General features: G+C 44.9%; 4 protein-coding genes across 11 annotated transcripts; 3 read left to right on the forward strand and 1 right to left on the reverse strand.

The window, feature by feature from the left end:
* Positions 1-16,695: 16,695 nt before the first annotated feature.
* LOC115094249 (sel1-repeat-containing protein YbeQ-like) lies at positions 16,696-30,909 on the forward strand. The gene is made up of 5 exons (XM_029607092.1): positions 16,696-16,909; positions 18,770-18,911; positions 21,016-21,061; positions 25,442-25,528; positions 30,574-30,909. Exons 1-5 carry the CDS (start codon positions 16,814-16,816, stop codon positions 30,668-30,670), a joined length of 468 nt encoding a protein of 155 aa, XP_029462952.1. The 5' UTR covers positions 16,696-16,813; the 3' UTR covers positions 30,671-30,909.
* Positions 30,910-33,907: 2,998 nt separating this feature from the next.
* LOC115094250 (arylamine N-acetyltransferase 2-like) lies at positions 33,908-41,831 on the forward strand. 2 transcript variants are annotated; one of them, XM_029607093.1, is made up of 3 exons: positions 33,908-34,401; positions 39,223-39,332; positions 40,246-41,831. In XM_029607093.1, the coding sequence occupies exon 3, from the start codon at positions 40,249-40,251 to the stop codon at positions 41,080-41,082; it is 834 nt and encodes a 277-aa protein (XP_029462953.1). In that variant the 5' UTR covers positions 33,908-34,401; positions 39,223-39,332; positions 40,246-40,248; the 3' UTR covers positions 41,083-41,831. The 2 variants fall into 2 exon arrangements, with proteins under 2 accessions (XP_029462953.1, XP_029462954.1); XM_029607094.1 differs by having other exon boundaries at positions 33,908-34,272.
* Positions 41,832-48,645: 6,814 nt separating this feature from the next.
* NFATC2IP (nuclear factor of activated T cells 2 interacting protein) lies at positions 48,646-166,249 on the reverse strand. Of its 6 annotated transcripts, XM_029607097.1 has the most exons (10): positions 166,094-166,246; positions 155,499-155,646; positions 93,425-93,556; positions 93,257-93,344; positions 91,925-92,048; positions 84,611-84,691; positions 84,090-84,258; positions 71,055-71,199; positions 65,699-65,814; positions 48,646-49,351 (listed from the first exon to the last, which is right to left on the reverse strand). In XM_029607097.1, exons 2-10 carry the CDS (start codon positions 155,607-155,609, stop codon positions 49,193-49,195), a joined length of 1,125 nt encoding a protein of 374 aa, XP_029462957.1. In that variant the 5' UTR covers positions 155,610-155,646; positions 166,094-166,246; the 3' UTR covers positions 48,646-49,192. The 6 variants fall into 6 exon arrangements, with proteins under 6 accessions (XP_029462957.1, XP_029462964.1, XP_029462960.1 ...); XM_029607104.1 differs by lacking the exon at positions 65,699-65,814 and having other exon boundaries at positions 166,094-166,249; XM_029607100.1 differs by lacking the exons at positions 155,499-155,646; positions 166,094-166,246 and adding an exon at positions 104,689-105,024.
* On the forward strand, positions 164,167-211,904 carry ATP2A1 (ATPase sarcoplasmic/endoplasmic reticulum Ca2+ transporting 1). 2 transcript variants are annotated; one of them, XM_029607096.1, is made up of 23 exons: positions 164,168-164,538; positions 168,545-168,562; positions 171,319-171,401; positions 172,998-173,102; positions 176,421-176,559; positions 185,974-186,054; positions 186,248-186,333; positions 187,342-187,639; positions 188,041-188,207; positions 191,491-191,579; positions 195,383-195,485; positions 196,035-196,166; positions 197,719-197,844; positions 198,370-198,588; positions 199,286-199,621; positions 200,043-200,263; positions 201,702-201,904; positions 202,039-202,124; positions 202,520-202,653; positions 204,340-204,457; positions 205,630-205,747; positions 207,651-207,684; positions 211,289-211,902. In XM_029607096.1, exons 1-22 carry the CDS (start codon positions 164,421-164,423, stop codon positions 207,653-207,655), a joined length of 2,985 nt encoding a protein of 994 aa, XP_029462956.1. In that variant the 5' UTR covers positions 164,168-164,420; the 3' UTR covers positions 207,656-207,684; positions 211,289-211,902. The 2 variants fall into 2 exon arrangements, with proteins under 2 accessions (XP_029462955.1, XP_029462956.1); XM_029607095.1 differs by lacking the exon at positions 207,651-207,684 and having other exon boundaries at positions 164,167-164,538; positions 211,289-211,904.
* Positions 211,905-249,020: the final 37,116 nt, after the last annotated feature.

The raw sequence follows: 249,020 nt of genomic DNA on the forward strand, positions 1-249,020 counted from the left end.
CAAATAAGCATTAATCAGAGTGCTGGTAGTAAATATCCCAAATCAAGTGGTATTTAAACATTTGACCCTTCAAAGCATATCGAAGCTGTTTTGATTTTTATTAGTGTAAAAGCGATCGTAGACAGTTTCCTCCACAGTTTTGTCATTATTCTGCAGCAAGTGTTAGTAGATTTTTCAAAATTCTGTGGCAATTTACATATATTTGCAATATAAATAATGTATTTTTACTTTATAAAAAAGTAAAGTTGTTTTCTGACATTTCTATGTCTAGTTTATTTGGGTGTTTATTAGAAGAAAATGGATCTTAGTGATTAGGGCTAGGGAGGAAGGAGGGGAAAAGATCTGGGAATGGGGAGAGAGGAGCTCTCAGAAGACGAAAATTGGATCTCAGAGGAGGGAAATGAAGAAGGAAAGTTAGGGAGGAAGGGAGAAGGTATGGAGGAGGATAAATGCACAGAGGGAGGAAAGAATGGGGAAATCAGAGGATAAAGAAAAAGAATGAGGGGAGGGATCAAGTATGGGGAGGAGTTAATGGAGTATTGTGGATGGGAGTGGAAGAAGAGGGAAGATCAGGATGAAGGAGACCTGGGAATGGGTGTGGAGAAGAAGGAGGGACGATTAGGGTGGGGTGGAAAAGGAAGGAAGCCATAGCCTCCTAATCACACCCCCATCCCCTCTTACCCTTACCCCTCACCCTCCAACAATGGAGGTAATACATTTGCCATAACAACTTACTAGACTAACAAATTATGATGTCACCCAGGGAACAGCAACACACATTTCTTCCACTGCTAGACACTTTGTAAAGTAACAAAACCCTGCAAAAAAGACACTCTGATCCTATATAGTAAACCTAGTGCACCATAAAAGCATAAACTCCCAGGACTCAAAAAAAACCCAACCCTCAACCCTACCTATGGAAAGGCAGCACTGCAGATATTCCACTGGACCCTAGAATACCAATAAACCTCTGAGTGGAGAAACAGAACAAACTGGACTGCTACAGATCCTTACATAGGAACTACATGCTAGCAGAATCCCTCACCTTAGTCACACATGCAGAACATGGACAGACCCCTCACCTAACACAGAGTAAGGAAGCACAAACTAGAAACAGAAACATGCAGACAAAATCTGAAATGGAAACCCTAAGAAGTCAGATTTTGTGAGCAGTGCAATACAGTAGAAAGAGAAAGAGTAATGCATGTCTTCCTTTATTTTGCAAAATATAAAAACAGAAGAGATGCCCATTTCCCAAAGCTGACATATTTCAATGCATACAAAGTGAAAATATTTTTTTTCTTTTATACCTTTGTTGGAAGAGCATTTATTTTTCTAAATGGGTTAGTCTTCATCTTTCTTTTCCACTTTCTTCTTATAAGTCCTTTTTGTTGGAAAGGTGGACTTTTGAGCCGAGATGAGGTTGTTGCTGAAACCAGGGAAGGGCCCCTGTTGGTCCTCGTCATCGGGAGGCGGTTCAGGAGAAGATGACCCAACAGGACCTTCACCTATACCAGCCCTCGTTCTCCACAGGTTGAGCCCTAGAGTACCGGGGCCAGCAGGACTTAGGCATGGGCCTCCCAAGGCGTCGAACCAGATGACGAGAAGCTGAAGCAGTGTTGGATGGGCCAAGGGTTGAGGCAGGCAGTAGACAAGCGGAAACAAGAACAAGCCAGAGGTTGGGGCAGGCAGCGTACAAGTGGAGACGAGAGGTCAGGGCAGGCAGAGAACAAGCAGAGTCGCAGTACCAGGCTGGAATCGAGGCAAGCAGAGTCAAGCGAAACAGGGTCAGAACCAGAGAATCAATCCGAGGGGATGAGGAGCAAGGCAGAAACTGGAGGCAAGGAACAGGAACACAGGAATCGGGAGCAGGAGTCAAGGCAGGAATGCAGGAACACAGACAACTTGCACTCAAGATGAGCAGGACCCGTTGCTGAGGCGAAGTGGTAGTGGCAGGGCAGTGTATAAATACCCACCCTGTTTGACGTCATCTTCCCGGGCCGTAGGGAACTCTCCCGCCGCTGGCCCTTTAAATTCCCTGTAGAGACGCACGCACCTAGGGGGCCGGACACAGAGCACAGCGTCGGTGGCGTGTGGAGGAGCTGCGTGAGCAGGCCGCTGCTCCGGCAGTCGGCATCTGAGGGAAGGGACGGCGACGGGGGGAGCCGACATGGGCCTCCTGCCTGCCCAGGTGAGGGGACTGTCGCGGTTTCACGCGGCCGGGGATCCTAACACTTTTCAAGGGTCTCCTTTCCATTTTCCTTCTCTCTCATCTCCTTCCTTTCCTTCTCTACATCTTTCTCTGATATTGATCATTCCTTTTCATCTTTTTTCTCCATTTCTTTCATCTCTGCATCTCTGTCCACTCATAGCTATATTTTGCCCCATTCTCCCCTTTTTTCTTACCCTTCAGTTTTCCTTCTCTTTATTTCTTAAATATCTACCAGCCTTGCATCTCCTGCTGTCACCCCTTCCTCAGCATCTCCATTTCCCCCTTTGTCTCTCATTTCTTCCCCAGTCTCCTATTTCCTCTCTTTCACCCACTCCTTAGCCCCAATTTCCACTCTATAGATTCACTGTCTCCCCATATTCCTGACTCAAATTCCCTCACCAGCCCCAGCTCCTGCCCTGTCACTCATCCTCTCCTGGCATCCTTCTGTTTCTTACGTCCTACCTAGATTCCTATTCCCCCTTTCATCTCCTCCCCAGCCCCATTTCCACACTCATCTGCTTCACAGTACTGTCCTTTTCCTCTGTCTCACCTCCTCCATAGTCCCCAGTCTCTTTATACTGCCTCAACCCCTTTCCAGACCCTCTGGGTATGTCATACCATCTCCCTTACTTTGTTCAAAGGCTACCCCTCTTCTCAACCCCTTCCCTCCAGAGGTTACTCCTCCCTTTCTCACCCCATCCCTCCAGAGACTTTTCCCACTTTCTGACTTCCTCTCTTTAGATGCTCTCCATCCCTCCAAAGGCTCTTTCCCCTTCTGCCTTCCAGATGCTCTCCCCATCACCCTTCCTCTCAGGCTTTTTTCCCCTTCTCATCCCCTTCCTTCCAGATGCTCTTTCCTCACTCAGCCAGGCTGTTTTCCCTTATCACTCCCTCCCCTCCTGGCATGTGCTCCCATCTCCACCCTTAGGCTGTTTTCCTATCTACTCCCCCTTTCCCATAGATGCTCTCCCTATCACCAGTCAGGCTCTCTTCCCTTTTCATACCCCTTTCCTAATTTAAGATGCTCCCCCAATCAGGCTCATTTCCCTTCTCACAGCCTCTTCTGTCTTCTACATGCCCTCCCCCAATTCATTTCCCTTATCCCTCTCCTTTCCTCCCACCCTGTATTCACGCCACTGGTGTCTCTTCCACCGAGGCAACAGCTACATGCTCTCCTGATCCTGATTCTCCTCATTCCCCTAGGCTAGCAGCAAATGCAGCATTTAATCGCATATCAACTCCCGCTGCCACGAGACCAGCCTTGTGGTATGACTGGTTCCACTCATCGAGATAAGACATATGATTAAATACTACTTCAAATGCTGACCCGGGGGATTGGGGAGGAGGATTGGGAGGACAGCTGCAGGTCGGGCAGGACTTTTCTTTAGTCTGGTCCGATCCAATGTCTTTCAAACTGGGGTGACAAGCCATTGTTATAAGGGGTGGCACTTGCACCCATTTGCCACCCTGTTGTTGCAATTGGGTGCCCGATGCAATAAACTATTGAGTGCTAGGGACGCTCTATTCTCTGTTAGCGCACCCTTTTTAACGCTGTCTCTCATTTAAATATTACATTGGGTGCCCAGGGGATGTGGCTGAGTGAGTGTTAGGAAAATGGGTGCTCATATGAGCGCCCGGTTTCAGCGCGCATCTTATTGCATCGGCCCCTATATGTCCTTCAGTTTCACTTGAACAGAGCTTGAGATACTCAATGGGAGAATTCTATTTCTGTTCCCCCATCAGTGTAACCTGTAGAGATTTTTATTTCAGCTTCAAGCACTTTCTGACGTTCTCTCACTGATGTACAGCTGCAGTAGAGAAGGGAGGATTTGGTGGAGAAACTTTCCTTTTGATTATCTGCCAAAGTGTTAATTTAAGGATTTAGTTCCAATTAAAACCTTATTACCACACACTGTCCTTTATAATAACAGTTCACTTTACCCAGTAAGCAAAGTCAGTGACTGAACGCCCCATTCCAGACCCTTTTTGCAGCTTCTGATACTAAGAACTGGCTTCTGTCTGACAATTTCCACTGTACAGCATCCAAATTCAACACCAATCCAATCCAATTAAATGTTTCCATTCAAGCCTGTAACTACAGCAGACTTCTCTGTTGCCACATGGCTCTGCTGATATATTTAACTTTAACCAAATTTCTTTCATTCAATTTCTCCTCTGGCTTACCTTCTTTTTCTTTTAGATCTTTACAGGGTTGGTTAGAATCCAACCCATGTCCATCTCTGTTAAGGGATTTTCTTTTTTCTTAAACAATTTCTTTTTCTCTTTCTCTGCAGCAGCCACACAGATACACTTCTGCTCCTCTCTGTGCCCCCACACCATGTGCCCCTATCAGTTTCTTTTTCCATGTGTAAGTTCTTCTGGGATCAATCCCATAGGCATCAGTCACTCAGTATGAGCACCCATTTTGATCCCACTTCTATTAGGCACCCCTTGCTATGGACATCCAGATTGTGTGGCAATAAGAAAAGTGAGGCTCTACAGTAGAGTGATAGGTCAAGACGCTTCCTCCTCAGCTTCTCTTAATGTGACAAATGGCATCCGTCAATCTGCATGGACTCCTCCATAGATATGGTAGCCCCAGCTTCCCTGGGGCAGCTGGGGAATGCAGGCAGGCTGGAGATCATTAATATGGTCTGGTGAACCAAACTCCTCTCCCTCACTCTTTCCCTGAACCTTAACATCCAGCCGAGTAGCCAGGCTAATGAGAACCTCGAAAGTAGACGGTATGTCTCAGCCTGCCAGTTCATCTTTAATAGCCTCAGAGAGACCTTGACAAAAGATAGCCATCAGGTTGTCCTCCCTCCATTGGAGCTGTGAAGCCAAGGTGTGGAAGCGGACAGCGTACTCCCTTACTGAGCTGGAGTCTTGCCGAATCTATAGGAACTTGGATGCTACCGACAAGGAACAACCAGGCTGGTCAAAGATCAAGCGGAATTCAGCTAGAAAGTGATACAAGTGGTCATCTCTGCCGACAAGGAACAACCAGGCTGGTCAAAGATCAAGCGGAATTCAGCCAGAAAGTGATCCAAGTGGTCATCTCTCTCCCAGAGTGGGGAAGCCCAAGCCAGAGCGGCACCATCAAGCTGAGTCAGGATAAAGGTGACTGGCCTTGTCCGTAGGGAAGAGGAATGCTTGCAGGTCGAAGTGCATCTGGACCTCCGGCTATGGCAAGCGCCTGATCGAACGTCAGAGGTTGGAGCTCCAGGGTACCTCCCCCCAAAAAATTATATGATTTTCAAACCTTAATGCCCATAATTTACTACCAGACAGGCTCTATTTGATCTGTAAACTACAGTGTCAGAAGAGCCATTGCCAGGTGCGGAGATCTCTGTATGGTTATAAGCAGAAGAACATCACGTCTAGGCCAAGATAAAAAGCAAGTGGAAGCAAAGATGGCGGAAAATAGAGGCATAGATAAAACGCTGGCTAACATCTCTGAGGAAGCCTTACAACAGATTTCTAAAAATGTGGTGTTGGTGCTGGATGATCGGCTAATAAAGATCCAGGCGGCCATGGAAGACATAAAGAGAGACCTGGAGGGGCAGAGAAAACGCCTAGATACCACCGAAGCGCATCTCCCAAGAAGACAATCTGACTGACACTGAGTGGCTCATCAGTGAACTGCGGGAAAAGAACACCACACTGATGGACCGGATAGAGGATCAGGAAAACCGGAGCTGACGCAACAATATTAAAATTGTTGGTTTTCCTAAATTACTCAAAGAGGAAGAGCTATATGTTTTTGTGGAGCAATGACTCCCTGAATGCCTGGGCCTCATTTTTCCTAATGACCATCTGCTATATGAGTGGGTGCAGAGACTGGGCCCTCTGCATGACAAGGATGGTAAACTGAGACCAGTGGTGGAGCGAATCCTTAACTGATTGCATAAAACAAAGATATTTCGTGCATTTTGCCAACAAGAAATGCAAAGGTAATAATTCTTATCTTTAATGATTTCTCTGTGCACGTGGTCACACAATGCAGGGAAATGTCTGGGTCCTGCTCGGAGCTGCATCGCAGAGGTGTCCATTTCTCGCTGATTCTCCCAGCTCGGCTCCAGGTGCAACATGGGAACAATGTGCTTTATTTTTCTAAAAAAGGTGAAGCCACAGAATTTATTTCATCTTTGCCTGCATTAGATGGTGATCGCTAGACTTCGTCCCATGGTGTTAGTGGTATGTGCAAACTGAAGGCATCGGCGGCCATTTTTTCTTGGCTGGGCTTTAAATGGAACAAGCAGAAGAGTTCCCACCATGATGCTCAGATGAACCCCACAACTAATTGTTTTGTATATACCTTGTTTTAAGAGCTAGTTTCGTTTCACAGACACTTTTTGTTGTCGATCTTGCTGAAAACAAGTGATCATTTGCTAATCTGCTTAGATGGTTTGGTTTTGCCCTGCAACAAGACTGAATTTTTTCCATCAGGTCTTTTTTGAGAGTAAGCTTTATTCAACCTTTCAATAAGCTCTGCCACAGCTTTGAATGGAGACACTGAGAGTTTCATATTAGCAATATCGCTGTCAGAATCCAGAAGAGAGGCCGGTTCACCTCTGTCTCCGGTATGAAGGTGAATTACGATAAGTCCGAACTTCTCAACCTCACTTTACAGCCCCCAGCAGTACAGTTGATAGCGCAGACATTTCCATTTAAATGGGCCAAACCCGCGCTGAAATATTTGGGAGTTCGACTGGGCTCTACCACTAGTCAGCTGTTTACTCTGAACTATGACCCCCTTGTCAAGACTATTCAAAAAGACTTACATAATTGGCAGAACCAAATGCATTCGTGGCTGGGCTGTCTTGCAGTCATTAAGATGAATGTTCTCCCCCGATTTTTGTATTTTTTTACCACTATCCCCGTTTACTTATCTAACAGTGTACTCAAAAAATGGCAACAAATTTTATGTAGCTACATATGGCGCAAACGTCCTCCTCGGGTGGCGAGGACTACCTTGTACAGGACAAAGATTAGGGGAGGGGTTAGCCTACCCAACTTACTCTGGTACTACTCTGCTGCGCAATTACGGGCCCTGGTGGCTCTGCATCGCACTAGTGACATACCCCAGTGGGTACATTTAGAACAGACTCTTATAGGAGATCTCCCCATCTCCGCGATGCCATGGCAACCGAAAGCGACATGGGGATCCATCGCATATCTTCCATTTGTGCTTCGCACGACCTTTCGGGTAAGGCGTACTTGGAAGCCACAGCTGGTGGGCTCTGAACTGTACTCCACATTGACCTATCTACGCACCAATACTATCTATCCCACTCATGACACCTCTCTGACACTGAAATTATGGGCTGAACTGGGCATTACCCGTCTGGGACATTTACAACAGCAGGGGTCTCTGATGACAATTGATCAGCTATGCCACACGTACTCTCTTAGTGGGGTGGACTTTCTGCATTATGCCAAAATATATCATTTTGTTAAACAGGGATTACGTGGGGGTATCCTGAAATTAACAGGTACACTATTTGAGACCTACTGTAAGAATGCCTTAACAGTGCGAGGTATCATCTCTAAGATATATGGCATTATTAATGGTCAGGCGAGGGCCCATCCCCGTCACCGTGTGTTGTGGGAACAGGACTTACAATGTCAGTTCGATGACCAGGACTGGGATGCTATTTATACCATAGCCCACAAATGTTCGGTCTCGGTGGGCTTACAGGAAAACTGTTATAAACTGATTTACCGGTGGCATTATACTCCTGTGCAACTTCATAAATATCGCTCATCATTGTCTAACTTATTTTGGAGGGGGTGTGGACAACTAGGTACGTATTATCACCTATGGTGGGAATGTCCTTGGGTTGCTCCAGTTTGGCAAGAGGTATTAGGGTGGATGGCGGTAGTGATCTCTGCCCCGATCTCAGCTGAGCCCTGGCATGTACTTCTAGGCCTCCCTGTACCTGGACACAATAAGCACACACAAAGATTTTTGATACACGTTTTTATTGCAACTCGCACTGAAATAGCATTCCGTTGGAAAGGCACTAACATGCCGAGTCTTGCACAGATTCAACATAGGTTACATACGTATTACCAACTCAGTAGACTTACTGCAGTACTCCGGGACCAACTGGTCAGTTTTGAGAAAATGTGGACTCCTTACGCTATGTGGCTCAACTCCCAGGCTTCTCCTCCTCTGACCGTGCCATGCACTTGATCGATATTGGGTAAATTTGGTGTTTAATCGCCTATTGTGTCACTACACTGAGCCACTTGTTCATGTACTTTAGACTGTTTTCCCCTGGATCTGATGAGGACCCTCTCATGTAAATGCTTTCATGTCACTGCTTCTTTTTTCCACTCTTATATGTCTCTTGCTGTGTGTGGGGGGGAGGGGGGAGGGTACTGGGGATGGGATGTATTTCTACACTGTAACAGTGATCAATCAATCGTGTTTCATGTTATATTTGGTTTGGATAACTATATCCATGGAACTATTCGGGCCATTATACGTGCTCAGAGTTCCCAGTTTATTTTCTACTGTATTTTTGCTTTGATTGACAATAAAATTCTTTACATTAAAAAAAAAAAAAAAGAATCCAGAAGAGACTCTATGCAACCTTCTCAAAAACTACAAAAAAAAAAAAAAAAAAGGAGAGCGTTCAAATTGGATATTGAAAAAGCTGAGATAGGCAGGAAGATATTGGTATGGTTGTCATGCTGACATGAGTTTTTCTTCTGTTTTACCAAGTTCATTGTGTTTTTTCATGGCCTTAGATGCTCACACTGGCTATATGAGGCGGGCATTATATCAGGGATGTGGGGGAAGGGCTACAGGACACACCCTTGCAGAATATATGAGGATAATAGGGGTTGTGGTTCTGAGGAGTGAAAAAATTGGGGATGACTGTTAGCTATTTGGGGATGGGGGAGAGGTCAGTGCACTTGTGAAGTTGTAGGTGAGTGTGAATGGGAATGCTAGTGGTGTGAGTGAAGTGGTGTTTAAGTGTTGTGGGAGTTGTGACCTTTGCAAATTGGTGCATGCGACTGTCATTAATCACTGGGAAGTTCTCTTTCAGGTTGGGAAGGTAAATATATTAATCCTTAATGTCGATGCAATCCACTCGCCGGTGAAACGCAGTAAGCTTCTGGCCATGTTTAAGCATTTAAAATCTCTCATCGTGTTCCTACAAAAGATGACTTAACTGACAAAGAACATGCCAAGTTAAAAAAGGACTGGGTGGGCAATGCTTATACTCCTCATTTTACAATCGGCAAAGAGGAGTGTCCATACTGATGCATAAGTATTTCTCATTTCATATAGAGCGCCAAATCTCAGATTCTGAGGGAAGATATATTATTGTGCTTGGCTCGATGCACCATCAGAAATTAGCTCTTTGTAACTTATACACCCCTATGTCCCCTCAAAAATGTTTCAAAGATCTTGTGACTAAGTTATTAACCTTCTCAGATTATAAATTGATCGTGGGGGGGCGATTTCAATACTGTACCAAATAGGGAAGATTGCAAGCCAGCGAAGCCCTCCAGGCCTGGGTGCGATGGAAGGGAATAAATCTGTTTAATAAAGCACTTGGTCTAATGGACATTTGGAGGGTCCTGGGGAACTTGACTTCGCATTCTTCTCCCATCCACTCAAAGTGTATTCACGATTGGATTACTTTTTGATTTCTGACAGTTTGTTTCCCAGGGCTAGAGGCTCCACCACTGGCATCATGCACCGGTTTCTCTGGGTCTGGATGTGGGGGATGGTAGACATTCACCTTTTTCTTGGCGGATGAATCTGGGAATATACCATTATGAACATTTTCAGGCCTATTTGAAAGACAGGTGTGCGGACTATGTGAGTACCAACTCTAACGGGGACGTTTCTGATTTGGTTTTCTGGGAAGCTGGAAAGGCGGTGATGCATGGCTATGTCATTGCATATGTAACAAGGGTTAACAGGTTAAGGAATGCGGATATTTGCAAATGATAAAAACACTGAAAGCGGCTCAAGCTAAACGTATTGCAGATATGTTGGACAAAAATAAGAGGGAGGTGGACCTTGCCCATGTAGCATTGAATCATGTATTATTCCAGAGAGACTCTCCTTCTGTGACATCTGTCTGTCTAGCAAAACTAAATATTAATGGTGCCGTCCCTCCCAACACAGCCTTCAGGTGAAACACGGGGTCTGTGTCAGGGGACTTTGGTGAAAAATTGTTTACTTGGACTGCCTGTATGTTGCGCTCGGGGGTGGACCCTTGTCCTGGGGGCAGGGATGGAATGGCTCCTGAAAGGGAACAGGAGGTAACTGCCCCCAGGGGGCGGAGCACTGAAGGAGTAGAGCTTCACCATTAGAAGCCCGAGTTCCCCCCGAGAGGAGCCCGTAGGGACCTGGGCCACTTGGACTTAGGTGGGCCTCGCAGGGTTTTCTGGGAGAATGATAGTCCGGCGTACCCACAGACACAGAAAGAGTGCAGTCAGGTTCGAGCTGGAGCAGGGAGAACCAGAACAGAGTTGGTGACGACAAGGTGAGGAACAGAGCCAGAATCTGGAGGCGTGGTCAGGCAGGTGAAAGGTCAATGTCCATAGGTCAGTCCGAAGAGTAGTCACAGTAGCAAGGGTCAGATACCGGAGGTCAGATGTAGTCAAAGGCAAGCAGAGGTCTAGAGGCAGGCGGCAGACAGGTGAGTAGATCTGGAACAGGCTGAGGTCCTTGAGGCAGGCGGCAGACGAGTCAGGAACTAGCAGGGGTCGAAGACAGGCAGCAGACAGGCAGGCAGGTCAGGAGCAAGCCGAGGTCAGTACCAGAAGTCAGTCCGAATGTACTACCCGGGAAGGCAGATAGATGAACACAGGAACAGGCAGGATACAGGAACAAGTCAGGAACGGAACTGGAACAGAAGGATCCTGGAACAAGACTAGGAACAAGCAGGAACAAGCGCAAAGACAATCTAGCATACAAGCCGACCCGAAGGAAGTGAAGTCAGGAACTTCCTTATATCGTAGATCAATCAGGGCACGCTGCAGAACCCGGACCCACCCTCGACCCTATAAGTCTCGGGGCAGGCCACGAGCACATGCATATGGGCGTGGCTAGCATGGAGGAAGACACTGAACCTCGGCGTGAGGCCTGGTGTGCAGTGGAAGGCCCGGCGACCGCTGCCGCAGGCCACCGGAGCCTAGCTGGACTAGCAACTACCACGAGGGAGGTCGTCCTGGGACCCACTGAGGAACTATGCAGGTGAGCATGGGATGGCCGCAGGCAGGGCGCGTAACATTGTACACATGGAGTTGCCTGTTTAATAAATTGAATGAAGACATTTCTAAAGTGGATAAGAACTTTCACTTTCTCCATACTCCTCTAATTTTTGCGATTTCACATTGACTGTAGCTACTTACTCCAACTTTTTGCTTTTGAAATTTTATAAACTATATCACTCCTAGCCCTGGAGGAGATAAATTGTAGATAATTATTCCAAACTGAAATGTAACGGAGTGTCAAATTCTGCCCCTTGTAGATGGTTTGCCCTTTAGTGGAATGGCAATTTGGCCTCATTAGGTCACCCTGCCAACAGTGTGAGTCAGAGGTCTCCTTCAGACCCTGCCCCTATGAGTTAGGTCACTGAATAAAAGATGTGTTGGTGTAGTGTAGTGTGTCACTCCCCATTTGGAAGGGGTCTATATGTTAACAATACTCCTGTGTCCATGTGACACAGAAGGAGTCGTAGCTTAGGGCTGAAGGAGCCAGTGCCTCTCGTCGTAGAGGGCATCAAAGGGGCCTTATCCATCCACAGGGTAGGGCTGGAGGCAGTAAGGAGAGGATTCTAAGGTCTGCTGGTGTTTGGAGCCATCTCTTCACAGAGTGACGCATTGAGTCTTTCCACAGAGAAGTCTCAGAGCAGCAGAGGAAAATTCCAGGATAAGAGTTCTTAGGAGTCCAGAAGAGAGAGGAAGAGGGTCCTGTGCATACCTGGGAACTTTTGAGATTACCTGAGATTACCATGGATTAGTGGGTGGGACGGCAGGTGGGACCAGATACACACAAATTTACTCCTGTACCCCCCCCCCCCCCCCAATATGTTCAAGCTCACTTTCACACACATACAAGTTCATTCTCACTCCTCATTCTCTCACACATTCTCATATGCCCCCTTCACCTTTACTCCTCTCATTCTTCCAGTCACACTCTCCTACAGGCATGCTCACACACTCACTCACTTCCTCTTCCACACACACACATATTTGCCCACCCACTCTCACACGCATTTTCATTCACGTTCTCACTTCTCTTTCTCCTTCACACACACTTTCTCACAGACCTTCTCACTCATTCCTTCCTTCCCCCAGAACCCACCAAGTACAATAGCCTCTTCCTTTAGGCAGACACAACCAACTACTTTCCTCCTCCTCCTCTGCTGCGGGAACCAACACTGCACGTTTCTTCTTTCTCTTCTCCAAGCCCACGTGGCTCGATGCGCCTTCTTTAGCCACGCGGGCCTGATGCTGCTGCTTCTTCCTGGTCCACGTGGTCCCTTACTCCTCCTTCAGCCACGACCTGGGATGGAGTCTGCGGCAGCCCTGCTAATGGCAGCTTCTTTGGCCATGGCCCACCCCATGACTACACAGACTCCGCCGCTCCTTTTCAGCACGGGCCTGACTCTTCTCCTCCTTCCTGCTGGTGTGGCTCCTGCAGTCTTCTTCCTGGGCTGCATAAGCAGGAAGGTGCACCCGGAGTTTTTGGATGTTGGCCCGGAGATCCGGCAGTTCCTCCAGAATTCCGGAGTCTCCAGGCCAAATCCAGATCATTCCCAGTTATGGTCCTAAGAGCTGGGGGACGAGTGTACTAGGAGGTGTCAGAGGAAGGAGAGCCTGCCTGGGAAAGTTCACCAGAGTCCAAGACTGATCCAACTGACATCAGCCCAAGAGAGAAAGCGCAAAGGACATCAGAGAAACAGATTATATTTGCGAAACAGGTACTGGGAAGGCCTGGGGTGGAGGAGGGTACCTGCCTGAAGAGCTGATCTGTTTGAAGGAGAGGTGGAAAGAGACTGATTTTTTTTTTTGTGCTGTGTAATTTTGTTACAATATTAGTGCACTAACCCAAGTGTACTGTTTTGGACTTTATGTTTTGCCACCTGTTTATTTGAACGAGCTGTGAGTGAAGAGTGATTTTTGGTGTGATTGATTGCTGTGCAGAAGAGCCCTGGAGAAACAAATCCCTAAGGCCCTTGAGAACTTGCTTTTGCCCCCTGTGGGAGAAACTCAGGAGGTCATGGGGCCTTGCGTGGTCAGTGACCCTCCCCATGTGCACAGGACCAGAATGGGACGGGGGCTACAGATAAAATGTCTTCTTGTGCTTAGGTAAACAAGTGGACGCCAGCTTTTCCATCCAGATTAAATTATGAACAGCATTTCTCCAAAACCGGTAAGAAGATGGTTCTTGATCACTCCATGCAATTAAGATATTTTTCTCTCGCACCAAACAGGCTTTCCTAACAAATACGTTTAATCTCTTCCTTTGTACTCCCAATAATGTGAAATTATCAAACAGTACCCCTTCCAGTAAGAAATTAATCTTTGTACCCACCACATATTCCAAATAAAGTCTTATCTTACTTACCTTCAAATTCTTGAAATACAACATATGACCAAAATAAATGTCCTAGACTTCCTCTAAACTTACATTTGCTACAGTTACCTGTATCTGCAAAACTGGCTTTCAGGGCTTGAGCTGGTGAAATAAGGATTCTTTTCAAAAATGTGCACTGAGTTTCTCAAAAAGTGACACAGATACTAATTCTGGATTATTTTTTAAACTCTTGAGTTTATCCTCAGTAAGATTAATAGCCACTTTCCTCTTTCACTTTTCTATTAAACTCAAGGTCAGGTCTAAAAGGGATTTGTATATCCCAGAAATTAATACTTTATCCTCTGTTTCCATTTTAAACAAGTCCTCAGTTTAACACTAAATCCTTTCAACAGATTATCTCTTCAAGAGATGATACAGAATGTCTCAGTTGTAAGTAAGCAAAACAACCCCCTTGAGCGATATTATAACATGTCTAAGATCTTGGGACTGGTGCATCACCCCCTCTGCATTAACCTTATGAACACCCTGGTATACTTGCTTAGAAGCCCATATCCCCAAGACTTTAGATTGCATATCTGGGATAAAATCCAAATTACCTTGTATTGGCAAGAAAAGGAATTCACCATGACACTGGCCCAATTTCTCACAAAAGAGCAAACAACACATTTGATTTAAAATGAAGTGGTAATATCACCACCTTAGCATGTAGAATAAAACATAAATGTAAAGGGGAGGTTAGATGCATTTTAAATCTAGAGGAGTATAGTGGGGAGAATCCAATAACCAAACTTTAAGATGCACCACATTGGATCCAAGATGGCTGTCATCTACTCTGCAGCATGGTGAGCTTTTCGGATCTGTGGCGATATGGTACACAAATGAAAGGCAAAGGCTGGAGCTTATCCTATGGTTCCGGCCTTGACTCTGCCTATGGGTCTAATGGATACCCATGTTGTATGGGGCCTGAAGTTATTGCCGGAAGAAGCAGTTGGAGAGTTCAGAAGGGGAAGCAGCCATTGTCAATATTGCTGAGCCCAGCAGTAAGGACGCCCCATTGGACCCTGCTGCTGTTTATATGTCTGGGCTACATCAGGAATCTTCGCCGAGTGATGAGTCTCTTGTGACGGCCCCGAGTTCAGGGTGCGTGGACAGATGCAATTCAGCAGAATCATTCAGCCATGCCATCCCTGGGGATCCTGGGTTGATGCCAGCCTAGACCGAAGGAGGTTTGTGTGGAAGCAGCTCAGGTTGTTGATGGCCAGACTTTTTCCATCATGGCATCTATTGCTCAGAAGAGTTTCATACCGGTGAGACCTACTCAATTTATCCTTGAAGCTATTTGGGATGTTATAGATAAACTTGCTAAGATTATAGTGTCTTAACATACACCTTTGGTTGAAAAGAGTCTTAATTTTGAAGAACATATACAGGCTTTGGAAGGTTCTACAGTGACTACTGATCGCCAATGTTCGGAATTACAAAGTAAGGTGGAACAAGTCAATGTGTTGCAAGAACCGGTGACTAAATGAAATAGCACTAGCTCAGCAAAAATGGAAAACCTTGAAAATATGAGGAAAAGTAAGAAAAGGTTTATTAATTTCCCTAAATAGCCTCTAGTATCTCCTAGTGAAATGTTTACAAGGTATATAATTAAGATAGTGGGAGTTCCTAAACAATTTATTGCGCCAATGTCTAAGATCTACCATCTTCTTCCTTTTAAAAAGAAGGAAGTATTAACGGGTGGACAGCAAGTGTTACTCCCATTCCTGAAACTGCAGATAATATTGATTTAACTACTAAGCTTGAGACTTCAGGGGGTGCTTTAGCAAAACCATCTACTTTGATTGATACTTTTGCACTTGAACGGGACAGAGACTGGTTATTGAGACTTTATTTCAGACACCGCAATGATACCTTCTTTCAGTTTAAGGTCAAGGTTTTTCCAGACATTGCAAAACAGACACAAAAAAAGCAAAAGCAGTTTCTTCTTAGGAGACCTAGGGTGTTACAATTAGGTGGGGCTTTTTTTCTTAAATTTCACTGTAAAGGATGCATTGGATATAATGATGTTTCCTATATATATTTTTTTGAGCCAAGTCAGCTTGCTCACTTCTAAAATGTCAAGGTTGTCCACCCTGAGTTTTCCTCCTCGCCTCTGCCTGGTTTACTCCAGCTAGTGGGCTTTGTTAGACTGTCCAATTTTCTGTTTATGGCCACGTTATAGAATCTATTTCTTTATTATATTTCTTGGGGTTGTGTAATTGTACTCCTCCTCCCATCTTTTATTTTGAGGTTTTGTATTAGGACTTGGATATGTTTCTTACTTTGTTATGTATTGTTTTTTTTTGTTCAGTTCCTATCTTTTTTTTGTTTTAAGATTAATGTCTTGATTGTATTTGAAAAGCATAAATAAAAAGTAAAAAAAATAAAAATAAAAAATGCACCCTATTGTATCCTTCCAAATTGAGTGAAGCTAAACTGCCACCCTTCCAATCTCCAACATGTTACCTGAGAGGTATTCTCGTTTTTTCCCCCTTCTATAAAAATATAGACAATATCTCATAAAAAAAAAATATTTTAGTCTTTTTTGAAGAGGTGCAGTGGAAGCAGCTGCAAGACATAGAGCCATTTAGGAAATAGAATTGCACTTTAATATAATTCGCCTTGTGACTAACTTAGGAAAAGATGAAATATCAAATATTCATTAAAAATAAGAATAAGTTTCATGGAGGAGGGATTGCTTTTTATACGTTTCCGTTCAGCACTGCATATGTCTAGTTGCGCTTTAAAAACAAGTAGTACTAGAAGTAATGGTTAAGGTTGGCTGTCTGCCCGTACTGGCGTACCTCAGGCAGTAACTGTTTCTGTGAATGGTCACTCTTATCTCTGCCCGGCAGCTGTGCAGTTCTTTCTCTCTCTCTTTCAAAGCTGAGAGGAATAATAAAGACGAGGCAAAGCTGGGGTGAGGGAAACCAAACGGCTTTGGTGGGAGCAAGCAGTTGAGGAGTCTCACACCCAGGGCGATGAGAAGACGGAGGAACCGGAGCCAGGCTGAGCCCCCAGGGCCGAACCTGGCCCCGAAGAGGGACCTGGCTGGATCGGGGTGGAGCGCTTGGGAGGTGAGTGGGCACGCGGACGCCAGAGAAGGTAATGTACACTGTGTACACTGTGGACATCAGGACTGTGCTTCAGCCCAAGTCGAGTCTGCCTGGGCTGAGGGAGAGAGGTGGAAGCTTTGTTTATTTAGCAGTCGCCTGGTGATGAATTCTAGACGACTTACAAAATGAAGGGAGCAGCAGCTGGGAAGAGCAAATATGATTGTCACAAGTGGGTCTGACTGTAATACAATGATATTCTAAAAAAAACCCAAACAAACCCCATCAAAGTTCAACCCCCAAACATTGTTGTTCTATGTGGCCTTTCTGTAAAAACATGTGCCAATGGTTTCACAGCATTTTAAGGTCCATGCTAGACCAAGTTGCATAAGATAGATAGATCAGCCATTCATTTACTCCATTAAGACTGTCAGGCTAATTTTAAAATGAACGCACATGCATTCATATACACGTGTATCGGCGTGCAAGCAAAGATAAGCTGGAATTTTAAATTGTGTGTGCACTTGCGCGTGTATGTTTTAAAATATACCAACCGTGCGTAAGTATGCTCCTAATTTTAAGCTAGCACGCGTATCTTCCATAGGACTTTGCTAGCTTTTACATGGATTTAAGGGGTGTGCATTCGTTCCCTACGAATTGGTAATCTGCAACGTATAGGGCCATATTCGTTATATTCGTGGGGAAGCGAAACCTTTCGCGATTACCCACGAATACAACGAATCTTCGCTGAATTATTCGGCGTCTAAAGGAGCCAATTTAAACAAACCCCCCACCCTCCTGACCCCCCCCCCCCAAGACTTACCAAAACTCCCTGGTGGTCCAGCAGGCGTGAGTGCAGGAGCCATCTCCTGCACTCACGCCCTTGGCTGCCGGTATTCAAAATGGCGCCGATAGCCTTTGACCTACTATGTCACAGGGGCTACTGGTGCCATTGGTCAGCCCCTGTCACGTGGTAGGAGCAATGGATGGCCGGCGCCATCTAGAGCCTCCTTTCTGTTGAAAGAGGCTCACCTCCTGTGCTTGGAAACCTTTCAGATATTTGAATGTCTCTATCATATCTCCCCTATCTCGCCTTTCCTCCAGGGTTCACATGTTTAGATCTTCAAGTCTATCCCCATATGCTTTAGAATAAAGACCACTGACCACTTTAGTAGCCACCCTCTGGTCCATCCTGTTTATCCTTTTACAGGTGCGGCCTCCAGAATTGTACACCGTATTCCAAGTGAGGTCTCACCTGGGACCTATATGGGGTTGCACCGAGCGGTCAGTGCTCCACCGCCTCTAAAGTGTGACCCCCCCCCCCCCGACACATGTATTAACTATAGTTAAATACATTGAAATATCTATAATTTATAACATTAACTGATTGAATACTTTGTATAAGTGTTAATATATGCATAATGGAAATACTTTTAGGTTTTCAGTATTTTGTGTGTAATAAATAGTTTCTGTTTATTTACAGAGTTTCTACTTCGTTATTAATTACAAATTGATTTTTAATATAAAGTTACAGTTTTTATATGCAGATTCTTGGCACTTTTCTCTGGAATATCCATTAATTATTTGGAGGTGACTTGTTTCAGTATTTCTTTCTTCGTAATAAGTAATTCAATTAAAACAACTTTTGTAGCCAGAGGTGCGCAAATTTCCAGCAGAGACGTAAACAATTGTGGTGAAAGTTGAAAGCGTGTTTAGGACTCCATAGTCACTCAAGGGCTGGTTTACATAATGTATCTCCTCTCTCTTTTTCCCTCACCCTTCTCCTCTTCTTCTTGCCTGCCTCTTTTTTCCTATTCCTTCCCACTCTTTCTTTTTCTGCCCTTCCTCTTCTCTGTCTGCCCTCCTTCCTCTGCCTCCCTGTAGGTGGTGGCTGTGCTCGCCTCTCTCGGCTTCCTGCTGTACATCTGGCTGTGTTACGAGAACTTCCACTTTCACGTAACCCACCTGTATGCTCACCTGGGCTACCCCAGTGCTCAGCACATTGTGGGACAGAGGTATCTGCGGGGTAAGGAGGCGGCGGGCCATAAAACACCGCGTTACTGAGAGGCTTTGCGTTAGCAGGTGTATGTTCTGTGGACAGCGTGCGGTTCCTCCTCCTCCTCCTCTCCTCGGTCTGACGTTCAGGGTACGCCGACACCATGTGTGCGCACAGGCCTACTAGCACGTCGCATCGTGGCGGCCAAAGTTAGCCCTGCTGAATCATGAACTGTATTACCTAATACACGAGGCAAGGCTCCAGGGGTAATCATTCCAAGATAAAAAGCCACTCCTGCTGACTGCTAAACTGAACTAAGAGGGGAGGCTGACACCGGCAAAAGAGAAACCATTCTGTGTGAAACTGTGTTGCATGATGGGAGGAATTTCCCCATTTGTGGAAGGGTCCTTCTCCCAGACGTGAATAGAGACAGCGGGGCTGGGGGCAGCTCATATCTCTTCTATTGACTGGACAGGGAGAACACCATCCTTCTCCCCTCCATGAACTCTGGCCCGAATCCTACCCCTTACTGCTGCTACAAATAAAGCATAATCGGACACACCGCTTTCAGACAACCAGGCTCTTAACTTTATTGTTTTCTGGTTCAGACGCCAGGCACTAATAACAAGTATAGCACGGAGTAAGATAGCGAATAATCAGAATTCATGGGGGTCCGCAGTCGGAAGCGTTGCACTGTACACAGGTGAGTGCAACAGTCTTTCAGCATTCACGGGAAACACCAATTAGATCTCCCAATCTCCACGCCAAACCTTTTAAAAGGTAACATAAAGATTGCGTTTCCCATCATATAGTTCTCTTATTATCATACCGCTAGGTACTCTTCCTTTCTCCATATTCCACCCCCAACCCACAAGGGACAGGCACCGCTCTCCCAGATTCCTCTTCAAGTTTATCCCCAGTCTCAACGCCACTATAAAGGAATGAGGTTCACCCCTTTAGATTTCACGCAATGCTCTTTCTACACTTGTCCTTCTCTATTTCTCTTTCTCTAATCCTGCCACATATAGGTCTCCACGGTATCCTTCACACCCTGGGATCTTCATGGGGCATCCTCCTCTCAGAATAATCCCTCCCTCCTTTCTTCTGGCATTTTTCCTCATGGGGAGGAAACGGCTCTTGGAGTATTCCTCTGCCTCTCCATGGTCTTGTGCTTCTTCCCTTGAGGGGATAGGCCCCCCACAGGGCCCCATTCCATACTGGGGTGGTCTCCGGGCCCACCAGCCCACAGGCTGGCTACTCCAGGCCACTACATCCTGGAGGTCCCTTCTTCTGCCAGCTCAAAAGAGCAAACTCGCACTCAATACTCCCAATTTTATACCTCCCACTTAAAGGACCAACATCCCACCCCATAACCCAAACCACATTAACGTATTACGTTACAATACTCAGCTCTCTCAAAATGCCATCCAGTGGTCATTTACTATTACTACAAGTTCAAACATTCAACACATTTCCCAGTAAGTCAACCATGATAAATCCCAGGTCTCCCCTACCCAGAATATTTTATGCCACTAGAAACCAAACAGAGGCTCAAATCTGGGGGTTTCCCCAACAGGTAAAGGAAATTAAACAAGACAAAGGAACTTCAGAATTGCCACCATCATCATAAAGTAAGCTTTGGGCATCTGATATCCTACCATCTGACCTATAAGAAACATTTTATCCTAATGTTCACACTATGACCTATTGTATTACACTTACAAAGATAATCTAGCAGAACCTTGCTCTCTGTTTACAAATTCTCCCTGAGCTCCCAAGCACATGCAAATGTCCAAATTTCTGTATACGTATATGCTATAATCTGATTGAGATTTTAGGTAATTATAGTAAAATAGTTTATTTGGGTAGTTTTCTGGTCTCCAATCATTACTTGGTTTTATTTGTTAGTCTTGTTGTTTATTTTGGCATTTTTACCGCTGTCATGGCTAATTCCCCTCACAAACAAGTAAAAACAGTATATGTGTGACAACTGCTGCCGCCTCCTTTATCCCGGGGCTCAGGGACGGAGCAGGACAGAGAGCGAGCCATGCACTGATGCGGGTGACAGCATGTATGAGTGTGATGTTATCATGTTCAAAATTCAGTGTCTTGACAGTTTCTTCATGTGCCCCAGGAATCGGGGTGCAGCAGGATGAAGAGAGAGCCATGCACTGGTTCAGGTAAGAGCTATGTGTCTGGATACCCTGCAGACAGGCACCACAAAGGCCCCTCGCTTGCACGCCACCAAGCAGCTCACTCCACTGCATACGTTGAAACTTCTCCATTGGGCTGAAGGGTGCACCCATTGCCTTTGAGCTTTTCTGTCCTTCTCCACATTAACGTCTTCATTTTTTGGCTCTTTTGTTGGGCATACTGGCACAGAAGAATTAAAGCCTTTGAGCCTAACTTTCGTGATACAGAATTTCCGCATCTAAGTGGACGCATGGAGACATATCCTAGTATTTTATAAATTGTGCAGCATAGCTGCAGTTTATAAGCCACCATGTAGTTCTACTACGAGAGGTAAATTTGAAAAGAGTTGCTCCCATAAAAAGGCCCATATACGTGAGTAAAAAAGGGGCGGGGCCAGAGCATTCAGGGGCGAGGCCAGAGCATTCATGGGCGGGGCTAACGTTGACATATGTAAATCCCGATTTTAAAACCAGCAAATGCAGCCCACGTTGGGCTGTTACATATTTACTTCTGCTCTTTTTCAGAATAAAACTTGTTATAGCCAAAAACTGACTGAGCGAGGGGTCTGGGTAAACTGGGGGGAGTAGAGGCTGAAGAACCAGAGGGGCCTAGACAACCTAGAGACAGACTGGGCAAACTGGAGGACTAAGCGGTCAGACTGGTTATTTCCTTTAAGCACGCGTGTTTTAAATTGTGGTCACTTGCATGCGTAAAAACCGACAAGCTTAGGAAAGACAGGCGAATAACATTTCCTCGAGAAACCGCTTAAAATTAGGAGCACACATATATGCACGCTAGGCGTACTTTATAGTATATGCACACACCTGCAAGGACGATTTAAAATCCCTGCATATGTGGGTGCGCACGCATACGTTTTAAAGTTACCATCTGAAAGTCCTTGCCTATTGTTTCAGTATGCGCGGATATTTGTAATGCAATGAAAGCGCTTGCTTTCTCTACCTGTAAACGTAGGCGCATATATTTTAGGTGTGTATAAAAAAATATAAGATGCATGTATAATAATCTCAATGTATATATCGGGGCAGGTATTTTATAAAGTTATATGCCTATCCTGCTTTAAAAATACTTACTCGTGCACATGCTTGAAATCAGCAGTTTGCTGATACCTCGGCCAGCACCACCCAGTCCATCCCCAGATCACCAAGACCCTGTAGTGCTTCATCCTGAACCCCCAGCAGCCCACCCAGTCTCCCACCCAAAGGCAAGTCTAACTTCACGTATGCTGGTCAGTCAGCAGGCGTAAAATTGTACAAATCAATAATTTCTACACATACATCGCTTATAAAATAGCGACTTCCACGCGCACTTCATGACCCCCGCCCCAGAATGCTCCCAGACTGCTCCTTTCTTGGCGCTGGCCAAATGTAAGCGTGAAACAGAAAATGCCTGTGTATTTTCCATGTTTACAAAATAGTGCAGGCGAATGCATTTTACTTGTGCTCTTTTATATACTATTTTTCCACATGGATCCTCTTTAAAAATATACTCATTATTGGCCCGATTTTTAAAGGGCCATGCCGGTAAATAACGGGGGTTTTGCATGTGGCTGGGCCTTGTGCGCACTGCACGCATTTTCAGAAGGTCTCGGCCACGCACGAAACCCCCGTTACAGGCTGAAGTGCAAGGCCTCTCCAAAGGGGTGGACCAGGGGGATGAGGTCTGGGCGGGGCGGTGGGCCAGGACAGCGCTATTAGCAGCTGGCCGGCGTGCGGAAGATACTGCTCCTCCGGAGCAAAGATATGAAAAAAAAGGGGGATTGGGTAGGGAACTGGGAAAGGCCTACCTGTGTCACTGCGCATATTTTTTTTTTTAAGATCCCCTCCCGTTGCGCGCAACAGACATCCGGCCGCACATGCGCGCGCAGATTATAAAATCAGGCGTGCACGTGCACACGGATATCGTATTTTATAACATGCGCACGTGTTATAGAATAACCGCATCCATGTGCGCGCGCTGGGTACCGCACACACATGGACACCTGCACATTTTTTTTTAAATTTTCTTGAATCGAGAAATATAAAAGGAAAAATAACATATGCAAATTATCTAGTTTTATGTTTTGTGTTTTCAAATTTGAATATGAACAATTAGGATCCCCTGTCGCTCCAGATCACAAGAACAGTTTAAGCCTCTTATGCTTTTACCCCTATGCTTCTGGGGACTTGCGCTCCTTCAAACTTATTATTTTTCCAATAATAATAAAAGAGTAACAATCATTGTGTAGAAACGCAATGGTTTGAGAGAGGGGTGCAACGTCGAGATACAAAACCCAGTTAAGGCATTTCCATTCACACAGATAAATGGACAACAGAATTTTCACACTGCTTTGGGCAAACGTTTAGTTCGGGGGAAGCAGTTCAGAAATGCTTTCAAACAAAGAAATAAATAAATTCTGATTGGTCGAGTTCAGGAATGGGGACCACATCTTATTAAATGAAGGCAGCTCATCATTCATCGAAAAAGAAAAGATGCTCCCTCTCCAGAATACGTCAGATCTCTGTCTACTTCTCAGATAGGAGACCGAATCCAGCTCCACTTCAATCTTGCAGCCCACCAGTAAACAAGCTCTCAGATTCTTCTTCCTAAACACCATAACGTGACAGTCCGGAAAAACTAAAACATAGTCCAGTGGCAGCTTTTGCCTTGTAATATTGCATGTTTGTTTCAGCGCAACTTTCCAAACACTCTAGGGGTGATATTCAGGCACTGGCCGGTTTGGAAAGTTAGCCGGATAAACTGAACGGGCTAACTTTGGCCAGATATTCAGTGGCGCAGCCAAATTATTGAATAATCTTAAAGTTAGCCCGATGAATTTATCCAGCTACCTTTGGGACTACTCTACAGCATGACCAAAGTTAGCCAGATAAGTTATGCCGCTGCTTCTGAATATCACAGTTAGAGGTATAACTTATTTGGCTAACTTAACTCTGCGCTAGAAGTCCCTACATTCTCCAGCTAAATTTTACCCGGATAAGTGGGGTAAATATTCAAAAGGAGACATTTATCCAGATAATTCACAAGTTATCTGGCTAAATGCCACTGAACATGAAACCCTCTGTAGGAATCCCGTCAAATATGTATAGATGTACCTTTTATTGCACAACCTCTCCAACATCTATCAGGCATATCTACCCATCCTTTATTTAACCTTGCTGATGTGAGATATTGACACACCTAGTATAAATACAAATACTGTGCCTCCCTATATTGAGGTCCATATTCAAAGAGGTTTATCTGTATAACTTTTATGTTAACCGGATAAGCCCAAGGATTAAATAGCTCACCCCTTTAACTGGATAAATTATATCTGGCCAAGTCATTTACATTCTATTATATCTTCATCAGTAAGACATACCATCCCATTATCTTGTTTAATTTGAAGAATAGCAGTCTGTGCTTTCCTCTGGAAAATCTGTGCCACTAATAATGAATCTGTTTTGACCCCAGTAGCATAAAAACCTTGCCCAGCCTCTCTTACTAATTGTTCCACCTCTTCTATTAGTAAGGCATTCGGTTTACACCACACGGTGCTAAGCTTATATATGGCCTCATGTTCTCAGCTGTCTGCCCACTTTTTGTGACTTCTTTATAATCCTTATCATGCCTGGGACCTTCTGATTTACAGTCACCCTGAGATTGTCGTGGATTAGCTGGAAAAAGGGGGCGATTCACGCTCATACTCTCTCCTCTCGTTCTGCCCCCCCCCCCCCCCACTAATACTCTCACCTGCTCATTCTCACTCACACACATGCTCGCTCTCATTTCTCTCCCTCTCCCACAAGCATTCTCTCTCGAACACACTCCCTCCTCTCCCCTACTCTTCAACCCAGCAGCAGCAGCAGCCTTCGGGCCTGCATGGCCAACAAGACAACTCTTTTTATTTTTCCCATGGTGCAGGCCAATGCTGCTGCTGCTCCTTCTTCCAGCTAACAGAGGTGGCGATTACTCCTTTTCTTCCCTCCGGTGCAGGCCCGCATGGGTCATCCCGGTGTTTACCTGGGGAGCTGGCAATTCCTTTTGAATTCTGGAGACTCTGGATCAAACCTGGAGAGTTTCCATGGTCCTTCATTTTCTTAAAGTTAGAGAACTTGGAACTACAGATTCCACAGAAACGATGGTATAAAACTGGGACTGACTCGATCTGTGAGCTGGAGCTGCCTGATAATGCTACCTCAGATATTTAATTCAGAACCACTTATCTTAATCTATAGCCACATTTTGCATTTTTTAATTGTGCCTGTATTTATATGGAAAACCGGGGGAGATGTTAATGAATATACAAAATATGGAGCAGAGACATCCTCACTCCTGCTGTAACCCTTTTTCTTTCTCCTTCGATGTTGCAGACGTGCCTCGCAGCAAGGACACCCTCATGCTTCGTATAACATGGCTGTGGGGAAGTTGAGAAATAGGACTCTGGTGCAGGAAGATGGGTAACTTCTTTTATTGAATTCCTGGGCACTATGGAAAACCTTTGTTCAGTAGGTGAGGCTGCAGGCCCGGTGCTGGGCCTTCCAGTGTCACGGGTGCTCTGGAGCCATCGGCTGGAAGCAGGTCTCCCTCACATGATACAACCAGCAGACCAGGGCTCTCCTCCCCCCCCTCCGATTATGTGGCCACAAACTCAGGAGCAGCATGGAGTACGCACTGATGCCCTGCTCCCTGATAAGGCAGGTTGGAGCCTCGGGCAGTTATCCATCTTGCCCCCATCCCCACCTCCAACTGCCCTATGTAGTGGTCACTGTGCCCTCTGCACTCTCCATGTCTCATTAGCTTCAGTGAGTGAGTCAGTACCAGGCAAACTGATAGAAGCTCTTTTGAAAAACAAAATTACTGACCATCTGGATAGACACAGACGAATGGGAGAGAGACAACATGGATTTAGCAAAGAGAAGTCTTGTCTTACATATCGGTTAGATTTTTTTTTTAAGGGGTTAACAAACATGTGGACAAGGGTGAGTTGACTGACATAGTGTATCTGGATTTTCAGAAGGCATTCGACAGTGTTCCTCATAAGAGTGTTACGAGCGCGCGCGGGCGCGGTCGTCTCGGGCGGGGTGGTGAGCCCTTGGGCCACGGCAAGACCCCAGGAGGAGCCCAAGGCCAACCGTGGGAGGTGAGCTGAGCAGGCATGGTGAGCCAGGCAGGCAGGAACAGAAGCAGGGAGTCCGACCCTCAGCCGGACCTGCATGCCCATGGTAGCCAACACGGGGAAGTTGACTAATGAACGGTCCTCCGACTGTTCCGGCCCTTTCGGACCTGCCGCAGGGAACGGCAATGGGCAGCAGGCCGGACAGAGGCGAGGGCAGACAGAGTCCTTAAACAGAAGACATCAGACGGGGCAGAAGCAGGCTGAAGCAAGACGGAGACATCAGGACAAGGGCTGAAGCGAGACACAGGAAAGGTCCAGGCGAGCAGGAACTCCGATGCTGGGATACTCACATCCGAAGCCCCCTCAGCTGGCAGAAGCTCAAGAGCCCGTGGGACGAATCCCTCCTGTTGGCCACTCCAGGGCCCAACAGGACAGAAGGCTCAGGAACCAGGTCAAGGCAGAGACAGGAAGACATCCGGGCAAGGGCTGAAGCAGACACTGTAGACAAGGCTGGACGGAAACATTGCACTGTCCATCAGGGCGCCCTACTCAGCCCACCCGTGGGACTGAGTCGCGGACCACCCTGTCCCAGACGCGCCCTACACAGCCCAGGAAGGCTGGTCGCGGACCACGCTGAGAAGGAGGGTGCGGGGAAGACCCAGGCGAACAGGAACTCCGATGCTGGGATACTCACATCCGAAGCCCCCTCGGCTGGCAGAAACAGGAGCAGACATCAGGCAAAGACACTGGACTAGGAACCATGGAAGACCTGGATCAGCACGGTTACAGCCAACTGTAAGGCACAATCCGAAGGCCTTACGGCTGGCAGGAACAGGAACAAACAACTAGGCACACGTCAAGGCAGACATCAGGAAACACATCTAGGCAGACATCAGGAAACATGGAGGACCTGGACCGGCAAGGTTACAGACAACTGTAATGCACAATCCGAAGGCCCGGTGCAAGTGAACAGACAGTCCTTAAATACTGGAGGTAGAAGGCAACTCCCTGGGAGGAGCTTGCCAGGACCGCCCACCGCTGGTCCTATAACTGGGGTAGAGAGCTGCGGGCCAGCCCCTAGAGAAACGGGCGTGGCTGGAAGCAGGAAGTCCAAACGCTGAGGCTTGCAAGCCACAGGCATGCCTCAGGAGCAGCTAGGCCTCTCAGGCCCTGGAGCAAGTCCTGGATGATGCGCAGGCGAGGCCCTGGCTTCAGAGCGGCCTCTGGAGGAAGGTAAGAGACCTCCTGCAGCGCAGCAGCAGGGGGGATCGCAACAAAGAGCCTAATAAGGAAATTAAAGAGTCATGGAATAGGAGGCAATGTTCTATTGTAGTCCCTCTTATGACATACATAAAATATTGAGAGGATCTGACCTGCATATAAGCAAAGGTCAGGCTCTCTGATTTTGTTTTCTGGGTTCAGCAAATGGGTCATGCCGATGATAAAGGCAGTAGGGTGGGGTAACACTTCTCCCTTTCTCTCTTGATCTGGTCAGGAAAATGTACACCTCTCTCTCCCCTCCAGTTATTTGATGTATATTCTGCCTTTCAGACACTCCAAAGCAGATTATACGAACTTTGCCCCTCCAGGGTAGCATCCCCTTTGCTGGCCCTCCCTGAAGACCTGGAAAAATGGAAACTGCTCAAGGATATCTTCAAGCACTCAACTTTTGCTCATCTGGAAATCCCAGCCACTACAGACATAACATGTAGAGGGCAGACAGACAATACTAAATAAACCAGAGTCCAGGGGATACGCAGTCAAGGTCAACATCTGACCAAAAGAATGATGCATGGTACCCCAGCACATTTACAGTATTTCTCTAATTTATGTGTTACACTTATAATCCGCAACATCCAAACCTGTCGATCTGTGCAGCTTACACATTAAACATTCATAATCTTCCACATATAAAAAACCCCCCCAAAACATTTAAAAAAAACAACCAACCATAAAAACATTATACAGCATACACTTGCTTAAAAAAATAAGTTTTTAAAGATTGCCTAAAAAATTTCAAATCCTCCATCTTTCTCAGATTATTATTAATTTTATCCACATCTTTGGTCCTCTTACAGAAGAAGCTCTGTTTTGCATGTCCTGATAATTAATAATCCTTAAAATGTGGTTCCCTTAAGAAAATTTTGCCTCATCGAGCGTAAAATGTGGACGTTACTATAAGGTTGAATTAACTTTGATATAATGCGTAGTCTTCACATGTAGTGCTTTAAAACAACAATACCAACATTTTAAAATGTTTTCTATCATTCACTGGCAACCAGTGTAAGTTGTGTGAGACTGGAATAGCACCTCCCACCTCGAAACGTGATCCTTCCCTCCATTACTCCCAAACTTACCAGAATATATAGCTTATACCCTTTGATACTCTGGTACCAGAAGTTCCCCACCCTTCAGGTACTCCTCCTTTCTACGTGTAATCTCACCTCTCAAAGGGACTGATAAATCGTTACTCCTCTGCATTTTAAACACCAGACTCTTCTGTGGGATCTGGGGTTCACCTCTCCCTCTGTCCCCCTCCTCTCTTTACTCACACCTCGGTGCAATCTGTCCTTCTCCCCAGTCTCCTCCATACTTTGACCATCCTTTTGGAGAATACTCCTAGTTTTGAAGCCACCCCATTCTCCCAGCTCCCAGCCACTGCCTCGGGGGGAAGAGTCCTCTTCTCTAGCTCCTTGGCCCCAGTCCCTACTGGGAGGGTCCCCAGACCCACAAGCCCACAGTTTGACTACTCCAGGCTCCCTGCATCCTGGAGGAACCTCTCTTCCTCCACTCCATACTCAGAAAGGGCAATTCCTGTCAAATTGGCCCACAAAATATATACCCTTCCCAGGCCACTCCCCAACCAATCATCTCCTCTCATCTCTCTTAAAGGGGCAACCCCATTATATCCCTTATCTCAGAGAGGGGATTAAACACAACCAAATAATACACCAAACACCAGTTGCTCAGTATCACACCAACCAACAGCATTTCCTTCCCAAATTCTTCACAACAAAGACAAGCCTTGGGCACCCCCACCCAAAATGTCTTGTATTACTAAACAGGCATGGACGCACACTCAGTGACACCCTCCCTCTCCTCCTCCCCATTATTGTGGATTGGAAACTGGTTAAAGTTCAGGAAACAAGAGAGTAGAACTGGTTGGTCATTTCTTTTAATGGAGAAAAGTAAATTGTAGAGGGCCCCAGAGCTCTGTACTTGGACCAGAGCTTTTCAATGTATTTATAAATGATCTAGAAATGGAAATGATGAGTGAGATGATCAGATTTGCAAATGACACATAATTGTTCAAAACTGTCAGATCACTAACCAATAGGAATTGCAAGAGGCCCTTGTGGCTTCTTAAATGGCAGATGAAATTTAATGTGGACAAGGTCAAAGTGATGCATGTAGGGAAGAAAAATCCACAAACTATAGGTACAGGATGCTGTGTTCCATATTAGGTGTCACAACTCAGAAAAAGGATCTTGGTCAATACTTTGAAATCCTTGCCTAGTGCAGTAGCAGTCAAAAAAGCAAACAGAATGCTAGGTATTACTAGGAAAGGAAGGGAAAAGTAAGACATAGGATACCATGATGTCTCTATATCCATCCATGGTACAAGCGTACTTTTGAGTATTGTTTGCAGTTCTGGTCGTCCCATCTCAAAAAAAAAAAAGATATAGCAGTGCTAGGAAAGGTACAGAGCAGGGCAACCAAAATAACAAAAGGGAAGGAAACTGCACTATGAGGTTTGGGCTCGTCAGCCTGGATCAAGTTACTGGAGGAAAAGTCCATGAATCATTATTAGCCATGCAGACCTGGGAAAGCCACTTCTTATACCTAGCTAACAGTAAGAAGGATTAGATCCATTCTTGAGGATGCTGCGGAGCAGTTGTGACCTGGATTGGCCACTGTCGGAAACAGGATACTGGGCTTGATGGGCCCTTGGTCTAACCCAGTATGGCATGTTCTTATGTTCTAAGAAGGAGTGTGATAATCTGTATTCTGTTTCACACCGAACCAGATGCACTAAAGTGTTTTTCCCATTTTGTATCTATGGGAAACATTTTTAGTAAATAGGCCTGTGGGTGTGTTTGTTTTAAAGGAAGCTACACTCTTTTTTCTGCAGCACTATGTGTTATGCTCTGTGTGCTTATCTGTTATACTCTGTGTCTCATGCTCTTTCCATGTAAATTTGCCACCATTCCTACTCCTGGTCTTCTGTAATCTCTGGATTTGTTTCAGACTTTGTGTGTCTGAATCTCAGTGTCTCTGTGTACGTGTCTCACATTCTGCATTTCCTCTGGCTAGCTGTAATTTCGCTGACTGCATCATAGTCTGTGTCTCACTTCCACTTTCTGTATGCTTCTGTCTGTCTTTCAGGGAGGTAGAAAAACTTCTGGGCCAGGCTGCAGACCAGGGACTGCAAGAAGCTCAGGAGCTGCTGGAGACCCTCAACCGAAACAGGAACCCTTCCTGATCCCCTACAATCTCTTCCCTCCACTTTACAGACAGTATCAGTAGATAGCACTGACCTCCCACACATGCATGCTTTCATTTTACACACAGTACCAGAGACCCACCCTAGCTCCCTACATGTCCGTTTTGCAGATATCTCCATGCCCCTCTGCACCATCTCCTGGCATCAGTTATGTTTTTTGTTTTTTTTTTACCAAGCTATGTGTTGAATGAAAATCAGAATAAATGTTCTTCTATGCATCAGAAATGAGTTATTCATCTTTACCACTTGCTCTCACTGGTTGGACATCCTGCTAGCAGCTACAGAATAAACTGTGCAGTGTCACCTGTCCCCGAGTCATGTTTCTGCTGGTCGGGCATCCTGCTACCATTTATTAGGGATGTGCATTCAGTTTTTGTCCTCACCCCCAACTCTCTTACCCTATTTTAGTTTCTTCCTGGGGCAGAAATGATCTCCAGTTGCTCCTGCCCCGCCAGATGGCACCCGCAGACCATGGCTGGTGCCACTGATAATTTCTTCTGTACAAACTGGTGCAGGCCAGGCCCAGACCCGTGCCATTTCTATATGGGATAAATTAATGATGGCCCCATTTTTAACAGCACTGATGAGGCAGGAGCGACCAGGGATCACTCCTGTCCCATGAAAATATAAAAATATGGTTCAGAGGGGATCAGAGAAAGGAGCCAGGGATGGTTTGGGGTTTTTTTTCCCTTCTCTATCAGTACCTGACTCTTTTTTTGTTTTGTTATTCTTTTTTTTTTTTCATTTTTTTAAGTACAGTTTTGTTTTAAATGAAATAATAATAATAAAAAAAGTTTGTGCACACCCCTGCCATTGACAGAACAAAATACCCCAGCCTGAATAAATTATTTCCTTACCATGTTCCATGGCAGGGATATATTGCTTGAAGCTAATTTTCTATTTCAAATACTCTCAACAGCTGTTCCAGAAGTAAATACCTTATGTGTCCAACACTTTGGGTGTGTTGTAGGTGGAGCAAGAAACCTAGAATGATAAGAATGGTACTGACCAGTTTTTGGGTACTTGCCAGGTTCTTATGGCCTGGATTGGCCACTGTTGGAAACAGGATGCTGGGCTTGATGGACCCTTGCTCTGACCCAGTATGGCATGTTCTTATGACCAGACCATGGATCAGTATGACTTTTGCCATTTTTAAACCCATATTCTAGTGGTTTACAATAACACACATAATAAAACCACAAACTAAAAACAAGACACCGCTGACTGCCAACCCTACAAGTACCCCCAGCTTACAAAACTCTGTTTTATGAGGCAACTGTGAACTATAACTGACCATCACTGGGCTAGGGACAAAAAGCACTGGATGCAGTGGGAATGGTGACTATGGGGAGCTAAAGGTACTCCAGATACACTTACCTGAAATACAGGACACAGGCAAACTTGAAACACCCTACTGTGGAATAACCCAAGCCTCCTCCCTGAGATCCTGGTGAAGCTTTGGTTTCTGGTTCAGTTACTGAAGCAGAAAAAAAGCAGAAAGAAGGATTTCCTTAACCTGGGGAGGGAAGGTGAAATCTGCCTGTAAGGGTAAGGTATGTTGAAGGGTCTCCAGCTGAAACCTATCCTCAGCAGATTAGACCTCTTGTAAATAAATAGCTTGCACATGGGATAATTTCCCACATCCATGCCATCTTTTTGAGTCAGAGGTAGAAAAATATAACATCTGAGCATCAGCTGAGAATTTGGAAAGCAGGTTCCTTTAGTTCAGGGTGAAACTTCTTGTCTATTTCTGGGGGGGGGGGGGGGGGGGAATCCTTATTTTTTTGGCATTTGTGTTTTTGCTTTTATCCACCTCCTCCCCCCCTCCATACACATTTCATCCTCTTCACTCTCCCCGTCCTCCAGTTTCTTCCTTCCCCAGCAGCTCTCCATTCCCTCGTCTCTCACTAGCAGCTACTGTGTTCCCCCTTCTCCCCAGGCCTGGCTGCGGCACCCCCTGTGCAAGCACCTGGTGCTAAATTTTAGCAAGTCCATGTTCATCCACCATCTGGCTAACTTGACAGGGATATTCAGCAATGCAGCTAGCTAATACTTAGCTGGATAAGTTTATCCAGCTAACTTTAGATCTGCTCTTGCGGTTCTAACTTATCCGGCTAGCTTAGCTGGATATGGCTGAATATCTGCATTCCCACCTCTTCACTTTTTCCCACATTTTGTTTACGTTATAGCCTTATTCTAAAAGGGATAATATGCATTTTTCCCTCCTCAATCTACACTCAGTACCCCATAATGACAAAGCAAAATCAGTTTAGAAATTTGTGCAAATAAAATAAATAAATAAAAATAAATAAATAAATAAATATATAAAGTGGGTACTTGAGGCAATAGGAGATAAAGCGACTTGCCCAAGGTCACAGGGAATGTTAGTGGAAGAAAAGGATTTGAACCCTGGCCTCCAGCCCATTATTCATACTACTAGATCAGATCTTGCCTTCCAGGAGTGAACCATCTAGTTGTTTCTAGTTTTTAATTAATTTTATACAATAGTGACATTTCTTTGAAATGGGTATGCAAATGAACAGCTTTAAATAATGTTCGTATGGTGCTATTGTTATATACATGATGCAATATTTGCAGTGAATCAATAAAGAGCTTTAAAATGCCCCAGTGTTACTGCACAGTGTCTCCAGTCCCTGATTCAAGGCTTTGCTGGTCAGATATTCTGATGCCATTTACTAAATAATGTTCTTCAGTGTTTCCTGTTGCAGTGTCTCCTAAATCTGGCTCATTTCTGTGTACTTCAGAGTTTCTGCTAAGCCAAAGCAGGGAGAAACAGGGATCAAGCGAGGGATACTGAGGGTTGGGAAGGGAAGATGGATGAGGTAGAGGGCTGGGATGAAGGTAAACCCCCCGTCCGCCAAGTATAGACGTCAAACTATATCTATGCTGCTATACTATAAATTACTCCTCTCACCAGTGCCTATTGTGTTAGTGCAAGAGTTATGTTTTGACTGGCACTGAGAATAAAATGAATAGGCACTGGTCAGAGAGAGAGAGATCAGGCATCCTCAGGAGTAATGTATGTGGTGCACAATATAGACATAGCTTTCTGACAGCTTTATTTGGGGGTCAGCCCTTTCGCCTTTCCCGCCCTCCATAACCAACACCACCTTTCACACCGAATCAGCCCTCTACAGGCCTTCTTTCGATCCCCAATTTCTCCCTATCCCCCGGATCCCTCTCTCTTCTGTCTCTCCCCACCAAAGGTCTTGCTTCGGGTTCAGCCTCACGCCGACCCCTTCTTCTCTCCGGTCGTTTGCAATGGAGAGGATGGAGCGCCTCTCTCCTGAGCAGCAGACGCCGCCCAGCCCTGCCTGTCCGCATGCGGCGGGCCCGGCTGAGGGCGTCCCGCTCCTGCAAGGCTTCACCTCTGCCAGCAACGATCGCACTCAACGCCCCAGTTCCTCTGCTAGTTTTCACTTGAAAGAAAGCCGGAGCGATTTTACAGCAGAGCCGCACTCCTGGCACAGATCCCAGAGCGCGAGGGGGCGGGAGGATTAAAGCCAGGACTGCGGCCTTGCCTACCGCAGGAGCAAAGGTCGCTGGGCGGAAAACGACGGGTGAGCCTGCCCCTGCTTATGTGTGAGGCTGGAGACCTTGAAACGATCAGGCCTAGGCCCCGACGAGCGGGGGCGTCTCGCTGTCCCTGCTGGCACGGATGCTCCGCGCCTCTCCCATCGCTCCCGCTTGTAAGTACCGGAGCCCTCGTGGCTGAGAAGGAAAAGGGCGCGAGCGCAGGGACAGAGCAGGGGGCCGGGGCTTTCTTTTGATTTACAACACGAAACTTTTCCCACTAGCACCTGGGAAGGAGAGAGAAAGTCATACAGTGCAACACTGTTTTTCGCTTGTTGTTTTGTTTTTTTTCTGCGCACAAGACTGCCCTCTTCAGTTTCGTCGGTTCATGCATGGACCCCCGGCTGCGCGTCCGACCCTGCGTCCAGGTTAAGCGCGTATGGGCCGATTCAGTAAAGTCCGCGGGAGAGCGGGGAACGCCCACTCGCCTGTGCCGCGATACAGTATTCAAATGAGTCCCGGCGGTAGAAACGGGCAAAAGGAGCGGTGGCTGTCATCGGGTTTGACAGCCAACGCTCAATTTTGCCGGAGTCGGTTCTCGAGCCCGCTGACAGCCTCGGGCTCGGAAACCGGACGCCAGCAAAATTGAGCGTCCGGTTTTCGACCTGACAGCCGCCGGCCGAATTCAAATTATTATTATTTTTTTTTTTACCCTTCGGGACCTCCGACTTAATATCGCCATGATATTAACAGGCCGATACAATAAAGTCCGCAGGAGAACCGGCGCGCGCGATTCAGTATTTAAATTAGGCCCAGCGGTAAAAACGGGCAAAAGGAGGTGCTAGGGACACTAGCGCGTCCCTAGCGCCTCCTTTTTGACAGGAGCGGTGGCTGTCAGCGGGTTTGATAGTCGACGCTCAATTTTGCCGGCGTCGGTTCTCGAGCCCGCTGATAGCCACGGGCTCAGAAACTGGACGCCGGCAAAATTGAGCGTCCGGTTTTCGACCCGACAGCCACGGGCCGAATTAAAATTTTTTTTAATTTTTTTTTACTTTTCAAAACTTTCGGGACCTCTGACTTAATATCGCCATGATATTAAGTAGGAGGGTGCACAGAAAAGCAGTTTTTACTGCTTTTCTGTGCACTTTCCCGGTGCTCGAAGAAATTAGCGCCTACCTTTGGGTAGGCGCTAATTTCTTAAAGTAAAATGTGTGGCTTGGCTGCACATTTTACTTAGTGAATTGCGCGGGCATACCTAATAGGGCCATGCATTTGCACGTTGAGGGCGCTATTAGGTTCGGCGGCTTGGACGCGCGTTTTCCGCCCCTTACTGAATAAGGGGTAAGGGAAAACACACGTCCAGTGGCGGGTTAACAGTGCGCACTGTACTGAATCGGCCTGTGAGTCGGAGGGTGCACAGAAAAGCAGTTTTTACTGCTTTTCTGTGCACTTTCCGGGTGCCCGAAGAAATTAGCGCCTACCTTTGGGTATGCGCTAATTTCTGAAAGTAAAATGTGCGGCTTGGCTGCATATTTTACTTACTGAATCACGCAGATACCTACATTTTTGGGTGCACTATTATCAGATGCTTCTTAGGGCATATTGACAGACTGATGGCACCCATAGAAAAGAAGCCTGAGCGCCTTTCCCTATGTGTTGCTTGTCATATTCAGGCATCCTCTCTAACTTATGTCAGGCTCAGGGAGAATCGCCTCCATCTGATTTTGCTAAGCCCAATTCTTCCCAGCCTGGTGCAGGAATGGAAAAAGAGTTGCCAGAGGAGTTGCCTGATTTTGGGACTCCCCTAATTGGTTTGTTAGTGGGGGAGGGTAGTTCAGTGGATACAGGTCCGATGCCCCCTGGTTTTGGCATGGATCCCTCTGCCTTTTCTTGGGTAGAATTTTTTTCAAGGACTGCAGACTTTTCTTCAGGCGCATGCCCCGGCCCTGGCCCTGGCCAGTCTTGACAGGTCAGGATTGCAGGCTGCAGCTCCCCGCACACCTGGTGTTGCGGATGAGCGTCGGCGTAAGCTTAGATCTGCTGCAGCTCTCTCTGATAGGGACCCAGATGGCACGGATGTTGAAGCCAATCCTTCCTCCCTGGAAGATGGGGAAATTCCTCCAGGATTGGAGCTGTTTAGAACTATATTGCATTTCTTTCCTATAGATGACTTACCGGCTCTGATTTCCCAGACATTGAAGATGCTGGGAGTTCTGGGGGTGGAATCCATATCTGAGCCATTTTCAGTTCTTTGTATCTTTTGTTTCTTCTCTATTATGGAGTCCATTCAAAAATTGACTGATCTTGAATGAGGCGCCCCGGAAGCTAATTTTAAAGGGGGAAGAGTCTTAGAAGGACTGTACTCCCTGGATCTAGCTGCGAGAGAGCAATTACGCTTTCTGAAGGTGGATGTGCTTGTGTCTGCCGTTACCAAGTGGACGACTATACCCATGGAAGGGGTAGTGGTCTTGAAGAATGCCCAGGATAAGAGAATTGAGGCTATCCTTAAGCAGGCTTTTGAAGCAATGGCAATGAATTTGCAGATAGCTTCCTGTTGTTTCCTGGTGGCTCGCTCTTGTTTACTTCTCTCTCAGGAGGATGATGAATCTGGTGTGAATTCCAGGGCAGTGATGGAACCAGCAGCCGCCTTTTTGTCAGATGTGGGCTGCTATTTGGTCTGCAGTTCGGCTAGAGGGGTGGCTTCGGTAATAGCGGCTAGGCATCAGCTATGGCTGAGAAATTGGTCGGCTGATACAACCTCAAAGTCTAACCTTACAGAGTTGCTCTTTAAAGACTTGCTCTTGTTTGGGAGCAAGCTGGAGAAAATGGCCAATAAGTGGGATGAGTGCCAGGCTCCTCTGTTACCAGAGGATATGAAACAGGTGCTGCTCTCCTCTTGCACGAAAGGTCGCAATAGGTGGTTTAGTCGTTTTCGACCCTACAACAGAGTGGCCTTTCAGATGCTTCTACTTTTGGGTAAGTCTTAGTCCTTTTGTCCCCAGCAGCCTAGATGCGGCGCAGGCTCGGGTACTGGAGCACTCCGAGCCTCCCAATGAATGTGTGCCCACCCACCCCCGGGATCAGGAGATAGGTCCTCTCTCTTTTTTTTTTTTTTTTATTTGAAGTGGGTCGAGATCACATCAGACCAGTGGGTACTGGAGGTGATAAGAGATGGCTATGTAATGGAGTTTCACAGTGTTCAAGACGTTTTCATGGTGTCTCCCTACAACACTCCGCAGAAGAGACAAGCAGTGGAGTGTATGTTGTTAAGACTCTTCAGTCTGTGGGCTGTGGTTCAAGTGCCCAAGTTTCAAGAAAATACAAGCCGATATTCCATTTATTTTGTTGTACCCAAGAAGGAGGGCTCCTTTCTCTTCATCCTAGATCTCAAAGGGGTCAACTGTCATTTGCGGGCGACTTATTTTCTCATGGAAACCTTGCACTCAGCGATAATGGCAGTACAGCTTGGGGAGTTTCTGATATCTCTGGACTTGTCTAGGGCATACTTTCATATTCCCAATGAGAGAGAGCACCAAAGATTTCTGCGTTTCGCGGTTTGGGGCATCATTATCAGTTTCGAGCGCTGCATTTTGGTTTGGCCACCGCACCCAGACGTTTTCCAAGGTTAAGGTGGTGGTGAAGGCAGAGATGAGAAAGGATGGGATTCTGGAACACCCGTACTTAAACGATTGGCTGATTTGGGCCAAGAGTCTCTAGGCAGTGATGTTGTTATGTGATCTCTCTCTCAAAATCGTACATGACAAACGACCCCAGCTCTTCAAAGAAACACATACCCAAAAACAGAGAATGCCCTGCAGCTTCGTGCTTCACCCGTGCCACTTCTCACCTCGTCCGTCCTTTCAAAATGGCCGCCCTTACTGGCTACTCTGCCGCCCCGCCCACTTCCAGGGCCCAGGGACACTGCCTATCCCGCCTGATGCTTCCGCCGGCCCTGCTCAGTTCACCCAATGATAATTGTCTGTGATAATCAGGGCTTAATTTGTAGACAGAAAAGAAGTTGGAACTTGTGGAGATGGGCGGGGCCAGGGTCTCTCTCATGCACACATACATGAATCAAAGCCATGTGGCTGCCCTTGGACAAGGAAGGGTAAAGAGGACATGCACAATGAAGATAAAAAATATTTGTTAATTCAATGAAAAAGTTTACACATTTGAAATTGATTTTGTAGACATATTTAATTAAAATTATTTGTGCAATATGTATGTTTTTTTAAATGGATGTGAGTATGGAGTGAATGTGTTAGTTTAGGTTTTATTCTGTCTAGTTAGGAAGTTTGTTGTGTATTCAATAAACGGTTACACATTGATTTAAATGTGATCTCTCTATTTGTGACTGATTGTTAATGTAATTAGAGAGTGTTAGGAACTCAAGTACCCTCTGTGATATTTACCCCACTGGTCTCAGGGTAAGCAGCTTCAAAAATCTCTGATCTTCTCTGTTTCCTCAGGGGAGTCAGAACTGATTAACACTGACGGCTCTGCTCTGCTTTCTTGGGTCCCAGAAAAAACGTAGCAGAACGGCCCTGTTAAGTTGTTCTGCCAAAAATTAAATCTTTGATAAAAAAAAAAGGGGGGGGGGGGGTTGAATTTGCATAAATTTGAAAGTTGTGAGCAGTAGGGCCATGCAAAAAGGCCAGGATTGAAACTTTCACAATTGACATTACTGCTCACAAGTTTGAGACTTGTGCTCATTTAAACCCTTTTTGCACCTGTTCTTTTGCTCTGCAGTGTCTGCTTCAGTATCACCCCTTCCCCTTCTGTTCCCTGCAATATTGGAGAAGTGGGGGGAGGGAATGGATTAGGGAGCAATGTTCTCTGTGTGTTCCAGGCTCAGCTTCCCCTGCTGTTCCTTGCAATACAGGAAAAGAAGGAGGGGGAGGGGGGGGGGGAAAGGGGAATGGGAGGGCCTGAATTAGGGAACAGTTTTCTTCTCTGTGTGCTCCAGGCTCAACCCCTCTTCTTCTCTTCCCTTTCAGACTGCCTGGAGGGGAGGGACTGGAGCAGAACACGCCCGCTGCTCTGCCTCAAGCCTGAAAAGAAGTGCGAGAACTGCGTTCCAGGTCATTCCGCCACAAATTAAGCCCAGGTGATAATATGCTTATTGTAATTTCCTCAGGACAGGGATCTTATCCTAGAAGCATTTTATATTGACTGGCAGCCCTTTATAACTGGTACTAGCCGTTAAGCCTGTAATAACGGGCTACATTAACATTTTTTTTGTTCATTTCCTTCCCCCTCATTCTCCCTCCCACCTCCCCCCACTCTCCCCTCCCCACTCTCCCCACCCCCCACTCTCTCCTCCTCCCTCCACTCTCTCCTCCCTCCCCTCAGTCACTCCTCTCCCCCCTCCCTCCTCCCCTCAGTCACTCCTCTCTCTCCCCCTCCCTCCTCCCCTCAGTCACTCCCCCCTCCCCTCAATCACTCCTCTCTCCCCCCTCCTCCCCTCAGTCACTCCCCCCTCCCCTCAATCACTCCTCTCTTCCCCCCCTCCCTCCTCCCCTCAGTCACTCCCCCCTCCCCTCAATCAGTCCTCTCTCCCCCCCTCCCCCAGTCACTCCCCCATCCCCTCAATCACTCCTCTCTCCCCCCTCCCCTCAGTCACTCCTCTCTCTCCCCCTTCCTCCTCCCCTCAGTCACTCCCCCCTCCCCTCAGTCACTCCTCTCTCCCCCCCTCGGAAGATCTCCGGGGGGTCCTTCCGTCCGTCCCTCCCTCGGGCGTGCGCGCGCCGCCGCTGCTCCTGCCGCCGCTCCTGCTCTTCGCCCCACCGCCGCCGCCCCTGCTCTTCGCGCCGCCGCTGCTACTGCTCCTGCAGCACCATTTTTAACAGGCACGCTCTGACCGACGTGCTCGCATGCGCGGTAGAGCTGCTCTCTACTGCGCATTTGCGGCACGTCGGTCAAGCTTCATTTATCTAGTTAGATACAATCAACATAAAACAAATGACTGTTTCCTTTGACAAGAATTTTAATGCTGAGTATGTAATGTTTCTTACCTGTAGAGGATGGATGCAGCTCTGTATCGGGACAGAATTGGATACCATGGTTCCACAGACCCATCTTTGGAGAACTTAATAGGGTTGCATAAGTGCCACATCCTCTCTGTGCCTTTTGAGAGCTTGAGTATTCACTGTGGGGAGAAGATCACCTTGGATCCCCCAGCTGTTTACGACAAGATTGTGCAAAGGCGGCGTGGCGGCTTCTGTTTTGAGAACAACAGTCTGTTCTTCTGGCTGTTAAAGGAAATGGGCTACCAGGTCCACATGATGTCAGGCCATGTAAGAAATGCCTTTACCAAGCGGTATGGCCCTCCCAATGATCACATGGTGCTGCTAGTGGACCTGGCCAATCAGAAGTGGGTCTGTGATGTTGGCTTTGGAGATGCCTTTAGGACTCCTCTATTACTGGAAGCTAACCAAGAACAGGCTCAAGACAATGGCATCTTCAGGCTCCAGCAAGATGAGGACAAATGGCTCTTACAGAGACGCTTGGAAGACAATGGCACTGGTGAGCAGGAGTGGACAAGCCTCTACAAGTTTACAGAGGAAGGGCAGACGCTGGAAGATTTCCGAGGCATGTGCGAGTACCATCAAACCTCTCCTAGCTCCATTTTCTTCTCCAAGTCCTTCTGCTCCCTACATCTCCCTGAAGGAAAACTGACATACATGGGCTGGAGGTTAATCACTACCACATTCAATGGGACATCCAACCAGAAGAGCACTATTCAGCTGACTGAAGAGGAGATCCCCGATGTGCTGAGAGAGAGGTTTGGAATAGTGTTGGCCAGTCAGCTGATCCCAAAGGATGATGAGATCATTCCACCTCCTCCCATCTATTGAAGCCTGGGTGGACATTGATTATAGCACCCAAAGGAGGCATATAAAGGAGAGATCAACAGTGTGGTTAGTGCAGCTAATTACAACCCAGTGTACTGCAGGGGCTATCACTCAGGATTATCCTAAATCTTAATTTAATCTTCGATTGCTATGCTATAGGATGATGTACCACACTACCTCACTGTGCTTAATGTTGAAATTGTCTGCCACCTTCTTCAGACACAACTCCATTCAGAATGACCTGGCAGCTAGCTCCCTCAGGCTTCTTGTAACCAATTGTAGCCAGCTGGGTACCAAACAGCAGCATCCGATCACTGCAGCTTTCCCTGCACACTTCTTAAGAAAGTACAGCAGATGCACCATGGTGGAAGAGGAACTATCTACCAGTCCCACTGAAGCAAACTGCAGCCATTCTAGATGGCTTACAGATATTCAACATCACCTACCATCACTGGAGCCTCATGGCTCTCCAACTGCACCAAGCAGGACAGCACCACTTTTTCAGGAAACTGAAGAGCAAGACTAGGAACTCACTAAATTTAGGTCCTTTCTAGATGACTACATAAAATAGGTGCAAATTTGTTTTGATATTAACTGTTTATATAACTGATATGGTGTAATTGCTCTAGTGTTTTACTCTCAGTATGTTTCATATTACTCTGCTATCTTTTGCCCAAGACTCAATGCCTTTGTCTTAATCTGGATTTCCACACTCAACAAATTTAAATAAATAGATAAGTAGCAAAACAAGACATATTACTGTATGAATTCAACCTCTTTCCAAGATCAGAATAAACTCTAAACTAATTACCCCACAGAACCAAAGTGTAACATTAGGATATGTGAACCCATGTTTTAATCTCTTTGGATGGCAAAAAAAGAAAACCCTGGTTTACAGTTCCCCACTCTATAAAACCTGGATAGCCATTCTATTCCCTTCTCACACTCTCTTCAAACTTAAACTATAACTTCCTGGATAAGGGCACAGCAGTAGGTGAATCATCTTTTACAGTGCTGTGTGCACCACTGGTACTTTAAAATATTACTGAGGTACTGTATTCAGGCAGGTGTTAGAAACTGAATATTCCTGGGGGAATTCTGTACAAAAACATAAATTCTGTGCACAAAAACGCAAAATTCTGCAAACTTTATATTGGTCAAAATAAAAAAAAAAAATTGACAGACCCATCACGGACAGCCACGAAAACCGATGCCGATAAACTCAGCGGTGGTTTTCAGCGGTGAACGGTAATCATGAAAACAGACGCTGGGTTTATCGGCGTCTGTTTTCGTGGCTGTCCGCCGGTAAGGAAAACCAATGCCGATTAAACTCAGCGTCGGTTTTCATGACCAGCGTTCGGGTTTGCGTTAGCTAACGCGACCCCCTCATTTAAATATTGCATGGCGCCCACCTTGGCGCCTGGGGTGCGTTAAGAGAGCGGGCGCTGACTGTTCAGTGCCCACTTTCTACGCGAGTTTTATTGCATCAGCCCCACAGAGTGTAACATCACTAATCTAGGGCCTGAAACTTACCAGTCTGGATCCCTCCTGCCCATCAGTGTAAGTAATTTTTTTTTTTTTTTTGCAATTTCAGAAGTGAGAAACGAGAGAGTGGGAGCGTGTGAGGGAGCATGCATGTGTATGTATGTATCAGAGGGTGCAAGGCAGCATGTGTATGTGTGTATGCATCAGCGGGTGTGATTGAGCATGTGTTTGTATCAGCAGGTGTGATTGAGCATCTGTGGGTGTGTTTGAGCAAGAGGATGTGACGTGTGTATATGTGTCAGCATGAGCAAAGGGAGCATGTATGTATATGTGTCAGTGGGCACAAGGGAGTATGTGTGTATGTATGTCAGCAGGTGCGTGTGTCAGTATGCGTGTAAGGGAACAGAAAGTCTGAACATTCCCTCACCCCCACTAATCCAATCCTAGGGTGACTGGAAAGTGTAAAAAGCAGAGGATTTTTAAAATTCTTATTGGTTTTAATTATTGGATGCTATCTGATGTATGCTGTTTTAAAATATTTTATTAGTTTTTGGGAAATTTTTTAAAGTTATATGATTTTAATTATTGCATGTTCGGCCATTTTGTAATATTTCTATTTAGTATGGCTTTACTATTGTTGATTTATATTTCTTGATTTAATTGTTTGACGTTTTATGAGGCATGGTGATATTTCTCTTTTTTCTATTGTTGCACTGTATACAGGAGCTAGCTTGTTGCAGTTTCCAATTAAGTTTTTGTATTTTATGGTCTCTTTATTCTGTATTTGGTGAGGGTCGATCTGTGTACTGATTGCGTGACAGAGGTGAGGTATTCTGCTGGCATGTAGTTTCTGTGTAGGGATCTATAGAAGCTAGGCTTGTTCTGGTTTCTAAATAGGTGTTTTAGGGCCTGGTGTAATATTTGTAGTGTTGCTTTTTCATAGGTAGAGTTGTCAGTGTTTGAATGCTGGCTGTTATTGCTGTTTTGGTATTGGAGTTTTACTGTATTTTAATTGTAATTGTTTACTCAAGGTTTTCTGGGAGCTGAACCCACATCCAACATGTGTTACAATAAGCTTAATGCAATATGGGATCCAAATGTCTCTTTATTTTTTAATTTGCAGAGTTTTCTAATTGGCACCACAGCAGTGTATGTAAAAATAAGGTGCGTGCTGTAAGTGATACTTTTACCTCATAAGACTGTACTTTTTTAATGTAAAAAGTTATAAATTCATAATTTTTTATTGTGTGTGGGGAGGGAGGGGCTGGGGGTACAAGGCTGTAAGGTTTACCTATGACGCCCAATATCCTTGCACCAGTCCTGGCTGCACTGGATCCACAGGGAAAAGCAGGATTCTGGAGCTGCACCACTTTGGGTCCTGTGGCTCTTTCCAGTTTCGGCCAGTGTTTCATTTTTCTTTTTAAGCCCAGGAAGAACAGACATTCTTCTGATCTTCCCACCCCTCCCCTGCCGTAGGTGGGTACTCCAGCAGCAGATGCTGTAGCACTCAGTCAATGGGAATGCACTGGAATGGTGGCGGGGCCACAGAGAGGTGGAGGCAAGGTACAGTTACAAAAAGGAATGGGGGTGAGCCACCAGGAAGTGCATGTGGAGTATCTATCTCCACCCCAATAGAACATTTGGCTTGAGCTGGCAATTTGTGGGCCAGACACCATCTGTTTTCCCCCAGTATGTGCAACCTGCGGTCCATATAGAAAAGCAGCTGCTCAGGGTATAAAGGGAGGCAACAATTAAGCAACGTACCTATATAGTTATTAACCCACTGCCAAAAGGATAAAACTACTGTACAAAACTAAAATAAGTGGGGAAAGTGTGCCTTTGGCAACCTGGCATCGGGGGCAAGTGGGGTCCTCCATCAGCTAGGCTTTGTGGGCAATTAGCTGAGATACATATGCTCGGTGTAAGAATTGACAGTGCATCTCTCAGAAATAACCATTCAAAGAGAGAGAGTTTATCTCTGCAAAAGAATGAGTAAGCCCCTTCAGAGAAACAGGAATCTCCCCATCACCCTGCCATCAAGTTAGGAGGGAATTAAGCACCCAGGATGGTCTTAATGTCTGCATTGTCTTAATGTAATATGACAACGAGAGTCATTGCCACCCCACCTGGAAAAAATCATCCAGCTTATATATCATTTGTGAGGATAGGGCCTCCCGTGGCAAAGACACACCATAATGCTTCAATTGCAGGTAATGTTTCTCCCATTTTATCAAGCCGAGCATGATGGCCTTTGGGGGGGGTCATCTGATCACACAGCTGACACACTTTGATGTCATGCAATGCTCCCAGGCAGAGGATACAGACCTCATGCAGAGACGTGATGGACATGGTCAAAGGGTTCTGGGGGCACCGATGAAAACCAGACAATGCCATAAAAGTAAGCCAGTGAATGGTCAATGACTGGCGGCACCTGGGAGCAACATGCCGGGAATCAACCTGAAAGAAGATAGATGTAGTACTGCTGCTAGAGGTGCATAACCCACTGGTCGTGGATTAACCTGGCTGAACGCTGAGAAAAAAATATTTTAACATAAAGGTCAATGCAAAAGACGGGTAGAGTAAATAATTCACACACAAAACAGCAAAACCAAAAGAAAATGTGCGAAATAAAGGTGACCTGTTCACTTCACAATTAATAAACATCAAATCATTGCAGAGGAATTTAATAACAGAGGTGTTGTGTATAGCATGTAGTAAGAGGCCCTCGACACAGCGGTGTTTCGCCGACGGGGATACATCAGGAGGGACCCAAACAATATCTGAAAATACAATAAAATAAAATGTAGATAACTGAAAATAAATCAATAATGAGAAGACTCCATGGCACTTAAAGAGAGAATTATAGGAATTGATATTCAAAAGAAAGAAATGGCTTTTACACGCTACACAACAAAAATAAATTTTCATGTATTAGAGGGAGTCGATGTGGCTGGTTTTCTTAAAATCAATAAGTCTTTAGTTGTTCAGGTGAAAAAAGAATAAAGGTTTCTGCCCCTTTCTTAAGCACGCATTTACAAGGAAATTTTAACATAAAAGAAAAACCTAAAGCAATCACTTCTTGGCGTAGGGCTAAAAAGCCTCTACGTCTTATTTGTGTAGCAGCGGCCAGATCAGGATAGATTTTAACATTAGCATTCATATATAATACTGGAAAAGATCTAAAATATTTTCTCATTACAAATTGTACATCAATTAAGGAAATAAAGGAGACCAGAAGCGTTGCTCTTTCCAGTACATCAATAGCTGAATTTTCTATTATTTCAGTGAGATTCCCCTGCCAATTCTGTGCAGTAGCTGTAGACTTTGGGAGAAAATAGCATTTATTAATGGATGGAAGTTCTTCCTGGGATATCCCCAGTATTTCCCCCCCAAATTTCTTTAAAGTGGTATATGGAGTCTCTCCGATCACTCTGGGGAAGTTTAAGATAAGTCAAGGCAATTCAATTTGCGTACTTTCCAAAGTCTTTTCGCCAGAGTTTCTCTGTCTCTTACTGTGGCAACCTTGAACTCCAAATTTCTGGAATCCTTCTCTTCCAAGGCAATAACTTTACCAAATAGCGCGTTTATTTGATTTTGCATATGAGAAGTAATTGTTACGTTTTGTAGTACTGAATGCGCCAATCTCGTGTTAAAACCATTAAAGGTATTCACTATGCCAGCCATCATGTCCCACAATGCGACAAGAGTTATGACTTGAGGGCGTTCGGGGACTACCAACGGAGCAAATTCGGGTAATCCTCCCACGGGGTTTAGCAGAGTTCCTCCCAGGGGGTTCTATCCCAACTGCCCCTGGTCCCAGCCCGGTACCTGATGTTTTACCACTATTCGGGATCCCTGGGTTGTTAGCGTCTGTTGGTCCCGCTTCTACCGAAGCCGCGATTGCCGCTGTTCCCTCTGCACACAAACCAGGAAGGTGTTCTCCGATAAGCGGTCCGGGCTGCAACACCACCTCAGCCCTCTGTGCTGGCGCTTGCCTCAGGTCTGGGCTCAAGGATAACTCCTCCGTCGACTGAATCGAAGCTCTCTCTCCGATCAGTCCCGTGGTATCCTCATTCCTCAGGTTGTTTGTTGCCGGGCTGAGAAAGTTGGTGATTTCTTGTTGGACCGTTACTGCAGGTAAGGAAACTGAGGGGGAAGACGCAAAATTTTCCCCTTTCTTTTCGCTGGCATTTTTAAGAAGAACAAAGTAACTTGGTGGAACTTCAAGAATCCTGACTTCCCCAGCCTCTCAGCGTGCCGCCATCTTGGGAGTCTCCTCCAACACCAGGCAGATCCAAGTGTTTTTAAGGGAACAAAAATAGAAAGTCACTAAAGAATGAACATTCAAAGGAGTAGTAACAATGTCAGTGATAAAGCACAGACCTGATTTACAGGAATATAGAGAAATGTACATGAAAGACTTAAATCATTTCCTTTGAAATGATTTGTTATTTCTTAATTATGAAATGAACAGGTCACCCTTTATTTCGCACATTTTCTTTCGGTTTAACATAGCAGGCCCTTCTATATGTGGACCTTTATCTTTACCTCAGGTATAGTCCCAGGTTCCAGGCAGGGGTCTTTCCTGCATGGTCTTTTATATTTATTTAGATTGCGCTTTTCGGCACTTCAAAATGGATTACATTCAGGTACTGTAGGTATTTCCCTGTCCCAAGATGGCTTACATTGTAAGGCCGAGATATATCAAAATGCTACATTCATAGCAGAAATAGCACCCGCGAGAAAGAGGTTCTGCAAGGTGCAATAAGTTTATTGCGCCCGTGCTAATTTTCGCTTCACGCTGATTAATCCACCACAAGTGCTTTACAGCGAAACTGTTTTTATCGCACATGCGGAGAGAGAGAGAGAGAGAAGTAAGAGTGCACTGTACAAATCAACTCCTCTTGTACCTTTCAACGATTCAAACAGCAGAAATTCTTCAGTGCTGTTCATACCTCCTACTGTGCATGTAAAGCTCCCCCCCAAATATAACCCACCCCCTCTTTACAGTGGTATAAATAGTAGAGTGACATGTTCTCTACATATGCTCTCCCTCTCTCTGGCATGTGCGATAAAAACCTTTTCGCCCAGTAATGCGCAGCTAACATGGGTAACAACGCACAGAAAAAAGGTGAAGTTATTTCTGGGATTAAAACCTAAGTTGCTGGGCGTTACTCGATTCGATTTGAGGTTAGGAGCCGCTCGTCACCATTAACTTCGCCCAAACTCCTGCCACTTGCATAGCAAATGTAATATTTGCATAAAAGCATGCGTTGTGCTATTTAACACAGGCGTTACACTAGCGTTAATGCCCTAACATAAAATGATAAATGACCCTGTAAGTTTGTACCTGAGGCAAAGCAGGGTAAAGTGACTTGCCCGAAGTCCCTGGTTTGTAGCCCACTATTCTTACCACTAGGCTCCTGTACCACTGGTGTGTGGCTAGGACAGCAGTGGTGAACTCCAGTCCTAGAGTGCCACAAACAGGCCATGTTTTCAGGATATTTACAATGGAATATGCATGAGAAAGATTTGCATACACTGTTTTCCAGCCCAAATCATAGCTAGCTTCTGCCAACACATTACATTTTTTTTTAGGAAAATCTGCCAACCCTACTGTAAGCTCAAATCAAAACTCATCAAAAACAAACATTTTTCAAGAACAGTTTTCATGGTTGCATTATCAAGGTAGCCCAGCAAGCTATAGCTCAAGGAAATCAGATAAGAAACGTAGAATGAGCACACTGGACAAAAAAAAAAAAAAAAAGGATAGAATGGCAGATTAGCATGGCTTACTCCCTGCAGCATTCCTCAGACAACCATGCCAGATGCTCGCTAACCCAGTGATGGTCAGCTCTGTGCTATGCACAAACAGGTGCTAAAGTGCTCTGCAGCCGCAGGACTACAGAGGGCAGATGTTTTGTAGGGGCTACCACCAGGAATTTGCTTTCATGAAGATTAAGATTACATTTTCACTTCCTTGCTGACGCACACTCAGATGCCCCTGTGCAGTGAGGGCACCCCAGCAACAAGTTTCCCTGTAGTGAAATCAGCGCTAACAGCACCAGTGGGAAACATTCATCTATATTACATCAATCAGTTTATTAATACAAAATCACAGCAAACGAGGAACACAGAAAAGGAAAAAAAAATGTCCAAAATTATTTACAGAGGTTAAAAACTATATAACCCACATAGATGCCCCAGAGAAACATTTCATACAGGGCAAAGGGAAACAATGCTGCACATATTTACAAAAGAGAGACAGCCCAGCCGGGATTTAACACCTGCACCACACTCTAGTAACTACTCAGACTGGTGGGAGAGTGACATTCAGTTACTTCGACCTGCACCCAGATCCCCTCTGCCTCTCCTACCAAAGGGGCGGGAAATCCTCCCCAAAGACTGATGATTACTCCAGCGCTCTAAGACAGACAGACTGTCATTCCAGAGTCTGTCAGGGTTCCTGAGAAACAGGAGGGAAACAAGGCTGGAACTCCTCTCCTCCATGCATCAGTCTGTATCCGATTCCTTCCAGTGATGGCGAGATAGGAGGCAGAGGGAGGTAGGGCGGCGACCTCTCTCCTCACTGCTTCTATGCACTCATCAAGAACGATGGCCAATGGGATTAGACCCAAATTTCAATGATGTCTTCATGCTCCATTCCGAGCTCCTCTGGCGTTTTCTTCTCGGACAGCTTGTGGCCTTCAAAGAGGAAGGTGACCTTATGGCTTTGCAGTCCCATGGCCTCTCTATAACGATCCATAAGCATCTTCAGTGGGTCTGTCTGGAAAAAATAACATCAGGAAAACATTCAGAGTCAAGCCATGCAAAGCAGGAAGACCAGCTACATATCTGGAGGTCAATATTTAGCACTGCTTAGTGGATAAATAGGGACTTATCTGACTTAAGTGGCAGCTGCTGAACATCCCACGATGTTCAGGATTAGAGAGAATTAGACTCACGCAGCACAGGTGTATTCCCACATCTTGTTCCTCTACAAAAATCTAACAGTACAAAATCTGAGTGATTCTGGCTTGTGATACAGAGAGGGGGGAAGACATCTGCAGTAGGTCCCCCAAAGGAGGGCAGAGAAATCCTGAGAAGGAGTGAGAAAATTCAGATAGGGAAACCATAGTGCGAGTTGTATAGATGGGGAATGTAATGCATTCAGGAGCTGTAGCTTCCAGAGATCCAGTACCTGGTTTAAAAAAAAACATCTTCACACCCTTTTACAGTTTACACATTCTGCTGTCTAAACAAATACAAACCAAAATGTTTCACTGAGCTACACAACATACTCTATGCTTTCATTGTGAAAGAATAATTGCAGAACTATTCCAAAAGTAATTAAGAATAAAAAAAGAGAAAAAAAAAGTCTTGATTAAAACTTATCCAATGTCCTTTGTTTCGTACCAAGCCCCATTTTCCTAGAATGCTCTCCTTTTGGATACAGACTAGGAATTTCTGTAAATTATGGAAAGTTTAGGAAACTAATTAAGATCTGGCTTTTTAACAAATATTTTAGTTAAGGGGGCTATCTGAAGATTTATTAATTTGTTAGATTTATGGCGCTATTATGGTTTTTGTTCTCTTTTGGACTGAATTTATGTTGTTACCTAAGTTGGTATAATTTGCCCATGTTATAATGGTAGGTGGGATTCAGGGGGTGGGAGTGTTATCGTTTGGTATAACTGTAAGCCACTCTGATGCTTTTGATGTTGGGTGGTATATCAAACGTTATTAAACTTAATACTTGGTAGAAGCCCCTTTTGCAGCCATAAATAGTTAGAATAAATGTCTGCCAATATTTAAAAAAAACAAAACAAAACAAAAACCTTGCACAGCAGGATGTGCAGTTTCTATCCATTGTTCCTGGCAGAAAAGCTCAAGCTCTTTCAAGTTGGCTGGAGATCTGTGGACTGCAGCCTTCAAAGTCTTGCCACAGATTCTCTATTGGATTCAGATATGGGTTCTGAATGGGCCACTAAAGGACATTCATTCACTTTCTTCTTGATAAGCTACTCCACTGTTGCTTTTACTTTGTGCTTAGGATCACCATCCTGCTGAAAGCTGAAATCTTCACCCCCAATCCCAGGTCTATAGCAGACTGGAACAGGTCTTCCACCATGATCTACCTGCACTTTAAACCATCCATTTTTCCACAAGCCTCCCTAACCCCCACTGCTACAAGCAGCCCCACAACATAATGTTGCCACCAGCATGCTAATTACAGAGATGGTGTTAGCAAGGTAATGTGCCGCAGGTTTTACACTACACATTTTGCTTAGCAGTGAGACCAAAACGTTCCACTTCGGTTTCATGAGATCACAAAAAGCAGAGGTACTTACCTGTAACAGGTGTTCTCCGAAAACAGCAGGATGTTAGTCCTCACGCATGGGTGACTTCATCAGATGGTGCTCGATGTGGAAAACTTATGATAAAGTTTCTAGAACCTTGACTAGGCACACTGAGCATGTCCAGCATGCCCTATACCATGCACCCACGTGGGGTCCCTCTTCAGTCTTGTAACATAGAATTACGAATAAAATAAAATAATAGGAGAAACTCAACTCCGCAGGGTGGTGGATCGGTTTCATGAGGATTAACAACTTGCTGTCCTCGGAGAACATCTGTTACAGGTAAGCAACTCTGTTTTCTCCAAGGATAAGCAGGATTACCATCCTGCTTCCACACATGGGTGAATCCCTAGCTACAGGCTGCTCCCCAAAACAAAAGGGGACCAACAGACACCTAGTCAAGGGCCAACGGTAACAGATGGGGAGACAGCCTGAACCCAAACAATGAGCCCAAACAAGTTCCTATCCAGACAGTAATGGGATGTGAATGTATGGAGAGAATTCCACGTCGCAGCCTTGCAGATCTCCTCCTATTCTTATCAAAAGAAATAAAAAGTTCAGTGGACTGTCTATAGGCTTCTGTCTGTTCCAGATAGAAGGCTAAGGCTCACTTGCAGTCCAAATTGTGCAGTGCTCGTTCGCCTTGGTGTGAATGGGGCTTGGGAAAGAATATTGGCAGGCACTTGACTGGTTAAGATGGAAATCCATCACCACCTTAGGCAGGAACTTAGGGTGCATACACAAGACCACCCTGTTATGATAGAATTTAGTATAAGGTGGATAAGAAACCACCACCAAAAATATGACCTAAGTCAGGTACTTCAGATCAAAGGTGAACCGGTAGATATAGTATACTTGGATTTTCAGAAGGCGTTTGACAAAGTTCCTCATGAGAGGCTTCTAGGAAAAGTAAAAAGTCATGGGATAGGTGGCGATGTCCTTTCGTGGATTGCAAACTGGCTAAAAGACAGGAAACAGAGAGTAGGATTAAATGGGCAATTTTCTCAGTGGAAGGGAGTGGACAGTGGAGTGCCTCAGGGATCTGTATTGGGACCCTTACTGTTCAATATATTTATAAATGATCTGGAAAGAAATACGACGAGTGAGATAATCAAATTTGCAGATGACACAAAATTGTGCAGAGTAGTTAAATCACAAGCAGATTGTGATAAATTGCAGGAAGACCTTGTGAGACTGGAAAATTGGGCATCCAAATGGCAGATGAAATTTAATGTGGAAAAGTGCAAGGTGATGCATATAGGGAAAAATAACCCATGCTATAATTACACGATGTTGGGTTCCATATTAGGTGCTACAACCCAAGAAAGAGATCTAGGTGTCATAGTGGATAACACATTGAAATCGTCGGTTCAGTGTGCTGCGGCAGTCAAAAAAGCAAACAGAATGTTGGGAATTATTAGAAAAGGAATGATGAATAAAACGGAAAATGTCATAATGCCTCTGTATCGCTCCATGGTGAGACCGCACCTTGAATACTGTGTACAATTCTGGTCGCCGCATCTCAAAAAAGATATAATTGCGATGGAGAAGGTACAGAGAAGGGCTACCAAAATGATAAGGGGAATGGAACAACTCCCCTATGAGGAAAGACTAAAGAGATTAGGACTTTTCAGCTTGGAGAAGAGACGACTGAGGGGGGATATGATAGAGGTGTTTAAAATCATGAGAGGTCTAGAACGGGTAGATGTGAATCGGTTATTTACTCTTTCAGATAGTAGAAGGACTAGGGGACACTCCATGAAGTTAGCATGGGGCACATTTAAAACTAATCGGAGAAAGTTCTTTTTTACTCAACGCACAATTAAACTCTGGAATTTGTTGCCAGAGAATGTGGTTCGTGCAGGTAGTATAGCTGTGTTTAAAAAAGGATTGGATAAGTTCTTGGAGGAGAAGTCCATTACCTGCTATTAGGTTCACTTAGAGAATAGCCACTGCCATTAGCAATGGTTACATGGAATAGACTTAGTTTTTGGGTACTTGCCAGGTTCTTATGGCCTGGATTGGCCACTGTTGGAAACAGGATGCTGGGCTTGATGGACCCTTGGTCTGACCCAGTATGGCATTTTCTTATGTTCTTATGTTCTTAAGGTACGCAGCGGCTCAAAAGGAGCTTTCATCAGCTGAGCTAAAACCATGTTGAGGTCCCAAGACACAGCGGGAGGCCTTAAGGGAGGCTTCAACTTAAGCAGACCCCACATGAAACGTACAACTATAGGCTGCACAGAGATGGGCATACCATCTACACCATGGGTGTCCAATTCCAGTCCTCAAGGGCTGCAAACAGATCTGATTTTTAGAGTAACCCTAACGAATATGCATGAAATAAATTTGCATGCACTGCCTCAATTGTATGCAGATCTGTCTCATGTATGTTCATTAGAGATATCCTAAAAACCAGACCGGTTTGTGGCCCTTGAGGACCGGAGTTGGACAATCCTGATCTACAGCTTGGTGGTATGCATCAATTGCACCAATTGACCAGTGAAGTCGCGGAACTGAATTCAGACCGCGAGAAGAAAATGCCGATTTAGCCACGGAATGAAATTATGCTGATAGAACGGTGAAATATTGGAGTCACTTCAGGAAATGGAGTATAGTTTTTGAAGAGTGGTTTCGCCTGAAGCAGGACTGGGTGGTACGAAACACGATCGTGTCGGGACTGTTTTTTGAAGAAGTTCAGATGAGTATTGTTCTACCGACTCTTTTGTGATAATTTTCAATATGATCTGCAATGGTATACTCATTTTGTGACTAACATGGGGCTGTCTCTGAAGTAGTGCAGATGATTATCGCTCCAGTGACTCGTTTGTGATAATTTTTAATATGATCTGCAATGATATACTCGTTTTGGGATGAATATCGGAGTTCGTCAGCTTTTTATGAAGATTTCAAAATAGAAATCAAAAAAATTAAAAAAACAAAACAAAAATTTAAAGTTAATAATATAAATAAAGCAAAGGGACCTATGACCAAATCATGAATTTGATTGACAAACTCATTGAGTGTGGGTCCTACAAACAATATATGTGGGTGTATTGCACATGTGATTATATCATAAATGAGAAAATTTGACCAGTGAAACCTATCTTGTTTTGTGAGTGAATGTAATGCAAGACAGATAGAAGAAAGTGAATGATGGATGGCACTATGAGTGGGGTAAAGGGTGATCTGGAGGGGGAGCAAGACTACAGAGTGCAATACGAGGAAGAGTAGCCCTGCATTTTTCACATTCTTCATCTCTTGGGTAGAACGGAAGTGTGGGGAAAATAAAAGGCTCATAGGATAGGAGAGGACGAGGTGGCAGTAGGAGAAATGGACAAAAGGAGCAAAAGGGAAGCAAAAGAGAGCAAAATTTAAAGGAAAGGACAATTATGTAATTCCAAAACAAGAAAAAAGGACAAAAAAAATTAGAGCAAAGAAAAAAAAAAAGCAAAGGAAAAAACCCAGCTAAACAAAGGAAAGGCTCCTAAAAGTTTTGACAGGCATCTAAGTATTCTTTTTCCTACCCCTGCCTTTGATGCAGTTCTCCTGGTAAGGACACACTGGTCAGTTTGAGAGGACAACAGAAAGTTAATTGGATGAGGAACTGGCTAAGCGAAAATGGAGAGAGAGTGATGGTCACTGGAGTTCATTCTGACAGAAGTACAGTGACCAGTGGGGTATTTCAGGGCACATTACTTTTCAATATTCTTTTTTAGCGACTTTGCATAGAGGCACGATGAAAAAAAAAATGAGCCGTCTGCGATAACACAAAAAACTGAAATAAAATATCGACACAACAGGACAGGTGGAAAAAATAAAGAATGGCTTCAAAAAACTAAGAGAATGGTAAAGGGCTTGGAAGCTTTGCTTCAATGCCAAAAAAAAAAAAAAAAGAAATCATGCAAATGAAGAACAAACGTTCCACTAGCCATGCATCAATCAGGAAGTCCACATTCAGCAGCACAGTGAGCAGACAATTTAGCCAGCTAAGGTTAGCTGTATGACTCGTCATGGATATTCAGTAAAGTGCGTCTGATTAAGCGCTCTGCTGAATATAGCTGGATAAAGTCCTAGTTAGTGAGATACATTTATCTAGCTAACTTTAGGACTGCTCTCTTGCACGGACCAGGCTCAACTGGATAAGTTGTCCACCTACCGTAACTCCACTCTGGAACACCCCAGAACATCTCCAAACCTATCTGGCTAGCTCTTAGCGGACTACAACAATGAACTGGAGAAATCTGAGGCAGTTAGGGTGGCAAGAAGTTTAAAACCTGCAGTTTGTCTGGCTACGTCCCAAACTTAAGTCAGACAAACCATCTGAATCTGGAGGGCAAGAACTGACCACTTCTAAAGAGAACAGAGACCCAGGCTTAATCATCTCAGATAATGTGTGATAAAGCAGCAGGAAAGTTAGCAGCATGTGCAGGTGAATAAGGGCAGGCAGCAGCCGCAAGAAAACAAAGCAGTATTGAACTTGTATAGATCACTGGTGGGCCCCTGCCTAGAGCACAAAGTTTAGTTCTGGAGGACATTTAAAAAGGATGGAGGCAGGTCAGAGGACGGCAAGCAAAATTGCCTCATGCAGGGGCCTATTGCACGATGGAGGTAATTTTCAAAAACGTTATGCAGGGGTTGCAAATGTTAGATTACCATACACTGTGCATATCCTATTCTGATTTGTATTTTTTTTTTGGGCAGCAGAATGTGAAAAATGTAAAAAAAAAAAAAAAAAAAGTCTCCACACTTTTGTACAACACCCTGTATCAACCAAAGATGAATTCCTCCAGCAATGGCTAAATGCAAATAAATTATGTTTGAAGGCTACCAAGGATGAAGTACTAAGGATGGAGGAATTCCTCAATCAGGGGTGAATTTTAAAAGCATTGCTTGCATTAAAAGGCCTGTATATGGGCAGCGCAGGAGCAACACGTATTTTAAAAGCCGTAAATTACATGCGTATAAGTGCAAGTAAAAAAATAAATAAATAAATAAGGGGCAGAGTTGGGGGGGGGGGGGGGGGGGGGCATGTCAGGGGAGTTCCAAGGCAAGGCCAAAATTTATGCACATAAATCCATGCTTTAAATCTGGTGGCTGCAGTGCCCAGCAGGCTGTTAGCCGCACATGTTTACTTCTGCTCTTGATGAGGTGTAAGTCTGCATAAATCTCTGCTTAGGCCTAAAATGATTGGGTGAGGGGTCTGGGTCAACTACAGGGCGTGCTGGATGACCTCGAGAACTAGGCAAACAGTCGACTAATTGGTAAATTTGGGACTGTCCTTCACGCGAGCATGTTTTAAAATCTGCTTATCTGCGCGCGTTAAAGCCAACAAAGTCCTAACGAAGATACTTGAGCAAATGTATTTCGTGTAACCGCTTAAAATTAGAACATATATGCGTGGTAGGCACATTTTAAAACATATGTGCACAACAGGAAAACTGGTTCTTACCTGCTAATTTTCGTTCCTGTAATACCACAGATCTGTCCAGATAAGTGGGTTTTGCATCCCTACCAGCAGATGGAGTCAGAGAAACAAAACTTTGAGGCACTGCTACATAAACAGAGTGTGCCACCTGCAGCCTCTTCAGTACAGATGTATCCCCAAAACCCCTCTCTCTTGGACAAACAGGGAAACTGATAGGGTTGGAAACCCCCAAAAAACTGGAGCCCAAAACACTCCCAAAAAACTAAACTTGAAAAACCCAAACCATGGTCAAAAACTGCCCACATGTTCTGAAAAGCAAACAACTTGAACCAGCAGTTGACAAAAAACACAAGTCTTTCCACAGTGACTGGATGAGTGTCTGGAACGATCTATGGTATTACAGGAAAGGAAAATTAGTTTCTTACCTGATAATTTTCGTTCCTGTAGTACCACGGATCAGTCCAGATAAGTGGGATAGACCAAAGCACCCCCTAGTCTGGGCGGGAACCTGAAAGACCTGAACACAGGACACACTCACCAAAGGATGCTTCTTCCCGCAACCTAACACCCAAGGGTAATGTCTGGTGAAAAAGTATGCGAGGACCACACCGCCGCCCTACAAATCTCCTGAGGCGACAGCAACAGATATTCCGCCCAGGAAGTGGCCAGCAATATTGTGGAATGCACCTTCAACTCCACTGGAACTTTACGGCCCATACAAACATAGGCCGTGCAAATAGCTTCCTTCAGCCACTGGGAAATGGTAGCAATAATTGCCTGCTTGTAGCGGCATCCATGTCCTGGCTTGAATCCACACAGCCTCTCCAGCCCCTGAAGCAGGCAATTATTGCTGAAACACTGGCAGTGTCAGGCGGCTTCACAGGGCCTAAGAGAAATCGGTTACAACGCGGTTAAGGGATTCATTACCAATGCGGTGAAAAGCAGTTCAGCTCACGATAGTAGCTGTTGGAGTATGGGCGGCTTCATTTATTTTTTGTGTGTAATAATTACTTTTCAAAGCTTCTCTTAAGGACTGTGGTTATTAAGGAGAGTTTGCAAATAAGATAAAATATATTATCACAAAAAATATAGAACACAGAATGCTGCACAAACACGAGTACTAAAGCTCACTTAAAAATTTAAAGCAAAAACGGTATATTCTAACATTGAGGTACTCCCCTTTTGGGAGTTACCCTTAAAGATACCGGACATTAAAAGTCTACCCATAAGGATTTGCATTTTCCCCGTATTTTGTTTGTTGTTTGTTCAAGAGGGGAATTATATTTTTGAGGTATGTAGTTTTTTGGTTGACATTTGTTTCTACATAATTATAAACAATCTTTCCAGAAGTTCCTAACAAATGTTGGAGGAGCTGCAAATCTAGATGCATATATGCAGAAAATGTAATTTAGGAGGCAGTCCACAGAGTTGTCATAGAAATAACCTCAAAAGATTGTGGGGGTAGTTTTTAAAAAGGATTTACACACTTAAAACTGGGTTTTATACATGTAAATGCACTTTATACATGTAAGTAGGCTTTTGAAAATTGCTACGATGTATACCTTTGAATTGTGCATAGGTTTTTACACACAAGTGCTTTTTAAGTGTGTAAATGGGCTTTTGAAAATTGATATGATACTGTGTTAATTTTCAAAGGAGTTACGTATGTAAATGTATTTCCAAAGAATGAAAAGTCGAAACTGCTCCGTTAAAGGTGAATTTTAAAAGCAGGCATCAGGAAAAAAGGGGCGGAGTGTGGGAATGGCACAGGCAGAACGTTCCGGGGTGGGTCAAGAGATGTGTGTGCAAGTTACCTATGCACTTGGGCACAAATTTACTTCTGCCATGGAGGAGTTTTAAGTCTTAATAGAACTATTTCCAGGCATCTCTGAGGTATTTGAAGGGTCTGGGATAACTGGGGAGAGTGCAGGCTAGACTGGGCAAACTGATGGATAAACTGGTGAAAGTGGTTATGGCATAGACGCGCACCTGCTACAAAATTCCCTCATGTGGCTCAAACCTGACATTACACAGCTGTGCGCATACAAGCTTAAAATTAAGGTGCGCAGGACATAAAGGTGCCACATATCTAGGTGCACCCGTTTTGAAAGTTACCATCCCTGGGTTACCCATTCCAAACACTGGCTCTATAAAACTGAAGCTGGCAAATACATTTGCTAGTTGAAAACAAAATGAGAAAGCACATTGGATAAATTTGAATCTCCCAAGAATTATATGCTGGTTGAAAAGAGCTTGTGATACGTTTGGCTTAGAATTCTTTATTTGTGGCACCCATTTATTGATCATCATAAGCTGGATTAATAATGATAAAACCCAAATATTTTCCATATTGAATCGTTAAGGTGGAAAACTCTTTGCCCATTGCCTGCAGTTTGGTATCTCCTAGTTTATGGGTTTCAGTTACTCTCTCTGTATGTGGTATTTTTGGTATTTTTTCTTTTTTTTTTTACTGTGGTTATTTTTGATAGGAAAATGAGTTCTTACCTGTTAATTTTCATTCCTGTAGTACCACGGATCAGTCCAGACCGTGGGTTGAGCCTCCTGTCCAGCAGATGGAGACAGACTAAAACTGAAAAGGGTATCCTATATCAGGACAGAGCCTACCCTGCAGCCCTTCAGTATAACCATTGTCAAAGCAGATAAGAATTAAGGTAAACCCCGAAAATAGATCAAGCAAGTAAACAAGACTCAATAGAGTAACCAACGAAACAATTATCAATAAGGAATGGACTCTGTAAAATACTGCTCTTTCATATCCTTGGTCATCAATACAGATGCTTCCGGTGTCCTGAATAGAATGATAGGTGATATCCATCCAGAGACCTGTAGAAAAAAAGCTTTGAGCGGATGGCAGAAAAGAAAGAAAGAAACCAGGGAAGGGCGTCTGGACTGATCCGTGGTACTACAGGAACGAAAATTAACAGGTAAGAACTCATTTTCTTTCCCTGTACGTACCCGGATCAGTCCAGATCATGGGATGTACACCAAGCTTCCCTAGACCGGGTGGGACCTAGACAGTCCCGCTCAAAGCACCTGCCGCCCAAAAGAACCAAAGACCGGGGCATACACATCTAGACGGTAAAGGTATGCAGGGATGTCCATGTAGCAGCCCTGCAGATCTCTTGCGGAGAGACGGACTGACTCTCCGCCCACGAAGTAGCCTGAGAATGCAAAGAGTGAGCCTTCAAGCCCTCAGGAACTGTCTGGCCTCGGCAAAGATAAGCTGAGGCAATCGCTTCATTCAACCTCCGAGCAATAGTAGTCCTAGAAGCCTGTTTGACCCCATTTGGACCACTCCAGAGGACAAAAAGATGATCTGAGATTCGAAATTCATTGGTGACTTGCAGATAATGGATTAACACACGTTTCACATCAAGCAGACAAAGATCACCCCATCTGCACCCGTGTCGTCCTCCGCAGAAAACGCAGGAAGCTCCACAGACTGATTAACATGGAAGGAAGAAACGACCTTCAGCAAAAAGGAAGGAAAGCCTTGAGAGAAACTCCCAAATCCGAAAAACGCAGAAAGGGCTCACGACAGGACAGTGCTTGAATCTCCAAAACCCGATGAGCGGAACAAATAGAAACTAAGAAAACCACCTTAAGCGTAAGATCCTTTAGGGTAGCCCGTCGGAGAGGTTTGAACGGAGCCCCACAGAGAGCCCGGAGGACTAAACTGAGATTCCAGGACGGACATGAGGGACGGACGGGGGGGCCTCAAGTGTTTGGCGCCCTTCAAGAACCGAGCAACGTCTATGTGAGACGCCAGGGTGTGCCCTTCAACTTGACCAAGAAGAGAACAGAGAGCGGACACTTGGACGCGCAATGAATTGAAGGGAAGACCCTTGGAGAGACCTTTCTGAAGAAAGGAAAGAACCACAGAGACTGGTGCCGAACGCGCTGAGACACCCGATTCAGAACAGGCACTCTCAAAGACTTTCCAAACGCGAACATAAGCCAAGGAAGTAGATGGCTTACACACCCGCAGGAGAGTGGTAATCACCTCCTCCTTATAGCCTTTACGTCTCTGACGTCTCCGTTCAAAAGCCAGGCTGCTATACAAAAGTGATCCGCCTGGTCGAAAAATACAGGACCCTGTCGAAGCAGACGAGGATGATGGCCGGGTCGACGAGGGCCGTCCGACGTCAGGTTGACCAGATCCACGAACCATGGCCTGCGGGGCCATTCTGGAGCTACCAGGATGACCGGCCCCTCGTGAATTTCTATTCTTTGGAGCACTCTGCCCACAAGAGGCCACGGAGGAAACACATAGAGGACGCCGCCTGAGGGCCAGGGGAGAGTTAGAACATCCACTCCCTCTTAACAGTGCTCCCTCCAGCGGCTGAAGAACCTGTTGGCTTTGGAATTGCCCAAGGTCACCATGAGGTCCAGGTGTGGGGGACCCCACCTGCTGATGATCAAGTCCATGGCTTCGTCCAAGAGCTCCCACTCTCCCGGATCGAGACGCTGGCAACTGAGAAAATTGGCTTGCACATTCTCCTTGCCCGCTATGTGGGAGGCCGTCAGGCAATCCAGGTGACGCTCCGCCCAGGCAAGGAGCTGGCTGGCTTCCAGGGCCACCAGGCGACTCTGAGTGCCCCCCTGCCGGTTGATATAGGCTACTGTAGTGGAGTTGTTGGAGAGGACCCTCACCGCCTTGCCTCAGAACAGGGGCAAAAACTCCTGTAAGGCCAGGCGAACCGCCCGGGCTTCCAGCCGATTGATGTGCCAATGGGATTGGACTGGGGACCAGTATCCCTGTGTGGTCTGAGACTGACAGACTGCTCCCCAGCCGGAGAGACTGGCATCCGTAGTGACTATGATCCACTGTGGAGTCTGAAGAGGCATTCCCCTCAGAAGATGTAGAAGCGAAAGCCACCACTGTATGTCGGCGATGATAGAGGCCGAAAGCGGAAGAACCATTTGAAACTGTTCCGACACCGGCTGCCAGCAGGATAGCAAAGCTCTCTGTAACGGTCGCATATGCACAAAAGCCCAGGGGACTAGGTCGATGGTGGAGGCCATAGTCCCCAGGACCTGGAGGTAGTCCCACGCCGAAGAGCGCGGAAGCGAGATAAGGTTGCATACCTGGCTGATGAGCTTGAGCGCCCGAGAACGGGGCAGAAACACTTTGTCGACCCGAGTATCAAACTGGGCCCCCAGAAATTCCAATACCTGGGAGGCTGGAGATGGCTTTTGGGGAAGTTGACTATCCACCCAAGAGAGGTAAGAACTAGAACCCGGTCGACAGCCTGCCTGCACAGAACCTACGATTTGGCCCTCACGAGCCAATCGTCCAGATAAGGATGGAAATAGACTTCTTCCCGGCGGAGAGCTGCCGCCAGCAGCATCATGACCTTGGTGAAGGTGCGCGGCGCGGTTGCGAGACCGAAGGGAAGCGCCCGGAATTGAAAATGCTGGCCCAGAACGTGGAAGCGGAGGAACTTCTGGTGTTCGGAGTGAATCGGGATGTGTAAGTATGCCTCCGTTAGGTTGAGAGAGGCCAGGTATTCGCCGGGATGAACCGCCGCTATGACCGCCCTCAGGGTCTCCATACGGAAATGAGGTACCTTGAGGACCCAATTGATCCTCTTGAGGTCCAAGAATGGGCGAAAGGAATCTTCCTTCTTTGGCACTATGAAGTAGATGGAATACTGGCTGGCGCCAAGCTCTTCCTCTGGGACTGGGACAATGGCGCCCAGCAGCTGGAGCCTGGAAAGGGTTTGGGTCACCGCATCCCGCTTCTAAAAGCGTAACCGACTCGGATAATCTCGAGAACCCACTGGTCCGACGTGATCTTGACCCATTCCTCGAAGAATAGGGAGAGGCGACCCCCTAGATTGGGAACGGAGGAATGGGTCGACCGAATCTCATTGGGAAGCGGGCTTCGTGGTGGTACGCTGCGATGCCCCCTCGTGGAAGGGCCGGCGACCTCGAAAGGGCTGAGACCAAGACTGAGACCTGGAAGAATAACCCCGAGAAGAAGCACCATGTCCTCGAGCCATGTATCTACGTTGGCCCCGAAACCGGGAACGGGAAGGCACAAAAGCTCGGGATTGTTTTGGTCTGTCCTCTGGCAGCTTATGAACCTTGTTCTCACCCAAGGAATCAATGAGCTGTTCAAGGTCCTCGCCAAAAAGCAACTTACCTTTAAAAGGCAGAGTGCCCAACCGCGCCATTGACGCCGGGTCCACCGACCAATTGCGTAACCAGAGGAGCCTTCTGGCAGAAACCGCAGAGGCCATCGCTTTCGCCTGGAGCGGAGAAGATCGTACAGAGCATCCCCTCCATACGCAATAACGCCTTCCAACCATTCAGCCTGCTCCGCCTCAGCAGACAGGAGGTCCTGGGTGCCGAGTAATTGCTGAACCCACCTAAGGCCTGCCCACTGCATGAGACTGCTGCAAATAGTCGCCCGAACTCCCAAGGCCAGCAACTCGAAGATACGCGTAAGGTGGAATTCGAGCTTGCGATCATGTATATCCTTTAAAGCCGTCGCCCCCACCACTGGAATAGTGGTGTGCTTGGTCACCACGGAAACTGAAGAATCCACCGTGGGAATTTTCAGCATTTCCAGGCAGTCCTCTGGGAGAGGATAAAGTTTATCCATGGCCCTCCCGACGCGGAGCCTCGCCTCGGGAGCTTCCCATTCCCGGAGGAGTAGCAATTTGTTCATAGGGTGAAAAGGAAAGGCAGAAGCCGGAGCCCTGAGTCCTGCCAGGACCGGGTCCATGTGCTTTGGCAGTGCGGCAGTAAGAGTATCTCTGTCGGGGGGCCCTCAATCCCTAACTACTGAAGGACAAAAGGAATGATGGGTTCCAATTCCTCTTTCTGAAACAAACTGAGAACCCTGGGATCATCCCCCTCCAGAGGAGCCAAATCCAAATTCGGATCCAGATCAGGGGTCCCCAGAAGTGCCGGAGGGTCTGGAAAAGAAGGGGCCCCCGGGACCACCCACACCCAGACAGACCCCTGTGCGTCCGGAGCCGCAGAAGCAAGCAGAGAGTCCAACCGCGGGAGCTTGGCTGGCAGGGGACCTGGGGAGGGGTCCTCCTCCTCCTGCAAGCTGGCCAGAAAGGATATGTGCGTGAGGAGCAGAAATTCCAACGAAAAACAGGTCTAGACGTGCCGGAGGGGGAGGAGGGGAGGGGGGAATCAGGGACCACGTCCTGGGGCCGCATGGGGCTCAAATCGGGGGGAGACCCCAAAAAATTTGCAACTTCTACGCTGAGCAGCTCTGAATCGGGAGCTGCTGACACTCCCAAGATGGCTGCCGTTCCCACGGTTTGCCAACCTGGGAACAGCCTTAGCCACGCGCTGTGAGGAGCAACCCCGGGCTGGATTTGAGCGCGCTGCCTGGGAGGGACCTTACCCACCCGGTAAGCGTGAAAAACGAGTTGAGGGCTCCCCCCAAGCCAGGAAGCAATGTGATCACGGCATTCTCACTGAAGAGGAGCCGCGATCCGAAGAGAAAATCAGCTGATTTTATTTAGATTTTTTTATATACCGGCATTCATGACCAGGTCACATCATGCTGGTTTACATAGAAACAAGGGGTGCATCGAACAATAGAACTAAACTGGTGCGAGGGGGAAGCAGTTACAAAAAACAGGGGTATAAAACTGGGAGAGGAAGAGAAGATGAACTGGGAGGAGTAAAAGAACTGTAAGGGGATAAAATAAATAACTTAGTGATTATTTACGAAGTAACCCTTGCTTCCGGGAGGAGTGGAGGCAGATGACTGAACCCTGCACGCTCCTCTATTAACACCAGGCTGCCAGAGAAAAGAAAATACTCTGCCCCCGAAGGGAAACTGAAAAAGGCTTGTGGAGAGATTTATTTATTTATTTTTTTTAAACTTAATGCAGGCAAAGGTACCTGCACTGACAGGGGAGAAACTCTCCTGAACGAAAAAGGTGGCCAGGTGAGGGGAGAGTGACTGAACCACCAGTTTCACCCCCACTAGGAGCACCGGGAACAGGGGCTTAGGCTATGAAAACACAAGGGGCCAAGCCCCCCAAGAGCGTGGAGACAGTGCTGTCTCCAGAGAACAAAACATCCAATTCCCTTCTTTTTCCTTTTTTTTTTATTTAACCGGAACAAAATAAAAGTACTTGCTTGATCCGCTAAGGTAAGTACCCAAACTGGGAAAGGGCTACTAGCCAAGATCAGGGAACCGCAGGGTGAGCTGATCCATCTGCTGGAGACAGACAAATACTGAAGGGCTGCAGGGTAGGCTCTGTCCGGATATAGGATACCCTTTTCAGTTTTAGTCTGTCTCCATCTGCTGGAATAGACCCACGGTCTGTCCTGATCCGGGTACATACAGGGAACTGAGTTTTTTTTTTCTGTTATGAAGGTATGAGGTAAAAAAACAAACAAACCTGATCTATGAAATCTGTGTGGTAGAATCTGGATATTGTATTCGTTAATCAGTTTGTGTGGATTCTGTGTTGTGAAGGCACAGAGGAAGTATTGATTACCTGAATGTTGCGGATGCCTAGAATTACTTATCCACAGAGGTAGCACTACAACAGCATTCTTGAGACAAATACAGAGGACAGAGATGACCAATGACCAGGCAGGGTTTGCAGTAACAGAGGAGATAAGGGTAACTGGTCAGCCTTAGGAGGCCAAAAAAAGTCCTTATCTATCGACAACTATTTCTGTTACTACATTAGCTCATATGGACAGTAAAGACCAACCACACCTTGCGTATCCAGCCTGGAGCTCCAGACCAGGGCTGGGGAAGAGGGGTTCACCTGAGGTCCTGCAAGGCACCGAGAACTCACAATGCAGTATTTACTTCCCTACCAGCTAGTGACGTTCACCATAGGCTGAGAGAAGGAATATATCAGAAGTGCTCGTCGCTGCTGGAGCAAGTAGAAAAAAACCCATTCACAACACCTGCACCCACATTGCGGAGGGATATAGGCGGAAATAGTACACCAAAGTAACATGTATAGCCTTGAAGGGCTACAAGGTCTTGAAGGAAGAAGCTGGTGGGAATTTTCTGCTCTCAGCTGCAGAGGCAGCACGTTACAGTAAAAGGATCATGCAAGTGCAGAAAGAAAAAAAAAACCCAAGACCAGAGAAAGTAAGTATACAGACCAGAAAGACATACTGTGAGAATAGTGAGTGAAAAAGTGCTGACAGACAGTGTGATATCAGAGACAGCAATGTGCACGGTAAAGCTGGTTATAAATACTGTTTTTTATTATTATCATGGAGAGGAAGAAATAGGAGGCAGAAAGGGGTACTGCGAGAAACAGTGAGATCAGGGACAGGAGAGAAAGAATGTCGGTGCTCTCCAGAGCATTCTTACCCTGCGGATGGTGAGAGCGAGATGCGATTGCTTCTCATTCCCCTGCACTCGCAAACAGATACTCTCCCCCACTGATCCGTTCGCCTGTTCACCGGACCCCGACAGCACCACGCAATCTGGAAGGAGACGGAGGCAGCAACACTGACTCAGCGTTCTTGATCCCACACTTATCACTAACATCAATCCTGAGAGCTAGAGCGGAGTCAGCTGACACAGTCTTATCCCTCTGAATCCCACAAGAATCACTGAAACCAATCCCGAGAACTGGAGCTGCATCATACTGAACAAGGACGGGAACATATGTTTAGCCATCGTGGCTGCAGAGGAGTGTCTTACAGTAACACTGGGGACCAGCAGGCTCAGCACTGTAGATCCACTGCTGGGGCACGGAAACATAGTAGTTGAATTGGCCTATGCAGCATGTAAAAGCCATTCTGGTCTCCACTGGTAAGGATATATCCCAGCTGCCAGCCCTAGAAGTTGACCCCCTTGTAGAATATCGCTCCTTATCCAAGTCAGTTTGTGTCATCTTCCTCTTTGCTTCTCTGCTATCCTGGGTAGATAAGCAAACTTAACCAATATACAGTTTCCCTCCATATCTCACCACCAAGCTCTATAATAATAAATAACTAAACTGTCACCAAAACTTGTGAGTCTGTTGCTCCAATATCCAATTGCTGGGGTATGCATGGCATTGTTGGAAAGGATCTGGCCACCACCAGTTAGTTTTTCAGGAGTTATAGCTGGTTTGTTCCAACGGGACTACCCTGTGGTGTATGATGTTTCTAGGTCATGCTTTATCTACCCCCCCTTTTTTTTTTTTTATTTGAAAGAAGTTCATTATTATGCCCAAACAAGGTGATCTTACAGAATCACCAAATAATGGATTCAAGATATGTTACAAAATTCTTTTTCACTCAAAGCACAATTAAGCTCTGGAATTCATTGCCAGGGGATGTGGTTAGTCCAGTTTAGCTTGGTTTAGAAAAGGTTTGGATAAGTTCTTGGAGGAGAAGTCCATAAACTGCTATTAATCAAGTTGACTTAGGGAACAGCCACTGCTATTACTGCCATTAGCTGCATGGGATCTACATAGTGTTTTGGGTACTTGCCAGGTTCTTATGGCTTGGATTGGCCACTGCTGGAAACAGGATGCTGGGCTTGATGGGCCCTTGGGTCTGACTCAGTAAGACAACTTCTTATGTACTTATAGTTTTCCACCATGCCCAGCCATCTGATGTTTAGTTTGAAAGTATAAATCATTTTTACCTTTTTCTTTAAATTTTTAACGTATTTTAAAAATCAATTGAGCAAACAAACACAAGAAATGCTACACAAAGAAATCAACAGTGCTGAAGTAACCTGGGCCATCAAAAGTTTAAAAATGGGTAAATCGCCAGGCCTAGATGGCTTTACAGCTATATTCGGTATTTTATAAAAGTCAAATATACACATGCTTTAGGTTTCACTCATACTATCTGGCAATGTAGTTATGTAATTTTACATCTGCTAATTATCTGGTATAATTGATATAAGACTTGTTTATTGTGTATTATTGGCTGGCTGGGAGGTCTGGGCGAAGTGGAGAGAATTCAGGCTGAAGAAGAAGAGTTCCCGTATCTTATTAAATTTCTCCAACTTATGTCTCAATGCTGTAAGGTGGCCCTAGGAAATATATATCATGTAATATCTTGTTAAGTATTCCCAACGATGGACAAAGGTTTGCTGCCAGAAGGCTGCTAGAGATATTCTATCTGCTAACAGAATTTGGAATATTAAACGTTGATAAGCAAGTTTGCTTACAGTAAACGGTGTTTCTGTAGATAGCAGAATGAATTAGCCATGCTGTCATGGGATCTGTCAATCAGGACCGGTAGGCGGAGCTTGTGTAGTAGAATACAGAGCTTTGCTCTGTGCGCCTGCACGTGCCTTCTCACGCAGAACAGATTCTCCTCAAACTGTGATTAAGTAGAAAACAACTGTGTTTGGACTATCCAGGGAGGTGGGAGGGTCCACATGGCTAATTCACCCTGCTATCTACGGAAACACCATTTACGGTAAGCAAACTTGCTTTTTCCAGTTGATAGCAGGGCTGAATTAGCCATGCTGTCATGGGAATCCCAAGTTCCTGATCATGCACTAGAGGGACATCGTGTCTATTACACCAATGAATCCTCCTTTTTTTTTTTTTTTGTGTGATCTAAGCGGTGGATAGTCCCAATGGGAACTTAAGAGATCAGAGAGTGCAAGACAGCTGTCCCTAATTTGGTGTCGTCTCGTGATTGTTGATCTAAGCAATAATGCGATGTGAAAGTATGTAAAGATGACCACGTCGCTGCTTTACAAATATCCACTGGTGGTATATGGCGAAGATGCGCTATGGAGGTCGCCATTGCCCGAACATGGTGGGTGTTTGGAGTAGAAACCAAAGGTACCTTTCTCTTCTGATAGCAGAATTGAATGCATTGTGCAATCCAACTGGAAATCGTTCGCTTAGTAACCGGAAGGTTCGGCGCAGCAGGGTTAAAAGACACGAATAGTTGTGACGGTCTGGAGATAAAGTGCGCTCTTGACTTGTAGTACGCCAACGCTCTTTTAGAGTCCAAGGTGTGTAATAGTCTCTCTCGGTCATTTTGATGAGGTTTGGGGAAGAAAATGGGTAGCTCTATGGACTGTTTTAAATGAAACTGCGAAACCATCTTCGGAAGGAAGGAAGGAAGAGTTCGAAGTACAACTTTATCGTGATAAAATTGTAGATAAGGTTCATAATGAACCAATGCTTGCAGTTCACTTACTCTGTGAGCAGAGGTTAACACAACCAAGAATACCACCTTCCATGTGAGGTACTTTATATGTACTGCTTCCATTGGTTCGAACGGAAGCAACATAAGTTGCTCCAGTATGATGTTGAGATTCCATGGAATAAGAGATTTAGTTACTGGGGGGGCATAAATGAAGAATCCCTCTGAGGAACCTTGACACAAGTGGGTGAATAGAGATTGGTTGCCCCTGGTGAGGTCTATGATACACAGCAATAGCGCTGAGGTGGACTCTAATCGATGATGTTGCTAGACCTGCAACATACAATGTACGAAGACAGTCTAACAACAACAATTCCGGTGAACAGTCCAAGGGGTTTAACCCCTTGGAGGCACACCAGGTTGAATATCTTTTCCATTTAAAACCGTAATTTCTACACGTAGATGGTTTTCTTGACTGTACAAGGATTTGTTGCCCTTCTATTGAGATAGCGGCTTCTGACAATAAGAGCCGTTCAGCCTCCATGCTGTCAAGTGAAGGGAGGCATGCATCGGGTGAAGAAGGGTTCCTCCTTCTTGTGCTAGAAGGTCTACCTGGTTTGGTAGCGTGATGGGATCGTCTGTTGACAGATGGAGAAGATGTGTACCAGGGTTGTCTGGGCCACGCTGGTGCTATTAGAATGAGCTGTGCTGCATCCTGGATACACTTTTGAATAGTCTTTGTGATGAGAGGGATCGGAGAGAAGGCATACATCAAGGGATCCGTCCAAGGGATTAGGAACGTATCTTGTGCTACTCTTCGGTGACTGCTCCAAAGCGAACAGAAGCCGCCTTCTTGGGCTTTAGCCCCTTAGAAGAGGAACCCCCCCCCCCCCCGCAGCACAAGTAGTGCACAAGGAGAGGGAATCCAAGACACATACCACCAGCCTTACAGGGCTCTACCAGAGGCGTTTCTGCCATTCTCGCCAACGCGGTGCAGTCCCTAGGGATCCCCCCCCCGGGCAGGAAAGAGTACCGCCGTAGAGATCACGTGGGAAAACTGCGATTTCCCCCAAATGGCGTGCGTGCCAAAAATAGCCCAGCACCACAGAGCAGACACGCAGAAAGGCAGAGGGCAGCAGAAAAACAAAATGGCCCCTGCACTTAAAATAGCTCGGCACTACCGAGCAATCGCATGCAGGTAGCTCCTAACCCAGCCGGGAAGGCCCCTCACAGGATGCTGCCTGCTCCCCCCTCCAGAACCCTTCAGTGCTCAAAGGGCTGCCGGGTTCAGCTCTGCTGAGCGGACAGATGCATCCGACAGAGCCGCAGACCTCAGAAACCCAAGGGATTAATTCACCTTTTTTTTTTTTTTTAAACTTAATAAAATCTATCAGAAAAACAAAAAACTTCCCCAAAGGGGATACTTCCCTGAACCAACGGTCACTCAGAGGGAGGCTTCGGGACCGCTGAGGGAGGCAGTCCCCTGACTATCGGGGGTCCCGGGACACTTGGGTTAGCACAGCCAGAGGTATCACCCAGCTCTACCCGAGGGATGGTCCCAAGACAGAACCTAGCATCTCGGTGAGCAAACTACTCCAGAGAACTCAGCCAAGAGCTGCAGGTTTGCACCACCACCATCTGCTGGAGACAGAGAAATACTGAGTAGCTGCAAGTGGCACACTTGGTATATAGCAGTGCCTCAAAGTTTTGTTCTCTGCCTCCATCTGCTGGTGGGAGTGCATAACCCATGGGTCTGGACTGATCTGGGTTATGTCCAGGAAAAAATACTATCAGATCTGCGCACCACCACTGTGCATGGTTTGAAAGTTATACAGCGTCAACTTTTTCATACACCTTTTGGAAAGGATCCCCTATTCTAAAATATTTTCCCACCATATTCTAACATCTGACCCTTTTATTCTCTTTGTAAGCATAATGGACAGTACCCAGCAATCACCAATCTGCTGGCATTGATCTGGTTTCTGAAGAGTTATAGCCTGTGGCCTCTAAAACAGATATCCTAAATGTGCATGCATGTAGTCTTAATGTCAGTTATACCAAATGTTAGAGGCACTGGACAAAGCTGACATCACCAACAGACAGAGGGTGTATCTCTTATCAATAAGGTTGCTAACAGCGAAGGTGGTCAGGTCATCTCTTATTAATAATGTGGGCAATGGAGCATCTTGGAGCCCAGGTGACTGTGATGGGGCATCTTATACCAACAATGCTGGTAGTGTGCATTAAAGCCAGAGGTATTATGGCTATTTTGAAGTATACCTAAAGCTATTTTCAGACATTACTATTTTCTCAATGGTGGCTAAAAGCTTCCCCTTCAGCTGTCAGTAGTTGCAGCTGTGTTGCTATACAGGGTGGTTGGCACTGCTGGCATGTCAGTGATTCATTTAGTCTCCAAGCCTTGCCAAACAGTAAGGCCTAAAAATGGTCAGCCCTACATATACTTTATTGGTAATACTGGCCACCTCCAAGGCCTATGGTGTAGAGGATAAAGGCACAAGTATCTTTTACCAATATCAACCATGGTGAGCAGTGTCTGGTGAGGGAGGGAAAGAGTGGCCAGCCAGAAATCATAGCCGTCACGGTTAATATCTTACCAATAATATCTGCCACAGTTAGGTTCAGTGCTCGGAGACTCTTGCTGATAGGCAGTTCTTCATCCCGCAGGAGCAGGAGGATCTGACCAGGATCTACCTGCAGCCTCAAGGCCATTTGATCCACGACCTTCTGCAAAGGGTCCGACTGCAGGAGCAGAAAGAGGACATGAGGTTAGCTAGAGCGTGTGAAAAGAAATAGTATGGCTGAGTCACAGGCACATCAGGATCACCAAGCATTAGATTTATAAGAATGTACCTCAGCAGAAAATCAACATGGTAACAATCCACAATGCAGATCACACACACAGGGAGCAGTCGAAAAGAACAAAATAAAAATGACATTTACGCCATGGTTCCAACAATATTTTCATAGAGGGTTAGTCCTGCATATAACACACCATTTGAAGAAACCTGCTGCTGAAGCAAGAGCTCGTGCCTGGGACCTGGCACTAGCTATAAACTTATTTCTGTCTAGCTTGCTTATCTAAAGTATTGCTTGCCAAGGAGAGACTGACTGGGCTCTCTGGTCTCTTTCTGCTTGGGAGTTCTGCTTAACTTAGTATACTTTGACATCCATTATTTTCTGTTTGAGAGTGTGATAGAAATGTTTCCTTGGAACATGGAATGATGTTTCAAGGACTGCTGAGCAGAGTCAGGGTCCATTTTTCGAGGAAGGGGCACGGTTTGTTCCAGGAGGGCTTTAAACTAGGATCATCTAAATGGCAGATGAAATTTAATGTGACAAGTCCAACGTGATGCACAGATGGAAAAGTAATCCTAATTTTAGATCCATGATGATGGGCTCTCCTTTATTTATTTATAGTATTTCTTGACTGCATTATCAGGTCATGAGGCAGCTCAGAATAAAAACAGACATAAAAAGCAACAATAGCAAAAAAAAAAAAAAGAACAGCAAGTTTGAACCCATACATACACATAAATAACAAAAAAAAGGATCTAGGAGTTATTGTCGACAGCACGTTGAACTCCTCATCTCAGTGACAGCGGCCAAAAAAAGTAAGCACAATGCTAGGAATAATTTGGCAAGGAATGGAGAATAGAATGGAGATCATCATGATGCCTCTGTGCAGATCGATGATGCGACTGTACCTGAAGTACTCTGTGTAGTTCTGGGTGCTCCACCTCAAACAGGTTATAGTGGAGTCAGAAAAGGTACAGAGGTGGTCAACAAAAATGCTTAAGGGGTTGGAACAGCCCCCTTATAAAGAAAGGCTAGAGAGGCTAGGGCTCTTCGGCTTGAAGAAGAGATGACTGAGCGGCGATATCATCGAGTTAATGACTCCTTGCGGAACTCCCCCCATCTTAAAGTTAATTTTCCTGAAGTCCAGAAATCCTCACCTTTTTCCTGAACTACCACTGGTGTCTTCTTTTTGCCACTTTAAAAAAAAAACCAAAACAAATCCCCACAGTAGTCTCCTTTCCCTCTTACCTTTCTTTCTTTCCCTCCCTAACAGGTTTGGTGCCCTTTTCAGTTTTGCCCACTGCTCTCTTATTTCTATCATTAGGCAGAGGGAGGCAGCCACCTCAGATGAAAACATTTTGGAGCAGCAACAAATACCTCCCCCCCCCCCCCAAGACATTCCTGCAGAGGCTGCCTCGCCCTGCATCCAGATGCATAACGCTGGTGGCGGGGTTTAATGATGTGCCCACGGTGTTCCCACACCCCATGGGCAGAAAGAAAATATAGTAACATAGTGAATGGTGGCACACAGACCAAAATGGTCCATCTAGTCTGCGCTGAAAGATTTTTTTTTTTTTTTTTTTAAGGCTACTAGCAAGTGCCACTTTGCGCAGAATACCCACCAAGCCTTTTGTTAAGGGTAATAGCACCTGTGGCTCCATGCAAGCTATCCCCAAGCAGAAATGTAAACTTTAACAGTAAAGTTACCCCCAAAGTGTTCATTTCCATTCTCTAGCCATATCAAAGGTCCTCTGTGCTTGTCCCATGTCCTTTTGAATTTCATTACCATTCTTGTCTTCACCATCTCTTTCCAGAAGGATACTTCATATATCCGCCACCCTTTCCATGAAGAAATATTTCCTGATACTGTTCTTGAGTCTTCCCTCTTGGAGTTTCGTATTATGACCCCCCCCTGGTTTTGCAGCTTCCTTTCCATTAGAAAAGATTTGATTTTGGTGCACCATTAATTCCTTTTGGGTATTTGAAAGTCTGTATCGTATCTTCTCTCTTCCAGAATACACAGCTCATATGGCTTTCCATGGAGATGCCACACCATTTTGGTTGCCTCTCTCTGCACCAATTCCATGCTATCCTTATCCTTTTTGAGATGAGGTCTCCCGAACTGAACACAGTATTCCAAGTGAGACCTCACCAAGGATCCTTTTTCCTGCTGGTTATGTCTCTTTCAATGCAGCCTAGCATTCCTCTGGCCTTAGCTACTGCCTTGTCACATTGCTTTGCCACCTTCAGACACCATCACCCAGAGGTCTCTCTCCCAGTTCTCCCAGACTTTTGTCCCCCCCCCCCCCCCAAACACATACAACTCCTTCAGAATGCCATACCCCAAATGCATGACTACCAACCACTTCTCCAGTTTTGTTTTTTTAATTTATATTTTATTACATTTTTCACAGTTTACACTTTATGAAAAAAAGAAAATAGTTGACAATGTAATACAATTACTCTATATGTTTACAGGTAAAGAAGAAATATAAACATTCAAAAATTACATTCCACGAATACCTATATTTGGGAGGAAACAAAGAAAAAAAAAACTTAAACATTAAGTAACCAGGTAACAATCACTGTTAATTACCGGAGTGAGGAAGGTTATCATTTTCTTACTTGGCTTCAGTCTCTGATGCCGAAGTTAGATTCTTATCTGATAAGAAAGTTTCCAATTGCATTGGATCTAAAAATCCATATTTCTTTCCATTATAATTTAACAAACACAAACATGGAAATTTTAGAAAGAATGTAGCGCCTAGTGCTAATACTCTAGGTTTCAAAGTCAAAAAAGTCCTCCTCCTAGTCTGAGTGGCCTTGGCCACATCAGGATAGATTTGGACTCAATGTCCACAGAATAATATATCTAACTGTAAAATATTTCCTAAACAGCTTCTCTTTGTCCTGCTCAGCTAAACATGATATAATCAAGGTAGCTCTCTTATTTACCAGATCTACCGACTCTTCTAAAAATGTCGATAGACCCTGGTGAGGATGGTTCTTCCCCTTCATCATAACCTTTAGTAGCTCTAGAGATTTTCTTAGGTAAATAAAAAAATCTTAGAAAGTTTGGAGATTTCTTTATCCTCATATAAGAGGTTCTCCTTAGGGTATTTTTAAAATAATTCCCAGGCAGATAGAAGTCTTGTCACAGGAAAATTTATTATTCTTAAATTTTTTACTCTTTATGAATGATCAAACTATCTTTAATAAAAGCATTTTCAGATCCTTGTATCAATTGTAGCTTATTAGTGACCATCACCATATCTTTTTCACATTTCTCTATTTTCTTTTCATGAACGTCTATGGACATCTTATTTTCCTTAATTATTGACAACAATGAATCATTCGTCTTTATAATGCTACTACTTCTCCAGTTTTTATAGGTCACTTCTCATTCTCTCCACTCCTTCAGATGTGTCCAATCTGTTACAGATCTTAATATCATCCACAAGAGACAAGTTTTACCTTCTAATCCCTCCACAATATTGCTCACAAAAATATTGAACAGAACCAGTCCCAGAACCGATCCCTGAGAAAATCCACTAGAGGGTGGGCTGCTTATCCAGTGGGCCGATCGCTCCCTGCAAGTGGTTTCCTTTTTTTTTTTTAAATTTTTGCCAGTCAATAAAAGAAAAGGGGCTGCTGCGCCCGAAAAGAGGTCGGCGAGGCCGCCATGGGCAATTCTATGAGGCAGGGTGAGGGGCAGCCACCTGAGGTGGCAAAAGTTTGGGAGCAGCAGGTTTCCCCCTAAAAAAAATAAATAAAATAAATCCCTGGGGTGGCCACCTCACTATGCCTTTTGATTTCTAAAGCCAGTGGGGTTTCCACACTCTAAGGGCGAGAAAATCTGCAGTGCTGAGAAACAACGTGCTGGCAAGGTTCCCATTCCCTGCCAGCACTAGAGAAGGCCACACGGCAGCCCTGTGAAATGACATGCTGATGGGGCTCTCACGCCCCCGCCAGCAAGAGGAAAAGCCAGTGGGACCACTGGCATTTCTCCTGCAGCCAGTGGCAGAAGAGGCCCAGTGGTGCCGCCAGTGTTTCCCTGTAGCCCATGGAAGGAGGCGGCTCTGCTGTGCAGCCGGTGGCAGAAGGGGCTTCCTTTGTGCTGCTGGCAGCCGATAAGGAAATCCAGTGAGTGCGACAGACTGGCGTCAGCTCGAACCCCACACATAAGAGGAGGCTGCCTCTTCAGTCTGGGCCGCGCGGCTGAAGAGAGGATGACTGCTGCTGGTATATTGTGCACATTCCAGGGACAGAGTGAGAGGGTGAGAGCATGTGTAAGCATGTATGAGAGCTCGTGTGTGAGAAAGCATGTGTGTGAAATAGCATATATAAGAGCTTTTTTGTGTGTAAGCAATAGTACATATGAGAACTTGTGTGTATCTATGAGCAAGAGCATGTGTGAGAGTGTGAGCAATAGTACGTATGAGAACTTGTGTGTGTGTGTGAGAAATAGTACGTGTGAGACCTTGAGTGTGGACATTAGCATGTGTGAGAGAGATGCCGCACAGGCCCAAGGAGGAAGCCATGGCTCCTCAATATTAGAGAGAGTGAGAGTGTGGGTGTGTGTGAGAGAGAAAGAGAATGTGAGAGTGAGCATGAGAGAACATATGGGAGACAGAGGGAATGTGTATGAGTAGATGACTGCGTTAATGTGTGTGAGGAGAAAGTCTGCATGCCTCCCCTCCCACTCCCCCAATTAATCCGTAACAACCTCAGGATGACTGGAAATCAAATGTTCCCAGGTATAAAGAGCAGGCAATTTTTTTTATCCTTATTTTGATTGCTTGTTATTTGATGTATCTGCTGTTTTGAAATGTTTTATTGGTGTTTTGGGAAATTAATTTTTAATGAGTTTTTAATAATTGGATATTTTTGTCAGCTGTTTTGAAATATTTATGCTGTAAATATGGTTTTACTATCATGATATTTTATATTTTTATATAGCATGGTGATGTTTCAGTTTTTCCATTGTTGCACTCCATACAGAGTGTGACTTGCTGCAGGTTTCCAATTCAGTTTGTCCGCATGTTTCTGTTTATACTTTATGATGTCTTTATTCCATGTGAAGTGAAGAGTTTGTTTTCTGCATATGTGACCAAGGTGGAGTAATCTGCTAGCATGTAGTTTCTGTGTAGGGATGTATAGCAGCCTGACTTGTTCTGTTTTCATAACAGGAGGTATATTGGAGTTTTAGGACCTGGTACTATTTGCAGTGTTGCTTTTTCATAAGTAGGGTTGTTACTGTTTGAGTGGAGGTAGTTAGTGCTGTTTTCATATGGGAGGTTTACTATATTGTATTTGTTTTACTTATAGCTTTCTGAGGGCAAACATGCTTTACAATAGTCCTAACACTATATAGCTGCAGGTGTCTTTTGCAGAGTTTTGTGTAAATACATTTTAAGTGGTATTTTTACCTTAAAACACTGAATTTTTAATTATTAAAATTTAGACATTTTATATTCTATCATACCAATTGTAGATCACAACAGTTTATAAAGTGACATTCATAGCTATAACTTAAACATTGGTTACAGATGTATTCATACACATGTATTAATATCTAGCTAGTGGTTTTTCTATTACATGTTAGTGGCAGAGAGTACAGGCAATTAAAATGATAATATAATTTATCACATCTAAGAACATGCCATACTGGGTCAGACCAAGGGTCCATCAAGCCCAGCATCCTGTTTCCAACAGAGGCCAATCCAGGCCATAAGAACCTGGGCAAGTACCCAAAAAACTAAAGTCTATCTGATATTCTCTTGGATTTTTCATGTTTCGATTGTTATCCTTTGTCTTTGTGGCTCTCAATTTTCTGGTTTTAAGTTAGTTTATACTATTTTTGAATAGCCATGTTTTTAGTTCGCATTTAAATCTCTATCAGGTAAAATATGTAGCTTCTTGGGCTAGCTATGGAAAGCTTACGATCGCTTATTTGCATCCGATGTATGCTCCTTACTGTTGGAATAGTCAATAGTCCTATATTTTGGGATCTTGTTTGCTGAGGTGTGTAAGGTTGTAGTGTCAATCCTAACAAGCTGATGTTATTGTAATGAATGATGTTGAAAATTGTTAGAACTTTAAAATAAATTCTGAATTGTATTGGTAACCAATGCAGTGAGATCAGCGAGGGTGTAATATGATCATATTTCCTGGATCCTAATAGGAGTCTTGCTGCGGCATTTTGTAGTAGTTGTGATTTTAACTGACATGCTGAAAGTCCTGGTAGTAAGGAGTTGCAGTAGTCTATGTTTGAGAATATTAGAGTTTGCAATACAGTACAGAAGTCTGCCATTGTTAATAAAGGTTTCAATCGATGGCAAAACCGGATTTGATTAGTTTACTGATGTGCATTTTCATTGTTAGGTTCTCATCTAGTTGTATTCCTAAGTTCCATATTTGATCTGAGGATTTATTTGAAACATGCCCAGATCCAGGACGGGTGGTATAACTATTGGAGTGTTTTTACTCAGCCAGATTTCATTTTTTGGGGGGTTTAATGTTAGTTTTAGTTGCGAAAGTTCATGCTGTATTGCTTTCATATATTTAGAAAGTATCAAGGCTGTATTCTTATATGTTTTGGAGAGTGGTATGTTAAACTATGTCGTCAGCATACAGGAAGAAAGATATTCCTAGATTCGTTAGTAGTTTACATAGAGGGAGCATGTAAATATTGAAAAGTGTTGCTGAGAGGGCTGAGTCTTGAGGGTTTCTTGTATCAAACTGGAAGGTGTCGGATATATGGTTGCCTAATCTAACTTGGAATGTTCTGTTGGCTAGAAATGAATAGAACCATTTAATAACCTTTTCGTCGATCCCAATGTTTCTCATCTGATTGCATAGCAGATTATGATCCAGTGTGTCAAAGGTCGCTGTTGTTAAGAACAAGGCAGTAAGATTTGTCTGCGTCTAGACCCTTAGAACCAAGTCCATTAGTGAGATGAGTAATGTCTCAGTTGAGTGATGTTTCCTAAATCCAAATTGATTTAGGAACAGAAGCTTGTGATCTTCCAGGTGATTATCAAGTTGGGATAAAGTGCTTTCTCAAGAACATTTGCTAGAAACGGTAGGTTGGATATTGGATGGTAGTTGTCTCAATTGTCCATTCTACCAGCCTTGTTTTTTATGATTGGCTTTATCACTGCATGTTTTAGTCCATTTGGGACAGTTCCTTCTGAGAGAGACAGGTTAATTAATGTTGTGAGTGACTTGAGTGATAACCCCGTGTATTTATTTCAGGGAGCTGGCTGGGATTGGGTCACGTGGATGAGTGACACGTTTAATTTTAGTTATGATTTGACTAATTTCCAGCTTTGATACTCTGTCAAACGCAGACCACTTAACTATGCTACTCGAATCTTCAGGGGGTTTTATTGTGGTACAGTTGGGAACTGTGTGTGCAGCTTATTTTCTAAGAGTGCGATTGCAGATTCGTTGCAGGAGGCTTTTGTGTAGTTGTCGTTTCTAGAGATGGAAGATGTTGGGTCTTTAATTAAAGGTTTAACATCATAGAGCAGTTTAGAATTGAATATCTCCCCGTGGATTTGTTTTGCATGGTAATCTTTTTTTACTTTTTTGATCAGTGTACGGTATTTTGTAAGGCTGGATTTGTATTTTCCTAGGGATTCAGTAGATGGGCATTTCCGCCATTGTTTTTCTAATTTTCTCAAATTCTGTTTAGTGCTTCTTAATTCATCATTGCACCAAGGCTTCTTGTGTTTGGAGTTAATCTTCTCTTTTTCAATAGTTTTTGTCTGGACAGGACTAAGGTTTTCTGCTATGTCATTGACTATCTTATCCCAAGAATCAAATGCAGATGTTGAACTAATTTGATTTATCTCTAGGAGCTTATTTGTTTTAGTTTTTGCAACTAATTCCATCTCTTTTTCCTGAAAGCAAATGTAAGCTTGTTGTCTATACTATTATGGATTTGGTTGGTGAAGAAGGTTAAAGAAGGGTTGTAGGGCCACTCCTTTACATACCCTCACCATCATCTGAAAGCTGTTGGAGCTAGCGACCTACTTACTCTGGATCCCATCCAGGGAAGTAACTTCTCTTCCCCACATGCTGCTCCTGGCCTCTTGCCAGTTAAACTCTGGATATGGACTACATGATCATGCTCTCTCTCCCCCCTCATTAGGGTTACCCTTAACCAATCCTCGGTTGCCATAACCACCCACTGTACCCTTGGCTCAGTGTCCATCTTTAGTCTTTTTTATGAGTTCTGTCCATCTGGAGCTTTGAGTTCCAATCCTTCTCCTTCTGATTCCACTTGGGTGCTGCTGTTGTGGTTTCTCTTCCATTTGCTCTATAACAGGCTTCCTCTTTTCCCACGGTGTCTTCTGACTCCTCTGTGTCATCTCCATCTGCAGCGCCTCCCTCTGACCGTTCTGCAGTGACCCTGTCTGGCTACTTTAAACTGCCTTCCTCAGGCCAATCTGTGAAGCGCCACAATGGGCTCTCCTGTGCACAAGTCATACTCACTGCAAGTTCATTCACCTGCCTTTCATTCTCTTTTCTTGCAGTCAGCTGTGCCTGACCTTGCAACTCTGGCTTCTCTCTACCACCTGTTTCAGCAATATGTTAACTGGCTCCACTCCAGGTTTTTCTGTGACACTGCCCAGAGTCTGCTCTCTAGCCCCAGCAGCATTGCTACCATTATCTCTCTCTAAACTTTTGTTTCTCTGGAGGGTACAGCACCATTCATGTGATTCATGAGGCTGCCATGGCTTCCTCTGCTTTGAGCTGCAGAGAGTCCTTTTCTGGCCTTACTTCTGTCAGGCTGGCAGTTAGGAGTGCCCAGGTTGCTTCCTGTCTTTTAAGGCACACACCCAGGCAGTCTGGTACTTTAGGGAACACTCTTGCAACTTGGTGGGGGTGTGGCACTTTATGTCCAGGAGGGTATAGAGTCCAAGAGGATAAAGATCATACAAGAGACTAAATGCTCAGTAGAATCTATATGGGTAGAAATCTCATGTGTGTTGGGTAAGAGTATACTACCATCCACCTGGATAAAATGGTCAGACAGATGATGAAATGCTAAGAGAAATCAGGGAAGCTAACCAATTTGGCAGTGCAATAATAATGGGAGATTTCAATTATCCCAGTATTGACTGGGTAAATGTAACATCAGGACTTCTTAGAGACAAAGTTCCTGGATGGAATAAATGACTGCTTCATGGAGCAATTGGTTCAGGAACCAACAAGAGAGAGAGAGCTATTTTAGGATTTAATTCTTAGTGGAACACAGGATTTGGTGAGAGAGGTAACGGTGGTGGGGCCACTTGGCAACAGTGATCATAACATGACCAAATTTGAACTAATGACTGGAAGGAGGACAATAAGTAAATCTGCAGCTCTAACACTAAATTTTAAAAAGGGAAACGTTGATAAAATGAGGAAAATAGAAAAAAACTGAAAAGGAGCAACTGCAAAGGTTAAAAGCATACAACAGACGTGGACATAGTTTAAAAATACAATTTTAGAAGTGCAGTCCAGATGGATTCTACGCATTAAGAAAGGTGGAAGAAAGGCAAAACGATTACAGACAAGGTTAAAAGGTGATGTGAAAGAGGCTATTTTATAAAAAACAAAACAAAAACAAAAAACCACATCCTTCAAAAATTGGAAGAAGGATCCATCTGAAGAAAATAGGAAAAAGCATAAGCATTGTAAAGTTAAGTGTAAAACATTGATAAGGCAGGCTAAGAAAGAATTTGAAATGAAGCTGGCTGTAGAGGCAAAAACTCATAATAAAAACTTAAAAATATATCCGAAGCAAGAAACCTGTGAAGGTGTCGGTTGGACCATTAGATGACTGAGGGGGTTAAAGGGGCTCTTAGGGACGATAAGGCCATTGCTGAAAGACTAATTTTTTGTTTCTCTGTTTACTAATGAGGATACTGGGGAGATAACGGCTCCAGGGATAGTTTTCAAGTGTGATGTCATATGATCTGAACCAAATCACCTTTAACTTGGAAGATACAGTAGGCCAGATTGACAAACTAAAGAACAGTAAATCACCTGGACCGGATAGTATGCACCCCAGGGTTCCGAAGGTACTCAAAAATGAAATTTCACATCTATTACTAAAATTTGTAACCTATCATTAAAATCATCCATTGTACATAAAAAAACATAGAAATGATGGCAGAAAAAAGACCAAACTGCCCATCCAGTCTGCCCAGCAAGCTCCCACACTTATTTTCCCATACTTATCTGTCTCACCAATCACCAAGTTCAGGGCCCTTGTTGGCAACTGTCCGACTAACTTCCCGCCACCCCCCGCTGCCGATACAGAGAGCAATGTTGGAGTTGTATCAAAGGTGAATCATAAGACTTAATGGTTAAGGGTAGTAAACGCCGCATCAAGCAAGTTACCCCAAATGCTTGTTTACCCAGACTGCACAGATCAATGCCTTGTTGGATGTTGTTTGAAGGTAAATCCTCTTTTCCACATTTTCCCCTGCTGTTGTCAAAGTGAAGTATCAGGCTTAATAGGTTTAGGGAAGTAACTGCCGCAATAAGTAAGCTACCCCCACGCTTATCTGTCTTCCCAGACTGTGTAGTTCAGTCCTTGTTGGTTGTTGTCTGAATGCAAATCCTCTTTTCCACATTTCCCTTTGCTGTTGAAGCAGAGAGCAATATTGGAGTTGCATTAACTGTGAGAAGGCTTATTGAGTAAGGGTATTAATCACCAGGTAGTAGCCTCCACTCCAGTAATCCACCCCCATGGCTCTACTCTTCATTCACATCCTCTAGCCTTTATGGATCCACAGTGTTTATCCCATGCCCCTTTGAAATCCTTCACAGTTTTAGTCTTCACCACTTCCTCCAGAAGGGCATTCCAGGCATCCACCACCCTCTCCATGAAGAAATACTTCCTGACATTGGTTCTGAGTCTTCCTCCCTGGAGTTTCAAATCGTGACCCCTAAAAAAGTGTATGTGCTCAAGTGAAGAAGAGGAAGAAAACCAGTGACTGGAGGGTGGCCAATATAACCCCAATATTTAAAAAGGGCTCTAGGGGCAATCCGGGAAACTACAAACCAGTGAGCCTGACGTCAGTGCCGGGAAAAATAGTGGAAACTATTCTAAAGATTAAAATCACAGAGCATATAGGAAGACATGATTTAATGAAACACAGTCAGCATGGATTTACCCAAGGGAAGTCTTGCCTCACAAATCTGCTTCACTTTTTTGAAGGGGTTAATAAACATGTGAATAAAGGTGAACCAGTAGATGTAGTGTCTTAACTTTGAGTTTAATTATAGAATTTTATTCCATTCAGCAGCTGTTTTTAAATATTTATTTTTTATTAGCATGGTTTTAGTATTATAATTGATGTTTATTTATATTTCCTGATTTTATTTTTTTTTATGAAGGGTGATGTTTCTATTTTTCCATTGTTCCACTGAATACAGAGACTGGCTTTTTGTGATTTAAATTTCAGTATTTGTCTATACATTTCTATTTATACTTTATGGTCATTGTATTCTGTATTTGGTGACAGAGTATGGTCTGAGAGAGAGTTGAAGTACTCTGTTACCATGCAGTTTTGCAGTGCTGCATTTTCATGGGTAGGGTACTTACTGTTTGAGTGCTGATAGTTAGTGTTCTGCTATGGGAGGTTTACTATATTGTAACTGTAGTGCAGTTTATTCATGGCTTTCTTAGGACCAAGCCTAAACTCAATGCACTTTACAATAGGCCTAATACCATATGAGCTCCAAGTGTCTTTTTTGCAGGGTTTCCTCGTTGACACTACAGCAGTGCATTTCAAAACATCCAAAGGGCTAAACTCTAGGGGCCCCCTAGCCTTGGCCCTCTCTAGGTGATTTGACCTGTGCCACACCTTGGGGTGGAGAGGAGTGCCATCTCACTCCTCATCTCAAGCTGCAGATTGCTTTGAGCTGCCTCTGTTGAGACCTCATTTGGAGTACTGTGTACAGTTCTGGAGACTGCGCTTCAAAAAATATAAGACGAACAGAATCCATCCACAAGGCAACTACTAAAACAGTCAGTGGTCTTCATCATAAAGCACACAGGGACAGACTTAAAATTCTAACCATGTATACCTCGGAGGAAAAGGGAAGATATGAGAGACATTTAAATACCTCCAAAGAATAAATGCAGAGAAGGTGAAAGGAGGCTCCTGCTTGAGGGGGTTATGAGATGAGGGTGAAATAATCAAAGGAAATATTTACAGAAAGGGCAGTGGATCCATGGAACCACCTCCCAGTGGAGATAATGGAGACGAGGACAGTATCAGAATTCAAGAAAGCATGGGACAAGCACAGAAGATCTCAGAGGTAGAGGCTGCACCGTGGGCTTGGAATAGTCTTCCTGAACTGGTGCGTCATGTTCCCTTCTCTTGCCATGTTTAAACCCCATCTAAAGACCCATCTTTTTGAAACGCTTTTAAATGTTATGCCTGATTGTCTGCTTTTAATCTTGTTAACTTTCTTTTCTTTTTAACCATTGTCTTGCTTTATGAAATACCCCAAGTCTCTTTTCCTGAATGTTTGTCTTACTAGATTGTAAGCTCTATTGAGCATGGACTGTCTTTTTGTATGTTTGCACAGCTCTGTGTATGTCATGTAGTGCTATAGAAATGTTAAATAGTAGTAGCAGCAGCAATAGAAGAGAGGAAGGGACTATAAAACTAAACAGAAGATGTGGATGGGCAAATAGTCCTTCTACTGTCATTCTATGCTTCTATGGTCTGACATGTAACATACACAAGAACAAATCTATAATAAGACAAACTATAGCCCAGTATGGAAAATGTATAGTGACTAGTCTGTATGTAACATACCATCTGCAGACTGATACGGAAGAGACTGGACCGCCTGCGAACTTTGATGGTGATGTCCTGCGACACATTTGCATCCACGAGGATTACATCATTGTCAATTTCCTCTTGTGAGGATGGCTTAGAGGAGGACATGAATTTATCCAAAGCTTTCAATGTCTTGTCAACCGCCCTGTGCGATCAAAGCAAAGATGCTGTCAGCTCCCAGGAACAGGAACCCTCTTACCTACCCCAACCTGTTCAATTAAAGCAAAGCCAGCCCTTGGTTTTCAGGAACAGAATCTACCATCCATTAGCCTGTGCAAGCAAAGCAAAATACACTCAGAGAGACGCTCTCTCAACCAAGCCACAGGCAGTATCCCACTCATCTATCATCTTGTGTTAATTAAAGCAAAGACACAGCTTGAAAGGATAAGAACCTTATGCAACACTCTCTATAAAGCAAAAATGCTGCCAGCTGTCAAGAAACAAGAGTAGGATGGAGAGGGTCAGCATGCCATCAGTGCAGCTGCAGCGACACTGACCTGATCTTCCGATAGGCTCGTCCATGCTTCCTTTTGGGCACCTGCGACAATGGAGGCGGTGATGGGGACTTATCCCGCACCCTAAGAAAAAGCATTCCCATTAAAAGAGTGAAACACATGGGATACGGAGAAGGGTAAAACAAGGCTTGCAGCAGCAGAGTTCAACCAAAGTGACTTCATAGCCTCTGTATAAAAGCACTGATGAAATAGTTAAACAAATAATACAAATTGAATAACTTAAACAATGAATAGAAATTAAGCAAGCAGAAATTAACAAGGTTCATATAGGTTACCTAACCGGACACCTATACAATTTAGAAAGTTTAGAGATAATTTGCACTCATTTATTAAAGTAACAGTTCAAATCTGGGAGGAAATGAGCAAAACGAGAATTGACAGGATTATTCCTGATCTGACATTTCAGGGTAAAAGGTTATCCATCTAAATGCTAAGTTGCTATTTTAAAAATCTTAACCAGCTATATTCTAACCGGATACATTTATCTGGTGAACTTTAAGGTATCCGGATATATTCAGCGGAGCTGCCGAACCATTGAATATCCTGGTTAAGTTAGCCGGATTCACCTATTTACCCCAGAATTAGATGGGCCCAGTTTCAAGTAACAATGCAAATCTAATGAGGCATGACAGATGGTTGAATAGTTTTGTGTCTCAAATAAATCTTAATCGGCTAAATCTTAAATCGGCTAAATCTTAAATCTTTCATTAATCAAACCACTAAAGACTGCTTTCATAAACTGCACGTCTTAAAAAGAATTAAACCACTTTTCCATTTCCACGACTACAGAACAGTTCTGCAATCAATAATCTTCTCTAAGTTAGATTATTGTAATTCCATTCTATTAGGTCTCCCATCTTCTCATACTAAACCTCTCCAGATGGTTCAGAACACGGCGGCCAGAATTTTGACAAACACAAGAAGAAGAGAACACATATCTCCGATTCTCAAAGACCTACATTGGCTGCCAGTGCACTATAGAATCTTATACAAGTCCATCACCATCATCTACAAAGCATTCCATCAACTCTCTCCGCTTAACCTCCAAATACCATTTAAAAAACATACCTCTACCAGACCTATCAGAGAGTCATACAGAGATTCACTACAGGTTCCACCTGCCAAAACCTTTCACCATACAACGCTCAGAGACAGGGCTTTCTCTGCAGCAGGACCTACCTTGTGGAACTCCATCCCACCAGAATTGAGACAGGAACCCTGCCTTCCTACATTCAGAAAAAGACTCAAAACCTGGTTATTTATGAAAGCCTTTCCAGACACAAATTGAACTCTCTCTCAACCAAATCAACTAAGTCCTCCCCTCAGGGTAAACATAAACTCTAACAACTCCATAATGTTATTTCTCATTAAATGAGCAGGTTTTTTATGTTGCTTTTATTATATACGGTATATTATATACGGTATATTATATATACGGTATGTTATATATTATATATTATATTTTATTATATTATATAAATTTATTATATACGGTATATTACCTTGTTACTCTTTTTATCACATTGTTAATTTTCTATCGCTTTCCTTACTTTCCAAGTTACTTTATGTCCCTGTTTTATTGTAACTGCTATTTCTTCTTATATCACATGTTAATGTTCTAAGTTTTTCTCCTCTTGTCACACCCTGTTAATTGTAAACCGACATGATGCGACTCCCATCGCGAATGCCGGTATATAAAAAATTAAAATAAATAAAATAAATAAATAAATATGTCCTGATAAATGATGCAATATCCAGAATAAAAAAAAACCAAAAAAACATGGGTTTCCATGCCTAATTTTCAGTGACTGGTGGCTGCCACAAGATCAAAGAGAGATGGCTTTGACCCAGAGCTGCAGCCTGCCACCAAATGGAGAAAAGGGACGCTGGTTGGTTGTGGGGGAGGGGGAGGAGAGAAGACTAGTTTGAGAGAGGAAGGAAGGGAAGGCTGGGTGGACAGAGACCTGGACAGGGAGAGAGGGCTGGGAAGGAAGAGGCTAGCAGGGAGGAGAGAGGTTGGTTTAAGCCAGGGAGGGCAACATGGATGAGGAGAGTGGCTGGCTGGAGGGAAGGTTGATGGGGGAGAAACTGGCTGGAACAAGGGCTGGGCAGCAAGGGGAAATGAGGTTGGATGGAGGGAGGAGAATGGAATGTAGCTTGGTAAGGAAGAAGTTGGAGGAAGGGCAGAACAAAGCAAAGTAAAAAAGTAAGTACAACACAGCAAAAATAAGAAAAAGCAGCATAAATAGACCAAAGAGGCATACAAAGAATACAGAATAATTTAAACAAAGCTAAATTATAACAAATACATTTTTTCCTTTTTCCAAGCCTACAGCAACACTGATTCATTCAATTCTGGGGGATTTACAAATGAGAATATGGGAAAGTCCAGCCTCCTGTTCCCCAGTAGCCAGGAAATTGGACCTTAAATACAGAGTACAACAGGCTCCATTGTATGGAGTCATCCAGTTACCCCACCAGTTGGTTAGAGTCAGAGCTAAAATGGGCTAAAGACTAGAATCTTCTCAGACACCCCTCTGGATAAGGAACCTAGGTTGATGGAGAGGTTTGGGAAGGTGGTCTTCCATAGTTTGATGCTCAACGCCTACATTGCAGCCCACCAATTATATATGGTGCAATACTTACAGGACTGCATCCACAAAGCTGAAGCCTCTGGTGAAGTCTCCTGATGGGGGGGGGGGGGGGGGGATCAGGAAGGCTAAATGTGGGGTTTTCTGGATGCAGAACGCAAACACCATCTTCTCTGGTCAATATATGAATTGCTCAATACCGCAACAAGATTTTCTGTGACAGCCATTGGCGTGACAAGTTAGCAGACATCCTTTGGCTAGGGGACAATCTCTCTGGGAACAAATCCAGGAAATAGTCACCCCAGTTTAAGGAGCAACATGAGAGCTGAGCTGCCATCTTCCTTCTAGATGTCTTTACTTTGCTTTTAAATGCTCCTTCTTCCAAAGGTGCCCCCTTCTGCCAATTTTTTTTTTTGTATTTGTTACATTTTAAACATAATTCGAAGCCTTGTTTACAGAAACTAGTAGATATCCTCATTCCACAAAATGTATAATTAAACAATTCAACAAAAAGAAATAAACTGAGGACTGCTCAAACCACAGCTGGGGAGAGAACACAAAAAGGCATCACCACAAGGAGAAAAGAGCCAAGTTTCTCTCATAGGTCCAAATACATTAACTTATGGAATAGCATTAATATTAGTGGTGGACTCCCGAATCACCAAGAAATTGTCAAGCTGGGATACATCATAGAAAACAAATCTATTACCTTGATATTTGTAAAACATTTACAGGGAAATTTCAATTGAAAATTTGCACTTAAATCAAATACTTTGTTTCCGCTCCGAACACAATTTACGTTGAACATGCGTGCCCTTGGTTACATCAGGAAGAATAGAAATACTTAAGATGAAAAAAAAGCTTCAGTACCAGTTGCTTATCAGATTCTTGAAGAACTTCCACCAAAAGAGTAGCTCTCTCTTTAATAAGGTAAGCTTGGAGAAGAAACGACTGAGGGGGGATATGACAGAGATGTTTAAAATCATGAGAGGTCTAGAACGGGTAGATGTGAATCGGTTATTTACTCTTTCGGATAGTAGAAAGACTAGGGGGCACTCCATGAAGTTAGCATGGGGCAAATTTAAAACTAATCGGAGAAAGTTCTTTTTTACTCAACGCACTATTAACCTCTGGAATTTGTTGCCAGAGGATGTGGTTAGTGCAGTTAGTATAGCTGTGTTTAAAAAAGGAGAAGTCCATTACCTGCTATTAAAGTTCACTTCGAGAATAGCCACTGCCATTAGCAATGGTAACATGGAATAGACTTAGTTTTTGGGTACTTGCCAGGTTCTTATGGCCTGGATTGGCCACTGTTGGAAACAGGATGCTGGGCTTGATGGACCCTTGGTCTGACCCAGTATGGCATTTTCTTATGTTCTTATGAGTCTTCTAAGAAACTAGTAAGATCTATAGGATCCCCCATAGGATCCTTATCTGCAGGCAAAGCCAGAACAGTATTAGCAGGCAACAGGAGGAATGTCATCTTTGGATATTCCTAGGTCAATAAAATATTTCCCAAGGGTCTCTAAAGGAGAAATAATAGAATATCGGGGAGAGTTCAAAAACCTTAAATAACGTTGTCTTAACATAGTTCCCCATATTCTACAATTTCTTATTTAAGTTCAAATTGTTCCTCATAATAGCTACTTGGTGTCAGACAGTAGTAATTCTGGTTTCCAAAGAAACCAATGTATCAGCTTGCTCTCGAATCTTCTGTGTATGCTCATTTACTAAGACAGACAAATTCCCCATGGATCCCAGCATAGATAAGGTGGACTCCATCCTAGTAATAGCTAGCCAAAAGGCATCTAGCATCATGGTAGCTGGCCTGCCCACATGACTTATTGGTGTAGAAGAGTTCAACACAACAAAAAGGAATTCCACCCCTTGGAAGGGAGAAAGAGGACTTTCACTTTTTAACTCTTGGGTACCCACTAACTGCATTCTTCTCCTCAGCAAGCTACCAACTCTTTCCAATCATTATTCCATCATTCCAGTTTACTACTCTGATCTTCCATAATGCTTTTCCATACAAATAATATTTCTGGTGCAGACCCTTTATTTCCACTACCCAAGTCACACAGACTGCAATGGAGAAGGAAAACTCTAAGATTCTTCATACATATGGCATTTAAGAGCTGTGGGGGAATAGATGACCATTTTGTGATGGACAATGATTTGACAATATTTTTTTTTAATAATCAGCTAGCACCAAACATCAATCCTCCTTGAGTTTCAGACAATGTGATTCTGTGGGGAGTACATGCTTTATCTGTAATGCATTATCAAGAACAAAATCATGTAGATGTGGTCAAATTATATGGAAAAGATGGTGAAAGGCAACCATCTTAAAAGGAGCAGTTCCAGGTTTGGGTGTCACACTCAGTGCCAGAGGCGAAACAGCTGTTGGAGGTCTGGAGTAGGAGTCCAAATTCGTTAAAGATTTTAAATGCAGAATGTCACAAGTCGGACAACGTAAATCTGAGGAGTTCCTGAATATTCACACACTCAATTTTGCAATAGAATCCTATTAAGCAATAGGTGTTTAGACGTGGGAGCTCAATTTCAATGATTTGAATGAAGAATGTATTCCAATCAGATATATAAGGAACTGTATCACACAGGAGCCTGAGGAAATTCAGAGTAAGCTCATTGCAACATCACACAGACAGAGACTATGATCAAGCTTGTTAGATTTGCGGATGCAAGGGAGCTTTGAGAAGGATTTCTATGAAGCCAGACTAGTTTGGTTGTGATGAAGAAATAAAGAATTATAGCAAAATGAAATCACACTGATCAGACTTATAAAACTATCCAAGGCTACTGAAATGTTAAAAATGATGATAAAGGTTAAAAAGTATGTTAAACGTCAGCATGGAGTTTCAATGTAATATAACATAGTAACATAGAATGTGGGCAGAAAAAGACTAAATGGTCCATCCAGCAAGTTTCTTATGTTAGTAACTGCTGCACTGTGCAGGTTCTCCCCATGTTTCTTTTAAGGATAGTAACTGCCACTTCGTGCAAGTAACCCGAGCCTTATGTTAAGGGTAGTAATTTTATCACTCAAAACCAAGCAATTATAAAATCCATAACAAAATTACTGCTAGCAACATTCTTATAGGGTAAGCAGACTTCTTGATAATTCAAAACAATGCAGCTTGAACATGCTTTGCTTTTGGATTCAGCTGTAGAAGCAGTCCTATGCTTTTTCCCTAATATCTGTGTATTAGTACCCTGGACCTTAAAAATCAGGGCCCAACATTGGCTGTCATCTGAATCCAATTCCCAGCCTCCTGCCAAAGTGTTTCGTTTTTGCTGTCTGAGCTCAGTTTACAAGAAATCATATGATTTACAAGAATCCATTCTTATTAGCATATATGAGATAAAGTTATAATGTTGGGAAATGTTATGCAAAGAAACCCATTGGTGTGTAAGTTTAGAGGCCATGATGTATTTAACTGAGTATAAAAGCTCAGAAGCACTGAGGTGGCATTTACTCTGCACTGTCTCATAAGCTGTACTGCTCTGGAATTCGTTCCCAGAGGATGTGGTGAAAGATATTAGTGTAGCTGCATTTAAGAAAGGTTTGGACAAGTTCCTGGAGGAAAAATCAAACAATTATTAATATAAGCAGTGGATTTCCCCAAGTTTATCTCAGAGATAAGCAGCATGGAATCTATCTATCCCCTTGGGATTTTGCCAGGTATTTGTGACCTGGATTGGCCACTACTGGAAACAGGATACTGGGCTTGATGGACCTTTGGTCTGACCCAGTATGGCGAGTTATGTTCTTATGCTTCTATTATGAGAGATCTTATAATAAAAGTCTAAAGATTTTTCTCTTATTGGCTGTTTGTATTCAGTGTTTACTAGCAATCTGTTTTCAAGCTTTTTAACCCAATGAAAACCCCTGTTGGACTGAAAACATATGTTGGCTATTTAAGACTTTGTATTTGGCAGATCTACATGGAATATTTTAAGACTGCAATTCTTTTGAATTTGATAGCCATTCATAAGAACTGTCAGAGATTTGAAAAAAAAGCCTCCACTACAAATAAGTAAACCTACAGTGAAAAAAACTCAAATGAATTGAGCTACTCATTTTTGCTGGATTAGTCTCAATTTAAGACACAAGATTTGTTTATTGGGGGGGGGTTTTTTGGTTTTTTTTAAATAGATAAAAACACAGGGAAGGTAATTTTCAGCAGCCCACATAGGTTCAAAGTACTAGCAGACTTTAGCCAGCATTTTCAAAGTAGACTTAAATGCACAAGTCTGCTTTGGAAATTCTTGGATCAGCTAGGGAGCAGTTATAACTTTATATACGTAAATGTACATGAAGAATGTCGAAAACTCTAAAGCATGCATGCAAATGCCTACTGCCAGTATAGGGAAAAGGACACGCAAAATTGTTTTGCAAGTATTTTTCCATGCACATCCCCCTCCCCCAACTGATTTTCAAATGGCATTTTATATGCATACACCATGGTACATGCATGTCAATCCTTTTGAAAAAGGACCTCTTAAAGAGAGACACGAACGAAGATATAGAGACACGCGTGACTAAATGGGAGAGATAAGAAGCCTCACAAAAAAAACTCACATCAGGGTATGGAGAAACAGACACACAACTCATTCAGAGAAAGAAGGAAATGCTCTGTGCATACCACTACCCTCACCCCTGGCTCCCTCTTGCACTTACAGCTCCGTCCTAGTTCCCTTCTGTCCAGGTTCCTCTTCAGAGTCTGATAATACACAGACTGCCTCCTCTGAGAACTGGTTTGCAAAGGATTTGGGGCAGGGACTGAACCCATCGCTGTCTAAATCTTAATAAAGAAGGGAGATTAGTTAATTTATACACTGGCTAACACCCAGGCACAGTTCTGTCCAAGCACATTTTTCATGGCTGTGCAGGGTGAGAAGTATGCCTGAACAGAAAACCAACATGGAGAAGGAAATCCCCAGAAGCCTCTGCATGTCTTTGGTCTGCCTGGGCTGAATGGACTAAGTGACTTACAGAATGTCCCTGGATATCTGTAGAAGCAGGCAAGCTGGCACCAGACAGGTGATGTCTATTCATAGAGTCACAAAAGAAGAAACCACAGGGGATCTTCAGGCAATATTCTCAGGAGTTTGTAATCCACACAGTTACAGACGTGTTGATTGCCTTTACCAGTAAGAGTTTAACAGAACAAAGAAAGTCATGGGAAATGGGCTACACATCCTGGGAAGCCAATCAGGGATAGTTAGGGATGATTTAATCATGCATTTGACATCACAACTTATGCAAATGATTCTTTGGGCATTCACGCAAGTCTAGAAGCTTCCACAATATTATATGTTATCTATAAAAGAAGGATCACTTCTTGTATATGATGAGATGCTGGTCAGTTTGTAAAGCTAAGGGCACCCAGTACCCAGCATCTCCCGAGAACACTTATATTGATTAATAAAAATACATTATACTTTTACTGAGTCTAAGTGTTCTTGTGTCCCTGGCCATAAGCACATAGTAAGCTTTACTAGGGTGGGAAAAGTGGGTCAGTGTGAGGAAGGAATGCAATATTTAGGAGAAGGTTAAAAAATAGCATGAAAAGGGTCAGGCAAAGGTGATCTATTCTCCCTGCTTCTGCAGCTTCTTTTGCTGCCCTTTGCCCTTCTGATTATAGGGAAGTGTACAGCTGAGTGCTCTTAAGCTCCTCGATTACAGAGCCAGTGCTAAGCTGCTTTTGTTATTTTTATTGGATTCGGTCTCTAACCCATCTGAATGATGGTGGGCAGGTCATTGGTTTTATGTTGTACGTTTTTATGAATGTAGCTTGTAACTCACCCAGAATGGAGGGTGGGTGAGAAATCATTTTAAATAAAAGTACAAGGGTTCCTGATGATGGGGCAGTGAGAACCTGGGAATGCAGGAGCTCCCCTAATTATAGGTACAGCTAGGAGCTGGGAGTGCCCGAGTTCCCTCTGATCATAGAGAGGAAGCGCAGAGCTGAGCATTCGTGAGGAATCTGCCCTCGCTCCCTTCTCTTACCTTCCGGCCCCTGCACCTTCTTCAGCTGCTCTGCCAGCTCTCCCTGCTCTTTTGGGTTATCTGAGAACAGCTTCAAGCTGCTACTGACCTGAAACCAAAGAAGGGGTGAGAATGGAAGACCGGTACCCACAATGTCCCCCAGCCAGAGTGTTGAGACCAAGCCATTACCTTGTTGGAATAAACAGGGACACGAGCGATTTCAGTGGCGCTGGTGATTCTCTGGCGCTTGGAACGTGAAGCACAGGAAGAAGTCCCCTTTGGCCGTATTAACTCCACCTCACTGTCACTGCTGTCTGCTTCCTGCAAAGGAGAGGGAAGGCGAAGAGGCACAGGAGAGAGAAAGACTTTTACAGACAGCAACATGGGATGTATAAAAATGTCAAAAGATCCTCTGGTTTTGTGTTCTCACTGAAGGTTACCTTGTCATCTACTGCCTCCATGTCAGCACACATTTGCATAGGTAATTTCAGGGGGGGGGGGGGGGGGGGGGGGGGGAGGGCATGAGCAAGCAGACTTCACCAATCCCTCCCTCTCCTCAAAATTAAAAAATCTCAAGATGCACAGGACTTAGAAAAGCTTCCAGCAAAAAACATGTTTGTTAACCCAAGTGAACACATTCTTTTGCACACAGTTTTAAGGAAGCTGTCAAGAGGTCTCATGCAACTGGAAAAGCACAAAAAGGAATATTGGTTCTTACCTGCTAATTTTTGTTCCTGGAATACCACAGATTAGTCCAGACAAATGGGTTTTGTATCCCTACCAGCAGATGGAGAAAGAACTAAACACTTTTCAGGCACTGCTTCTTAACTGAGTGTGTCACCTGCAGTCCCTCAGTATTGACCTGTACCCAAGCTAATGAAGAACCCCATATGAAAAACTCCTCCCTCCTAGGGCGAACATTTTGTCCCGGGTTGGAAACCCCTGAACTGGAGCCCACACGTCCAACAAGACACAGATAGAAACCATTTGTCGGTCCAATGGATCCAACAATTTACAAATTTGAGCTCTGGTCTGCAAAAACAACAATACAGTCTTTCGGCAGCAAACGGACGGGTCCGTGGACTGATCTGTGGTATTACAGGAACGAAAATTAGCAGGGAAGAACCAAAATTTTCCTTTTCTGTTCATACCCAGATCAGACAAGTGGGATGTATCCAAGTTCCCCCCTCACTGGGCAGGAACCCAAAAGATCCCCTTGCAGAACACTCTCTCCAAAACTCTCTTCCTCTGGTGCCCGTATATCCAACCAGTAGTGCCTGGTGAAAGTGTGAAGAGAAGACCACGTGGCCACCCTACAGATTTCCTGTGGCGATACCAACTGACACTCTTCCCTCTTCCTTGGCCTACCCTACACTCCTCCATAAAACCCCTCCAAATGCTGCAAAATGCAGTAGCCAGAACCATCTCCAACGCACGTAAATATTACCATATCACCCCTATCTTCAAAGACCTTCACTGGCTCCCGGTATTATCCCGTATACTCTTTAAAACCCTTACCATTGCGCACAGAGTCATTTTCACACACAGCTCAGACTGGCTTGACGAGCCATTCCGTCTCTCATGCCCTAATCGGCCTACCAGAACCTCCAACAAAGGAACCCTCCATGTGCCCTCCCTAAAGAAGTCACACCTATCATCCACGAGAGATCGGGCCTACTCCATTGCCGGACCTACACACTGGAACGCACTCCTGACCAACCTCAGGCTAGAGTCATGCCCCTTGAAATTCAGATCCCAACTAAAGACTTGGTTATTCAAACAAGCCTACCCTCAGAACCCTATTCCTCCAGACATTATCCAATCCTTGTACATAGTTCTGTTATAATTGCAATGCTTTTGTTTCCAAGTTGCTTTGTGTTTTGTTTTTGCTCTTTCCATGCTTTTCCTATCAGTTCTTTGTACCCCCTACCCTTTCCCCTGTTCATTGTATTTTCCATTCTATAGTTCCGCTGTAAACCGATGAGATGTTTCGACTAATACCGCTATAAAAAAATTCTTAAATAAAATAAGAGATTGCCTGCACTCTAGTCGAATATGCCTGTAACCCCTCCAGGGTCATCCACCTCTTACAGAGATAGGTGGGAAATAAATAGCCTCCTTTAACCACAGAAAAATCGTAGACTTAAGACACTTTAATCCCTTTCTTTGCATCTCTGAACAAGGCAAACAGATAAGGTCACTAACAGTATCCGGCGAACAGATTAAGGTAACACAGAGTCCGAAGTATGTTCAATAAATGAAGCTCCTTCGCATGCCCGCCCTCCCTCCCCAGACAAATTTGGAAAAGCTGGAATTTCTACAAACTGACTGAGGGGACAAAGAAACAACCTTCGGCAAAAAAGAGGATATTGTCCGCAAAGACATGCCATCCACAGACATCCTTAGAAACTGTTCTCCACAGGATAAAGCCCGAAACTCTGCAATCTTTCTGGCTGAACAAATCGCAATCAGAAAAACTGCTTTCAGAGTAAAGTCTTTCAATGAAGCCTTCTGCAAAGGCTCAAATGTGGACCACAAAGACTTCACAATACCAAATTAAGGTTCCAAGAAGGGGACATGCCTCGAACCAGAGGTTGCAAATGCTTGGCCCCCTTGAGAAAACGCACAATATCTGGATGAGAGACCAATGGTTTTCCCTGCAACTTCCTTCAAAGGCATCCCAAAGCCACCACCCGAAATGAATTATAGGCAAGACCCTTCATCAAGCCCTGGGGTAAAAAGGCCAAGCTGTGCGGAATATCCTCCACACACCAGGACTCAAATACTCCCCACACCTTGACAAACTAGAGAAGTAGTTGGTCTTTGGGCCTGAGGCATTGTAGCAATAACCGCATCGGAGTAGCCTTTCAATCTTAAATGTCGCCTCTCAAAAGCCAAGCCATGAGACAAAAGCGATCCACCCAATCTGAGAAGATAGGTCCTTGCCTGAGCAGATTTTGCAGATGAGCGAACCTGATGGGTCCATCTACAGCAAGATGAACCAGATCCGCAAGCCACGGATGCTGCAGCCACTCTGGCACCACCACTACAACCCTGCCTGGATGTCACGCTATGCACCTCAATACCAACCTACAAGAGGCCAAGACAGAAACACGTACAGCAGAATGCCCATTGGCCATAGAAGAACCAGAGCGTCAATCCCTTCGGCCCCTGCCTCTCTCTTGTGACTGAAGAATTTGGTCGTTTTGACATTGCTGTGTAATGCCATCAGATCCAGCTGGGGATTGCCCCACCATGTCCAGATGAGGTTGAAGGCCTCCTCTGACAACACCCATTCTCGTGGATCAAATTACTACCTGCTGAGAAAATCTGCCTGTACATTGTCCACTCCTGCCACATGTGAAGCTGCAATCCCTTCCAGACACTGCTCTGCCCAGACAAACAATTCCTGGGTTTCTAGGGCCACTGCTCAACTCTTCGTCCCACCCTGACAATTGATATATGCTACTGTTGTTGCATTGTCCGAAAATACTCTCACCATTCATCCCCGAATCTGAGGAAGGAATCCTATCTCCTTGCAAACTGCCCTCATTTTCAAAACGATTGATAGAACAGGATGCTTCCGCTGAGGACCATTGTCCTTGGGCGGTTCGCCCCTGAATCTGCCCCCCAACCTTGGAGGCTGGCATCTGTGGTCACCATCAACCAGTTCAGAACCTCCAGACCCACCCCCCCTCCAAATTGGGTCGCGATAGCCACCATGAGAGACTGGATCTGGAGACTCCCTGCAGCGGTAAAGGCCGATGAAACTCCTCCGACAACAAATCTCAACAAGACAGTAGCGCCCTCTGGAGAGGATGCATGTGAGCAGAGGCCCATGGCACCAATCTAGGGTAGACGCCATGGAACCCAGAACCTGCAGATAGTCCCAGGCCCTGGGCATCAGTATTCGCAGTAGCCGAAGCACCTGCGACTGTAGTTTTAGAATCTTCTCTGAAGTAAGAAACACCTTGCCTATTTGGGTATCGAATCTCACCCCCAAATGTTCCAAGGACTAGGCCGATGTCAGATGACTCTTTGCTTGGTTTATAACCCAGCCCAGAGACCACAACATCTCCAGGACCCTCTGAATAGACTGAAAACATTCTCTCGAACTTCACCTGGATAAGCCAATCATTCAGATAAGGGTGAACCAGAACCGTTTCTTTCCGCAGCACAGCTGCCACCACAACCATCACTTTTGTGAAAGTCCGTGGAGCTTTTGCCAACCCAAAAGAGCCCAAAACTGGAAATGCTGCCCCAGCACCATGAAGTAAAGAAACCTCTGATGGTCTGCACATATGTGAATGTATAAGTAGGCCTCTGTCAAATCCAATGAGGCCAGAAGCTCTCCTTGCTGCACTGCAGTATCACCATTCGCAATGTCTTCCACGCTTCTGGATGGACTCGCAGAGCCTTACTGACCTTTTGAAGATCCAAGATGGGCTGAAAGGTACCCTCCTTTTTGGGAACCACAAAATAGATCGAGAAACTTCTTTGACCCCGCTCTCTTACTGGAATCGGGATAACTGCACCCAGCTCTTAAAGATGATGTAACATATCCCGAACCACCTTTTGTTTGCTGTGGGATGCGCAGTGAGACATCATAAAAGCCTCTCTGATGGGGCATGAAAATTCTAACGCATAGCTTCCTCTTATCACCTCCAATACCCATTGGTCCGAAGTGATCCTGATCCACTCCTCATAAAAGCATGTCAGACATCTGCCGACCGCTTCCACACTGGAGTGGACCACCCTGGCTTCATTGGGAGGACTCAGCACTTGCAGCGCCCTGACTGGTGCTGTCCCTGGGGAGTCTGCAGGAACCTCGAAAGGACTGTTGCCTTCGTGATCCCTGCTTCCTTAAGAGTCAACACTGAATTCATGCTGGGGCGAAATCATCTTGTACCCCGAAACTGGGCACAAGCAGGACAAGACTTCCTGATGTTCTTATTTTCTGGTAGTTTGTGACCCTTTAATTCTCCAAAATGCTTCATCAACTGTTCCAGTTCCTCCCCAAACAGGAGTTTTCCCTTAAAGGGAAGATTGCACGACTGCGACTTAGACCACATATCCGCTAAGCAATTCCGTAACCACTGCAGCCAGCATGCTGATACTGCCGAGACCGTACTTCTGGCTGAGGTTCAAACCAAATCATACAGGGCATCTGCCATGTGCGTCATCCTGGTTTCCCTGCGCTCCCTTGCCAGCCACAGCAGATTCCTGCTTCTGAGCCTTCTGGACCCAGCGCAAACTGGTCTTCTGCATAAGGCTAGCACAGATCGCTGCTCACAGACTTAACACCGAAATTTCAAACAACCTCTTCAACTGGATTTCCAGCTTTTGGTCCCAAGTGTCTTTAAGCACAGCCAACCCCGCCATCAGTATGGTTGTCTTCTTGGTGACCACAGAGACTGCAGCATCAACCTTAGGCAACACCAAATGTTACAAAATATCCTCAAAGGATATAATTTTGCCATTGCCCTGGCAATCTTAAGACCTGCTTCCAGAGCATCTCACTCCAGGTCAGCCACCTTCTTTAATCTTCTTAGGCAACGGGAAGGCCTTAGGCAGACCTCAGAGCCCATCCAGCACCGGGTCAACCCCTTCATTATCAGATTCCTCCTGGTGCAACCTTAATACCCAGTTCTTTCAGAACATGGGGAATAAGGGGGTCTCAATTCTTCTTTATGGAACAGACAGATAACCCATAGGTCATGTGCTTCCGCCATTGGAATCTCCTCCAGATCAGAGAAATCCTTGACTCCATCACGGTTCAACCCAGCCAAGTCATCCACCGGATCATCCCTAAGATCATTGCCTGGATCCCCTGGTCTATTTTGGAAATAATCAGATCTGTCGGACTCCACCTCTCCCTCAGAATGGGCAAGGAACAAACGGTGGAGAAGATCCCCTGAACCCCTGGACGGAGTTTCCTTTAGACCATTTTGCACCTGAGAGCATTTTGCACCCGAGAGCTTTGACTAGGGGGCCGTTTACTTCCTGCTGCTCTCCTGACCAGATAGGCCTTGTGCAACAGTAAAACAAAATCCATGGAAAAATTCTCCACTTTGCTACCCCATTCATCCGGCTCGGGCTCCTCTGATAGCCCATCACCCCCCCTCCTACCCCCTCCCCCGCCAGGTTGAACTATCAAAGAAAGCGGAGGAGAGATCACCGGGCCACCAAGGAGCTACCTGCTTCCTTACATGCGCAGGTTTCCTGCCAGCCACTGCCAAATCTCCCCCAAATTGACCCCGACTTGCCCCTGGGATGGGGTGGCTCTCCTGTCATTTGCCGCCCACGTGGAGGGTCCTTCCTCCCCCGCAGTACAGTTGTTGCAGAGCATAGCAAAATTCAAGTACGTACGGCTTAAGCCACAGGTTCGGCAAGATTTCCCATGGTCTCTGGCCGGCGCCATCTTGGAGCACTCGCAGAACTACACGTGGTTGGCTTGCTGTGGCGAGAGTCAACCCTGCCTGCAGTGCGATTACCTCCAGCAAGACTGCCCCGAACCTTGGTTGCCAGAGGCACTCGCTTTCTTTTCTTCCCCACACAGCCTGTTCTGAAAATGCTCCCGCCAATGGCTGCTTCAGCAGCTGAGCTGTCTTTTTTTTTTTTTTTTTAAAGCAACAGCCCAGCACAAAGCAATTCAAATACAGAGAGAAAGAAAGATTATATTTCCCTGACTTTGGCTGAAGATCTGGGAAAGACGACCTCAGACGGACAGAGTCAGCTTCCTGGAAGCTGGTTAGAGTTGAACAGGGATTGCCATCCCCCATCCCCAGCTCAACTAGAGGGATGACCCACAAAGATGCCCTTTGATGTCTCTTCTAACCTTCTTGCGATCCAATTTTTTTTTTCGTCAGACTGCAGGTTTGCACCTCTACCATCTGCTGGAGATCGAGAAATACTGGGGAACTGCAGGTGGCACTCTCAGATAAGTAGCAGTTCAGGTCTCTGCCTCCATCTGCTGGTAGGGATGCAAAACTCACTTGTTTGGACTGATCTGGGGTATGCACAGGAACCCTTTTATGATGGGTTTTAGGATGGTTCCTGCTCTCTGACCTATTATATATTATAAACCTCATTACAATATGGATGAGGGTCATTCCTTTTTGGGCACGAGGTCACTTTCGACATCAGTGATATCTGGAAAAAGGAGGAGAAAGGCATATAGTATATCCATACTTTATATCACTATTCTGAAACACTTATGGACTCCCCCTCCATAGGAAATAGAGGAAGAATGGCAATACTTTAAGAAGGTACATGGTTAAGACCTGTTGTCTGAAAACACAATAAGATGTTTTCTCATCTATGCAGTCTGCCTTCCCCTTAACTGAAAGGTATTTGTCCTGCTTATTAAAAGTACGATATTGGCACCTCAGATGGCAAACACTTTTCCCTTACATAGCATTACTGCTCAATCCCTTTACATTGGATAACAGAGAAGGTTGACTGGAAACAAAGGATGCATTAGGAAATAAAGTTTCACATGAGTCACATAAGGGTTCCATCTCTGCCACGCCTATCCTGTAGGAAGGGCTCCCCAGAAGTCATTTTTCAGAGGAAGGAATGTTCTAGAACAAGAAGTTATGGTTGCTCCAGGGGGACAGATTCAGGAGCAACATCTGAAATTATTTCTTCATGGCTCAAATAGAGGGTCGGGAGGGGGCAGATGTTTAAAGCACACATTTTCTACGACCTGCAGGGGCTGGTCATCCAGGGTAATCATTTCCCTGATGCTCCTTATTAATACTTTAGATGCTATCTGCCTCTTGCCCTAAATAAATGATTGTGGAACGCCGTACTATTAACTCTATGGTGGGTTGCTGCTGCGGATGCATGGCAGGGGGCTGCTAGTCTTACTGGTGGAAGGGGATCTGCTGGGCGGGGGGAGTCCTCCCCTTTTTAACCCTTTCCTCTGGCTTTTACTGGGAGTGGCAGAAGGGGTCCCCAGACCAGTACTGCCACCCTCCCTTGATGCCAGTGCTAGAGGATGCTGCATACCAAGATGCTCCCCTTCCTTCCCACTCTTATTGCTTCTTTGTTCATCTGATGGCACCTTGGAGAACTCCTGTCGCTATTGGTACCCCTTGGTGGTGTCTTAGGCTATTTTTGACACTTTTCCACAGTCTAAGCACCTTGGAGTTCTTGCCCCCTTCTGATGTCTTCCCACAAATTTCATTAGAATTGTTGAGAAAACCCCAATTTTGGAGCTAGAAATAGGCTGTAGTACTTCCCCCCCATTGACTTTAATGTTACATAAATTAACAAAACAAACAGAACTTATTTTGTTTGAATCAAACAAATGGAAATGACCTACGAAATGAATTAACAAACCAAAAAAATGTTTTGCCTCTGCACATGCCTAGTAAACATGGTCAGAATTCTCAATTAAATCCAGACAGTTCAGGAAGATGCAGTAGATGTGGCCTACTTGTGTCTGGTCATGAGATCTATCAAGTTTCTTGGCAAGATCTTCCCTTGAAAACCCTTGCTGCCTGGGGTGCTGTGATCTACTGGGTTCAAGGTATTATAGTATTCTATCCTTTAGTGTTTCTATTACTTTGGCCACCTCTGTCAAACCACAAATCTGTCGTTTATTTTGCTTCCTCTTTGTAGAACAGTACTGTACTATATTTGCTCTTTTCTCTAATTTCAGGTGTTACATCAAAAAGAACTGAGAGAGGTACAATGAATACATTCTTTAGCTCCTTCAGTATATTGGAAAGAACCTCAAAGTTCCACAGCCTTTTTAATTGTGCCAGTACCCTGAACACTGCCTCCTCAGCAAATGAGAATATGTGTATGCTACAATCCCGTGTTTCTTTTGCTTTGGCCCATCACACACACCTTCTAGCGTGCACACTGATTTCTTTGTTCTCCCCTTTAAATTTTTCCTCTTTTCTAATATAGTAGAAGAAAATGTTATCGCTCTGACTTTACTGATTAGACAATACTCTCTTCCATTTGAATTCTGACATTTTATCTGCCCATCTGCCCCACTTCGTTTCTCCTTGTAATTTTGCCTGCCTTTCTTTTTCTGTGTCTCTTTATATTTTCTGAATACTTTTTCTCCTACTTCTTTGGTGAACCGTAGTAGTCTATTTTCTTCCCCTTGCTGTGTGCCTGGTATGTTGTCATTTCACTGCTCCTTTTTATTGTTGTCCATAGTTATTCAGTACCTCTTCAATCTCGTATTTCAGACAAGGCTTCCTTAAACATAATTTTTTTTAAGTCAGCCCTGCTTAAGTCTAGGACTCTTATTCTAGTATAGTTTGGTTCTGACCAACTGCATTTCCACTGGATCCCAGGTTTCCCCTACCATAACCTCATCGACACAGTCTCCAATTGTCAGTACCAAGTCCAAGGTCACCTGAGCACAACTGGGCTCCTTAACTAGTTGCTTGAGAAAGACTTCTTGTAAACATTCCAGTATTCCCTTACTTCTAATTGATCTAGCAGCTGGCACGCTCCAATCTACAGTTGGTAAATTTAGGTCCCCCTGTAACAGCATCTCACCTTTCAGTACTATCTTTTGGATGGCTTCTATTGGGTTACTGCTTCCCCCTTGTGATGGCAACCTGTAGACTGCACTTACGACATAGAACCCCTTAGATTTCTTCAAAGCGACTCAATTGCTTCTTAATCACTTTGTATTTCAGTGGCTTTTATTTTGCCTCTAAACTTTAAAGAAACCTCTCCCCAAACTTCTGCAAAAAGAGCATCCCAGTATGGCCATGTCCAAGTACTGATTAGTCACCTGCCAGTTACCTACAGGGTAGCTTGGCATTTTCACTGTATCATCTTACTTTGCAATGGAAGCCTGTAGAGGACAATTTGGTCCATCAGTAGGTGTACCAGGTGGAGGGGGAACTGGCACCAAGGGAGGAGGTTCTCCACCATCCTAAAATATACTGCAAGATCTAGCAGTTCTCACCTGGGGACTGCTTCCCCAAAAGGGGTAACAAAAATAGAGAAATACTTTATTTTTCTGAAAATATTCAGCTAAAGAAGAGTTATTTTTGATATATATTGGGTATTTTGTAATTTCTTATAGGTATAGCATTAGGAATGAATGACAAATTATGAATGCAAGACAAGCAACAGCCCTGGGAGCACACCAGGGATTATGCATGTGTACAGAATGTGTACTGCTATTGCATGCATTAAACAGGGTGACAATGAAGAAAGGGTTGAAAATTTTGAGAAAGCCAAAGGACTACTTATCCTCTTTGCGCTACTACTGTTCCTACGCGCAATGGAGCACAGGAAAGGCAGAAAGCCAGTGGTAGGGTTAAGCCTAAGGGTCAAATCTGGAGATTGACCTGGAGAAAGGGAGGAAGATTACTGGAGGTGACGGAAAGCATCTGAGTGCAGTGCCTGGAGCTTGATGGAGGGGAGGTATAGAGCAAGTACAAGTAGTGAGGTTAAGACTGGAGAGGGCAATAGGAGAGAGAATTGGGGAGGGGGAGGGGTGGTTTGAGGCTGGAGAGAGTTGAGCCTGTGGTGAAGAGACTGAGGCTGGCAGGGAGGAAGACAAAAACTAGGGAGAGAACTGGGAGAGGGGCGTTCCACACCAGAAGGAGGGAAAGCACAAGTATGAAAGGAGAGATCAAGATGGAGGGTGGGCAATGAGGATTAAGTTGGAGGGGAGGGTGAAACAGAGGGAGCCCCAAAATTTACCCATTTAGAGACTACAGGCTGTGGCAGAGGAAACTGAATAAAGGTAGACAGCAATGCTTGCTTTCTCCTCCCAACCTAGAAGAGGGAGGCAGAGGTGGTGGGGGGTAGAGGAAGGTCAAGGAATCAGCATCATCCTGAGAAAACCAGGGTCATGCAACAGCCGTGAGGGGCAGACTGGAATTAGCAAATTAGGGAGTATAGGACTTTGCTCGCTCAGCAGGCCCCAGAAGCAGAAAACACCATTCAGGGCCACCAGCCTATCAGGCCTGGTTTAATCAATTGCATGCTACGACTTGCAGTTTCCAATTTACCTTAATAAAGCAACAAATACTACAACTCCCAACCTGCAACATGGTAAAACTAGATCTAGTCCAGCCTATCCCCGATAATTCAGAGCCGTTATCTTAAGCTATACGGAGCCACAAAGAGCGAGAAAGCTATCGAGATCCAAAGCCATGCGAGAACGAGCTCCGGCAGTAAAGCCCTTGTTTTATTGAGCGGCCCAGGCCAATACTGCATTCTGAGACGTGTAGTGCTAAAATGGGAAGCATGAAGGAGCAGGGAATACAAACCCCACAATGCACTGGGACCGCTAGTTCAAATAAAGTCATCGTCCTCCCCCATCGCCAACCCGCGCTTTCCTGCCAGGAGGATCACAAGGCGACAAGAGCGTTTCTTGTCACCTCCACCAACTAGCTTAGCAAAGCATCCGACACCTCGGCTAGTCGCGATCCCCCCCCGCCCCAATCTCCCGCTCTCACCTGCTCCGACATCGCCCCGCCGCAGTCCGAGGATGCTTCTTTCGCGACGTCACGTTCGCCGTGACGCTACTTCCGCTCTTCTCTTCATTGGTGGAGGGTGGGGGATTTTTACCTCCTGTAGCAGGAAAGGGGGCCGTGAACTGTCTTGGCTGTGGGGGGGTGGTGCTCCCAGACGGTCTTCGCTGCCGTCAGCCCATTCCTCACTGTTTTTCGTAACCTGCACTGCTCGGGCTACTCTTCTTTCGTGAGCGGCTGTTGTTGGCTGATCAGACGGGAGCTCAAGCCAAGTCCAAAGTGGGAGCTAAAGTTTCCCCCGAGATTAATGAGCAGAATTGTTCTTGTTGCCACTGGAGGGGGGTAATGCTGCTTTTCTAAGAAGCATTTACAAATCTTCCAGTACACACCCTGTCTGCCCCCTCCCTGGAAGCGTTTGAAATGTGTTTTTACTTGATATGGTTTGTTTGTTTTTTTAACAATTAATAAAGGTTTTTAAAAAAGGAAAAGGAGTCATTGCAGCAAACTGTTCTCGTATCCAGAAACAAAGAAACTACATTAGAGGAAGAACCAATACATAGTACAAGACCCGCACAGTTACTGTAGCCTGATTACTTAAAACCCCCTCCAACTTTGAGGCAGGAAGGAAATGTAAATAAGAAAGCACGCGTGTGGACAAGCCCCCCCCCAAAAAACAGTTGGGGGTTGGGAGCTAGCTGAGCCCTCTAAATTTATCCAGAAGCAGGAAGGCCAGCAGAAGCTATAGAAAGCTGAGCTGAGTGTACACAGCCAGTCTTCAAGGAGACTGCTCTATATTTAGGGATACCGCTGAGGAGATAGATGCATGTGGTGAGCAAAGTGTTTGTAAAAAAGGAAGCTTTATTTGCTGATTTAATCTGCTGGAGAGATAAACACGTTTGTACAAACCGGTGTTACAGTAATTTTAGTTTCAGCTTTTGGTAAACAAAAAAAACAAAACACCCTGCTTTTGGGATTCTTTCACATAAAAAGAGTGCCGGGGGAAATTCTGTAACTGTTTGAAATTTGGCAGTCCCTTAAGCCTTGTTAATGTAAGAAAAGTAGATTTCTTAGTATCTAGTCAGATGAATTCAGAACAAGTGGGTTATGCACCTCTACTAGCATAAAAACATAAGAACATGCCATACTGGATCAGACCATGGAGCGATACAGAGGCATGACATTTTCCGTTTTATTCACCATTCCCTTTCTAATAATTCCCAACATTCTGTTTGCTTTTTTGACTGCCGCAGCACACTGAACCGACGATTTCAATGTGTTTTCCACTATGACGCCTAGATCTTGTTGAGAACAGGGGTGTTTAGTGTGCCCATGGGCCTCAGCCCGGACCCAGACCTTCTGGGCCAAGCCAAGGGTTGACGGTGGCTCCGCATGGCTGACGGTCTGACCCTCTGCCAGGCCGGCAAGCTCCCAAGGCCAACATCCAAGGATGTTGGTAGGGGAACGGTCCTCCGATTGTTCCGAGCCTTTTTGGACCTGCCGCTTGATCAGCATTGGAGCAGCAGGCCTGGCCTGAGGTTGAGGGCAGACAGCCTTGACCCGAAGACAAGACTATGAAGATTGATGCAACGGCATCACATGGCACGAAGACTTGGGTTGATGCGACGGCATCACATAACACGAAGACTTGGGTTGATGCGACGGCATCACAGACGAGACTTGGTTGAAGACATGACACCAGGACTATTGAAGACGTGACACCATGATCGATGCAACGGCATCGCAGACGAAGACTTGCCACCAAGGCTGATGCAAAGACATCATGGACCAGTGGTCGATGCAACGGCATCCCGGCCCAGGGTTGATGCAACAACATCAGAGACAAGACGCTGAATTGCAGACATAACGAGGAACTTGGAATCCAGATGAGACGAGAAGTAGGGAAGGCGGACATTGGCACTGTCTCTCAGGGCGCCCTACTCAGGCCACCCGCGGGACTGAGTCACGGACCACCCTGTCCCACTGCGCGCTCTACACAGCCCTTGCAGGCTGGTCACGGACCACGAGGAGAATGGGACAGCGCAGGAAAGATCCAGGACATGACGGCTCGAGAGCCGTCATGTCCTGGATCTGGAGTGGCCTGCAGGTGGACACCAGTTTCTTGTATTTATACTATATTATACTATTACTATGTTTAATTGATACTTTGTTCTATTGTTCTATGTAAAGCCCCTCCCCCTTTTTTGGGCATTTCACTGTTTTATGTAAACCGGAGTGATTTGTATTTCATACAAGAACATCGGTATATAAAAATTAAAAATGAATAAATAAATAAATATCTTTAACCCAATAGAATGATCATAGCAGGTGATTTTAATTTTCATGTCGATATTCTCCCAGCACCAGTGGTGTACAAGCTTTTTTTTTAGCTGGACATGTAGAGTTGGTTTGTGAGCCAACACAGGAGTCTAGCATAGACTTGATTTGATAATCTGCCCAGAAGAGCTAGCTGGATCTGGGATTGTAGGCCAGGGCAGAATGTAAAATGCCCCTGGATGAAGTGATGCATCAGTGTAGATGCTGATAATGTAGAAGATCTGGTGGAGAGTTATATTATGACCAGGTGACCTGTGACCTGACTAAAATGAGGGAAGAGTTATGAAAGAAGAAACGGAACTGGCATAAAAGGAAGTCACAGGAGTGCAAAGAGGATTTTTTTAGGAAGTTGAAAGATTATAAAAGGCAGCTGCAGGAGGTAAAAAAAAAAAAGTTATTATTCTTTCCTAATAAAGACATCCTTATACCAACCGAAAGAATTATTCACAGTTCTGCATAAAATTGTTTTTTTGTGACAGGACGCATTTTAGTATTATTTTATTTGCCCATTAGGCCTACGAGATCTTCTGGACTAAATTTGCTTTCAATCCCCTCAGTCTGTAAATATCATTTACGGGAGACAAGATCCAGAGTCTTTTTCATTGCGTGCCCAGAGTTATGGGATGCTCTGCCCTCTTATCTCTAAAACCATACAGATTACCTAAGTTTTAGAAAAAAAAGCTTAAGGCACTTCTATTTTTCACAGGCATTTTATTCAATTTCTGCACAGGAGACAGTTTTTATGAACTGTTTTACATTTATGTATGTTTCTCATACTTTATGTTTGATTTTATGGTTGTGTTATTGTGAGACACACTGATCAATTCTGCATTGGATTTTCAGGGTATAAAAATGTGGAAATAATTTCAACTACTGTATGTATACATAATGCTAGGTTCCATTTTAGGGGCGATCCCGCAAGAAAAAGACCCCCTGGAATCTTTGTGGACAATAAACTGAAATCCTCAACTTGATCTGCAGCAGTGGTCAAAAAAAAAAGTAAGCAGAATGTTATAAATTATCCAGAAAAGAATAGAGAATAAAACCGATATCATCATAATGCCTCTGTATAAATCCACAGTGAGACCTCACCTTGAGTGTTATGTTTAGTTCTGGTTGACCCATCTAAAAAAATATTATCGAATGCTGTGGACGTGGACCCTTGGACCGAGGTGGAATTGGCACAACCTGCAGGCTGGAGCCCTGCAGGTCTCCACCGTCAGCTGGCAGAGTCGGATGTAGCAGAGGCCCAGCTGGAGCTTCGCCTTTACCAGCCCTTGATCCCCTTGAGTTGAGCCTTTGGGTGCCAGGGATGGCAGGTCTTAGATGGGGGCCTCTGCTGATGGTCAGAATATCTATTGAAGTGGTTGGGATGGATGAGCGAAGTCAGAGGCAGGTTTGAGTCACTGGCAGGTAGCGTACAGAGATGTCCAGGAGGCAAGCAGAGGTCAGAGGCAGGCAGCAAACAGGAATGTCCAGATGTCAATTGAAGCAAGTTAAGGGTAATAGTGGGTATCAGTCCAAAGGAAGGCGGATAGGCAGGGCAGGGAGCAGCACAGGCAGACAGATGTGGAACACAGAAGAACTGAAGATCTGACCACGAGAACTGAAAAGCAAGGGCAACAAAGACTAGGGGAGTCGAAGGCTGAGACAAAGACCAGGAACTGAAGATAGGAACGAAGACCAGGGAACGCTGAGGCAACTCACGCTACAAGGACTGCAGGAGACCTGTTGTCAGTGTAAGGAGTAGGTATTCTGGAGGGCCTTTTATAGGCCTTTCAGTATGAGGTCTTCAAAGGGCACTGCTGGTCTTTTCCCTCCGTGGGCCCTTTAAAAGAGGGGATGTGGGGCGCACACTCGCGTCTTAGGGAGGTCCGGGGAGCATCGGCAGCATCCCTGCCGCGAGGAGCATCAGCGGCATTTTTCCACCACCAGGGCACGGCATCCCAACGTGCCAGGGAGTGGAGCAGCTTGTCAGTGTCGGAGTGCAGCTGCTGGGGCCCGGCTCGATGGGTAAGTGTGGCAGTTCGCAGACCTCCAAAGGCAACATCGAAGAACTAGAAAAGGTACAGAGAAAGGCAAAAAAAAAAAAAAGATAAATGGTATGGAATGTCTCCCTTATGAAGAAAGACTTGGCAGGTTAGAGCTGTTCAGCTTGGAGAAAAGATGGATGAGAGGAGATTATACAGAAGAAGCTTATAAAATTATGTTGCGGGGGCTATGTTCTGATCCATGCTCCCAAGTTCTTTTCTTGGAAAGGTGAAGCCTTTCAAGGCCCTTAGGCTGCTTGGAGGTCTTCTACTAAAATAAACACACTGCACTCAGTAAGTTGTAATTCAAAATGAAATTAGTAAGGGACCTTCCGGTGACACTCTTATATACGAGTGATATGAAACAAGTGCATTCGGAACAGTTATTTACAGAGGTTGGAAAACTTTTTCAGAAAAAGTTAGGCACCAGTCAAATTCTTTTCAATCTATCTTTTTTTTTTTTTCCTTATTTTGCTTTTCCTCTTCCCTTATCCTCCCAACATTTTTCCCTTCCCTCACTCCTCTTTTCTTCTGCAACGTGGCAGCTGTTCTTCACCACCCAGCTCACGACAGCTGCTGCTCTGGAAGCTGCTATTTCTTCGGACCCATGGCTGCTACTGCCCTTCTGTGCCCTGGCAGCTACTGTCCCTTCCGGCCTACGGCTGCTGCTGGTCTTCCCTACCCTGGCATCTGCTGCTCTTTCCAGCCCAGGCAGTCGCTATTGTTTTCTGACCCGAGGCACCACTTCTCCTCCCTGGCCTTGAGCCAGGCTCCTCCACCCAGCAACCGGTGCCACTCAATGAAGTTTAGAGAATCTGGTGCCTGTGCTTTTTTTTTTTCTCCCATCTCCTGGTTATTTTCCATTGCAAATAATGCTAGGTCATGGAGGCACTTTGTGAAACTAACTGGCAGCAGGTTAAAAACAAATTTAAGAAAATACATTTTCAGTTGGTGCACAATGAAGCTGTGGAATTTGTTACCAGAGGATGTGGTCAAAGTTAATTGCATAGCTGGGTTTAAAAAAAAAAAAAAAAAAAAAAAAAAAAAAAAAAGGTTTGAACAAGGTTTTTGAGGACAGAACCATTAACAGCTATTAGCTAAGGTAGACTTGGGGAATGCCATCTGTCAGAACCTGGACGTGAACAACAGGGAATGAATCATGCCAGTGGGATATATTGGGTACTTCCAAGTGACCTGGATTTGCCACTGTCAGAGATAGGATGCGGGGCTTGATGACCCAGGTTGGCATTTCTTATGTCCTTAATCCTTTTTTATTTTGCCTTTGGAGACACAGTTTAGAAGTATTACTTTTTTCAATCTACCAACACAAATATTGATCTGATCTTCCTTTAAGTGTAATATAGGAATAGTTTGCATTTTTTTTATAATTATATCTTTATTGAATTTCTTAATTAATAACAATAAATAAAGAAAATACAATTGTTGTAATACAACAATAATCTTTTCATACCAGGAAAAAAGAAATACAGCAATTATATGTCTTATAATCATGAGGAGTTACACAGAAATTTCAGTACAATAACAAAATGTTATTATAGGAAAAAAAATAAAAATACCTGAATTCTATTAAATTCTTATCGTCTATTCCCTCAGCCTTCTCAGGAACAGGAAGGAACCCTAATTTTCTGATCTTCTCTCAGCATTTTTATTCATAATAAAGGTTTCCAAAAGTAGAGGATCGGTAAAGAGGAAATGCCTCCTGCGTACCTGGGTAGGATGGGAGACATCAGGAAATACTTGTATCTTTTGCCCACAAAAGGAGAAGCCCTTATTTTTCAAGTACTTGGAAAATACTGCATCTTTGTCCTGCTCTGCACAAAAGGAAACAATCAAAGTTGCTCTATTACTTATTAAATCTACCGATTCCTCAAGAAAAGTTGAAAGCCCCAGGCTCTCTGGTTCCGGGAATTGCTCAGGCTGTTCTGACCCTTTTTTCTTAGATAGATAAAATATCTTAGATATATTGGGAATATCAGCTTCAGAATAAGATAGAACCTCCTGCAAGTATTTTTTAAACACTTCAATTGCAGATAACAACCTAGTGTGAGGAAAATGTATAAAACGTAGATTTTTAACTCTTAAAAGGTTTTCTAGAGCACCGATCTCATTATACAGTATTAAGCTATCCTTAATGTGTGCCGACTCTGCATTTAATAACAGAGGAACCTGCAAATTCAAAGAAGACGTTATTTTTTTCCCAACTCCCGTATTTTCTTCTCCTGTACAAGTTACAGAGGATTTAGTTTCATTCGTAAAGATTTAGTTTCATTCTTAAAAAACCTCCGGGCTCATTCCAATACCTTCACCAAAACGGGCACACCTGACCACAACACGGGATCGCGCCCTAATGGTAGCAGGATCCTCGTTCTGGAACAGCTTTACCACCTCAACTCAGACTGGATCCCACGACTCAATCCTTCAAAAAAAAAAACCAAAAACCCCTCAAAACACTGCTCTTTAAAAAAGCCTTCCCGACAGCTACCTAATGATTAAACACTGTTTGTAAAGACGGTATACAAACACTTTTAAATAAATAAAAATAAAAATAATGCCCACCTTCCAATAGCCCTAAGAAGAATCTTCCTCCCCCTTCTGGTCCTCTTATCTCCCCCCCCCTTACCTTCCCCCAATTATACTTCCAGCCCCTTCTCCCCTCTCCCCCAAATTCCAGATGCTTATTGACATGTTCTACTCTATGTTATTCTGCGTTATACAGTTAAATTGTTCTACTCTACGTTACTCAATAAGTGTTCTACAGTTAAACCAATGTTGTTCCTGTCTCCTTTTAAGCTATATTGTTGCCCATATCTCCTTCTAAATTATACTGTTACAGATGATACTAAGTTACAATGTAAAACAAGAAGCCTAATTCTTATTGAACCTCTGTTGCACTGTAAACCGGTGTGATATGCCGGATTGAACATCGGTATATAAAAACAAACAAATAAATATTAAAGGAACTGAACTGAGATATAGACTGATTCACATCATTATCTATTAATTTCATAATCAACAAGTGTTACATTAGATGAATCTTTACCCTTATCCAGAAAAAACTGCCATGAGATTATTCTCAGAATCAGGGTCCATAGTCCCAACAGGTCTAGAAATTTTCAGAACCTGTTGACCAGGATTTGGGACATCCTCCACGGGTGTTCTCCCATTAGAGGAAAGTTCCAACCTTACTTCCTGCGATGGAGACACTGTTAGTTGAGGGGGAAGTCTATTTGGAGCAGGACTCAAGGAAGCTCTTGTAGAGGAGCTTCCAGCACAGTCACTGGTGGACAATACACCCATATGACAAAGATGATTGTCCATTGGGCTTTGAATCATTGCTGGAATTGGAGAGGATGTAAAGTCTTAGATTTCCTCTTCTTTCCCATTGAGACAAGCCATGCGCCCCTTTGGAGCATGTGGCTTCGGCAGCACGTCAATGGCTCACGCCGTAGGCCTTCGGTTTTTATTAGGACCAGGGGCCCTCAAAGATGACACCGGCGATGATGTTAGCTGGAAGGCAGAGCATCACCGCGGTTGCACAGGCAGGAAATACTCACAGCGGCACCAGTCTTCGAAGCAGGTATCTCCTCAGGAAATCTCCTGGAATAGTTTGCATTTTAAGGCATCTAAACTTTGCATATTATAATGGCATAGTTGAGTCTCAGACTCATAAGGAGACCCTTTAGAGTTCTTGCATTATGACTTTCAGTAATATAGTACTGGCCTTGGGAGGAAAAGCAGGCTGAGAAGAAGAGGGAAAGAAAAGCAATTGATTGTTATACACTGGGTATCTTTCTGTTCAGCTTCAAAAACAAGCCCTGTCTATTCCCAGCTATTGTCTGTGTCTGTATTTTCTTCTCCTGTTGCAAGATTGTGTTAATCAGGTGCTGTATGGTGTAACCTCAGTGTATTGATATCTGTCCTCTGGCTCAGAAATTTGTTAACTGTGTTTATTAAGTATTTTAAGTATTTATTGAGTTATGTTTTGTCTCCCAGATTGTTTCTCATATGGGCAATTTCGAAGTCCCTGTATCCCAGTTATTTGTATTCCCTCTCGTTCCATGTAACGCTCCCATGCAATGTTAATTTCATTGTAAACTGGTGTGATTTGTATGCTATACAGGAATTTCGGTATATAAAAGTTAAAAATAAATAAATAAATAATAAATATTTTAGTATAAGCTGTATACAGTGTAAATATAATAGCAGGAAATGAAGGAACCACCTCAGTGGTAGGCAAACTAATGGAGATGCTGTTGAAAGAAAGGATAGCAAACTATCTACAATCTGGAGGGTTGCTTGATCTGAGACAGCATGGATTCACCAAGGGAAGGGCGTGTCAGATGAATCTGATTGACTTCTTTGATTGGGTGACTAAAGAATTGGATTAGGGAAAAGTGCTAGACATGATCTACTTGGACGTCAGTAAAGCTTTTGAATCAGTCCCACACAGAAGACTCATAAACAAAATGAGAGTGACAGGATGGTAGTGTGGATTACAAACTCGTTGTTGGATAGAAGACAGCATGTGATGGTCAATGGAAGCTACTCAGACGAAAGAACGGTGTTGAGTGGTGTGCCGCAGGGTTTGGTGTTAGGACCGACATTATTTAATATCTTTGTGAGTGACATTGCTGAGGGAATAGAGGGTAAAGTCTGCCTGTTTGCAGATGACACTAAGATCTGCAACAGAGTGGACACTCCGGAAGGTGTGGACAGAATGAAAAGAGATTTAAGGAAACTCGAGGAGTGGTCTGAAACATGGCAGCTAAAGTTTAATGCCAAGAAGTACAGAGTCATGCATCTAGGGAGCGGTAACCCAAAGGAGCTATACAAGCTGGGGGGAGAAAGGCTGATGTGCACGGAGCAAGAGAGAGACCTGGGGTGATAGTGTCTAGTGATCTGAAGATGAAAAATCAATCTGACAAAGCAACAGCCAAGGCCAAAAGAATGCTGGGCTGTATAGAAAGAGGAGTATGCAGTAAGAAAAAGGAGGTGATAATTCCCTTTAGAGGTCCTTGGTGAGGCCTCACCTGCAGTACTGTGTACATTTCTGGAGAGGAGGGGCAGGGGAGACATGAAACAGACCTTCAGATACTTAAAAGGCATAAGCGACGCAATTTTAATAACAAACCGCTTCTGTTGGAAAGAAATAAGGAGAACTAGAGGTCACGAAATGAAGCTCCAGGGATGATGTTTCAGATTGAATGTCAGGAAATATTTCTTCACGGAGAGGGTGGTGGACACATGGAACACCCTACCGCAGGAAATGATGAGGACCAGGACAGTGAAGGAATTCAAAAGAGCATGGGGTAAACACTGCGGATCACTAGAGGCGAGAGAAGTGAAATGAGGAAAGAGGCACGTTAGAGGCAGCAGAAAACCAAGACATGAACTGTATAGTCTGGGAAAAAAAAGGGGGGAGGGCAGTCTGGGAAAACAAGCAAACATAGGTGTGACGTACCAGTGTAAATCAAATAACACAAGAGGAAGTATAGGTATACAAATAATCAAGGGGGTGACTTACAGATGCGACACATATTACCCTTAACCAATTAACCAGGACACAACATGAGCAAGTAATCTACAAGGCCCAGACCCTGACGGTCTGTGAATCATATAGGATGTGATCTTGCTGGGCAGACGAGATGGGCAGTTGTGTCCTTTTCTGCCGTCATTTTCTGTGTTTCTGTGATTGGTTATGAACGGGGTGGATGTGTCATTAGGTGGGGATCAGCAGTTTCTATTATTAAACCAAGTTTATAAAAGTGGGATCTGCTTTTCTTCATTCCCACAGACGTGCTTGCCAGGGTAGATGCCTTACGAGAAGCCCTGGCCTTGCCCAGCTCCATGAGAAATTGTCACTACACATGAGCTCCTGGATGGAACTTGAATGTAATCTTCTTTGAAGTGGCTGACTAGCCATGACAGGTGGAATATAAATCAACAATTACATTCAATTAATTGTACCAGGACACACCACTGCAACGTGGATCAGAAACTCCACAGTTTTTGGCACATCTCAGTAGGGCCTATTTGCCAGCTGGTGTAAAGTGGAACAAATATAAAGTAAGAAAATGTGTTTCCTATCCAGTGCAGGCAATGGGCGAAAGTAAGAGGAAGAGGTGGCAACACAGGCAGTGAACATGCTGTGTCTTCCCTTTCCTGATCCTGAAACTTGTCTCTGTGGTCAGAGCTGAATGTCAGCAGGGCTCAGCACTGCAGGTGTTGCATTCAATTCCTGATCATTAAGAAGGGGTCATTAGAGTTCCATCCTGCCATAACCTAGAGTTGCCACTGGATGGCACTGTCACACCTGTTGGGCAGTGCCACTGGCTCTTGGTCCTCTTGAATGTGGGAAAAGGGGGATATTAAATTGCGGTTATTATTCCAGGATGAAGGCTCCATCCTGTATCGCACGCACTGAAAATCTCAGGTCACAATCCTCCCAACAGTGACGCTAAACTTTCTCAGGGGCTTCCTCCCTATCCTCATACCTCAATTCGTACTCCTTCCTCTGCCTTCTCATACATCTCTTCAGTTGCTTCCTTGGTGACTTCTCTCATTCCTCACATTCAGTCTCCGGCCACATATTATTATTATTATTATTGTTATTATTAATTTAATTAAATTTTACAAATGTAAATCAAATATAGAAGCACGCAAGTATGCAAATACAGAAACATACCATACAGAATATTGAGAGACAGTGAGGAGAAGTTATCTGTACTGTTTGTTCAGAGTGGCGAGGTTTAATGCTGCTTTGTGCAGTGTATGCAGTGCTGTGAGGATTATGCTCCCCCCGCGGGCTGTGAGTTCCGCACTGCTAGGGTTAATGCCACCCCCCTGGGTTGTATGTACAGTGCTGGGAGTGTTATCACAGGGGGTACCTCTCCTTTACACAGGTCTCTGTAGGGGGCTTGGATAAATCCTTCAGCATAAGCAACTGCTCTCTCCTCCTCCTCCTCCTCTCACCCTCCCCTCCCTCCTGGAACATTTATTTTCAGAGCAAGGTCTGGCACTGAGAGCCAAATTAGGTAAAAGGCCTGGGGGCCATGAATAACAGCAGCTCCTTGAAGACAGATCCTGTGGCTGGGGCAGGAGGAGCTGTCAGTCACTTTCCAGGAGGATGGGGGCGGGGGTAGTGGAAGAAAGAGAGAAGACGGGAACACAGAGTCAGCCGATTAAAGGGAGAGTTGGAAGCAGGGTTGTCCACTGTTCGAAAATTTACTGAACATCAGTTAACAAACAAACAAACAAAAAAAAAGCAAAAGGTGATATATTCATAAAAATAATTTAATGTCAGTAACAATGTCATGAGCAATGGGGGGCCTGTATCTGGTGCCCTGGGCTTGGTCTGTATGGGGCTGCATTAACTGAGAGTCAGGGACTATTCTTGGTGATAAAGGGGTGAATCTTGGCATAGAACTCCAGCTGTGCACATGGTGATGGTAAAATGTGTCTCAGGAAGAAAGTGAGGCTGTCATGTCAGCAAAAATCTGGCAGACTGTCAGTGAAAAACCTTTTCTTGGATTGGCAATCATGACTGAGAGTGAAGGGCCAGCACATTGGACTCTTACAGTTGCACATATGTATACTTCTTGCCTGTGGCATGGCCAGAATTGAATTTTGGAGGGGGGTCCAAGTTTAACATGGGTGGGCAGCAGGCACACAAGTCCGAGCCCCACTAGTTGTACTCTTATTGATAAAAAATACCTTAGCATACACCTGAGAATTAATTTTTAAGTAGCCTGCAATGGCCTTCATGCATCATTTGTGACACTTTAAAATATTTTAACACAATTATTTCCAACACTTGCCAACATTAAAAAGTCTTATTAATCTGTATAAATTGACTTTATATTATAGTTTATAAGAAGAATATCATGTAAAAAAAAGAAAATAACACATAACAGAAACAACATATCCAATCAAATATGTAATAAAACAAATATCAATGTAGAAGAGTCATCCAAAATTACATTGATATTTGTTTTATTACATATTTGATTGGATATGTTGTTTCTGTTATGTGTTATTTTCTTTCCAGGAAGGCAGAGAACATCATAACTACAATAAAACAGCAATAATCATAAGAACTTAAGATTTGCAGAGCAGAATTTGGATAGTTCACATTACAACTCAACATGCAAACAGCATATATTCAATCTCTGGTGTCACCTCAGTAACAGCAAAACAAACTCCCTCTATTGCCAGACACAGTGTGAACTTAAGTAACACAAGCCCCTGAAAAAAAAAAAATAAAGACACCAAGAACCTTGCCATATCATACTATACCATAACAGCACTAAATCTCATGTCTCAAACAGCAGCAGCCTTATCTATGAAAATGTAGCAATAAAAATATTACACCAAGCCCTACTGGGGAAACAGAACAAGCTGGACTGCGGCAAATCCCTATAGAGAAACTACATGCTAACAGAAATAGTGTACCTCAGTCACACATGCAGAATACAGACCAACCCTTACCTAATATAGAATAAAAGACTACAAATTAGAAACAAAACCATACAGCTAAAACTGAAATGAAAACATAGAAATGACGGCAGAAGAAAACCAAACGGCCCATTTAGTCTGCCCAGCAAGCTATGCACTTTTTCTTTTTTCCTTTTTTTAACATTTTTTTTATTTCTCTCATACTTCTGTTACTCTTGGCTCTTAGTAACCCTTTGGTTCCATTTCCCCTCCACCCGCACCATTAATGTAGAGAGCAGTGTTGGAACTGCATCCAAGTGAATATCTACCATAGTTAGGGGTAGTAACCGCCGCAATAAGCAAGCTACACCCATGCCTTTGTTTACTCAGACCATGTAACTCAGTCCTTGTTGGTTATTGTCTGTATATAGATCCACCTTTCTACGTTCCCCCTGCCATTGAAACAGAGAGCTATGCTGGATGTGTGTTGAAAGTGAAGTATCAGACTTTCTCCCCTGCCGTAGAAGCAGAGAGCTACTGTTGGATATGCATGAAGTATCAGACTTCCTCCCCTGCCGTAGAAGCAGAGAGCTGTGTTGGATATGCGTTGAAAGTGAAGTATCAGACTTTCTCCCCTGCCGTAGAAGCAGAGAGCTGTGTTGGATATGCGTTGAAAGTGAAAAGCCAGAGAAAGCAGACTCTGAACAGTAGAAGAGCAAAATACAAAACTATAAGAAATGCACATTCCCAAAAATGGCATATTTCAATTGATAAAAACTTTATTTTTTTTTTTTTACCTTTGTCTTTTTTTTCCACTTTATACTTGTTGGTCTTTTCCTGATTCTTTTTTCAGGGTCTCTTTTCTCTTTCTGTTTCTTCTCTCTTCTACCCTTCCTCTCTCACACACATACACAGGCTCATATGGTCTCTCTCACTCACAAACAAGCTTTCATTCTCACATACTCTCCCACACAAATTCTCATATAAATTCTTTCACAAGCTCCCTCACACACAAGCTCTCCCTATCAAAGGCTCACAACACACAGACCACAAGCTCTTGCTCTCATAGGCTCCCACATATAGGCTCGATCTCACACACACACATGCTCTCACTTTCTCACACAGATACAGACTACCACACACACGCAGAGGCTGTCACCTTCACATGCTCTCCCATATGGGCTCTCATATGAGCTCTCTCATAGGCATCTCACACACAGATGCACAAGCTCTTGCTCTCACAGGCTCCCATACCCAGGCTTTCACTTTCACACACACACACATGCTCTCACTCTCTCAGACATACACACAGGTTCTCACACACACACAGGCTCGCACTCTCACAGGCTCTCTCTATCACACACACATACTTCACACATACACACCCTCTCTCTCTCTTTCTCTCTCTTACACACACACACACACACACACACACACACACATTCTCACACACATTCTCTCAGGGCCTTCCACTCCCTCTTGGGCCTATTTGGCTACTGTGGGATAGGGGTCTATGCCAGCTCTGCTGTAGGATCTCTTTGGCCACCATGGGATTGGGTCAGCAAAGTCCTGCTGCAGATCCTCTGATTGGTTAGACCTGAGCCCAAATTGGGTAGGCCATGGTTATGCCACTACTTCTTGCACCAGGGTATTCAGTACAGTAATTTGCAAATGCGTACATCCACATATACTCACACAGGTGAATATACACAGAGATTCAGTACAAATAAACATACACTGACTGCAAAGGCTGAAGTAATCGCTTTATTCATAGGGCTTTTAGCTTTGCAAACATAAGGTAATTAACAGCTATAGTCATTATATTATAAAGTAAATACATTACTGTATATGCATGTTCCATAATATGATAGAGTAATGTGCACAAACAGTAACCTTATTACTATGTAACTTGTTACATACATGTAACAATCTAGCATGTACACATACAGAGCTACCGAGTTACCCAGTTCCAGGAGGGGATTTTAGGACAGTCCTGGATTTCTGGCATCCTATCCTGATGTATTATGGGACCTGCAGCGCTGATGCAAGTTCAGAACCAGGATTGGCCAAAAAGTCTCCCTTCTGGAACTGGATAGCTTGGCATCTCTGTATGTATACATGCCAGACTGTTACATATATGTGACAAGTTACACAGTAATAAAGTTACTGTCTATGCATAGTTACTGTCTATGCATAGTGCTATATAGTGCCCACAGTGTTGCATAATTGTACAAGATTATATAGCAATAGTCCTGTCTGTACAGGTTCCTACACACAGTGACTGTCTGTTTTTACCCCATTACTTATATAATTATGTGATGTGTTATACAGTAAAAAGATTACTATCTGTGCATGCTGCTTAACGTTGCACCTTTGTAATGTGCTGTGTTACTGGCTTGTTTAATTACTGTTGTTAATGGAGTACTGTACAGAGATTAATGATACAAAAACACTGGAAAGGTTTAATGCAGTTCATGTACAAGCTGAGAAACAGTGCAAGGGTAAACCAAACCAACAGAGCTAGAGGGACAAAAAGGATAACAAACCCCCAACACCTAGCAGGACAGACAAACCAGTAGGCTGAGGCACAAAGACAGAGAAAACCCCAAGGACAGACTGTGTCCATGCTACAGTAAGACTTTTACTGTGTGCACGCTCCATAGCATAACACAGTTATAAGGTAGGACCTCTGCATACGTACCATCTGTGAAATGTTGTATTGTTATAATCTTACCAGCTACGCATGCTCCTTGGACGGTGCATTGTACAATAATAATAGTACTAACTGTACGTAGTCCATAGTGTTACATGGATATGCGTCACAATATGCAGCGATAAAGTTACTATGTGCACGTTTATTACTATGAAAGAGTTATAATGTGACGTTGTCTATGGTGTTACAGTGTCGTAGGTATAATGTACGTTTTAGCATATTTCACCATAATGATGCACCAAGCCCTCTCTCTTCTCTCTGGAATGGCTCTCTTATGAAGAAAAGCTAAACAGGTTGGGGCTCTTCAGCTTGGAGGATGTGATGGAGGTGGAATAGGTAAATAGGGAATGGTTATTTATTCTTTCAGATAGTAAAAGGACTAAGGAATATGCCACAAGACCAGCAGGTAACAGGTTTTAAAGAATTTGGGAAAGCATTTTTTTCACTCAATGCACAATTAAATTGTGCAATTTGTTGCCAGAGGATGTGGTCAAGACATCTAGCATAGCTGGGTTTAAAAAGGGTTTGGATAAATTCCTGAAAGACAAGTCCATAAACAATTGTTAGCCAGGTAGACTTGGGGAAAGCCGTCACTTATCCCTAGGAAATGGGCAACAAGCACTGGATCTACTCTTTAGGCTCTGCTGGGTACCTCCTAGTGCCCCGGATTGGCCACTGTCGGAGACAGGATGCATGGCACTTCTTAACCCTTCCCCCTCTGCCCCCCCACCCCAGCACTGCTTCATTCGGTTCTGTCTCCTCCCTTTGAATTCTCTCCACCTCCTCCCAGCTTCCTCCACACTGCTCCATGCTCTTCTTCCCCTTCAGCCTGCCTTAAGGCCAGTCTTCTCCTCCCCGTTCAGTACTGCTTCATGAACCTTTAACTCTTCAAAATGCCTGCCTTATGCCACCTCCAAACATTGCTTCGTGCCTCTCTGCCCCACACCACTTCTTCTACTTTACCCTCTCCTTCCCTCCACCTGCACTCCCTTCATCTTCTCTATCCCCTCAGCACTGTTTCATTTCACCCTCACTTCCACTACCCTTTCTCTCACCCTCAGCTCCCTCTGCCTCTGCTGATCTTTCCATCACTTCCTCCACCCTTTTCTCCCCCCCCCCCCACTCTACCCCTCCAGTTTTCCTCCTCATTCAGCAGACAACCCCCACCACGCTCCACACAAGTTCCCTTCCTTACCATCCACCCGCTGACTCTGCCAAATAAGAAAGGGCGAAGCAGTAACCGAATCCTGTGCTGGGAGCAGCTGTTCAGCCCATTACAAGGAAGGGGGAACCTGACACGCATCCCCCCACCTCCCCTCAGAAGACATAAAATTCACGGGTTTCCCAGACAGGGCTTTCTCTGTACCGTTGCATAACTTTACCCCTGAGTTATAGTCTTAATTCTGCCTCTATTAAGCTGGAAGGGAAACCCCACAGAGACAACATATACAATCTGGGCACAGCACCCCAGGAGAAAACACCACACCCTGAGACTCTGTTTAGCACTCCCCATAAGGACCACCACAAGTTTGCTCACTGCTCCCTAGGGGAAGGCACTGCCCACTGCACCACGAGAGCAAACCCTAGAAAACAACTCTCTGGTCACTGCACTCAGGAGAAGGCACTTACTGACATAGTAATTTTGGCTGATAAAGACCCAAATGGTCCATCAAATGCATCCAGTCTGCCCAGCAAGTTGCTTGACTAGTCAGTGCTGCTCCATGCAGGTTATTCCCCCCCACATCTCTGCTGCTCTGTGCAGGTGTTTCTGCTCATTGCACCATGAGAGCAGAAAGTAGATAAGTCTCCGCTTACTGCAACAGGAGAAGGCACTGCACCTGGTGTCTGCTCACCACACCTTGTGTCTCTGCTCACTGCCCTCTGAGTCTCTGTGCATTACACGCCATGGGAGCAGACATTACACCTGAGTCTATTAGATAATCACTGCACCCCACCCATAGAAGTGAACATTATATTCTGAATCTCTGTGCACCACACCCCCATTAAAGCAGATACTGCACTCCAAGTCCTGAGCCTGCTCACTGGACCCTAGGAGAGAGCTCGACATCCCACATGTTAGGAATTGTGGATCCTCGGCCCAAAGTGGGGTTATTGCTACCAGAAGGGTTGGGCCCCACAGGTCCCCACCGTCGGGAGGCGAGGCTGGCCAGGAACAGAGGCAACAGGGACTTCACCAGTACCGGCCCTCGTTCCCCGCAGGTTGAGCCCTTGAGTGCCGGGGCCGGCAGCCTTAGGCGCACCTCTGTGTGGCTGGTCCCGGAGAGGGTAGGCGAGTGGGTGTCAGAGAGGTTAGGCACAGTTCGAGACAGGAGCACTCTCGGAGGGAGGAGGCGAAAGAGTCTCAGGGAGTGTACGGCCACTGCAGCTCCGAAGGGAGTAGAGCAGGTCCACGTGGGAGTGGCCTCGTGATGAGGAGGTGCAGGTGCAGAGACACGAACTGGAGAATGCTGAACAAGGGCTAGAGTGGGGAACCCGCTGCAGCTGGAGTTAGGAGAGCAACAGTGCAGGGGGATGCCCCGAGGAGCGGGGCGCCGAGACACAGTCAGGTGGAGTACTGCGCTGAATCAAGTCTTGATGAGAGAAGGCACTGTAGCAAAGTCCACAAAGAGAAGTGCTGTGGGGGTCCCAAGGAGCAGTGGGTACTGCGGTAGGGACTCACAAGTAAAGTAACGCCGAGCCTGGCCCCAAGGAGCGGGAAGCAATGAGAGAGTGTCCAGGTGAAGTAGCGCTGAGCCAGGGCCCGCGGAGTGGGAAGTGCTGAGGCTGGAACCCGGAAGCAGAAGCACAGAGATCCGAAGACAGGAACAGCTGGTCTGAGGAACAGGAACTGGCACCAAAAGGAACCAAGGGAACTCATTGCCAGGTCAGTTAGTGGTGGCTGGAAGTGAAGCTTAAATACTCCGGGCCAGTGATGTCATCAGCCGGGGACGGGCCTGGAGTTCCCACCATTGGCCCTTTAAAGGGCAGAGAGATGGCGCGTGCGCATGCCTGCCTAGAGAGGCCCAGGATTGGAACGCTGGTCGCCGGCATCCCAGCTGCCACGTGGAGTGCAGGGAGCCAGAAGGAACTCGGCGGCAGTAACTGGCCACCGCCGCGAGAGCCCCGGGGGTAGAGACCCAAGCATGACATGACGCGAGTTGAGCCTGTCGCGGGCGGCCGCAGCCAGCAGTCATACCAGTACTCCCCCTCCTGAGCCCCCCTCCCAGGGGTTTCGGTCTCAATGGATGGGAGACATGGAATTGCTTGATGAGGGTTTTGTCAAGAATATTGGCAGCTGATTCCCAACTATTCTCTTCTGGTCTGAAACCCTACCAAGAGAGAAGATACTCCCATTTCTTCCCACCTTTTCGCACATCAGGGACATCTCGCACTTGGTAAACTACATCAGCTTCAGGAGACAGTGGTTGTGGCTTGGGCGGCTTATTCGACAATCCGGATAGTACTAAGGGCTTTAGCAAAGATACATGAAAGGCATTGTGGATCTTGAGAGAAGGTGGGAGCCTGAGCTTGTAAGTAACCGAGCACAACTTGTGGAGCACCGGAAAAGGAGTGATGTATCTGGGTGCGAAACGTAAATATGGGAACTTGAGGCAGATAAATCAAGTGCTAAGCCACACCTTGTCACCTGGTTTGAACTGAGGGCCTACACGGTGATGGGCGTCTGTTAGTGTTCGTGGTAGTTGTGGGTGGATCCTTGGGCTGGTGGCAGATGACCACGCCCCTGGGGGAAGATCCCGAGAGGGACCACCGGTCAGGCTCAGAGTATGGAGACAGACACACTCTAGTTCTTTTATTAAACAGTATATGGAACCACCAGAGGTGCAGTAGAGCTGGAAGTGCCCAGCTGGGCTATAGACCCTCAGATACTGGAACAGCGATCCTGGATAACTGAGCTATAGATAAACTGAATATAGTGAGTAGGCAGAGTATGCAGAGTTCAGGAACAAAACCTTGATGGTAACACTCACACAATAGTCTCTTAGAAGCAGCCCAGGAGCTGGAATGAAGTAGGCCCTCGAGGAGCGAGTACCTGGTTCCAGGGAACGTTCTGAGAGAGCGATGGTAACTCAGTGGTGTTATAGGCAGCAATGACTTCCTGGCAGAAGTGGTATACAGTAGCAAATCCAGGAACGAGGGCCCTTGAGGAGCGAGTACCGATTCCAGACTGCAATCTGAAAAGCAAAGAGAAAGCGAGGCCACCGAGGAGCGGGTACCCCTGGTAAGTCCGAGGAGGCAGAGTAGCAAAGTATGCGGAGAGGGAATCCCATCCGCCGATACCTGGAGGAAAGCCCTTGCTAACTCAATTCGTTAGCGATTTCAGAGACCTTAAATATCCGGTGAGGATGACGTCACCTCAGGGGGACACCCCTGAGGTTCGCGCCACTGCTGGTACTTGAGTCGGGGCTGCGCTGAGCGCGCCCTTAAGCAGCTGGGAAACATGGCGGCGTGCAGCGTCCAGCTGGTCCGGGGATGCCGGAGGGGAATGGCAAGATGACGCTGCGGCAGCCAAACTTCCAACAGGCAAAGAGGGAGTCGCCAAAGAGGTAAGATGGGCATAGTGGAGACGTCGGGCAGCGACGGTCGCAACAGTACCCCCCTTCAAAGGGCGATTTCCTCTTCAGGTACCAGGCTTGGGTTTTGAAGGATGCGCGAGTTGGAACTGACGAAGCATCTCTTCGTCCAGAATATTGGTCTGAGGCTCCCAAGAGTTTTCTTCTGGGCCAAAACCTTCCCACTTTAGAAGGTATTCAAAAGTATTGCCTCTTTTACAAACATCCAGGACCTCTTCGACCTTGAATTCTAAGTCATCTTCTGCATTGATGACAGGTGGATCTTGAGGTTTGGAAGAAAATTCGCTGAGTATGAGTGGTTTCAGAAGTGAAACGTGGAAAGCGTTATGAATGTCAGCAGCAGTGGATTGAGCTGCTGGGATGTCACTGAGCTTCAGTGGAAGTGGCGGTGTTGGAGAACGTCCATAGCCCACTTCAAATTATGTCACAGTAGTGGATCTTTCAGCTTGATGAGGGGACTCCTTACGTCTTCCACTAGATGTCTGAGAATGAAGTTGCCTTCTGCCCCTGAGTCCACCGGGGCAAGTCTAAACTGTGACCGGTCCATGTCAAAGAGACTGGAAGAGAAAGCGGAGGAGAGGGTGCGGTATGGCCTAACAACAGTCCTCCTGCAGGACTTAGGCCCGTCTGTTTTCCGGACGAATGGAGCATGTAGAGACATTATGGCCGGGCTGACCACAGTACATGCAAAGGCTGTGCTTTTTCCGAAGTCTTCTTTCTTTGGAAGTTAAATGTCCATGACCAAGTTGCATTGGTTCATCTTTATCAGCAGCAAGAATTACTGGAACCATCTGAGGTGCGGATATAGAACTAGCCTGTTTCAACCCAGGTGTTGCGACCGTCACTGCTCGACGCACTCACTCCGCCCTCTTTACCCCGTGGCGACTCCCTCCAGGTCTGATGGACGGTTAGCTGCCACGGCATCTTCTTGCCGTCTCCCTCCGGCGTCCCCGGACTGGCATGACGCTGTGGATCCGCCATGTTCCTGATGACATAGGGCGCATGCACGCGCTCCCATTAATGTACCAGCAAGGGCATGAACCTCGGGGGCGTCCCCCGAGACGTCATCCACTTCCAATATAAAAGGTCTCAGAATTTGCTGACACATCGAGTTAGCAAGGACTCGCTTCAGCTGTCCAAGCTACTCTGCAAGGATTCGTCCAAGCTACTCTGCCTCCTCGGACTTACCAGGGGTACCCGCTCCTCGGGGGCCTCGCTCTCTTTTCTTTATTTCAGATTGCCAATAGGAACCGATACTCGCTCCTCGAGGGCCCATGTTCCTTAACACACTGAAGATTCTCTACTGCCTGGAAGCTATCGCAGATACAGACAATTGTGAGTTAACATCGCTCTCTCAGAACTTTCCCTGGAACCAGGTACTCACTCCTTGAGGGCCTAACCTTTTCCAGCTACTGAGCCTCATAAAGACCTTAGTTCTTTTATTAAACAGTATATGGAACCACCAGAGGTGGTAGTAGAGCTGGAAGTGCCCGGCTGGGCTGTAGTCCCTCAGATACTGGAACAGCAATCCTGGATAACTGAGCTGTAGAGAAACTGAATATAGTGAGTAGGCAGAGTATGCAGAGTTCAGGAACAGAACCTTGATGGTAACACTCACACAATAGTCTCTTAGAAGCAGCCCAGGAGCTCGAATGAAGTAGGCCCTCGAGGAGCGAGTACCTGGTTCCAGGGAACGCTCTGAGAGAGTAATGGTTACTCACTGGTGTTGTAGGCAGCGATGACTTCCTGGCAGAAGTGGTATACAGTAGCAAGTCCGGGAATGAGGGCCCTCGAGGAATCGGGGCCGCACCGCGCATGCGCCCTTAGGCTGCTGGGAAACATGACGGAGTGCAGCGTCTAGCCGGTCCGGGGACACCGGAGGGGAACAGCAAGATGATGCCGCGGCAGCCAAACTTCCAACAGGTAAAGAGGGAGTCTTCAAAGAGGTAAGGGGGACATAGTGGAGACATCGGGCAGCGACGGTCGCAACAGCATCAAAGAGCTTCTTGGCCCTTTGGCAGCTTTTTGTAGTAATTGGTAGAGGAGAAAGAAGTTGTCATCCGTAGGCTACCTGGAAGGGTGAGGAACCAGTGGATGATTAAGGATAAGAATTTAATGCAAACTCCGCCCAGGGAAGGAGATCCGCCCAATCGTTTTGCCAGAGGTTGACATAGGCACGTAGGAACTGCTTGAGGGTCCTATTGGTTCTTTCTGCTTGCCCATTGGCCTGAGGGTGATATGCGGAGGTGAAGTCCAGAGAGACGTTGAATTTTCTACAAAGGGACCTCCAAAAACAGGCTGTAAGCTGAACAGGATGTGCTTAGGAAAGCCATGGAGCTGTAACACATGGCGGATGAATAGCTGAGCAAGTTGTGGGGCCGATGGATGGGCAGGCAGAGCAACAAAATGGGCCATTTTAGAAAAGCGGTCCACAATGACCCAGATGGTGTTGTTGCCACCAGAGAGTGGAAGGTCAACAATAAAGTCTGTTGCAATGTGGGTCCATGGCTTGCTAGGGATTGGTAAATGGTGCAAGAGACCCCAAGGACGTCCCACTGGATGTTTGTGGCGAGCGCAAGTAGGACAAGACTCCATGGAGGCTTGTGCATCCTTCCTCATGGTTGGCCACCAGTAAAATCGCTGGAGGGCGGCCAAGGTTCTGGATTGCCCCGGGTGCCCTGCGGTGAGGGAATCGTGGGCCCAGCGAAGCACTCTCTGGCGCAGCTGGTGCGGAACCACCGTTTTACCCGGTGGGACCGGGTAAGTGGAAGTCAGGATGACCTTTGCAGGGTCTATACTGTGGCGAAGAGGGTCCGGAATTTCCTCAGGGACAAAGGACCTAGAGAAAGCGTCAGCCTGGCAGTTCTTATTGGCTGGCCAGTCGAGGAGCAGAAAGTTAAATTGGGTGAAAAAGAGGGCCCAGCGGGCCTGATGGTGATTCAAGCATTGAGCCCAGTGCAGGTACTCGAGGTTCTTGTGAATGGTGTACACCGTGATCTGATGCTGAGCTCCCTTGAGCCAGGGACACCACTCTTAGAAGGCTAATTTAATAGCCAGGAGCTCCTTATCTCTTATAGCGTAGTTTCATTCAGCAGGAGAAAAATGTCTAGAGAAAAAGGAGCATGGGTGTAATGTTTGGTTGGCAGAGTACTGGCTTAAGACTGCCCCAAACTCCCTCGTCGGAGGCGTCAACCTCGACAATAAATGGTCATCTGGGATCAGGATGTCAAAGGCATGGCTCACGGAGGAAGATGGCTTTAAGGTCTTGAAAAGCTGTTACGGCCTCAGGCACCCAGAGAGAGGGGTTGGAGCCCTTGCGGGTCATGGCCGTAAGAGGTACGGTCAGAGTGGAGTAGTGATGGATGAAGGAAAAATAATAATTGGACCGATAGCCCATGGGCTGAGGCCAATCTCGAATGCTTTTTAGATTCTGAGTGTCCATTCAGAAGCCTTGGCTCGAGACGATGTATCCAAGGAAGAGTATGGTCTCTTGCTCAAAGGAACATTTTTCTAGCTTTGCATAGAGCTGGTTTTCTCGGAGGCACTGGAGAATGCAGGCGATGTTTGCCGGTGGCTTCACAGATCTTTGGAAAAGATTAGGATGTCATCGAGATACACTATGATGCATTGGTACAACATATCTCTGAAGATCTCATTCATTAAGTTCTGGAAGACAGCGGGGGCGTTGCAAAGGCCAAATGGCATCACAAGATATTCATAGTGGCCGTCTCTCATATTAAATGCTGTCTTCCACTCGTCTCCCTCGTGGATACGAACCAGGTTATACGCTCCTCTGAGGTCAAGTTTGGAAAACATTTTCGCCCCTTGGAGTCTATCGAAGAGCTCGGAAATGAGAGGAAGAGGGTAATGGTCCTTCTGGGTGATCTCATTCAAGTCCCGGTAGTCGATGCAGGGACGGAGTGAACCATCTTTCTTCTCAACAAAAAAACCCCTGCACCAACAGGAGACTTGGAGGGTCGGATGAACCCTTTGGCCAGGTTCTTGCGGATGTATTCTGACATGGCTTGCATCTCGGTGAAGGACAGTGGGTAAATCCTGCCCCGAGGTAGCTCTGTGTTGGGAAGCAGATTGATAGCACAATCGTAGGCTCGGTGCAGAGGCAGGGTGTCAGTGGCCTTCTTAGAGAAGATATCAGCGAAAGCTGAATATTGAGGAGGAAGGCCAGGAGGTAGAAGTGAGGTATTAAGACAAAACTGGGGCGAAACAGGCTCCAAGCAGTTGGAATGAAAGGAGGGCCCCCAGCAAGAGAGTTGCAGCATGGCCCAGTCAAACTGGGGGGCGTGCTTTTGTAGCCATGGCAAGCCCAAAACCACTGGGTGTATGGCTTTGTCCAAAACATGAAAGGAGATGGATTTCACATGCAGGGATCCAGTTTGTAGATGGAGTGGAGTTGTAACATGGGTGAACTGTCTGGGTAAGGGTTCTCTGTGGATAGAAGTAAGAAGCAAAGGCACCAGGGTGTGGATGGTGGAAATCCGAAGGTGTTCCGTCAATTGCTTCAAAATAAAATTACCTCTGGCTCCTGAATCCACAAGAGCCAAGGTATGGAACTCTTGACTGTCCATTTTAATTGACACTGGAAGGGTTAATGGAGGAGATGGAGAAGTCAGGCCTAGGAGCAGTCCTCCTGCAGAACCTAGGCCTGAGAGTTTCCCAGATGCACAGGACAGGCGGGTAATGTGTGTCTGGAGTTACTGCAGTAGAGGCTGAGACTTGACTGCTAGCGTTGGCGTCGTTCTTCAGGTGAGAGCTTACCCCAACCCATTTGCATGGGCTCCTCTCCAGTCTTGTTTTGGGGAAGTGAGTCCATCCTTGGAGATGGAGAGCGTCGAATGTGTCGCAAGCTTGCCGTAGGCTTCTTGGAAGCTTGGACTTCCTGTGAACGCTCCTGGAGACGCCGATCAATACATCCAGCGAGGTCAATTAGGGAGTCAAGGGATGAAGGCAACTCACAAGCCACCAACTCGTCTTTGATGTGAGAGTTTAATCCCTCCAGAAAGATGGCTCAAAGACAGTCAAGGTCCCAATGTAGCTCCAAAGCCAGAGTGCTGAACTCTATGATGTAATTGGCTAAGGACCGGGTACCTTGCCGGAGGTGAAGAAGCATGGATCCAGAAGCGGAGTGTCAGCTGGGGTCATCGAAGACAGAGCAGAAGAAAGCAAGAAACCCGGGCAGGTCTCGGAGGACCGGGTCCGCATGCTTCCAAAGAGGCGAGGCCCAGGCCAAGGCCTTGCCATCCAGGAGAGAGAGGATGTAGGTGGTTTTAGTAATCATGTTTGTGAAATAGGCTGGTTGCAGGCAGAAATGCATATTACATTGATTTAGAAATCCCCGGCACAAGAGGGGGTTCCCAGAGAAAGGAGGAGGTGCTGGTAAAGGAACAGTCGGCCATGAGACCGGCATGAAGGCCGAGTTGTTGGTTTTGGGAGACGGCGTGTTGACCGCTACAGTGGCGTCCAGTTGGGTACTTAAATTCGCTACTGCAGCCGCTAAGGTTTCCAGGATCTTTTGCTGTTCGATGATCTTCTGAGCCAGGCCAGGAATGGCCTGAATTGCCGAGGTCTCCGCCGGGTCCATGGACTTGGCAATCTGTTAGGAATTGTGGATCCTTGGCCCGAGGTGGGGCTGTTTCTACCTGAATGGTTGGGCCCCACAGGTCCCCACCGTCGGGAGGCGAGGCTGGCTGAGAAAAAAGGCAAGCTGGAACTTCGCCTGTACCGACCCTCATTCCCCGCAGGTTGAGCCCTTGGGTGCCAGGTCCAGCAGGCGCACCTCTGTGTGGCTGGTCCTGGAGAGGGTAGGTGAGTGGGTGTCAGAGAAGTTAGGCACAGTTTGAGACAGGAGCACTCTTATTTATTTATTTAAGACTTTTCTATACAGTCGTTAAGTAGCTTCCATCACAACGGTTTACAGTGGGCACATAACGATAGGGATGCTGAGACATTAATTTACACAAGTGCCATCTCGGTTCGGTACATAGTTTTTTATAATAAAATAATTGGAATGTGATACAATATTGTTTGGAGTTTTTTTTTTTTTTTCAGAAATAAAAGCAATACTAACTTTATAAGTGTCACTTTATCTTAACGTGAATGATGATAAAATAAAGTAATATAGAATAAAATACAGCTACACACATATTGATTGTGTTGGTGTGTGTTTGATATTCATTTTCATTTGTTCCTACCATGCACTTCGCCGGTTTCTCTACTCCCCCACTCTTTTTGATACGCTTGCTTAAATAGCCAGGTTTTTAAGTGTTTTCGAAAGGATTTATTGTCACTTTGTAACCTTAACTCTAAAGGCATGGTGTTCCACAGTATGGGTCCTGCTAGGGACAGAGCTCTCTCTCTTACTTGTGTGAGTCTAGCTGTTTTTATTGATGGAACTGTAAGGAGTGCTTTGTTAGCTGATCTTAGATTTCTGTTTGGTACGTGAACTCGGAGGGCCGTGTTAAGCCAGTCTGCATTTTCGTTGTGTATTAATTTATGTATGGTGCAAAGTGTTTTGTAATGGATTCTTTGTTCGACTGGTAGCCAGTGTAACTCGGCTAGGGTTTCTGTGATGTGGTCTTTTTTACTTTTTCCGGTCAGAATTCTTGCTGCGGTGTTTTGTAGGATTTGTAGTGGTCTGAGTGATGTGTATGGTAGACCTAGTAGTAAGGCATTGCAGTAGTCGGTGCTCGCAAAGATCAGTGCTTGTAGTACTGTACGAAAGTTTTTAGTTGTTAGCAGTGGTTTGAGTCTTCTGAGAATCATGAGTTTGGCATATCCTTCTTTCACTTTTAATGATATATGTTGTTTTAGGCTTAGTTCTGAGTCGATTATAACACCTAGGTTCCGTACTTTCTCTGCTAGTTCTATTTTTTGGTTGTTTTTGAGTGTGATTGTATTTTGACTGATTTCATTCTTTTTGCGTTCTAAGTGTAGGAACTCTGTTTTTTCAATATTGATTACTAGCTCCATTTGGTTTAGTAGTTGTTTTATGATATCAAGGTACATATTGGCTAAGTTGAGTGTTTTTTCCAGAGTTTCATCTATAGGTAGTATTAGCTGAATATCGTCAGCGTATATATAGTGAGTAATGCCTAGACCGGCTAGTAGGTGGCACAATGGTAATAGGTATATGTTAAAAAGGGTAGCGGATAGAGCTGACCCTTGTAGAACCCCTGTTTGTAGGAGTATTTTCTCTGACATTACGTCTTTGATTTGAACTTGGAAATATCTGTTGGTTAGATATGATCTAAACCATTTGATGGTTGTGTTACTTAACCCTATTTCTTTTAGTCTATTTAAAAGGATTTCATGATTTACAGTATCAAATGCTGCTGAGAGGTCCAGCATCACAAAGATATAATGCTTGCCGTTGTCAAATCCTCTCATGATGTTGTCTGTTAGTGCTAGCAGGAGTGTCTCTGTGCTATAGTGTTTTCTAAAGCCATGTTGTGATGGATATAGGATGTTATTATTATCTAAGTGTTCCGCTAGTTGCTTCTGTATGGTTTTTTCAATTAGTTTTGCGATTAGGGGTAGGTTTGATACTGGTCTGTAATTGCTCAGGTTAAGGGCATCACTGTTTTTCTTTTTTAGAATTGGTTTTATAATCGCCCCTTTTAGACTTTCTGGCATGATTCCTTCCTCTAATGATAAGTTCACTATCTTTGTTAACGTTGGCGATACTGTGTTGGCTATTTTCTTTAATTCAGTGGTTGGTATTGTGTCGACTGCGTGTGGGGCTTGGTTCAGTTTTTTTAACATTGATTCGATTTCCATTTCAGAAACTGTCTCGAATGTCGTCCATTGTTCTACATCTCTTTTTTTCATTTTGATTTCTTGTTTTGTTGTAGCAGGAATTTTTGTTTTTAAGTTTTTTATTTTGTCGTTGAAAAAGGTGGCTATCTCATTGCATCTATTTGCTGGTGGGTTTTGTGGAGGGTTGGATTTGTCATTTGTGAGATCTCTTATTATTGAAAATAGTGTCCTAGGGTTATTAGTGAATTTTTCTATTTTCATGTCGTAGAACTGTTTCTTTGCATTGAGAATTGTTTGTTTATAGTATGCTAGGTGTTTTCTATACTTTGTTAGGTTATCTGTTGTTTTATTTTTTCTCCAGTCTTTTTCTTTTTTTCTTAAGGTCCTTTTGAGTTCTTTTATCTTTTCGTTGTGCCAGGAGTTTGTTTGATTGGGTTCTTTTACGTTGATGTATTTTATTGGGTTTATCTCATCAGCTAGTTTACTGGTAGTTTGCATCCATGAACTAGTTGTGGAGCAGCAGTTGGAGTAGTCTAATTTGGTTAATTTTTCTTCTAAATTATCTTTCAGTGTTTATAAGTTAAAGGGTGGTCGATATTTAAATTTAATGGGATTCTTTTTTTCTTGGAGGGAGGAGGAGAAAGAGTCTCAAGGAGTGCAAGGCCACTGCAGCTCCGAAGGGAGTAGAGCAGGTCCATGTGGGAGAGGCCTCGAGATGAGGAGGTGCAGGTGCAGAGACACAAACTGGAGAATGCTGAACAAGGGCTAGAGTGGGGAACCCACTGTAGCTGGTGTTAGGAGAGTAACAGTGCAGAGGGATGCCCCGAGGAGCGGGGCGCCGAGACACAGTCAGGTGGAGTACTGCGCTGAATCAAGTCTTGATGAGAGAAGGCACTGTAGTAAAGTCCATAAAGAGAAGTGCCGTGGGGGTCCCAAGGAGCAATGGGTACTGCGGTAGGGACTCACAAGTAAAGTAACGCCGAGCCTGGCCCCAAAGAGTGGGAAGAGCTGAGAGAAAGTCTAGGTGAAGTGGCGCTGAGCCAGGGCCCACGTAACGGAAAGCATTGAGAGGAAGTCCCGGTGAAGTGGTGCTGAGCTAGGGCCTGTGGAGTGGGAAAAGCTGAGAGGAAGTCCGGGTGGAGTTGCGCTGAGCCTGGCCCTGAGGAACGGGAAGCACTAATGGAAAGTCCAGGTGAAGTAGCACTGAGCCAGGACCCGCGGAGCGGGAAGCGCTGAGGCTGGATCCCCGAAGGAGAATGACAAAGATCTGAAGACAGGAACAGCTAGTCCGAGGAACAGGAGCTGGCACCAAAAAGAACCAAGGGAACTCGTTGCCAAGTCGGTTAGTGGTGGCTAGAGGTGAAGCTTAAATACACCGGGCCAGTGATGTCATCAGCCGGGGACGGGCCTGGAATTCCCTCCATTGGCCCCTTAAAGGGTGGAGAGATGGCGCACGGGCGTGCTAAGAGAGGCCCAGGATTGGAACGCTGGTCAGCGGCATCCCAGCCGCCACGTGGAGTGCAGGGAGCCAGAAGGAAAGCGGCGGCAGTGACTGGCCACCGCCGCGAGAGCACTGGGGGTAGAGAACCAAGCATGACATGACATGAGTTGAGCCTGCCGCGGGTGACTGAGGCCGGCGGTCATAACACCACATCAAGAGAAGGCACTACATCTTGCGTGTCTGCTCACTGCTCCCCATGTGAGAAGACTTTGTACCCCAAGTCTCTGCTCAGTGTATACCAGGAAAGCAGGCACTGCACAAAGTCTCCACTCACTAAATGCCATGAGAGCAGAAACTGCACCAAATTTTTGTTCATTACATTCCATGAGAGCGGGCCAGGCACTGTATTCTGAGTTTCTATTCACTGCACAACCTGACAGCAGATGGTATGGTTGTGGACCCTGGATTGTAGTGAGAACTGACTCCACCCACAGGGAGGAGCCCTGTGGGGACTCATTACGATAGGCATGGCCTCAGCTAAGACGGACACAGATATAAGAGACTTTATTATACTGGAAATGTGGGTAGTATCCACAGCGTGGAGAGAGAACACAGTCCAGAGTAGTAAGGCTGCTCAATGATGATATCCCTGGTAGTGGCCCTCAGTGCGGGGTACGCCAGGAAACTCCTCTCTAGATGACATACCTCTTCTTGGTAGATCCGGTAGTGGCCCGCAGCGCAGGGTACGCCGAGGATCAGCGAGTAGTAGTTCAGAGAGGTGCAGGAGGTCAGCAGAGCAGAGTAGATGATGGTACTCTGTAATGTAAGAAGATAGCTGGGATAAGCACAGTAGTGGCCCGAGGCACGGGGTACACCGGCGGTTCCATCAGCAAGGTAGTAGAAACGAGAACATCACTCACAAGGCTGAACAGGCAGCATCCCAAACAAGGATAGATGGATTCTCCAGGCAGGAAGGCCCTCCGAGGAGCGGATAGCCAGAACGTAACAAGGCCCCTGAGGAGCAGGTACCTAAGGCGTTCTAAGTCCAGGAGTTCAAGAACCAGTTCAGGTAGTGAAGCGAAGCGTCTCCGAATGGAGTGAAATAAGCAGGAAGGAAGTCCTTACTAACTCGTAGGAAGCATAGGCTGGATGGTATAAATATGCTTGGCGGGTGATGTCATGAGGAGGGGACGCCTCCGAGGTTCCCACCATGATATGGATAAGAGAGGGCCTGGCGCGTGTGTGCACGTGCCCTAGGTAATCCCCGATTCAAGATGGCGGACGGGATCGCCCACTCCGTCCCGGGGATGCCAGGGAAGGCGGCGTTTGCAGGCTGAGGCCGCCATGGCCTTGAGAATCGCTGGTGCAGGGAAAAGAGAGGTTAGCAGCCAAGGTTGCAGCCGTCTGCGACTGACGGGTGCAACAGCCAGCTGCGGACGTTTGCTGGATAAACATATCCAACTAACTTAGCTGGGATATTCAGTGGAGAGCCCATGCTGCTGAATATACCCAGATAAATGTATCCAGCTAGTTTAGCCAGATAAGTCTAAATATTGTTACATATTCAGCTGAGTTAGCTGGATAAGTAGCTCTTCCCTGTTATGCCCCCATCTCGTCCTCCACTTAGGATAAGCATTTGGTGATCTAGCGAAGTTGCGGCCGCTGAATGTGGCTGGATATTCAGATGCCACCACTTAGCTGGATAAGTTGCATTGAATATCGAGCCCAAAAAGGCTGGGCTAGCCTGGTGGCTATGCACTGCCATGCGGAAGGCCCCTGGTTCGATTCGCAGATCAGGTCTTCCACACCCTGGGTCAGTTGGGGCTGGGAGCGCTGCAAAGATAATGTTCACTTCACAGCCCCTGGGGAAAGGAAGTCATGGTCATCAATAAGAGCAACTCCTGGTGGCCAGATTTGGAGACCATGCTACATGGCTCTATAAGGAGCTCTCAGTCTGAGGACTATTGCTGCAATGACTGGATTAGAACAGTTGGAGGGATTTATTAAAACAGGGGGACAAAGCCCCAGGTAAGTTGAATGAAAGCTCATAAATGAAGACTTATGGCACCAGGATCCCAGCACTGGATCCCAACTGAGCTGGAAGAAGGAGAAATGATGAACTATTGGACCAAAAAGTGAATAAGATTTTAAAGTTACCTCAAAGACCGGGGCTTTTAGGCAGGTCTTGGGCATAGGTAAGAGCAGCTTGCCCCGATGAACAGAAGTCACAAATAGCAGTGTAGAGGGAGACAGAAGAGGAAATGAGGAGCTGCAGAGTGAATGTCCTAGTGGATAAGAAGGAGAAGCTTTAACTATTTGTGGAAGCAGATGAAAATGGGGAGGCATTTGTACTGACTTGAGAAGAGGGGTACATGGTTGTGACCACATCGGCCGAAGATACCTTGTGCACCTGAATTTTAAATGCACCATAGTGAAGTAGATGGCTGAGTGGGAAACTCATGAGGAGCAGGTTACAGTAGTGTAAGACTAAGAGGAAGGCGATGACAGAGTGGATAACAGTCTTGGTAGTGTGACCAGAAAGGACGGTACGGATTTTGCTATTATAGAGGCAGAAACGGCACATTTTAAGTGTTTCAGATGCGTGCAGAGCCTCTGCTCCCTCGACGCAATGAGAGCATCCCGCGTCCTCGCTCAGTAACGCCACGAGGGCAGAAACTACAGCATGGGATTCTCTGCGCATTGGCCCCATGGGACAGACACAGCAGCCTCACAGCAAAATGCTTGATGTCACAAGTACAAGACATGATGAGTGAAACTCCATAGCAAGACAGACACATACAAGATAAGTTTCCTGCCAGCACCAAATAAATCAGCCTTACTCGTCATCCCCCCCAATATACTCGCTGTCTGCTTGCTCGGAGCTGTGCCCAAGCATTGCGCAAACAACAGTCATAGGGAACATGGAGACATGGAAGGGGGGGGGGGGGGGGGTTTGAGGCTCAGAGTTCTGGACAAGCATTGCATAAACTCCTGCAGTTGGGAGCAGGGAGATGTGGGGGGGTTAAGGCTCAGAGTTTTGCCCAAGCATTGCACAAGCACCAACTATAAAAGGGAATTTTCAAGGGAGTTACTCATGTGAATGTAACAGACTATTGTAGCAATTTTCAAAAGACATTTACCTGTATTAGGTACGCTTAATGCGGTAAAACCTGAGTGGAGGAGCCTAGTGGTTAGAGCAGTGGGCTATGAACCAGAAGACCAGGGTTCCAGTCCGCACTGTCGCTCCTTGTGACCTTGGGCAAGTCACTCTACCCTCCATTGCCTCAGTTACAAACTTAGGGGGTTATTTTCCAAGCCACGATAGGCGCTAAGATTTAAATTAGGGGGAGGGGTGGAGATAGGGAGGGAAATATGTTAATCGCCGGCAGTAGCGCAGGGAATAACACCACCTTTTACGGTGGCACTGTGCCCGCAATATCTTGCAGCCGGCCGCACCACGGCAGGCAAAACCGCACCGCCGTGGTGTGGCCGGCTGCAAGCTATCGCCCGACCCCTGTGGCGCAGGGTTCATCATTCCGCATGGAATGATGAATCCTGGCCTTAGATTGTAAGCCCTCTGGAGATAAGGAAATACCTACAGTACCTGGATGTAATCCACTTCGAAGCGCTGAAAAAAAATGTGCGAAAAGCGGAATATAAAAAAAAATAAATTCTATGGCATGTATAGTAGCAATTTTCAAAAGCCCACTTACATGGGTAAAGTGCATTTACACATGTAAAACCCAATTTTAAGCATCAGAAGCCTTTTGAATACCAGGGCCATAGGGAGCAAGTGGACATAGGAGTTTAAGGGTCAGGGTCCTTCGCAAGCATTACACAAGCACCAGCCGTAGGAGCTGAAACCCCTGCTCCATCTGGGGCTGTGAAGCTTAGAACGCAAGCATTGAGGAAGAAGAGAGAGTCAAGGGAATCGAAGAAGGCAACAGAAGAAATGGATGGGGAAAGGCAAGGGAAGAAAATGGAGATAAAAAAGATGATGGAAAAAAAGATACAGAGATAAGCAAGGAGAGGGAAATTATGGAGCAGTAGAGGATGGTGAGGGGATGTAAGGGAGAGGATGGAAATGATGGAGGGAGGCAACAGAAAAAGGTGATGGAGAGAGATCGGAAGGGTGAGAAGATGGAGAGGAATGGGAAGGATGGAAGGAGGCGAGGAGTCAGAGAGGAAGAACGAGATGGAGAGAGATTATATGGTAGAGGAAAATAATTGAAGAAGGCGAGGGGATAGAGAGGAGGAAGGTGATGGGTAGGGTGAAGGGGTGAAAGAGTGAAATAGTAGCAACAGAATGAAGGGGAGATCAGGTGACTTTGGCCCCCTCCACACACACTTTAAAAAACGGGAGGGCCATGTCCCCCTATTGCTTACCCATAAAATATATGAGCTGACAGGAGGTAGCACTCTTCACCTATCTGTGCTGCTGAAGTCTTGTACTGCCTCCATTACACTCACTGCAGGGGAGGTAAGGAGCATGGGCAACAGTGGAGCCAGGTCTTGCTGGTCTGTGTTTGGCCTAAGTAAATGGCCAGGAGGGATTCCTCTTTGCCAGCCTCTATGGGACGGCAGTGCTGTCCTCCCAGTGTCCCTGCCTTCTGCTGCTCCTCCTCCTCTCCTCTCTGTAACGCCTGCACGTCCTACCTCACGTTTGTCTGACACCATGATGCATGAGTGAGGAGGGGATGTTGGTAAGAGAAGCAACTATCAACTAGAGCTGAATATGGGAAGTGGCATAGTGGCTAAAACTGGGCCAGGCCTGGATTCACAGGCAAATGCCGAGTGAGACAACAGCCGATCAAAACATAATGTAAGCTAAAAGGCAGACGGCATCCTGTAGGACATGCGTTGCAGGGAGATGGACATCTGTTTCATCTAAGAACACGAGAAAGTCACAGTATTGCACAGTAGAATTTGTAATAGCAATCAAAACAATTATAGGATGAATAAGAAAATTAAAAATAAGATTAGTAGTAGGTGAGGAACCAAATAAACTCTCCCATGAAGAAACATGAGTGTCTTGTACCAAGTTTTCAATAGTTTATTGAATTCTCCCTTTCTTATAGATCATGGTGTGATTCACTTCTCTGGAGATTGCCAACGATAATATAGTACTATCCAGAAAAATCGCCGGGCCTAGTCATGACAAGCAAGGGTCGTGAGCATGCTACAGTACTGATAATTTTGACTAAGCACACAGCAGCAGGGAGAGTAGCAGTAGGGAGGGCCACTATGGAGTTCCTGCCAACAGGGCAGCCATGCTACGCTTGATTCTGCAGGCTCTGGGCTAGTCTTCTTGGGGTCAGTACCTCCTCTGATGGTACAGGTAACTAGTAATACTAATAAGGGGGAAGAGGGAAGAGTAGACTGGGGATCTTAGAAGGGAATGAGGCACAGTATGCTGAGAGGGTACAATGGGAGCCCTGGGAGGAGGCTGGGAGGGGAGTGGCTGAGCAGAGGAGAAGGGAACCCTAAGGGGGTGAGACCACTTTGGCCGTGACTCTCCACCACTGCAACTTCTACAAAGGTTCTGGCACCCTTGGAATAAGGTGATGGACAGGAAGGGATGGAGATTGAAGCTGTGACTAAAAGAAGTGATGGGAGATGGGCAAGAGATGGCAGGTGATGGGGGGGGGGGGGGGGGAAGGCAAAGGATGGAAGGAGATGGAGGAAAAAGATGGAGGGAGGTAGGTGCTTGCAGGTTCTGCCGCTTTTCTCCCTGGTTGCTTGAAGAATCCTGTCTCTACGGAGAGAAGTGGCTCCCTCAGCCGCACCATCTGTCTCTCCCATCGTTAAAATTAACCGAGGAGGATGTGAGACTCAGGAGCAGTGCTGCTAACACCCCCAGCTTGGGTTACGCCAGTCCAGGAAAAACATACCATTACAGTGAGCAGTGTTCCCTGACTCCATTGAGCATGTGGCTGAGTTTTCACCCTTGTTTGATGTATAAGGGCCATCTGCCCTTCTACCTTTACTCACTATCCTGGGAGGGGATCATTTTACCCTGTCCTCTTGCTCTGCTTAGCATCGGATTCCTGAGTTCAGTAATCCTTGTGACAAGTAGGGACATTATACCCCCCAGGGCACCTTCCCTTCCTACAGCCCTGAGATCTTCATGGAGAAGAAGAAACTGTGCTCACAGGAGGACGCCTCTCTTCTAATATCTCGGGGATCTCTATGACGAGCATACTGTACCCGCAGGCAGGAGCTGATGTGGAGGGAAAAATGGGACAGGGATCTCCCTTCTTTAGGGCATTCCGACATCTTATTGGGTATTCCTGCTGTTTTACCGTTCCACCCCATCCATGCCCCTATCTTTTCTCAGCTCTGTCTCTTTTAAGCCTCTCTCTCCCCTAATCATTCAGTTTTCTTCCTTCTTTCCGCCTTCCTCTCCCTCTCCTTCCCCCTCTGCCTCCCCATCTCTCCGCCTTTTCTTTTCTCTCCGTTCCCTCGCTCGCTCTTTTCCTGTCTCCCCTTTCGCCTTTCTCTCCGCTTATCTTCCTTTCCCTCTCACTTCATCTTTCCTTTCTCATCTCCCGCTCCCGCCCCATCCTTCCCTTTATTTTTTATTCTTTTCCCATCTCCCTCTTTCCTTTCTCCGCCTTCCTCTCTATCTTACCCTCCGCCTTCCTCTGTTCCCCATTGCTCCTTCTGTTTCTCCGTTTCATTTGACAAAAGGGTCTAAGTTTGCATTTTAGGGAACCTGGGGGGGGATGGGAAGAGAAGGTTAGGGAGAAGAAAATAATCCCTCCAAAAAAAAAAAAAAAAGTACCACAATTCTCTATGCACTAATAAGAAAGATTTTGCTTTTGTGTGGACACTTATTTAGGTATTTCGCGTTCCCCTACACACATGGCTGAGGTCTATTTTAAGAATGCAGAAGAGACAATTCTACCAAAAATATTGTTTTTCAAAATAAATTTACATTGGTTTCAAAAATAAAGTGAAAGCGATTGGCTGCGCCACAGCTGTTAAAGCAGTCGTTGTGAAAATGGCCGACGTGCTTAGCGTTACTGACACCGGTGGCAATTTTTTATGGTTTTTCCAGCCACAAGTGCTGGAGGATCGGAAAAGAGAGGGGACCTGGCATGAATAAGGGAATCCCTTTCCTGGGTCCGGGGGAGGTGAGAGGAGTTGGTACGGGCCTAGGGGATCAGGAGGAGAAAGAATTCAGTGCGGGCCTGAGGCTTCGCCTTGTCATGGGTTGCACTTGTTCCTCATATAAATTAAAAATATTGAAATAAATTATACATGAAGCATGGAATAATTTAACACCTGGAAATGTAACATGCTTGTTTGCGTATGTGTATGTAGGTTTGTGTTTTCAGTGTCGTCCTTTTGCCTGTCTGGGTTAATGTGCATGTAAGACACACAGGTGAAAACACAAACTCCTTCAAATGCAATGTGCAGTTTTTCAGAAATCCATATTTTTTTGTACATATACACAGCCAGGTAAGTCTACCTGGCTAAGTTTAGACCCGCTCTATGGGACATCTAAACGTACATGTCATACTTAGGCGGCTAACTCTGAATATCAGTAGTTAGCCTTATAAGCTATACGGCTAACTTGCTCCACCCCTGAACCACCTAGGATATGCCTACTTTTTGTGCATGTAACTTTTAGCCGTATAAGGGACTTATATTCAGCGGCTGCTACTTAGCCGCATAAGTCCTGCTTATCTGGCTAAATAGCACTAAATGCACTTTGAAAATTGGGCCCATTATATAAAAGTACACGCACATATTTTAGGCGCAAAATAATTGTAATGTGCACATATTTACCACAGCTCATGCACGGAGACCGAGTGTACCCTGCTTGTGAAAATACTCACTTGTGCATGTGTCTTTAGTCACCTCCATCTGTTCACCTAGACCCTCCACCACTCCACCCTGACCCCACACCATTTAACCCAGACCTCCGACCCAAAAACTACAGATGAAAGGCAAGCGTGATTAAATTTCTGCAGCTCGGTTAGCAGACGTGAAAGTGTGCACATACGTTTGGTAATGTATGCGCGGTTACCACTTACAAAATACTAACTTGTGAGTATATAATCGAACCCCACCCTGGTGCTGTACGCACAGCATTGCTAGTACTCCTGTACTTCAGGCTTTCATGAAATACTACTTGAGCATGTCCACTTACAAGTGTAACTTCCCGTTTTACAGAATGGGGGGCACCACTGGGGCCATGGCAGCAGCAGCTACTAGGGAGCTCGGGGGCAGGAGCGGAGTTTGCTCTGTTTACTTTGCCCAACCAAAAAGGTTTTTCACTGCCTCTGGCGCTGAAACCTTATTTTATTTATTTATTTATTTATTTCTTTTATATACCGACGTTCGATCGAGATATCACATCGGTTTCCAGATAACTCAAAGAATAGGGTAGTAACAGCCCTATTTTACATTATAACATTGTAATAAAAATAATAAATTGTAACATTGTAATAAATATAACAAATTATACAAATTATAACAGGAATAACAGGAAGATTACTCCTTCAATGTCATAAAGCATTCTGATGTACAGTATTACCTTTTTTTTTTTTTCCACTTGGTGAAAGCATATATTTGCATATCTTCAGCAGCTTCACTGTGTCGCTGAATATACATCCTAACTTAGCCGAATAAGTTCTAACTGGCTAAGTTACTTACACAGCCAGGTTTGATAATCTACCCCCACCGGTATAGGAAAGTATGAAGATCCCTGCATTCAAAATTATGTGAGTACTGAACCATACCCACACACTTTTGAGGCAGAGATATGTGTTATTTTATAAACTGTACAGCTTCCCCCTGTCTTGATAAAATACAGATAGACGGATAAGTATCACTTTTTAGACTTATCCAGCTATCTCTTAGCTGGATAAGTAGTGTTTTAAGACTTATCTGGATAAGAAGTGACTTTGCTGCTACTTAGCCAGATAAATTGGAAATTGTTCAGATAAGCGTTGCTACTTAGCCAGATAAGTCAAACTTTGTCCGGCTAAGTGCTGTTTTCAAGATTTAGTCACATGAATCAGAATTTATCCGGATAAGTAGCATTCAACTGCTATACTTGCATATTTTTACATCTGACTTTAAAAATATACGTGTGGAGATTTTACATTCATAATTTACACCCATTTACTGCCCCCTTAAGTTGGCTTTTACACGTTTAAGTCGAGAGATTTTCTAATATGTGCATGGCAATGAAATTCCCAGTTTTACCAGTTAGTCTATCAGTTCACCCAGTCCATCTTCAGGTCATCCAGACCTTCCTGGCTCTCCAGCCTCAACTCCCCTCCGTTTCACCCACACTCCCCACATGTTATGATGCATGGCTCATAGAAGGCCCCTGCGAGCCGCCTCATTTACCCCCACATTGCTCGAGGCTGCCCATGGCAGGGAAGTTGCTTCAAGCTACCAGTGCCTCTTCATGCAGCTCGTGCGCCAGCACTGCGTCTGAGCGTCGCCATGTTCCTGCTTCTCCTGGACCTCCCTCTAGGTGTGCGCACCTATATTTGAAGGACCTGTGGTGGGAATAACCCCATGGCGCTCTTAGGTGACATCACACTCCTGGGCCTTTATAAACTCTTCTGGCGCCACAGTTCCTTGCCTCAGCAATGGGCCTCCTGCCTTGAAGAAGGGTGTGTTGCTCCTGCATTCTTGATTGACCTGTGTTCCTTCCCTTCTCTAGCCTTGCCTTGTCCAATCTCATCCAGCCTTGCCTCCTCCAGCCTTGTCTCGTCCAGTCTTGCCTTGCCCAGCCTGATTTGTCCAGCCTTGCCTTGCCTTGCCTGTTTCGTCCAGCATCTCCTGTAAGTCTCCGCCCATCCTCGGCCTGACTTCCTGTTACTAATCTTCTGCTTGGATCTGACCAAAATTTGCCTGCTGCCTGGACGTGACCTCTTGCTTCATCTGACCGCGTTTGCTCGCCAACTGGATCTGACGTCTCGCCTGACCACATTTACCTGCTGCTTGCCTCAACCCTTGGTCTGTCTCCGTATATCTAGCTTGTTGCCTTTCATGACCTCAGTGTGCCTTTGGGCTCTTGCTCTCTCCACTGCCCCAGGGAGCCGCCTAAGTCCTGCCGGCTGCCAGAACCCAAGAGCTCAACCTACGGGGGAAGTGGCTGGTACAGGTGAAGCTCCAGTCTGTCCCACTACAGGGTGCATTTGCTGGCTGCCGGCGTAGGCCTCATGGGTTTGCATACGAGGCTGTGTCAACTATGCTGCAGCGAAAAGTGCTCACTTCTGCACGATCACTACAGCAGCCAGTCAGTATGTCACTTTTAAGATGTTTACGATCGCTTACTCCAGATATAGAGCAGGTTTAAACATATCCGAGTAAGCTGCCAAATTTAGGTGTGTAAATTGTTTCCAAAATAACAACTTACTCGCATAAATGTTTTCCCCACCCTGGAACATCCCTGGCCTGCTCTTTTTTTACACGAGCAAATCTCCTTGTGCACCCTTACTTATACTGTACATGTAGTTTGAGGATTATAAAATAGCATATACATGAGAATATGCTATTTACATGCATATATGCTGATTTGTATGGGCACAAGGCTTTGAAAATTCACCTTTAAGAGTAAAAGCCAAATTAGTGCTATGAGGTAAAATGAACTTAAAAATATTTTTTAAAAAAAACCCCCAAAAAACATTTGACTAGCATAAGAACATACTCATAACCACATCCAAGCTCATTAAAATATAAACATCAATGGGTGTGCATTTAGTAAGCAGATAGCTACAAAGCTGTTGGCAAGCCAGATAAAAATGCAGAAAAAAAGCAGGGTGCTCATAGGGTAAAAGCTTGTCTAAAAAGCTTTTAAGGACAAATAAATATCTATTCTCTGTGCGTCTCTTGGAAGGAGGTTCCACAGATGCGGAGCTGCTCCTGAAAAAGCAGCTGACTGGATACAGTTGATTTATTCTCCTTCAACCATGGAACATATAAAAGACCCTTGTGTGCCAATCTTAGAACCCTTGAAGGAGCAAATAAAGATAAGGTTGTTTTTCCAATTATAAAGGGCCTGATCCCTTTAAAGCCTTAAAGGTTATAATCAGTAATTTAAGCTGGGCTCTAAAACACCCTAGTAATAGTAACCTATGCAAGTCTTTCCAAATGGGGCTAATGTGTTCCCGGTAGCTTGTACCATAAGCAAAGGCAGTACTGACAAGCTGCCCTCATAGCATTTTGTGCTATGAGGGCAGCTTGTCGTACAGGAAGTGGCAGTGGTGCAGTGTGGAGGTAATCACTATGTGCACTGCAGTCGCTAACTTTTGTGGCATCAAGAAGTGTGTTCTTAATGGGAGGACAATCTCACCAAGCTTACAACTCAATTTACTAAGCCGCGATAAGGCGATATCGCGAGTTAAACGGCATGGAATGAAGTTGCGCAATATAACACCAAGATTTCCTCCGCCTATGGGAATAAGCTGCCTTGCATGCATTTGCAAGCATAAAATTGCCCAATGCCTGAAAAACAGCAAATGCATAAGCATTCCAATGTAAATAAAACAATGTGGCTGGCTCAGGTAAAAGTCAGTCCCGTTATTTTAGCATATTTCAGGGAGCTGTAGCTATTTTCCCGCAGGAGCATCGGGGCGCTGGGCATTGCCCCTGGCATCAACCAGGCCCAGGGCTAAAGGGTGCCACAGGCCCTCCACTGAGTACCAAAGAAAGCTTTTAGCGGTACAGGGGGATCCAGGGGGTGGGTTGGGGTCTGCCTGCACCCCAGACCACCAGGGTCTTTTTTTGGGGTGAGGGGGGTTGGGAGGTTGAGGGACACCCTGGACATAAGGGATATTAATTTATTTGGATGCGGGTGGGGAAGGTATAGGGATTTTGTGGGGGCGTAAAGCCTAGGGGACACTTTTAATGAATATGGGGGAGGGGTGGGGGGAAGGAAGTAGGCCGCTGCCACACAGTTAGTATCATTCTTTTCTTCCTTTTTTTATTTCATGGTGCCAGTGCCACTTTGGAAGGTGGCAGGGTGGGGGAGGGGAAGTGGGCATGGGTCACCATTGACCTCTGGGTTGATTTTGTACTTATTTGGAGGGAAGGCCTTTTTTTCAGGCCTTAGGCCCTTTCAATGATGGTGGCCCCCTTACTGCGGCATGATTTTTTTCTCATGCCTTTGTGCCTCATTCTCATGCCTTTGTGCCTCGTTATTCAATACAAAACAGCCGCAGCAGTTTGTCAGGGAGGTGCCAAATATCATAGGGACACCCCCCCCCCCCGTGATATTTGCCCCCCCCCCCAGTGATAAACTATCTCAGCTTAGTAAATCTCCCTATTGGATTGAAAAATTGTGGGCTCCATTATTGGCTTTCCCACCCGTAATACTTCAGTCTTCTTAGGACTGAGCATAAGCTCATTATGATGTGCCAAAACATTAACTGCTTCTACTGCTTCTAAACAGTTTGATAACCCAGTCACCACTTCTCTTGACCCTGATCACACAGCATAATAAATCTGGACATCATCAGTGTAGATATGATATTTTAATCCACAGGATTTAATACATAACAGTTCCAATACATAATCTCCCCTACGGATTGTGTGTAAATGTTGAAGAGAACTTCTTGCCTTGAATTACCCTTGAGAACCCTTGAGGCTTGGCAAAAGAGGAGGCCTTTCCCTAGGTACACATAGAGGGCTGTTTCCGCTAAAAAAACGACTGATAACGCAGCTGAGCAGGCCACTGAAATGACGACATTGCCATTATCTGTTTCTCTACAGGTATCATCTAAAAGAGATGTTAATATACTGTTTCCCTACTGAAACCTGATCTAAAGCCTGACTGGAACCGACCCAACCCATTAGTACTGTCCCGTAGCCTCTGACGTTGCTCTGCTACTACCTGTTCAGTTATTTTACCAGGAAATAGAATACTGGAAACAGGCCTTTGGAGTGGAGGAGTCTAGAGGTTAGAGCACCGAGTTGCAACCCAGGGAAGCCGGCTTTCAGATCCCACTGCCACTTCTTGTGAACCTGGGCAAGTCACATCACCTTCCATTGCCTCAGGTACAAACTTTTAGAGTATAAGCACGCTGGGGACATGGGAAATACCCGCAGTACCTGAATGTAAGCTACTTTGAAATGCCAAAAGGCAGAATATAAATCAGTTAAATAAATATCAAGATTGTTTTGATCTAAATAAGCGAAGGAAAAGGAGCAAGCAGTGCACCCACAATGTACGAATACAAATATGAGAGAGTGAGGCAGTCAGGTATGGACTCCACCAAATAGTAATTGCGATAAACCACATCTTTATTCAAGGTTGAATAGCATCTTCAACTTGAAAACAGGAATCTGATGTGCAGTAGTTGCCAGGTAAGTCACTAAAATCCTCTAAGCAAATTAGTTTGATGTACCTTGCCAAGTTGCCCCCTTGAGACAGCTTTGCTGCAAAACACAGCTCTTGTCAGGGCTGAGTCTTTTTATCCCTCTTACTTTGTCTGGCAACTACTGTACATCAGGTTCCTGCTTCCAAGTTGAAAATGCTATTCAGTCTCGAATAAAGATGTGGTTTATTGCCTTTACCATTTGGTGGACTCCATATTTGACTTGCCTCTCCTTCTTTAAATAAGGCCATATCACAGCCTGCTTTAATGACTTTTGGACAGGGCGGATTGGCCTATCGGGCGATTAGGCATCCCCCTGTGGGCCAGTCGCACTGGTCACGTGGTTATCTCAGCTCCTGCTGAGGGACTGCTGCCGAATTCGACGCAGCCCGAGAAAGGTGTCGGCGGGGCTTAACCCGATGCAGCCCCCCAAAAAAAGGCCTATAGTTCTCAGCAACAGGAGGCATCTGGTGGCAGCAGGGCTGCTTCCTCCCCCTTCCCCCTCCGGCAGTAAATGAGTAGCATGGGCTCTGCCAAGACCCAGAAGAAAGGAGGATGCCTGAGAGGTGTGTGTGTGTGTGTGTGTGTATGAGAGAAAGTGCCAGCATGTGTGTATGAACGAGAGAGAGCCTGAATATGGGCATGAGGTATTTGGGGTTAATTCTGCTGTGTTTCAGAGGGGACTTGGCGAGTTGATGCATGTGCTGCAGAGAAAGTGCTCAAGGGTGTTTTGAAAAAAATCCCCCCAGGCTGATATTTTCCTGCTCCGCCCCTGCTTTTGGGCACATCCCTTCTGATAAGCACACAGTACATTTTTATTTTTTTAGATCTACTCTAGCGGCCCATCTCTAACTAATTTAACAAGCCAGGAAGGGCATGGATTTAATTGACAAGTAGTTGGGTTTCAAGTTACCAAGCATCTTGTCTAGATCCTCTAAGCCTACCAATTCAGAAGGTGCTAAAGTTTTCACTACAATCTTAGTTCTAGCTGGAACCTTTAAACAGAGTGTTGAATTCAGATCTTCCTGCTCATGGATATTAGCAGGCTGGGATGAAAAACTTATAATAAAATCATTACCAATTAGATCTGAATGGATCACGATTGTTCCCCATGACGAATGAGGTAATAAATGTGAGCTCCATTAAACAATTTCTTAGACAAATTCTGTGCTGTTGCTATACTATTGGAAAAAATAAGCATTTTTTTTAGCAGACATAGATACCTTATGACTCTTGGCTATATGCAGACTACCAAACAATAATCAAATGTACCTGTGAACACTTCCTCTTGTTAGTTATATGGTGTATTGTATAACTAATAAAGAGAAGTGTGCACAGGTACATTGTACCTACTAACACCTTCTGTTGTTATATTGCCTTAAATGGTTCCCTTTAAATTGGAAGATAATTAATTGGCCCATTACTATATTTCTACATTTCCATATACTGGATTGGATTATATACTTTATAATACTTAATACTGTGAAGCACTTATTTAGTTATTATGAACATGTTGCTCCAACATCATTTCAGAGTTCACTGTTTTTGATACTCAGAATAACAGTTCTACAATGTGTGATTGCGATGATTATATTAAACATAGGAGAAAATGAATCCGCATGGAACTTCATGCAACTTCACTATCGGAATATTGCCGAGTAAAAAGGCTTAAGCATGTCAAAAGAACCCTCGTTGTTTGCAGGTCAAGATGACTTTTTAAGTAAATGGAATTCTACACTAAATAAATGCTCATATGATTTGATGGTTCTTATTGTGGAAATCATCAAAACATTGTTGGTACATATCCATGAAACAGCTTGATTGTCAGTTGAAAATTCTTCAGGAGGGTTCATGTAAGGGAGATTTGGATAAAAAATTGGAGCAGTTTCAAGCACAATTAGCTTCTTTTAGATCAGACCCAAAGGGGGTTAAGAAGTGTAAATTCCTAAGAGATTAGAAGGATTATATGAAGGAATTTATATATCCCTGGATGAGTAAAAATAGAAAATAAAGTTATGTTTAAGACTTTTTCCTCCTCTTTGGAGGATCCATCGGAGGAAGAAGGTAATGAAATTGGTAAACAACGCAAGAAGCTTGTCTCTTTTGCCCAACCCTTAGTGAACCCTCATGCAGATTTTAGTGTTGAAATGCCACATTCTTTATGCTCTCAGATTCGGGGCGGCAGAAAGAACTGGCACAAGATGACTCAAATAACTACATGCTTATTGTCAGCAGGACTAAGTTCATGTCCGGTTTTTAATTTATCATTGTGGACATTATCCATACATGCATATGTGGGCCGCACACGAGCAACACTAATTTTAAGAAGCCTGCAAGTACGAGCATACATACCTGTGCATGCGTCGAGAATAAGGCGACAGAAAAGGGGTGGGGAATGGGCGTTCTGGGGCCAAGACGTATGTGCATAACCCCAAATTTTGCAAAGGCTCATCATGGTGCGCATCGCCATGCTACTTGCGTAACTTACTGATGAGGAGCAAGTCTGGAGATTTTGACAAGAAACCAGAGGGGTCGGGTTCTGAATGGGAAGGCTGCGAGAGAGCGAGAGAGAGAGAGAGAGAGAGAATCTGACACTCTATATTGTTGCGACCGTCGCTGCTCGACGTCTCCACTCCGCCCTCCTTATCTCCTTGGCGACTCCCTCTTGCACAAGTGGAAGGTTGGCTGCCGCAGCGTCATTCTGCCGACTCCTCCCGGCATCCCTGGAGCGGCTCGACGCTGAAATCCGCCATGATTCACAAGAGCCAAAGGGCGTGCGCACGGTGCGGCCCCGACTGATATACCAGCAGTGGCACGAACCTCAGGGGCGTCCCCCTGAGATGACATCATCCGTACCGGATATATAAGGTCTCAGAAATCGCTAACTATCGAGTTAGCAAGGAAGGGATACTCTACCTAAGCTGCTCTGCCTCCTCGGACTTACCAGGGGTACCCGCTCCTCGGGGGCCTCACTCTCTCTTTGTTTTTCAGGTCACAGTCAGGAACTGGTACTCGCTCCTCGAGGGCCCATGTTCCCGGACTGGTTGCTGAATACTTATTCTGCCTGGAAGTTATCACTGCCTATGACACCAGTGAGTTATCATCTCTCTCTCAGAGTTTTCCCTGGAACCAGGTACTCGCTCCTCGAAGGCCTAACTCATTGCAACACCTGGACTACTTCTAGAGACTATTGTGTGAGTGTTACCATCAAGGTTCTGTTCCTGAACTCTGTATACCCTGCTTACTCACTATATTCAGTTTCTCTACAGCTCAGTTATCCAGGATCGCTGTTCCAGTACCTGAGGGACTACAGCCCTGCCGGGCACTTCCAGCTCACTACTGCCACCTCTGGTGATTCAATATACTGTTTAATAAAAGAACTAGTGTGAGCCTGACCGGTGGTCCCTCTCGGGATCTTCCCCTGGGGGCGTGGTCATCTGCCACCGGCCCAAGAATCCACCCACAACTACCTCAAACACCAACAGATTGCTAACTTCATGGATCCGGCACAACTTAATGCCTTGCAGGCCATACCGGGCCTGGCCCAGCGCATTGTGGAGCAGCAAGACGCCTTGGAGAAACTTACTTCAGCGTTTCATCAGCTACACACACAGAAGGTTCAAGGCACAGCTTCCAATCAAGAAGGTCAGTTACCGGAGGTAACTTTAAAAAATGCTGTACCACTGGTGGCTCCAATTCGCTTTTCCGGTGAAATTCAGAAGGCCTGGGGCTTCTTAAACCAGTGCTGCATGCACTTTGCCTTACAGCCATCTTTATTTCCTACGGCTCTTTCCAAGACCACCTACATCCTTTCATACCTGGATGGTAGGGCTTTGTCTTGGGCATCTACCTTGTGGGAGCACAAGGACCCCATTTTGCAGGACATAGAAGGATTTATGGACTTGTTTAAAACCGTTTTTATGACCCTGCTCGAACTGCTGTAGCTGGTTCTGCTTTGGTGGAATTGAAGCAAGGCAGCAGATCATTGGCTGAATTTGCCATCGAGTTCAAAACTCTTGCGACAGAACTTCGCTGGGACCCCAAATGTCTCAAGACACTCTTTTGCAGAGGCCTGGATACCCGTTTAAAAGATAAGCTGGCTGCTCGCGAAACACCTGACTTGCTGGACGAATTAGTAGCCTTGGCTACTCGGATTGATCATCGGCTCCAGGACAAGGTGAAGGAACTCCGGCCTAAGGTGTTACCTGTGTTGAAACAGGCTAGTTCTATATCTGCACCTCGGATGGTTCCAGTAATTCTTGCTGCTGATAAAGAGGAACCGATGCAACTTGGTCATGGACATTTATCTTCCAAAGAAAGAAGACTTTGGAAAAAGCGCAGTATTTGCATGTACTGTGGTCAGCCCGGCCTTAATGTCTCTGCATGCCCCATTCGTCCGGAAAACGGATAGGCCTAAGTCCTGCAGGAGGACTGTTCTTAGGCCATATCATGCCCACTTTTCTGCTTTCTCTTCCAGTCTCTTGGACTCACGGACCGGTCACGGTTCAGACTCCTGCCCCGATGGACTCAGGGGCAGAAGGTAACTTCATTCTCAGACGTCTAGTGGAAGACATGAGGAGTCCCTCCATCAAACTGGAAGATCCACTACTGTGTCATCTTTTGAAGTGGTCTATGGACGCTCCCCAACACTGCCACTTCCACTGAAGCTCAGTGATGTCCCAGCAGCTCAATCCACTGTTGCTGACATACTTATACTCAGCGAATTTTCTTCCAAACCTCAAGATCCACCTGTCATCAATGCAGAAGACGACTTAAAATTCAAAGTCGAAGAGGTCCTGGATGTTCGTAAAAGAGGCAATATTTTTTAATACTTTCTAAAATGGGAAGGTTTCAGCCCCGAAGAAAACTCTTGGGAGCCTCAGACCAATATTCTGGATAAAGAGATGCATCATTAGTTCCACCTCGTGCATCCTTCTAAACCTAAGCCTGGTAACCAAAGAGGAAATCGCCCTTTGAAGGGGGGTACTGTTGCGACCATTGCTGCTCGATGTCTCCACTCTGCCCTCCTTATCTCCTTGGCGCCTCTCTCTTGCTCAAGTGGAAGGTTGGCTGCCGCGGTGTCATTCTGCCGACACCTCCCGGTGTCCCTGGAGTGGCTCGACGCTGCAATCCGCCATGATTCACAAGAGCCTATGGGCGTGCGCGCGGTGTGGTCCCGACTGATGTACCAGCAGTGGCGCGAACCTCAGGGGCGTCCCCCTGAGATGACGTCATCCGTACCGGATATATAAGGTCTCAGAAATCGCTAACTAATCGAGTTAGCAAGGACCAATTTCGCACTCTCCTAGCTACTCTCGGACTTACCAGGGGTACCCGCTCCTCGGGGCCTCGCTCTTTGTTTTTCAGGTCACAGTCTGGAACCGGTACTTGCTCCTCGAGGGTCCATGTTTCCAGACTGGTTGCTGAATACTTATTCTGCCTGGAAGTCATCGCTGCCTACTACACCAGTGAGTTACCATCTCTCTCTCAGAGCTATCCCTGGAACCAGGTACTTGCTCCTCAAGGGCCTAACTCATAACACCTGGACTACTTCTAGAGACTATTGTGTGAGTGTTACCATCAAGGTTCTGTTCCTGAACTCTGCATACCCTGCCTACTCACTATATTCAGTTTCTCTACAGCTCAGTTATCCAGGATCGCTCTTCCAGTACCTGAGGGACTACAGCCCTGCCAGGCATTTCCAACTCACTACTGCCACCTCTGGTGGTTCAATATACTGTTTAATAAAAGAGCTAGTGTGTGTCTGTCTCCATACTCTGAGCCTGACTGGTGGTCCCTCTCGGGATCTTCCCCCGGGGTCGTGCTCATCTGCCACTGGCCCAAGGATCCACCCACAACTACTTCAATGTTGCGTTCATGGCTGCTCTACGCCCTCACTCCACCCTCTCTACCTCTGAGGCGACTCCCTCCCGGTCTGATGGATGGCTTGCTGCCGCGGGGTCTCCATGCCGCTTCTCTCCAGCGTACCAGGACTGGCTCGACGCTACGGATCCGCCATGTTCTTGATGACGTAGGACTCACACGCGCGCTCCGAAGTATGTACCAGCAAGGGCGCGAATCTCAGGGGCGTCCCCCTGTATTGACGTCATCCGCTTCCAACATAAAAGGTCTTCACTAACGCCAGCAGATTGAGTTAGCAAGGACTATGATTCCGACTCGCTACGGATTCGTCCAAGCTACTCTGCCTCCTCGGACTTACCAGAGGTACTCGCTCCTCGGGGGCCTCACTCTCTTTTCTCTATTTCAGATTGCAGATAGGAACTGGTACTCGCTCCTCGAGGGCCCATGTTCCTGATTACTCTGAAGATTCTTTACTGCCTGGAAGCTATCGCAGATACAGACATTCGTGAGTTACCACTGCTCTCTCAGAGCTTTCCCTGGAACCAGGTACTCGCTCCTGAGGGCTTAACTCTTTCCTGCTACTGAGCCTCCTTAAGAATCTATGTGAGATTGTCATCTACTATTGGCTATGAATACAGCATACTCTGTCTACTCACTATCTATAGTCTCTCTTACAGCTCAGCAACCCTGGGATCGCAGTTCCAGTATCTGAGGGACTTCAGCCCTGCTGGGCATATCAGCTCACTACTGCCACCTCTGGTGGTTCTACTAACCTGTCTAATAGAACTCTCTGTGTCTGTCTCCATACCAAGCCTAGCTGGTGGTCCCTCTCAGGATATCCTCCTGGGGGCGCTGTCATCTGCCATCGGCCCAAGGATTCACCAATTTACATTCCTTTCCAGCTGAGTACCCTCTCTAGCACTCCGCTGGTACAGATTGCCAACTCCGCAGTCTATATCATAACAAGATTGCTAGTTCCGCCTATGGAGCATATCAGATTGCTAAACTCCTCCTTCCACGGGAGCCAGTCCCTAACTGATTGCTAACGCCGCACAGTGACTCATAACAGATTGCTGACTCCTTCCCCAACAGGAGTATCCAGCAGCAGATTTACATCAGATTGCTAACTCCTCCCACTTCAGGAGTTGAGCACAACAGATTGCTAACTCCTCCCACCAAGGGAGCTGATTCCTAACAGATTGCTAACTCCTCCCCTCTGGAGGAGCAAAACCTAACACTCAAACACCAACACCAGGTGGGCTGACTGGGCAGCTTAATTCTGATTTATTTTATTATATTTAATTCACTCTTCAGCATTGCAACTGACATTATTTTCAGTTTAATTATGTTTTCTGATTACTACTTTGGATTTTTTAATAAGGTTTTTTTGTATTATTTATTTTTATTGTAAGATGCCTTGGCGTTTATTAATGAAATGCATGGAATCAAATTTTAATAAAGATAAATGTATCTTTCATATCAAAGAGGTGAATGTATAAGGCAGTTACAAATGTTTCTTTAATCATTTTCCCTGTAGTCAGTGTTTCTTTATGACATAAGCTTTCAAATGGAACATACTTTTAATGTCAAATTATACTAGATAGTGATTCATCCAGGACAGCACTGTCAACTGAACACGTGACACCTACAGGCCCAATGGATTACTAGATGAACAGAATACTAAATAATATGTGACCTGTGATGGGGACTGTAAGCACCACTGCACTACATGTGTTAGTGCTGCTATGGCTTGAAATTAGCCTAAGATGCCCATTCCAGTCAAAACATCCCCCAGCTGGGCCAGCAGAATCCTCTTCCCTATGTAAATTAAAGTACCCCAAAATTAATAAATTAGATTAGTCCAAGAAAATATTAGTTATGACCTATTGAAGGAGCAACAGAGAGACTTCAGAATTGTATGAGGAACGCCCAGGTTATCTGACATCCTTAATTGTAATAATTTCCCATTTACTGATCTAGCATGCAGCAAATTAACATTCCAATGGGGGGAAATGATTGGCATACTCATATCCTTCTTAGGAATGGCAAAGGGTAGAAAAAGGGAGGCTGATAAAAAATACCTCAGTCCACCTGGACCTAAGGACCACCTTATTATGAAAGAACCCGTATCTTCTTCTCCCTGTAATCACAGTTATTTGACTCCCCGCTTGACCATAAGGCATCAAACCATATCCAACACATCTAGGAGAGCTCCCTGGACAAAAATAATCAACAAATAACCTTCAGTACCTTATTAGGTTCCCTCCAGCCTTCTTGTGGCTCGCATAGGGGCAAGGCCCTTAGTTTCACCTCTTCTTCAGCAGTGACTTGCCTCCTCAGCAGGCATTTTGTCAGCAGCATTGTCTAGGGATGATATCAACATATTTGGGGGTGGAGCCTAGGGATGTGTAGAGGAAAAAATGTTGTTTATTCATTTCATAGTTCATCTCCAGTTTATTAATTTCATAGTTCATCTCCAGTTGTTTATGTTAATAGTTAATTTGTTGACTTCATACTCAATTGTTAAAGGAATCGATGTATCTAAAAAACATGAAGTTATCCCACATACTAACTCTACCTTTCCCTTATAGATTAATCTCTTTCAGCCTTTAAACTATTGTAAAGCTTGTTACTATGCCATGTTATACTGTAAACCGATATTTATACTCATTGTAAAGCTTGTTGCTATGTTATGTTACACTGTGAACCGAGGTGATGTTATTTACGTGCCCCGGTATATAAAAACTCTTTAAATAAAAAAAATAAAAAAATAAATAATTCCATTCATTTTCTCATTTCCATTAAAATCAATGGGGAAGCAATATAGCCTATTTTGAGCTTCAAAATTGGGGTTTTCTAATCAATTATAATGAAACTTGTGGGTAGACATCATCAGAAGGGGGAAGAGAACTCCAAGGCATCAAAACTGTGGCAAAGTGGCACTAAAAGTGGCATGAATATCCTAAGACACTGTAACGTGGGCAAAAGGTTACCAGCAGTGGCAGAAGTTCTCCAAGGCAACGTAAGAGGAGAAAAACAACAGGAAAAGAGAGAAAAGCACCCCCAGGTTTCAAATGAGGGCACCAGTAACAGTGGCATGAATCCACAAAGGCAATGCAAGATGGGCAAAGTGGCACAAAGACTGATATGAAATCCTAAGGCATCATGAAGGGGGAATAAAGCAGCAAAGGTGGCAGAAAAAAAAGCCCAGGCACTGATACAGGGACAAAGAATGACATGAAGACATCTGAGACACTATAAGAAGTGCAAAGCAGCCACCCTCAGTGGAAAAAATACCCCAAAGTATAGAGTCTGAGGTATAGCAGCAAGGCAGTGTGGCATCAAGTCCCTCAAGGTGGTACAGCAGCAGCATGGATGGCAGCGAGACCCCCCAACATGTTGAATCAGGGACAGGGCAGCAAGGCAGAGTGGCAGCAACATCCCCCCAAGATGTAAAACCAGGAGCTTGGATGACAGCAATGAAGAGTGGCAACAAGACCCCTAAGATGTAATGTCAGGGGTATAGATGGCAGTAATTAAGGAGCATGCTGCAAGTTTTGGGTATTGCAATTTTGTTGCCCGTATCCTTGCCCTTGTCCTGCTAATGTCAGTCTTAGATGGTTCTCCTGCTCCAAAACAAGCGGGAGAGGGACAAGTAGTAGTGATACATGCGTTCCCAATTTAAATTCTTTATGGCTTGAACTGGCTTTTGTAGGGAATCAGCTGAGGCAGTGGCTGGCAAACCATGCTGACTCAGCGATTTCAATACATCTTCACTTCCTTATCTCTGACCTTTGCACTGAGTGCAGCAAGACTAGCACATCTTAAAGCTTTAGCTTATAATTAACCCCCACTGCCTAAGGAGAGGATACCTGGCTGCCACGTAATCAGCTGCAGGCAGAAGATAGACACATATATGGTATAGGCTTCAGCAGCCAATGAAATGATCTGTATGCACCTCCTGAGCCAATGGTCTAATGACACGTCTGTATGCTATGGCTAAGAGAGCCAATGATGTGATGGCACATCTGTATGCTATGGATGTATGTACAATAAAAGGGGACCTACAGGAGTGTTCAGCCCTTTTTGCCATGAATCCTGCCTGATGTGTCTTCATTGCCACAACAGCTTTCATTCCTGGCTTTCTGCAGATAGAAAAGTCTCTTTTAAGTTTAGGAGCAGGACTTCCTTTTTTCTCATTGCTACCAGTACTGCTTGTACTTCTAATAGGTTGAGTTGACTTTGTAGCAACATCTAATCCTCTGTCCATGCCATTCCCTCCTTTCCCATTTCCTGGTTATCGCATGATAGAATTTCAAGTAGCTACTAGAGGTTTGATATCACAGTATACTTTATTGATACTGTACTAGCACTTACCAGTACCACTCTAGTATTGAATGAGTGTGTCTGTCACACACAATCAAGTTGAGAGATTGAGTTCACTTCAGTTTAGCAAGCACAGAGACAATTTCTGAAGAAGAATTAGCAGCTTTCTAGTGACACAAACTTAGTCTCTGTCTTTCTAGGGCTGCCCCTCACAGTGTATGAAAAAATGTCTCTCTTTCACACACACGCTCACACACACACACACACACTTCTCACTGGACTCCTTTGGCACACAGGAAATAAACTCTTAGAATGAGAACCAAGAAAGTTGGTAAGGCTGTGCTTCTCTTCACTTCAATCTGTCTATAGACCTGAGTACAATCCATTGTGCTGCATCAGTCAGAGAGACACAAAAAATAAGTCTTCTCTGACACTGCTTCAGTCTGCCCCAGTGGACAGACAGAAAGCAGTGCCTCTGTCTTTCTGTCACAGTAAGTGAGAACACTATGACTACAGCATGCCTTCTTTTTAAAAGCTTTTCTTTCATTTTAAGAGAGCTCCTGAATGCACAAGCAAATGGAGTTTCTTTGCATATGCTCAGAACTTTTGATGGGAAGACATCAGTGTCAAATAGTAACATAGAAACATGATGGCAGAAAAAGACCATGTGGCCTATCTAGTCTGCTCATCCACCAAACTAATTTAGCTTTACAATTCCCATCACTCCTTCAGAGATCCTCTGTATTTATCACATGTTTTCTTGAATTCAAATATCATTTTTCTCTCCATGACCTCAGTGGAAGGCCATTCTATGCATCTATTACCCTCTCTGTAAAGAAATGTTTCCTGAATCTACCCCCTTTTACCCTCATCACATGACACCTCAGTCTAGAGCCTCCTGTGCAGGGAAACCTTTGAGATATTTAAATGTCTTTATCATATCTCCCTATCTCACCTTTCCTCCAGGGTACACATGTTTAGATCTTTGAATCTATCCCCATATGCTTTAGAATGAAGACCACTGATCATTTTAGTAGTCACCCTCTGTACCAACTCCAACCAGTTTATATCCTTTTGAAGGTGCAGTCTCCAGAATTGTACACACTACACAGTATTCCAAATGAGGCCTCATCAGGGGCCTATACAGGAGCAATATCACTTTCTGCTAACCATTCATCTCACTATGCAGCCAAGCATCCTTCTGGCTTTTGACGTTGCTTTATCAAACTGTTGGCCACCTTTAGATCATCAGATATAAACACCCCCAGATCCTGCTCTTCTTTTGTGCTTAGAAGCATTTCACCTCCTATACTGTATCTCCCCTTGGGTTTTTGCATCCTAAATTCATTACTCTGCATTTTTTAGCATTAAATCTTTGCTGCTAGACCCTAGACTATTCCTCAATCTTTGATAGATCTCTCTTCATGTTTTCCATGCCTTCCTGGCTATTCGCCCTGTTGCAGATTTTGGTATCATCAGCAAAAAGATAAACCTTTCCTAACAATCCTTCAGTTATGTTGCTCACAAAAATGTTGAAAACAAATGATCCAATGACTGAGCCCTGAAGCACACTACTACTAACGCCCCCTGCTCAGGGTAAACTCTATTTACCCCTACCATTTGTCGCCTCTCACTCAGCCATTTCTAACCCAGTCAGTCACTCTGATTCCCATCCCAATGGCACTCAATTTATTTATAAGTTGCCTATGTGGAACCATGTCAAAGGCCTTACTGAAATCCAAGTATACTACATCTAGCACTCTTCCTTGATTCAACTCTGTACCTAATCAAAGAAATTGATCAGATATGTCTGATAAGATCTACCTCTAGTAAAACCATGCTGCCTCAGATCTTGCAATCCATTGGATTCCAGAAAATATACTATCCTTTGTTTTAGCAGTGATTACATTCATTTTCTCACCACTGAGGTCAGACTAACCAGGCCATAGTTCCCAGCCTCCTCTTTACTTCTACTTCTATGACTAGGTCCACATCTGCCCATCTCTGGAGCTGCCAGAACTTTTCTAAGTTCCCTTCGAACCCTTGGATGTATCCCATTTGGCCCCATTGATTTTTCTACTTTACGTTTAGTTAGCTCCTCATGAACATACTTTTCTGAAAATCATTTGAAATTTATCTTGCTTCCAGTCTTATTTGTGTTTATTTCATGTGGTCCTGCTCCTTGCCCTTTTACAGTGAATACCATACAGAAATATTTGTTAAGCAATTTCACTTTTTCCTCATCATCTTCTACATATTCCTCCTCTTCACTTCTGAGTCTCACAATGCCATTTTTGTACGGCGTGCTGGTTAAGTTTGCTTTCGGTGAGGTCTTTCTCAGTTGGATTAAAGCATTCCATCAACCCCCTTCAGCAGAGGTAAGGATGAATGGTTGGTTATCCTAGGGCAGGGGACGCTTCAGGGAATGTCCTTTGTCACCCCTATTATTTGCGCTGGCAGTGGAACCATTGGCTGTCCAGATCAGAGCTAGTGAGGAAATAAGGGAATTCAGGTGAGAACTCAGGGCTCGTGATGGACAATAGAGCCTAACCAGAGCATTCGACCAATGGCAATTGGTTGATGTAATCAATTTATGAACAATTACCCCAATTTTATACATTGCTCATTGAGTACTTGAAAGCCAGTATAGATCAATCATTACTGGCGTGATGTGTTCATTACAGCGCTTGCCAAAAATCACTCTAGCTGCAACGTTTAATAAGAGCTGCAGTGGTTTCAACATTTTTGAGGGTAGATCTAAATAAACAGCATTACAACAGTCCAGGGCAGGGAGGATTGATGCTTGAACTGCAACGTGAAAATCCGATTCACTCAGATTTTTTTTAAACCATGGACAACCCGTAATTTGAAAAAGCCAGCTCGAATTACTGTTTTAATGTGTTCCCTAAATGAAAGATTTGAGTCGACCTATTTGCCTAGATTTCGAATACATGAGTGGATGGGAAATGATTGACCACAAACAGTTAAAGAAGCAGGGCAATTCTTAGCAGAAGAGGGTTTTCATTGAATTACAACAAATTCAGTTTTTGCCGTATTCAAAGCAAGCTTGCTAAAAAAAAAAAAAAAACCCAGCCATTTCTGGACAGTTTCCAAGCAGATCTCCAAAATATCAACAGTCTCAGGTTACTGTATTTTTTTTAAGCCTGCTGTTAACAAGTGTTAATGGATAATTTTAACATGGCTAAAGAGGTTAGGGTTGTTCAGTTTGGAGAAGAGATGGAATAGAATGGGTACATGTGGATCGATTATTTACTCTTTTAAAAAATACAAAGATTAGGGGACACTCCATGAAGTAGGTAAGTAGCACATTTAAAACAAATCGGAGAGAATTATTTTTCACTGAACGCACAATTAAGCTCTGGAATTCATTGCTGGAGGATGCAGTAAAGGCAGTTAACATAGCTGGTTTTATAAAAAAGGTTTGGACAAGTTCTTAGAGAAAAAGTCCATAAATTGTTATTAACCAAGTAGACTTGGGGAAAGCCACTACTTATCTCTGGTTGTTAGCAGCATTTAGTATTTATTAAAATTGTATATTCCGCACTTTTCACATAGATTTGAGGCGGATTACATAGTAATTAAAAACATACATAATAGAGGACCAGACAAAGTTACAAAAAACATAACAGAAGAAAATGTATTGCTACGTCAATCATGTACAAAAGAAAAAAAAGCTAAGCCATTCTTCTTCAAAACAAAAATATCAAATTCAGCAAAGGCTATGAGCCCAACTCAATAGGCCTGCTTTAATAAGTGCATTTTCAGCAGTTTCTTAAACGTGTGTGGCTATTGGCAGTCCTAATCTGTATGGGCAAAAGAGTTCCTCAGCATTGGACCCGCAATTGAAAAAGCTCTGTCCCTGGTGAACTCTAAATGAGCAGGATTGATTGATGGTATTTCTAGTAGTCCTTTATCTGCAGACTGTGAGGTATACCATGGTCTGTGTGACATAAGAACATAAGAAAATGCCATACTGGGTCAGACCAAGGGTCCATCAAGCCCAGCATCCTGTTTCCAACAGTGGCCATCCAGGCCATAAGAACCTAGCAAGTACCCAAAAACTAAGTCTATTCCATGTAAACATTGCTAATGGCAGTGGCTATTCTCCAAGTGAACTTAATAGCAGGTAATGGACTTCTCCTCCAAGAACTTATCCAATCCTTTTTTAAACACAGCTATACTAACTGCACTAACCACATCCTCTGGCAACAAATTCCAGAGTTTAATTGTGCGTTGAGTAAAAAAGAACTTTCTCCGATTAGTTTTAAATGTGCCCCATTCTAACTTCATGGAGTGCCCCCTAGTCTTTCTACTATCGGAAAGAGTAAATAACCGAGTCACATCTACTCGTTCTAGACCTCTCATGATTTTAAACACCTCTATCATATCCCCCCTCAGCAGTCTCTTCTCCAAGCTGAAAAGACCTAACCTCTTTAGTCTTTCTGCTAATCCAGCAGTCTGGATCTTCTTGTAAGACACGATGATTAGAGAGGCTAATTTGTACTGATGGGTAGCCAGTGAAGTGAAAAAAGAGCAGGCGTAAGATGCTTTTGAAATGGGGTTTGAATAAAAGATGTGAGCAGCAGCAATTCTGTACAAGTTGCAATGGGTGCGTCACATTTGCAGGTAGGCCAGTATATATATTGGGATCTATCTAGTATTTGGGATCCTGCCAGGCATTTGTGACCTGGATTGGCCACTGCTGGAAACAGGCTACTGGGCTTGATGGACCCTTGGTCTGACCTAGTTTGTGATTTCTTATATTCTTAATATAGAACAACAAGAGAACCCAGAAATTACCCTTTATTGTCCTTTCTGTACTTTGTAATTTTATTTTACTGTTCTCAGTATTTATTTTTAATCACTCTGAGAACAATTTTCAAAGTCATTTACATGCATAAATTGACTATTTAAAAATTACCCTCCTTCAATCTAGCTAAAAGCATGTGCATTGTTCCACATGCTTTTAACTGGATTGAGATGTTCCTGGGGATATGTTTACATTTGAGGAGGAAAATATGTGTGGATTGCATTTTCAACTCAACAAAGTATTCGCACAAAAAGCAGGTGCAAATATCTGCTAGTACTTCATATGCACGATAAGTTTCAAGGTGAAAATATGCACATATTTTCTCTTTCAAAATTGGTATAAAGTCTGCATGTACAAAATTCTACGGCTGTGCATGGTAAAATATTTTGTTTTATTTTTCTTTCATTTTTCTTTTCTTTTTTGTTTTTGTTAGATATGTCTTGAATAATTTTGTAAAATTTAAGTTTTTGCTTTTAATGCGCACTAAATCAGATAGGTGCGCACTAACATGAAATTGTGCTCATAAATTAAAGTCAGCGTGCACTATTTGATTTATTGCGCGCTTTAATTGATTTAGTGCATGTTATTTGAGTCAGTTATGTGCTCATTTCATTTGGTGTGGGCTCTCTGAATCAGTGTGCACTATTTTGAGTTAGTACACACTACTCTTGACAATCTTCTTTCACTCTTTTGTAATGAGAAACAAATCTCGGGGACTGCGACCCTCAGCAGTGAGAAACACTGTCTAGGGACTGTCTGACACTTTCCTCCCCCTTCCCGTCCGCCAATGAGAAACATGTTTTGTTGACTCTCTGACACCCTTGTAGGACTCTCTACTATCATATTGATAGAAATGCACTCAGAATATCTGACCCCCCTCCTCATCAATGAAAAATATAAATCAGGGGGCTCTCGGAACATTCTCGCCCCCCTTCCTCCTCCCCCCCCCCCCCCCCCCCCCCATAGTGAGATTTAAAACCGTGGAGAATCTCTGGTGCCTGAAGGCTCTCTGATCTCTCTCCCATTGGTCACCATCTTCCCCTAAAACTGAAAAGAAAGGCTGTGGGCAAGCAACCTACACTTTCTCATAATGCACATGCACCCAATGAAAAAGAGAAGGACTGGGAAGTAGTAAATTAACACAGTCCCTCATTACCCAGAGAGTGAACGCAAAGAGAGGAACGAGACACATTCAGACCAGTGGTCTCCCGTGCCATGAGGCAAGCAGAGAGGATGAGGGGTGACAAAGAGGGGAGGGAGAAGAGGCACAGACAGAGGGAAGGGACACACAGACAGCACCCATTTACACCGGGCAGGAAAAGGAGCAGAGGCCTGAACAAAGGGGGAAAGAGAAATTCAGAGGATGTCCAGTCGACTAAGAGAAAAAAAAATATAATCCTGAACAAATGCCAAAAATAAATGATATGCTGAAGCTGGGGAGGGAGGGAGGGAGAAGAAGAAGGAGATGGAGAGGAATAGAGGTGGAATAACAGGGAGAAAAGGAGAGGGAGCCGGGAGGGAAGCTCTGCTGCGAGGAGTAGTTCTTGAGTGACATGTCACTATGGGTCTCTGAGCTCCTCTCGCCTCTTTCTCCCCTCCCAAATGCTCCAGTCAGCAGAATCTCCTCAGTAAGGAGCAGGCCTTATGTGTGCTAACACATGCAGCTGATGTCATCCCGGGCTAACCAATTGCATGGCAAAGACGGTGCCTGGGCTGGCAGGCGGGGGGTTGCCTCATAAGGGGCCACACAGAGCCCAGAGCTGCGGCCACAGCTTCTGTGAGGGGAAGGGGGAACCCGCGGTCTTGGATATTGGTGGTTTGTACCATGTGCTGCTGAGAGTACAGGGGACGGGGGGGAAACTCAGGGTGAACAGTGCCAGGCCGCTAGGAGTGCCGGTAAGAAATACCAAAGGGAAGCTCTGTCAGAACGGTGTGTTTCTCTCCTCGAAGACAAGGAGAGAGGGAACAGGAGATCTCAGCGCACACACGGAGGTATCCAGGGGCGCCCATAAGCCATGGAGAGCGCACACACAAAGACCACAGAAGAATGTCTTGCCTACTTTGGTGTCAACGAGAACACGGGCCTTTCCCCAGAGCAGGTCAAGAAGAATTTTGAGAAGTTTGGACCCAACGGTAGGCAAAAAAAAAAAAGGGGGGGGGATTTCCCTCCAACTTCTACGGCTTAGAGGAAGGCCAGGGGAGAGGACAGTCAGAACGGAAGAGTTAACGCTAGCGTAGAAGTGGGAGAGGATAAGGAGAGAACTACTGGTGTGTAACTGGAAGACAGACAGACAGACAAGGGAGATAAAGCAAGGACGGACAACTAGATATGGAGATAAGAGGTGTACTGCTGGTGTGTAACTGGAAGACAGACAGACAGACAAGGGAGATAAAGCAAGGACGGACAACTAGATATGGAGATAAGAGGCTTACTGCTGGTGTGTAACTGGAAGACAGACAGATAGACAAGGGAAATAAAGCAAGGACGGACAACTAGATATGGAGATAAGAGGCGTACTGCTGGTGTGTAACTGGAAGACAGACAGATAGACAAGGGAAATAAAGCAAGGACGGACAACTAGATATGGAGATAAGAGGCGTACTGCTGGTGTGTAACTGGAAGACAGACAGATAGACAAGGGAAATAAAGCAAGGACGGACAACTAGATATGGAGATAAGAGGCGTACTGCTGGTGTGTAACTGGAAGACAGACAGATAGACAAGGGAAATAAAGCAAGGACGGACAACTAGATATGGAGATAAGAGGCGTACTGCTGGTGTGTAACTGGAAGACAGACAGATAGACAAGGGAAATAAAGCAAGGACGGACAACTAGATATGGAGATAAGAGGCGTACTGCTGGTGTGTAACTGGAAGACAGACAGACAAGGGAAATAAAGCAAGGACAGACAACTAGCTATGGAGATAAGAGGCGTACAGCTGGTGTGCAACTGGAAGGGAGCGGATAGAGAGACATGCAGACTGCCTAAGAGAGGTACTACTGGTGGATAAAGAACAGACAGACGTGCAGACATCCTGCAAACTGTAACTAAAGGAGAGAACAGACCAGAGGGATACTGTTGGTGTTTATAACTACCTCGTAATTCTTTCCTTTTACCTCTTAAGGATCTGTTTTCAATAAGCAGTCTGATAAAAGCATGCCTTTACTTTTCAGCCTGCACAAAACGACCTGGTCATCTTCAAACACAAACATGGTTTATGTTTAAAGATTGGGAGGTTATCTAGATATAGAGTGTGTGGGTACTTTAAGTCATGTCCAGTGCAAGCATTAAAGATGTGCACTGACTGCTCCAGGACCTTTTTGGAAACGTACATGCACAGTTTTCTCTGCCGGCCGATTTGCACCCCTGGAATACCTTTTTTTTTTTTTTTTTTTTTTACTGCAGCTGAAAGTTTGTGTACTTTTAGCCAGCTGAAAATCCACCGAGGCTGATTCAGCGATTTCATCTACATAATCCCCCCATGTACTTCCCAGTTAGTAGGACATGCACAATCGGTCATGCCATTAAAGTTTCTTGAATCCAATAACAGGAAGAGAGCGAGAGAAATACAGATAGCCAGAGAGATAGGAGAGATACTGCTGATATATACATGGAAGAGACAGACAGACAGCAGAAATATTGCCAGTGATTATTACTGAAAGAGAGGACAGATGTGTAGACAGACCATCTCCGCTCATCTCTTCACTGGCGGTAGATCTTGCAGATTCCTCTAGGCAGTAAAGACAAACTAACTGTTGATATTCCTGCACAATCTGAAGCCTTCTTTCAATGTCTAGCTTATGGAGAATTAGACAATCACTGGACCCTCTGCCGAGGTGTTCACCTGTCTGAATCACATGCCCGGGAGGCAGGACAGTGAGGAGGAAACCCCTCCTGCAAGCATTCCCCAATCCTAGTGGCAGTAAGAGATTGGTGGGGGGAGAGACAGTCAGGGTGGGAGCTGCTGTCCCTTGCAGCTGTTCTCTCCCTTCCAAAGTCCCCAGGCTCTGCTTCCCTTCCTGGGAAACCTGAACCAAGCAGAGAGCTCAGGTTTCACAGTCCTCCTCTCCTCAGCTCCTTGCTCTCCTATAAGGCACAGAAAGATAGGGCTTCAGGGAGATATCAGCGAGTCATCTCGAATTAGAAAAACAGGACTGGAATGGACCTTGAGACGTCATCTAGAATCATAGAAAGATAGGGCCGGAAAAGAGGTTATCTAGGGAATTATCTATTCCATCCCCAGATTTCAGGCATGAGCCACTGTATTTATATCTTCCCAGACAGACGTTTGTCTCATCTGCTCTTAAAACCTCCAAAAATAGAGATTTTATCACTTCCTTACTTAACTACCCAATCAGTTACATTTTCCTGCTGTCATTATTTTTGACCCAGCAGTATCCTCCTGCTTCTTTGGACCACCAGCTCGGCCGGCAGCAGGGCTGGGATCCTGGCACCAAGAGCCTTCATTTGCAGCCTCCCATGGTTTTCTGCTAGTTCAGATTCCCCCCACCCCACGCACATGTACCTGATCTGATCTTTGCAGTGACAAATCTGGGCCAGAAGCATGTTCCTGGACTCCTTCCGAAACCCTGCGAGCAAGGGTCCTGATTCTAGCCACTAGATGTCAACCCTTAAGCGATTATCATGGCTCTGGCCTCCCCTCCCTCCTTCCCCCAAGGGGCTGTGAGCACTGTCTCTGCAGCATTCCCAGCCCCAGTGGACTCACGGAGCGGAAGAGCCAATTACAGGAACTGTGGACCAAGCCCTCCTTCACTGTTGTTTCTCCACATCCTTCTTGCAGTGTGGGACCCTGAAAAATGGATGCAGTATTGCACTAAAGGCCTTAGGCAGGGCCGGATTTAAGATATTGGCATCCCCAGGCAGAGTGCTACGGTGGCATCCCTTTGAAGCTCTGCCAGCAAATGGCCTTAAATTAAGCAGAAGCAGGATCTTTGGCTTGGACATTAAGCATCCTTTAATTTGGCTTCCCTAGCAGTTCCCTACATTGCTTACTTATGCCTAAATCTGGGCCTAGGCCTTAGTTATGTTGAGTAGGGTAGGGGAATTATTTTGCATCCCACATGTGATTCATTCTAGTGTGATGGTAACTTTATTACATCGCTGACTGATATTTACTTTAAAGCAGGGTGGCTGTCATGTTAGTCCACTTAAATGCACAGAAATAAACATTAGCAAATAAAAGCAACAAAAAAAAAATATAGAAGGTGATGACTTTTTAATGGACTAACAATACATTGCTTCAAAGCTAGTCAAGAAATGTATTTAGTCCAATAAAAAGGTATCACCTTCTATATTTTTTGTGAACCTTTATTTTGTGATAGTAGTAAGGCTTCCCAAATCTGTCCTGGGGAACCCCACAGCCAGTTGGGTATTCAGGATATCCACAATGAATATGCATGAGATTCATTTGCATATACTGAGTCTCCATGGTATGCCCATTTATCTCATGCATATTCATTGTGGCTGTGGGGTCCCCAGGACAAGTTTGGAAAGCCCTGGTTTATGGGCTACTATAAACTTAGATGTTTTTCCATAGTACTACTGCTTATCCAGTCGTTTCTAATCTTATAATTCTGCATTTGATTTACCCTTCCTACATGCAGTACCTTGCATTGTCCCAGTCGTATTTTATTTTATTTCCTTCTAACCAGCCCTCCAAAGTGTCAAGATGATTTTAAAATGTAATTCTGCTCTTGCAGCTTTTCCCAACGTAGTACAATCAGAATCAGCACACTTGATGTGCATTCTCTATTCCATCATCCAAGCCACTAAAAATTACGGAATAGTACTGGGTGCAGGATCAGCTCCTGCAGAACTTCACTTGATACGTGCTCCTAGCTTATCAATGGATCACTAATTAGTACAGTTTCAGTTCATTGTCACCACCATATTTTTTTCCATTTTGTCTCGAAGCCAACGCAGAGAAGGGTTAAAGGAGAGGTTTGTTCTGGCATTGGGTGAGGGAGGCAGGGTGGTTTTTGAAGCTGCTCTTCCGGGTAGGGTGCTCAGGGGAGTGTGTGAGGGGGTATGAGGGTTGTTACTGGCCTATAATAATCACCTTCTTTTCTGTTGTGTTTTTTTTCCCCCCTTACCTTTTTCCTCTCACCTACAACAGAGTTGCCAGCAGAGGAAGGTGAGTCACACTTTCGGAAAAGCATAAAACAGAAACAGTTTCAAGGAAGCGAGAGTGCTAATGTCTCAAGAAGTGCCCTGGAGACGGTTTTGACCTTCTCCCCCTTTTTGAAAAATGAGAAAGGAAGAAGAGAGAAAGGGCGAGATCTGTACAAGCAGCAGACGTGAGATGTGGAATGGATGGATGGATGTTTTCTGATTGGCTATGAATGAAGAAGTGCGATGCGACATCAAATACCGTGGGCCGCTGTAGGCAGGCTCTTGGTTACAACTGCATTGGGATACTTGGAGCTGGGTTATGATGTTTCCTGCGGTTACGAGATATGGAGAAGGGACATGGCGATGTCAAGGAGTGGGATATGTGCTTGTGTGTTCCTTAGGGATGTGCATTTGTGTGTGCAATTCTTGGGGATGGGAGTGTTTGTATCCTAGGAGGTGATATAATTATGTGTGTTTGTGCATATTTTGCGTGTATATCTGTAGCTTCGGAAGTAGCTGAGATGGTGGTACATATGTGTGGGTGTTATCTTGGGATATGTGCCCATATCTTGGGAATGTAGAAAAGGCAGCAGATTCAGACCATAAGACCCAACCAGTCTGTCCACTTTTTGTCTTCCTAATGCAATATCACATACCCTATTCAGTTTCTGATGTCATCTTCTCTTCTCTATTTCCATGGAGTTTCTGTGTTTATCCCATCCTTTCCTGAATTCCTATACAGATTTTGCACCCCACCTCCTCCATGGGAGGCTATTCCACACCTCAACCACCCTTTTGATTAAGAGGTTATTCTTGAGTCTGCCCATGATAAGAAGAGATGTCAGAAGATGAGGACCATTTAACCCACTCATTCTGTCCAGGTTGCTTGTCTATACTAATTTGTATACTCTGGTTATTACCCTTCCTGGCCCTTATCGCTTCCCTTTGTGAGAAGGAGATCTCCAAGCTGTCAGTCATACAAGCTTTATCCCCATCTTAGGAGCCTATGTACTAAAGGTTTTCTCTCATTTTGTGTGTGTGTGTGTGTGTGTGTGTGTATAGATATACAGACAGATAGATACACACACATACATGTATCTTGGGGGAGGGGCTGCATGTATATATACATGATCAGGATTTATGTTTATCTTAGGATCTGAATGTGGCATTTATATCTTGAAGACTATATACATCTTGGAGCATATGTTTATTTTGAGGGTGTGAATATATCCTTGTGTACATATTTTGGTGTGTGTGTGTGTGTGTATATACATATCCATTTATACCTTGAAGGTGTGTATCCATGTCTATCTTGAAGTAAGCCTGTATCCTAGGATGGATGTATATGTGTATTTCTTTCTCTTGTGCACTGTATATCTACATTTTGCAGTGCTTATCTATTGCTTTGTGTATATATATATATATATCTCAGGTATGAGTTTGCATGTAGTTGTGGTGTGCGTAGCTGAAAAGTGTTGTCTATTTTGCAGTGTGTATGTGTGGACCTTTGAGTGTGCCTCCTTTGCAGCGTGTGTATTTGGTAGGATGTATCTTTTGGTGTGGAAGTATGTGTGTGTATCTTTGTGGGAGAGATGTGTATATTTTTGTAGGCCTTACTCTGCAACCCTCTCCCTTTTCCAGGAAAGTCTAGCTGGGAGCTGGTGGTGGAACGCTGTGTAGTGAGTGTGTGTGTGTACTTTACAGGGTGTACGTGTTGAGTAGGAAGATGTTTTGCGGTGTGTATGTGTAGGGTGGCTGACTATTCTGCTTTGAACCGGAAAATTATTTTTTTTTGACAATTTGTACGGTCTCTGGTTCAGTGTAAACATCCTGTTCAACTGAGCCTGCGAGACGTACACTGCCCCTGAAAGGATGGTGGTCAAACATTGCCATAAGAGGGTGAGGAGAGAGTCAGATCCCCGCCCTCAGGGAGATATATGGTGCAGCAAGAGCCAGATCTGTGGCCCTGGTAGAGAAGATGAGAGAGAGAGTGTGTGTGTGATGGAGGATGGAAAGGGAAAGAGTGGAGGTAGAGTCAGCTGCCCAGGACTCAGGGTAAGAGGACTAAAGGAGAAGAAGAAGACGTCAGGGAGGGTAGACTCAGACAGAGGGTGGGATGGGTTGTGAGGACAAAAGAGAAGACTGGGAGAGAGGATTATAAGGAACTGAGCTGGTAAGGTGGTGGGACGACAGAGGACTGCCAGGATGGGGGAAATGAGAGAGTTCCATGAGCGAGGAAGAGAGGTGAGGAGAAGCAATTGAGGGAAGGAGATGAATGGGGAGTAGGAAAAGGGAAGAAAAGGGAGGGGCGATCAGCAGAAGGAAAGGGAAGGGAAACCATAGGGGAAAAGGAAAGATCAGAGATCAGCAGGAGGAGGAAGAGAGGACCATGAATTGACTGTATGGAAGGGGGACCATCACAAAGAGTGGGCAAGCAGGATAAATACTGAACAGTCCTGGGCACCAAACTGGAGGGAGAAATGCCATGCTGCCCTCTTGATTCAGTGTGTGAGTCTGAGCATGCGAGTCCAAAAGAGAAGAGGGAGGGGCACCAAGAGCAACCTTCGCTCTTGGTGCCGTTTACTCCAGCCCTGCGCTGGATCCAGTTATGGCCTGTGGAAAAGATGGCGACCTTATGTATGTACCTCCCAAAAGGATCCATAGGTAGAGCCATGGCACATATGTGGTCTTTCTCTGCCAGCATATCCGGCGGGTAGGGAAATGTTTGTATTTTGAAGTCTTTTCTGTGCAACTCTTCCTTCTTTTTTCCTTCCACAGGAAAGTCTATCTGGGAACTGGTTGTAGAACAGTTTGAAGATTTGCTGGTCAGAATCTTGCTACTGGCTGCCTGCATCTCATTCGTAAGTTAAATCTAGGGAGGATGGATTTTTGTTAAGACTGAGCCTGCTCCTTTCTGAGGAGACTGGGGATAGGGTAATGGTGGGAGTCAGATTGGGTCACAATGTCTATGATTCAAATTCAAGAAACTTTATTGGCACAACAGTTTCTACATGTTCTGCCAAAGTAATACATAAAAGATGACAATAATTAAACCACCCGCACTGGAGCAAACTCTACAGGTAGTTTTGGGGGTTTTTTTTATCTGTGGGGTTTGCACCAATAAATCCAAACCATACACATAATTTTGCTTTGCTTATTGCCAGGGGAAAAAAAAGTACTTGAATTTTCTGTAGGTAATTTTTCCAGGCCAAACCACACATGTAATTGTGAACATCTAAAACTAGGCACATTGTTGCCTTCCTTGATTTAACCCCACACCTCCAATATGGTTAACATTATGTGGGCTGTTCCACAATTTCACTCCCACTGAGAGTGGGCAATTTTCAAAGAGCACATTTCCACAGGTAAAAAAAAAAAAAAAAGGCTGTTTTATCCACAAAAATGCCTTTGAAAATTGCCTAAAAGTGGTTAAAAATAAAGAAGAAGCTGGCCCAATGGCACGTGATGTGCACTTCCATGAGGAAGGCCCCTGGTTCATTTCCTGGATCAGGTCTTTTGCACCCTGAATCAGCAGGGGCAGAGGTAGAGTTTACAGCCCCTGGGCAGGGAGGAATAGGGTTGCCATGGTCATCGTTAGAGGTGACATCTGGTGACTGGATCTAGAGCTCATGACAGAGGGTTCTGGAAGGATCCTCGGTGCATGGATCCTGGCCTTAGGATCGTTGCTGCAATGATCAGACTAGGAATGGGGGAGGGGAGAGAGGGGGTCTAGTCATGTAGAGAAAAAAACCAAAACTTGGGTGATTGTGAATGAAGGCTGATGGCTTCAGGATCCCAGAACTAGTTCTGACTGAGCAGGCAGAAGAAGGAGAAACAAGGAATTATCAGGCCAAACTAAATAAAATTCCAAAGTGCAGCAAGAACCATAACAAAGACAATTCCAGGATTTTGGTGATGGTCCGTGTTGTCTCTGGTCAGATGGCATTTCTGAGGAGACAACATATTTTCTTGCTAAAGCTAAGCTTCCATCTCGTTCCCCTAGGATTATGCTGAGTTCTTCCTGCTCCTCCTTTTATGGGATGCCTTTTATTTTCTCTGTCATCAACATGTGCATTTCTTCTGTCTTTCTCCTTTGCTTCTCCCATCCCTTTTTCATTGTGCCTGGATCTGTGGAGACGGACTCTGCATACTAACTCTACACCTGTTAGAGGAAGGCGGGGGTGGGTGTGATGCAGTGTATAGTTGTCAATCTTAGACTGAGGAAAGTGTATTTGATGCTGCCAGTATATGTAAAAATGAATATACACTATACATCTCCATTGATTTGAGCAAGGAAGTGTGTGCATGCAAGACAGTGATGATACACATAGGAGTACATAGATCCCTGTCACCCTCGATTTCAGGAAGGAGTGTGAGTGTACGTGTGTGGGCAGCACATGTCCTCATCTCTCTTCCTTCAAGTGGCTCACTCATGGATATCTCTTTTTTCCTGACAGGTCCTTGCTTGGTTTGAGGAGGGTGAGGAGACCGTCACTGCATTTGTGGAACCTTTTGTCATCCTGCTGATCCTCATCGCCAATGCCATCGTAGGAGTATGGCAGGTAATGAGAGCAGGGTCTGGTAGATGAAGCCTAGGTGATGTGTTTATGCTTTATTTGAAGGAAGGAAGGAGGGCCTAAATGTTGATGGTTTGTTATAACCAGAAGGCCTAGTGTCTGGGTTGGGGTTGGCCTGAGTGCTGCAATGGGGGTTCAGTGGCAGTCTGAGCTTTTCTGGGGAGTGGCAGGGATACCCCTGAGTTCCAGCTTGAGAAGGGGGGATAGGGGAGGGGACGCAACCACTTGAAAGGAATGGAGGGCTGAGAGACACACTATGGCATCATTTCCGGCCTGTGGATGTCACTTCCAGTCGGAAGTGATCTGCTGTCTCTGCCTTATGCGGACAATCATCTCACCACTACAGGCCAGATTAAAAACTCTCACGGGCCATAGTTTGCCCCACCATTGGGCTGTATGATCAATGTCTTTTATATCCAGAGAGCAAGGACTGGGTATTGTTGAGTGTTTGTCCTGGCCAAAGAGAGGGCCTATGTTTGCTACATCCAGAAGGGGATGGGGCTGGGTGCCTTTTATATCTAGGGGTTGGAAGATGTCTGTAACATCCAGGGTAGATAGGGTCAGGGTTTTTGGCTTCTGTTATATCCAGGGAGGCATGGCCTGTGTGCTAGGCATATATTCTACCCATATCTGTAATAAGTACCGCATGCCATATAGCTGCTTTCCTTTTGTAAATGGAATTTTTAAAACTATCTTTATGCTGAGGCTGTTCCCCTGTATAAATGCATGCCTCATGCACGATGTATTCATGCATCCTGTATACTATGGGGCCAATATACAAATAGTTTGTCCAACCAAGTTCAGGACTCAGGCAGACAAATCGCGGGCTTTTAACATTCCAGTTCTCTGACAGCCTCCAAGTTATCCGGCTAAGCTTGGGGGAGGGGAAAGGGGACCTTGAAGCTCCAGTCACACAGATAGTGAGAAAAAGGGATACTGGATACTTACATGCAGCAGTGACATTGCGTCCGTCATCTCCCCAGGCCATTGGAAGGGATGCCGTTGCTGTGGGCCAGCACACTCTCGTGGCCCATAGGCTATGGTTTGGCCACCCCTGCTCTAGCATAGCTCTCATCAATCATCTTCACTTTAAGCTGACGAGGTCTATCTTTTCCAGTCTCTCCTCATATGGAAGTTGTTATTAATCCGCAAAGCATATTAACGTTAAAATCAAACCGCCTAATATGCTCCTAACAAACAAGATTAACTTACACACTTAGTTTATTACCTTGAATTGTTACCGTACTATAATGGCACAAGATTAATTTGTAATCTATACCACCCATATTTATCATTATCGTGCCCTTCTGTAAACCGTTGTGATGGTTATCTAACTTAACGACGGTATAGAAAAGTTTTTAAATTAAATAAATAAATAAATAGTGATTCTTCTTGCATTTCCCTCTAACTTTTATAACAGTATTATGTCCTTTTGGCATGTGTGTATATATATATATATATATATATATATATATTTATTTATTTAATTTTTTAATTTTTAGCCTGCCTTTCCAAAGGATGTTCAAGGTAGCTTACAGGATTATTAGATTTCAGGCATAGTAAGTCCTTGCCCCAAAGAGCTTACAATCTAAGTGGATACCTGAGGCAGTGGGAGATAAAGTGACTTGACAAAGGTCATAAGGCGTGTCAGTGGGGGAAGTGGGATTTGAACTGTGGTTTCACTGGTTTTTCAGCTCATTGCTGTAACCACTAGGCCACGCCTTTTCCCCTGCCGCTTGCGTACTTGCTGGTTATGGGGCTGATGTACTAAAACCCACACTAAAATTGGAGCTAGATATTAGCATGGGTTTTACTTTATTCATATGATGGATACCCCCGCATTACCACAGGATGTAGTAAAGTAAATGGCATACAAATGCCCAGCGAGTAAAAAAAAAAGCACATTAAACAGAAAAAGTGAGCTTTTTTTTAAAATCACAGGCCATTTCATGCCATTGAACTGCAAATCCGCATTTAAAAAAAAAAAACCGGCTCTTCTCCGTCGTGCTTCGAAGATGACGGGAGGTAAAGGTGCAGAGCCGCTCAGAAGAAGAAACCTACAGCTTGAGTTGATGCTGCTATAGTTCTGAAATACTTATGATCCTCTGGCGAGATTGGTGACTCAAAGGAGAACTGTCCCGAGTCCTTGCTCCCGACTCCATTACTCCAGAGCAAAGATTTATGTAGCAGGTCTGCAAGCCCGGAGATTGAAAGAGACAGACGCGCTTCCACAAGCCGCTCCTCTCTCTGGCCATCCAGCCATCGTGCGAATTCTCCCGTCCAACATCTTTTTGGACAACCGATGACAGAGACAGTCTTAAATGGAAGAAGGGGAGGAGCGTGATCATTGAGCCCCTATGTTTTGGAAAAGAAAACGCTTTTTAAAAACATAATGAATGACAAAGCAGGGAGCTAGCCATTCAGTGGGCTCATGGCCAGTAGGTTTTCAGGACCTAGAGGAATCAGTTGCAGGGTGCTCTTGTCTGGTTGTTAATCTTTGTGCCCTGAAAACTGTGTCTTAAGAACATCTGCAGGGGAGCTTCATGCTGACTCCAAAAGGGACACCCCCGGTGTGCTGCCGCTTTTCTACCGTGGAAAGTTTAACTCCTGCTCTGACTCAGGACTTCAATTTCCCATGGTAGAAAAACAGTGTGCCGGGCAATCTTCCCTCTAACCCACCTCTCTGCATTGCTTGGAGTAGCTAGTTACCCTCATTCAAAGGGAGATTAACGCCCCTGCCCTAATTCTAAAACGGGATTTAAATCAGGTGATAGCACGTGGTTTTTTCCATGCTAAACCCCTATTACATACCAGGGTTTTGTTAGCATGGAAAAATCTGCGCTAAAAACCTGGTTAAAACCCATGCTAGGTTCAGCGGAGCTTACTACATCAGCCCCTGAGGGTGTGTTGCTTCCATAGCACTTGAATGCATGTGTGCTGTAGGTAGGTTTCACGCTTTCAGCCTGCCTGCAGCATACTTGCCCCCTGCATGCCCTGTGCATAGCAGGTACATATGGCACAAGTACTGTGTACGTGCTGGGTAAAGGCAGCAAGTGTGCTGTATGCACTGTTCATACATAATCTAGTTGTGTAGTGCAGTTGTGCAGTTCTCTGCGTGTGCTGTGAGGATGGCTCCTGCATGCTTATGTGCCTGCTGTGTCAATTTCGATGGCGCCGAGTGGGTTCTTCCTTTTGCCCACTGTCGGTCTTCCCCCGCCGGCCCATGTGTAGCGGGTACAATGGCACTGGAGCTCGGTGACCTTCTCTCAAGAGCTTTTCTTGTCTTTGCTCGTCACTTGGCAGGAAAGAAATGCAGAAGATGCCATCGAGGCCCTAAAGGAATACGAGCCAGAGATGGGGAAAGTGTACCGGAGTGACAGGAAATCGGTGCAAAGGATCAAGGCCCGAGAGATTGTCCCCGGTGACATCGTGGAGGTGGCTGGTAAGCAAGCAACCATAATGACACTAATCCTTTGACTGATAGCTTCAGGTCAAGGTTTAGCAGATATAAGGCCATCCTGAAATCATGGAGCAGAGGTGAAAGGTTACAGGCTTCTTGGATCTCACCGCTAGGCTGAGGACAAATCCGAAATTTAAGAGAGACTGGCCTGCCAGCTGTGGGGGTTTTTGAGGGTAGGTGAAGGGGGCAGGAGGTGGATCAGTGGCGTATGGAACTGAATGTACCCATGGGAGGTCCACATTTAGGCGCTGCCTGGCTGTGTTAGTCAGCCAGTTATACATAACCGGCTAACTAGTGGTGTATACTCAGTGGCGCACCCATGCCGCTGAATATACCCAGCACAACCGGCTAACTAGTGGTGTATATTCCGTGGCGCACCCATGCCACTGAATATACCCAGCACAACCGGCTAACTTTAGGACAGTCCTACATCCCGACCAGAATTAGCTGGTTAACTTCTCTGGCTAGCTCTGCTCCTCCCCAGAACGCCTCCCATCTCTCCCGGACTGCCCCGGACTTACCCAGCTAGAATTTACCCGTATCTGGGCCGAATTTAGCCAGGTAAGCCATTCAGACAGATAACTATTCAAACAGACGGATAAGTATTACATTACATGTTTGAATATGGACCTCTGTATGTTTTGGATGGGGTTAGGGGGACGGTAGGAGAAGGCTTAGGGAAGTGGGGGTGCAGACTGTGCCATCAGATCTGAATGTTTTGGAAGGGGGAGCAGTAAATGGTTGTGGGGGACTGTGAAACAGACTCTCCTCAGCTTTGGATGTTTAGGGGGAAAGGGAGTAGGCAGTAGGTCAGTGGCATGTGGAACAGGCTGTGCCCTGAGCTCTGGATGTTTATGGAAGGAAAGTGATTCAGGGGACTGTGGGACAGGCACATTCTCAGCAAGAACTGTTAATAAACCATGAAAGATGGTTCCATCTCTCGCTCTCCCCCTCCCCTTCCCTCCTCACTTGTTCAGTAACAGGTGTCTGTCACTCACTACTCTCCCATTTCCCTCTCCCCTTCTAGCACTCCCAAGCAGGCAAAACCTCCAAAGAGAGAGCTGGAGCCAAGGCGTCAGCTGTAAGGCTCCTGACCTCCAATATATCCTTCAGAGTGGCTGGAAGGGAGAGGGAGGCTGGGAGGGTGGAGCTGAGACAGGCCTCGGGTGCGTGCAAGAGAAGCTCCCCATGCCATGTATGGTCAGCTGGGAGAGAGCGGGCAAGTAATTATCAATGCCACGGCAGGAATCTGATGACACCAGGTTACAGAGACACTGTGAGATGGGGGCAAGGAGGACAGGCAGATGCTGGGTGATCCTTCAGAGACCTGCCAGGGATACTTAATGCTGTTATTAAAAGCCTTGGGATCAGAAAGTGCCCAAGGAGGTTGGGGGCTGAGATGGATGGAAACTCGGGGATAGGGTTACTGTGTTCTGAGAAATGAACTTAACCCCATCGGCGAGAGCACGGAGGGTGTCTGAGCCGGGAAGCAGCAGACATGAGAGAAGGAAGAAGGGAAGAGCGTCTTCACTGGCAGAACGAGAAGCCTGGCAAGGGGGAGGAATAAGGGAAGGGCTGTTGCTAGCAAGCCTAGATGCCTTGCATGGGCTGGAATGAGGAAAGAGAGAGAGAGAGAGAGAGAGATAACCATGGCTGGCAACATGATTTGCTTGGCAAGGGAAGGAAGGAGGAAAGAGAGCCATCGTTGGCAGAATATAGAGGGGAAGGGATAGGGCAGGAGTGCCATAGGCTTGTCCTGGAGTCTCTAGGAGGGTAAGGGTCGACTTCCAGGACCACCTGCTGCCTGCAAGCAGTCCTAGAGATGGCTCATAGGACATTGTTAATAAAAGAAATCTAAATAAGTGAATCAGATTGATTCTTGTTGTCAGCCTGTCGTTAGTTTTATGCATCCTTGGAAACTGTGGTCCAGACAATGTTTTCAACATCAAGCTTAAGATGGAGGAATACAGCGTAAGAAAATATACTAGGCTACAGGGCATCCAGTGTTTGTGAGATAGATTCAAGAATATTATATTCACTTTTATTTTTAATGCAATGAATTCATTTTCAATGTATTGTTTTGGTGTTTTTTAAAGAACTGAATGGAGCTAGCATACATACCCTTCAATAACATCCATTAAACTATATCTTACTAAAATCTTTAAAAATAAGAATCACAGTATTAATGAGTTTTTTAATATAATTCATTTTAGGCAATGCATTAGAATGGAGCCAACTGCACATAAACTCTTGTCTCAATAATAAAAGAATTTGAAGGAGCCCAGTCCTTAAAATCATCCTTCCATATGACAAAATCTCCAGCAATAGGTTCAGATAGAAATTGTCACCCCCAAAGCACTGTGATTGGCAGGGAAGAAAGAGGCTGGGGGAGGAATGAGGCAAGGGCACCTGCCCAGGTAACACAAGGAACCCAGCAGGGAGAAGAAGTGAGGGAGGAACACCATCTCTGTCAGCAGGATACAGGGACACAAGCAAAAGGACACAGAGAAAACGTGTCCACCTATATTGGACGCATGGCGAGGGACAGGAAAAAAAAAGGTTAAATCAGTACAGGTTTGGAGCTTGTGAGCAGTAGTGCCAGCCGTCAAGGCTTCAGCACTGTCTACTGCCCATTCGTGCCCTTTTCGTATACATTCATAATTCATTCACTTTGAAAAATCTCTCTTAAGTGGAGAATATACTTGATGCTGTGCGTAACCTTTTGCCTCCCCCATTGCAGCAGCAATCAGAAATCTGATAGAAATATGCGATATGCCATTTTAATCAGCGTTCAAAATGGAATCAAACCATGTATAATTAATAGCTGGTGTGCCCACTGTTAGCTTACAGAATGGCTTTAAAACGAGCAGGGTATGAACACAAGAAACTTTGAAATAAATCGGTATCATTTTCCAAATGTAATGAGACCAATTTTAAATTTTGACGCAAAGTTTCGGTGGAATAACGTCCCTGACCACTTTCCTTCGACATTAATCTCTCCACCTCATCTTTAATAATGGCACCTATGCTTTCGGCAGTGTTCAAGTCTGGAGAGTTCCCCGGCCAAATGCCGTTACCCCAAAAAAATCAATGCATTGGCTTGCATGCATGGTGTCTTATCATGGATAAAAGTAGCTTTACCTACCTTCAAAACATTTTCTGGATCACTCAAAAATGGAATAACATTGTTGGCTAACCTTGTATTCTAAAACTAGGCCCATCCCAAGATTCCCAACATTCTGTGATTATCCACAACATTTTCTTTACTGTGAAAATGACAAAAAGACCAATGAAAACAGGGTTTCTGACAATTTGGCAATAATGTTCCTCGTCACTAATTTCATTCAAAGTTTTTGACAAGCTTAATCACTTTCCAAATTTGGCTTTAGAACTGACCAAATGAAAAATTTGTCAGAAGGTGTTAAATGAAGGAAGTTCTCTTCATGTTAATTTTGTAATCAATTCGCCAGCCAAAGACTGTCTTGGATATGGGTTTCAATTTTTAATAGTTTTGAAATAACATGAAACGACTGGACACCAGCCTTGACTCAATAACGATAAACTGTTCGTCTGCCATCCGTTTTCCTCCTCTCATCCAAAATCATTTGTGCCACCTGGTAACAGCTTTTTTTTCCTCTTGTTGCTGGAATTTTCAATAATTTTTTGGCTTTCTTGACACAATTTTAATGGTCGACCATCACCAAATTCCGTAAAACACTTGTCGGCAGTCTTGCCCCCATGTCCTCTGAATCCAGCTTTCGCTTTGACCTAATTTTTCGTTAATCCACTTTTTCGTGATAAAGTTTGCTCCAGCATCACGGGCCTCATGAAATGCAATACACTTAATATGGTCAATCTGATGCTGTTTCTCGCTATCATACGTTCTGGCCATAAATAATAAGTAATGTGTAAGGTACTGTTAAATTCCAAATTGAATGGCCTACAAAATGGTACAAAAATTATATTGGTGGGATAATCCAGTGGAGGCAAAAGTTATGCAAAACCCAGTATCTCACATTTACTTACCCCATGCTTGGATTAGAAATAAGGGGGCATTAAAGTTGCAAACTTTTAAGGAGTTTCCTTGGGAATTTTCAAATATCAGTAGTGAAACAGGTTTGTCATGGATGTGATTGTCCAGAAAATGGTTGGGGTGGATGGGTGGGTCCAAGAGGGGAAAGGCAGCAGCCTACTGAACAGTTGAGGGGAGAGGGGAGGAAGGGGACTCTCGGAAAGGATGAACGGTGCCAAAACCAGGAATTTTTCAGACAACTGTGAACATTCTACCCTGAGGGGAATAAAATCAAATTTAGCAGCTTATACCAGAGAACCGGTAACATAGGTGGGAAGGGAGGAGGGGTCTTGGAAATCTCATGGGATTGCATTACTCAAGTGGGTTGCATTGGAATTATTCTAAGCTTAATTTGGGGTTTCACAGGATTGTTCTAGTCTTGCCATGGGAATGATAAAAGGAATATTTCATTTCATTTATTACAGTTTTATATCCTGCCTGTTAAGCGTGTTATCCAAACGATAGTACAAATAAAACATACATAATAAAATTATAAAACAGAGCAAAATAATCATAAAAACATAGACAGTCATGGGTCATGAAGTAACTTACAAGAGCAACACTGAGACTGAAACAAACAATAGACAGTACTAAAATAACTAATAAAACAGATGACCTGAAAACATTATTTTGCTTCAAAAGCCGCTGTTTTCGTATCTTTTATTTATCTGCTCTGCTGCAGATAACATAAATGACAATGTAACGTGTCAAATAAATAAACGGGCTGACATGATTTGTCAAATTGAAGAGAGCTGCGCCCATATAGATGTCATTAAGGGTCGCAGAGTTTAAAAAGGAAACAAACTATCTTGCCTTCATGCTTCTATGGCTGTGCTGTTATTAGTAAAAGACTATGTAAACTTGTGAAGAGAACCAGTCTTTCACTGCCTTGCTAAATTTTAAGCAATTTGACTCTGCGTGAATGTCAAGGGGGAGAGAGCTGCAAAGCAGGGAAGCCTGATAACTAAGTGAAGACTCCCTAGTGGAGTCTAAACCGATAACCGAAGATAGGGGGAAGATCTAGATGTCCTTTCTGAGGTGAACGAAGGGAGTGGGATGGGAAATGTGTTTATAAAAGTTTAGCAAGATATGAAGGAAAACCAGAGTGGATAGCCCAAAAGGTTAGACAGGGAATTTTGAACCGGACGCAATACGAAATGGGCAACAATGTAAATGACGTGTGACAGGGGTATATGTGACAGGCAGCACGTGGAGCATTAAATGAAACTAGTTAAGATAAAAGCTTGATCTCAGTGGAAACATGCTTCAGAAAGGATTCCACAAGACTACAACGGGAAGAGAAAAAGTGACCCTGTCTGGCTGCTCTAACAGGTTGACAGACATTTGCAATGGTTGGTTTGGAGGAAGAAGGGTCTAAGCTCTCAGCAGAGGAGTCTGGTTGGGGTTAAGGAGTGAGAATTTGGGTCAGCTAACCCCCAGGCTACCATGCATCAGCAATTTCCAGTGATCCTTCCCCAGCCCCTGCCCCTGCCCCGCAGTGCGATACCTTCCAGTTGATAGGAGCTGAAGGGTAGTGCTTCTTATCTGTGGCTGCCTTTTTCTCTGCCGGCTTTGATCTGATGTTTGAACTGCGCGGATGGAAGCCGGCAGAGGAGAAGGCGATTGTGCTGGGGTGGGAAAGACATATTTATTTATATACCGACATTCGATCTCAATTGAGATATCACACTGGTTTACATTCAGGTACTGTAGGTATTTCTCTATCCCCAGAGGGCTTACAATCTAAGTTTTGTACCTGAGGCAATGGAGGGTAAAGTGACTTGCCCAAGGTCACAAGGAGCGACATCAGGACTCGAACCCTGGTCTCCTGGTTCATAGCCCACTGCTCCAACCACTAGGCTGTTCCTCCTCCCTCTCAACCATCACAAATGATGGTGGTGCGCAGGGAGAAAGGAGATGATGGACTGGGGAAGGGGAAGAAATGATATATGTGCCAGGAGAGAGAGAAACGATGCTTACGCCAGAAAGGGGTGATGTGGGAGACAGGTGAGGCTCTTGACAGATGGAGAGAAGTGGAAGAGAGATTATTCTTGTGCTGGAGGAGGGAGGGGGTTAGTAGAAGAGACGCGATGCTTGCGTTGGTAGGAAAGAGATGATGCTTGCTGTGTGCAGCCGTGCACAGGCTGATCCATCCCCTAGGATCAATCCTGGTAGGGAGTCACTTAAATCCTGCTGGATAAAGGGTCAATCCCTCTAAGGCTTGTGAGGGAGAGGGTGAGAGATCCCTTGCTCTCTCCCCCCCCCCCCCCCATGTCTTCTCAGTTTTACTTTTGACAGATTTCTCACTGTGCCCAAGTCACTCATTCGGCATTCTTATCGCCTTTGTTTCCTGATGGCTTGCAAATCTTCAGCATATTTCTAGAAAGGAGCGGGAACGGGAGGCCTGTCATCATAACACTGCGCTAAAAATAAGCTCTCGACCCAGCTGCAGCTAAGCAGCTAAGGTTTCTCCAAGGGGAGGGGGAGGGCATGGCTCTCTTGATGGGAATGGTGGTGGTGATGGTGGGGGTGGGGGGGGGGGGAATTACACAATCCTTGTCTGCTCACACCGAGTCTGTTTCATGATGAGAGAAAGCACAGAGGGCACACGAGGGCTGGAGAGGTAGTGTCAGGACACATTGGGAGTTCAACTTATTATTATCATCAATCGTACAGCACATAGCAGATGTACACAGCGCTGTGCAGAGACACATAATGGTCGGACCCTCCTCCTCGGAGCTTAGGATCTAGTCAAGACAGACAGACAGACAGGACGCACAAAGAAAAACAAATAAGACGCTTTGAGTTAAGACAGCAAGAGTGTGACTGAGAAGATGTAAGGTAGGAGGAATTAAATTGAGGAGGGACAGCTTCTAAGTGAATATATGAAATATGACATTTGGGGGTCTGAAAAGGTTTTAAGGAGAGCCCTGGTTATGAAAGTTATTGCTAATCAGCCTTTCCTTGTGTAGTATGAAGTAGGTGTAGAATACCAGTCATAGTAACCTAGCAATGACGGCAGAGAAAGACCAAATGGTCCATCCAGCTGCCCAGCAAACGTCTTATGGTAGCAGCTGCCACGCCGTGCAGGTTACACCCCTGTTTCTGTTAAAAATAGTCCCCAGTCTAGAGCTCAGACTGATAAAGCTGTTATGTGAACAGGAAGGACCGAGGTCAGGTATTAAAAGCAGCATCAAAGGGGTGCATTTTCTGGCTGGATTTGAATTTGATATGACAAGGAGCCTGATACATGTGTTTAGAAAGGCTATTCCAGACATTTAATGCAGGAAAGCACAGAGAGAAGATTTGGCAATGGGGAAAAGTTTTCCTGAGGAGAAAAATGTGGGGAGCTTAGGGAGCAATAAGAGATACCAAGAGAGAATTTGAAAAGAAGTTGGCTTTAGAGGCAAAAACTCATAATAAAAAGGAGTTGGTTGGCCTAACCACGCCCCATTTTTTTTTTTTTTTTATCGTGGGCATTATTTCCACGATATTTATAACGATTTGATGAATCTAGGTCTCAATTTGTACCTAGGGAATAGCCACTGCTAATAGCATGGGATTTATTTAATGTTTGGGTACTTGCCAGGTACTTGTAACCTGGTTTGGCCACTGTTGGAAACAGGATACTGGACTTGATGAACCCTTGGTCTGACCCAGTATGGCAAGTCTTATGTTCTTAAGAGAAGGCAGGTTCTGTATCATATTTATAAGTATGGTGTTAAATGAATGTGTCCATATCACATGCACGGTCCCATTCCATCCGTGGGAGTTCCCTAAATTCCACAGTTTAACCTTTTATTATAGACTTTATAATGAACTGCATATTTACAATGTATCCCTTCACCCTAAGCTGCCATTCTGAGGCAGGCCAATGGTCCATTGAGGCCAGGGTCCTGTCTCCAACATTAGCCAATCTAGGTCAGTTAGAAGAACCCAACAAATCCTAATAGGAAAAGGCCATTCCCAGAATTATGAAAAGGAAACACCCAAGTCTACCTGACTAATAATTGCTTATGGACCTGTCCTCCAGAAACTTCTCCAAACCATTCAACTTGGCTGTACTTTAATCACATTCTTTGGCAACATATTCCATAGCGTAATTATTCATTGACTGAAAAAATACTTTTTAACATTTGATGTAAATCTTCCTCTAGTTAATTTCACAGAATGTCCTCTAGTTCAAGTATTGTTTGAGAGAATGAATAATCATTTCTTATTACCTTGCTCTACACCACTCAAGATTTTGTAAACCTCTATCAGCTACTTGTTCTCCAAGCTGAAGCTTTCTAACTTTTAAGGAAGCAGTTCCACCCCCTTAATCTTTTTTTTTTTTTTGCCCTTCTTTAAACTTTATCTAATGTTGCTATTTCTTTTTTGAGATACGGTGACCAGAACTATACAGAGTACGCAAGGTGCGATTGCAAAATGGATCAATACAAAGGCATTATATTCCCTGTTTTGTTGTCTATTCCTTTCCAAATAATTCCTAACATTCAATGTACTTTTTTTGGCTACTGCTGCACACTGAGCTGAGGATTTCACTGTGTTTTCCACACATTCCGAGATCCTTTTCCTGAGTGGTAATTATGGAGTCCAGCATTGTGCATCTATAGTTAGGCTTAGTTTTCCCTATGTGCATCACTTTGCACTTGTCCACATTAAATTTCATCTGTGATTCCTCACAATCTGCTTGTATTTTAACAATTTTGTGTCATCTGCAAATCTGATCACCTCACTCTCTGCTCCCTTTTCCAGATCATTAATGAATTTGGTAAACAGCACTGGTCCCAGTACAGATCCATGGGGTGCTCCACTATTTACCTTTCTCCACTGTAGAAACTGACCTTTTAGTCCAACTCTCTGTTTCCTATCTTTTATCAGTTACCGATCCACAATAGGGACATTGTCTCCCATCTCATGACTTTTTAATTTTCCGAGGAGTCTCTCATGAAGGACTTTATCAAATGCTTTCTGAAAATCTGGTTGCACTGCATTGACTGGCTCTCCCTTATCTACATGTCTATTTACACCTTCAAAAAATCCTAATAGATTGGTAAGGCAAGACTTCCAATGACTAAATCCATGGCTCTTCCACAGTAAAGCCATGTTTATTCATATGCCCAGTAATTCTGCCCTTAGCTTCCAGTATCCTGCCTGGCGTCGACATCAGGCTCACCCAGCTGTAATCTCCTGGATCACCCCTGAAGCTCTCTCTAAAAAATGGCATTATATTGGCCACCCTCCAGTCTTCAGGTACAATGGTTGCTACAATTGTCTCCTCCTGCCTCTGTTTCCCACTTCTCCTTTCTCTCTCTTTCTAGTTGGTGACAAAGTTCCTGCGGATATTCGGCTTATCGCCATCAGATCCACCACCCTGCGTATTGACCAGTCCATCCTCACAGGTAACTGCTATCCTCTAGAGGTAGGCACATACATATTCACTGCAGGTCACCCAGCGATCAACCAGATCATTCTGATACCTAACAAAAAAGGTTCCTTCAGGGAGATAGAGATAAAAGCATTGAATGGTTTATGACTGTTTTATCTCCCTGTTTCACTTTGCCCATCTGTCTCTCTCACTCTGTCATACTTTAGGTGAATCTGTCTCAGTAATCAAGCACACAGAAACTGTCCCTGATCCTCGTGCTGTCAACCAAGATAAAAAGAACATGCTTTTCTCTGTAAGTACTCTCAGGCTTGAGATCAATTTGCATCTTATTAGCACAACCCATAACCCAAGACTTGAGATTGGTCCATTTTTTATGTATACACTCTATATTCCAAAACTTAGGATTGATTCAATATTTTATCTATTCCACCCTTGACCTAAGGCTTAAGACTGGTCCATATCTTATGTGTACAACCTGCAGCTAGGGACTTAGTTTCCATTCATGCTCTAGGCATGGGATCAATAAATGCCTTTTCTCTATGGGGTATGGTACATGGTTTTATATTATTTGTGTATATAATATACTATGGGGCGGATTTTAAAAGGCCCTCGCGCGTAAATCCTTCCGGATTTAGGCGCGCAGGGCCCTCGTGCGCCGGCGCGCCTATTTTGCATAGGCCGCCGGCGCGCGTAAAGCCCCGGGACGTGTGTAAGTCCCGGGGCTTTCGAAAAGGGGCAGGAGGGGGCGTGTCCTGGGGCGTTCCCGAAATGACGTGGCGTATCGGGGGCGTGCCGTGGCGTTTCGGGGGCATGCCCGGGGGCGTGGTGCTGGCCTGGGGGCGTGGTCGAGGCATCCGGACCAGCCCCCGGGACCGGAGGACGGAGCGGGGCTGCCAGCCGGCGCGCACAAAGTTACGCCTGCTTTCAGCAGGCGTAACTTTGCCGACAAAAGTAAGGGGGAGGGTTTAGATAGGGCCGGGGGGTGGGTTAGGTAGGGGAAGGGAGGGGAAGGTGGGGGGAGGGCGAAGGAAAGTTCCCTCCGAGGCCGCTCCGAAATCGGAGCGGCCTCGGAGGGAACGGAGGCAGGCTGCGCGGCTCGGCGCGCGCAGGCTGCCGATTTTGCGCAGCCTTGCGCGCGCCGACCCCGGATTTTATAAGATACGCATGGCTACGCGCGTACTTTTGTTTGCGCCTGCTGCGCGAACAAAAGTACGCGCTCGCGTATCTTTTGAAGATCTACCTCTATGAATTTGACAAACGTTCCATGATTCTGTTAGAATCTTTGTTTCCTCTCATCCAGGGCACCAATGTTGGAGCTGGCAAAGCTATTGGTGTTGTGATTGCCACAGGCGTAGGCACTGAGATTGGTAAGATCCGTGATGAGATGGCAGCCACAGAGCAGGAAAAGACACCACTGCAGCAGAAACTGGATGAGTTTGGTGAGCAGCTCTCCAAAGTCATCTCCCTCATCTGTGTTGCTGTCTGGATGATCAACATTGGGCACTTCAATGACCCTATCCATGGTGGTTCCTGGATCCGTGGTGCTATTTATTACTTCAAGATTGCCGTCGCTTTGGCTGTGGCTGCCATTCCTGAGGGTAAGTCTGGATGTATTTTCTCTGTCACTTTCTCAGTGTTCATCTGTCTCGGTGTCCAAAACTAGCCTGCACAGATGTCCATGCCTAAGACTCAAGGAGGCAGGTGAACAGGAACTGAGATCCCAACTCTTCTCAATCAAGCAACTAAAGTACCTTCAAATAGTGAATACCTAGAAGCAAAAACCCTACTGCTAATCCTGACCTATCCAGTCTTAGAGATGAAAGACTCTCTATTCCTGTGCCAAAATCCTGAGCCATCTGTTCCTAAATCTGAAAAGCTCTTGAAACATCCAGTCCGAAGTATAAAAGTCTCTGTATTCCTGTGTCCATCTGTTGAGCCACTAATTATGCTGACCATAGAGATGCTTCACTTTGTAATGTCATTATCCTTTTGCCTGCAGGTCTACCTGCTGTTATCACCACCTGCCTGGCTCTTGGCACCCGCCGTATGGCAAAAAAGAATGCCATTGTCAGAAGTCTACCATCAGTAGAGACCTTGGGCTGCACCTCTGTTATTTGCTCAGACAAGACTGGCACACTGACCACCAACCAGATGTCTGTCTGCAAGGTGAGAAAAGGGGTTGCCTTTCACTCTTAAATCACTGTGATGGCCTTTTTCTGATCACTGTGGAGGAGGGAACACTGATACCTATAGGCTGCCTAGGGACCTCTGTTTTCATTTTTTATTTATTTTTCCTCTGAATTTATCAATGAGAGAAATTAGTGGGAAAAAAATGACTTGCCTTGTAATAAGCACTGATAAATTCCCAGGAAAAATAAAATAAAAACTGAAAACGAAAGTCGCTAAGGACGCCTGGTGGAATAACGGGGAAGATATTACAAGTGTTGGTAACGGCGTCTTCAGTGGGCCAGTTTGTTTCAGGAGACATTGCAGATGTCGGTGATGGGGGTCCCTAGCGGAGCAGTGTTTGGAGATGTTACAGATGTTAGCGGGGTCTCTATGGAACGGAGCATGGGAGGAGGTGTTACAGATGTCAGTGATGGGGGTCCCTAGTGGAGCAGTGTTTGGTGGAGATCTTACAGATGTTAGCAGGGTCTCTGTGGAACGGAGCGTGGGAGGAGGTGTTACAGATGTCAGTGATGGGGGTCCCTAGCGGAGCAGTGTTTGGAGATGTTACAGATGTTAGCGGGGTCTCTATGGAACGGAGTGCGGGAGGAGGTGTTACAGATGTCAGTGATGGGGGTCCCTAGCGGAGCAGTGTTTGGAGATGTTACAGATGTTAGCAGGGTCTCTATGGAACGGAGCATGGGAGGAGGTGTTACAGATGTCAGTGATGGGGGTCCCTAGCGGAGCAGTGTTTGGTGGAGATGTTACAGATGTTAGTGGGGTCTCTATGGAACAGAGCGTGGGAGGAGGTGTTACAGATGTCAGTGATGGGGGTCCCTAGCGGAGCAGTGTTTGGAGATGTTACAGATGTTAGTGGGGTCTCTATGGAACGGAGCGTGGGAGGAGGTGTTACAGATGTCAGTGATCGGGGTCCCTAGCGGAGCAGTGTTTGGAGATGTTACAGATGTTAGCGGGGTCTCTATGGAACGGAGCGAGGGAGGAGGTGTTACAGATGTCAGTGATGGGGGTCCCTAGCGGAGCAGTGTTTTCGAGATGTTACAGATGTTAGCAGGGTCCTCTATGGAACGAGCGTGGGAGGAGGTGTTACAGATGTCAGTGATGGTGGTCCCTAGCGGAGCAGTGTTTGGTGGAGATGTTACAGATGTTAGTGGGGTCTCTAGGGAACGGAGCGTGGGAGGAGTTTACAATGTCAGTGATGGGGGTCCCTAGCGGAGCATGTTTGGAGATGTTACAGATGTTACTGGTGTCTCTATGGACGGAGCGTGGGAGGGCAGGTGTTTACGATGGCCAGTGATGGGGGTCCCTAGCGGAGCAGTGGTGTGGAGATTGTACAGATGTTAGCGGGGTCGCTATGGAACGAGCCTGGGGAGGAGGTGTTACAGATGTCAGTGATTGGGGTCCCTAGTGGAGCAGTGTTTGGGGAGATGTTACAGATGTTAGCAGGGGGTCTCTATGGAACGGAGCGTGTGGAGGAGGAGAGGGTACAGATTCAGTGGATGGGGGTCCCTAGCGGAGCAGTGTTGTGGAGATGTTACAGATGTTAGTCGGGGTCTCTATGGAACGGAGCGTGGGAGGAGGTGTTACAGATGTCAGTGATGGGTGGTCCCTAGCGGAGCAGTGTTTGGAGATGTTACAGATGTTAGCGGGGTCTCTATGGAACGGAGCAAGGGAGGAGGTGTTACAGATGTCAGTGATGGGGGTCCCTAGCGGAGCAGTGTTTCGAGATGTTACAGATGTTAGCGGGGTCTCTATGGAACGGAGCGTGGGAGGAGGTGTTACAGATGTCAGTGATGGGGGTCCCTAGCGGAGCAGTGTTTGGTGGAGATCTTACAGATGTTAGTGGGGTCTCTAGGGAACGGAGCGTGGGAGGAGGTGTTACAGATGTCAGTGATGGGGGTCCCTAGCGGAGCAGTGTTTGGAGATGTTACAGATGTTAGTGGGGTCTCTAGGGAACGGAGCGTGGGAGGAGGTGTTACAGATGTCAGTGATGGGGGTCCCTAGCGGAGCAGTGTTTGGTGGAGATGTTACAGATGTTAGCGGGGTCTCTATGGAACAGAGCGTGGGAGGAGGTGTTACAGATGTCAGTGATGGGGGTCCCTAGTGGAGCAGTGTTTGGTGGAGATGTTACAGATGTTAGCGGGGTCTCTATGGAACGGAGCGTGGGAGGAGGTGTTACAGATGTCAGTGATGGGGGTCCCTAGCGGAGCAGTGTTTGGAGATGTTACAGATGTTAGCGGGGTCTCTATGGAACGGAGCGTGGGAGGAGGTGTTACAGATGTCAGTGATGGGGGTCCTTAGCGGAGCAGTGTTTGGAGATGTTACAGATGTTAGTTGGGTCTCTATGGAACGGAGCGTGGGAGGAGGTGTTACAGATGTCAGTGATGGGGGTCCCTAGCGGAGCAGTGTTTGGTGGAGATGTTACAGATGTTAGCGGGGTCTCTATGGAACGGAGCGTGGGAGGAGGTGTTACAGATGTCAGTGATGGGGGTCCCTAGTGGAGCAGTGTTTGGTGGAGATGTTACAGATGTTAGCAGGGTCTCTATGGAACGGAGCGTGGGAGGAGGTGTTACAGATGTCAGTGATGGGGGTCCCTAGCGGAACAGTGCTTGGTGGAGATGTTACAGATGTTAGAGGGGTCTCTATGAAACAGAGCGTGGGAGGAGGTGTTACAGATGTCGGTGATGGGGGTCCCTAGCGGAGCAGTGTTTGGTGGAGATGTTACAGATGTTAGTGGGGTCTCTATGGAACAGAGCGTGGGAGGAGGTGTTACAGATGTCAGGGACGGGGGTCCCTAGCGGAGCAGTGTTTGGTGGAGATCTTACAGATGTTAGCGGGGTCTCTATGGAACGGAGCGTGGGAGGAGGTGTTACAGATGTCAGTGATGGGGGTCCCTAGTGGAGCAGTGTTTGGTGGAGATGTTACAGATGTTAGTGGGGTCTCTATGGAACGGAGCGTGGGAGGAGGTGTTACAGATGTCAGTGATGGTGGTCCCTAGTGGAGCAGTGTTTGGTGGAGATGTTACAGATGTTAGCGGGGTCTCTATGGAACGGAGCGTGGGAGGAGGTGTTACAGATGTCAGTGATGGGGGTCCCTAGTGGAGCAGTGTTTGGTGGAGATCTTACAGATGTTAGCGGGGTCTCTATGCAATGGAGCGCGGGAGGAGGTGTTACGGATGTTAATGATGGGGGGGGGGGGGACTCTGGCGGCATTTTCCGTTTCTTTTAAAAGCTTTCAGTGATAGAATCTCTTCTTTGCCCCACAGATGTTTGTTATTGACAAAGTTGATGGTGATATGTGTTCACTGAATGAATTTTCCATCACTGGTTCCACCTATGCCCCTGAAGGAGAAGTGTAAGTAATGAGGCTTCAAATGCCCAAGAATGGAACATCTCGGCATTCGTAACCCCTGCAGCAATGTTGCCTCACTTGGTCTGCATCTATGTCTCCTTTTTTTCCTTCCCGATCTCTTTCTCTCTTCCCAGTTCTATCCCCATGTTTTGCTTTCTCTCTACAGTTTGTACTTTGGTTTCTTAGTGGGATTTTTACAGAATTGTTCTTTCTTTGGTGCCTAGTTCTCTTGCAGCATCCTTCACCTTTAATATTTATCGCTATTCTTCTCTTTTTTTCAATTTCATCTCATTTCCACATCCGTATTTTATCTCTGCTTCTCTCTGTGACGGCTCTCTGCACGCCTTAATATTTGGAATCAATCTCTCTTTCTCTCTAGGCGTCGTGTTTTATCTTTGCTCTCTCTCTCTCTCTCTCCCATATTTATCTCTCTTCATAACCTTGGCAATTTATCAATTTAATGAGGGCAGTTTTCAATGGTGCGCATAACTCAGCACATGCACGCATAAGTAGGGGGTGCCTAAAATCATGCCGGTATCTTATAAACTGAGCCGCGGGAGCCACCACAGATTATAAAATACCATGTGCCGCCACCCCAGAACATACGCACATGTTTCAGCATACGCACATATTCTTAATGCAGGATCCACTAGCATTAGTTTATACATCTGTTTTGTAAAAGCACATGCATATACTTTAAGCCAGTGGTTCTCAACCTTTTTTTGTTCAAGACACACCTGACAGATGGTTCTCACCTGCGTGACACACTGAACATGTGACCGTCACGGGGGCTAAATGTAAATATACATTCTGCATCCTCAGGAACCCCCTCGACCCCTAACAATGGGTGCAGAGCAGAACTAGGACATTCCCCATACAATTCACCATATAAGAAAGATATTCTGGTTTGAGTGACATCTCAGTAAAAGCAAAACAAACTCCCTTTACTACCAGGCACAATACCCCTCCTTATGAAAAGGCAGTAATTTACCACTAATGCATGTCCTATTGAGAAAATACAACAAATAAGATTGATACAAATGCCTACATGCTAGTAAAATACCTCACCTCATTCACACACTCAGAACTGACCTTCACCAAGTACAGAAAAACCACAAATTATAAATATGGAGACAGAAACTGGAACGGAGAACCAAAAGCCACTCTGCATGCAGTGCAAACCTGGAGAAATGGAAAGAGAAATATAGCACCTATTATAGTCCCAGGATCTGCAATAATGCACACAAACTAATCCGCACAAAGTTACACCTGGATTATGTAACAACCCTATTTATGAAAAAGCAACACTACAAATATTAAACCAGGCCCTAAACACTAATACACTTCCTATTAGGAAAACAGAACAAGCCAAGCTGCTATAGATCCCTACACAGAAATAACTGTAAAACTATACTAATAAATGTTACAAAACAGCTGATGAACAGAATAACATCCAACAATTAGAAACTCATAAAAATTATTAAAAATTGTCCAAATATCAATAAAATACTTAAAAACAGCAGACACATCACATAATACCCAATAATTAAAATGGCAGTCAATCAAGAAAAATAAACATAAAAAGCCACCTTTACTTACCCTCTCCAGCAACTCTCCTACTCCTTTCCCTTGCAGGCCAATAGCACACACCTGAAAAAGCAATGGCTGCTGAAGCTCTGTCTTCACGATCCTCTTCCTTAGGGTCCATGATCAGTCTCTCTCTCTCACACACACACACACACACCAATTACACCCCACGACCACTCTCTGTCTCTCACACACACATCAGTCACCTCCTTGACCACTCTGTCTCCCTCACACACACACCAGTCACTTCTTTGACAGTCTCTGTCTCCCTCACACACACATCAGTCACCTCTTTGACCAGTCTCTGTCTCCCTCACACACACCAGTCACCTCCTTGACCATTCTGTCTCCCCTCACACACACCAGTCACTTCCTTGACCAGTCTCTGTCTACCTCACACACACACCAATCACTTCTTTGACCAGTCTCTGTGTCCCTCAATCACACATCAGTCACCTCCTTGACCAGTCTCTGTCTCCCTCACACACAGCAGTCACCTCCTTGACCAGTCTCTGTCTCCCTCATACACACACCAGTCACTTCCTTGACCAGTCTGTCTCCCTCACGCACACCAGTCAACTCCTTGACCAGTCTCTATCTCCCTCACGCACACATCAGTCACCTCTTTGACCAATCTCTGTCTCCCTCGCACACACATCAGTCACTTCTTTGACCAGTCTCTGTCTCCCTCGCACACACATCAGTCACCTCTTTGACCAGTCTCTGTGTCCCTCACACACACATCAGTCACCTCTTTGACCAGTCTCTGGCTCCCTCGCACACATCAGTCACCTCTTTGACCAGTCTCTGTCTCCCTCACACACACACATCAGTCACCTCCTTTACCAGCCTATATCTCTCTCACACACACAAACATGACACCTCCCTGACCTGTCTCTCTCAATCACACACATGCTATCTCACTTTGACACATACTATCAATCACACTTGCACAAACACGCTCTCTTTTACTTACTCACATGCTGTAAATCACACAGAAATGCTCCCTCTGGCTCGCTCTCACTCAGAACCCCGGTTGCGCACGAGACGCACAAATTCGCCCACTAACACTGCTGCCGTTCCGTCCAGGCAAGAACGGCATCGGTGTTTAAAAAGCAAAACAAAACCCTCAAACCTGCCCCATCCCTTCCTATTTCATCAAATATAAAGCCCCCCCTCAAGACTCTCCCAAGATCTCTGGTGGTCCAGCGGGGGGCCCGGGAGCAATCTCCCGCTCCCGGGCCGTCGTCTGCCAGTAAACAAAATACAAATACCTTGTCATATGGTAAAGGCAAAGGACCGCAGCGCCATTTTGATTACTGGCAGACGACGGCCCGGGAGCGGGAGCGGGAGATCGCTCCCGGGCCCCCCGCTGGACCACCAGAGATCTTGGGAGAGTCTTGAGGGGGGCTTTATATTTGATGAAATAGGAAGGGATGGGGCAGGTTTGGGGGTTTTGTTTTGCTTTTTAAACACCGATGCCGTTCTTGCCTGGATGGAACGGCAGCAGTGTTAGTGGGCGAATTTGTGCGTCTCGTGCGCAACCGGGGCAGCGGGACACCGGGAAGCCGTGACACACCTGCCGGTTCTTAGCAACACACCGGTTGAGAATCGCTGCTTTAGGTAATTGTAGCATGAGTGCATAAAACCCGTCGGTTTATGCGCGGAGGCTGGTATTTTGTAAAACTGGCTGATGTATGCATGTCTCTCACTTATGAAAATACTTACTCATGTGTGCACCAGATTGCCAAGGTTTACCTCAGTTGGCCCAGACCGTCACTAGTTCACCCACACCCTCCACCATTTGCTCCGGACTCTCCCAGCAAAAAAACCCCAAAGAAGTCTGATTTAATTTCTGCAACTTGATTAGCAGGTGGAAAGCTGCACGCAGGGTTTAATGATGCATATGCATACTCCATTTATAAGAGTATGGAAATGTGAGTGTACTTACAAACCCCGCCTCGGGACATCCTCAAAATACTCTCCTTGTATGCGCTTACTTTTCTGCACATTGGCAACAGAACACATGTATTCTCGTCTTTCTGAAAATGCGCTTACCACGCCTAGAGGTTACTTGACGACTTTACAAACACAGCCGCACCCCCCCGCTTAAGGCTTTGAGAATTCACCCCATTATGTACCTTTCATCTCCCCATCTTACTGTCTCGTTAGTATTTATTTCTCTCTTTCTCTTTCCATTTCTCTACCTCTGTCTGTAGCTTGAAGAGTGACAAACATGTCAAGTGTGGTCAATATGATGGTCTGGTTGAATTGGCCACAATCTGTGCTCTCTGCAATGACTCTTCCCTGGACTATAATGAGGTAAAAAACGTGTCTGTCCAACTAGTGATCAACCCCTTTCTTCCCCAGCCAAGACTGAAAACCCTACCTGTAGGTGTCGTGTCACCATTTGCCTCTCCCCAGACCCATAAGTAAATGCTCTTTTGCAGCATCTGATCTTGGCTATGCATTTTTACTTTGAGTGTAACCAAAGAGTTACAGACTGGGAGCTCTGAAAAAGAAGATAATTTCTTGTATCTATTACCCTGAGGGGTACAATGATTAATTCTGTTACCTCCACCTTTCTTCTCACTAAGAAGGAAGAGGATTATGTCTTTCATTGTTACTAGGTGCTCTGTATTATCTCACATTGTAATGATATCCACCTCTCCCCCAGTGATGGTTTTCTTGCCAGGTCATGGCAAGTCACCTAAACTTGCTTCCTTTTGCCTTTTGGGAAAAAGTGGAAGGTGGAAGCCACCAGTGGACATGACCCGGATTCATTTTTTTATTTTTATTTTTTTTTAGAAATTTACCACTATGCCTCCTATGCCCTCATTCCCTCCTTAACCACTTCATGTCTCCTTGCAGGGTAAAGGAGTTTATGAGAAGGTTGGAGAGGCCACAGAGACTGCTCTCACGACACTGGTGGAAAAGATGAATGTGTTTAACACTGAAGTGCGCAGTCTGTCCAAGGTGGAGCGTGCCAATGCCTGCAACTCTGTAAGTGACTAATGCAGAACGACAATCCTCTTGGCATTGATACTCCAGATACCAGCAGTGGCTACTCTCTCGAGGCAATTGCCTTGGGTATCTGCAGTAACAGCTCTCCTGAAACTAATGCTCTGTACACCTGCTGCATATCCCAACGTGCCCTAATGCTCTGGATGTTTGCCTCATGTTCCATCTTCCTCTAATGCCCCAAATATCTTTTCTCACGTGTTCTGGTTATCTGCCTCCTGTTGTTTGAAAGGCGGCATATAAAATAAATAAATAAATAAATAAATAGATGCATTCGACTTGACTTGAATGTTCTGGATATCAAAACTCCTGACACTAGGACATCAGGGATGGGCCCCATATTCTCCTGTCCCGTTGCCATTCCCCTAACCTAATGCCTTGGGTCTTCAACCTCACGTCCTTTCTCCAGTGCTAAGTATTCACGCCATGTCACCTTTTGCCATAATACACAGGGACGGAAACTTTATAACAAGCACGTGGGCCCCCAGTCACGCATGTTTGGGTGCACGAGTGGACATACATTAGAATTTTAAATCATGCACACAGTTGCGCCTACTGCGCATGCCCCTAATCGTAAGCCGTTACTCAAACAAACGTACTTTGCATATCTTCCGTAGGACTTTCTCGGCTTTAATGCACGAAGGTAGGCAGATTTTGAAACATGCTCACGTGAAGCATGTTGCCAGCTTTACCAGTTACTCCACCAGTTTGCCCAGTCCATCTTGAGGTCATCCAGAGCCCTTTGGTTCTTCTGCCTGCACTCCCCCCAGTTGACCTCAGACCCCTCACCCTGGCATGTTAGACCTAAAAAGTGTTTTCTGCAGACTTACATCTCATCAGGAGCAGCAGTAAATATACACACGGCTAACAAGGTGCTGTGTGCTGTAGCCTCTGGTTTTCAAGAATGGATTTACACATGTAACTGTTTGGCCCGTCCCAGAACGCCCCTCGCGGGTCCTAGCTGCACCCCTTTTTTACTCATGCCCGCAAATATACACGCGTAATTTCTGGCTTTTTGAAATATGCGTTGCTTGCACACGGCCCAGATATTTGTGTATCTGAGCCTTTTAATGCAAGCAACACTTTTAAAATTCACCCCTAAATATCTGAAACACATCCCTTTGCCCCAATATTCTCTGTGGTCACATGACAATAATAATTGTAATAACAGTATTAAAATATTTTTAAAAGCCCCACAACATTCTTCCTTTAGAAATTCTCGTGTGTTGCTCTTGTGCTGTAAAAGCTGATAAGGCATCCACCCCAGAGATGGCTGCATGCCTGCAGCTGATACATACAGTGTATCATATATATATATATATATATATATATATATTTACATTTATTGAATTGTTTAATCGCTCAGAGATCGTTATGGGAGTGGGGAATCTGCTAGCCTGACAGAGCCCTTCATCAATCCATTTTACTGCTATTCCAAAGAGACCCTGCTTCTCTTGTTCTGGCCAGCACTATTCATGAACGGACTCCTGGGGCAGAAAGAAGTTCTCACCCTGGTCCTCCTCTGTCTCTGCAGGTAATTAAGCAACTAATGAAGAAGGAGTTTACCCTGGAGTTCTCCCGAGACAGGAAGTCCATGTCTGTCTTCTGTTCCCCAGCCAAAGCCTCTCGGGCTGCTGTTGGAAATAAACTCTTTGTTAAGGTCAGCCCATGACATTGCAACAAAGCGAGTTTTACAGGCCAAGAAACCACATTGCTTCAAATGGCCATCCATCCCAAAGGTGGCTGCATGCTTGTGCATGGACTTCTGAGCTACTAGCACAGTAAAGCATGCAAGTGCTATACCCAAAGGTTAAAGCAGTGTGCTGTGAGCCAGGAGATCTCGAGGAACATAAGGTCAGTCTTTCAGCTATTTCATAGAGACGCTATGACTAATTGTGTGACCCTACGCAAGTCATTTTATTTCCTATGCCTCACTTCTAATCCATAGCTCTACTACTGACTGTCTCTGTGACTTTCTGGTGAGTCACTTTTTCCTTATCTGTGCCTTAGTTCTGCTGTGTTGGAGACCTAGAAAGTAGTCATTTTTTCTCTCTCCTGTGCCTCAGCTTTAATCCTGGCTGTGCCACTGACTCTCTCTGTATGACCTCAGATTCATTTTTCTTTCCCTGTGCTTAGGTTCTAATCTTGGCTTTTGTCCTCTCCGTGTGACCTCTTTTCTTTCCAGGGTGCTCCAGAGGGTGTGATTGACCGCTGCAACTATGTGCGTGTTGGTACCACTCGCATTCCACTGACTAACACCATCAAGGACAGAATTCTCACCGAGATCAAAGAGTGGGGCACAGGGAGAGACACACTGCGATGCCTGGCTCTGGCCACTCGTGACAATCCTCTCAAGAGAGAGGAGATGAACCTGGAGGACTCTACCAAGTTTGGCGATTACGAGGTGGGTCAACGGCTGTGATCATTTGTCCTTGAAAACACAAACAGAATGACACAAGCAATTCAGATAGGGTGAATGAGGAAGCATGGGGAACTAACCCATGCATCTGGCATTCAGTCACTACTGTTTGTAGTCTATTTATGGTAAGCATATGGTAACGTATATTAAGGGTATCCCTCAATAGTAAATGAAATTACAAGGTAATAAAGATAAAAAAATATATATAATGTATGATAAATGGGAAAATAGGTTATATAGTGAATTAAAAACTGCTCTAGGCATATTGGTGAGGGAATATCATGATTAGCGAAAGGTCACCTCTTGTGTCCATGATTCCTTTCTGCCCAAAGTGCAGTGTTTGTGATGAATGTTCCACTACGCCTTTGCTCTGCCTAATATATTAATAGACTGGAATAATTGATTATTAGACATTATTGTTTATATATTGGACATCACATTCTCTTTAGTATTCTGAAGTCTATTTATACCTTCCAGGAATGACTTTTTTGAGTGGTTTTGGCTTGATCATACTGACCACTATGGAAAACAGCTGACATCAGTTGCAACCAGTTGGCTAGGGAGGGTCCATTGCACTATTCTGTTCCAATTCTAGAGCAGCACTTCTAAGAACAAACAGAAATTTTAGGCAAATTCTCAAGGGTCCCTGCTCATAAGTAACTTCCTTTCTGTGTCCCTATAGTCCGATTTGACCTTTGTTGGCTGTGTCGGCATGTTGGATCCTCCACGTAAGGAGGTCAGTGGCTCTATTCAGCTATGCCGTGATGCTGGTATCCGCGTTATCATGATCACTGGAGACAACAAGGGGACTGCTATTGCCATCTGCCGTCGTATTGGCATCTTTGGAGAAGACGATGAGGTCTTGGGCAGAGCCTATACTGGACGTGAATTTGATGACCTGCCGCCAGCTGAGCAGCGTGAAGCATGCAAACGCGCCTCCTGTTTTGCACGTGTGGAGCCTACCCACAAGTCCAAGATTGTGGAGTTCCTGCAGTCGTACGACGAGATCACAGCTATGGTGAGGATTCCAGGAGCAGAGAAGGGATGAAGAATTGGTTCATGGGGATGGTGAGAAGCTGCAATGAGACAAGAGGGAGGAGATCTTCTGTAAGGTCTAAGAATACAGCTTTGGGTTTGAAGAATTATTGAGGAATGAAATGAAAGTTATAGAATTGTGGGGGAGGAGGGGGGTTGATAACTGTGGAGAAAAGGCCAAGTAGTTTAGTTTAGGGAGCAGTTAACACTGGAAGAACACACCTGTCTGTAGATAGGTGGCAAGAGAGTTCTGAGTCCTGAGGAACCTGCTGAGCCCTGTGCATTTTGAAGAAGGTGGAATGTAGAAGATCTTATGAAAGGATGGTGATAGCGTAATCTCACATTTAAAAGAGGTGGTAACTGATTTTGGGCAGGCTGACAGTAATCTCTTGCCTCCTCCCCAGACTGGCGATGGTGTAAATGATGCCCCAGCCCTAAAGAAGGCTGAGATTGGCATTGCCATGGGCTCTGGCACTGCTGTTGCCAAAACTGCTTCCGAGATGGTGCTGGCTGATGATAACTTCTCCACCATTGTATCTGCCGTAGAGGAAGGCAGAGCCATCTACAATAACATGAAGCAGTTCATCCGCTATTTGATTTCCTCCAATGTTGGTGAGGTTGTCTGGTGAGTGTCTCTAGTCATAGTAATCATATACTTAGCATCCTTGAGGTCCCTTAGTTAGTGTCATGAGCTATGATTTACAGTTGCTACTTAGGCTATCTGGTCAGTTCTAAATGATCTCTCATCCTTCATAGAAAAGTACAGGAGGGGAACCTACCCTGAACAGTAACATATATGGATCTATTGTATATACAGGAACCTTCACTCTCAGTTTTTATTTTATTTTTCTCAGGAATCTATAAATACTCATAAGTTTCCGGTTACGGCCGAGAACATGCACTGGTGGACTCAAATGAGCACCAAAGGCCAGTGCCATGCATTGACAGATAATTGGATGCACACATGCAGGACCAGATTTAGGTGGCATGTGCCTATAAGCAAATGGGAGAGGGGAGGGAGGATACGATCCCTCCTAATTCCTTCTCTCAGGTCATCTCCCACACTCATCTTCAGGTTGCAGTGCTGAATTTTCTCCTCTAGTGCTGCAAGCCTCCTGTCAGCAGCAGCAAATAAAGATTAATCAAATTCAGCGCAGGGCCTCTTGCAGTCCTCTCGCTCTGACGGACCCTGCAGCACCCCGTCCCCTCCTTCTGCATGGACTTCCTGTTACCATAAATAGAAAAAAAAAAGAGTGTGGAATAGTGCTATGGGGTCCGTCGGCGCGTGACAGCCGCAGTAGGGCCAGCACTGAACCTTCTTAATCTTCAGTTGCTGCTGCTGCTGACCTGGAGCCATGGCCGATGGAGGAAAGAAGCAGCAGGCATGGCGATGCTTTGGCGCCTATGAAAACTTGGCACCCAAGGGTGCTTGCTTCTATTGCCTGTGCCTAAATCCGGCCCCTTCTTCCCTGACAGCATGTGTGAATGACTGGGACTGTGCTTCCAAGCCAACTTGCACCCGAAAGGGAAGGAGCAGTTAGATCATGAGAATAGTCATACAGTGAGGGAGAGGGAGAAAAAGCCTTTTCGGCTAGTATTCATATAGATAGATATAGATGTTATACAGCACATACTGAATTTGTGAGGTGGTGATACGGCGAGGCCAATGTTCAGTAATCCGGCAAGTGCAGATCTAGGCAGATAAAGTTATCCTAGTAACTTTACTTGGAATATTGAGTGGGACTTTGCTGGGTAAATCTCAGCTGCATATGCTTGGATATCTTTATTTGGACAGTATTTTCCCTCTCCAGACTTACCCGGCTCAGTTTATCTGGTTAGCTCTGAATATCGGTGCTAGCCAGATAAATTATAGCCATCCCTGCCCTCCCTCTTTTTGTCTGGTTAGATCTTAGCTGGGTAATGACCAAGTTACATTTCATCGGTGAGAGGGTAGAAATTCCAAATCTGGGGTTTGTCCAGCTAACCCTTTTAAATATTGGCCTCTCTATATGTTATTTCATGGCACATTCTCACTTTGCTCCACCCCTTTCCTATATCTGCAGTATTTTCTTGACCGCCGCTCTGGGTCTGCCTGAAGCTCTGATCCCTGTCCAGCTGCTGTGGGTTAACCTGGTCACTGATGGTCTCCCCGCCACTGCCTTGGGCTTCAACCCACCTGACCTGGATATCATGGACAGGCCCCCCCGCAGTCCAAAAGAACCTCTCATCAGTGGCTGGCTTTTCTTCCGCTACATGGCCATTGGAGGTAAGTCTGGACTGTGGGTCCTGCCACTGTCACTTTCCTGCTCTCTCCTTCAATGTTTTCTTCACCTTAGACAGATATTATTGATCTGGCCCTCTCAACCTGACGACTTCACCTTTGCCCCCCCCCCCCCCCAGGTTATGTAGGTGCGGCCACTGTCGGTGCTGCTGCCTGGTGGTTCCTGTATGCTGAAGATGGGCCTGAAGTCACCTACCACCAGCTGGTAAGATGCGGGTCCCCTGTGCTGTTTCACTAGTGGTGATTGGTGGCTACCTGTGGAGATCTTCTCCCTGGCACTGGTAACTGGCTTGGAAAGGGGAAGCTGTGTTTTTCTCCGCCCTAGGAATGGCGGCCGAGTTGGAAGGAGAGCTGTATTTAAGGAGTTCTCTAAGAGACAGGTGGCAGGGTTTGGAATTGTGCGTGGGGAAGTCTCCTTCCTGTAACTGGTGACTGATTTGGAGTGGGAGCTGTGCCTGTACAGGTCTCTGCCCGAGACGTTGTAGCTGGGCTGTAATGGGAGGTGCACATGGGGAGCTCCTCTCCTGTGCATTGGGGGACTGCATTGGAGTAACAGCTTTGGCGCAGTAAAAACTCAACTCTCTTCTCTTCCTCCACCAGTCCCACTTCATGCAATGCACAGAGGAACATGCTGACTATGAAGGACTGGACTGTGAAGTTTTTGAGTCCCCAGTGCCAATGACCATGGCCCTGTCTGTGTTGGTCACTATCGAGATGTGCAATGCCCTCAACAGGCAAGGAGGTTTATCTCCTTCATCTTTCTCTTGTCCTTACTTTCTCTTGTCCTTCATTATTCTTTCCTCTGTTTTCCAGTTACCTTCCTCCTCTTCTGTTCTAGCTTTCTCTTTCTCCTGTCCACTTTTTCCTTCTCTCTCAGCTTTCTGTCCCTTCTTCAATCTTCTACTGTTCTCATTTGTCTCATCCAGTTTTTGCTTTCTATCTTTTGCACTCTTTCAGGCCAATGCAATATCGGCGCGCATTAAACGGGTGCTCATGATTGAACGCCCAACTCCCTTAACGTCCACCAATCCACCTCTCCTGGGCACCTGATTTAATATTTAAATTGGATGCCACAGTAAAAAGAAGGCGCAAGGGGAAATTGCGCACCCCTGGTGCCTCCTCGGCAGCAGGCGCCCCTGACACTCAGTTTTAGAGCATCCCTTTTCCTAATCTGTGCTCATTAATTGAGCCTCCCTTTTCCTAACCTGACCACCGACACCCTTTTTTTTTTTTCCTGGACATGCTAAGTTTTTTAGCTCCTCCGATTTAATATCGCCATGATATTAAGTTGGAAGAAGTACAAAAAAAAAGCAGTATTTTCTGCTTTTCTGTACACTTTTTTGGGCTCCTCCAAAATTAACGCCTGCTCGGGGCAAGTGTTAATTTTGGCGAGTAAAAATGTGTGCATCAGGCGCACATTTTTTTATGCATCGGGAGGAATAGAAAAATAGCCTCATTTACATGTGATGAGTGCTATTACCTATGGGGTAGATTTTAAAAGGTTGCGCGCGGGCGTACATGTGCGCGCGCTGCCCGGAGCGTGCACACGTACATCTGATTTTATAACTTGCACGCGCGCGCAAGTTATAACATCAGGGGTCGGCGTGCGCAAGGGGGTGCACAATTGTGCACCTTGTGCGCGCTGAGCCACGCAGCCGTCCCTCGTTCCCTCCCCCCTAACCTGACCTTCCAACCCCTTCCCCTAACCTTTCCCCCCTAGCCCTACTCTAACCCCCCCAAACTTTTTGTTTTACATTTTGCGCCTGCCTCTGGACAGGTGCAAGTTGCGCGCACCGGCTCATTGCTGGCGCGCAATCCCCAGCACAGCGGCAAATGGATCCTGGGGCTTTACGTGCGCCGCTGGGCCTTTTTAAAATAGGCCTGGCACGCGTAACCCTTTTAAAATCTGGCCCTATGTGCACAATTGGACACTCGCGTTGGATGCGCTACCCCCGTTTTGCATCAGGAGTTATGGATGCGCGCCCAAAATGTGTGTTTAATCGCGGGTTGAGCAGTGCGCTGCAGGCAGCACACAATATTGCATTGGCCTGTTTCTGTTTTTCCTCTTGTCTTATCTGTTTTGGTGCCGGTGGTTAGGTTAGGAAAAGGGAGGCTCAATTGACGAGCACAGATTAGGAAATGGACCCAGAATCCTTTGTAACAGAAGAGAAATGATCAAGTTTACAACTGCCCTCTCTGAATATATTCTCATTTCGATAAGTCCATGAGCCACAAGACTTGGTGCTCAACCTGAGATATCTGTCTCACTGGGCAGGGTTACCCCCAAACCCTCCAGAAGGGGAGAGGAAGCATCTAGTGCAGGCCCAAATTCAATGTCCAACTCTTCTCTTTCGTTCTCCTCACGCTTTCCTTTCTCTCCCTATTTGTTTCTCACTTCTTCCTTTTCTCTCTTTCAACAGCTTGTCTGAGAACCAGTCCCTAGTGAGAATGCCCCCATGGGTGAACATCTGGCTGATGGGCTCCATTTGTCTGTCTATGTCTCTCCACTTCCTCATCCTCTATGTTGAACCACTGCCTGTAAGCACTAAGCAAGCCTTGACAGTCTTAAGCAGCATCTTTGATGCTAATGTACAGCTGGACAGATCCTTTAGCCTCCTCAGTGAGAAAAAGAAAGAGAAAGACTTAGGGGCACATTTCAGATGGTAAAGTCAAATGCAAATACATCACAGGCATGCCAGTTTGTTCAGCCACAGGAATCCGTTAATTAAATCAAGTGAGAAAAGGTAAGCTCCACAGCCAAGTAATTAAAGAATCAGAATACATTCAAACAGAGAAAGGTCACCATAATCTTTCATTATCTTTACTTTTGCATTTCTTAAATCGCCAGTAATCGGTATCTCACGGCGATTTACAGAATACAATGTTAAAATACTATAACAAAATACATGAAAAATAAAAACCTAAGCTAATGAGTTTACAAAGTGGAAGTAACTCCTTTACATACATCCCCCATAAGTACAGCAAACTACAGTCCCCTTTGTACAGAGGTATTCTCCCCTCTAGAAGAGTAAAACCGACCTCCCTCCCTTCCCAACAGTCAGTTTATCTGCTTGTTTGAAGGGCCTCTTACGAAAGAACCATGAAGGATGAGATCCTGTTGGCTACCACTGTTGTGGAGGGTTCCGATCTGGTGACATTTTGAGCGGTTAATTCATAATATGGGGATTTGCTCAGATTATCTTCCTGTTTGGTGATCATAATTGCTTGAATTAGCCTTCTCCTGGATCTCTGCATAGAAAACATAGGTCTCTTGCAAATGAACTCCTGGGACCCAATAACTTTGTCCTACATCTCATAACCAATGCAACGTTTGTTCCTCAGTCAGTGACGGGAACATAGAGACAATCATTAACAGGGCCTCTCAGGGAACACATCTATCTTCCTAGAACACACCTCGTCATATTATTTGCATAGAACGGATACCCATATCCCAGAATCTGCTTACAGTCTTATGCCATCTCAGTGCACTTTGAAGAATCCATTGATCCTTGAACAAATGGGTGATGAGCTAGTAATGGGGTATATTCCAAGCTGGTTAAACCAGAGTAAGCAGAGAAAGGGCAAGCTAAGTTAAATGGAGTTAGAGACTATAGAACTGTCATTCTTTTTGCCAGATCATTTATTCAATTCCTCGTAAATAATGTAATGCATCTAAAACTGGCTATTTTTCTTCCTTGCTATCCCTCCAGATGATCTTCAAGTTGACTCCTCTGAATGTTTCCCAGTGGCTCGTTGTGCTGAAGATTTCCATCCCTGTTATATTACTAGATGAAGTCCTCAAATTTGTCGCCCGTCACTACATTGATGGTCGGTGGGACCTCATCCCTTTTTCCTATCCCAGATTTGCTACAAGCAGAGGATGGTCTTGCTATCCCCATCTAACCATGAATTACAAAAGGCTTCCTGTTGGAATATATGTTTGTGCAGGGTGGGAGAGCTTACAAGTCAGGCCTGAGAGGAAATGAATATTTATTGAGACAAAAACAATTGCTATGTACATCTATCCCCTGAATGTGCTCCTTTTCCAAAGGAAAAAATGAGACATTCAGGAGACATACGTGCTTGGGAACTGTATTTTCAAAGTTTGACCTGAGTTTATTGCATCCTTATTTGCACACTCACACACGGGCCGATACAGTAAAATGTGCGGGAGAGCCGGCGAGAGCCCGCTCTCCCGACGCGTGCCCAGGCCATTCTCCTGGGCGCGCGATTCAGTAAGCAAGAGCATGCAAATGAGGGCCCGCGGTAAAAAGGAGGCGCTAGGGACGCTTAATTTTACTGGTGTCGGTTGTCGAACCCGCTGACAGCCACGGGTTCGGAAAACGGACGCTGGCAAAATTGAGCGTCCGTCTTCCAACCCGCAGGCAGATTTTTTTTATTTTTTAAAGAATTTTTTATTTTTTATTTTATTTTTGGGGCCTCCGACTTAATATTGCTATGATATTAAGTCAGAGGGTGTACAGAAAAGCAGTTTTTATTGCTTTTCTGTACATTTTCCTGGTGCTGGCTGAAATTAACTCCTGCCTGCGGCTTGGCTGCACATTTTACTTTCTGTATCATGTGGGACTAACTAATAGGCTCATCAACATGCATGTTGAGGGCACTATTAGTTTCGGGGGGGGGGGGGTGGTTGGACACGCTATTACCCCTTACTGTATAAGGGATAAAAATAGAGTGTCGAAAACGCGCGTCCAAACGGGGGCTAACAGTGCGCTCGGCCTGAGCGCACTTTACTGTATCGGCCTGACAGAGAGAAAATGGTTTATAAAGCTTAGGGGATGTTAATTCCTATAATGTTGTCATTAAACACTAAAGCATCATCTAATGATGTCACAGTTAAGTATGACATCGCAAGCTTTATACTCCATTCTTGCTCTGCATGAATTAAATGGTTTTTTTTAAATAGCATAAAATCAATAATCTTAGCAGGTAAGATCTGGAAAATGTTGATCTCTGACTCAGAGGTGCAAACACTGCGGCTGCCATGGCTTTACAAATGGGTGTTTTACTTCAGTTTTTCCAGGTTTATCAAACATACACATTCCCTTTTTCTCTTCTCCCTTCCTGACCCACCTACCACTTTCCTTTCTTTCCCATGCTTCCTCTTTCTTAACTAAGTTCTCCTCCCTTACCCTTTCTCCACCCCTTCTCTTTCATAATTATTTCCTTTTCCCCTTCTACGTACGTATCCCCGTAGCCTCTCTCTCCTTCCTTTTGTGTGATGACCACGTGCAGCCACGCCTGTAGCAAGAACATGGAGGAGCAGCAGAGGGTGGGCACAGCGGCAGGCTGAGGGCCAGGGAAGCCAGGGTTTGAAGCCTGCCTTCTCCTACAGATGCTCCTTGCTATCCTGGCAAGTCACTTCACACCACTGCCTTAGATTGTAATCCCTTTGGGCAGGGAAATAACTGCAGTTCCTGAATTGTAACCTGCCTTGAGCTTGCATTTGAATAAGGCAAGTAATTAAATTCAAATCCTAAAGGGCACATCCCCACAAGGATTCCAGCATCAACAGCCAGCACCCTATTAGGAAACTAGTGCAATCCAGGAACCATTTGTATCCTCCGGTACAAGTCCTAGACAGGCTTTCATCCCTTACTGGTGCATGTCAACTTCATGTGTACTGTTATATTATACTAATCTTTCATTTTTTTATACTTCCCCTTTTTAATCAAAATTAACATATTTTTGTATCCTTTCATTTCTGTAGCATAATCCATCATCTCCTTGCTCCTGTCTCACAGGTATCCCATAATCCTCTTTTACTTATCTGCATGTCCATGCTGCTTTTCATGTCCATTCATGCCCTCCTTGTGACTGCTCCATTCTCTCCTTACCCCTTGCTAAGAGGGATTCATGGGGTTTTTTTTTTGCATCTGTTCCAGCAATTGCTTCAATTAAGAAACGCACTGTAGGGAGGAAATGAACCGCAGCTTCTTTGAAAGAGGATCCCAAAGCAGCATACTCCTGGGCTGTTGGGCTATCTGTCTGGCGAGGAGCTGGCCCCACATCCGTCTTTGTGCTGTCCTAGCTTTACTTGCACAAGTTCACCAATCAGGGCGCTGCTTCTTGGCCTTCAGTTTCCCCGTTTTGCTTGGCTAAGATGCCGCTTCTCGAGAGATCTCTCTTCAATCTTCTGGACTCCTGGTTACCGTTGTGGAGTTTGGCGCTCGCTTTCAATACTGTGCAGCTACTGCAGTGCAAAAACAGTCATGATTATGGCTATCGGTTGCTGCTGCTGCTGCTGCTGCTTCTCATATATGGCTCAGGAAAAGATGTACAGGCAGAGGTGGCCAACTCCGGTGCTCATGAACCACAAACAGGCCAGGTTTTCAAGATATCCACAATGCATATGCATGCAATGGAGACAGTGTGTGCAAATCTATCTCATGCATATGCATTGTGGATGTCCTGAAAAAGAGACCTGTTTGTGGCTCTTGAGCACTGGAAGTGGTCATCACCCCTGGTGTAGGAAGCAGAATGAGCCACCATGTCCAACTGTAGCTACTGGGACTCTCCAAAGTGTTTGGCTCCCAAGACAGCCATTACTCACTCCTTTTGTTGGTGCCACCCTTGAGCACAGGCTGCATAGGAAGTTTGGGTGGTAATGGGAGAAGAGGAACACAAGAATGGGTGAGTGTACACAGAAGGCAGATGCTGACTTACTCCTTCCATGCAATTCTCTGTCCTGTCTTCTGTGCAAGGTATGGTAGGTAAGTGGAAACACTAACTTCCTGTAGGTGATGTATGGATGAATCACTTCCCCCAAAATGAGCAACATTCTAAAGGACTGCATATGGGTAAGAAGTTGTAGAAAGCAGCAAGAATTACGGTATATATAATACATAGGGTTAACAGAAAGCTTCCAATGGATGGTGTGAGTGCACAATTTCATGGTATCATCAACTTCCATGACCAATTTACAGCCTTTATTATAAAGCAACTATGAGTGTGATGCTATCTTATGGTATAAGAGTGTTCACATCCTATTACCTTATTATAAAGCACCTATGAAAAAAATCAGCTTTAAATACCCCTATTTTGGTCTTTTCCCCTAGTACTTATGGTCTCTGCTGTCCCATCACTCACAGTGCTGTTAGCTTACCATAAAGTGTCTATAAATTGTCCAGTATTGATGCCCTATTATGCTATAAGATTAATTATTCACAGCACTACATTATAAATCATCTTATAACATAACAGCACACTCATAACACCCTGAGCTTATTACAAAGTGCATTCAAAACAATAACCTAAGATACCATCTCTTATATCATAAGAGACACCACTCGCAGCACTTAGGGGGCAATTTTCAAACAGCCCATGTCAATGTACTTTTCTACTGCATAGTCTCCCATCATATCAAACATCATATCAAACAAGATGACTACAACTGGTTGAAAGAAGCAAAGTTAGTATTTGGGAAGTGGTTTTTTTAAAATCATATTATCCCTTATTAGAAGGCTTACATTGGCTCCCAGTTTCATTCTGAATACAATTTAAAATTGGGTGCCTACTTTCAAAGCTTTACAGTGGGGCAGTCCCTTTTATTTAGCTTGTCTCATAGTCCCCCACTGTTGGAATCAGCGGCTACGTTCATTGCGGCAAAAATTGTTAGTCCTATCACCTCCAAAAGAAATTAGATTAGACACAACCAAGAGGTCCATATTCAGTAGGCCATTTAGTAAGCAAGTTATCCAGCTCAGGTTAGTCAGATAACATGTTCTGAATATTCAGCGGGATAAATGTCCCGCTGAATAGCCCCGATTAAAGTGGCAACGTTAAACATAATCAGATAATTGTTTTTTATATGGCCGCTTATGTAGCCAGTTACATGGCGATCCTATTTAAAAAAAAACAGCTTGCGGGCCAACATGCCCTAAGCAGTTCCCCTCCTCCCATTCACCCGAGCCTCAAAGGTTTGGCCTTGCTGGACTTAGCCTGCCACCCCCTCCCCAATGCACCTCCATCTAATTAAAAAAAAATATATAGGGTCAGGTGTTGGTGCTTGTCTCTCCCCAGCCCCTGCTCCCAGTACTGGTCTATTGAATCAAATTTTATGCACTCTAGGGCCCCCCAAATGTACGTTTTTCCTCAGTCCAGATCACAGTAGCGTCCTACCTCGATCCAGACCCAGCACTTCTCCTGTTGCTAGGCTCCTGTAAGAACTATGGTGGAAGCCTACACTTCCCTCATAGCTGCATAGCTATGGCGCAAGCATTGGGCCCAGGGTGCAGTAGGAGACTAAAGAAGATACAGATTAATTTCAGGCACAGTGAAGGTATGAGGGTAAGGGTTGGGGTGGGAAGTCCTGAAATACAAATTTATGCTAAGCCAATGGGACCCAGGAGCAAGGGGTGGGGGAAGAGGAGAGACTGCATCTGAACACCTGCCTCTGTATTTTATTTGTTATCAGATGCAGGATGCTTTGGGGGTAGGCAGCAGGCTCAGGCCAGTAGGGCCGAACCTTGGGAACTTGGGTGGAAGGGAGGCTGTTTAGGACCTGTAGACTCATGGTTTTGAATATTTTTATCTTAGTAGCAGGTTTTGAATATTTTTATCTTAGTGGCAGGTTATCTGGTTACACAAGGCCTAAGCAGGCCTCTGAATCAGGCCTAAACTTATCTGGCTAACCTAGCTGGATATACCCGATATTTGGCTAAGTAATGCTGAATAACTCAACTCAACTACTATAATTTACTCGGATAAGTGGCTGAATATGCCAAATTTGCCATAACTTTGAGTTAAATGACTTTTGAATATGGACCTCTTGATTTGTACTAATCTAGTCATTTTCTCATTTCTTGCTGTACTTTTTAATTTTATTTTCGTTTTACTTAGTCATGTTTTTGTCATATTTTATTACTTGTGTTTTTATGTTATTCTATAATTTTAGTTATTTTTTGTTAACTTGATTCATAGTGGTTTAAAATTAAAATTGCATTGATTTACATTTGCTAAGAATTTGCTGCCCAGGGGCAGCCAAAAATGTCACATACGTGTGTTACTTTCTTCCCCACCAACCCAAAACCACCACTGGAAAGCTTCCCTCAGTGCAGCTGAAAGCACACGCATGCTGTGGTAGCCTGCGGGTCCTGTCAACTGGACCTGTGTAAATCACTATTTTATCTGGCTAAATGGTTGAAAATTGTCCTTCTCAGGTCTTTACAATATTAACAAACGTCACTCCTATTGGTATTTTATAAAAGAAGTGGAGAAACAGATGCAGTGATAGAGTGTTAGTGTTCTCCTGTGGAGAAAGAGGCAATGTGCAGCAATGTACTGTGTGTTTGTGTCCATCCAGTTACCTCTGTCCTGACTCTCATCCTGGTCTCTCTCTATTCACAGAAAAACAAGACCCGAACAGAACCAGCTAAACTCCATAACAACTACTGGCACTGCACCTCTGCCTGCGACATCCCTCCTCTGTTTGTCCTGGACACCCACTTCCCCAGCTGAACCCTGCGCCGGAGTCTCTCTGATGTGAAACTCTTCTATACTGAACAAATACTGCTCCCAAACATGGCTCCGGGCCTCTGGGGGTTTCCTGGCATGCTTGCGAGGGGCTCTCTGCCATGGCTCAGAACTTTGATTTTTGTATATTTTGAGCTGGGAGATACCCCTTTCCTCCCTGTGCCAGCTCCTCCTTTCCTTAGTGCCCCCCCTCCTCAGTCCAGCAGCCTCATGGCACGGCCTTCTGCTGCCTGAACGTGCTGACCTTCAGGGAGTCGCCAGATTTAGACAGACATCGAGCTACGAATAAAAAATACCCGAGGATAAAAATAAATTCAATATACTTTTCTTTTTTTTTTTTTTTTTAAAAACACACAAAAAAAGAGGAGGAAAAATATGATCCTGACAAAAGAAAAGCTTTTAGGATGAAGTTTAAACAAACGATAACAAAAATATAACCATGTATAAAAGATCTATCTGCTTATTTATTAAAATTAAAGGTTAAAGTATTTACTGTGACTCCTCGTTGGTTTCTGCCTCTTTCTTTCTGTCCCAGGTTACAGGTGGAATTGGGGGGCTTCCGGGGGCCAAGGGAAAAAGAGATAGAAAAATCAGTGGGGCATAGTCACCAGAAAGCTCCAGGTCATCAGGCAAAAGCTAAGGCAGCCCCTGGGCCATGCGACACTGCATGATATATCACTTCCTCAAGAAAAGCTGGACTGCAACTCCCAGACTGCACCATGGGAAAGAAAAAAACCAAACAAACAACCCCACCCAACCTTGATGACATGGAGCTATCTGGTAAGTCCCTCTCCTCCCTCTCCTAACCATCACTCCTCCACTCTTTTTCAAAAAAGAAATACCCACAACCAAAGCCAAAGTTTCCAGGGCAAAGGGGACAAGCAGACAACCATCAGGTCCGACAGCAATTCGCAGACAATGCTCAGGCCAACCTGGATTACAGTTTTCACAGGAAAAATTATGGTTGGGGTCCCAGCCTTTTCCAAGGCAAATTGGAGCCCACCCTTTTTTTTTCCCTGTGGAAATAATATCTGACCAACAGAAATTACAGCCACAGATTATTATGTTTGCTGAAACTAGAAAAAAAAATGTATATGTGGGAGTATAAGCCAACTTTCTCGTGCAAAGATTTGTTGCTCCTGACTCCTTGAACAGAAGTATTACATTTGAATATAGTAAATTACAGACATAGTTCAGTTCAAATCAAAAATGTTATGGATGATGAACCTTTGCGTGAGAAAGTTATATCATTCATCTCTGTAGCATCATCATCATCATCATCAAGCTCTTGCAGATGATGGCAATTGTCTTCCATGATTGTCCTATCTGTGGGTCTAAAGATAGTCCAGAGCATTTCAGAAAATATAAACTATGATGGGATTCTTCTGTAATTTGGATTGGCCAGTGGTTTTACCTTTGTCCAGGTTAACGGTTCTATAAGGTGGTAGATCAGATATTGTGGATGGACCAGGTGAAGTATCTAATCGTTCAAGGCTGAGCAGACCTCTCTGAGGATGGTTAACGTCCTCCTGGGTGGCAGAGGAAGGGAAAACACTTGTTAAACTTCTACAGGTACACTGAAGCTGCGTAATAAGTTCAAAATACTCCTTGCATTGTGGTTCCAAAACAGGTCTGATTTATGTACAGGAAGAATGTATTTACAAGTCCAATCCTCAGGAAAGTTTCACAGCAAATAGCATCTACCAGTGATGGTCGGAGGCAGTTATGCCAACAGCAACTCCTACACTCTTCAGTCTGTAAAGGCATGAGTTCCTCAGTGAAACACTCTTCAGTCAGTAACGGCATGCGTTCCTAAGTGGAACACTCTTCAGTCAGTAACAGTATGCATTCCTCAGTGGAACACTCTTCAGTCAGTAACAGTATGCGTTCCTCAGTGAAACACTCTTCAGTCAGTAACGGCATGCGTTCCTAAGTGGAACATTCTTCAGTCAGTAATGGCATGCGTTCCTCAGTGGAACACTCTTCAGTCAGTAACAGCATGCGTTCCTCAGTGGAACACTCTTCAGTCAGTAACAGTATGCGTTCCTCAGTGAAACACTCTTCAGTCAGTAACGGCATGCGTTCCTCAGTGAAACACTCTTCAGTCAGTAACAGCATGCGTTCCTAAGTGAAATACTCTTCAGTCTGTATAGGCATGCGTTCCTCAGTGAAACACATACAAACAGAAGTTCAGACTCACAGGCATCTCGCAGGTAACTGCACTATTGGATGAGTCCTTGCCTCCCTGATCTGATGGATTTGGTCCAGATTGCTTGGGCATCTCAGAACATTCCAGCCAAGGTTTAAGGCCCTCTTTCTCCCCATGTATAGAAAACAGTATCACTCTCTGGCTTTTGAAGCCAGCACCAAACCTGAAAAGTAGGAGGTTCGGTTGTTGGCTCTTTGTGAACCTCCTAGGAGCATCCAGTGAGCCAGGCCGAGGAGCGAGTCGAGTCACTCAAATTTTCCATGCTGGGTTCAAGAACTGTAATGATGAGATTTTCACTTTTTAGCTTCTTCCTGCTTAAGATCTTGCACCTCTCAGGGCCCTAATCATATACAAAGGGTCTCCTAGTATAATTTCCATGGCCTCGAAATATATTAAAAAAAAAATTTAGTAAGCTGTTATGCCAAGCATTAGGACACACAAACATCCAAATGCTGTCTTAAGAAGCAGATCTCGCTAGAATATTATGGAGCATTTGGTGCTACTGGGCAGAGTTACATTTTATTGTTCTCATACTGTTTTCATAGGGGGGGTGGGGGGGAATCAGGGATTGGTCCCAGTTTGTCCACATAATTCCTAGGATCGCCATCTAACTTTTCCAGATAGAAACAGTGACAGAACAAGGCATCCCACCAAAAATTATATTATCTAGCACTAAATAAAATGTTTACAGGAATGCATGACAAATCCCCTGTACAAAAGTTAACCCATAAACCTCCAAAAACTGAAGAATCGTATAAGGTAGTATATTACAAATAGATTTACTCTATCTCAAGAAAAACTATGGGTATAAGTTTGGTTAGAAAGTTGCATCATTCATTCTTGAATGTATTTCATTTGCTTTCAATCAATGCAATACAAATGTTCTTTCTGTATCTCCTATAACAGTCAAAACTGATGAGTACTGTCTCTCAGGGCGTAAACAGATCATCAGCCTGACCCCTCTTCTTCCTGCTGCCTGCAGTCTCAGCCTTTCGCTAGCAATCCCAAAACTAAAAATGTAAATAGAAATTAAAAAAATCTGAAACACTGCTATTCCAAGGGGCTATCCATTACAGATTCCTAAACACAAATAGCAGCTAGACATACAAATCTGCACAGGATGGACCCAACCATTGTAGGAACTAATAGAAAGGAAACTGATAGTAAAAGGAATTCCTATTCCATTACTCTCCCCAACCACCAGTACCAATGGGAGTTGGCACAGCAGTATCTCATGAGCAGGAGAACCCACTTACTAAAGGTCACATCTACTGATGCTATTAGCTCATCCAGCAATATTTCATGAAGATATGTATAAAGTCCTGTTGGCATAACTAAAAAGGTAATATTCTTTAACAGAAAGATTGGTGGTATGGGCTTATAGAGAAAAAGAAAAGCAAGTTTGCTTACTATAAATGGTGTTCTTTGTAGATAGCAGGATGAATTAGCCATAACACATGGGTGTTATCATCTGATGGCGCCAAACGGACCACTCTTTGAACTCAGTAGAGCTTTTGCCCTACTGAGCATGTGTGGGAGTTTCCACAGAAACCACTGCCTTGTGAGCCCTTCAGTCAGTTGTAGAGCTGAACTCTTTTGAGGTAGTCAACTCTCTAGGAAGGCGAGCAGATATTATGGATGGCTGATTCATCAGACTCGCTAAGGACAGCCCTGTTTACAGTAAGCAAACTCACTTTCTCCATCAACAAGCAGGACCGAATTAGCCATAGTATGTGGGGAGTCCCAAGCTGAGGGTTGCATTACGGAGCATTTTATTTATTAAAGCAACCTGGTTCCCCAGTGGAGAGTGAACTGCTGGCTGAACAGGTTGTGCAATACTGCTTGTCCAAAGTTACTATCATTCCTTGAAAGATAATTCAGACAGTAATAGGACATGAAGGTATGCACAGTTGACCAAGTTTCAGCTTTACAGATACCTGAAACCGCTCTGAGATGGGCTACTGAAGTGGCCATGGCTCTGATTTGATGAGCTTTAATCCAGTGGTGTAGCAAGGGGGGCCAAGGCCCCTGGGTACCAGGCTGTAGAGGGCACTAAAGGGGCAGGAGATCCTATCTCATCCAAAGAAGAAAAGGCTCTAAGGCTGCCGGGGGAGCCTATCCTGTTGGATTTGTGGACCCTTGAGCCAACTAAGACAGATGATGATGCACTGTGGGATGGCCCTCAGTGGAGGTTTAAGCCGGGAGGCGGCACAGGCAGGAGACCAGGAGGATCTTCACCACTGGAGACCAGAGGTCCCCCCAGGAGGAGCCCGTGAGGACCCGGGCCGCTTGGACTTACGAGCGGTCTCCTGTGGGCAGGTGTCGGAGGAGGAGAGGATAGCTGGAGCCAGAAGGCCAATTGGGTCTTCACCACTGGAAGCCCGCGGTCCCCTCCCCCCCAATAGGATCTTGTGAGGACCTGAGCCGCTTGGACTTAGGTGAGACCTCCTGGATGAAAGCTGAAGTCAGGAAACAGTGGATGAAAGCCAAAGTCAGAAGCCAGGAACAGCAACTATCAACTCTAAGATGAGTGAACCTCGTTGCAAGGCAAGGAATGGAGCCAGTTGCAGGGTTTAAATTCCTTGGGAGCATCTGACATCACCTCAGGGCAGTGCTTCACTTTCCTGCGCTGGCCCCTTTCAATGCAGAGCCCCTGCGGGGCCAGCCACGGAGCAACAGCAGTGTCTCCCTCAAGGAGGGAGCACTGCAGGCAGGAGCCAGGTAGGCCCGTAGAGGCCAAAAAAGATGCCACAGCGGCCCGGACCATCCCTGAGGTAGGTGGAGGGACCGGGGCGCGGCCCGGGACTGCAACAGTACTCCCCCTTCCTACGCCCCCTTCCCGGGGGCTTGGGCTTCACAGGGTGGTCCAAGTGGAACTGGCGAAGAAGGGTCTTATCTAGGATGTTAGAGGCTGGCTCCCACGTATTCTCCTCGGGGCCATATCCCTCCCAGGAGAGGAGGTACTCCCATCTACGATGGTGGAATCGCACATCCAACATGTTTTCCTTCACCTGATAGATGACGTCCTGTTCAGCTGCTGAGTTGGTGGGTTCAGGGGGCTTATCGTGGAAAACACACAGGATCATAGGCTTGAGGAGAGATACATGGAAGACGTTGTGGATTGGGGTCATCTCCTGTCTCCGCAGTGCGAGAGAGGGCGTCCGCCCGCACATTCTTAGAAGCTGGCCTGTATTGAAGGACGAGGTTGAACCTGCTAAAAAATAGTGACCATCGAGCCTGTCAAGGATTAAGGCGTTGGGCCCGGCCCAGGAACTCCAGGTTCTTGTGGTCCGTGTAAACAATCACAGGATGTTGGGCCCTCTCCAGCCACTGGCGCCATTCCTCAAATGCAAGTTTTATGGCCAATAACTCCTTGTCCCCTATGCCGCAATTCCTTTCAGTGGGTGAGAACTTCCGAAAGAAGTAAGAACATGGCAAGGATTTGCCTTTAGGAGATATTTGGGTCAGAACGGCTCCCACCGCAAGGTCGGATGCGTCTACCTCCACAATAAATTGACGCTGAGGATCTGGGTGGTGGTGACAGACCTCTTGAAGAAAGGCTTTCTTCAGCTCCTGGAAGGCACTTATCACCGCCAAGGACCAGTTCTTAGCCTCCGCACCTTTCCTGGTAAGGGCAGTCAGAGGAGAGTATGAACTGGTGATAAAAGTGAGGGTGTGTATGAATATGTGTGAGTAAGCGAGTGTGCTTGTGTATGTATGTGACAGAGAGGAGAAATCTTATGTATCGCAGCCACCTTATCCCCCCATTAATCCATGATGAGCTCAGACTGAAAATCAAAAGTTCCCAGGTATGGAGAGCAGGGGATTTTTTATCTTTATTTGTAATTATTTGGTGGTGTTTGGTGTGTCTGCTGTTTTGAAATATTTTATTGGTATTTGGGAAAGCGTTGAAAATTTTATGATTCTTTAATTATTGGATATTCTATTCAATAGCTATTTTGAAATTATTGTAATTATGATTTTACCATTAAGATTAATGATTTATATATCTTGATTTTATTGTTTAATGTTTCATGAGGTATGGTGATATTTCTGTTTATCCATTGTTGCACTGTATACACAGTCTGGCATATTACGATTTAAAGTTCAGTTTTTGTCTGCACATTTCTATTTATACTTTATGATATCTTTATTCTGTATTTGGTGAGGGTCTGTGTTCTGCATGCGTGACTGAGATGAAGCATTCTGTTAGCATATGGTTTCTCTGTAGGGATCTGTAGTAGCTTGGCCTGTTCTGTTTTCCTGATAGGACTTGTATTGATGTTTTAGAGTCTGGTGTAATATTTGCAGTGTTCCTTTTCATAGGTAGGATTGTTACTGCTGTTGTGTTGGCAGATAGTTCTATGTTGACATGGGAGGACCATGCCCACACCCAACATGTTACAATAGGCCAACATGTTACAATAGGCCTATGCCATGTGAGTTCCAAGTTGCAGAGTTTTCTGGTTGGCACTACAGCAGTACATCACAACAATGTGTATATTATTGTTACCTCAGAATGTAATTTTTCATGTAAAATCTGTTATACACAATTTTAAATTGTGTAAGGGGAGGTGGGGCGAGGGGGCGCCAGGCTGTAAGATTTGCCTAAGGTACCTAATACCCATGCACCACCACTTCCCTGGCCTCTGTCTCTGCCACTGGGCAGGATGGGCTACTCTGGTGGCCGCAGGCCTCCTCCACCTCTGTTACCAGGTGGGATAGGCAGCATGTGTGTGTGTGTGGAAGAGAGAGAGAGGAGCCAGTATTTGTGTGTGTGTGTGTGTGTGAGACGGAAAGGAGCCAGCGTGTGTGTGGATGGGTGAAGTGAAGAGGTAGGTGGAGCCAGCATGCATGTGCCTGAGAGTAAGCCAGTGTGTGTGTGTGTGTGTGTGTGTGTGTGAGCTTGACAGAAAGGGAGCCAGCCAGATTGTGTGAGTCTGTGAGTTTTGAAAGAGTGTTTGTGTGTGATTGTGTGAGTATGAGGATGAATGTGTGTGTATATGAGAAGGAGAAGGTTTGTGCACCTCCTTTCCCTTCCCACTACTCCACAACAATCTCAGGCTGACTGGAAGTCAAAAGTTCCCAGGTATGGAGCTTGAGTGATTTTTTTTTAATCCTCGATTTTAATTAATCGGGTGTTATTTCATGTGTATGTTGTTTTGAAATATTGTATTGATGTTTAGGAAATTAAAAAAAATATGTTTTTAAGTATTGGATGTTATTCTGTTCAACAGCTGTTTTGAAATATTAATTCTTTTTATTAGTATTTATTTATTTATTTATTTACTTAACATTTTTATATACCGGGATTCATACAAGATATTGCATATCGTCTCGGTTTACATTGAAACTGAACACAAGCATGAGAGCATGCTAATTACATAGAACATAAAATGCTAATAACATAGAATGCTAAAGTTGCATGGAACTGTGAAAACAAGCATGATAACAAGCATGAGAGAATGTTAATGCTAATGCTAAATATATAATACAGGGTATGAAGTTTGGGTTCGAGTAAGATTGGGTCAGAGTAAGAGGGGAGCAATAACTTGGAACATACTAGAGAGGGAAGAAAGCAAATTTATCTTAATAGGCGTCTGTGTTCTAATATAAGAATGGTATGAGAGTTTTTATTTAGGCTTTTGGGCCGGGTGGTGGTGTAGAGGTATATAATTATCATGACTGGAATGCTTGTTCGAATAGCCAGGTTTTTAGTCTCTTTTTGAAGTTGATTGGGCATGGTTCTGCCCAGAGTGCTGGTGGTAGTGAGTTCCATTGTGATGGACCTGCTGCGGACATGGCACGTTTGCTTAGAGAGGTTTTGATGTGTGCTGTTAAAAGAGTATTTTTGTATGCTGTTCTCGTTGGTCTGGTTGGAAGATGTGGTTGAAGTGGTATGTTGAGTTCCAGCGGGATGTGTTTGTGGATGGTTTTGTGAACGATAGTTAGAGCTTTGTATAAGATTCTGTACTTTATTGGAAGCCAATGAAGATTTCTTAAGATGGGGGTGATGTGGTCTCTCTTGTTGGTCTTGGTCAGTATCCTGGCTGCTGCGTTTTGCAGCATTTGAAGGGGTTTAAGGGTGTTAGCTGGGATGCCGATTAGCAGAGAATTGCAATAGTCGATTTTAGAGAAAACTATTGCTTGGAGGACTGAACGGTAATCCTGGAAGTGTAAGAGTGGTCTGAGACGTTTAAGGACTTGCAATTTAAAGAAGCCCTCCTTAGCAGTGTTATTGACGAATTTCTTTAGGTTTAATTGATCGTCCATGATGACTCCGAGGTTTCTCACCTGAGCAGAAAAGGGTGGGTGATTTATTTGGTTCGAGTTTGGCCTCGCGTAGTTCCCGTCTTGAGAGATAAGGAGTATTTCTGTTTTGTTGGAATTGAGGATTAGGTTAAGGCTTGAAAGCAAGTTGTTGATGGATAAAAGGCAGGTGTTCCAGAATTCTAGGGTTTTTTGTAGGGATTCTTTAATCGGTATCAAAATCTGTACGTCGTCTGCGTAAATGAAATGTTTAAGATTTAGTTTGAAAAGGACTGGCATAGTGGTAAGATGTATATGTTGAAAAGAGTTGGTGATAATGAGGAGCCCTGAGGTACTCCCATAGAGGAGTCGACGGAGTGTGATTCATTGTTGTTGATTTTAACTTTGTAAAATCTGTTATGTAGAAATGATTTGAACCAATTTAGAGCGGTGTCTTTGATTCCGATGTCAGCTAGACATTCCAGGAGAAGGGAGTGTTTCACCGTGTCGAATGCGGCAGATAGATCGAGGAGTATGAGTAGGCAGGATTGTTTTTTATCTAGGTTTAGGAGTATAGTGTCAGATAACGAGATTAGAAGAGTTTCCGTACTCCGTTCTTTGCGAAAGCCGAATTGAGATGGTGCTAGAATTTTGTTGTCTTCCAGGTACTCCGTTAGTTGCTTGTTTACTATTTTTTCTAGGATTTTAGATATAAAGGGGAGATTTGCTATAGGTGTTGCGGTCTCGGTCGCCACGGTGGCGCCCGAGGCCTTACCTTCCTTTCGGGCCCCGGAGAACTACCGCGTTCCGTGGACTCGGGACCCCGGCCGCAGCGTCCGCCTGCCGTCCCGACCCCGCGCGGGCCTGCAGGGCCTTCCTGCGCCACGCGCCAGCTCCCTCTCTGCCGCCGGCGTCCTCTCGCGGCTAGCTCCGCCCCCAGGCGCGCGCGCGCGGCTGAGCCCTGCTTTTGAAGGGACCAGCGCGGGAAAACACGGCTCCTCCCTTTCCTGACGTCAGACGCTGCAGGGCTATTTAAGCCCTGCAGTTCCCAGCCTTCCTTGCCTTGCAACGAGGTTCACTGCCTTTGGTAGCTCTGAGTTGCGTTCCTGGATTGCCTGTTTCCTGCCGGACTCCGCTTTGCCTGACCCTGCTTGCCTGTCTCCTGCCTTGACCTCGGATAGCTTGACCACGCTTGTCTTCAGCCTGCCTTGACTCCGGTCTGTGACTTCGACTCCTGCTTGTCTTCAGCCTGCCTTGACTCCGGTCCGTGACTTCGACTCCTGCTTGTCTTCAGCCTGCCTTGACTCCGGTCCGTGACTTCGACTCCTGCTTGTCTTCAGCCTGCCTTGATCCCGGTTCGTGACCCCGACTGCTGCTTGCTCGCCGCCTGCCCAGTCTCCAGTTCGGATTCCACTCCTGGGTTTCTTCGTCTCCGCCTAAGTCCCAGCGGTCCGGGTCCCTACGGGCTCCTCCTGGGGGGACCTCGGGCTTCCAGGGCGAAGACTCCTAAGTCCTAGCAACCCGGGCTCCCACAGCTCCTCTGGAGGAGTCACGGGTTTCCAGGTGAAGCTCCAATTGCCCAGTGGGAGTTCTGCCTACCGACTGCTCCTTCGGGTCGGTCGGCCCAAGGATCCACATCCGGAGTTTCTCCATCCGCAACAATAGGTCGATAGTTGGCTGGGTCATCTGGAGAGAGGTTCGGTTTTTTTAGGAGAGGTTTGAGGATTGCGAGTTTCAGAGGGTCTGGAACTGAGCCTTGTATTAGTGAGCAGTTGATAATGTCTGCGATAGGTTTGGCGACTGTTTTAGGTATGGCAATGAGTAGATTGGATGGGATCGCATCTGTAGGGTGTGAAGCTGGTTTAAGTTTAGTATGGTTTTACTATTTAAGTTTAAGTTTAAGTTTGGTTTAAGTTTAAGTTTGGTTTAAGATTAAGTTTAAGTTTAAGTTTGGTTTAAGTTTAGTATGATTTTACTATTAAGATTGACACTTTAGATATCTTGATTTTATTGTTTGATGTTTTCTGAGGAATGATGATGCTTTTGTTTTTCCATTGGTGACTTCATACAGACATCGGCAAAAGTGCGCCAAGAGGGGGGATTTAAAAGCAGAGCCAGACCCGGAGGAAGAAGAGTGACTGCCGCCCTGCCTAACCGCTCCACCAAGGTACCCACTAACCTGGTTTTTTTTTTTTTGCTTTCTCTCTCTCTCGCTCTCCCTGCATTTCTCTCTCTTCACAGGCGCCGAGACCCATGACCCTGGAAGCACGACCCGTGCCCCTCCCCCTTGGCAGACGCTGACATCACCGACGTCGGCAAAAGCGCACCAAGAGGGGTAATTCAAAAGCAGAGCCGGACCCGGAGGTGCTGCGCGCCGGTTGTTGTGCCCCTTCGGTGCGTGACAAAGGGGCATGCCCCTTTGTACGCCCCTTCATACACCCCGAAGAAATCCTACAACAAAGACGAATTAACCATAAATCCAGAACAGACAGAACAGTCTGGTGTGGTAAAATCCATATGGGAGATCCTTTGCTGAGAAATCCTGGTTTCAGCCTCCAGCAGATGATCACTTGCATCTGCCAGGTAATCTGGATAGGCTAAGATAGAGGTTGGCAAAGCTGATCACATTGCGACTACAGATCCTATTGGAGGGGGTCTCATGTGGAGGTGAGCAAACTGAACCATGTGCAATGCTGAGTAGGCTGTAGAGGAGTTCTGGTGCATCCTGCAGCCAAATTACTCTGTACTCTGTAAGAGGACCCTTGGTCTGAGTCTGGCCAAACTTGGAAAAGATGGACAGGGTTAACTTATTTCCAGTAGGCCTCAGGGAATCTGTCCTGACCTCAAGTCACAAGATTAACACCTTTTGCTTACAATATGTACCTGCAACTAAGAAGAGGTAAACAGTTCTAAGGAATGAGGGAGTATCAACAGATGTGGCTGCAGCAGCTGAGCTCAGTAAGTGAAGCAATCATTGTTGCTGTCTGCGCTCTGATTTTAGTAGGAGGGTGGGGGATGGGGGAAGGTGCTCCTCCTCAAACCAGATTCAGAGGCTTCACAGAATAATATAAACCCAGCAAGATGTGGCTCTAAAGAGGGGAGAAGTATTGGCAGCCTGAGCCTCCAGCAGTGACAGAGGCATGCTTCTTTCCTGGGCCCTTTTACAACAGTAAGGAAAGTATTGCAGTGCATTATTATTGTAATTAGTGCCTTTACTATATTTGTGTGTTATCTTTGCCTGTATTGTTTTTCTTTATGAAGTGTAACCAAGCACATAATAAAACAACTGCTATTCCTGCAATCTACTGCCTCAGCGTATGACTGTGGTATATATTGTAGTGGGTAATGGGTCCCCTCAGAAAGGTACCTGTGATAGATGTGGCTCGTGTCTTAGATAGCAGGTCCCAATAGGGAGGTGGCTGTGGGATATCACTTTGTGCTAAGTTGCAACACCTCCAGCAGGAATGCCTTCTGCTTGACCAAGCCTATCCAGACAAAAGCAAAAGAGGCTGGAGAGACAAGGCAAGCAACAGGAAGCAACAACACACACACTATATACAACAATGCAGGAGACCCATTTGTGATGCGAAGTAGAGATGTCCAAAGGGTCCTGTTATAGGGCAGCAGCTGGTGATGTTATATCTAAGGGCGCTGTGGCCTTTTTCTGCCATGGGCCCTTTAAATCAGCAAAGGTTGGGGGGCACACACGTGCCTAAGGGGGAAAGGCAGAGGCAGTGGTCCTGGTAGCATCCTGCCATGCCCAAGAACTCCAGCGAGGGTCCCACCACAGAGGGGAGGTCCAGCATTGTGTAGCAGCAGGGTTGAGTGCAGAGGCCTGTGGGGATGTTGCACAGGCTGCCAAATGTAATAGCAGCATTACATGATAGCAAAAAAAAAGTAAGCGTATTAGAACGTGATAATGACAAATGCATGAGCACTGGTAATGATGATGTGCAGACTGATAACCCCAAAAGCAGGGCCTTTAAATGCATCCGCTTCATTAGAAATTTAGCTGCTTAAGCGAGGACCGTACAAAAGGTACTAGCTTTGTTTCCTTTTAATGATAAAAGGTATCAATTCAGGAAGGAAATTACTGTAAATTGCAGAATAATGAAATTATTAAACACAGCTGGTTCCTCTACTCAAAGTGACAGGATATTCTCTTCTGTTTTTTGGATAAGCTTTTTAGAAATTTCAAAGCCCATGGGGGAAAGGGGGGAGGAGGAGTCAAGATGGCGGCCTAACGCCGGCATCGCTCTGCTCGGAGCTTTTCTTCTAACTTTGTTTCAGCGATAATATCTTCAAATGCTGGCGAAAAGAAAGGGGAAAGTAAAAAAACAACAACAAAAAAAAAACAAACCTTTCCCTCAGAACCCCCACCTTTCTCCAGGTAGCAAGTGATCGCGCAATGCCTGGCAACGGCTTCACTTTTGGGGCCAGGAATTCCGGCTGCTGAGGGGAGGGGAGTGGAGGAGAGCTCCCCACAGCCTCGGAGGAAGTGTCCCTGAGCCCGGCTTGACGTCAGACCTCCACCGCAGGAGCAGGAGGGGCCGCGGCAGCTTGTCGGGCAGAGTCCCAGTGTTGGTTTCTCTTGCTCCCAACACCGAGGGAGCCTCTGGGGGGGGGGGGAGCTTTTCCGCTCCAGTAGCGCTGGAAACTGCATCGGGAGGACCAGGCCGGCTCTCCCTTGATGAAATATCTTATGCAGCAAGCGGTGGAGCAGAAGGGGAGAGGCTGTTGGAGCCCAAAAAAACCCCAAAAAATCCCAACCTTCGCATTGATCCAGAAACCAGCTATGGTTACTCTTGATTCAATCTGGGACCTTCTTATAAATATGGGTAATGCTATTTCTGATTGTTCTCTCAAGATTTCTACACTAGCACAGCAGTTAGAAACAGTTTGTAAGAGCAGCCAGCTTCAAAATCAGGAAACGTTTAATCATATAGAAGAAGAGATAAAAGCAATTAAAGGTGTACAAAGCTCTCTGATTCAGGATGGTGATGTCCTGAATAGAAGAACTGAGTACGTTCAGAAGTGATCCCCCTGGACAAAGTATATTTTTTACCATCTGGTTCAAGCTTTCAAGCACAGACACAGGCTGTGGATTTGAATAACCTTACAGATTATTTGGAGTCTTCCAACTTTGAAGTAACAGAACGAGCTACGCTACTGGTTACTTTCTTAACTGATAGTGACTCAAGTGCAGTTATGAAACAGTATTTTAAGAAATCTTATTTATGTATTTTTCATATACCTTGGCACGTTCGGAACATCGCCTCGGTTTACATGTAACAGTAATGCAGCAACAGGCTTTACAAGTAACACATAAGGGAAATAATGTGGCAACAGGCATTACACAGTAAGAAAATATGGTAACAGGAAGAGAACTACCCGATGGAATTATATACATTAAATAAAATGGGGAATAGCAATATGACAGAGGGGGGATACTGGTAAAGAGGGAGGAATGGGGGGGGAGTTCAGAGTTCAGGGGGGAAAAGAGTAACGCGAGGAAAGATATCTAAGCTAATAATAGGAGGGAGACATTGGCAAGGGTAGATCTTAGGAGGAAGCAGGGGATGTGATCATTGAGGAGGTGGAAGGGTAGGTTACAGGGTTCAGGTGAAAGCTTGTTTAAAAAGCCATGTCTTGAGATTCTGCTTGAATTTTCTAGGACAAAGCTCTCTAATTTATGGAACAACCAGTGAGAATCTTCCCGGACTTCTGCAAGACTACTCAAGAAAGAAGGAAGGGTTTCTTAGTCCTGAGGCAGGAAACCCTGGCCTTAGGGGCATCTTTTTTCTTAAGATACCCATGCAAAGGTCTGGTCAATTGTAGGGGAGATAATTTTATATTTCTCGCACTGGAAGAGTTTAAAAAGTTCATTGAATCAAGGAAAATGATACCATCTGCTGGAATCAATGCTCTGACGTAAATTCATTTATGTAGCCGTGTTATGCTTTGTCATTTCAAATATTTGTTTCTTGTACTCCCCTTGATTTAAGTCTGCCTCCCCCTTAGATTGGGGTCTAATGGATACAATGATGTAAAAATGGGAAATATATTCCTTTGTTTTCTCCTTTTGATAGTGTTGCTTATTGGATGTATCATGTTTCTGTAGCAAAGAGCATTCTTTGTGAAATATAGTTTGAAATTTCAATAAATAATAAATTAAAAAAAGACATTTCAAATCCCACCTTATCAAGAATGGTTATAACAGCTGGAAGCACATTTCTCATCTGTGAGACCACAAATGCATGCACAACCATTTGGAATCAGTGCCAAAGTGAAGTTTCTGCACAGCTCCTTGAAGACAGATCCAAACCCTTGCTGCACACACTCAAATTGCTTGAAAATGAAAGAATCCAGTGGCAAAGGGTTCTGTAGCTTCTTACAGCAATCATTCGACATTTAGCTAAAAGAAGCTTACCATTGTGGAAATGTTGTGAAACTGGACAAGTCAAGCAATGGACATTTAACTTTGCCAATAAATTACTTGCACAATTTGACCCCAGTTTGGAGGACCATATTCAAAATAGATCACGATATGGGGAACCACCTTCAAAATGAAAAAATGTTCTTGATGTAAAGGGTTCTTTATCAACAAATCATTAGTTCACTCAATAAATACTTCTCCATAATACGAGTTTGCAGAGCTGATATAATTCAAACAGAACAGATATCACATAGTGTCAAATACATCAATCTGATTGCACAAGAAGTCAAAATTAAAGAACATTTTTTTTAGGTTTCTTGAATGTGAATGACACAATAGGAGAGTGTTAAATGAAACAATTTTAATGTTTAGAAAGCAAAATTCTTTAGAGATACAGAACATCAAAGGTCACACACTACCAGAATTAAGGCTCAATATATTTGCTGCAGACTGTTATAATAGTTGCACTATAATCCTCTTTCAGTGGCACTTTTAGATCTTCTGCCATACACCTTTTTGTCAAATATTTTTATTTATTTATTTAAAAACTTTTCTATACCGTCATTAGGTTAGGTACCATCATTACAGTTTACAATAAGGCACAAATAATAATATTGGAAAACATAAAATCTATCGTTAAACAGGTGCCAAGAATTTACGGTAACATAGCTCATTTATAATTACTCATAATTGGAAGTGTATCATGTTATATCATGTCCATTCTTTATTTTAACAGATTTTAAAATTCTAAAATCAAGAGCAAACATTTAAAAATAAAAATAGAATATATACCCGTGTAGATTGGGGTAGTGTGCTTGAGTGTTCTGCAGATCGCTTTTCTTATTCCCTGTGTTCTACTCTTTCTCTATGTTGTACGCCTGTTTAAATAACCATGTTTTTAAATGTTTTCTGAAGGTTTTGATGTCTGTTTGTAAGCGGATCTCGATAGGCATGGAGTTCCATAACATAGGACCAGCTAAGGAAAGTGCTCTTTCCCTTACTTGGGTTAGTTTAGCTGTTTTAATTGAGGGGATGGTTAGTAATGCTTTATTTACTAATCTCAGGTTTCTGTTAGGGACATGTACGTGGAGGGCTGTATTCAGCCATTCAGCTTTTTCATTATGTATTAATTTATGTATGGTACATAGTGTTTTATAATGTATTCTTTGCTCGATGGGTAACCAGTGTAAACCTATTAGGGTTTCGGAGATGTGGTCTCTTTTACTTTTACCAGTCAGAATTCTGGCAGCCATGTTCTGCATTATTTGGAGTGGTCTAATAGTTGTGTGTGGTAATCCAAGTAGGAGGGCATTACAGTAATCAGTGCTAGCGAAAATTAGAGCTTGTAACACTGAACGGAAGTTATTTATTGTAAGTAGCGGTTTTAGTCTTCTGAGGGTCATTAGTTTGGCGTATCCTTCCCTTACTTTCAATGATATGTGTTGTTTTAGGTTAAGTTCTGTGTCAATTATCACTCCGAGGTTTCTCACTTTCTCTGAAAGTTTAATTGTTTGGTTGTTTTTGAGTATGATGATTTCAATGTTTTTGCGTTCCAATAGTAGGAATTCTGTTTTCTCTATGTTAATCACTAATTCCATCTGGTTCAGTAATTGTTTGATGATATCCAGATATATGTTTGCTATGTTCAGTGTCTTTTCAATTGTGTCATCAATGGGGAAGATTAACTGATTATCATCAGCATAAATGTAGTGTGGGATGCTTAGACCCGCTAGTAGGTGACATAATGGCAGTAAGTATATGTTGAATAGGGTGGCTGATAATGCTGATCCCTGAGGGACTCCTGTTTGAAGATTTATTTTATTTGACCTTGCATCTTTTATCTGTACTTGGTAGTATCTGTTCTCTAGGTATGATTGGAACCATTTGATTGTTTTGTTACTTAATCCTATTTCTTCTAGTCTATTTAGTAGTATGTTATGATTTACAGTATCAAAAGCTGCTGATAGGTCAAGCATCATTAGTATGTACTGCTTACCACTGTCAAAGCCTCCCATGATGTTATCTGTAAGGGCAAGCAGTAGCGTTTCTGTGCTGTAGTTTTTGCGAAAACCATGTTGTGATGGATATAGGATATTGTTATTCTCTAAGTGTTCAGCAAGTTGTTTTTGTATGGCTTTTTCTATTAGTTTTGCGATTAGTGGTAAGTTAGATACTGGCCTATAATTGTTCAGAATGCTCGGATCACTGTTTTTTTTCTTTAAAATTGGTTTTTCCATTGCCCCTTTTAGTGATTCTGGCAAGGTACCTTCTGATAAGGATAGATTGATAATCTTTGTCAGTTTTGGGGATACTGTGTTGGCTACATTCTTTATGTCCATGGTTGGTATAGTGTCTACTGCATGTGCGGCAGGGTTTATTCTTTTTAGCATGGTTTCGACTTCTCATTCTGAGATTTCATTGAATTCAGTCCATTGATTAACATCTCTTTTTTGCATTATAATGTTTTGTTTGGTTGTGTTAGGAATCTTGTTTTTTAGGTTCATAATTTTTTCATTAAAGATTGTGGCTATTTCATCACATCTATTTTCTGCTAAGTTTTGGGGAGTATCAGCTTTATCATTGGTGAGATTTTTTACAATGCTGAAAAGCGTTCTTGGGTTATTAGCAAACTTTTCTATTTTAGTACTGTAATATTGTTTCTTTGCGTCGAGGATAATTTGTTTATAGTAGGCCAGGTGTTTTCTGTATCTAGTTAGGTTTTCATGTGTTTTGGTTTTCCTCCATTCTTTTTCTTTTTTTCTCAGCGTTCTTTTGGTTTCCTTTATCTTTACATTGTACCATTGTTTTGTTTCTTTGGTTTCTTTTATTTTGATGTTTTTTATTGGGTTTATCTCATCGGCTAGTTTAATGCATATAAAATGAAAATTTCCCACAATTTCATGTATTCCCTGAAGCAAAGGGAGTCTTGAAATGCTGTCAGTGGTGGACATGGACTGTTGGCTATTTTAATAAGTAGTGAGGCGGAATCATGGAAATTTTTCATTTTATATGCATTAAAAAAATATTTGACAAGAAAAATGTATTGAACAAGACCTACGAGTATTAGGGATATGCAGGAAAAAAAATTGTGTGTTCCTTTTGGTTCATTTTTGAGAGTTTTTTCCTCCAAGAATTTCAGTTCGTGGAATGTTTGTTTCACTTGTATGAAAAAAAGAATCAAAATATTTAAACATCCCCCCCCCCCAAAAAAAACAACCCCATCCAAAACAACAAAAACAGAACATCCCAAGGCCTCCCACCCACCCAGAAAAATGCCAGAGCCAGGCTACCCCCAGCCCCCACTTACCCAGTCTGGTGGGGGATCTACTGGAGAGGCCCAGGCTAAACCCCTGGCCATGTGTAAAATGCTGTGACTTCAGCCAATGCAAGAATGATGCCTCAGCTTAGACCGGAGCTCAGGCTGAGGCCCAGCCTGGACGCTGAGTCCCAATGCTTCGGCCTCAGCCTTGTATATGCCAAGGCTGTGGTAGGTCCAAGACCTCACACCCTAGGCCGGAGCCCAGGCCCAGATCTTGATGCCGGTTTCTAGACCAGACACTGCAGCCCAGTCCGGAGGCTGGGTGCTGCCGCCAGGGCCTTGATTTAGACCAGGGCTTGGGCCCAGCCCCAACACCATTGCCTGGCCCAAAGGCTAGAACCCCGCTGCCAGGGCCTCGGCCAGGACTGGAGCCCAATGCCTGGGCCTCAGCCTAGGATCAGGCCCAGGCCTTGAAGCAGCTCAGATGCCCTCTTTTTCTTTAACTGATGCCACCCACAGCAGTCGCACTGGACTTAACCACAGCACGTTCACCCCAGCGGATGGCACCATTTTGATATATGACAATTAACTCTGGTACAGCCCCAGAGGATGGCATCAGTTGAAGAAAAGAAGAGGGTGTCAGATGTATCATACCTGCTCAGAGTCCTGGGCTCTGGGCCTGACCCTAGGCTAAGCCTCAGGCATTGGGACCCAGCCTCTGGGGTGGGCCACAGCACTGGACCCAGGCCCAGGCTCCAGCTTAGGCCAAGGCCCAGACATCAGGACTCAACAGATAAGGTAAGTTTGTTTGAGAGGGGGGGGGGCCCCAATGCCCTGGCATCGGACAAGGCTTCGGCTCAGAATCCAGAGTCATGGTCTGGTTTAGGCTGCGGACCCTACCTTGGGCCTCCGTCTATGCCCTAGGTGAGGCTCCAGCTTTGGGCCTAGGCTGAGGCACCGGTGTTGTACTCGGGCATAGGCTGCAGCCCCTGCTTTGGGCATAGGCCTGATGCATTCATTTAAAATGAATGCAACACATAAAGGTCTACTTCATTTGAGGTCACCAGATTCGTTTCAGGGTCCTCCAAATGAAACGAATTGCCCGTATTTGTTACATTTGGCACATGCGTTTTAAATAAATGCACATTCCTAATGATTATAATCTAGTGCCACTTAAGAGGATTGTGGTGCAACTATTATGATTGTCTCTGGACTTTTCTGCAGAAAATACGTTTACCCTTAATTCTGATAGATTGTGATTTTGTATTATATTTTGTCTACCAGGGTGGCTAATGGGAGTGTATAATAATGGCAGTAACATTAAGTGCAACAAAAGTGCTATGCAAGCAAGACTTTTGAACAAAACAGAGCATTTTACTTGCCTTGCAGTAATCAGAGCTTAAATCTAGTTATATATGATATTGCCTCCTCAAACAATTATGTTTTTTGGACTATTGTAGCATATTTTTGTTTTTTTTCCCTGCAACATCTCAGCATTGGGAAGTGTTAAAAGGACACCACAAATTAACAATTAAACCGCTCTCAGAAACTCAAGGGGAATGCAGAGTTGATAGCACAAAGACTTTATGCTACCAACTGACAGAGGTTGATAAAGCACTACTTGAAATATGTGATGCTAGAACAGACAGTGCAACAATATCTGAAGCAAGCAGCATGGCAGACTAGCTGTATTCTTATCCGTTAATCATCTCACTTATTTGGCATCAAATCCTTGTCGAGATCAAGTGTTATCAAAATATTCCAAAATTCTGCTGTTCATGTTGCAGTGGTAGCTACACTTGTAGGAGCAGAATGTGAACTATTACTGCATTTTAGTGAGATGGGCTTTGACGAAGCCATCAGTGAGGCAAAATAGCAGCAGTGTTAAAAATTCCTGCAGTGTTTGCAGTGAGAAACCATTGACAACAAAAGCACCAACTTAATTACGAGGGTTGTGATGAACCAATAACTGATGAAAAGGAAAGGTTCAAAAATGAATTCTTTTATGACCTACTTCATGCGACATTACAAAAACTGGAAGGCAGGTAATTCCATATTTGGAGAACATAATGAGATATTTGACTTTTTGTAAGATTTCCATGCACTGAAGGAAATGACCTTTATGAGCTCAATAAACAAATAAGTGACTTTCAAGTTGCTCTTACTGATTCAGAATCTAGAGAATTGTATGTGCATGGAACTGAATTATCTAAAGAACGTTGCAACATTTGCTTATGTCTACCGGACAATGTTAGAAATGCAGCAGTATTCTTGCAATGTGTGTCTAACAGTTTAGATGAAATCTACTTCAATGTTGCAATTGGACGTCAACTTTTGTTGACAATGCCCCTGTCAGTTGCTTCAGCAGAACACAGCTTTCTTAAACTTAAGCACAAAACACTATTTAAGATCTAGCACAAGCCAAGACTGAAAAGTCTTGCTATTATAGCAATTGAATGGGAAATAGATTGGAAAACAAACTACAACTAAGTGGTAGATGAATTGTGTGTCTAACCAAGTTCATCAAATTCAGTTTAAGTAGCCTTTTACCTTATTGTAGGCCAAGGTCTACATCTAGCAGCCCTTATTTTGACTATTTCAATGCATTGTTGCTGTTATTTTCATGTACTAATATATAATTTTCCTGCATTGGGTAGAACAATTAGCCTTGCTTTGGTGACTTTATAATTACTTAAGTCTGTAGACTGTATTCCATTTTGAACTGCAAAGAGAGGAAACATCTGTAGCTGGGTAAGCCTAACACAGATTTAACATAGTGACTGCATTTACATGAGCATTGTCAACTTTATGGTTCTATATTAATCTATGCCACAGGAAATAAATACAAAATTATGTAATGACAACAGTTATAAGACAGGCTGGAGAGAAAAACAAGACACTCAACTACAGGGTATCCTTTGAGGCAGTTTAATTTTCTTGGAAAGATTTAGCTGTCAGTCATGTTTTGCTTATATAGGGAATTTTGCTTTGAAATGCTAACAAGTACAACAGATCAATGTTCACTTTGGGAAGGGAAAAGTTTGTAAAATAGGGATAGAGGATAAAGGCAGAATTCTGTTTACTTCTTGCTGATCGTTCATCTCATCCTTAGCCCTAGTGTCAACTGTAGAGCCAAGAGCTGGGTCCCTAGTTGATTATGGGGGAAAGGGATGAGTAGTGGAAGAGAAGAGATAGATGAAACCCTGCCTGGATCACTGGGGAGATCACCCCCTTCAGTCAGTCTGCTTTTCAGAACATCCATAACAGTGCAGGATGCTTGAGTTGTAGATGAAGAGGGTGAAAGTGTAGAGTTGGGGGAACAGGGGTTATGGGATGAGATGGTATTTTGACAGAAGGGGGTTATAATGCAGAAATGTTTTTCCCCTGTTGGCAGCCCTGCAGACACACCCAGTTACTAGTTAATTGTCAAGGATACTTGTGTTCTTTCAGAAGTCCCATCAACCTATGACCAATCCTAACACATATAGATGTTTTCAAATGCCTAAAAAATATTACACATAATACTCAAGAATAAAAAAAACCGCAAGCATTTTTCAGTGGAAAGGAAGTTGTAGAAGAGGGGTGCCAAACTTTTCACAAGGACCACCATGTAGAAAACTTCAGATTCCAATAGGGATTGCTCTGGGCGGGCTCCCACTTGGAGTGTGCGTCATAGGTCTGGTCCTTTTAGTTATTTGAAAGGCTGTGGGAAATATGGGGAAAGGATGGGGGTAAGAGACAGGGATCATGGTTCCCAGGTGTGGGACAAATAAGGTATCATCAATATTTCTAGATATCACAGGAAATGGAAATCTTCACACCTCCAGGAACGTTGCCTTCCCCCATACCTAGTATCTGGCTCCTGGAGGAGTGGGGAGTTTTTGTATGTGGTGCTCCTTCCCTCCCCCACCCTTTTTCACTGCTTTCCTCCCTTCCTCTCCCCTTCTCTCCCTCTGCCGAGGGAGAGAAGGGGAGAGGTACATATGGTGTCCGGTTGGAGGGAACATGCACATGGTGCTGGTATCGTTACTTCCCATCCCCCCCTGAGTCTGCTGCAGATTGAGTGTGGGTCCCCCTCCCTCTGAGCTGCTGCTACCATACCTGTCATTTAAGCCCCTGCTCTGGCCATTCTCTCTGCCCTCTACTGGGCTCAATGCAGTAGTTTCTTCTGGTAACCAGCAAACACCAATAGTGCATGGCCGTAAGCGATGCTGGGACTTCTCCCTTACCTCTTTGCCACTGGAAATCCTTTGTCCTTATCCCTTGCTTTTTTAAATTAATTAGTTTTTGTCTCTACAGCCTCCACTGGGAGTCCATTCCATGCATCCACCACTTTAACACCCTTTCTGGGAAGAAATATTTTCTGATGTTGCCTCTAACCCCAGACCTCAAACCTTGACCTCTTGTTCAAAAGCATTTTTTTCCTACTGAGAATGAGTTTCTTCCTGTGTCCAATTCATACCTTTGAAGTAGTTAAATGTCTCTATCATATCCCCTCTCTCTCGTCTAGGATGCACGTATTTAGGTCCTTAAATATTATATTATAGAGTTTTTGATGCAGACCCCACACCATTTTGATAGCCTCTCTCTGGCCTGTCTATACCTAATACAGATCTGTAATAGTAACAAGACAGTTGCTCAGCATTTCTTGAAATTATGCAGCTGAAATAAGTCTTTGTGAGAGGAATTGTGCCTTTTCTAGAACATCTTTTCTGCGTGAAAAGTCAAAAGTCTTGTCCCTTTTCAGTATAGCTTGCATCCAAGTCCATATTATCACGTTTTTGCCTGGCATGAAGCTTCACCATACCCTGATCCTGTCTGCTACAACACCTCCCCCTCTAGCAGAGGCCTCCAGTGAACTCTGGTCCTAGCTACGTGAGCCATCGCCTCACTTGCCACTTGATTCAGCCTGTGGTGCAGCCTCCTCTCCAGGGGTCCTCAGCAGCAGCGGACTCACGATGTCGGACCGGCCCAGATATTCGCCACCCAGGCCACGTCACATTTATTTACCGATTTTATATACCGTCATTCCATGAGCCATCATAACGGTTTACAACAGTAAAATTACAATAAAATACAGTAAAATCAAAATACATAAAATTACAGTGGCATAAGATCATAATAAAATAATAGTTACAATATAATGAAAAGCAAGTATGACCTACATAATAAAAAATGGCTGCAAAAAAAAACACAACCCCAACATATCAAGGCTTCTGCCAAGACAAGCTTTTTTTTTTTTTTGCGGCAGACCACGTGACTGGAGCAATCGGCCCCTGGTCCTCAGTAAGCCTCACCTCCAGCCGTGCCAAGCTCCTCCTTACTGCTCACACCATACCCAAGCTCCATCCCCATTTAACCCTGCCTAGCCAGAACCTAGATGCCTCTTTATGGAATCAAAAAACATAGAGAGACATATATGATATTCTAATCTTTATTAATTTCAAAAAAAGAAATTTCCAAAAGACTTTGCTTTCAAAATTTCATAACATTACCCCAAGGAATACCCATCTAAAAATCCCAACCCATATCACACACCATTCATACCTCCTTACTCACACACACTCTCTGACATACCTCCCAACATTCTTACATATATATTTAAAATTTCTCAAATTTTTCTCTTGTTCCCAAAATGAATTTTTTACATGGAGAAAAAGATTCTCATTAAAGTACAAATTTTTCTCATTTTCAAAATAAATTTGTTCACAAGAAAAAGATTCTATTTCTCAGATTTTTCTCTCGTTCTCAAAACGAAATTCCTTCAATATCATCTTCATCCTCTCAACATGTTTCGCCTTTCCACAGGCTTCTTCAGGAGAGCTTAGAAAATTTCCTGCTGCTTACACATCTTCAGCATGTTCGTTTATGTGATATTCCCGTACAGGTTTCACCTATAACAATTAACATTTTTTTAAAATAAAAGATATTTACCAACAAACCTTGTACACAAAAATTTTTCTTTGAACAACATTCTCACATATTTTACTTATACGTCCAAGAAAACAATTGACGCACAGACCGATACGTTCCCCGACTCTTACTCTTCAACGCGTCTCAAATGAGCTCCCACAAAACAGCCATTCTTGCAATATGGCGTGAACTTCCTTTTCATGTTACCTATAGCAAATCAAATCAAAATCACATTCCCAAGTTTCTCTACATGTTCAAAAATTCCATCCCAGAATTTCCTCATGAAAGAAAGTAAAATATATGTGCTGAAAATCGAAGGAAACTTACCTTACCAATTCCAAAAAACGCTGCCTCCTCTGTAGCGTTCAATCAACCTCCGCCATCAAGTGAGTCAAAGGGATAAATCAACTTCTCCCCTTCTACCTCTTTTTAAATCCCCCATCGCTAATCAGAGCAGTCCAAACTATGTCCACACCTCTTTCTGCTACCCGCAATAATTTAAAGGGACTATTCCATTGTTTTAAATCCCCCATCACCAATCAGAGCGGTCCAAACTATGTCCACAACTCTTTCTGCTACCCGCAATAATTTAAAGGGACTATTCCATTCATTTATCAATCTCAAAACCAATCTTTTTGAAGGGACAATGTTTTACCACCTCATACATACCTATTTGCTGAACCAACCACACACATCTAAACAAATCAGAGACACGCTACCCAATCAATTCTATCATTTAATCCATTTGGCCATAAAGTACCTAGAGAGAAGATCCATCTCTGCTCCGCTCGCAACAATATTTTATTTAAGTTGCCCCCTCATCTATTCTTTATCTCTTAGATCACAAAAAAGCGAAGATCTTCCACTGTATGTTGATATTCACGCCAATGCTTCACCAGTGGAGCAGTTTCTACTTCATTCTGAAGTCTACTACAATACTCCAAAATCCGGGTTTTGATTTTCCTCGATGTCTTGCCCACATCGAACAAGCCACTTGGACATTTTATAATGTGCACCACTGAGACAGATTGGCAAGTAGTGACTCCTCTCAGAAAGAATTTTTTCCCAGAAACCGGATGAATGAAGAACTGTACTGACAGACATAATTTGCAAACACTGCAATTTGTACATGAGTAATGTCCTCCCGTGACACCATCCATGTTGAGAGGATGAAGATGATATTGAAGGAATTTCGTTTTGAGAACAAGAGAAAAATTTGATAAATAGAATATTTTTCTGTTTGTGAACAAGTTTATTTTGAAAATGAGAAAAATTTGTACTGTAATGAGAATCTTTTTCTGCATGTAAAAAATTAGTTTTGGGAACAAGAGAAAAATTTGAGAAATTTTAACATATATATAAGAATATTGGGAGGTATTTCAGAGTGTGTGTGTGTGTGTGTGTAAGGAGGTATGAATGGCATGTGATATGGGTTGGGATTTTTAGATGGGTATTCCTTGGGGTAATGTTATGAAATTTTGAAAGCAAAGTCTCTTGGAAATTTCTTTTTATTTTTTTTAAATTAATAAAGATTAGAATATCATATATGTCACTATATGTTTTTTGGTATTAGTAGTCTTGTGATATGTGATTGAATTGCCAGTGTAGTTGTATCTTTATGGAATCAGCCTTGGCTCTCTGAGCTGGCCCTCTTATCTTGCTCCATGGCCTTTTGGCCTCTGGGCCTTCCTGTAATTTTCTCCTTGTCTTGCGGCGTAACTAGGCATTACCTTACTTTCTGGCCTCCGGGCTTGCTCTTAGCTTAGAGCTTGCTCTGTGACCTATTCAGGCCTTACCTTGCCTAGTGGCCTTCAGGCCTCAGTGTTCTTGGTTGTGTTTTCTTGTTCAGTCCTTGTCCGGTCCTGTCTGTCCTTGTTCAGTCCTGGACTTGCCCAGTCCAGTTCTCAGTATCCATTCCCTGCCTTGCCCCACTCCATATCCAGTCCCTGTTTCCACTCAGTATCCTGTCCTGGCCTGTTCCAGTATCCAGGCCTCAGTTCCCTGCATTTTCCTTACCCAGATCTCTGCTTCCAGTCTGTGCCTGACCTCAGTTCCAGCCTGTCCCAGCCTCATTCAGCTAAGCCCTACTGGTCCCCAAAACCCAAGGGCTCAACCTGCGGGGGAGGGGGCTGGCTAGGTGGAAGACCAGCCCTTGTGCAGTCCTGTACCACACCTGTGGGAGTGTATCCTAACCCTTGCCACCCCTCCCCTCCCCCTCATGAATAAAGTCATTGTTCTTTCACTAGATTCTCATTAGTGTGGTCAATGATTCCAGCATTTCCTCACAATCTTCAAATTCCATAAAAATATAGTACCTTTTCCTTCCCAGTTAAAGATGAAAGAGGAGGAGAAGCCCCACTTATACTGGATATTTTTCTGTCTTAACATAACCACACAAAAACAGGTCTGTGAGGTGATTCACATGAAACACAAAATATCCACCTCACCATAATATTCACTTGATAGCAATAGGGCAAAAGTGTTTTTTTGTACTTATATAAACATCTTTAATATATTTAATCAATTAAAACCACAAGTATTCCTTCTTCATATCACATTTTTCAGGTACACCAATGCCATTTTAAAAAATATATTTTAGTCTCATGCACAATAAAAAAGATCCAATTTTTATGTTTGATAGCAAATGTTTCTTTTCCAGGTTTTTGAACTTCAAAGACAATGGCTGAGACACTTCTTTGCAAAGAGCAATAGAGCTTTTGGACTTCACCATCCTTTAGAACACTTCATCAAGTTTCAGTGTTTTGGTACTTTCCAGACCTATCACTGACTGACACATTGATCTTGGCAGGTAAGGAGTGTTTTCTGTTTCTTCAAGCTCTGGCACTCCAGAAATTCTATTATTAGATCTCCTTTACCTATTTTCAAAATCTTGTCTTCTTGTATTCAGTTTAAAAAAAAAAAAAACGAGAAAAAAAAAAAAGCTGTGAGAATTTACTTGTTCTGTTGCAGCCGAATCTGCACGCCCTGTTTGGGGGACGGACGGACACCCACCCATCAGGTGAATTTGCAAAGGAGTTATGTAAGTGTAACATACTACTGTAGCTATTTTCAAAAGCCGTTTACCCGTGTAATTGCACTTTACACAGGTAAAACTTATTGAAATTCAATGGCATATACTGTAGCAACTGTCAAAAGCCCATTTACACGGCTTAAGTGCATTTACACATTTCATGCTTTCGAAAAATCGGGCTCCATCTGTTTAGGCCCTGCTGTGTGAGCCTGCGTGAGTCCGACAGGGGCGCTGCAAGGAGGGCCTGCGTGCTGGAAGGACAAAAAGGGCCGCAGCGGGGCAAGCAGGAGCCACAGGACATGTGGGCTGGAGAGAGGCCCAGCCTAGGGGGGGGAAACATTTTCACCAGATGACAGCTAGTCGGATAAAATGGATTTCACTAAGCAAATGTCTTTTTACTGCTCATTTTAATTAGCATTTTGTGTAGAAGTGACTATTAAAAGGGTTGTCCAGTAGAACTCGTTTGCATGCTGCTGGTATTCTGGACCAGACAAGACCGTAATTTTCTCTGGTTCTCCTGATTTATTTTTTATAAACACACACCTTCCTCTGTGCCCCCCAATCCCCTCCCAAAACCCTTCTTCTCTTTTTCTCTGAACAGTTCAGTTAATAAAATTATAAATAATGCAAATGTGTCTAATTTACATATTCCCCAAGCTAAGTCTCTTCACTGCCACAGCAATATTGGTGTTTAAGCAAAATCCCGCCCCCCCAGCTCTGGGATGTATTCTTAGCTGCACCCTTCAAAGCTTGCCACATTAACTGTCTTCTTTCATGTCTTTGTGGCAGAAACAAAGGCATCTTTTTTTTTCTGAGGGTCGAGGTTAAGGTTATCTAGCTGTAGTTAACTTTTCGGCAGAATTTCAAATCGGCACAAGCACCATGCAACCACTTTAGAACAGGAGTCGGTGACATTCATTGTACTGGAGAGGTCTTGGTCCTTTTTGCCTTCTGAAATATCCCAACACCCTTCACTTACCTTTCCCTTCGTTTCTGTGCAACTCGTTAACCAATAATAGCTGGGGGTCTGGTCTCTGCATTCACTGCCCAAGTATAAAGCTGCCTTCAGGTTTTCCCTATTCGCTTCATTCTGAAGCAGCTCGGCAGCAGGCAAGCACACGCGTGAAATCAGGACTAGGTCTCCCGTGTTTCCTCTCTTAGATTATAAGGGGAGTTTCTACGCACAGGCTACAGCAATTGGCAAGGCAGGTTTCTAATGTCCGTGCGCTCCATTTTCTCATGTCCCTGGTGTAAGCTTTACCCTGTTCAATGCTGGTCTCTTGTTGGCGCTAGTCCCCCATCTTTGGGGCATGCTCTCAGGATTCCTTCTAGAAGTTAACACATGCTTCCCGCTGTCCCACGTTTCATGTAGGGGTCTATCATGGCTTGCTATCACACCTGCTGACAGGCACCTGCTGGCAGTCCAAGGTTTATTTGTGCTCTCTCTTCTCTCTATTTCCTTTCTACTGGCAGTTACCTTTATAAAAGGGATGGTAGTCTCTGTCCCGAATAGAGGAGCGGAAGCTCAACAGAGCCAAATAAAATATTACAAAGCCACGAGGAAGCTCATTAGCATTCCTGAGCCAAGCATACATTTCTTAAACCACCCCATTCCTCAGAATGTGAGACCGACAAAAGATTCCAAATTTGAGAAAACCCGGCATTAGCACAGCAGGAGGGGAATCTAGTTTCCACTTCCTTCTGCACCTCAGAGGGGGGCCAGCGGAAGGAGATGTAAACCCTTTCCTCAAGATGGCAAAAGACACAGGATCTTGCATAAAATATATTAGGATCTGCATCAAATGTTTTGCTTGCTCTGCTCACTAGAGCGAGGGTCAAAGCAAGGCAAGCTCTCTCTAAGTTGTGCTGCGTTCGGCAGCTCACCAGCTGCTTCAGTCTCAGAGGCTAAGCAGCACACAGAGGAGGGGAGTCCTCAGACGCCTTAGGTTACACGTACATGTGTTTCATTTTAGGCCATACCAGTAACAAATCTAGCATCTGAAGCGGGCAAGGTCACTCACTAGGTTTTGCTTTACCTTTCCTGAGCAGAATGCAATTTATTTTTTTTTTTAAATACAAGACTAACAGAAGGAAAGAAGGGAAAATGGCAGCATGACAAACAACCCCGTAGCCCTTGTGATAGGGAACAGTATATGTTACAAAGCTGCAACTACCGTTACAGGCCAGTCACCCAAGCCTTGTTCTCCAGGCACAATTCTTTATTACTGCTGCTCCAGCTTAGTCGTCCCTGCAAAAGGGAGCAAACTGCCATATAGAATTTCTTAAAGTCTAAACAGCAACTGCTTCCAATCATGAGAGGAATCCCATTAACCAAGAACCAATCTGTATTTAACCACCTCTCTGCTGCACTACAGGATGTGCACTCCTGGCAAGAAAACACAACTCTACTAACCAATGTGGATGTGGCAAAACCGTGGGCGCAGAACGTCTCGCAACCTGAGACCAAACGCCAGAGAGGCAGTCTGCCATGTGGAGCAATCTCGCAAGACTTGGTGTCCTCATTGGTCTCCGGCCCGAAGATGGGAGCATACCACGAGGTCCAGACAGGTGAGAAGGTGCCTAGCCTTAGCTTCAGCACTAGGCCTAATGATGATGGTGGTGACAGTGCAGACCCTACAGGTGAAGACAAGATCGCTGGTACATGTATAGGCCCTGGTGACTAAGAGTCCACTACAGTAGAAGACAGACCACAGCAAGCAATGAAAATACTAAGAGGAAGAGATATAACTAGATGGACCTCCGAAAATGAAAAGGAGATATGTACTGGTATTTTTATGCCATACCTATATATTTATATCAAGAGGGCTCACAAAGATAGCATACCAAAAACTGGTAAACAGAGTATCATCATCTAAGGATGAGCAACTGAGCAAAATGTAAGATCTTTAAAGCAAAAATTAAAGAAAAGCAGTACATAAGTGATAACATTTCAACACAATTAAGGTCTGATGTAGAAAGAGAAATAGAGAGCAAAAGAGGAGATGTGGAGAGGTGCTGGAACAGCCAAGGAGCCCTGGAAAAGAAGTGAGGCAACAACCAGAGCATTTGCAGAAGATAACAGGCAAGGTACTAGTGAATAAGAACGGTGCAACACATGAGGATGAAAACAAGGCAAGACAGGCCAGAAAGAAAAGCCAGGAGAAACCAGTAGATGGAGGAGCTAGTGGGCGAGATCCTAGCCTATGGGGAAATGGATATGTATGCTGTGATTCAGGAGAGGGAAAGAATACTGTTATGCTCACCGCGCGCCGGCCCTGTTCGCTGCAGCTCCCAGCTTTGCGCGGCCGGCCGTCTCCGTGCCTCTCCCAGGTGCTCCTGGCCCCTCTTCTGCGAAGCTGGACTGCCGCAGCCCCGTTGGATGTAGTCGTCGTCCTTCCTGCCTGTTGGGCCTGCAAGTGACCGGGGATCCCTCTTAAAGAGACAGTGTCAGGAAATTCCTGGAGGTCTCCTCTGATGATATCATCACTCCTGGCCTATTTAGGCCCACTCCCGCTACTCCTCTCTGACTTGGCAATGAGTCTGCTTCGCTCCGGTGAAGTTCTTCGAGCTGCGTTGGTGTCCTGTTCCTGCCTTCCGAGTCCTGTTCCTGCTCCCATTCCTCAGTTCCCACGGACGGATCTTCTGGCTTCTGACTCTGGACTGGTTATCTGCGAATCTCTGGCTTCCGACCTTGGACTGAATATCAGCGATTCTACAGTTTTCACAGGGGTCCACTTAAGACCAGCTGGCCCAACGCTCCCAAAGGCTCAACCCGCGGGGAACGGGGTTGGAATTGGTGAAGCACCAGCTGACCCCTGCATCAATTCAGCCTCGCCTCCCTACCTGTGGGGACCTGCGGGGGTCCACCCACTCAGGTAGCACCAACTCCCCCTCGGGCAAGGGGTCCACATTCTTCTTCATCACAACAACTACCTATGATAAAGCTGGACGCCCAAAGTAAAAAAATATGCTAAGATCAACAAGCAATAATCTGCATAAAGGAACCATCTATTGATATCACAGATACAAATCAGATACAGTATTGTGCAGTGAAACGCAACGCTGAGAGTGTTTTATCAACAGGGACACTACGGCAGAAGAAAAAGGAGAACGTGTTCCATGCCGGACTCCATCAGATGATGTCATCCACGTGCAAGGACTACCATCCTACTTGTCCTTGGAGAAAAACCAATATTCCTGTAACAAAAAACACTAACAGATCAAAAAAATTTAAAAAATTCCAAAATATTCCAATTTATTTTATTTATTTAGGTTTTTTATATACCGGCATTCATGATACAATCACATCATGCTGGTTTACAGTTGAACAGGGGTGCATAATAACAAACTGTAGCTAAGGTGCGGAGAAAAGCAGTTACAAATAACAAGGAAGATTGAACTGGGCGAAGAGAGAGATAGAAGGAAAGAATAACGTCAGTAAAGATATTTACAAATTCCTGAAACTAGGATAACAGAGAAATAAGTTGAGAAAGTGAGAGATTAATTAGCGAGAAGATCTTCCTTCAGCCCCTTACCTCTCTGTGAAGAAAATAGGAACAGATAATAAAGAAAGGACAGGCAAAAAACAAAGGCTAGAGAAGGAAGATCTACTCCTCTGAAATACATATGCACATGACTTGTACCCGTCAACTAGACTGTCTCCTTCACAACGCGGCCCAACTTCCTGGGAGGGTCCTGGACTGGGGTAGCAGGACTCATGGAAAGAAAATAAGCAGGTATCAATTTCTCATTCCATTTCATTCTGCTATACCAGTCCAGTCAAGATAAGCAGGAAATACCAAAGCCCAACTACTCAGGAGAGAAGAAGTAAGAGCTGCTCCAAGAACACCAGCTCTGAAAGGCTGCGTAACGTAAGAATGCAAGGACAAGCCTTACCAATGTCCTACTGACACAAAAAACAATTGCTTTTAACCAGGATGAGACTGTGCGCTAGAAGAAAGAGCACGAATAATCTCAGCGGCCAGTCAGCCCCGGAGCAAAAATGCAGAAGATATCGTGACTTAAGATCCATCCCATCAGAATAGCTTCAGAGGCCACCGCCCTTAACGTGACCCTCTGAACAAACCACCATCTAGCGGAAAGGAATAGTAACTTCCAAATACCTTATAAATAGCAAAGAATAAGAATTTGTTGCCATCTTGTCTCTTCTTTAAAGAAGTTGGCCATGGACAGGGGTGGAGTCAAGATGGCACCCTGATCGGTTGCACTGTTTGCTGCGGAGTGCTTCTTTGATTAAATCGTTTTTCCTGAGCCAATATGCAACCTGAGAAGAATACAGCTGCCTTCCAGGTGTTTAGCATCTGGAGTTCTGAAACTGAGCCTGGCCCCCCATCGAGACAAGAAGACTGACCCATAACCTCAGAAAGCCAGTGGGGCTTAAGATACATTGAATCCTAGCTAGTTGATGCAGATCCACCCCAAAGAAAGCCTACAAAAGTGGGCCTTAGACCACGAATTTTCTGCCCAATGTAGCATGCTCAACAGGTATTTTTTTTTTAATTTTTTAACTTTTTATAAATCAATTTTTAATATGTGTTGGAGATAACGTGGCAAACAAGATTCACTTCCAGAAGAAAAGGAAAAAAAAGGAACAAAACAATACAAGCAAAATGAATGGAAACACTAGCGCAGCAGGTATTTGAACCACAATCTCAGGCTGAAGAAGAATTTTGGGAAAAAAAATTCTTAGGCTTCTCCTCCTCAATAACATTTGAACTGCACGGAGGGCCTAGTGCAGAAAGAAAAGATATACCCAGGCTTGGCCAGGCACTCAGCCACCTCTCCTGCTGGAGATAATGCCAAAGGGATCTCCAAACCTGGCTGCCGGTGAATAAGAGCGTGATTCATGGTAGCTGAAAAGAAAAATGGTGGCGGTTCCTGCTGAAACCAGAGTTTCGGAGACTCCGCCCCCCTCAGCCTGTGCACAGAACAGGTGGCTTTTCCCAACCCCAAAGCTGCAGAAGGCGGAGAGGATGGCTCCAAGGCTTGTGAAGCCTCCCCTAGGACCATACCATTATAATACAGGCCGCAGAAATCAGGCCTGATGCACCTGAGAAGCGCCTGCACAGCTGCAGGCCCCTCAACCGTCCTCTAAGCCAGCGGAACTCAGCACGGGATAGAAAGACCAGCGCCAGCTGAAACACCACCTCCTCGGAAGAAAAATAAAAAAAAATCACCTTCAAAACCCAGCCATCCACATAGCTCCTCACCATCCTTTTGAGGGAGAAACTGCTCCTGCTCACTTGGTAACCTCTGTTCCTCTGTGGAGGGGTTTCTTTTTTTGGTCTTCTTGAAACAGGACCATAGAGGTAAGTGGAGAGGAGGGGACAGAGTAACAGGAGTCGGCAGAGACTAAGATCCTTTCTCCCTGCAGAAATCTTCCTCTCTCATTTTAGTTTTTGGTTTTTTGGGGTTGGTTTTTTTTTTTTTTTAAACACACTGCCAAACTAACCACCCCCTGGGCTCTACCAAACCTGCTCTAGGGCTGGGAATCTCTGCTACATGCTCGCCACCCTGCGCTAATCAGGTGCCTGGCCTTCTCCACTGTGTGTTTGCCATCCTGTACGAACCAGGAGCCTGGCCCTCTTCTGGTAAAACTGGTAAAGATTACAAAATCAGTACCAAAAAAAACAAAAAAACCCCCCACACAGGGAGGCAGGCCCAGTGAGAAATCCTGCTGCACCACCAGAACGTCCTGCAGTCTGCTGGAGGCAGATAACACTGGCTTTGCCCTGCACTGCACCACTTCTAAGTAGTGGCGATGTCGTCACAAAGGAAAGCTGTGTGCTCTGCCTCCATCTGCTGGTAGGGGACATAATCCACTCATCTTGACTGGCCTGGTGGAGCCGGATGAAATGGATAGCATCTCCACACTCTAAGAATAGCCTTGATATATGTGGCACTCCACCTGCATTACGAAGATGGATCATATACCATTCCAAGCATCAAGATACAGCAAGGAATATTTCAGGGATACTCCCTGTAACCACTCGTTTGGTCTGGCATTCAATCCCCCAAGTACTCTTTATTAACTCCTCCGGCTAAGGATCTAACCTTAATCCTAGAGACACTAATAATCCACAGGTAACACTGCACTTACTATTTGTAGATCATTTGAAGCTTTATCGTTCTTGTGATAGTCATTTAGTGGAACTCTAAATAGTGAACAACTTCTCAGATAACATCAGGATGACATTCGGCCTGGACAAATACGGTATGCTAGGGCAACCTAATCTCTGACTGAAGAACAACATAAAAACTCAAGTAGGAGAAGAGGGTGCAACAATCTAGCATAAGTAACTGAGAGAAAGGATAGCGAAAGATTATTACAAGAGGCTGAAAGGGATATTTAAAAGTATTTTAACAGCCGAAATGAGGTGGAAACATTCAGCTCGCAAAGCTCGCACTCTCCTACAGTTTTCGAATTGCAGACTGGCCTGATAAAAGATCTGAAACAGTTGTATGCAAGAACAAGAAATCTCCTCCATGCCCATAAAGTAATCTACAAGAATCAGTGTGTGCCGAGATTGCACGTTCCAAGAGCTGAAGGTGGTATGGGCCTTATAGAAACAGTTTATACATACAGGGCTGCTAGTGCAGGCCTTCAAGCACGCCTAACAGCATCCACACACCCAAATACTTAAAAAGTGTTGTATGAAAGTGAATGGCTAAAATTGATCTCCATCTTTAAGCATGGACAATTGTTTCAACTAGTAGGACGAATGATTGAGAATTTATCAGCACACCTGAGTAAAGAGGCAACACAATCTGCAAAATGAAAAAAAAAAAAAAATTGGACCAGCAAACAAGGAAAAACAATTGGCTGAAGCAGGACATACAGAGTTACTCCTGCAACCATAAGTAGATCAGGGATAACCTGCACGGAGCGGCAGTTACTACCCTTAAGAGAAACATGGGGGTAACCTGCACAGAGCGGCAGTTACTACCCTGAAGAGAAACATGGGGTAACGTGCATGGAGCGGCAGTTACTACCCTGAAGAGAAACATGGGGTAACGTGCATGGATCGGCAGTTACTACCCTGAAGAGAAACATGGGGTAACGTGCATGGAGCGGCAGTTACTACCCTTAAGAGAAACATGGGGGTAACCTGCATAGAGCGGCAGTTACTACCCTTAAGAGAAACATGGGGGTAACCTGCACGGAGCGGCAGTTACTACCTTGGGAAGCTTGCTGGGCAGACTGGATGGACCATTTTGGTCTTTTTCTGCCGTCATTATTATGTTACTATGTAAGATTGGGCACAGGAATGGTTAAGAAGTGAACTTAAACCTAAAGATTAGAAACTGATAATTACAGACAAGACAGTTCACAACCAGCATGGGAAAAAATAGTAAACAAATTCAGATTCTGTAAAACAGAAATGGAAATAGTTATATAACTTTAATTTCCACTTTCTAAATTATGTTTATTAACCCCATTATCTGTAAACCGATGCGATATGCAAATGAATGTCGGTATATAAAAGGTCTTAAATAAATAAATAAAAATAAATAAATATATCTTGTTACTGGGTGTCATGTGCTGACGTCAGAAGGCCTGCATACAAAAAGACGTAAGAAGATGGCATGGCTTATCCTCTGGAAACCGTAGAGACACTAAACACTGCTATACCAGGAAAGCACTGGGATCATGACCTGGAGGGACCTTAAGAGCATGAAGAAGTTGCGATTACCTGGAACATTCCTAATCCAGTTGATAAAAAGCTGGATGCAAGAAAACCAGACATGTGGCAAAGGAGAAAAACAGAACAAGAGAAGTGTCTGTTCCAAGTGACCATTCCATACAACGTATGGAAAGAGAGAAGATTCTCAAGTAGCAAAAAATGCAATCAGAGGTCAACATAAAATAGCAAAGATAAATAATCCCAATTGTATTTGGCGCCACCAGCCTGATTTAAAGGAACTTCCAGACGCACTTGTATATGCTGTCTATATATATATATGAACTCCAAAAGCAGGCTCTTTGTGGCACAATGCAAACATCAAGGCTGTTCAGCTTGGAGAAGAGACGACTGAGGGGGATATGATAGAGGTCTTGAATGAGTAGATGTGACTCGGTTATTTACACTTTCAAATAATAGAAGGACTAGGGGACATTCCATGAAGTTAGCAAGTAGCACATTTAAGACTAATCTGAGAAAATTCTTTTTCACTCAATGCACAATAAAGCTCTGGAATTTGCTGCCAGAGGATGTGGTGAGTGCAGTTAGTGTAGCTGGGTTCAAAAAAGGTTTGGATAAGTTCTTGGAGGAGAGTCCATTACCTGCTATTAATTAAGTTGACTTAGAAAATAGCCACTGCTAGTACTAGCAATGGTAACATGGAATAGACTTAGTTTTTGGGTACTTGCCAGGTTCTTATGGCCTGGATTGGCCACTGTTGGAAACAGGATGCTGAGCTTGATGGACCCTTGGTCTGACCCAGCATGGCAAGTTCTTATGTTCTTAAGGCGATCACCAGTGGTAAATTTGTGAGATTGAAATATATCCAAATATACTATGGGCTTATGAGAGAGGTTCATACTTGTCAAGGAGTGCAGAAAGCACACTTTTGGTGGACACTGCCTTGTGAGAATGCTACAGAATTCAGATGTCACCTATGGTGACGTCATGTAGCAGGTGCCCACACACACATACAAGCAGGCTCTCTTATAGAGCTGAAATAATGTAACAGATCCTCGTCAAACATACAGAGCAAGTACCCAGGGCTGGTGCAAGAGTCCTTGGCACCCTACTTACCTACTGGCGGCAGCTCCAGCACAGCGTTCCCTCCTAGCAGTATTAAGATCTGGCACAGCACCCTTCTATGCCTTGGCACTGGCATGATTTTGCTGCCCCCAAAACTTTAACACTCTAGGCAATCGCTTACAGTAGTTTGCCTAATGGAAGCACCGGCCCGGCAAGTACCATAGTTAGAGGTGGTGAGGGCAACTGGGACGGGACTAGACTTTGCACCCCCCTCCCCATAGCAGTGCCAAATGCCAACAATTTGGAAGTTAACATTAATATTGCTCCAATCTACCACTCATATACATTACAGTTGTGTAGCTGCATTCTCAGCCATGGGCCTGTAGGCTTTCTAATCCATTCTGGGTGCACTGCCTGGCCATCTGGGATTGGAAAGAGCACTACGGAGGGTTTTCTTGCTCACTTCCTCCTCAGGATCGGAAGGCAGACAGGGAGAACCTTGTGGATGCAGGCAAATTTGCCAGTGCGCACCCCCCCCTCTCCCCCAGGAGGGGGTTGGTAAGTTTGGTGAGTGTGTGTGTGGGGGGGGGGCATCCAGAGGTTCATGAGCATCTGCCATTTTATCTCCACTGCCACCTCGGAAACGGCTAGCTTGCTGGGAAGAAGAAAGAAGCGAGGATGTCAGAGCCAGGGAGAGGGCAGAATTGCTGCTGCCACACAGAACCTGAGGCCGTCACCCCAATTCCCACCCCGATCCTCTCCCTGATCTGCTCCTCCCCCT

This window comes from Rhinatrema bivittatum, chromosome 6, assembly GCF_901001135.1.
Source record: "Rhinatrema bivittatum chromosome 6, aRhiBiv1.1, whole genome shotgun sequence".
Classification (NCBI taxonomy): Eukaryota; Metazoa; Chordata; class Amphibia; order Gymnophiona; family Rhinatrematidae; genus Rhinatrema; species Rhinatrema bivittatum.

What these genes read in the sequence shown, in the direction of transcription:
- LOC115094250 (XM_029607093.1), top strand. Translation starts at nt 40,249, where the DNA reads ATGGATGCAGCTCTGTATCGGGACAGAATTGGATACCATGGTTCCACA.
- ATP2A1 (XM_029607095.1), top strand. Translation starts at nt 164,421, where the DNA reads ATGGAGAGCGCACACACAAAGACCACAGAAGAATGTCTTGCCTACTTT. An exon ending in TGACATCGTGGAGGTGGCTG is followed by an intron (nt 176,560 to 185,973) that starts GTAAGCAAGCAA and finishes CTCTCTTTCTAG; the next exon opens with TTGGTGACAAAGTTCCTGCG. An exon ending in CGCCCGTCACTACATTGATG is followed by an intron (nt 205,748 to 211,288) that starts GTCGGTGGGACC and finishes CTCTATTCACAG; the next exon opens with AAAAACAAGACCCGAACAGA.
- LOC115094249 (XM_029607092.1), top strand. Translation starts at nt 16,814, where the DNA reads ATGAGAAGACGGAGGAACCGGAGCCAGGCTGAGCCCCCAGGGCCGAAC. An exon ending in CGGGGTGGAGCGCTTGGGAG is followed by an intron (nt 16,910 to 18,769) that starts GTGAGTGGGCAC and finishes GCCTCCCTGTAG; the next exon opens with GTGGTGGCTGTGCTCGCCTC. An exon ending in AGAGCCATGCACTGGTTCAG is followed by an intron (nt 21,062 to 25,441) that starts GTAAGAGCTATG and finishes TCGATGTTGCAG; the next exon opens with ACGTGCCTCGCAGCAAGGAC.
- NFATC2IP (XM_029607097.1), bottom strand. Translation starts at nt 155,609, where the DNA reads ATGCTGCTGACAAAATGCCTGCTGAGGAGGCAAGTCACTGCTGAAGAA. An exon ending in AAGGGAACTAGGACGGAGCT is followed by an intron (nt 84,692 to 91,924) that starts GTAAGTGCAAGA and finishes GCTTTTTCTTAG; the next exon opens with GGTGCGGGATAAGTCCCCAT. An exon ending in TCCGTATCAGTCTGCAGATG is followed by an intron (nt 71,200 to 84,089) that starts GTATGTTACATA and finishes CTGCTCCTGCAG; the next exon opens with TCGGACCCTTTGCAGAAGGT.